Below are 221,453 nucleotides of genomic sequence, written 5' to 3' on the forward strand. Positions count from 1 at the left end.
ATTGGCCAATGTTCTAATTTTACTTAAGATGCCAACTGTCCTTGCGAGCGTAGCATAAACAGCAACCAACAGGTGCACACACACTCTGCACTTACCTCTTGCTATGTTGGCCTTCATCATTTTTTTGTCTCACCGGAAGACAGACAGTCACTGGTCTCCCCTTCTCTCTCCCACCCTCAACCTCCATACCTCCTACTTTATTTTCATCCCAAAAGGAAAGGACTCGCCTGGCCTTGAGCGGTCAGCTCCTAATGCGCTCATGTGCGGGTGCTTCCACACTGGTGTGCGCTCCCACACGGGCGTGTGCAGGGCACAGTGGGGCTGGGGTGGGGGAACCTCAATTTGCCCCTGCGGACCATTCACAGAGGGACTCTTGGCTCAGCTCTGTTTCCTTTGTCTTTCCCTTCATTCCACACTTTTGCTCAGTACTCAGTGCCATAGGAAAATAACACACATCTGAAGCCTTTTCATCCAGAAAACAAGCAAGGGAGTGTATCTAATTATCACTGGGTTGTTTCATTTCCCAAAGAGAGAACCGCACAGATAAAACAGCATGCCGAAAGCAATCCGCGATCCTCCTTTTCGGTCTTTTTCAGTAGCTGTGTTTTTCTCTGCCTCTTGGGTATGCTAAGCAGATCCACAATCTCTTACTCAAAACCTTGAAGGCTGAATGTGTTTTAGACCGCAGAAATTTTCAGATTGGGGGAAGGTAATATAGTGCAGATATCGTATTTTATGTCACAGCTTCAGGGTTTAGGATAGTGCCTCATAATTAAACTCATTAACATTTCTGTGGCAAAGACTATGAAGAGTCACCCTACATGAAGAAAGATCCCAATTTGCTTCACACCATTTTAGGTCAGGTTTTGCCACCAAATGGGAGAAAGAACAAAAACAAAAATCCCTCAGTTTTTGGACATTGGAATTGTAGAGAATGCATGATGAGCTTGCATTCCCAATTTTTTTGACTTGCCCCATAAAAATCAATTGTTACATCTTTTTCCCTTCCGCTTATGTCTTCCTTTGTTCCTACTGTTGGTCTGAATTTGGAATCTTTCCCTTGTCCTTCCCCAATCTTATTCTTAAGTGCCTCAGGGATAATCACCAAACTAGTTTATACTTGAGGATCCTGTAGCCTCAACACCCTTTGTGCACAGAGGACATTCTGGCACAGAGGAACGTGGCCCGGACTTGGCTTGGAGGCTTCCTATAAAACAGGTTTCTGTCTTAAAAGCTTTGCAGACACAAACTGAGTGACTTACAAAAATATATAGGGCCTCCGGTGTTTGATGAGCTAACACTAAGAAAGATATTTCAGATGATCCAGCTCCCTCATCCTTCATTTATTGGTTAAATCAATGAGGGATTATCAAATGGTTCCTAAGCAACCGATCTCATAAGACTCTGAGAGCTGCATTCCGGTTACAGATGACTTTCTGAAGGAGCTCATAGTTACAGTCCACCGCTTATGCCAGGATATAAAACCTTCAAAACACAATCCAGCTGAATGTAATCGGATGTTTCCAGCAGTAAATGCTGATTTTATCCCTCTCTGGTGGCCTCAGCCTTGGGTCGAGGCTCCAGATCTCATGCAGTTTACCCAAGAATTATTAATCTCAGGGCACCTGGTGGCTCAGTGGTTGAGCGTCTGCCTTCGGCTCAGGTCGTGATCCTGGAGTCCTGGGATGGAGTCCCGCTTTGGGCTCCCCAAGAGGGAGCCTGCTTCTCCCTCTGCCTATGTCTCTGCCTCTCTCTGTGTGTCTGTCATGAATAAATAAATAAAATCTTTTTTTCAAAAAGGAATTACTAATCTCTTTGTGCAACCAAATAAGCATCCAAATTATTTGCAATAGCCAAAAGGTGAAAGTAACCCAGGGATCCACTGACATGTAAACAGATAAACAAAAAAATGGTGTATGCATGCAATAGAACATTATTCAGCCTTAAAAAGGAAAGAAGCTCTGACACAGGCTACAACATGAACAAACCTCGAGGACATGATGCTAAGTGAAATAAACCAGTCATAAAAGACAAATACTGTATGATTCCTCTTACATGAAGCATCCAAAGTAATCAAATTGCCAGAGACAGAAAGTCAAATGGTGGCTGCCAGGGCCTGGCAGGAGGTGGGGGATGAGGAGCTATGGTTTAAAGGAGACAGAGTTTCGGTTTTGCAAGATGAGAAAGTTCTGGAGATGTGTGGCACAACGACATGCACATACTTAATGCTAGCAAACTGCACACTGTAAAAGGTTAAGATGGTAAAACTTACATATATATATATATATATATATATATATATATATATCTTACCATGATTAAAAGTAAAAAAAAAAATAAGAATGAGCTACTGAAAACAAAAAGGGGAAGGAAAATCTGACACATATTACAACACGCATGAAGCCTTGAGGAAACACTGTGCTAAATAAGCTAGACGCAAGGACTAATGCTGTACCACTCACAGGAGGTATCCAGAGCAGTCACAGTCCCAGAGACACAGAAAGGTGGCTGCCAGGGGCCGGGGGAGGGGATAGGAGGGAGCTGTTTAATGGGTGTGGGGCTTCTGTTTGAGAAGATCAAGGGGTTCTGGAGATGGGTAGTGGTGATGGCCACACAGCAAAGTGAATATATACAATGCCCCTGGACCTCATACTTATAAACTGATAAAATGGGACATTTTCGATTCTATATTTCTACCACAATAAGAAACAAATTGCAAATGCAAACAAAGATAACTCCTGTTTGGCAGAGGCGCTTTCTGCTTCAAGTACTAACACGACCCTCAAGTGACAGAACCAACCATTCACATAGGCCTAAAATTAAAAAGCAACAGGGAGGGGTGTTTGGATGTCTCAGTGGTTGAGCATCTGCCTTTGGCTCAGGGTGTGATCCCAGGGCCCTAGGATCTAGTCCCACATCAGGCTGCCCGCAGGGAACCTGCTTCTCCCTCTGCCTGTGTCTCTGCCTCTGTGTTTCTCATGAGTAAATAAATAAAACCTTTTAAAAAAAAAAAAAAAAGGAAAAAAATGGAACTGATCACCCCCACAAAGAAAATCTTCAAAATGGTCTTGTCCAGTTTGCTTTTGTGTGTAAACATGTTGAATTTACAGCAGGAATGACTTTGAAAAAGGGACACCAAGTGAATCTCAGCTTTAAGAAAACTAGGACACAGTTATCATTTATAGAAACAGGTGCAACTGGTTTTCTTTGGGATTTTTTCTTTAGGATTTTTTTTCCCCTCAACTTTCTTCATGATAAATAAAAGCAGACACCATGTCAAATGAACCAGGGATCTTTGGCCACAGCTGTTGGCAAATTGCTAAACTCCTTGAAGATCAAGTTTATCTCAAATGTTGTGCACCCTGACTTCTTGGCTCTGTTGCTGCTGCTGGTTCCAGTGTTGGGATCGGCTCTGCGGTCACACGGAGGAGTAGGCTTCCCAATGCTCACAATTATTCCTCAATTGGATCTCCACTGAGTCAAATGCAATTGTCAAGCCCTTCTTACCTTTTCCAGCACTGGTTCTCTACCTCGGCCACACAGAATCACCTGGGAGATGTTTTAAACCCGAATGTGTAGGCCCTCCCTTTAGCCAAACAAAATCAGAATCTCTGGGGCTGAGACCCACAGTGGAGACAGCTGTTTTAAAGTAACTCTACAATCCTTTATAAGGTATCTGTGAGAGTAATAAAACTATATAGGTTTTCTCCTTAAAAATATATCCTCTGTTTTCTGTCCTTTCTTGTGCTCTTTCCTTTGAAAATCCCACCAATGATCCTCTGAGAAGCCCATATCCCATTCCCACTTTTCAAAATAATTGGTTGAATTAGAAACTAATCATTGGCTTCCAGTAAACATGTTATTTATTAAGTACCTACTATTCTAGACCCTGCGAACAGATTGGTGAACAAGACATCTTGCCAGCTCTCCTGGGGGATCACCTTCTAGAGGAGGCAGATGTACCCCTTTTGGCTGGAACATCCATCCTGCCAGCTGGAAGGAGGACTGGCTGCCCATGGCCACAGTTGAGCCCCTTGAGGGGAGCTGCCTCACCCAGGGCCAGCCTGCAGCCAGCGATTGGTCCCTGAGGGGTACAGTGCAAAGGCTTGGTCTTCTTGCCTCCATTTGGGGCAATCTGGAGCCATCCAGAGCTCCCCATGGGGTTGGCAAAGGCTTCTGGTACCACTGAACCTCAGTTCTCCCTCTGCCCAGGTCTGCTTTCCTGGTCCTCACCCTTGCCCATGTTGGTCCCAATAAACACCCAGCATGCAACAACCCCCATCCTTGGGGGTTTCCCAGGGAACTTGCCCCAAGTCTGGGATGGATACTCAGGTGGCGGTGGTGGAGGTGGGCAAGGCAGAGTGGTTGAAGATGTCTGTTGGAAGTAGAGCTCCATGGATTAAATGTGAGATGTAAGGAAAAGAGGCATCAGGGGTGCTTCCTGGGGCTGGGGCCCGAGCCAGTGATGTTGATGATATTACCCAAACTTCTCTTAGGGAGAAATACTGGCCACAGAAATTGTGGTGTGTGCCAAAATAAGGGCTTCCAACTACACTTTGTAAATTAGTAAATGGCCCCCTGATAATAGCTATTCATTTTTCATGTTCTAAGCAGTTTAGATACATTAGATACCTTAACTCATTCTCACGAGAGCACAACCAGGTAGATATTGTTTCCCTATTCCTGAAAGCCCTCAGATTCCACACCTCACCATTTGCTCCCTCCAGCTCAATAGGCTGCACTGGCTTTCTCCCCATCTTGGCATGCACCAAACACTCTGACTTGGGTGACCTCAGGCCCTTTGTATGTGCTGTCCTCCACGTGGAGCCCTCTTCCCACTACCCCCACCTCTACCCCTCTGGCTGTCACCTTCCTCAGGAATAGCCTCAAAAATCAGTTCCTCAAAGTGACTTCTCTTATCCTCTCAGTTTTTCAGTTGGGTTCTCCTGGTCTCAAATTATTTTTTTTAAATATTTTATTTATTTATTCATGAGAGACACAGAGAGAGAGAGAGAGAGAGAGAGAGAGGCAGAGACACAGGCAAAGGGAGAAGCAGGCTCCATGCAGGGAGCCTGACATGGGACTGGATCCTGAGTCTCCAGGATCAGGCCCTGGGCTGAAGGTGGCGCTAAACCGCCGAGCCACCAGGGCTGCCCTCAAGTTATTTTTTTAAATTAATTAACTCTAGAGCATTCCTTTTTGAATGGGCCTATGATATTTAATATTTCTATTTTATTAACCGTATAACATTTCTTGATGATTCACTACAATTATAATTAAATGACTATTTGTGCAATGAATCTCTTTCCCTATATGTTTTAAGCTCCATGAAAGCAGGCCCTGCTTTGCTCTGCTCTTGACCCTAGCACAATGCCTGGCACATAGTAGGTTCACAAGAAATATTTGTTGAATTAATGATGGAAATATTGAGGCTTAATTAGATTACAGAATATCCCAAGGTTATAAGTCAGTTTGTGATAGAGCTAAGTCAAGCAGGTATGTTTGACTCCAAAGGTCAAAGCACATCATAATTTGCTGACCTAAATTGGGTAGGCTGACCCATCAAACTGGTCAATAATATCTGGTTTAATCCAGCTCAAGACTGCTTCCCCAAGGGGCACCTGCCTGGTTCAGTTAGTAGAGCATGTGACTCTTGATTTCAAGGTCATGAGTTCGAACTCCATATTGGATGTAGAGATTATCTAAATTTTAAAAAAATTAGAGGCAATAAAAATGTTATGTATCTATATAAGAATGTTTCCCCAAAACTAGACTAAAATGTGGGTTCCTGTAATACCCAAGCTTCACTGGGACCTCTCCCAGAACAGCAGGGAAATAGTAATTTTTCTTCCATGCAGGCAATTCTAAAATAGATTCAAGTTGACTTGTGTGCTCAACATGATGCTAAAGAATGGGGGTGGGACAAATTGGGACAGGGGGACAGGAAGCTGTGATAATGTATAGTAAACTAGAATCCTTGGAGGCTGAGATGGAATTGTTCTAATAGGTAAGATCACTACTAATTGACAAAATATTCACTAGAAAACCCCTTTTATTTCAATCCTCACAATAAATCTTTTTAAAATGGGTTAGTCCATGGGGCACCTGGATGGCTTCATTGGTTAAGCATCTACCTTTGGTTCAGGTCATGATTCCAGGCTCCAACCCCTCTGTTGAACTCCTTGCTCAGTGGGGAGTCTCTCTCTCATTATCTTTCTCTCTTAAATAAATAATAAAACCTTCAAAAAATAAAATGGGTTAGTCCATTATTCTGCAAAAATAAACACTCTTTTGTAAACAAAATCTAATTTTTTAGTAATGATAGAATTCCAGTGGGACCCAAGGTTACAGCTCTGATGATCCAGTGCTTCATTGAGGAATTGGAGAAAGTCGGGCACACAGCAGAGAACTCCCTGGGTAAGTGAGCTCAGGACAAGTCCTGCCTTTTCCTAACACTCAGCTGGTGAGCAGGAGCAGGGCGATTCATCCATGCTGACCTGTGTGTCTTCATCTGTAAAATGATAATGGACCATATCAGTGTTTGTCACATTATTTTGACCACAGCCCACAGTTGAGTTCAGTGCTACTCAGAGTTCTTACACACACACATCTATGTATGTTTATATAGAATTGAAACAAGTTTTATGGAAAAAACTTCCTCTTTTGTATGCACTTTTTTTTCTTATTTTATTTTCGAAGAAATTCTGGTTGCTGATTTCATGACCCACTAATGGATTGCAAGGGCTATTTGAAAACCCCAAACCCCACCCCAGATTTATGATTCTCAACAAAGAACTGGCTGAGTAAGGATACACCTTTAACATGCACAGGGATTTATTTGTTTTGAAAACTAAATGTCATGTTATCTTTGATTATTAGACTCATTCTTCAAAAAACTCAGTGAAAACCCCCTACTTTCTGATTAAGAGAGAATTCTAGAGTGGTGGTCGTTCTCGTTGATTGAGGTTAATTTAAAACTCCCCCTACACCTGAGGTACCATAGGATTTATATGAAGAACAAGGAGGGGTCAGCACCCAGTGGTACAAAGCCAAAGGCATCTGGCAGTGATGAGAATGCAGAGGGGAATGAGGAAATGAATCCTTTGCTCAGATCTGGGTCCCCTCTTCTATGACTTAAAGGAGTTGAAGTGATAGTCATCATGGTTCCTTCTGGTTGCAGGTTTCTATGAGTAAATTGCTGTGACTACAACCCTTAGTTCTGAAATCCCTGAGACCTGGCATTGTCAACGGGTCTGGAATCTCATGGGTGTCAATGGAGGAAGGTGAGAACGAATGTTCTGCTCATCCAGAAGCAGGAGGTGAGACCTCTTGACCTCTTTACGCTCACCCTGGACCATGAACCCTCCTGTCAGTACATGGTGACCAGAAATGTGGGTAGCTCAGTAACTGGGCAGAACCACAGGAAAGACAGCATAGACCTTGCCTTTGAGACCTTCAAGCAAGTGTATGATATGAAAATCTGCTAGCTCATTTTCCTTGTATCTTAGGGACCTCAACAAGCTTCAGTGTGCGTGAAAACCAAACCCACAGCCTGGTTCACGGCACACACTGCAGTGTGTCAGCTGTGCCTGGCACCTCTCCCAACCTGGAAAGGCATAGCTGCCTTTATGAATTGGAAAATTAAGACTCAGGACACCTGGGTGGCTCAGTGGTTAAGCATCTGCTTCTGGCTCAGGGTGTGATCCCGGGGTCCTGGGATCAAGCTCCACATCAGGTTCCCGGCATGGAGCCTGCTTCTCCCTCTGCCTGTGTCTCTGTGTCTCTCATGAGTAAATAAATAAAATCTTTTTTTTTTTTTTAAAGAAACAAAGAAAATTAACACTCACAAAAAGGGAAAAGCCTAAATTACCCTCAAGTTAGGGACAAGAATTGGGTCTCTCGGCTCCCAGTCCAATCCACCAGCACTTACTCCTTGTGCCTGAATGGAAGGACACTCTCAGGAATGAAAACAGCACCTACCATTGAGCACTTCATAAGCATCTATTATGTGCCAGGCCCTGCTCCAAGAGCTTCACATGCATTGATTAATTTAATTTCAAACTATAAACCCTGTAAAACTGGTGCCATTTTTATTCCTGTTTCCAAGCTATGTAGACTAAGAGTGGGAGATGGGGTGTTTTCACTTCCTCCAGGCCCAGGAGTACTTTCAAAGTCCAAATTAGGGAGCATGGAGCTCACTATTATTGAAAAAAACCAAGATGGCCTTTGCCTGGACTCCTCTGAGTCATGGATAAATACATTATAGAAGGAAATGAATTCAATTGAGCTAATTCAAATTTCATGCCATTTAATTTTAATGGGAAGAATATTAGCCCATAAATAACACTTTTAAATAGTTGGAATATGAATATGTACAATTCAATGTTGGACTAAAGACATTATTTCAACATCATTTAATCTGATTCATCTCAGGGGAAATGAAGGAGACATATTTAGTGGCCACAGAGGTAGATGAGTGAAATTCTAATAAATCTGGGAATGGATGAATAAAGCATTGTCCCATGACTGCAGACCAGAGTTTAAGCATCTCTGAAGCATCTGGGGGCTCAGCCCAAAGCAGATGTGCAGCCCCTTCTTTTTTCCATTGTAATGTTCCAGGAGTTAGGCGGAGCATGTGTGATGCTGATCACAGCAGGTTACTCTGCTCTAATTGCTACCCACTCTTCTTTCTCCTTTAATACTGTGAGCCCTGTGTGGGGAGTCATGTCCTTGGGGGTCTTATATCAGTAGCCTCTTGCCCAATGCTTTTGAATGAATTATTTTTTAATATTTTATTCATTCATTCATTCATTCATTCATCCATTCATTCATTTTAGAGAGAGAATCTGAAGCAGATTCTAACTTGAGTGCAGAGCCCAACACAGGGCTCAATCCCACGATGTTGAGATCATGACCTGAGCTGAAACCCAGAGTTGGATGCTCAACCAAGTGAGCCACCCAGGCACCCCTGAATGAATTATAAACACTGCTGGACAGCGCTACCCAATGCACATTCTGGCCTCTTCCCTCAGATACATTTTTCTATCTAAAAAGACTTCAGTGGCCTATGGATCCACCCAGCCCTCACCCTGCTACCCAGCAACAATCATAAAATAAACCAACTACATGCATTTCCAACTTCCATCAACCTTACAGCAGCATTTCCAAATATTTTCTGGGAATGTTCAAGAACATTCCAATAAGAATGAGAAAAGGTTTCCCTGCTAAGAGTGTGAAGCTCTGGGTTAAACTCAAATGTTTCTTTACAGAGGATTTCTTATAGCCTTTAATAAGCTACCAAGTGCTGTGATATTCCTAGAAGGACCTGCAGCATTCAGCTTTTCTGTCTTAATTTGGGTTTCCACAGAAGCAGACCCTAAGACAAAGATTTAGTATAAATAACTCATTTGGGGTATATTCCCAGGAAACACATAGGAGTGGAGAAGTGAGAAAGCAGGCAGTGAACAGATTTTTTAAAGCATGTTACCTGTCATGGACTAAATGTTTGTATCCCCTCAAAATTCATAATTTGAAGTCCTAGCCTGCTATGCTAGTGTGGGTGAATCTGGAGATTGAACCTTTGTAGTATAATTAAGGCTAAATGAGGTCATAAGTGTGGGGCCCTGGTCCAATAGGGTTAGTGTCCTTGTGAGAAGAGACACGGAGAGCTTGCTCGCTCTTTCTGCTTGGACATATTCCCCCAAAGAAAGGCCATGTGAGGACTTAGTTGAGAAGGCAGCCATTTTTGAGCCAGAAAGAGGATTTTCATCAGAAATCGAACTCAGCTGGAATCTTAAACTTGGGTTTCCAGCCTCCAGAACTGTGAGAAAATAAACTTCTGTTTCAGCCACCCGGTCTGTGGCCTTCCACTGTGGCAGCCCGAACTGACCAAGGCGTTTCCACCACAAGTTGCCAGAGCTGCAGCCTTCCAAGAGTTAGAGTAAAACATGCACCAGGAATGTGATTAAAGCACAAGGAAACAAGCTGCAGAGTTTGACTCTGAAATCTCCAAACAAGAATAGGACCCAGAGCAAGCTCTCTGTGCTGGAGTGCCTGGCAAACCTGAAACTGAGTGAGCAATGCAAACACAACCATGTACCTGTCATCCCAGTTGTGGTGGCTTCTTTGGTCTAAGAAGATTATGGTGATCGATTAGTCCAGATATATGAGACCCAGGGAGGAGAGAGGAGGGTGCTGGGGTATGTATATCCCTGTTCCCAACAGTCATCTGCAGATGGCTGCTCCGAAGGCATACACTTCCTGGCACTTCAATCTGCAATGCAAGGTGGCAAGGTGGGCTCTAGGCCACAGAAAGTCCTCAAGTAGGAGATTTGGGTACTCGTTGCTGGGAGTTAGCTAGGGTGCCCTGATGAGCAAGGGGACAAGTCTGGGCATCAACAGCACCTGGTATACTTTCCAAGCATGTACTAACATCTTGTGGAACAGTTACGTTCCTTGACACCATTTGGAAAGCTCTGCTATATACCAATTTCAAACCCCCCAGAAAAACTTGACTTCCTGTCAGAATCTGTCCATCTGCTCGTACTCATCTGTGTTAATCTGCACCGGCTGTCATAACAAAGTACGACAGGCTGGGGGAGCTGACACAACAGAAATTTATTTTCTCACAGTTCTGGAGGCTGGAAGCCCAAGATCAAGGAGTCCCAAGGTTGGTTCCTTCTGAGACATTTCTCCTTGGCTAGTAGATGGCCATCTTCTCCCTGTCTCCATTTGGTCTTCGCTCTCTCTGTGTGCATCTGTGCCCTAATCTCCTGTCTACCCTCATGACCTCAGTTTAACTTAATCATATCTTTAAAGACCCTCTCTCCAAATACAGTTGCATTCTGGAGTACTGGGCATTAGAACGGCAACATACGAATTTTGGAGGACAGGATCCAGCTCATAGCATATCCTGTCCCTCTGCTGACATCAAGGCAGGTCACTTGAAAAAGACAAAAGGGCTCTGAAGAGAGCAGGACTTGCCTCAAACCTGATCCATAGATCGGCCTGTCTGAAAGAACACATTATTCTGATTGGCGGGTGCGGGGGGGAGGGGATTCATTCCTCAGGGAGGCCCGTGCAACTTTGCCAGGGAGAGGCTCACTTGGTCATTAGATACTTAGTGTCCCAAATACATTGGGAAGACCTGCCCTGCAGTGAGGTGCTGGATCTCCATCCAACTTTGCAACATCCAGTCCTTCTGACTTCCTTTCCCAATTCCATGATCCATTCATCAGAAATTAGGCCCTTCCATGCACCAGGCCACATTCTAGGAACCAGAGAAACAAAAGTCAACCAAATGGAGGAAATAGTATTATGGGGAGGACACAGATAAACAACAGGGAAAGAAAGATAAAACAGGTGGTATATCAGAAGGGGTCAGCGAGAAGGAAAGAAAGAAAGCAGGAAGAGGACCACTGTGTGTTGGGGGTGCACAGTGTGGCCAGGGTGGCTGAGGCCTCTCTTAAATGTGACATTTGAGGGGAGACCTGAGAGAGGCAAGGGCCAGTCATGGGGCATCAGGGAAGAGTAGTTTCAGGTTCACAGCAAAAGTGAGCGAAAGTACAGAAAATTCCCAACACACCTTCCCCCCACATGCACACAGCCTCTGCATTATCCACATCCTTCACTACAGTAGTACATTTGTTACCATCTATGAACCTGCATTGACACGTCATTATCACCGAAAGTCCATAATATACATTAGGGTTCATTCTTGATTTTTTGGGCAATTGTATAATGGCATGAATCCACCATTGCAGTGTCATGCAGAGTAGTTTCACTGCCCTAAAAATCCTCTGGGCTCCACCTAGTCATCCCTCTCCCTCCTCCAACCCTTGGTAACCACTGATCTTTCTATTGTCTCCATAATTTTGCCTTTTCCAGAATGTCTTTTTGTGGCTTAAGAAATTTTTTTAAAGAGCTGAATAATATTCCATTGTCTGGTTTTACGGTTTATTTACCCATTTTTCACCTACTGAAGAACATCTTGGCTGCCTCAAAGTTTTGACACTTACGGATTCTGAAAGTATTTTGAAGGGAAGATCAAAAGGATTTCTTGACAGGTTGGGAAGTTTGTGGGCAATGACTCTGAGGAGGTACCCATTTGGCCAGTACAACAGAGAGGAAGGAATCACCTGGATCTCCGCACACACAGGGGACAGGAAGATGACACACTGACAATGGCCATAGCAATGATCACAACTCCTGTGTACAGACCCTTAGTTTTGTGCCAGGCTGCGATAAGTGTACTATCTGCTTTATCTTGTGTCACACACCTGCCTAGGAGGTAGATGCTGTTAACATTCTCATTTTACAAATAGGTGAGTGGTTTATTTATTCAAGGTCACATAGATCTGTGCATACTTGGCTCCCGAGATAGTAAATATTAATTATATGATAGCTGGCACTGTAATGTGACTGTATCAGTCTGGTTAATGTAAAAACTCCCCAAACCAGGGTAAATTCACAGAGAAATTAATGTCACTATGTAAGTCATCATAGGAGGCAGCCAGCTCGCCATTTCCCTGATGATACCATACAACATCCTGGCAGTGATTGAGTATTTTCTAATTCCCATAAAGTGAAGAGCTCATGACACAGGGTGGGTGTTGTATAAACATGAGCTATGAGTTTGGAGAGGTGAAGAATGTTCCTGAGTACCTAAAAGAAAACTGTGTATAATTGGAAACTTTACCTGTACATTTTCCCTATTGATGTGACAAGAAAACGTTAAATCTCTTCAAGGGTTCCTTTGAGTAGATACAAAATCATCATGTCCATCAGTGGTTCTCAAGAGCCAACCTCTGACCAATCTGGGCTGTGACAGTTTCCATCCATCTCAAAAATGGATGTTCTACAAAAAGAACAATGCGGTAAGTTTTCATTAAACCAGATCTATTTCATTTAAAGCACTTTCCTATTGTTTGAGATATGTCTGTGTGTGTGTGTGCGCACGCATGTGTGGTAAAAATGTCCTTTTAGGGACGCCTGAATGGCTCAGCAGTTGGGCATCTGCCTTCGGCTCAGGTCGTGATCCTGGGGTCCTGTGATTGAGTCCAGCATCAGGCTCCCTGCAGGGAGCCTGCTTCTCCCTCGCCTCTGTCTCTGCCTTTTTCTCTCTCTGTGTCTCTCATGAATAAATAAATAAGTTTTTAAAAATGTTCTTTTAATATAAAATAATAATAAAAGTAATTAGGAGTTTGCTTGCTTAAATGAACTTATTTGGCTAAGTAAAAGTTTGGAAACCCCATGTCAGTCTCCTTATTTTGTTATTGTTGTTGCTGCTGGTGAAATTTACCAACTGAAGGAATCCAAGTTTGGGGGTACCTCTGATCTTAAATAATCATTGTAAACTCAGTTGACTGTAAAGCAATCAGAAACACAAGCCTCCAATGTAGAATGATCAAGAGTTAGGACAGGTCAACTTTATTGCCAAGCAAAGCATGCAATAATCACCCACCACACATTACCCTGAGCTAGGTAAGCATCATTCAGAGACACTAACACAGAATGAATAATTCTCCTTCACTGTTAACGAGACCACTGCCAAAGCTCTTCTAGTAGCACAGTGTCACACCTGTGTACACATCTTGCAGAAGTTTGGCTGTAAATTTATCATCCTCAACCTGTTTGCATTGCTGAAGGAGTCAGGTAGAGGGGAAGATACCGTACACTCTACAGAAGCCAAGGGCAGGGCATTGAGCCAGTGCTCTGGGATCTGGTTATTCCTTCCTCTCCCCTGTCCCTTCTCTCATTTCATTCACTAGCCTTTTAAGCCAGGATTTCAAGAGCCACAGGATGGGGGACTTGCCAAATAATCATGTTTTGGCTAAAATTTATTGATTACAATTGGCTGCCTGGCCCTTCTGACATAGTAAAAGAAAAATTAGAAGCAAAGTAGTACATCAGCAAAATACACTGCTTCCCTACTTCTAGCTACTCCTGGAGTATCCTTCCATTTTCCCCCTTTAAAGAAAGAAGGCGCATCCAGTAGGAGCGTGCCAGAATTTTAAAACCACATTAGAAGAAAAGGCTATATCTTTGCTCACGATGCACATTTCCTCCAAGCCTCACAGGGAAGTCCATCAGATACAATGAAATGTAGGTCACAAGAAAAAGAGAGAGATTGAGAACACATGATTCATGATGTATCAAGTGATAGATCCCCTAGGAATGCTTCTTTGCAAAGCAAGTGTGTGTTGTCAAGCTGGCCTGCAAAGATGTTTAACTCTTCATCTCAAATACAAAGCATTTAGATTGTGTGAACAGTGCTGGCTCCTTAGTGATTCAAAAAATCAATACCAAGCCTGATCACTCCATTTCTCTCTTTGAGTTCTCGTGCAAACACAGCCAGCGTGTTGAGGCCCAAGAAGATAACTTTCCCGGACCTCTGCCCAGTGGAGCGTGGCACCATTGAGCCAGCGACATGCAACAATTCACAGCTATGATGCCCACCTCAGGGTTGGTGGTCTTTGTTACAAGGCTGAATGAGAACAGTGTACAACCTGAATGGAGTTACAGGTGAACACTTTCTCTTTATACCCAAAAAGTAGCTGCCTTGGCCTCTACTGGCTTGATTGTTAAAATTCAGATGTCCTTAAAGCATCCTCTAATGATGTGATGAGTCCCCAAAGAGGTATCTCAAGCTCAGGCTCCCTCTCTTCACATGCCTGTCTACCTCAGGAGGAAGTGCTGGCCTTGCCCCTTCAGAGGCTGGCCCTGGTGCGGGCGTGGTGCCTGGCTCCTGCCACTCCGTGCTTCCTATGTCCTGGCTGAGAGAAGGTCTCAGGATTCCACCGAGAGATGCAGACGTGGCTCCTCCCCACCCCATGGCCAACGCCCGTGCCCATGTTACTAAATGAAAGAAGCTGGTTCAGGAAGGCTCCATGCGGTATGACTCCAACAACATGACATTCTGGAAAAGGCAAACCATAGAGACAATAATAAGATCAGTGGTGGGCAGGGGATGGGGGAAGCGGGAGGGAGGAACAGGTGCAGCAAAGGGCATTTCCAGGGCAGTGAAACAGCTCTGAATGATACTTGGATGATGAAGACATGCCATTACGGATTTGCTAAAACCCACAGAATGTACACCACTACGAGTGAAGTCTACTGGAAGCGATGGACTTTAGTTCGTAATAGTGTGTATCAATATAAAAAAACCAAAAACCTAAATTTATTCCAGAGGTAAGAAGTCAAAAGTGGGTCCCTAGAACTGTGTTCCTTCTAGAGGCTCTGGAGAGGACCCATTCCATTGCTCTTTCCAGCTCCTAGGGGCTACCTACACCCTTTGGCTCCTGGGCCCCTTCCTATGTCTTCAAAAAAGATCTCAAAAGGACCTTTGTGGAGTGCCCGGGTGGCTCTCCAGTTAAGCATCTGACTCTTGATCTCAGTTCAGGTCTTGATCTCAGGGTCGTGAGTTTGAGCCCTGTGTTGGGCTCTACACTGGACGTGGCCCTACTTTATTAAAAACAACCACAACAACAACAAAACAAACCTTTGTGATTATGTTTAGGACTTGCCTGGATAACCCAGATTATCATTTCCACATTCCAAAATCTCTTTTGCCATATCAGATAATACAGGTTCCAGGGATCAGGATGTGGCTCTTTGGGGGGGTCACTGTTCAGCTACCACAGGGAAGAAGAGGCAGCAGGAGACACTGCAGGAAGAGCTGGTGTGGGAAATGGAGGGCCGATGAGCACCTAAGAGTGAATGGGAACTGTCCCTGTCTGGCCATTTACAACATAACACACAGAAACCAGACTAACCAGTGGCTCAAAATCCAAAGAACATTTAAAACTATTTCTCCAAGCAATGAGAATAAAATATTTCTGAAAGTAATTCCTCAAGTTACTCTGGGGAAAAAGAATCTCCAATAAATGCATTAAAAATGTATATTAACAAAAAAAAAAAAGTTCACAGCGTCTCTCTCTGGAATCGAGAGTTGAGAGTACAGGTAATTTTAATTTTTAATTTTAATTGCAGGCAGCAACATTTCCATAATGAATATGTATTATTTAATAATCAAAAAAGAACTTTTATTTTTTTTAATTAATACAATTTTAGAAACACAAAAATACGTACAGAAATGAGGTGATGTTAGCACTGGCAACAGAACCCTTCCTTTTCACACAGAATCTCAGACTTAATATTATCTTTATGTGATGTGTCCTTTCTTTTTTTATCTCCTTGATGTGCCCACAAAATACATTCCTCCTCAATTAAAACAGGAAGTTTAAAGGATCTTATAAAGGGGAAAAGAAGGGGATGTTGTGATTTTTCATAGACCCTTCTCTGACCTTAAATAGCAGTCAGGGTTTGTTTAAATAGAAAATTAAATATTAAAATGTACTTTGATCGAGCCTTCGGAATATACCTAATAGAAGTACCTACATATGTACATTAAATGATGTGTACAAGGATGTTCGTCATGGTTTTCTCCACAATAGCCAAAGCCAGACAATGACACAATGTGATCAGTAGGAGATTGGATTAAAAAAAACCATGGCATATTATATAATAAATACTACACAGCAATGAAAAAGAATCAACTCCTAATCCATGCAATGAATCAATAACGTTGACAAATAATGTCGAGTGAAGGAAGCCAGACACAACCGTATACATACTGTATGATTCGTTTATGGAGAATTAGTAAATAGGCAAATCCCTTATATTAGAATTGAGAATAGTGGTTCCCTTCTCCTAGTGGGGATAATAACAGAGACTGGGAGAGAAAGACAGCTTTGGGGCACTGGTAATGTTCCATTTGTCAGGATGGTTAGAGATGACATTGGTATATTCATTTGGCATCTCTGCATCAAACTATATGTTTATGAGATGTGCACTTCCTATATGTAAGTTGTACTGCAAAAAAATTTACTGTAAATTAGAGAAATGAATGAGAATTAAACTTTAATTTGGAGTCCTGTTTTATGCTCAGGTAGGATATAACCCTCAGCTAGGCAGAATGAGGCATGGCTCATCTGGTGCCAATTAGCACACCAGTTAATCAAATATATAGAAATTGACTCGCAGTCATTAACACAGGCAGCAAAGAAGCTGACCATTTCAACATAGACACCATGTCCTCCATGCAGTACTGGCTCACTTATGACTTGCCCCAGCCGGTTATCTGGGACAGCCCCACAATCTATAAATTCAATCACAAGAAAGGGCCAGGAAATGTGCGTACCGGGTCGACGTTAGCAAAGACACTGTGTGTGATTAAGATGGGCACAGAGCCTTTCTCACACGAAACAGTTGTTGTTAGTATAGGTTGTAAAAATGCCAGGCTGTGCTTAAGGCTTACAATTTCTTGCCAAAACTATTTTTTAAAAAAGTGACAAAAAGGCGAATGATGAAAAGACAATTAACCTCACATACTGAAGGCATCTGCTCCAGCGTCCTGTGATGAGTGATGGATGAACTGAGACAGCTTGCAGTCAGCTACCTTATGACCCACGTTACCTAGGGTCATGCAAAACCTCCTGATCTGCCCCCTGGATTCCAAGCTCCAGAGGCCACCTGGAATCCCACTTCACACCTCCTCTAAGGAAATGCCCATTCAGCAAAGTTCAGATGGAAACTCCACTGCAGGACTCTCCACATGATCCAGGCCTTGCCAACTGATTCATCCCATCCCATCAGCCTCGTGGTTGGTTCAGAGCTGGGCATGCACCAGGCTATCCTGAGTCTCCATGGGAACACCTCTCCCTAGCTGGGAAGATGGTCTCAACTTGCGCCAAGGGGCTGCCTGGGGCCACTTTCACGGCTGCACAGGAGATGCTTTTCTAGGAAAGGTCAGTTTGAGGCTGGCAAACACAGAGAAGCAAGGACAAGAAATAAGCCAGAGGAAGGAACTGACCAGGAGCCTCCGCACACAGGATTCTGTTTCTGCAGCTTCTCCTTCCTTTCCACGAGCCACTCCAGGATCTTTCCCAGCCATGCCAGACAACAATATCCATTTTTAATTGAGTTAGTTTGAATTGGATTTCTGCCCCCTTGGCAACAAAAGCCCTAACAAATACACAAACAAATGTAGAATTTGGAGTAAAGTTTAAATTTTTAATTAAAAAAAATTTTTTTTTTTGTTACAAGTATTTATTGAAGGAGAAGGCGGAACTGAGCAGAACTGTGAAGGCGCAGCTGATCTTGACAATCCAGAGGAGCTGGCGCACACGCTGCCCAGCCCTCGGCGCTGCCGTTTGGCCGTCTCCAGTCCCGGGTGTAAGTTCTCTCGGCTTGTTCCTTTGCTCAAGATTTCACTGCCAAGAAAACACATCCACTTCATTACCTTTTCTCTTCTCATTGCTTGCTTCTTTTTTTCCCTCCTTCTTTCCCAAGCACCTTAAAGAGGGAGTACCTTCCGCCACTGTCAGCTCTGGGGGGCAGGCCCTGTCTCAGTGTCCCTGACGAGTATAGTGTCCTGCTAGCGCTGAACCTTCCCCTTCCCTGAACCGCAGTGCCCATGTGAGCCTCTTAAGGTCTGGCAGGTAGTTGGAACTGTACCATGCTAATAAAACTGCTATGTATCTGCTTGAACAGCTATTTTTCAACACTTCATTCTAAAAATGCTTAGGTTCATCACATAGAAATTGACAGGAAGGTATACATCCCTTCATTACAGCATTTGCTGCCTGGTATTATTGTTCCTTTCTAGGCGTCTGTCACACGCAAAACATGCCTGTGAGTAGAAAGATCATATCTTATTGAATATGTGCATCCAGCAGTTAGCATGGTTCTTGGCAGGTACAGACGTCCGATGCTTCCCCACCAGGTACCAGCAGTTCTTAAAATTCCATAGAACCTTGCTTGTCAAAGTGGAGTCCATGGACCAGGAGCAGCAGGATCTCTGGGACAGAGGCTTGCAAATGCAGAGTCTGGACCCCACCCCAGAACTACTGATTTGTAGTTGAGCGCTGGCCAGTGGGGAGAAGCGGGGTGACCTTGCAGAGGCAGGAACCCACAGATGGAAGAAAGGGTGGAGAAGGGACAAAAGGAAGTTGAGGGTAGGGGAATCTTCAGGACTGGGGCACAAATGACAGTGAGCACCAGGAGGAGGCAGGATGGCCAGAGGAGGATGCCCGGGGAGGAACGGTCCCACGTTCTGCAGACCATCTCTATCTACATAGGACCCTTTCTGAGTGCTGAGAAAGGCAGTCAGGAAAACTTCACTGCTGGAAAAGAAAAAACCACACAAGCATGCCTTGTTTTCTCCCATCTTTAAGCTGGGAGATCATTTTTAAACTTAAGATCTCCTAGGTGCTCTAGGTTTTGTATCCGGAGGAGACAGGAGCTCATAAAAGCAGACGGCTATCAGGTTCTTAATCTTAGAACCTACTGATGTGTTAAAACGAAAAAAAAAATAAATTCACACTGCCACTTCAGTACCTAAAAGAATGGGTTTGGGCCAGCATCTGCAGGAAGCGTCTGCAGGAACTCAGTAAATGATTCCCATTTGAAAATGCAGCTTAAAGAGCACTTAATAAGTGCAACGTGATGATGATGATTCACGCAACAGCACCTTATACACAGTTAAGCAAATGTTCCCAGGGAACGGTAACGAGGAACCAGATCTCGGACACACCTAAGGAAAGGAACCCCCTTGGGATCAGGATGCTGTGCGGTCAATGGCAATTCTAAAATAGCTGGCCATTCTGGGGCTGGAAAGATGAGCCTCCCTAACTTGCTCACCCTGCATCCCTACTGCGAGCCCTGAGTGCCACCCTAAGCGACTCTTTGGACCATGAATGTGGCAGGTTAGGGAAAGGCGCGGAGAAGTGGGTCGCTAGAGACTGGGACTCCCCGGGGAGACCTCGGTATCGAAATAGGTCACCGGGCTCGCAGGCGGGGCTCCTCTGCCCCCGCCCCAGTGCAAGCCGCAGACCGCCAGCTGGGGTGGGACTGGGCTGAGGCAGGGAGGGTGAGGGTGCAGGTCTCGGCCTCCAGGTTCGGTCCCTCCCAGAACGGGGGGGGGGGGGGGGGCTCGAGCTCCCGGGCTCTCGGGCTCTCGGCCCCAGGGGGGCGCGCGCTGGCCTCCGGGGCTCCCGCGGGCGGGCGGGCGGGCGGGCGCGGGGGCGGGGCGCGCGCGCGAGGAGCGTGTGGGCCGGGCGGGCGCGCGGCGGGGAGGACCGGGCACGCGAGCCGAGCCCGCCGCTCACCTGCCGCCCGCCGCGCACCTGGCGCCGAGCGCGCGCCCCGCGCCCCCCCCGCCCGCAGCGCCAGCCCCGGGGCGCGGCCGCCGCCCCTCGCCGCCCCTCGCCGCCCCTCGCCGCCCCTAGCCGCGGGCCCGGGCGCGGACGTGCGACGCGAGTAGCCCGCGCGCTTCGGAAGCACCGGAGGAGCCCCCCGGCCTGGGCGCGCCAAGGTGACCCCCCAGCTGACCCCCCGCCCCCGCGGGCCGCGCGTCCCGGCGCCCCGTCCGTCCCCACGCGTCCTCCGCCCGTCCGCGCCGGGGGTGGGGGGCGGCGGCCGTGCATGGGCGTGTGTCTGTCTGTCTGTCTCCACATCCCCGCGGCACGCGCCTGCCTTTGTGACCCTGGCCCGACTGCCCCGTGCACACGGGGGACGCCTGGGACCCCTCTTTGTTCTGGCCGGGGACGGGGGGCGGCGTGAGCGTGTGCACGCGCACGAGGGATGGTTTTGGAGTGTGGATGGGGTCGATGGAAATGGGCGATTTCCGTATTCCACGGAGGATGGCGGCCCCCGGCGCGGGACCTGTGGCTGCGGCGTGGCTTTCCGGGCAGCAGCCCAGACGTCCGGCGGGGGTTGCTTTCCAGCATGCGAGCCGCGGTGGCGCGATGTGCGTGCCCAGCACCCTGGGACCAGCCCCGGGCCCGGCCCCCGCCCCCGCCCCGGCCCCCGCCCCCGGCCCCGGCCCGGCCCGCCCCGGGGTGCCTGCCCCGCTCCCGCTCGCGGCTTCAAGTCCCGCCCTGTGCTGTCCCCGCGCCACACGGCGCTTGTGGTCGTGGGCTTTAAACCACGGAGACTTCGCCTTTTGTTTTATTCCGCGACACTCTATAATTCATGAAGCTTGTGGCATTTGATGGTCGTGTCTGAGTGGGGGCTGGCTTCTGTTTGTGTGTCTTTCTGCATGATCTTGGATTGCCACCCTGCCGTGTCTAAACATTAAAAAGCCTGTCTTTTCGTTGAAGAGGACGGGGGTTAAAATGAATGAAGACCTGAAGGTCAATTTAAGCGGGCTGCCTCGGGATTATTTAGATGCTGGCGCTGCGGAGAACGTCTCGGCTGCCGTCTCCTCCCAGGTTCCTGTTGCAGAGCCGGAGCCGGAGCTCGTTGTCAACCCGTGGGACATTGTCTTGTGCACCTCAGGAACCCTCATCTCCTGTGAAAATGCCATTGTGGTCCTTATCATCTTCCATAACCCCAGCCTGCGAGCACCCATGTTCCTGCTGATAGGCAGCCTGGCTCTTGCAGACTTGATGGCTGGCATCGGACTCATCATCAATTTTGTTTTTGCCTACCTGCTTCAGTCAGAAGCCACCAAGCTGGTCACCATCGGACTCATCGTGGCCTCTTTCTCTGCCTCTGTCTGCAGCTTGCTGGCTATCACCGTTGACCGCTACCTCTCCCTGTATTACGCCCTGACATACCACTCGGAGAGGACGGTCACGTTCACCTATGTCATGCTCATCATGCTCTGGGGGACCTCCATCTGCCTGGGACTGCTGCCTGTCATGGGCTGGAACTGCCTCAGAGACGAGTCCACCTGCAGCGTGGTCAGACCTCTCACCAAGAACAACACGGCCATCCTTTCTGTCTCCTTCCTCTTCATGTTTGCGCTCATGCTTCAGCTCTACATCCAGATCTGCAAGATCGTGATGAGGCACGCCCATCAGATAGCCCTGCAGCATCACTTCCTGGCCACCTCCCACTATGTAACCACCCGGAAAGGGGTCTCCACCCTGGCCATCATTCTGGGGACCTTTGCTGCTTGCTGGATGCCTTTCACCCTCTATTCCTTGATAGCCGATTACACCTACCCCTCCATTTACACCTACGCCACCCTCCTGCCCGCCACCTACAACTCCATCATCAACCCTGTCATATATGCTTTCAGAAACCAAGAGATCCAGAAAGCCCTCTGTCTCATTTGCTGTGGCTGCATCCCCTCCAGCCTCTCCCAGAGAGCGCGGTCACCCAGCGATGTGTAGCAGCGTCCCCCTTCGGTGGACACGCTGCACACTCAATTCTGCATTTACCAAGCACTTCCACTGCCCCGCCAAATGGTTGAGATGCTGTCCTTAAATTCTTTATATTGGATTCTCTCTTGAGCCACAGGAGCACTTAGCATTCGTGAAGCATTCATTTAGATGAGTAAAGTGACCGAAGTGAAAATAGTGTTGCCAGTGTTTTTACCGTTAAAAAAAAAAAAAAAATGAGTTCTTTGCTCAAGATTATTTTGTTTTGTTTGGGGGCAGGAGCTTTGTTTTCTGTTTTATTTGGAGGCAGGGTTTCTGTTTTCTGTTTTACTTAGAGGATTGGTAATGCGTGGAAAGAAAGTATATGAAATGGCCATAATGTTATGAAAAGTAAACCGGTCCCAGAGCTCTTACTTGGACTTTCAAATAAATTGGAACTATTGAGAAAAATGGAGGAGAAATGACTTTTCCCAGACTTTTTTTTTTTAACGTCAAGGTGGATTTTCAACGCTGCATGTACCTAACTGAATATAATCTCTTTTGAGCCTATACAAATAGTTTACATGATTCTGTTTGGAAGAGACCTGGTTTTATTAACATGAACTCAGTAATAAGTTACCAATACAGAAACCACGTACCCATTCTTATTCATTCTTTCTTTACTTTGGGCAATTACTGTTCACAAGAATTACTTTGGCATTTCTATGAATGTTGTAACTTTCTGCATGGTTGCCTGTGTTAGCTAGACCACTAGTTTCAAATGTTGCTGTGTAAATCCAGAATCAAATGAGTCCGTTTTCAATATAGGTTTTCAATGTGTCTCTAAAATGAATTATGAAATTTGTTTGACTTGCATATGAAGTAGGATTGATTAGATCCACCACTGTAGTTTCCACGCCACAGTCTGATTGTTTTCTGGAGGCAAAAGAAAAAATTTAATAACAGCTATTAAAAGTAAGTTACATTTATTTTACTATATTCTGAGAAATAAATCAATGTAAAGCTATTGCAGAATATGAAAAACACCACCTTTCCTAGCTCTCTATATCTAAGAATGTATAAATAGTTATTCTTGATTGAAACAAATAGAATTAAATATTGTAGGCCAAATATTTCTGGTTCATATGGTCTGTGGTGCAAAGTGCATTTGAAACAGGTGGTCTCCTATTTTAATGATTAAGTTTGTGACTGTATAACATGTGTACCTGATTGTAATATATGTTTGCTATATTATGTAAGTTGACAAGCAGAATGACCATGTGGCTGTTCATGAAAAGCTAACTTTGAATTCCTTTTCCTTCTTTTCACCAAAAAACAACTTAAATGCAATAAAAACTGTATTGCCTGTTTTCAGAGAGCAAAGATTTAGTCAAGAAATGACACAGAATTAATTTTAAACCTATTGCAAAGTCACTGTGTCTGAGCATCATTTCTCTTGGTACAGACAGGTGTTTTAGACACAGATACCTTCCCTCCATTTGCTGAAGATTTATAATGCTGTCTGTACAACCAGTGGGAGAATTTCTGGACAGGATGTCAACTAAGCCCATTCAGATGGTGGCAAAACCAGTATTTCAAGGTCTCTGGGGGAATAATTTGTAATAAATTAACCTCATCAGTTTGTCCCAAACGTGATGCCCATCATGGTCTCGGGACCATTCCGGCAGCTTGCATGCCAATGCCATCTCTCCAAAGCCCCTTCGTATGTAGCACAAGTGTGAATAAATCCTATACTTGAATCTGGGTCTCCTCCCCTAGGTTACTTATGGAAGCAGGAGAGAGACTGAAATATTTCAGAAGCAGGAAAGGATTTTTAATACATATCACCATGCGACCAATCTAATCAACTTGATGCCTTTAAAAAATTTCTTTTGAACATTTGATGGAGTTGGTAGATTGGAAATGATGGGTCTGTTTGTTTTTAATGACATAAAATTTGTTAGCATCTCCTTGTGAGAAATGACTAAGGTAAGTTGGTTCTGACAAGGGCTGGGAAATATCCAGACTGAGGTTGTAAAGCAATAAATACTGTGTTTGTAGAAATGGTGGTCCATTTGCATATCTGTAACAGTAAGAACTATAGTCATAATGATGTGTGCTGTTTTTCACATGTTGCGTGCCAGGCCCCTTTTTTTGCTTTGTTGCTGGATTCATAAAAACGCACTTTTACAGGTAAAAAAATTACGGCAAAGAGAGGCTAAGGGATTTGTCCAAGGCCGCAGAGCTCCAGGGTAGAGTCAGGATCCGAACCTGGGTTTTCCCAACGCCTATGCTCATAGTCCCCTTCCCTGCACTGGGTTGCCTGTGATCCCTCACTGGTTAGAAGGGCTGAGGGAAATGATTTAGAACATGTTACTGTCACCAAGTTTTAGTTCTAGAATTAAAACAACGCTTCCTGTTTAAAATTACATGTGGTGTGACTATTGATGTGGTCCTAGGTAAAAGAGGTCTGTTTTTTTTTTTTAAGATTGATTTATTTTATTTATTTATTTATTTATTTATTTATTTATTTATTTATTCATGATAGACACACAGAGAGAGAGGCAGAGACACAGGAGGAGGGAGAAGCAGGCTCCATGCCGGGAGCCCGACATGGGACTCGATCCTGGGACTCCAGGATCACGCCCTGGGCCAAAGGCAGGTGCTAAACCACGAAGCCACCCAGGGATCCCCCTAAAAGAGGTCTGTGTTTAACGTGCTCTTCTTCACTAAACATTTCCCAGCTTTGGCCCCAAGGCTAGTCCCAGAGGCACGTTGCAATATATTAGTGCAATAAGATGAGGGCACTAATTATACATGTTTTTTTCCTTCATTTATTATTTTAAACTTCACATTATATACTTATATCAGTTTGTAATGGTCTTATAAATACTAATGGATTGTTTTTGACCCTGTTTTTAAAACATCGTTTTTTTTTTTTTCTTTTTGAAGATTTATTTATTTATTCATGGGAGACACAGAGAGAGAGGCAGAGACATAGGCAGAGGGAGAAGCCCAGGCTCCCCACAGGGAACCCAATGCAGGACTCAATCCAGGATCCCGGGATCACACTCTGAGCTGAAAGCAGGTGCTCAACCACTGAGCCACCCAGGCATCCCTAAAACATCTGGTTTCAGCTAAGATATTTTTCAATTCAACTATAACATGTCCTTACAGTTTACTTTAAATTGTGAAGATTTGGGGGTGTTTATGTGGTTTCTACAAAGCTTCTTTGTTTCTATGAAGTTAATTATTAGGAACTGTGTCTGTGTCTCAATATATATGTATATGCTTATGTATGTGTATGAATGTGTATATATGTATTTATACATATATATATAAATGCATATATGTCTTCAATAACATTAACTTTGCAACAGCACTAAGTACATTATGAAAAACTTTCATATCCCCAACAGTCCTGAGGTACCAGATAATCTTTCACTCCAAATGATGAAAATGTTTAGCTACCAAGGAATTTATTGAAAGTTATCCTTGGGGGCCCTGGGTGGCTTAGTCAGTTAAGCATCTGCCTTTGGCTCAGGTCATGATCCTGGAGTCCCACGATCAAGTCCCATGTTGGGCTCCCTGCTCAGCAGGGAGTCTGCCCCTCCCCACTTGTGTTCTTTCTCTTGCTCAGTCTCTCACTCTCTCAAATAAATAAATAAATAAATAAATAAATAAATAAATAAATACTTTTTAAAAAGTTACATTGTAACAAAGACAATTCAGTTACCTTATCAGAATCCTTAGTTGAGGCAAATTATCCAGGTTGTGATTATCCAGGATTTTGTTTCCTTAGTCCCTTTAACTTTTATTTCTTTATAGCAATAACTTTGTTTCTTGCTGGTAAAAGGGGCCATTTTCCTTCCTGCTACCTGGGGGTGGGATGGGTTGGGGTTGGGAGACAGAGCACTTCTTTCCATAGAAGCCTAAATTGAAGAACTGAGTTCAGGAAGGGAGAATAACTCACTTGACTTGGCAAGGAAGAACAATCTTAGATTCCTCCAGAATTTAAAGCAGGATTGAAACAAGAAGTTTAAAAGAGCAGATGAGAAATGAAGATCTTTATTGCCAATAACGTGTCTTGGAGATTTTTAAACTTTTTTAAAAAAGAAATGCTTAATCCATTATTAAAATAATAATTAACTTTCACAGTTATATATATATATATATATATATATATATATAAGTTCACATATATATCATATGAAATTAGGATGACTTACCATTTTATATTTAAAATACATATTAAATAAGTGACTACTATGGTCTTACATTGAACAATGTTTATGTTTTTCTCTTGATTAGATGCCTAATGTAATAAAGGGACAAACAGCCTTCTCATCCCCTTAAAAATTTTAATGATTATTGAATTGTTTTGATATCTGGAACCTTGAAATGTGATTATAACTTTTAGAACCATCAGACATAGTTTGTATACATCAAGGAAGTAAAAACATGGTTTGAATCAGCAGACAGGTCTACTGTCCTCTGGCAAGCAATACAGAAAAAAATATTGGTAATTTTGACTAGAGATCCTTGAATTTTCATTATTTAAAAGCATACAAATCACCTGAGAATCTTGTTAAAATACAGCTTCTGCTTTAGCGAGTCTGAGGCATTGCTAAATTTCTAACAAGCTCCCAGGTGATGCTGAGCTGAGGCTGATGGTCTGTAAGCAACACTTTGAGTTGCAAGGATAACTATCACACCCTCCCCATCCTGAAAAATATATCTATATTTATAATAATATATACATATATGTATATACAGTATATATTATATAGTAATATAATTATATATAATTATATTACTATATAATATATAATATATTAACCTCTAAGAAGAGGTTAAAGAATAAGTGTTATAAGAATAAACACTTTTAAATGCATGTATTTTTTACATATATGTATATTATATATTTATATAAAAAGTGTTCGTTCTTGTTAGAAGTTAATAGATAACTGGGGATCCCTGGGTGGCTCAGCGGTTTAGCACCTGCCTTTGGCCCAGGGCGCAATCCTGGAGTCCCGGGATCGAGTCCCCCATCGGGCTCCCGGCATGGCATAGAGCCTGCTTCTCCCTCCTCCTGTGTCTCTGCCTCTCTCTCTCTCTCTCTCTCTCTCTCTCTCTGTGTGTGTGTGTGTATCATAAATACATAAGCAAATAAATCTTTAAAAAAAGAAGTTAATAGATAACTAATCTGTTTTCAGTGAACATGAACTTTGAACTTTGCCTAGAACTTTTCAGTATCTAGTAAAGATCTATAAATATATTTTTTCATGTTAGTGTTTCCACTTTTTAGAATCCCAATTACCATTATCTGAAGGTATTTGTTTCCGAGCATTTTATATCTGTGGAATATGTTTCTGTATGTGTGTGTGACTACACAGAAAGATTTGCATACTCATACATCCAACAGTGGCAACAAAGACTCGTTTTCACTGCCATTTTTTCAAGAAGGACAGTTTTCTCTATGACATGTGGTTTATGTACATGCACAAATTCATCTTGAGATAATTTAGATGGAAACTTTTCTTCTCTGTGCTGCACAATTCAGCTGAACTCATCCCAAAGCAACCTTTATCTAGCCAGGTACATCAGAAAAATTTTTAAATATCTCATCTTCATTTTGATATTTATCTGTAATCTTTTGTTAATTTTCAACATCAAAAATACTATTAATGTTCATCTTTAGCAGTGCTCATTACATCCACTGTGCTTCCTCTCTACCCAAGGAGGTGAGAACATTTTTTATCCAATTGAAGCCTGTCAAAGTCCATAGTTGTTTTTTTAAAAAGATTGTATTTATTTGGAAGAGAGACAGAGAACATGAGCTGGGGGGAGGGGCAGAGGGAGAGGGAGAAGCAGACTCCCCACTGAGAAGGGAACCCAACAGGGGGCTCAATCCCAGGCCCCTGAGATCATGACCTGAGCTGAAGGCAGATGCTTAACCGACTGAGTCACCCATCAAAGTACATAGTTAGAGTGGATTTTAATATATAAATTAAATGTGCCTATAGTATAAAATATTTATAGAAGAAATCTGGGGATTTTTTTAATCACTGAAATTCAAATGGTAGCATCTAGCACCAGTGAACAAACTTTCAATTGGAAATAAGTGTGGAACAAAAGTGAAAACATTTACTATGTCACAGACTTCCCTGCAATTGATAGTTTGAATAGACAATTACAAGCAGAATATTTTAAAAGGTAAAATAACATCTTAAGGGCATTCTCTGAAAGTCTTTGATTTGTGTTTCTCACCAGACACGGTACTTTGAATCTATGGGATTCTTGCTTGGGTTGGTGAAGATACCATAGATCACTCACATGAGGAGGGATAACGGCCTTTCACAGATGTCATGGTCACAGGGCTACAAGCTAAGGGAAACTGGTCCTGGTGCAATTACATTTCCTTACTCCTTCCGGGATGCTTTGGGACTATGAGCGAATTTATGTTTGGGTACCAGAGAATCTAACCACTGGAAGAAAATGCAGAGTGCAATTTTGTACACTCAGTCAAAACCATCTAGGTCCAAGTTTCTTTGGAAACTAAAATTCTGCTCTTTCCCTTAGCACTTGGCAGTGTCTGAACATTTCTAGTCTTTCTTAGTACAAGTTATGTTGGCCCAGCCCCTGATGATCCAGAGAATGCTCTAGTCTCTGTCAACATTTACCTACCGTGGGGCATCCCTGGGTGGCTCAGCGATTGAGTGCCCGCCTCCAACCCAGAGTGTGATCCCGGGGTCCCAGGATCAAGTCCCACATCGGGCTCCCTGCATGGAGCCTGCTCCTCCCTCTGCCTGTGTCTCTGCCTCTCAATATCTCTCTCTCTCTCTCTCATGAATAAATAAATAAAATCTTTTTAAAAATTACCTACTGTAAATATTGATTAAACAATATAGTTCTCTTCTTTTTTTTAAAGATTTATTTATTTATTTATGATAGACATAGAGAGAGAGAGAGAGAGAGGCAGAGACACAGGAGGAGGGAGAAGCAGGCTTCATGCCGGGAGCCCGTCGCGGGACTCGATCCCAGGACTCCAGGATCGCGCCCTGGGCCAAAGGCAGGCGCCAAACCGCTGAGCCACCGGGGATCCCCCAATTCTTTTCAAATACAATTATCTCGATTACTGAAGTCATTTTTTTCCTGATTTATTTTATTTTAGATCCTTTAGATTATTTCACTGATCCTTTTTTCCAAATCATCTGCCGTCTCTCTGCATACCTCTTCGAGTCTGGGAAGGCAAGCTGGGATGCACAGCCCACTGCATGCAGAGCTTCCTACAGCAGAATGACTGAGTGCTGTGCAGCAGTTGGCCCGCCAGTGCAGGCCCCAACCAGCAGGAGCAGCATCTCCCGCAAAGGTGTTAAAGATGCAGAGTGTCAGGCCTCACCCAAAGCCCAATGACTCAGAAACTCGGGGTGTGAGGCCCTGCAATCTTTTCACAAGCCCTCCAGATAATTCTGATGCATTCTTGAGTTTGAGACGCACACAGTGTAGCTGGCTGAATCTTGACATACTAACATACGATCTTAAAAAGATTTTTTTGAGTATAGCTGCCACTCAACATTGCATTAGTTTCAGGTGCACAAAATAGTGATTGGACAGCTCTATATGTTATGCCGCGCTCACCACAAGTGGAGCTCCCATCTGTCACCATACAGAGCCGTGACAATCCCGTTGACTATATTCCCTGTGCTGTGCCCTTTATTCTCATGACATATTCACTCCACACCTGGGAGCCTCTCCCTCCCACTCCCCTTCACCCATTTTGCCCATCCCCCCAACCCACTCCCCTCTGACAACATCAGTTCTCTTTATGAGTCTGATTTTGCTTTTTGTTTGTTTATTCATTTTTAACATAACATAGTAATGGCATTAATATGGCAGCATAACTGAGACCTCTTAGCCTTTTCTGTCTATGCCAGGCATTTCTCACGTTGTCCCCTGAAGGATGATTCTGGAGTGTGGTGGGCTTCATGACACTGACTATTCTCAGAGATGGGTGCATTTTCACCAAGACCTGGGGATGTCTTTGGGTGAAAATCTAGATATTTCTGAAACATCTGAATCCAGAGGTTCTGACCAAAGTAACGGAGAAGATTGGCCTTGCTGCCCTGAGCGCTGACCCAGGAGCCGCTGCTAAAAGCAGCAAGCCATGCCCAGTGGCTCCTGTGCCCTCTGAATGTTGCCATTCCACAGCCAGTGTGTCCCAGGGACAAAGGCTGCTCTCTCAGCCCCAGCAAACTTAACACAAACAAAACACAAAAAAGCCGAGCTGGCGGGGGCTCCAGGGCAGTCTGTGGCAGGCTGCTCTCATTTAAAAGTCTTCACTCTGCAGCAGATCATTGTTTTAGTCCTGGAACCGGTGACACATCCTGAGAGTTCTTTCTACATAGTATATTTCAAAGCCCAATTCACTCTACCCAGCCCTGCTGTGAACATGAAGACTGTTTCCACTCTTCAGACTTTTCTGTCCAGTTAGTATCCAGTTCTCATGGACTTATTTCAGGAGGTCCCCCTGGGTTTGAAGAAGTTTGGAAAAGAAAACTCATCAGCTTTAGGGTAGCCACCCTCTCACCTGCAGACCTGACCGAGTGACATGGCTTAAAGAAGCAATGTTGACAATGGATGTCGTATCTACTGGAGTGAAAAGAGATTTAATTGTTACTTGTAAACAGAAAAGACGTAAACCAATAGTTACATAGCCTTCATTAATAAAGTGATTAGGAACACAGGCCCTGGACATAGATGCCTGGATTCACATCCCCTCTCTGTCCCTTTCTATTCACGCCTGGATTCATGTCCCCATGGGCTTTGGGCATGCTGCTTAACCTTTCTGAACCTCCACGTCTCAGTTCTATAAAATGAATGTGGTACAAGAACCTACCTCACAGTACTGGCTGAGAAACGACAGATTTGTTGGCACAAGCCTACTTGGATGTGAATTTTCATTACTATTTTTATTCCTACTACTGATAATACAGCTTCTACTCTTTAGTTAGCTAAGTACCGAGATAAAAGCTTTATATACATTCTCTTGTGATCTTTTCAGCAATGCCATAAGGGATGTATTAATATTCTCCATTACAAGTAAGGAAACTGATGCACAGAAAGGTTAAGTGACTGGCCTAAAACCACATAGCTTTTGTGTGAGTCGCTGTGCTAGGAACTGTGGGTACTCAGAAATAGCCAGTGCCTGCTAAGAAATGCCCAGTCAAATGAGCCAAGAGTGGCCTGCGCATGAATAGGTCAGATGACTAAGGCAACCCGGGCTCAGTGTCAGAGGAATGGCACACAGAAGCCTGAAGGGTATGCTCTGGAGTGTAGACAGGCTTCATGGAGACAGCTGGATGCAATGGGTTCCAAAGAGCAGGCTGGATCTAGTTAAGTGTAAAGAAGAAAAAGAATTCTCTGAGAAGAGTAACCATGATGGACTCAAAGAAGTGAAGTGGAAATAATTTGGAGGTGACTACACAGAATTTCTTCTAATGACATTTAATATAGGGACCGATTCTTTAAAAAGTTTCTGAGAACTGCACTGAAATAAACTTCAGCATAATCACTAAAAGCTCACAATTAGGTGCTTTGCAAACCTCGTAAATATAAGATTTTTAAAAATTTATGTTTATTAACATCCATAAAGAGTCTGTTCAGGAAAACAGCTGAGCAACCAAAAGTTTGTATTTGTAAACATATGCATGTGCATGAATAAAAAATCTTTAGAACATTTATTTTTCAAAAAATCAGCTAATATACATACAGACTTTACAAACTTAAAACATACGGGACGTCTGGGTGGCTCACTGGTTGAGCATCTGCCTTTGGCTGGGATCTGGGGTTGAGTCCCACATCCGGCTCCCGGCAGGGAGCTTGCTTCTCCTTCTGCCTGTGTCTCTTCCTCTCTCTCACTGTGTCTTTCATGAATAAATAAATAAAATCTTTAAAAAAAAAAAAAACATAGCACAGGTTGGTAAGTTTTTATTTTAAGTGGGTCCTTTAGATGTCTTTGGAGTCATGAAGTCTATGTTCTCAAGCTGGAGAAGACTTTGCAAGCCCCTCACTTCACTGACGGGGAATCTCAGGCCCAGGCTGACATCCCAAGGTCACTGGCTTGGAAGCAGCAGGCCCAGAACAAGAAACCAAAATTGCGATTCCTCACCCAGAACTTCATTCTGGGCCAGATGTTCGTAGACAAGGAAAAGCTTGAAATGTGAAAAGCCTTGTCTAATGTTCCCTTCCATGATTGAATAATTTGCTGTTACTACTGACTATGAGAAATTATAATGATAATTTGAAGAATAATTATCACTATGAAGGCTAACACTTTCAGAGCACTTTGTTCCAAGCACCATTTTAAGGGCTTCCTATAGATTGACTTACCTGCTCTTCACATCCTCAAGGTAGTATTCAGAAGCATGAATTCTAGCCTTAAAGAGAAGGTTGTTCGCAAATGCAAATTGGAAGCAAGTTTTATGACCCTTCTTCTGTGTCCCCTAATCCTGTGCTCTACACATCTTGGAGATTAACACATGCCTGGGCCAACATTCTCCAATTTATTGGCTTAAAAAGCAGTGTATCATTTCAGAAGTCACTGCATTTTCAATACAGATTGTACAATATTTGCATACCCCAAATATCAGCACATAATTCAATAAATTCACTAACCACTGTGATTCTTCCTCACACAAAGGCTGGCAAGTTTTATAAAGAGATACACAGAGGTCCAGAACCTGTTTCTGTCCCACCAGAAAGTGTGTAGCCAGACCTCACACTGCTTTTCCAGCCTTTTTGAGAAATGGCAAATAAATCCCACGCATGACAAGCAGGGGAACAAGCTTGGGAAAATAAGAATAATACAACTGTTATTAAAAGCGACAGCAAATAACAAAATTTATTGGGTGACTGCTGTTCCAGGCACTGCACTTGGCACTTTACATGAATTAGCTCCTTCAGTCTTTACAAATGACTCTGCAACACATAAGCACCTCTATTATATCCATTTCACAGGGGAGGATGAAGGATTGAGGGGCTAAGTAATGTGCCCACCAGCTTTCACCTGTTAGGTGGCAGGTCTGCCCAATACCACAACCACCGTCTTCAGCAACAGACACTCTTCCTTCGCATCTGTCTTGAGCATCAACCTAGGCATCTGTTCTTGACTGGTCTGTCTCCAAGACACCAAAGGCAAGCACTGGAAGACAGAGAATCTCAGGATTTCTTGGTTGCAACACCCCTGTCTTTCTGCCGAAGGCTGGAGGAAGGTGTCTTGCCTCTCCTTGAACACCTGAACACAACTTAAGTGAATTGTATTAAATGTCTGAATGGAGGAAGTCTCCACTCCCCACTTCTTCCCTGCCACTGTTTGGCCACTGGAGCCCTGGCCCTTTATTGATTTTTTTAAATAAATTTATTTTTTATTGGTGTTCAATTTACCAACATACAGAATAACACCCAGTGCTCATCCCATCAAGTGCCCCCCTCAGTGCCCGTCACCCATTCACCCCCACCCCCCGCCCTCCTCCCCCTCCCCCACCCCTAGTTCGTTTCCTAGAGTTAGGAGTCTTTATGTTCTGTCTCCCTTTCTGATATTTCCCCCATTTCTTCTCCCTTCCCTTATATTCCTTTTCACTGTTATTTATATTCCCCAAATGAATGAGAACACACACTGTTTGTCCTTCTCCGGTTGACTTACTTCACTCAGCATAATACCCTCCAGTTCCATCCACGTTGAAGCAAATGGTGGGTATTTGTCATTTCTAATGGCTGAGTATTATTCCATTGTATACATAAACCACATCTTCTTTTTCTTTTTTTTAATTTATGATAGTCACACACAGAGAGAGAGAGGCAGAGACATAGGCAGAGGGAGAAGCAGGCTCCATGCACCGGGAGCCCGACGTGGGATTCAATCCCGGGTCCTTCCAGGATCGTGCCCTGGGCCAAAGGCAGGCGCTAAACCGCTGCGCCACCCCAGGGATCCCTAAACCACATCTTCTTTATCCATTCATCTTTCGATGGACACTGAGGCTCCTTCCACAGTTTGGCTATTGTGGACATTGCTGCTAGAAACATCCGGGTGCAGGTGTCCCGGCGTTTCATTGCATCTGAATCTTTGGGGTAAATCCCCAACAGTGCAATTGCTGGGTCGTAGGGCAGGTATATTTTTAACCCTTTGAGGAACCTCCACACAGTTTTCCAGATGGTCGCACCAGTTCACTTTCCCACCAACAGTGTAAGAGGGTTCCCTTTTCTCCGCATCCTCTCCAACATTTGTGGTTTCCTGCCTTGTTAATTTTCCCCATTCTCACTGGTGTGAGGTGGTATCTCATTGTGGTTTTGATTTGTATTTCCCTGATGGCAAGTGATGCAGAGCATTTTCTCATGTGCGTGTTGGCCATGTCTAGGTCTTCCTCTGTGAGATTTCTCTTCATGTCTTTTGCCCATTTCATGATTGGATTGTTTGTTTCTTTGGTGTTGAGTTTATTTATTTATTTATTTATTTATTTTTTAAATTTATGATAGTCATACAGAGAGAGAGAGAGAGGCAGAGACACAGGCAGAGGGAGAAGCAGGCTCCATGCACCGGGAGCCCGATGTGGGATTCGATCCCGGGTCTCCAGGATCCCGCCCTGGGCCAAAGGCAGGCACCAAACCGCTGCGTCACCCAGGGATCCCTGGTGTTGAGTTTAATAAGTTCTTTATGGATCCTGGAAACTAGCCCTTTATCTGATACGTCATTTGCAAATATCTTCTCCCATTCTGTAGGTTGTCTTTTAGTTTTGTTGACTGTATCCTTTGCTGTGCAAAAGCTTCTTATCTTGATGAAGTCCCAATAGTTCATTTTTGCTTTTGTTTCTTTTGCCTTCGTGGATGTATCTTGCAAGAAGTTATTGTGGCCGAGTTCGAAAAGGGTGTTGCCTGTGTTCTTCTCTAGGATTTTGATGGAATCTTGTCTCACATTTAGATCTTTCATCCATTTTGAGTTTATCTTTGTGTATGGTGCAAGAGAGTGGTCTAGTTTCATTCTTCTGCATGTGGATGTCCAATTTTCCCAGCACCATTTATTGAAGAGACTGTCTTTCTTCCAATGGATAGTCTTTCCTCCTTTATCGAATATTAGCTGACCATAAAGTTCAGGGTCCACTTCTGGGTTCTCTATTCTGTTCCATTGATCTATGTGTCTGTTTTTGTGCCAGTACCACACTGTCTTGATGACCACAGCTTTGTAGTACAACCTGAAATCTGGCATTGTGATGCCCCCAGATATGGTTTTCTTTTTTTAAAATTCCCCTGGCTATTCGGGGTCTTTTCTGATTCCACACAAATCTTAAAATAATTTGTTATAACTCTCTGAAGAAAGTCCATGGTATTTTGATAGGGATTGCATTAAAGGTGTATATTGCCCTGGGTAACACTGACATTTTCACAATATTAATTCTGCCAATCCATGAGCATGGAATATTTTTCCATCTCTTTGTGTCTTCCTCAATTTCTTTTAGAAGTGTTCTATAGTTTTTAGGGTATAGATCCCTTACCTCTTTGGTTAGGTTTACTCCTAGGTATCTTATGCTTTTGGGTGCAATTGTAAATGGGATTGACTCCTTAATTTCTCTTTCTTCAGTCTCATTGTCAGTGTATAGAAATGCCATTGATTTCTGGGCATTGATTTTGTATCCTGCCACGCTACCAAATTGCTGTATGAGTTCTAGCAATCTTGAGGTGGAGTCTTTTGGGTTTTCTATGTAGAGTATCATGTCATCGGCTAAGAGGGAGAGTTTGACTTCTTCTTTGCCAATTTGAATGCCTTTAATGTCTTTTCGTTGTCTGATTGCTGAGGCCAGGACTTCCAGTACTATGTTGAATAGCAGTGGTGAGAGTGGACATCCCTGTCTTGTTCCTGATCTTAGGGGAAAGGCTATTGATTTTTTTTAAAAAGATTTATTTATTTACTTGAGAGACAGAGTGCACACATGAGGGGGGGGAGTGAGAGAGAGAGAGAGAATGCACAGAGGGAAAGGAAAAGAAGGCACAGAGGGAGAGGGGGAGAAGCAGACTCCCCAGTGAGCAAAGAGCCCCATGAGGGGCTTGATCCCAGACTCGGGGATCATGACCTGAACCAAAGGCTGGTGCTTAACCAATTAAGCCACATAGGGAATCCATGTCCTGGGCTCTTTAAATACTAAGTTAATTCATGAGCCTCAATAATTTTTTCAAAGGGAGCACAGAAGACATTTGAAATTATAGAATTACAGCTAACATGAAGAAACCTTCAAAATAAGCCAATCAACAAAAACAGGAAAATTTTTTTTTAAGTAGGAAAGTTGCTTTCTTAGTTCTGCCAAGGGAGAAAAGCATAGATTGTCTATTTCCTCATCTGCCCATCTGCCAAGTTTATAAGCTTTTTAAGAAGATGGTCTATATACTATATTTCATAAAAAAATTCACTGAAACTGGTGAATTTTGGCAGTCCATTTCAGCACAGCTGACTCACTGAACTTGAGATCCAAGTACAATAATCTTACCACAAGTAACATCTAGTAGAAGTGTACTTAGACGGTGTGCCTTTGTGTGCATGTGTGTGTGCATCCATGCATTGGTGCACATCTATATTCGATGTGTTCTAGTTTAAGTATTGTCAGTGAAAAACTACTGAGGAAGTATAAAATCAAGCTGCCTTTTTCTGTAAGAGATATGAAATAAAATAGTGAGAATAAGGCAAAACAAATGTTCAGGACACATACTCAGTTTTTCCCAATATGTGTTTTGTATGCTTTTCATTAGTATTATTAGTAGTGTGTTATTTTTTTATTTCTTTTTAAAAGTTTTTAATTGTAATTCTAGTATAGTTAATATACAGTGTAATATTAGTTTCAAATGTAAAATATAGTGATTCATCACTTATCTACAGCACCTGGTGCTCATCCCAAGTGCCCTCCTTAATGCCCATCACTTATGTCACCCATTCCCCACCCACGTCCCCTCTGGTAACTAGAAGTCTCTTCTCTATAGTTAAGAGTCTCTGACAGTATGGAGGTTCCTCAAAAAGTTAAAAAAATCAGAGAGGGAGGCAAACCATAAGAGAGTCTTAATCATAGGAAACAAACTGAGGGTCACTGGAGGGGAGAGGGCGGTGGGATGGGGTAACTGGGTGACGGGCATTAAGGAGCATGATGGAATGAGCACTGGATGTTATATATAACTGATGGATCACTGAACTCTATCTCTGAATCTAATAATACATTATATGCTAAGTAATTAACTTTAGATAAGAACTAAAAAAATTTAAAAGTCTGTTTCTTCATTTGTTTCTCTTCTTTTTCCCCTTGTTCATTTGTGTTATTTCTTAAATTCCACATGAGTAAGACCAGGTGGTATTTGTCTTTTAGGATGTTATTTTTTAATGTTAATTTTTATTTATGTCACACATTTTAGACTATTGTTATATATTTTAGATTACATATTTTAGTTGGTAAGTACTTAATATAGAACGATCACATTTAAATGGTTACTTATTTTAAAAGTTGTGTCAACTGTGTTTTTTTCATCTATTTTGATCCCCTAGAAAAACTCCAGAGCAGGGCTTTCTGATGGAACTTTCTCTGACTATGGAGATGTAGCCAATTCAGTAACTGCTAGTCTCAAACGGCTATTGAGTATTTGAAATGTGCTAGTGATACTGAGAAACTGAATTTTTAATTTTACCTCATTTTGATCAATTTAAATTAATTTGAAAAGCCATTTGTTGCTAGTAGCTGCTGTACTGGACAGTGCATACCTAGATACACACTGAATTCCTCACAAAAACAACTGTAAGAAAGACTATTTAAAAATAATGACAGCTGTTATTTTTTTAGAAATTAACTTCTGCCTCTCAATCTTCTTTACTATTCTACTAGCTTTGAATTAGGCACCATGTCCTATTTTAAGAAAATCTAATGTGTGCAGGTTATAATTGATGAATTAAAACATTAGGAGTATCACTTTGAACAACAATTTTACTTCACACAATCCACAATGGTTTAAATATATTCTTTTTTCTCCTGCCTTTAAAAGTTAATTCATTGGCCCTTTAACTAGTCAGAGTACAGAGCTTCAGTCATACAAAATGAGTAAGTCCTAGGAATCTACCATACAGCATACAGCCTAGAATTAATAATATTGCATTATTTACCTAGAAATTTGCTAACAGATTGAATCTAAGTGTTGAAAAAGAAGGACAGGGGGAGGGGAAGGAGGAGGAGGAGGAGAAGAAAAAGAATGTGGGAGGAAAACTTTTGGAGGTAATGGATACTTACTTTATGGCACAGATTATGGTGATGGTTTCACAGATATATATTCATCTCCAAACACATCAAATTGTATGCATTAAGTATTTATAGCTGTTTGTATGTCGATCATACCTCAAAAAAGTGGTTTTAAAATTAATGAAGGATCCCTGGGTGGCTCAGCGGTTTGCTCCTGCCTTTGGCCCAGGGCGTGATCCTGGAGTCCGGGGATGGGGTCCCGCATCAGGCTCCCTGCATGGAGCCTGCTTCTCCCTCTACCTGTGTCTCTGCCTCACTCTCTCCCTGTCTGTCTGTCATGAATAAATTTTAAAAAATGAATGAAAGAATAAAGTCTATTTTATCAATTTTAATAAAGTTTCAAGAATATAAGAAACATATACAACTCATTATACACAGATTATATATGCAAGGTGGGCAGGGCAGAAGGAATGGGAGAGAGTGAGAGTGAATTTTAGTGTTGTTAACTGTGGCTTCAGAAGGAACAATCTGGTCAGTTTTCATGTGACAAGGTTAGAATTAGAAATAGTGTGGTAGGTCATGAAATCCCATGAACTCTTCCAGGACGGTGGAGGAGCTGGGACCAGTCAGCAAAGACCTAAATAAGAACAGGATAGTCAGGTTCCTGCCTTCCCCAGGTGGCAGAGGATACTCAGCAGGTAAGAGCGACCATCATCACAAAAACAGTCACCTTCAGGCTCACTTGCCAAATCACTGGCCATGAGGAATACATTTTCTCAGTCCTAATAGAATACTTTTATCTTTGAAGTTGTGCATTTCCCTCCCCACAACCACTGATGTCTGAGTAATAGAAGAAGGAAAATGCAAGATAATTTACGGTAGTCTTCTTTCTGCATGATTTTTCAAATATAGCTTTCTCTAGGGAATTTGACTCGCTTTAATCTCAGCAGATGATTTTACCATGAGCTTCACAGTACAAGCTGCCCCTTCTAATGAAAGCAAACAGCCTAACCTCTGAGGTGTGACTGTGCCTGAGCTCCAAGGGGGCTCTTTTTCACAGGCATGCTAGCTACAGGCTGATTATGTGGAGATACTGTAATTAACTTTCATATACTACCTCTTAAAAATTATTGTGACACTCTGAAATCTAATCTTTAAAATCTAGAATACTGAAAATACATGAAATTCTTCTTTCAATGTCCTCAAGGTTTCAACTGTGTTTTTATTTATTTTTTAATTTTTTAAAGATTTTATTTATTCATGAGAGACACAGAGAGAGAGAGGTACAGACATCGGCAGAGGGAGAAGCAGGCTCCCTGTGGGGAGCCTGATGCAGGACTCAATCCCAGGACCCCTGGGATCACACCCTGAGCCGAAGGCAGATGCTCAACCACTGAACCATCTAGGCATCCCTCAACTGTGTTTTAAAACCAGTTTCATGTGACTCACATGAGAATGAATGTGCTTTATTTTAATTTTTTAAAAGGCACAAATGATTCCTTGCCACGTATCACAATTGCACCATGCTAAATTGAAAAGGTGCGGTTTTCTGGCTCATGTTGTAATAGCTTAGTTAGAAACAGAACTGTTGTCTATGAGGTATGATGATACAGAAATTTGGCTTCATGAAAAGTTGGGTATTTCTGCATGTTGAATAGGTGCATGTGTTGTTTACAATTTTTCTATGTGTGTCCTTCAGAGACAGGAGATTGCCTATCTCTAGAATGCAGAGGTTGACTCTAGAGGTTGAGGTTTGAGAAAAGCAAAACCTTGAAAAGGTGACAAAGTTTCATTTCATTATATGTCTACAGAAGCCTGATTGGACTGATTTTTGCACACTAAATACTTTTAGAATACACAAGATGTGAAACAAAGAATGTGAGGACTGAGCCACAGATTCAGTAGCAAATAAATAAAACATACATGTGTCCCCAACATGAATTCTGATTTTGCCTTTGCAGATTTTTGCTGTTTTAGCACAAAGGTAGATGGTTGTGCCTGCAGTTGAAGAGAACTGTCCAAAGCCTGTGGAGCTCCCACTTTCTGGCTCTGCAGCCTCAGGTAAATCACTTTATTGCTCTAAGCCTCATGTGTAAGATGCCACCCATGACAGCATGGATATACCCAGCATCTCTGGATGCACTCAAGAAGTGAAGCTACTTTTATCATTATGAATGAAAATTCTCCCTACTAACAGCACAAGCATGGGTTTCCTTACCCAAAAAGTCTGACATTATTCCACAAATGGGTAAACAAAACCCAGAGAAGTAAAGAGAGATATCTCACATCATAACTGGAGGATAACGGAGTACAGTTGGTGCACCTCTTACTTCCCCGCTCAGGACTCTTTGTCAAAGATCATTCTAAAGTGATAGAGATGGGCCATTTCTCGATTTTAGCAAGACTCTTTTGTAATATGAAAGTGAAAGTACTAGTTCATTACAGACACTTCAGAAAACTCAGAAAAGCACAACAGAAGACACACAAATCTATAATTCTTATACCCACTGATAACCACTTGAAGTTGTAATGTATTTTCTTCCATTATTTATGAATGCTTCTCTAAAACCTCAGGTCACATTGTTACAAATCATGAGAGCTCACACTTACAGAGCCACACAAAGTGCTAAGTGCTTCACCTTCATTCTGTTTTATAATATGATTCTTTAATCATGCTGTTTTGTCACCTGATGTGCAGTGAACATATTTAGACGTAGCATCATCTTAAGCCACATTCTCTACTGACTCCATGGAATTATATCAGATGGAAATACTGTTATTTATTTAGCCAGTTTTCTTTCTTATGACTATCCAGACCATTTCCAATTTTATTGGCAATACGCTTCAAAGAATATCTACACGTACATGTTTGCTCACACTTTATTTTTCTTTAAAAATCCTAGAAGAATTATTATATCATATTTCCAAACTGCCCCCCCAGATAACAATTTATAATCCTCCCAGCAATGCATGCAAATGTTCTCCATAGACATTCGATTCTATTTTAGATGCATCACACAGTTAAGATTTGATGGTTCTGTTGAGTGAGTAACTCACCTTGCAGGTCACAACCCAGTCAAAGCTACTGGGGTCTCAAGCTAGAACATAAGGAGAGGAGGATCTAGTGGGTAGAAAGGCTTCAAGTAATATTGGAAGGATAGGGGTGCTCCCTCTTCACCTGCCTCTATATAGGTAACATTTCTATTCGTCCATTGTGCTTACCTGGGGGCACCATATTTGAAAATGGTTGCAGACAAGTTGGAATAAATCCTGTTTAGAAGGTGATTAAAGGGTCAGGAAATGGAGTCAATGAAGAAAGATAAAAGGAACTGGGGCTATTTGTCCTGAAGAAAAGGAGGTCGGTCAGTGACCTAATTACTATCATAAAGGTATAAAGAACTTGAGAGTATTTCTTTCCTCAGTATTAATAGAATATTGACTAAGAAGCCTAGATCATATTAAAACTGAGCTTTTCCAATTGGATACAATCAAATGCTTTAAATGCATTCTCTCATTTAACCCTGATGACAACCTTTCAATGAAGATATCATGTCTGTAGGGGTCATCTCCAGTTTGCAAAGAGGGCTCCAAAGGAATGACAACTTGCTAAAGACCCCACAGTTAATATTGTGATTACTGTGGTATGCCCAGACCCCTAGCTCTGTGCCTAGAAAAGAGTCTATGACTAAACACATATATTGACTATTGACTACAGGTGGTAGAACTAGGACTTGAACCCAAATCCATTGGACCCTAAAGCCCACTCTCTTAACCCTTGGGGTACACTGTCCCCAGTTACAATCAATGCTTGATGCATTTTAAAGCATCAGTACAACCCAGATGTGAGCTGTTCTTTTGCAAATGTGACATAAATCTTGGTTCTGTCATCAGCCCTCACTCCATGAATGTTGTGATACACTTTGGTTCACCCAGCACTTGTAGGGTCACAAGAAGAGTCTGTGGGATCATATGTTGTCTCTTCCCCAAATGCCCCTTGGGCATGTCTCTTCTCCAAACCTAATCTTTGCCCTCCCCTGTCCCAAAAAGCAGGCTTCCTGAACCCTTTTACCCCTTCCCCAGATGACAGTAAACCAAGATGGCTCCCCTCACAATTCTTTCAGAAGTGTACTCTTTTCTTTGCTTGTCTCACTTCTGCCAGCTTGTCCCTGCCATAGCCAGCAGCTGGTGCCAAGGACCTGGAGCCCAGCCTCAACCCTGAGTACTGTGGAGTTTATGATAGCTTTCCCCATCCAAAGCAGGTCTCCTCAAGGGGAGACTCGTAGCAGCTGCTGAGAATGGCATCTATTCCAAATCATATTATATAACAACACATATTAAACTGGCATGAAGGTATAAAATACTGCCCTCAGCATGAGCCCACAAAGACCTCAAGGCAAAGCTCCCATATGTTGGAGCTGCCCAGAAGTCCTGCTCTCCAGTCAACCCACCTGGAGCCACCAACCCCAGCACTGGCCTGGTAGACATCCCAACCTACCACTGGGTGGGTACCCTGGGCCAGCCCAAGATGCTGGTCATCAAGGTCAGTGAGTTCAGCTAAGAATAGGAGGCTGTTTGCCTGGACTTGGAAAAGCCATCCAAGTGAAGCCCAGGAACCACCTCCTTGGTTAGAAATGGCCAATGAGGTACATATTGTTTCAGGCAGAAAAGGATTGGCTGAAAAGCAGAATGGCATATCCAAACTAGTTTTTTCATCAGAGAGGATAAGCAGTTTTATTTTCTAAAGCATTCTCTTTGGATAAATTCAGCTAAAAAAATGTGGGGTTTGAATTAATGCAGGCAGAAGTGTACATGTATAACTTTGCACATAGTGTGGCCCTCCTATAATTTTCAAGCTGAGCTCCCACAGTGTATGCTACTGGTTGAGATTCTACTTTTGAAGACACGCATTCCAGGTAGACTCTACCCCTCTATCACATAAGACACAGGGCACGCGGGGACTCAGGTTGTTCTTAGTCCACTCTTGTTGCTGTTTTTAATTTCTTGGTTTTGCCAGAGAACTAAGGCTGCTTGTGGTGGTTGAAGGAATAATATTTTCTATGTAGAAAACATTGTATAAGATTGGATCTTGAGGTCAAAAATAGATTGGGCACCCCCTCAGCACCCACAAAGGCTGACATTCCTGGGTGAAACCCATCCCAGAGCCCCTGTCACTCACACGGGGGTTGTCACTCCCCGTTTCAATTTCACCCATGAAAACATACTGAGATGATAGTCACTCTGGAGGTAATCTTGAATTTGTTTTAATGGGTTTGAAAGAGTGAATATTTCAAACTCTAGCACTTTCTTGTCAGTAACAATTTGCTCAAGATGCACAGCTGGGATGTCTCACTATTATTGAGAATTTCTGAAAGGGAAGATAGGGTTATCAACTATTGGAGGGACAGAATTCACACTTTCATGGAAACAAGACCATCTCCACATGACCAAAAATGCAGCAAGCAGAGCAAGAAGAGCAATAAGCTGAGGCAGAGGGGTCTGTCGCTGCCAATAGAGGGTTGGGCACTCATGGGATCAACTCAGGGAAGGCAGGAAAAGCTGAATGGCATTTTAGGAAAGGTGTGGCCTCAGCACCATTTATTGAAGAGACTATATTTTTTCCATTGAATTACCTTTCTTGGTTTGTCCAAGATTAGTTGACCATACAGTTGAGGGTCCATTCTTTGGTTCTCTATTCTGTTCCATTGATCTATGTGTCTGTTTTTGTGTCAGTATCATACTGTTTTAATGATTACAGCTTTGTAATATAGCTTAAAATCAGGCATTGTGATGCTGTCAGCCTTGGTTTTCTTTTCCAATATATCATTTAGGGTCTTTTCTTGTTTCATACAAATTTTAGGATTATTTGTTCCAGATCTGTGAGAAATGTCAATGGTATTTTGATAGGGATTGCATTGAATATGTAGATTGCTCTGAGTCGCACCAAAAACCCCCAAATAATCCAGTCAAGAAATGGGCAGAAGACATGATCAGACATTTCTCCAAAGAAAACATACAAATAGCCAACAGACACATGAAAAAATGCTCCACGTCACTTGGCATCAGGGAAATATAAATCAAAACCACCATGAGATACCACCTTATAGCAGTCAGAATGGCTAAAACTAACAAGTCAGGAAACAACAAACATTGGCAAGGGTGTGGAGAAAGGGGAACCCTCTGAGCTATTGGTGGGAATGCAAGCTGGTGCAGCCACTCTGGAAAAATGTGTGGAGTTCCTCAAAGAGTTAAAAATAGATCTGCCCTACGACCCAGCAATTGCACTTCTGGGGATCTACCCCAAAGATACAGATGCAATGAAATGCCGGGACACCTGCACCCCGATGTTTATAGCAGCAATGTCCACAATAGCCAAACTGTGGAAGGAGCCTCGGTGTCCATCGAAAGATGAATGGATAAAGAAGATGTGGTATATATTTAGAATGGAATATTACTCAGCCATCAGAAAGGATGAATACTTACCATTTACATCAATGGAGAGTATTATGCTGAGCAAAATAAGACAGAGAAAGACAATTATCATATGGTTTCACTCATATGTGGAATATAAGAAATAGCACAGAAGATCATAGGGGGAGGGAAGGAAAAGAAAAACCACGAGAGACTCTTAACCATAGGACCTAAACTGAGGGTTGCTATTAGGGAGTTGGGTGGGGGGATGGGGTAACTGGGTGATGGGCATTAAGGAGGGCACATGATGTGTTAGCACTGGGTGTCATATGCAACTGCTAAATTATTGAACACTACACCTGAAACTAATGATGTTGGCTAATTGAATTGGAATTTTTAAAAAAGAAAAATCAACCAATAGATCAATATCACTCATTCACACCATAAAAAAGAAAAGAAAAGAAAAGAAAAGGCGTGGGCTTTTCTTGGAGAAGGTCGACCCACATGCTGTCTTAAAACCCACATCCAAGAAGGTGGAAATGAATGGTTGGATTCACACCAGTCTGTGAAACCTTGTGCACATGGAAGTGTGCATGACTTCCACATCTGTCTCCTACTACAGAGAACTGAACTCTGCTCTGGAGGAGAGTGGGGCCAGAGGCCTGGCTGCCTTGCCTCTCTTTAGGATAACTAAATGGTCACTATTCCGTGATTCAGTGATCATTTCTTTCAGAGAGTACTTAAGGCTTTTAGAGTGTGCAGCAGCACAAAATAACAAAACTGATGAATAAATAAAAAAGGTCATCATTCATAGTTTTTTTTTTATTAATATGTAACTTTGTTTGGCTTTACTGGTACTTTGGATCAAACTCTCTTTGAGAATAGATGAACCGAATCTCCTGACATTCTCTATACTTTTTACTATTAAAATAAAAATTGCTTAGGATGCTGTGACAAGGTGTTATTGTCTCACATGACTCCTCCCCTCCTTCTGTTATCATTATAACCAAATTATAGCTAGGTACATGACTACCCAAAATAAAACTGTATTTACTCACCTTCCTTGCATCTTAAAATAGCCAATGAAATATAAGCAGGATTGGTGTTTACAACTACTTAGAAAGGTCCTTAAAAGGAAGAAACACACACTTTTCACCTTCTTTCTTCAAGCTGGCTGGAATACATGTTTGGTGGCTAGAGCTATAGCAGTTGTCTTAGCCATGACTTGAAATCCATGTGCTGAGAATTATGGTAGAAAGATCTGAGTCTCCGATAACATGGTATATTATACCTGTCTGTATTGATTATACTAACTGAATTAATTCCTCTAATTATTGACAAATTGCCCTTCAGATACCAAATTACAGTTCTATCAGCCATGTATGCACTGCCCTTAAATGACTTGATCCTGAGTAGTCCTTAAATAAATAATGGAAGGGTTTTTGCCCTCTAATTATTTAAACCATTGTTATTTTGTTACCTATCCCTCATGCATCACTTTATTTTAACCAATACTAGCCCCACTCAAAGTATGAGAGAAAATGCTCTTCCTTCAACCCACCCTCCGTCACTCTGGAGATGCTTGCAGGAATTATGTTTATTGAAGTCATCATTGCTCTGATTTTCTGCCTCCGCTGAACTCTTATTCTATGTCTGATCTCTGTACCTTTTTTTTTTCTCTAAAAATCTGGGAGGTAGCCGGGAGGAATAAATCCAACAAATCTAGTACTCCTTGAGCAGGAGGCACATGCAACATTTTACAGAGTGGACAGCCATGATGTACTGTTAAGTTGCTAATGATGGACAGAGCAAAGCAAGTGAGAAATCAGGGGCTTTCTGAGGGTCAGGCCTCCCTGCTGTCCATCCAGGCTGGGTGATCAGAGGCAAGAAATGTGTCCCAGCCCCACTGAGTCAAGCCACACCCACCCCAATTTTGATTCTAGTTTGTTTGAATCAGGACCTCAGCCAAACTTGAACTTGGACTTGGATCCTCAAACTTAGGTGAGGCCAACACTAAAATACAGCCATAGACAGGGAAGTTAGAATTCAGGGCAAAGAAGTAACCAGACTCCATAGCATCAACTGAGTGGGAGAGAAGGGGGAAGACAGATGTAGTAGATGATATCCATATACAAAAAAATTAATCTAGACACAGAAATTACACCATTCATAAAAATCAACTCAAAGTGAATTATAGACCTAAATGCAAAATGCAAAACTATAAAACTTCTATAGTATATCACAGGGGAAAATCTAGGTGATGTTGGGTTTGGTGATGACATTTTCATGCAACACAAAAAGCATAACCCATGAAAGAAAAAGATTGGTAAGTTGGACTTCATTAAAATGAAAAACTTCTGATCTGCAAATGATACTATTAGGAAATGAGAAGACAAACCACCTGTATCTCAAATATACAAATAACTATTAAAACTTAATAAGAAAACAAACAAGTCAATTTAAAATTTGGCAAGAGGCACAAATAGACATCTTACCAAAGTCATGCAAGTGGCAAATAACCATATGAAAAAATGTTTAACATCATGTTATCAGAAAAATGCAAGTGAAAACAACAAGATGCCACTATACACCTATTAGGATAACCAAAATCTAAAACATTGACAACACCAAATGCTAGTGAGAATGTAGAACAACAGGAATTCTCACTCATTGCTGGTGGGAATGCAAAATGGTACAGCCACTTTGGAAGAAGTTTAGCAATTTCTTACAAAGCCAAACACAGTCTTATATGATCTGACAATCATGCTTCAAGGTGTTTATACAGTGGAGTTGAAAAAGTATTTTTACACAAAAACCTGCACATGAATATTTATAGCAACTATATTATTATCCCAAATTGAAAGCAACCAAGATGTCCCTTAATAGGTGAACTATGAACAAAAAAATTGTGATACATCTGTACAATGGAATGTGATGGCCTCAAGCCACAAAACAAAAACAAAAACAAAATAAAAAACCATGAGGAACCTCAGATACATATAGCTATGTTAAAGAAGTCAATCTAAAAAGGTTACATACTAGGGTGCCTGGGTGATTCAGTCTATTGTGCATCCTACTCTTGATTTCTGCTCAGGTCATAATCTCAGGTTCATGAGATCGAACCCCATACTGGGCTCTTCACTGGGTGTGGAGCCTGCTTGGAATTCTCTCTCTCCCTCCCCCACTGCCCCTCTCCACCACCACTCACATGCATGCTCACTCTCTAATAAATTAATTAATTTAAAAGGCTACATACTGATATGATTCCAACTAATTGACTTTCTCAAAAAGGCAAAACTATAGAGACAATGAAAAGATGAGTGATTGCTAGGGGTTAGGGTGGAGGGAGGGATGAACAGGTAGAGAGCTCAGATCGTTGGGGCAGTTTAACGGTTCTGTATATTACTATCATGGTGGATATAAGTGTTTATATATTTATCAAGATTCATAAAATGTACAATAGTGAACCTTAATGTAAACCATGAAGTTTGATTAATAAGAATGGTTTATCAACTGTTACAAATGTAACTGAGTCAGTGAGAGGGAAACTGTGGGTGGAGAGGGGATATACGGGAATACTCTGTACTTCCTGTGCAATTTTTCTGTACACCTAAAACTCTCTAAAGAAAACTGCTACTAAGAAAATTTTTTAAGCAAAAGTTGGTAAAAAAAGATATGGAATCTGGCCAAGTTGTCATTTCTGGACAAGTGGGGCAGGGGAGGTTCAAACAAGGAAACCAAGAGTATCTTGTGCTCAGAGCTCAGCCAGGTATGTTCCTCACTAGAGCAATGACATCCAGCCCTTGCATATGACAAACTGCTGAGCTGAGAGCCTTTCCTAACTTGCCAGGGCCCCACTGATGGTAGGGCAGAGTGAAGACTTGAATCTAGCTCTTCTTACTATAAAGATCTTTCTATCGTTCACCACTCTCTGAACTCACCTGCTTCCATAGATGGGAGAGGTGCTCATGACCAGTCAGATATACAAAGTCAGATACTCTGATAGGCCTGTACACAGTCAGTGCTCAATATATTACTGCTTCACATGAATTGGAGGAAGATGATATTTCCTTAAAATGAGCATTTGGAGTGTCCATATCTCTGCCTCCTAAAGAGAGGAAAATAAAAATATAGAGTTATAAAGACAGAGTAACTATAGCCAAGGTGATCTAAATACTGTATTTAGGCCGAAAGAAAGCATAGTCTAAAATAGTTCCCTCCATCAGCAAGTCGCTGGCAGAACAGGCCACCCATCCCTCCCTGACAATAGCCCCAAATGTGAGGTCCTATTGTTGAGCACTAATCTCTACTATTTGAGCAACTCCTTGGGCACACGGCTAAAAGGCTCATTACCACTGTGAGAACACGGTCTGCTGTGTTTTTGAACACATGCAATCTGCAGAGAGCAATTTGAAGCTAAACGTGGGCGCTCGGGACAGCAGCTCTGCAAAGGGCTGCCTCCCACCTCCACCTATGTGCCCTGCTCTTCCTCTGCAAGAAGGAATCTATGGAAATGGCCCAAGCACAAAAGTGACATTCATTGTTGTTACGGTGAGTCGGCAGAGATTGCTTTGAATGTTCAGTTTTTTTGAAAAACACTGAGAGGTCCCTCGCCCAGCAGGAAACCAGTTGCAGTGGCATTCATTTAGTGCTCCCTGCAAGCACGTTTTGTGTGGGGCTCCGCCCTTAGTAGCCAGCTCCTGGAAATGTCTGAAGCTACCATGTGGGGGGCTGTGCACAGGTTTGGTAGTGTCCTCACACAATCTGAGGCAAACAGATTTGTGCCCTAAATAGCCTGTGCCCTTAAATAGCATGAAGTGACCTAACGCCCTTGTCCTGGGAATATGCACCTCATGGAAAGGCCTCTGAGGTTGGGGCTTGCTCATTCTAGGTGGTTTGCCTGGTTTACTAAACTGGTTTTAATATTGATGTGAGAGTAGTATAAAGAGATCATGTGCTTTGAGGAGGCCTCCATTTCATCCCGGGAGTGGTGGGTGCTGCTCTGGGGGTCTCCTGGGGCAGAGTGTGTAATCCTGCCGCTTTTTAGGCTCTGGAGGATCCTGTCAGAGATGACCACATTCTTCCTGCAGGGTGAATTTTGTACCAAGATTGAATCTCTCTAAAGCAAATCAGTCTGGCATTGCCAAGACCGAGTTCCAGAGCGTAGCAGGAAATGAGCAATACTTTTGGGTAACAAGTTCTCAGTCTTTATGAAAAACTTGCTGAATCCAAACTGTGATTCCAGAACTTGTCCATTTCACCTACATTTTCAAATGTATTGTCATATTCCTTATTATCTTTTTAACAATGGTGGGTTCTGTAGCAAAAATCCCCTTTATAATCCTTGACATCGATTTTTTTTTACTTACTTTTTTCTTTAACAGACTTGCCAGGGAGTTTTGAGTTTTATTAGTCCACTCAAAGAATCTTTGTCGTTCTTGTTACTTTTTGTATATTTATTTTTCTGAGTCATTATTTTTGGCTTTTATCCTTATTATATCCTTACTTCAACTTTCCATCGCTTTATTTTCCTGTTCTCAAAGTTCTTGAGATAGACTCTTAGCTTATTGATTTTCAGCATTTATTCTTGTCAAATATAAGCCTTTAAAGCTATAAATTTTCCTTCAAGCATGGCTTTGGCTGTAACCTAAAAGTTTTGATATATAGTATTTAATCATAATTTATTGTAAGGTGTTTTCTGATTTCCATTCTGACATCTTCTTTGTCCTATAGGTTTTTGAGAAAAAGTATTGCTTACTTTCAGAAAGAGAACAATTTTGATTTTTAGCCTAATTACACTGAAGTGAAAAAAAAATTCTCTGTATGATTTTAATCCTTTGAAAATGTGAAACTTACTTAACAGCTCAGTTTGCAACCAGTTCACTCTTGTGCTCCATAGGGCAGCCATCCCTTGAACAGCCATGAGGAGGACATTTATCCTGATCCCTAAGGAAGTCTGATGGGCAGGCTCTCAGGCTGCTTATGACTCCACTGCTCTGCTCAGGGGTCTCCAGCACATACAAAGTAATGTGAGGCCAATACTTTCCAACTTCCCACCAAGGGGGCCCAGTTTGGTACCTGTTATGATAAATTTTAAGTGTCAACCTCAATAAGCCATGGGTGGCCAGATATTTGGTCAAACATTATTCTGGGTGTGTCTGTGAGAATAATTCTGGATGACATTAACATTTGAATTGGTAGACTGAATAAATCAGATTGCTCTCCCAGTATGGGTGGGAAGTTGAAGAGCCTAATAGAACAAGAAGGCAGAGTAAGGAGCTCCTCCTACTTGATGGCTTCTCAGCTGAGACATTAGTTTTTTGTTTTTTTCCAAAAGATTTTATTTATTTATTCATGAGAGACACACAGAGAGAAGCAGAGACACAGACAGAAGGAGAAGCAGGCTCCTTGCAGGGAGCCTGATGTGAGACTGGATCCTGGGATCCAAGATCACTCCCTGAGCGGAAGACAGACACTCAACCACTGAGCCACCCAGGCATCCCTGAGACATCAGTTTTTTGTCCTGCCATTGGACTCAAACAGAAATGTTGGCTCTTCCTGGGGCTCAAGCTTGCTGGCCTTCAGACCGGAACTATACTGCCTACTCTCCTGAGTTTCTAGCTTATTGATCTGCCCCCAAGAACTTGAGACTTATCTGTCTGTATAATCACATGAGCCAATTCCTTACTGTTTTTAAATAAATTTTAAAACTAATAAATAATAAGTTAATGAATAAATATTGGATATATTTCTTTGGAAAATTCTGACTAATACAGATTTTGGTACCAAGAAGGAGGGCACTGCTATAAAAAATACCAAAAGTGTGGAAGTGGCTTTAGGACTATTGCAGGTAACAGGTTCAGGCTGAAGGATTTTTGAGACACGTGCTAAAATAAGCCTAGATTGACATGATGGGACTATTGGCAGATATGGATGCAAAAGCAATTTTGCTGAGAAAAAAAGGAGAGCTGGAGAGAAAGTCCCCATCTTCTCAGAGAATGAATAACCATAAACAGAGCATTGCTGGGACTGTGGATGTTTAAGGACATTCTGGGAGGCCTCAGCCAGAAGTGAGGAAAAGGTTACTGACCGAGAAGTAGTCCCTGTTAAAAAGTGGCAGAAATTTGGCTGAGCTGTGTTCTAGTGTTTTGTAGAAGATAGAACTTGTAAGTGATTAAATTGGAAATTTAGTTGAGGAGATTTTTAAGCAAAATGTGGAAGGTGTGGCCTGGGTCCTCCTGACCACTCACCAGAAAACTCAAGAGGAGAAAGATGAATTGAAGAAGGAAATGTTAAGCAAAAAGGAACCAGAATTTTGAAATTTGGAAAATCGTCAGCCTGCCCATCTGGCAAAAAATAAGGAAGCTTGTTCTGAAGAGAAGGGTGTGGCTGGATTTTCCCATGATAAAGGGATGATGAGATTATTTGAGCAGAAACATGATTAGTTTGAGCTGATATGGAAGGAGATGGGACCCATGAAGGGGGACTGTGGGTTGGACTCTTGGATTCTAGCTCATGGGATCTGAGCTGTGCAAGTGTGAATGTGTGCTGTTCTTGGAAAGGGGGGAAGAATAACTCAGAATCAATTCAGAGGTCATCTGAGCTGCCCCCTCCGTTTCAAATCATGGGGTCTCTGTCTGAAGCCTTGGGGACAGGACCACCCCCTAGAGCCATGAGGGCAGGACCCCTGCCCCAGTGGATCCGGGACATGGATCATCAAGTCAGAGACAACAACTCTTGAGCTTTAAGATCTAATGAGATTTGTCTTGCTAGATCTGGGTCTTGCTTGGGACCTGTCACCCCTGTCGTCCTCTCATTTTTTTTTTTTTTTTGGAGTAGGAATATCTATCCTATGCCTGCTCCATATTATATTTTGGAAGAACATAATACACAAGTGTCTGGTTTCACAAGTTCACTGCTAGAGAGAATCTTACCTCGTCTCATCCACACTTGATTTGGACTTTAGATTTTAGAGTTGATGTTGGAATGAGTTAAGATTTGGGGGACTGTTGAGGTGGAATGAATGCATTTTGCATGCAAGAAAAAAACGTGAATTTGTGAGGAGGCATGGGGGAAATGTTATGGACCAAATGTTTGAGTCCCTTCAAAATTCTTATGTTGAAGCCCTAACCCCTAATGTGATGGTGTTTGTTGATGGGGCCTCTGAAGAAGTACTCAAGGTTAAGCGCGGCCCTAAGAGTGGGACTTGGATTTTATAGGAATAGTGTTCTAAGAAGAGACACTAGAGAACGTGTTCTCCCTCTTCTCATTCTCTGTTTCTGCATGCACACACCATGGAAAGGCCATGTGAGGACACAGCTAGGAGGTGGCTATCCAAAACATGTGGAGAGAGTTCTCACCAAGTACTGGCACTCTAATCTTGGGTTTCTAGGCTCCAAGACAGTGAAAAAATAAATTTCTGTTGTTTAAACCGTGTAATCTGGTGTATTTTGTTGTGGGGAATAATACAGTCCCCTCTAGTGCGATCCCTTATTTGACAGATGAAGACATTGAGGTTCAGAGTGGGCAGGTAGGATGTAACTCCTTAGAGGGACACCTGGTGGCCCCTGAATTTCCTGGTTCAGCTTTTTCTGGTGCTCTTTCCACTATAACACACTACATGTCTTCATTCCCTCTGGCACACTTAATAAATAAATCGCAGCCAATCATAATATCAAGGCCTTCGTATTGTTTCTACAAATTTATTCAAATCCAGAGCTATTGACCTCTCTGTGGCCCTTAATCTGATTTCATAAAGATTCCCAAACTTTCCTTATGCTGTTAGACATTAATACTTTTATTCTAATAAAAAAAGGCTAATCCATTTTTATCAACATCCTTCTAGTCAATAAACATATCTCTGTTTCTAAGAATGTAGACTCTTTCAATGAACAAAACTATAGTATTTTGATTTTGAATCAAGAAAAATGTGCCTGTATGAAAGAGGATTTCAACTATCTCCATTTTGACCTTTGTCTGTACTTTCTAATTGATTAGGTCCTTCTTTCCAGCTTATCTCTTAACACAGGCAAAAGACCTTGCAGGCAGTGTCCCATGATGGTCACCAAAGTTAGCCCCTCATGCAATAAGGACTGCCTGGAGCCAGCAAGATCCTGCCCATAATTGACCCCAAGACAATGATGACTTGACCTTGACTGACCGCCTGCACATATTCACTGACCTTTGGCCCACATTTTCCTTACATAAACCTGGAAGTATTTTTAGCACTTTGGAGACAGTCTTTGTGCCACTAGTCCACTACTTTCCTGTGTTGGACTCAATGAACTAAATTCTTTTCTTGTGTCACCACCACTCATCTCTCTGCCCCTGGATTTTGTGAGCAGAGAGTGGCTCAACCTGGTCTCTTGGGGACCCCCAAAGCCAGGTGCTCTTGCATCCTGGGTCCTGGCTACATGGAGACATTTTTTTCCTGAATTGGTCATTAAGCAAAAATTTAAAGATAAGTAAATACATATAAATGCTTTCTACCATTCTAGAGTCACTGGCTCCAGGGTAAATGTATCACTTTTAAGACAATGTGTAAGAAAATTTAGTTCATAGACTTGTACCAATAATTCCACTTCTAGGAATTTGCCCAAAATGATCATCAGTCAAGTGCAAAGTGATACAAATCCAAGGATAATAATTGTAAGCATTGTTTAATAAAATGAGGTGAAGGAGTCTTAAATGTATGTCAAGAAGACATTGGTAGAATGCTATGTAACTACTTTAAATATTTGAATCTGTTTACATGAAGGTTATAGAAAATTATTATGTGATAAGGTACCTTATACGAATTGAAATATTTAATAAATATAAAATTGTGCATGTACATGTGCAAACATATATAGAAGAGATATCTATGTGGCTATTTGTCAGAATATTTGCAGACAAATATTGTATATCCCACTTACATGAGGTACCTAGAATAGTTGAATTCATAGGGACAGAAAGTAGAAGTTATGAGAGCTGGGAAGATGGGGATAATGAGGAGTTGGTGATTGATGGGCATGGAGTTTTTATTTGGGATGATAAAAAAGTTATGGACATGAATAGTGGTGATGGCTGCACAACTGTGAATGTACTTAATGTCATTAAATTGCATACTTTAAAATAATAAAGTTTATGTTATGCATATTTTATTACAGTAAAAAGGGCAATTGAAAAAATTTATTTGGATCCCTTTACTGTTCCCAATTTTATTTAATTTTTCTTTTTGCTATTAAAAACTCTTAAACATGGCTGAACATTTAAAAAATTGTTAACAGTGGCTGTCTCCAGGTGGTATCCAGGAGATATTTTTATTTTTATTCTTCACTGTCTTCTATTGCTGGTAGTATCTTTATAATCAGAAAAAAAGTAATAAAACAATTTCATACAAATGAAAAGAAACAAAACAATGTGGGTTCTGTCCATTCTCTCCTGTGTAATGGTGTATCTACATCACCGATAGTGAATGATGTAGCATAGAAGAAAATATGATTACTAGTGGATAGAGCCTATCTAGAGACTAAGTTACACACACACACACACACACACACACACGCATGCATGCATGCCTACAAACTGAGTGGGTGATGGCTTTGGTTCAGTCTATGGGAGACAGTATGTGAGTCACTGCAAAAGTACAATGGCCTTAGCAAACTAGGGGTAAAGGTGAACTTCCTCATCTTGATACAGAACATTTACAAAAAACCTAGTTAACATCAACTTAATAGTGAGAAACCCATGATCTCATGCTAAGATCAGAGCAAGGCAAGGATGTCTCCACTGACCACTGCTTTTCAACATTGTACAGAATGTCCTAAATAATGCAGTAAGACAAGAAAAGGGAGGCAGAGCATACAGATTGGGAAGGAAGAAATAAAATTCACAGATGACATGGTTGTCCAGATTGTCCATGTAGAAAATCTGAAAGAATTGTCAAAAACAACAACAACAACAACAACAACAACAACAACAACAAAAACAACCCTACTGGAATTGATAAACAATTATAGCAGGGTTGCAAGATACCTGTTAATACACAAAAGTTAATCACTTTTGTGATTTTTTTGTGTAATACAAATTAATACACAAAAGTTAATCACTTTCCTATATATCAGCAATGAACAGGTGAAATTTGAAATTAAAAACATAATACCACTTATATTACCCCCCCAAGTTAAATATTCAGGTATAAATCTAACAAAATATGTACAAGATCTGTATGAGGAGGACTATAAAAAGACTTGTGGAGGAAAGGCAAGTGGGTTACTACTGGGGTTTGAGCAGGGTTCTCAACAGTGGCTGTACATTGCAATGACCTGGAGACTTAAAAACAATACAGATTCCTGGATCCAACCTCTCCTCCACCCCTAGAATTCTGATGTAATTGCACTATCTAGACATTTGAGATTTTCAAAATCCCCTCAGGTGATTCTCATGTGCAGCCAACATTGGGAACCATGGCCTCAGGGCACCCAGGACACTCTTCCCATTAACCAAGACCTCATGAACAAGGAAACAACCACAGATGGCTTTAGATGATCATAATATCAAGTTTGCATTATGCTAAGAAAATTCTGCTATCTTGCTATTTTGCCTATCCTAATCATCATAAAAATTGTACTGCATGGCATAATTTGGAATCTTAATGAGAACTGCTTTCTTAGTCTTAATAGGATTCCAAGTTACGTTAATCCTTTATAAAAATCTTTCAATATATTATGCTTACTATGCCAAAAATATTTTGTTAGCACTGCATTTTAAACACAAGAGAGAGGGGGGGGGAAAAAAGAACAGAGCAGATAGCTCATTTTAAAATACTCTAAAAGGCAAAAGCAGTTCTTCACACATGCCAGCATTGCAGACATGGATGTTATCCAAACTTACTTTGTAGAAACAAGACTTCAGCCTTGTAGGAAACAGAAAACACAAGCCCAGGAAGCAGCATGACTCAGATGTAACCCTGCTCATCTATAGCCACTCCCCTGCCAAGGCCACCTAACCCCTTGGAGCCTCTATTTCCCTGGGCTGGAAGGGAAGGAACCTAACTAGCTCCCACTACCTAATATATCAGGCACTGGGCCAAGTGTCTTATATTTGCTATCCCACAGTCCTCCCAGCTACTTTATGAGATAAATATTATTAACCTTTCTTTAGTTTGGGGAAAACTGAGGCTTAGGCATATTAAGTAAATGCCCAAAATCACACAACCAGAAAAGGCAGAGATAGGACTCAAAACTGGGTCCCTCTGAATCTAAATTTTTCTGTCTGAACCACTCTAGTATAACAAATCTGGCTGAGATCAAAAACCAGTTTAGACTTGATGACATCAAGCCAAGTGAAATAAGCCAAGTACAAAAGGACAAATGCTGTATGGTTCCACTTAAACGAAGTACCTGGAGTAGTCAAATTCATAGAGACAGAAAGTAGAATGGTGATTGCAAGGGGCTTGGTGAGGAGGGGACTGGGGAATTCATTTTTAATGGATACAGAGCTTTCATTTGGAATATAAAAAAGTTCTAGAGATGGATGGTGGTGATGGTTGCACGATAGTGTGAATATACTTCATGCCACTGAAGTATAAGCTTAAAAATGATTAAGATGGCAAGTCTTATGTGTATTTTACCACAATAAAAATATAAAAATATATTTTAAAGATTTAAAAAGTCATGTCCAGAGAAATGTGCAAATAAAGGGATTGTGACCCACTTTACAGCATGAAAAGCAATGGAATTCCTAAAGCCTGTTCTATCTGGAAACCAACAGTGTTTCCAATTTTCCTTCAAAACTCTTCCTATGCTCTATTGATGACTACCAACCCTTCATTGTCTCCTTCCACCACAGACTGAGACCACAAATTCATCCTTTGTGGAGGTGGGGGTTAGGAAAGCCCAGAGTTCCTGATGTCATGTACCTGGTGATCTGCAACCACTCCACAAGAATTTTTCCACATTCTACCAGAAAGCCAATTGCATTAATTGCCATGAGACATTTTAAAATGGGAGCTGTTTAAGGCTTGCTCCTCTCACCTAAGAGGGAGGGACTCATCTCTTCTGGGCATGAAGACAAATACAGTGACTGAGGACAGAAATGCTTCATTGCATAAAGCAGTGGTTCATCTAGTGTGGGCTCAAACAGCTGCATCTGCAGCACTTGGGAACTTGGTAATGATCCCACCCCGGGCAACTGAGTCAGAAATTCAGGGAGTGGACCCTAGCAATCTGTGTTTTAACATGTCCTCCTGGTGACTTTGATGCCTGCTAAAGTTTGAGGATCATCTGCATGTATCACTTCCCATTAGGAAAAACAATCACCTTTGTACTCACAGAGTTTTTGCCCAAAGGAATTAAAAAAGAAGCAGGCTTCTCAACCCTTGACTGCATATTAGAATCACCAGCAGAGCTTTTAGAATTTCCACCCCCTAAAAACAAAAAACAAAACAAAACAAAACAAAAATTCCACCTCCTGAATCTTGACTCAATGGCTGTAGAGTGGGTGTTCTAATGGGAATAAGGGATTCCCATGCCACTTGCTAATTTATCTATGTCCTTTTATTCTGGGTTACCTCCACCTCAGCAACAAGTCTTCTTCTGATTCTTTTCTGGAAAGGGCTGGAAGGGTGAGAAAGAAATGTCTGCCGAGTTTCATTGAATAATAATAGAAGAGTAGGCCTCTTGGTAGTTTTACCTCACTGTTATTGTACGACACTGGGCTCAAGGTAGGATGCTTGATCTGCTGACCTAAGAATCAGTTTTCTTAGAGTCAGAGTTCAGGATGATGTATTTATGCACCCCAAGGGAAAGATGAACACATGTAAGCATTTGGCTGCAAAGATTATTGTGAACTCAACAGAGCATAGGGAAAGTTTTGAAGGAGAACTAGAAACACTGTTGGTTTCCAGATAGAGCAGTCTCCCAAACAGTTCCCTTAGACTTTAGTTTATTCCACAAAGACATGGACTTTCCCAAGGGATAAGTGAATAGACCCTTCACAACTCACTGTGAGGAGTTAGAGAAACAGAGAGATGTAAGAAGTATATGATAAATTTACCATCTCAATGTGAATGGTCTTAGTGGCACTGGCAAGTGTTGCCAGAGTAGCTAGGACAGTCAATGTGGTCAGCTCAATGAGAGAGCTGTGACTAGTAATGTCATTGACTGTTTCTGAAAGCCAAGAAAACCAGAGTCTGTCCTTAAAGAACAGGACAGATAAGTAGGGGAAAAGTATGGCCCCGAGAAAGGTTAATCAAGCAGCATAAGCACACACAAGGGAAATGAAGAGCAATGTGAGATAACACAGCACACAGCTCAGAGAGGGTAGGGAGACAGGACAACAGCAACATTGGTGGGAGCAAAACAATAGCTCTTCCCAGGAAGTACAGCAAGCCCATGTACTATTGTTATCAGACTTGAGCAATGAGTCAGGAACTCCTGCAGACAGTCCTTTGTCCATAGCCAGCTGGGTCTCCGCTAGAGCCATTCTCAGTTAGCTGACTCTGGTGTTCTGTTAATTGTCCTTTTGTGGTTTCACCCTACACATCTGTTCTACTGTGCATATAAGAAAGGACAGAACATTTACACTGTCTTCATATGGAATGTTAAACTCAAAAGGCAGGATTTATGCTGGTGTGACTTGGATATTTAGGAGTTGTGGCATGTCAATCCATTTGAAAGTCTATTAAAGCATCTAGGATTGCTCCTCTGCTCACATTTTTATAAGATAGGGTCACAGAAGGTCTCTTTTCACACCATACCAGGTGTTCCACTAGCTGGGCAGAGAAGCATGTGAGATAAATAAGAATAGGTCATAAGGCACCTGGGTGTCTCAGTCAGTTAAGCGTGTAGCTCTTGATTTCGGCTCAGGTCATGACCTCAGATTTGTGAGATTGAGCCCTGCATCAAGCTCCTCACTCAGGAGGAAGACTGCTTTTCCCCCCAACCCTTGTCCCTCCCTGCATATACTCTCTTGTGCTCTTTCTCTCTCTCAAATAAATAAATATTAAAAATTTTTTTTTACTTATTCATTCATGAAAGATACACAGAGAGAGGCAGAGACATAGGCAGAGGGAGAAGCAGGCTCCCTGAGGACTCTGGGATCACGACCTAAACCAAAGGCAGACACTCAACCACTGAGCCATCCAGGTGCCCTTAAATAAATATTTTAAAAAGAAAAATAAGAATAGGTCATATCTTGTAATCCACATAATTCATTTTCATGTTATTCTATTTACTTTTTTAAAAAAAATATTCTCTAAGCTTAAAGTCTTCATTAAAATCCAGCCCAGCTTCAGTCACACTCTAGGAATATGAAGATAGTAGTCATAAGCACCTGCTTGGTAGAATGAGGAGGAACAACTTCCCATACAACCAGCACAGTCTAGCAGTGTAAAGAAGCAAAAGAACCCTAAGGGGAATGGAAATCTATAAGGCCTAACCACCCCTCCCATGGAGACTCTCCCTCCATTATTAATCTTGGCAGATAAGAGTTGGAGTTTTATTAGTGAAAGCTGTTTCCTTAGTGGGACTCCAAGAAGGAGATAACTAAGGAACAAGAAAAGAGCCATCAAGGATCAGAAACAAGCATGAAACCCTGGCTCTAGACACTCAGGGATACATGGGACATGTGAACTTTACTACATCTCTGTGCTTAAGCTTATATGTTATTTCCCAATTAATTCTACATTTTCTATGTTTTTAAAATCCAACCAGTGTTACTTAGAGAAAACATGAAAAAACATACAAAGAGATGTGAGTTGAATAGAGATTCTGGAGGTCACCGTGGAGAAAGACATTATAGATTTGGTCACTCAAAATGGAGAGACCTCATTAAACACTGAAAACATTCAGCTGTAACCAAAAAAGGAAATGAACTATATTAGGCCAAGAGTAAGAGCTACTGTATAAAGCCCCAAACCAAGCCTCGAAAAGATCAAGATGATCTGCTCATAAATTAATTGTCTAACTGAACAAAATGCAGCACTCTTTAAAGAAAGAAAATAAATCCAGACTTTCAACAATGTTACATCTACAATACCCAGCACAATCTCAAAAATAATCATGCAACGAAGTAGAATATATAACATGTAATCAGAAAAAAAAGAAGTCAATATAAGCATAATCAGAAATGACACAGATGTTGGAATTAGCAAAGGAGAACTTTAAAACAGCTATCATAAGCAAAGAAAAAGAGGTACATAATGAGTGAAGAGATAAGGAGTAAGCAGGAAAAGTGGAAAAAATTTAAAAAAAAAAAAACATATGAAGGGATCCCTGGGTGGCTCAGCGGTTTGGGGCCTGCCTTCGGCCCAGGGTGTGATCCTGGAGTGCCAGGATTGAGACCCACATCGGGCTCCCTGCGTGGAGCCTGTTTCTCCCTCTGCCTGTGTTTCTGCCTCTCTCTCTCTCTCTCTCTCTCTCTCTCTCTCTCTCTGTCTCTCATGAATAAATAAATAAAATCTTTAAAAAAAAAAAAAACATATGAAGAGGGGCACCTGGGCGGCTCAGTCAGTTAAATATCCAACTCTTGATCTCAGCTCAGGTCTCTATCTCAGGGTTGTGATTTCAAGACCTGTTTTGGGCTCCATGCTGGGCATGGAGCCTACTTAAAAAAAAAAAAAAATGAAGATTCTAGAACTGAAAAGTATAATATTTGAAATGAAAAAGTCACCAAATGGTGACTATAATAGCAGTTGTAACACTGCAGAAGGAAAAAAATCAATGAACATGAAGATGTGTCACTAACAAAACTGAAGAACATAAAGTGAAAAACATTAAAAACATAAACAATCTCAGTGAAACAATATTAAGCGGTCTCTCAAATGTGTAACTGGAGTACAACCAGAAGAAAAGAAAGACACTGGGGTATAAAAAAAAATGCGATGAAAGAAATAATCGCTTTTTTCCCCCAAATTTAAGGAAAACTATCAGCCCACAGATACACAAAATTCAATAAATCTCAAAGAGGATAAGCACACAGAAAACTACACTTAGGCATATGATCACCAAGCTACTACAAATGAAAGAGAAATTCTTAACTGCATCCAAAGAAAGAAGACACCATACATACAGGAAAAGTGATAATAGAAACTGCTGGTTTCTCATGAGAAACAAAGCCAACCTGTGCGAGAGAAAAGAAAAAAAAATGTCAACTTAGAATTTTTTTTTTTTAATGTGGAAAGCTTCACCAATTTGCATGTCATCCTGGTGCAGAGGCTGTGCTAATCTCCAATTTTAGTATATTCTGTTGCCAAAGCAGGCACACAATCTAGAATTCTTTACAACTTTTTTTTCCTTTTAAAAATGAAGGCGAAATAAATGTACTTCTAGAAAAACAAAGGCAACAACAACAAGAAAACAAATAAAAATGCATACACAGTCCTGCAATGTAAGAAAAATTAAAAGAAGTTCTTCAGGCCAAAGGCAATAGCACAAAAGTCAGGAAAGGGATAAACGTAAGTGTGCACTGCTCTAAGGTTCTCATATGTGAAGAAGTATGATATTAACTCAAAGTAAACTGATAGGTTAAGAATGTATATGGTATCCCTAGGTTCTAGGGGCAAGAGCAAAAATAAAAAGGCATAGTTAGCAAAACAAAGAGGCATAGTTAGAAAGCCAACAGAGGATGTAAAATGGAAGACCTAAAAATGCTTGATTAATGTAAAAGCAGGAAAGAGAAAAAAGAAAGACGGGATAAATAAAAATGAATAGCAAGACAATGGACATGAAGTCAATTATAGCAACAATTACATTAAAAGATAGAATAACATTCCAAGTAAATGTTAAGCATAAATAGACTAAATGTTCCAACTAGAAGGCAGAAATTATGAGATTGGAGAACTGTATTGTCTAGAAGAATGTACTTTAAGTATAAAAATACATATAATTAAAAAGTAAAAGGATGGGGAAAGATATTGATGTAAAGTCTAGTCATAAAAGAACTGGAATGACTATCTTCATATTAAATAAAGTAGACTTCAAAACAAGAATTACTTAAATAACACTTTATAATGATAAAATACATAATGTTCCTAAGTGTGTATACATCTACCAAAGAACTCCAAAACACATGAAATAAAAGTTGGAAGTACAAAAGGGAAAAATAAACAAATACAAAATTAGAGTTAAAGATGTTAACTCTCTTAAAAAATAACTGATGTAATATATAATAACTATTCGTTATTATGTGACATACCAGTGACTAGGATGGAGGTCTTCTGACAGTTAATGAAGAATGCTTACTCTTACATATCATTTCATGCTCTCTCTCTCTGAAAGGAAAGAAAAATCGGATCTCTCAGGTTTGGGAAAGTTTTCATAAGTATATAGAGAAAAACCATAAAGAAAATTTTGGCAGATTTTACATTTAAAAAAATTTGCACCTCAGGGCAGCTGAGTGGCTCACACGGTTGTGTCCAACTATTGATTTCAGCTCAGGTTATGATCCCAGGGTCTGGAGATCGAGCCCCACGTTGGGCTCGACATTGGGCATGGAGCCTGCTTAAGATTCTCTCCTCTCCCTCTGCCTCTCTCTCTCTCTCAAAAAAAAAAAAAAAAAAAAAAAAAAAAAGAAGCCTCAAAAATTAACCTTAAGAAAATGGAAAAGTAAGGAAAATAAAAGTAAGAATAAACTATTTGGGACTATACCAAAAAAAAAAAAAAAAAGTTCTTGCACAGTGAAAGAAACCATCAGCAAAATGAAAAGGCAACCTACTGAATGGGAGAAGATGTTCACAAATGACATAGCCAAAAAAGGGTTAATAACCAAAATATATGAAAAGAACACATACAACTCAACACCAAAATAAAATAATCCAATTTAAAATGGGCAAAGGACCTGAACAGGTATTTTTCCAAAGAAGACATACAGATGGCAAACACATGAAAAGACAGATGCACAACATCACTCATTATCAGGGAAATGCAAGTCAAAACCACAGTGAGATATTGCCTTATACCTGTCAGAATGGCTAGAATAAAAAAAAATTTTTTTAAGGAAAAAAAAAAGAAAGAACAAGTGTTGGTGAGGATGTGGAGGAAAGGGAACCCTCATGCACTGTTCGTGGGAATGCCAACTGGTGCAGCCACTATGGAAAACAGTATGGAGTTTCCTCAAAAAAATTAAAAATAGAAATCCCATATAATCCAGTAATTCCACTACTGGGTATCTACCCAAGCAAAATGAAAATATTAATTGGAAAAGATATATACACCCTAATATTCATTGCAGCATTATTTACAATAGCCAAGATATGGAAGCAACCTAAGAGTTCATCCATAGATGAATGGATAAAGAAGATGTGGTATAGTCAATACAATTGACTATTACTCAGCCAAAAAAAGAATGACATCTTGTCATTTGCAGTAACATGGAAGGGACCTACATGATATTATGCTAAGTGAAATAAGTCAGACAGAGACAGGCAAATACCATTTGATTTCACCTACATGTGGACCCTAAAAGAACACACCCAACAAACAAAACAAATCTCATAGGTACAGAGAACAGATTGGTGGTTGCCACAAGGGAGGGGACTTGGCGGGGTGTGGGGGTAGATGAAATGGGTGAAGGGGAATAGGAGGTACAAACTTCCAGTTACAAAATAATATAAATTATGGGGATTAATGTACACCATTTCTCCAAGGTTATGTTAATTCTGTTTCTCTGGAGAATCCTGATTAATACAAGGGACATGAAGAGATCAGCAATGGCTCTGTATCGGGCAGGCTCCTGATGTGTTACACACCCATTTCCCTGGGTGGTGGGAAGAGCATGGCTCATGTCACACAGCAGCTACCAAAGTCTTGGAACTTAAGAGATCCTGTCCCAGGGAGCTCTGTTGGGGGCCTTCTTTCAGCAAGCCTGCTCTTCCCACACTACAAATGTTGACCAGGCTGGCTAGCAGATCATGAGCTCTCTGCGTCAGCTCCGTGGGGTCAATCAGCCCCACCCCAGGAGGGAAGCAGATCTTACCACAGTGAAGCTAGTGCCATCTGCCCCAGCTTTCTTACTGAGCCCAGACTGAAAGCATAAGCCTTCTCAAACTGCAGAATGCCCCAGAGCATCCGACCTGAGGAGTGTGCTTTGCTTCTGCTAGAAGACTGCACTGCTCAGAATGAATGCACCCAGGCTCCCAGGATGCGGAGAGCTGGCATCAGCGATCAGGAGGGTGCTCAGCCAAGATGCCTGGGCCACATGGAGGGTTCATGTGCTAAGAAGAGGAGATCATGTTCAGGAGCAAAAGGGAGTGTCAGCTCCCTAGAAGCCAGCCCAGACAAACCCTCTGAAAACGTGGACTAGATGCAGGGCAACTTCCTGTTGATGTTTGTGAACTTCTGTAGGTGGATTTTAGCTTTGAAAAAGAAGCTAGATCTTGCAAGCAGTTAAGGGAATCTGCTCCTGACAGAGCTGTGTGCTGACACTCCTTTTTGCTCCTGAACATGATCTCCTCTTCTCCCTCTGCTCCTCACCCTGCTTGTGCTCTCTCCCTCTGCTTCAAATAAATAAAATCTAAAAACAAAAACAAAACAAAACAAAAAACACCGATTTGGAAAAAAATCCTCCAAAACCAACCAGTTACCTTGCTGGCTTCATTAATTTGCATAAATATAGCCTAATTTCAGTTTCAGCTGCCTTTTAGCATTTACGTGCTCACCTATATTTCTGGGAGAAAAGTACTCCAAAGTCTTCACCAAATTGAAGCATAAAACTAGAGGATCCTAATGAAACCACCAATTGGAAGACTGCATTGTATAAAGAGGGGTTTCTTAGACCTAAAGAGGTGGGGCCCATGGAGGTAGGAGCCAATTTGCTCTTTTATTGAACTGCTTTGGCCTTTTAACTGGAGGGAGCCTGGGAGGGATCTGGGGATGTGTGAGGCTCACAGTCTCCTCTCTTTGACAGAGTAATGGTCTCTGGTCCCGTCAATCTGCTCAGGAGTGCAAATGGGGTGCAAGGTTTGGGGGAGGTGAGGGATAGGGGGCTGGGATGGAAGCTGCTGAAGCCACTGCAGAATCCTACATTGCCATCTGGGAGAACTTCAGGAGGGGAAAGGGAGCCATCCGTGCCTTCCTCCCTCCTCTCTCACCTCCCCAACCCCCACCCCAGCAAGAGGGCCTCCTGGGTCCCAAAGCACATAATGCAGATAAATCTGTGACTTTGGGGGCTCAGTCAGTTAAGTGTCTGCCTTTGGCTCTGGGGTCCTGGAATTGAGCCGTGCACTGGGCTCCTGGCTCCACAGGGAGTCTGCTTCTCCCTCTCCTTCTGCCCCTCTTGCCCCCACTCATTCTCTCTCTCTCTCCTTCTCAAATAAACACATAAAAATATTTTTAAAAAAAAAGTCTGGGGGATCCCTGGGTGGCGCAGCGGTTTAGCGCCTGCCTTTGGCCCAGGGCACGATCCTGGAGACCCGGGATCGAGTCCCACATTGGGCTCCCGGTGCATGGAGCCTGCTTCTCTCTCTGCCTATGTCTCTGCCTCTCTCTCTCTCTCTCTCTCTCTCTCTCTCTCTCTGTGTGACTATCATAAATAAATTAAAAATAAATAAATAAATAAAAAAGTCTGTTACTTTTCACCTTCACTTGACACTCCTCCGCCCCAGTCTGCTGCTGCAGCTGCCCCCACCGCCACTCTGCTTATTCTTGCCTCAGTTTCTGTCTCTACAATCAGCCAGCGGCTCAAACACTGGAGTGACTTCCTCTGCCTTTTGTGATTTTTCTTCTGAGTCGGCAGCAATCCCTCAGCTTCATGGCACAGAGGGGATGCTGTGAGCAAGCCTGCAAGAGTGGAGAGGCCGCCCAGCTCAGGGTTCCAGCTACACCCCATTTCCTACCTGCAGTCCTACATGCCAGCGGGTCTTGCAAACGGCCCTTCGTGCCTTATCTGCCAGCCTTCAGAGACCACCCACAAGATGCAGGTGTCACGCGGTGAACCTGGAGATGCAGCATCCTGCTTCTGAGGATTCACCTGACCCCGTAACAAGGACCCCTAACCCTCCCATGAATCAGCATGAATGTAAGCATTGAACATACTAACTCTTGCAAGTCCCCCTACGGCTCTGTTACACATGAACCAACGATCATGTCCATCCTGTGGAGACTAAGGCATAGGGGTTAAGTTACTTGCCCAGGTTTCCGTAGCTAGTGAGTGGCAGAGTGGGATTCAATGCCCCAGGTAGTCCTGGCTCCAAAGGCATCTGACTCTTGGGGGTAGATGGTCCTGCAAACAAATGGCAGACCATTACGACAGAAGGGGGTCCCTGCAGTAAGAAACGATAAAGTGGAGTGAAGGGGAGCCAGGAGCTACTCTATCCAAGGTCTGGGGGTGGAGGAGAAAATGCTAGAAGTAGTCATGGCAGTATTAGCAATGACAGTTCACATTTCTTTTATACTTAACAAACACCAGACATCGTGCCAGGGCGCTGCATGACACGTGCACTCCGAGGACTGGTATGACTCTCATCCCCTATTTCAGTTATGAGGAGCCTGGGGCAGCACAGCCTCCAGCCTGTCCCTCGTGCGCATGTCTCCACTCTGCAGCGAGTCAGGCCGTGTGGATGGCATGAGGTCGCTATGTGGGACTCTGTACCATAGAAGTTGGCACGTGCTACAAAATCAAGGCTTTTGCAACCCTCCTTTTGAAGACTTGGTCATTAAACATCTACCAGCGCCCCGCGGGGACCAGTTTCCCAGTCACCCCGTGAGCAAGAAGCGTCTGACTCCGGAGTGGGCTCTTCATGGTAGGAGTCAACGCCAGCTGAGCCCATTACGATGCACATCTAACTCCAGAACTAAAGGCCTTTCATGCGTAGGGGTTAATCACCTGCTCCTCTCAAGTAGGAATGAGGCCCCAGGTGCGACAGGTATAAAAAATCAAAAAGCTTCTTCTCCTCCCTCCCCACCACCCAACTCCCCTTTCCCACAGTCCATCAAGTAGACATCACAAGCAGTAAGAGTCTATTTTTGGAGAGAGCTATGGGAAACAAAGTTTTAGGGTGGATCACCCTAACTGCGTGCCCTTCACTTAGAAGGCTTGGCTGATAGGAGTTGGGACTCCCGGGGGCTGCAGGCCCTGTGACGGTGTCCGTCTGGGGAGGGAGGGGAAGCACTGCCAGGTAAGGAGAGGTCTAGGAGGAGCCAAGGCAGCTGAGGAGGATTCCAGGCACACAGCTGGGACCCGCAGGGGACTCAGGGACCCTGGGGCCTGGTGATACCTCATTCTTGTCTTTTTTTTTTTTTTTTAAGTTTTATCTATTCATTTGAGAGGGAGACAGCATAAGCAGGGGTGAGGGGCAGAGGGAGAGGGAGAAGCTGAGTCCCCACTGAGCACCAGAGCTGGATGCGGGGCTCGATCCCAGGGCCCCGAGATCATGACCTGAACCAAAGGCAGACACTTAGCCAACTGAGCCCCCCAGGCACTCCCGCTTCTTGTCCTTCCATAGTCAGCCAGGAGAAAGCGTCAGAGGTGTTCCTGGACGTCACTGACACCGTGTGGAAAGCCTGTGAACTTCTTCTTGGTAAGTTAGCTTCTTGGAAAGGCCCCGCATGATGTGACCTTATAATAAGTGTGAAGACAGTACTAAAGGGACCCTAACATTTGTAGGGTGCTCCCTTGTAACCAAATTCAGGCTCATCGATGCTCACGACCATACTGTGGGTTGTGAACATTCCAACACTTCCAGGTGAGGAAGCAGAGCCTTGGAGACCCAGGGTCCTGCCGGCAGTGAAGGGCAGATGAGTGACTGGAGCTCTGTCCAAGGTCAGGGCCCTTCACCCAGCATCACTGGACCCTCATGATCCCTGGCGCCGCCCTGCAAGGACTCTCTGCCAGATGCAGGAGCACATACACACTCAGGGCTTGCACCTTTGCTGGACTTGAGGGCCTCGCTTGAACCCTCCACAATGGGTGCCCTTGGGCCAGACCTCAGCCAAGACTCTTGGCTTTCCTCTGCCAAAGCAAACCTGACTTCCTTCCAGATGTGGCCCAGCGCAAGAGATCCAGCAAGTGATGCAGACCATCTACGAGCAGATGGAAATGCCTGATGACACTGTTAGTACAGTGCCCTCACCTTTAAGAGAAGGGGCCAGCTTGTCCCTTCTCGGCCCTCAGAAGCTGTGAATGTGATGTCCACCCTTCACCCTTGTGCAGTTACCAGTGCTCCCTGGCCCCCCACCTCATCAACCTGGGGAGGGGACGGGGTCCTTACCTTCCTCCACTCTGCGCAGGAACATCCATAGCTCTGTGTAGGGACTTGCTTCCAGGGCTCTTGTCATGTCTAGCATGATGCTGGCAATGCATAGGCAGTGCATGGACACCTGAGGATGGAAGGCAGGCAGGAAGTCTGAATGAACAACCCAAAGATCCAAATGTGGAAGAACTAACAATTCATTTTCTGTATATCACAGAAGACACATTCCTTCCCAGAGTCAGAGCACTCCTAGTTTTGATCCCAGACCAACATCCATAATGGAAAACAAATTTTCAAATATTTTATTAACTGATGGCAAATATGACAGTCCAGTATCTTCCAAATCCTTCATCAGGTAGATTTTTTGCAAATATTTTCTCCCAGTCTGTGTCTTGTCTTTTCATTCTCTTAACAGTGTAATTTGCAGAGCAAAAGATTTTTATTTGAATGAAGACCAACTTACCAAACATTCTCTCATGGATCATGCTTTTCATATGTTGAATCTGAAAAGTCAGCACCAAACCCAAAGTCAATTTGATTTCCTCCATGTTATCTTCTAGGACTTTAATTGTTTTGTATTTAACATTTAGGTCTGTGAACTATTCTGTGCCTACTTTAGTGAAAAGTCATAATTCTGGGTTCAGATTTTTTTTTTTTTTGGCATGTGATCATCCAGTTTTTTCTTTTTCTTTTTTTAAGATTTTATTTATTTATTCATGAGAGACAGAGAGAGAGAGAGAGAGAGAGAGAGAGACATAGGCAGAGGGAGAAGCAGGCTCCATGCAGGGAGCCCGACATGGGACTCTATCCCTGGACTCCATCCCGGGACTCCAGGACCACGCCCCCAGGGGAAGGCAGATGCTTAACCACTGAACCATCCAGGCATCCGTCCCATCGTCCAGTTTTTTCAGCTCCTTTGTTGAAAAAACTGTCTTTGCTCCAGTGTATTGCCTTCGCTCCTTTGTCAGAGATCAACTGACTGTATTTCTGCCATTGACTGAATGTTTGTGTTCCCCCAAGTTAGGTGAAACCTGATCTTCAGTGTGCTGACTTAGGGTGTGAGGACTCTGGGTTATGTGTGTGATTTTTTTTTAAGATTTTATTTATTAATTCATGAGAGACACACACAGATACAGGCAGAGGGAGAAGCAGGCTCCCTGCAGGGAGCCCGATACGGGACTCGACCCCAGGAACACGACCTGAGCAGAAGGCGGATGCTCAACCACTGAGCCACCCAGGTGCCCCTATGTGTGTGATTAGATTATGAGGGTAGGGCCCTTTTGTATGGAATTCATCCCTTATCAAAGAAACCCCAGAGAACTCTCTTGCCCCTTCTGCCACGTGAGGACACAGTGAGAAGACCGCTATCTATGCACAAAGAAGAGGAGTCTCAGCAGACCTGGCACCTGCCACGTGCCTTGACCTTAGGCTTCCCAGCTTCCAGAACTCTGAGAACTTGATTGGATCTATTTTGGCACTCTCTGTTTTGCTCCATTCATCTATTTGCCTGTTCTTTCCACAATACCACACTGTCTTGATTACTGAAGCTGTATAGTAAGGCTTGAAGTTGGGTGACATCCGTCCAAGCATGTTCTTCTCCTTCAACATCATTCTGGCTGTTCTGGATCTTTTGCCTCTCTGCCTCTGCAGATCAGCACTGTCCCATTCATGCCTTCTACCAAACCAGGCTGCTTCTAGAACAGCCCCACCTATTCCACATCCTCTAGCCAGGCCAGGCCCTATCTACAGACAAGCTCCAGACTGCCCACATCCTCAGGAATGTCTCTACAGACCAGCACCAGCTCACACTCTTGCAAGTGACTGTTTGCTTTGTTTTTGCTGCAGGCAGCCTGTTTCTGTGGTCATAATTCCCTCTAGGAAGAGGCCTCAGCCTTGAGGCATATCCTGTTCTCAGTTCCCCCAGTGTCCTCTCTTGCTCAGAGGCAGCTGTTCTTTTGCACCTCTACCTCCAGGCTCCCTGCCCCCACCCAACTCCTGTTAGTAATGAGCCACTTTGTCTTGTTCTACTTAATAATTTTTAATATTAAAATATCCCTATTTAAATAACTGGTGAATTTCTGTCTCTGTTTCTTTAAAAAAAAAAGATTTTATTTATTTGACAGGGAGAAAGAGAGCATAAGCAGAGGGAGCAGCAGGTAGAGGAAGAGGGAGAAGCAGACTCCCCACTGAGCAGGGAGCCTGATGCAAGGCTCCATCCCAGGACTCTGGGATCATGATCTGAGCTGAAGGCAGTGTTTAACCGACTGAGCCACCCAGGTGCCCTTGTCTCTGTTTCTGATGGACTCTGACTAATAGAGCCCCTGGCAGAGCCAACAAGGAGTCAGCTGGCAAAACAGGGATGTCACTGGCAGAGTCACAGCTCCAGCAGGTTGTGTGTGTGTGTGTGGGGGGGAGTGGCATTTGGAGTTGACAGACAGTCCCTCAATAACTAGAACAGAGGGTGAAATAAAGATATTTTCAGATGAACATAATAGTTTTCCATTAGCAGATCCTCACTAAAGAAAATTCTAACAATATACTTCAGGGAAAAAAAAAAGATCCCAAATGGAAGCTCTGAAATATATAAAGAAATGACAAGCCACGATAATAATGATAAATATTGGAATAAATCTAAAAGAACATTGATTATGTGAAATAATACCATTTTATGAGGTTAAGAAAAAAAGAATAAAAACAGAGAAGTCAGACAGGGATTGCTAGGTTGAACTGTGCTACCCTGAAATTCCTATGTTGAAGTTGTATGCCCCCCCACTGCGATGGTATTTGGAGATGCCCCCTTAAGAAGGGGTGATTAAGTTGAGATGAGGCCGTGGGGGTGGGGAGGCTCATGATGGATTAGTGCCCTTACAAGAAGAGGTACCCGAGGCACTCATGAGAATGCAGCTATCGGCAAGCAGAGAGAGGGCTCTCGCCAGAATCTGGCCACACTGACATCCTTTAGAACCACAAGAAAATGAATTTCTGTCATTTGATCTCCCCAGTCTGTGGTACTTTGTGATGGCAGCCCAAGCAGACTAAGACAGAGGTAAAGGGAATGCAGGCTCTTGCATTGCCCCAGAGGAGTGGCTCGGTGGGGCTGACACCCAGATAGCACGCACTCGTGCATTGTCCTGAATGAGGGGGCTACTATGTGTCCAGACTGGACCATGTGCATGTCACACCGACTGTTAAAAATATATACATATTTTTAATTACCTCTGAGAGAAATTATTGATTAACCTTAGATTTTGATGAATTAAGCTTCCATATTGTAATTCTTAGAGTAATGACCTAAAAAATATGAACAGTAGATGTTTCTAACTCAGTGAAGAAAAAAATAGAATGATTCAAAAAAATCAAACAAAAACAACACAAGAAAGGAAGGAAAAAGAGGAGATAAAAGAAAGCACAGCCTCATCTGTTAGCTCTAAACGACATATATAGGAAGTCATATTACATTTTAATTTTTTTCCTCTGAAACACAAAGAGTGTCAGAATGGGGACAAAACCTAAATATGTGTTAACAAGAGACATGTCTGAAACATAAGGACACAGAAAGCTGACAGGAAAAGGACAGAAAAAGATTTACCGAGATGTTAATCAAAAGAAAGCTGGTGGAACATGATGTATCAGGAAAACAGATTTAAGGCCAAGACAGTTACCAGAAAGAAGCCCATGGCATCATGACAGAAGCCCATTCATTAGAAGGAGGTAAAAGTTTTATTAAAAGAACAGTTTCCAGGGGCGCCTGGGTGGCTCAGTGGGTTAAGCATCTGCCTTTGGCTCGGGTCATGACCCCAGGGTCCTGGGATCGAGCCCTTCATCAGGCTCTTGGCTCAATGGGAAGCCTTCTTCTCCCTCTCCCTCTGCCTACTGCTCTGCCTACTTGTTCTGTCAAATAAATAAATAGAATCTTAAAAAGAGAAAAGAACAGTTTTCAGAGTCAGCCTGTTCAAATCCCAGCTCTGCTACTTATGTACATGATCTTCAGCTAAGTACTTGGTCTCGGCAGTTTCCAATTTCCTCATATATAAGCTGGAATATTAATAGTACTTGCCTTGTAGGGTGCTTGTGAGGATAACTGAGTTGGTATATATTTAAGGCAATTAGAACAGTGGCAGACATGTATGTACATAGGAAGCATCCCATACATAAGGCATGAAATTACAGACCCTAATAACATGCATCAAAATTTGTGCAGGAAAGTTTGACAGAACTATAAAAATGATACAGATACATACTGGTCCAGATTCTTAGTGGGCTTTTATTTTTTAAAAATATTTTATTAATTTATTAATAAGTATGAGTGGGGGGAAGGCAGTGCAGAAGGAGAGAGAGAGAACAGACTCCGAGCTGAGCAAGAAGCTGTCATGGAGTTTGATCTCTTGATCTTGAGATCACGACCTGAGCTGAAACCAGGAGTTGGACGCTTAACCAACTGAACCACATACAGTCTTCCTTAGAGGGGTATTTTAAACATAACCTTCCCAGTGATTTAAAAAAAATATCAGGGGATCCCTGGGTGGCTCAGTGGTTTGGTGCCTGCCTTCGGCCCAGGGCGTGATCCTGGGGTCCCAAGGTCGAGTCCCGCGTCGGGCTCCCTGCATGGAGCCTGCTTCTCCCTCTGCCTGTGTCTCTGCTTGTGTCTCTGCCTCTCTCTGTGTGTCTCTCATGAATAAATAAATAAAATCTTTAAAAAATATATCGGTAATGATATAGAAGAGTTGACAACACATAAAACTTAATGGGCAAGTATAAAACATTGCATCCAACAACCTCATACACATTATTTTCCAAAACTTGCCGTATAGTGTGTCATAAAGTAAATCTTATCAAATTTATCCAAGCATGCATGCATTGAAATTATGCAAAACATGTTCTAGGATTACATGCAATAAAGCTAGAAATCAAAAAGCCTATAAAATCCTTATATGCTTAGGAATTAAGAAATATGCTTCTAGATAATATATATATGCAAATTGGGAAATGTCATGTCACAGCTAACAGACTTTAATTCAGCAGAATTTAGAGGAAAACCATAGCTCTAAAATATGTATATTGGAAGAGAGGTCTGAAAAATAATGAGCTAAGACTCCCTCTCATGAAGCTAGAAGAGGAATGGCAAAATAAAGAAGAGAGAAAGAAAGAATCACTAAAATTCAGAGTGGAAATAAATGAAATTGAAAGCAAACACACAATAGAGAATATCAACAAAGCTAAGAGTTGGGTTTTTTTTGAAAACACGAATAAAATTGGCAAGCGTCTAGTGGATTGGGATCAGAAAAAGAGAGGGAAAGAACAAATCTATTTCAGTAATGGAATGAAGGGAAATCACTATAGTTGCTGTTTGCATTAAGAAAAATAATAAAAACTATACTTATTTATGATTTATTCAACTCAAAAGACACAGAAACAGAAAAAAGAATGAGATTTATAGCATAATGCAACTGATACAACTTTACAAAATATTGTGTGTATATATTTTTTCATATTGTGTATGAAGCATACACATTGTTAAATACATAAAAAGTTAACTGGGGGGAGAAGGAAGATAACAAAAGGATGTAATGAACAACTTTTTCTCCAAATTTTAGAAGGAATAGTCATATTTATAGAACAAGATAATTTACCAGAAATAAGAAGAAATAAAGAACTTAAATTGCCCTACTGAACATTTAAGAAATTGAATCATCAGTCCATAGCTTTTCCTCAGTGAAACATTCAGACTCACATGGCTTCACATTCTATTTCTATGAATCCTCAAATCAAGAACCCAAATTCCAATCCTTTACAAGCTCTTCTACAGAATAGAAAAAAAGCAAACAATCTTTATTTTATGAGGCAAACATAACCTTGATGCCAAAATCCGATGACAGTTAAAGAAAATTATAATCTACTCATGAACATAAACACAAAACTTCTAAACAAAACATTAACAAAATAATGTAATCTGTAGTTAACAAATTAAAGGCGAAAAATTACAGGAACATTGAAATCAATGCAGAAAGTCATCTGTAAAATTCAACATCTAATTATGATTTTTTTAATTGAGAAAGGAAATTAAGGGGAATTTTATCAACCCAGTGAAGCTTTTTAAAAAACATCCTTACAACAAATATCATATATAATAGTAACCCATTGGTATAGTAAGGCAAGAAGATAACATAAAAGTTATAAAGATTAAAAAAGAAGAAAAAATAACAAGTGATGAATATCCACATATATGCGGTGTCTATTGAAACACCTTTAAAACAAAAGGATACAAAATATACATTTTTAAGTTTTTGAACAAATGCCAGGCAAATATAAAGCAAAAGAAAGCTGGCATAGAAGGTTTAGTATCAGAGCTGTTTTAAAGTCAAAATTTTAAAAGTCAGAAAGAAAAGGAAAGAATATTATAAATAAAAAGATAATGACAATTGAGTTAGAGATTTTAAAATGCTCTCTTTGGAACGGATAAAGCAGACAAATAATAACCAAAGGTATAGAAGATTTGATTACTGTGTCTAACAAAGCTAGGTAATTAAATATTAGATAAAGGATACACATTGCTTTCAAGTGCACAGAATATTCACAAATGTGATCTATATATAAGGCCACAGAAGAAACCTCAGTATATTCCAGAGAATTCACAGCAAAGGTCAAACTATGTTTTCTGACCTTATGTAAAACAAATCAATATCAAAAGAATCAATTTATAAAAGTCCTTGTGAATGAAAACTAAAAACAAAATGTAATATGACTACCTAATCTTTGGAATGAAGAAATAATAATTTATTAAATATTTTTAATTGAAATGGAAAATACTCTGCATCCAAATGTATAGAACAAATCTAAATTAATATTTAGAGGTTAAGTTACAGTTTGAAACAACAAATGAGTTCAGTTTTCATTTAATAAGCTCCAGAAAGTGGGGCACCTGGGAGGTCCAGTCAGTTAAACGTCCTATTCTTGATTTTAGCTCAAGGTCATGATCTTGGGGTTGGTTTGTGAGATCAAGCCTCCAGTAGAGCTCCACGCTCAGTGAGGAGTCTGCTTGGATTCTCTCTCTCCTTCTTTCTCTGCCCCTCCTGCCCCCCTCTAAAGATGATTAATTAAAAATAAGTGCCAAAAAGAAGAGTAAACCTAAGCAAGTGAACGAGCAAACACAACACCCAAAGAGAAAAGTTGAAATAGGTGAAATAGGAAATAAGAGAAAAGTGGAAGATGAATAAAACTAAATAACTTGTTCTTTGAAAAGTCTCCTAATACAGATAAAACAGCAAGATAACTAATCAAGGGAGAAGACTCAAATAAACAAAAATATAAAAGAAAAATAGAAGGAGAAACAAACATTTCTGTAAGAATTTTAAATGCTTAAATTGCCACAAGAAGTAGCAGATCTGAATAGATCAACAGCCAACCGCCAAAAACTCAACAACCCTTTGAGGTAAGCACTCTTACACCCCCCACTGTTCAAAGAAGGAATCTAAAGAGTGATCATTTGAGTAACTTGCAAGGTCAAAAAGGAGTCAGAATTTGAACTCCAGCAGCCTGATTCTAGAAGTTTCACTCTTTACCCTCCATGTTTTATATTATTTTGCCTTGCTAGCAAGGCAATAGTATAAATGGGATGATGGTGAGCAGGAGCTATGCCTTTTGTCTGCATATTACTATGTGTAGCATATCAAAAAGGCTTTATACATTTTTAAAAAATTAGAAAACTATACAATTTTTTAGACCTGAACTTTCACTTGATTACAAAATTTACAGGTACTAAAAGAGTAAGCAGGAAAGCTCTCCCTTCTACCTCCACCGGGTGCCCTCTCCTAGATAATGCCCTCACTTTCTTGTGGATCCTTTCAAAAGCATTTTATGCGCATGTAAATAATGTGTTCTTTATTCCTCTTTTTATCTAGTGAACAGCACATATGCACATTTCTCTGCTCCTTGTTTTTTCACTTTAATGTTTCCTGAAGGTCATATCAATTCATTTAAAACATCCTCATTCTTAGGACGGTTGCAGGGTCCTCCATGGTGCATCTGTTATAACTTAACAAGTATTCTGTTGAGAGAACAGTAGGATATTTCCAACCTTTTGTGATTTCAAATAATTCCGTGGTGAACCTATCATTTAGCACACGCGCAAACAAAGCACATGGAATTGATGCCCGTCACACTGACTGCAACCTATCTGCCTCCATAACAGGTTACCCCAAATCCAAGTGACCTAAAACCATGACATTGGTCTGGTGCGGTTTTGTGTGGGCAGGACTCGGTGAGGGCCCCGGTGTCTGCTCCCCGGGCCGTCAGCCGTGACCCTCAGGTCGGGGGCCGAGTCCTCTGACCGAGTCTTGCCCACCCACAGGGCCTGCGAGCCCTGGCTGGTGCCTGGGGTCCCTTGGCTGGGAGCAGCCCCTGGCCTGGGGCCCCCGCAGGCAGCCTGGGCTTCCTCGCGTGGCGGTGGCTGAGCTCCAGAAGGACATTCGGGCGGCCCCAATCCTCTTTGCCCTTTAGCCTTAGAAGTCAGGCGAGCACCAGGCCTCCCCCAGTGCCTAGCGGCTTCGAGGGGAGGGGAGCAGCGGGGCGCTCTTGGCGGGCGCGGGGTGGCAAGGCTCTGGAAGAGAAGACGGCGCAGAAACGCTGTTGTCGGGGATCCCTGCGTGGCGCAGCGGTCCGGTCCGGTCGGCGCCTGCCTTTGGCCCAGGGCGTGATCCCGGAGTCCCGGGATCGAGGCCCGCGTCGGGCTCCGGGCGTGGAGCCTGCTTCTCCCTCCTCCTGTGTCTCTGCCTCTCTCTCTCTCTCTCTGTCTCTATGTCTATCATGAATAAATAAAATATTAAACACAAGAAAGAAAGAAATGCTGTCGTCACATTTCGGGAAAACCCAACCGGCGGCGGACACAGTCCAGGGGCGCACGGGCTCCACCGCCGCCTGCCGACGCCCGCTCGGCCCTTCTGCGGCTTCGCACCCACTCACTGCGGCGCCGGCGCGGGGACAGCGCACCCGGGTCCCGAGGGCCGGGAAGGACTACGCGCGGGGCGGAGCGCGGAGGACGCGGCGCAGGCGGTCTCCGGGGCGCGCTCCGCGTGGCCGCTGGGGGGCGGCGTCTCCTCGCCGAAGCTCCCGCCCCAGGGCAGACAGCGGCCCGCTCGCCTTCCTCTCGCCCCCTGCGGGCCAGGAGGCGTCCCCGAGCCCCAGCGCCCGGCGCCGAGCGGGGGCCCCAGGGGCCGGAGGCCCGGCCTTCGCAGCACATTAGCGGGGGCTCTGCAGAGGCGCCCCCGGGGGCCCCTTGGCCACTTCCAGGGATGGCTCGGAGCCCCGGACCCTCTCTCTCCTGCCCAGGGAGGGCCCCAGCGGGCAGGCCCCAGGTCACCCAGCGCGCACACCCTCTCTGCTTGCGCCTGCTCCTGTCGCCCGTTCAGGAACCCACATCCTGAGCCTGGGGCCCGGGCCTGGGTGACCGCTGTACACAGCCGCCTGCTTCCCGACACCCCGGGCCCTTCTCTCCCCGACCTCCACTTGCCCTCTCCTCACCCTGCACCACTCCAAGCACAGGCTGTGAGCGCACCCCCCCCCGCCCCCCCAGACAGGCCCTGCTGATGCCGGGCAAGCTCCCTGCCCCCTCACCACCACCCCTCAAGGCTAGCAGGGGACAGAGCCGGATTTGGACAGTGCAGCTGGGACGGCTAGATGATTCCACTGCCCATGAACTTGTAAAATAAAAAAAATGAATGAGTCAGGCAGGTGTCCCCCTTCCCAATCTTGGACGCTGATCTCAAGTCCTGAGATTCAGGGCCAGGTTCGGCCATGGGGTGGGGGTCAGGGATAGGGCAGGGTACACAGCCTCTGAAGGGTCATGGTTTGCTTTTAGCTCAAATGAGGGACCCAGCAGGCCTCGTGGGCTACCCTGCAGCCTCCCATAAGAAGGCCACGGGGTCACGTGTGTCAAGCTCACCCACTCACAGTTGCCCCTTTGGGTCCTGACCCATCATCACTTCCCCTGTTGCAGAGCACCCTCGGCTTTGTGGCATAGCAGGGGTGAAGGCCGACCAGCCAGCCACCACCAGGTCCTCCTGCAGTTCCTCCCAGCGGCCTGGGAACAGGGGGCGGGGGGCAAAGCAGGAGTGCAGAGTTGCTTCAGGAAGACCTGGCTTTGAGCCATACTTCTAGAAGCTTTGGGCAGATGACTTGGGTCCAGTTTTCTCACCTATAAAATGGATCTCAGTTCTCATATGCTTCATAATCACTGTGGTTTCTTTTTTTTTTTTCTTAAAGATTTTATTTATTTATTCATGAGACACAGAGAGAGAGGCATTTCACAGGCAGAGCGAGAAGCAGGCTCCATGCAGGGAGCCCGACGTGGGACTCGATCCCAGGTCTCTAGGATTAGGCCCTGGGCTGAAGGCAGCATTAAACCACTGAGCCACCGGGCTGCCCCTAGTCACTGTGTTAAATCAGGTAGCTAATGTAGTGGTCTCAGCATGAGGCCTGGCTCTGAGGGCAACCAGGGGGCACTTCCCACGTCTCTGACCCTACCCCCGGCCCCTGCAGCTGCGGCCTGAACACCCTCTCCCAGAGGGAGTAAGCAGGTGTTCTGGCTACACCCACAGAGAGAAGGGCCGGACTGACAGCCCCCCTGCACCCTGAGGGGTGGCATTGGGCATACCTCCAGCAGCCCCCTGCGGACTGTCTCTTTGGCTGATATGCCCGGGGCCCTCGGGGACACAGGAACTGCTCCCTCGGGGACAGTCTGGCGGTAGGCACTGGGTGCCATCTCCCACCGGGGCGAATGGCTGTGCCACTCTATGCTTGGTTAAATGGGACCCGGGCTTCCCCCGGCCCGGAGTTGGTGGCCCCAGGCCCAGAGGGCGGGACTGCCCTCCTGCCCTCCCGCTGGCTGACCTGTCACTGCTCCCAGTTAGCAATCTTGAAAGAGTCGGACTCGGGAAGCCCCACCTCCTCCCCCACAGTCCTGAAGGGAGACTTTGGTTGACCTACTTTCAAAATCTCTTCCTCGCAGTGGCCTCAGGGCAGTCTGTCCCTCTTGGATGCGTGGCTGGGAAGGAGTCCCGGGCGGGCGTGCGGGGCAGGGCAGATACGGCCACCTGGGTCACCGGGGGGAACGCAGACGAGGGTCCTCCGTCGCGCGGTGGAGGGCGCACCGGATGTAAGCCAGCCCCCAGCCATTTGTCTTAGCAGAGGACAGACAACTGTGACGGCTCGAGGTGGGGCCAACCCCAGAATGGTTTTCCCATTTCCCATTCAGAGTCCCTTAACAAAATGGGCAAGGCCCCTCCTGGGAGCCCCCTGCAGGGAACTGCTCAGGGACCTGCCTGCTCCTGGCAGCCCGCAGACTGACTACACGTGGGGGACAGGGAGCCTTCGGGCCCCACGTCCCTGCCCAGCCTGACAGACCGCAGCCAGCCCCCAGCCGGAGCATCTTTGCAGAATGCACACCTGACCCCAAGAAAATCAATGAAGTGCTTTGCTTTCTTTTATGGCTCCTTTGATGCTCCTGTCTCCGGGGGGGGGGGGGGGGGGGGGGCTCAGTTAGAGTTCCCGCCACTGTTATTGATGGCCTCCTACATCCCAGCCACCTGCTGGAGGAGGGACGGGCAGCCAGGAGGGAATCCAGTAAGCAATGGACCAAGGGAGAAGTCTGGGGATGGAAATACGGGCCGTGAGGGCAGGTGGGGGCTCTCAAGATCCCCGAGAGGAGCCCTGGAGCCCCTGGGTGATGTGCAGCACACAGGCCATATTCCCACCCCAAGGCCCCCAGGGCGGTGGAAACAGGAAGTCGGACTAGCATCTCCCAGTGCATCCGGGAGAGACCGAGGCCTGTCTGGTGAGGGACAGCCCACGGGCAGAAATGAGGCCCCGACATTTCCCTTCCCCAGGTACTGAGGGCGAGAGCTGCGAGGAGTCTCTCCATCTCCTGCTCCGGGACCATGACATCTCCCGGTGCTTTGTGCAGCCACGACCCATCGGTACAAACAAGTGAGGAGCTTGAGCAGGTTTGGACCTGAAAGGAACATGGAATTGGGCCCCGAGAGGCAGAACCAACTTGGCTGCCATCCTGAGATGACCAGGTCACTACTCAGCTCACCCCTGTGGGCGCCGGGTGACGCTTGGCTCATCTGCCACACAGCAGGCACCGGAGTGACCAACAGCCCCAGGCTGCTGTGGGGCCCAGCCCCCCCATGTGGAATCCCTGCGGTGACACCAGTCAGCTGACCAGCCCTGAATCCCTGCAGGTGATCTTTGGGCTCCTAGCAACCATGCCAGGTCAGGTGCTAAGATGATGTTCCTGAAACTTTGGTGCTCCTAACAGTCATGCCCGATTCCTGGATAAACTGTGGATGCCAGGGTCCCGGTTCCAGGTTTGATTTAGTGGGTTTAGGATGGGGCCCAGAAATCTCCAACATGCATCCCAGGTGACTCTGATGTGGGTGGTGTAAGAACCAACCACCCTTGGAGAGACTCAGACGCATCTGATGAGCGGTGAAGGGGATTCTGGCCCAGCTCTCTCCCTGGTGATCAGGGGAATCGCAACTCAATTTTATAACCATTTCTAGCAGGGCTCACCCCTCTTTTAGATTCCTTGGGCTTCCACATCTGCAATGCTGCCTCAAAACCCAGCGTGGTGGGGTCTGGCCAGGCAGGAAATGGAAGCAGTGGGGAAGAGGAGAGGAAGGGGCTGCAAGCCAGCAGCTCTGGGGATAACAGAAGGATGTGACAGTGACAGGGTGTAAGGGTCCATGGCCTGACAGCCCCCTTGGGGAGGAAGCCTGGCCCGTGGGAGACGGGTGCAGGTGGGAGACGGGGTACAACACAAAGTGACATAGAGCCCTTCAGAAATGGGGAAGGGGGCTAAGCTAGAGCCCCAGCGATGCTGCAGCAGGGTGCAATGGGAAACAGGCCAAGCACCCAAAGTCAACCTGAAACAAAGCTGCTGATGAGTATGGATGCTCACGGGCAGGCGAGCGATTGAGGGGGGCTCTGGATGCTGAACCACTGGGCTGGAAGTGATCTACGGTGCTGTTCTTTGCCCTGGCCTGCAATGCATAGGTTGTTGAAACTCTAGCTTGCAAGTCAAATGAATGCCTAGGTCCTTGGAATACTAAAAGACATTTCAGAGGAGCTGAAAGATGACACCCTAACTTAATTATTGAGATCCTAAAGTCTTGATTCCAAAAGGGTAGAAGGGATATTTTGCGCTGTCACGTACACCACAAAAGGTGACATCTCATCCACGTAAGTGCTAAGTTATATTCACACTCCAAGGACGTGTAGGTTTACATACTCTCAAACTGCTTGACTTCTATTTAAACTGGTTTTAGGCCAGAACAGCTGAAGCACATCCTAGAATATTAAATGCTTTTAAATGTCACTTCATGGTAAGTACCACTTGGTAGGTTTTAAATTGCTCTCACAGGGCATATTTTCTTAATTTTTCTTCATGGTAAATCATCTACCAATTCACCACCTCTAACTAATCATGGCGCTATATTTGAAGCCAATTACTCAAATCACAAGTGCACAGGATGAAAGCAGTGGGGGATTTAGAAAGATGACATATGCAAATATTCACAACAGTGAATATTCACAATAGCAAGCTATTGTGTTTTGGCAAATAAATGTCCACGTGTCAGCTCTGTGAAGAAAGTGTATTTTGAAAGCAAATCTCTTCATCATCTAAGTCCCTGTCAAGATACCTGCACAAGTTACTCACAGCTCCAAATTAAATATGTAAGTCTCCTCCAGCTTTTGACATGCCTCTGTATTAGTACTGTCTTCACAGAATGTGGAATGAGACCCCCGTACAATGTGCTAGCACAGTGGGAACACTTCTACGTCTAAAGATAAGACACTCAGATGGTGATGATGTCAAGTAGTGGTTTTCAAACTTTTAGGTAGCAGAACCCTTTTTTTCAAATGAACCAACAGTAAAAAATGATTTTGTCTGCATAGATTTATTCCTGAATTTAAATTTTTAACACTCCGTGAAAACATCAAGGTTCTGTGGTGAGCATAAAAAATTGAGACTGGGGTTAAGACCAGCAATTTAAGTGGTCTGTCTCCACATCATTTAGGTACTGTGTTCTGCTTGTACAGTTTAAACAAAGGAGAGGAAGGCAGCAAGTGTTTCATACGACATTGCACAATCCTTGGACACCACTTAGTAAAATGAAGATGTCTTAAGTTTTAACGCAGGGCCCCTGCAAAAACAAGTCCACCTGGCAGGACTACTGAAGTGGTGCTCTGTTATAATTTGGTATTCAGCAACAGTCTGCATTTTTAAATTGCATTTTAAAATGTTTTTTAAAATAAATATTGCATCAAATATTTATAGAATGAGGCTCCTGAGAATGCAAGACTAGCCCATTGCAGACCAATTCTTTACAGATAACAACTAGTGGACAAAATACTTTGTAACTACTGAAGGCATAGGAGAGAAACCAAAATCAGGACACCAGAGGGCTGAGGCTCAAGGAAAATCTTCAGTTGCACTTCCTATTTTTAAATGGCTTTCTGCCTGAGGACAGGCTCCATCATGCCAAGCAGGACAGCTACACTTGAGTAGAAAATATGCAGCCTTGCTGGCTTACCCCGCACTCTTACTGGCTCAAATAAAAAGACCAAGTTCACAGTGACCAGAACAGGTAGAGAGGGATGGAGGATACTAGAAAGGAGAGCCAGAAAGGAGGATCCAAAAGTTCTTTGTAAAACTGCCCAAGACTCTGGATGATCTTGTACCAGATGAAAGCAAAGGCACACTCAAAGCCACCTGGCTAAGCCAAAAGAACTTAGAGGAGAGTTGTTCTGGTATCCATCATAGGGCAGGGTGGGGAAGAGTTGGGAGCTTAATTCTAGTCATGGTAACAGTCTCCCTTAAAAATCATTACTCTTCATATGAACATAACAAAATCCAGAGTTTCTAAAGTATTATTTATAAAGTTTAGGATACAATCCAAAACTACTGGACATGCACTCAAGAGAAAAGGCAATTAATAGAGAGTGATCCTGAAAAGATCCACATGTTGGAATTAGCAGGAAAGGGTTTTTAAAGAGTTAGTGTAACCATCCTCAAAGATGTAAAGGAAAATAAGCTTGTAATAAATGAACAGGTAGGACATCTCAGCAGAGAAATAAAACTATTTAAAAAAAGAAAAAATAGGAAATTCTACAATGGAAAAAAAAGGTCAGAATAAAAGATTTGCTAGATGGGCTTTAAATTTTAGGTGGAATAAATGGAATAAAGACTCAGTGAACCTGAAAATAAATAAGTAAAAATTATCCAATCTGCAGAACAGAGAGAAAAAGAATTTTTAAATCAAGAGCCTCAAGGAATTGTGGGTCGACCTCAAAAGGCTAAGGTATGTGTAATGGGGGCGTAAAAAGGAGAGGATAGAAAGAATGGGATAGAAAATATATTTGAAAAAGTAACGTCCGAATATTTCCCAAATTTCATTGAAGACAATAAATTTACAGATTCAGGCAAGAAAACACAAAGCAAATCATACCTCAGCATGTGGAGCAACATTGCTGGTGAGTTTAAAATAGTACAGCCACTTTGTAGAAATCTATCAATTTCTTTCTTTTTTTTTTTTTTTTTTTGAAGACTTTATTTGACAGATAAGTAAAGAGGGCACGAGGAGGAGGAGGAATAGAGGAAGAGGGAGAAGCAGACTCACTGCTGGGGTGCCTGATATGTGACTCGATCCCACTGGGATCACAACCCAAGCCGAAGGCAGGTGCTTAACCAATTGAGCCACCCAGGCGCCCCTGTCAATTTCTTATAAAACTAAACATACACCTACCTATGCTCAGCAATTTCACTCCTGGGTATTTATCCAAGATAGATGAACAGGTATGCCCAGAAAGGACTTGTCTTAAGTCTTACCAAGAGAATGGATAAACCCACTGAGATATATTCAATGGATGCATACAACTGCTCAGTGATAAAAAGGAATGAAATATTGATACATGCAAGACATGAATGGATTTCAAAAACATTATGCTGAAAGAAGTGTAAAATGGCATCGACTGCTTTATTCATATATGTGAAGTTCGTCAAAAGGCTAAATCATTCTATAGTTAAAAAAAAAAAAACACAGTGGTGGTTGCTTCAGGGACTGGGACAGAGAGCAGACCCTGAAAAGGTATGAAGCAGCATTTTGAGGTCACAGTGATGCTATCTTGATGGGATTTGCACTACAGGAGTGTACACATTGTTACAACTCCTTAAATCATATACTTAGGATGTTGCATTTGACTCTTTTACTTTAAAAGTATTCAATATTAGCTACAAATATTAAACTCTAATTTATGATATATATACTGAAGTGTTCAGAGGTAAAATACTGCAACTTACTTTGCAATGCATAAAATAAGGTGGATCGATGGATAGATATGGCTCTTATGGGTGTTGCTAAACAACTTTCTTGGAGGTTTCAATTTTTTCATAATAAAATACTGCGGAGAGGGATATTTGCCTAAGTCTTGAGGTCTACTGTGAACAGAAGGACCACAGTTTGAAACTCGAGCTAAGAGACCAAGGTTAGAGCAGTGCAAGTGTTTCCCCATTTCTATCTCTAGGGAGCTGGACCAGCTGGGCAATAAGGTGCTTTCTAAATACACCTTTAGTCCAAGGACCAAGGCCGTCAAGATCAATAAATAACCAACAGGCTGCAAATAGGAAGAAATTTTCTGCAGCTGTGGTCGTGTTTGTTGGCTCAAAAAGCTCCCTCTATCCTGAGTGCTGGGCACTGGAAGGGGTCTACCACTTTTGCACATGGTCTCATGACATCCCTCTTCCTCCTGCTTCTTCCATTTCACTAATACTTTGTTCTGCTTATTACTCCATACTGTCTTTCCCACCTTAGGGGAGGCAAATGCTATTCCTGCTATTGAGAAACTCCTTTCCCTTCCCTCAATCTCGTTCCTGTTTGTTCTTAGACCTCAGCTTGCCTTGGTCCACAGACGAGATTGAGCATTCCTCACACCGGCCCCATAAAAGCACATGCAAATAATCTAAAATTACTTGACAATATTCAAGGTCCATATTTCTCTTTAGACAAGAAGCTTCCATGAGGGCAGAGACTGGCCTGCTGTTCCTCCACCTCCTTCAAGTGAGTTGCAGACGATAGTTAACGGCTAACATTCAGAGTGTTTGCTAACTACTGAAGGCATAGGAGAGAAAGCATCCTAGGTGCTTTACACCTATTAATGCATTCAAGCTCTTCTTGGGACTTCACTTTTTTTTTTTTTAAAGATTTTATTTATTCATGAGAGACACAGACAGAGAGAGAGAGAGAGGCCGAGAAACAGGCAGAGGGAGGAGTAGGCTCCATGCAGGAAGCCCAATGTGGGACTCGATCCCGGGTCTCCAGGATCACGTCCTGGGCTAAAGGAGGCGCTAAACCGGAGCCACCAGGGCTGCCCAGGGACTTCACCTATTTATTGATGAAGAAGCCTCCCCCTTTGCCTTACAAACAATGACCACTCAATAAATATTTACCAATACCTATTAAGTGCCAGGCACTGTGCCTGATATATAGCATATATGAGTAAATAAGAAGCCCCATGCCTGCCTCACTACGTTCAGCCTGGTAGGAAATACACCCAAATAAAGTGGGACCTATTTGTGAAATGACAAGTAATAATAAAGGGGAAATACAGGTTACCTGGTAAAGTATCTCATTTTTTTTTTTTAAGTTGCACACAATTCATTTTTTGGTTAAAAAAATAAAAAGTAACTCAGATATCCATCCATTCGCCTAGTCATTCAACACGGGGCTGCTCACTGCCTAGCAGATTGGGCATATGCTCTTGGGATACAAAGATGCAGATGGTATACACTGGTATATCGTCCAGTGGGGAGGCTGCAGGGAGACCTAGCTAGGACACCGGGGGATGCATGTTGTAGGAGGTAGACATGGCAGGCACGGGCAACCCAGAGGCAGCTGTTCTGGAAGCTCACTCCAGCCTACTTTCCCAAACGTGGCCACACTTACCTCCCTGACTCAATTCCCATTGCCCCCCAAATGCACAGTTGCATTGAAGTGAGTTCAATGTCAACCGAGGTCCCTGACCAACAACTTAATTTCATGCTAGTTTGCTCATATATGAAAGAGAGGTCTATTTTAAAAAGGTATCATAAGGACTGAATGAAAGCATCCCATAAGTAATAAATGGTGCAGGGTGTTCATCACTATTATTGAAACTAGATGTGGCCAAGACGCTTTACCTGACTGAGCATGTAGCTTCCTGCTCCCAAAATGGCTTTTTCTAACTATGCCAGTGCTTCCCAGGTTGCTCCCAGGATCCAGTCTGAATTCTTGGATATGCAAAACACATGCAGAAATTTAAATGGAAATCCGAGTGGTATCTTTTGCTATCTAGTGATGAAAATGCTAATTAAAAACTCCACCCAACCCTCAACTTCTCCATTCCAAAAAAAGGTTAAACATATAACACTGTTATCAAGGAGCAAAACCTTTTAGGGTTAAAAGTGTAATTTTATTTAGATGTTACTTGTACATAATCTATAGTAAGATATACAAACAGATAAAAATTGTTTAACAGGAGGTTTTTTTTTTTTTTTAATACCACTTTAAGTTCAATTTACAACAGCATTGGTAATACTGCAAGGTGACAGATACTCTGATTTATAAAACAAAAATTACTTGCTACTCTGGCTGATACATTCCCACTAGTCTTTAATGGATTAAAACGTATCATGTATTCCAGTTGCAAATTATTACAAAACTTTCACAACCTAGCCACTTGATGCTCAGAAAAGATTTTGATATTCTAAAAATTTACTGAAATGAAAATGTTAATTTTCTAACCATATACATTCACTAAAGAGAAACATAAGTGTACCAAATCTCATGGTTTGGGGCTGACAATAGAAAACCAATCACGTTATGTCTGTGTAGCTAATGTGTGATACCGAGTAACCTTCTCATCCTCTCTACCTAATCTATAACATGAAAAAAAGCTTGTAAGAAATCTAAAATATGCATGGGGGAGGTGGGGAAACGGAGGGCAATTTAAAATAACCTCATAATATAGAAATACTACTTTAAAATGCAAAATTCATTAATATGAAATATGTTTTTAAATATTTTTCTCCATTCGTTTTGGTAAACACTTTTTGAAAATGAAAACAGAAAATCCAAAATATTCACTTTTTCCTTTTCATGTAATATAGCACATTAGAAAAAGTCTGGATTTAAATTTTAGAATAAATCAGATTTGCTGAGAAAATACTGCAAAAATAATCTAAATTGAGTTTTAGTCCTTCTCCATTCCTTTAAAGGCTACGCAACACATTAGGGCAAAAGCTTTTTCACTAGTCAGAAAATCAAGTTGAAAATAACTTGTTGATTAAACTACAGGAAGACAACTAATAATTAATAGGCTTATGAATATTTATGAATAAAGTGCCAGTAATTTTATTGTAATACGATATAAATAGAAGAAATCTTGACATGGATAGTAGCTTTATGTGTTCTCTTCATCCTGAGAACAGAAGGGACATAAAAAACAAAGAAGCATTACCAAATAAAGTTCTAGAATTATAACGAGTAATTCCTAATCCAAAAGTAACAACAAAAACAAAATACTGTAATAAAGACAAACTCAAACTATAAATGGTGAAAGTCCCAAGAATAATGCCAACACAGTAGGCCTTTATGCTGAAAAAAAAAAAAAGGAGAGAAATCAGAGAGAAATTTAAAAGTTCATTAGTAATTACTGCTTATATTCAACAAAATTATGGTGACTAGCTCTAAGAAACAGAAACTCGAGAAGCATGTGCCAAAACAGCTGAAAAGACTCAGATAACCTGATATAAGAAGCATGGTCTTGGGAAGGGGATGCAGATATTAGGCTTTTCAGAGTTTCAAAATCTAGGTAATTAAAACCTTATATATGGGCTTTATATGATGACTGCCCACAAGCCCAATAAATGTCCACTTGGGGGACACACGGACATGGTTTAGGGGCGCCGCTGAAGTCCTCAGGAGGACTCATTAACAAAAATCCATTGGTCATGGTCCTGTTTCGGCAACTACCATGAACCAGACAACTCTATCTTGAGCTAAAGACTCCTTCATCGTGACAGAGTCACCAATAACTGCCATCTGTCTGAAATGCTGCACATGGTAAGAATCCCTAGTAAGTAAAGTGTCTTAGTATACCTGTGAAGTCCTATCTATAATCGAAGCCTGGGGGCATTTATTTGTTCTAAACAAGCAGTTACCCTTCATCCAAAATCATAAGAGAAAAGCTGCCATCCGTGAGTTTTCCAGTGGTCTGCTGTCACCAGGAAGATCAACCCTGTGGGGCTCTCCAGTTCCTTGGAGGTGGAACAGCAGCAAGAGCTAAGGTGAAAGGAAAGTGATCTGGTACAGCTACATGTCTAATCTAATCTGAGGTACTTCTTAAAATTTAATGTGCCAACGACAACATGAGAAAAGAGAACCGTGTGCTTCTAGGAGTAGGGCCAAGGCCCTACTTGGGTGATGGATCCCTAATCTGGCCACAGCACCAGGAGAAGCGAATAGCTGTCAGCATCTACTTTCACCTAAAATCTATGCTTTTAAAATTCAGATCACGTGGATCAAGGTGCTGTGGGAGGCGCTCTCAGGAGCAGGCCAAGGAGCCAGGACCACTCCAAGGGCCTAACAGGGGCCCTAACAGAGGCCTTAGCGGCTCCGGGTAAGGTGGGGGCAGGGCAGGGGGGTGGCTCCTCTGCACTGGGAGGTGGTACACCCTCACCCCACCACCCCCAGAGAGGAGCCAGGCACTCCACGGGCCTAAGTGAGGCCATGGCAGCTCCAGGATAGGTGGTGGTGATGCAACCCCCGACACTCCCCCCGCCCTCCCCCCCACCCTGGGCCTGCTATGTCTGCATTGGCCTGGCCGGCTGGCACCCAAAACTCCAAGGGTAGCCAGGTATTTGCAGTGTGGGCCCTGATGGCCCCTGGAGGAAAGGGAACATCTCTTCCTGTTCTTCACTGTCATCACTGCGGAGCTACTGGACTGTCTCGGAGGAATCATCAACGAGCATGGACCAAGTGCACGCCACAGGGAACCCGCCTGTAACGGGCCCCTCTGATTCCACATTTTACAAGAGTGCAGAGGAAGCGAGATCGCCTCCAACTCACACAGGGGCCGCCAAGCCAGGGTGGAAAGCAGAAACGTTTGACTCTCTGTATGTGTTCCATCTTTCCCTCTAGAACCAACTTCTTGTGCAACACATTTGGAACAAACCAACAAAATGGGTGAAATGCTATCACTGACTGATCGGAAGACATCACTCTGACACACGGTCATTAATCTTGCAGAAGAGCTAACACCAGGCAGCTGCACACACACACAGCAAGTCTGGGGAACGGTAGCGATCAAGAAGGGGAAACCCAAATGGCACGAAGTACTTTCAGGGCCGAGAAAAAGGAAGCAAGATGCTGTGTCAGGACAATGCAATAGTTACAGCATATCTCCTCAGGTGCAGCACGATTTTGCTATGTTTAGTGGCACTTAAGTATTACACAGTAAATACTGAAAAAACCCAGAATTTTTGGATGTGCAAAAGCAATATCACATTATTAATACAAAAGTTGCTAAGCTACAGGATTATAATACCACTAGGTGGGTGCTGAGACCACTGAAAATTTTCAACACGTTTCTGACACATGGTCTCCCGGTGGCACCCGGCCTCGTCAGCATGCCGCCTCAGTCGGACCAGTCGTTCTCGTCAAACTCTGAGTCATCGTCAGAATCGCTGTACTCGACGGCGATGCGTCTGGATAGAATTGTGGCCACATCATTCCCAACTGGCTCACGCTTGGCCTCTTGCTCACGCTGTTCTTGTACCTTTTTCAGCTGAATCCCTGGGGATACAAGAGTAAAATTAAATTAAATCCCAAATTAAGGAAAATGAGTAAGTCTATTTAGCATTTCTCCCCCCCTGGCTGACACCAAAGGTAAAATGTTTTGGAAACCTGAAGTGAGAAAAGCTTGGGAAATAGAAGTTTCAGGACAAAAAAAAAAAAAGGCACTCAAATAATTGTTAAAAAACAAAAAACTTAGATTTTTCGGCGCAAATGAACATCATGAAAGAAAATTCTGGAGCTGCACCTTACATTATGGTAACCACTACATGTGGCTAAGAGTAAATTTATTGTGCCTAGTGGCTACCATGTTGGACTGTATAAACATGGAACACTTCTATCATGAACATTTCTTGGGCATAGCTGTAATCCAAAGACTTAGAAAGCAGCATTTTACATTAATAGCTTTTGGCTAGTGCAGAGAGGTGACGGACATCTTTGTTTCACCAATTAATGCTAAAAACGAACACAAAATACAATAGTCTACTTCCTTATTAAGTAACAGTGCGTTATAAAGATGATTCAATGTGTTAATTCTTTAACTTTTTCTTTTGAAACAATTTCATATTTACAGAGTCCATATAGGACTAGTAGAAAAATGAGGCACCTGGGTGGTTAAGTGTCTGACTCCTGATTTTAGCTCAGGTTATGATCTCAGGGTTGTGGGATAGAGCCTCAAGTCAGGCTGGGTGCATGGAGCCTGCTTAAGATTCTCTCTCTCCCTTTGCCCCTTCCCCCTAAAAAAGAAAGACTAGTAGAGAAACATCCTCATAAAACCTACACCCAGATACCCCAACTGATAACATCTGACCACTTGGTTTTAGCAACCTTTCTCTATCATTCTTGCTTATACACACACACTTTTATTTCTGGACCACCTGAGAATAAGTAACAGATAATGTCCCTTTGCCCCTAAAATAATTCATGTGTAATTCATAAAAAACAGTAATCAAAATCAGACTGTTGGCATAGATACAATACTACCTATTCTACAAATTTTATTTAAATTTTGCTAGTAGCCTTAATAACAGGAGAAAGTTTTCCACCAGGCTTTGGATGCAACATGGGAACATGATTGATTGTCATCTTTCATCAGTGTCCCTTAATCTGGGCAGCTCTTCAGTCTTTGTGTTTTTCTGACCTTGACATTTTTTAAGAACACAGGCAGCTCTTTTACAGATTGACCCTTGATGTGGGCTTAGAGGTTTCCTCATGATTAGATCCTGGTTATGTTATCACTCTTATTGGATGGGGCTCACAGGTATCAAAAAACAAAAACAGTGTCCTATTATGACCCTAAATTTATTATCAGTGAGGTCATATAGCTTTGGGACTTTTCTTGACAAAATCAAAGTGTGCTGATGACGTTGAAGACATATGAGAAGGCTGGGCTTGTGTGCCACAATCAGGTCTGATTTGTGGGCACTCAAGCAAAAAAGTAGAGGCAGTAAAGTCCCAGCTGTCCTGTGAAGGACGTCAGTGATGCTGCAAGCCAAGCTCCCTTCTCAGTCCCTTCCAAAAGGAAACAACAAGCCTGTGACCAAAAGATGGCACAGCTCCCCACTGAATGAGGAGCTCCTAGGACATCTGCACACCCTGTCAGTGACCCTCAGCCAGCCTAAGCAATGCCCTGGGGCTGAGAACAAATGGTGTGGAACAGACGGTTAGTGTGTGGTGCTGAGGGGATGCCAAAACGGGTGAGTATCTGGGTTCATCCATCCTGATTTGACCAGAGATGCTCTATTTCTGTATGTCTCATGTTCTGGGGTTCGGTGTAGGACTTTACCCAACAAAAGAATTTTGCTGCTAAATAAATGTTGAGGAACTTACTAGCTTAGCACATCAAGCTAAAAATATGGAAAGTCTAGGACATAGCTTTTTAAAAATACCTCAATCATTGATACGAGCTCACTTTCTTTCATTTATACAGTTATCTTCAGACTAGAATGCAGAGAAAAGATCCGATTAATCAATGATCATTTTTGTTATCTATTTCTAGTCAAGTAAAGCTTTCCTGAATTCTCAATTCTTTACTATTGTACGTTTATCTTGCACTGGCAAAAACAGGTCTACTGTTAAAAAACAAAATTAAACAAGTGTTCTTTAACCCTATCCTAAAATATAGTTCAGTGGAGAGAATAGTCATTTGACTAATATAGGCTGGAAGCTGGTTAGAGCCCTAAAGAAGTCTCTAGATTTGTAAAAGGAAGACTGTTTGAGACGCTCACTTACCCATTCGAATGGCAGCGAGAAGATCGCTTCGGGCATCACTTATGGGTGGCTGTGCCGTCTCCTGGCGCTTTGCCTCGGCTGCAGGGGGGGCATGCATTGGAGAGGAGGAGCGAGAAGAGCCTGCACCAGGAGGGCCTGGTGGAGGAGGCGGTGGGCCTGGTGGTGGCGGGGCTGTGACCACGAGCCCAGTGGTGGGAGGGTGAGGAGGAGCCGTGTAGGACGAGCCCGCCGAGGCAGGGAAGGGGGGCTGCATGGGGATCTGTAGGGGGCTGACGAAAGCAGTTTGTGCTGAAGGAATCATGGGGGGTGGTGGAGGAGGAGGAGGTCCTGAGGGGTTGTAATATTCAATTATCTGTGCTGGCAGCATCCTAATAAAGAGATGAAACACACAGAGTCACTAAAACAGCAAGAGAGTCACATCTTCTGAGGGTCTAACATGTCTTATTCAGGGGCCTCCCCCAAACACAATATATATACTGTCCTCTGAACTTAAAACACTGCAGGATGCAAATAGCCAGACTTCATGTCAGTCATTTTTACAGGTCTACATTATCCATTATGATGAAATTCAAGTTCATCTACTCAAATGAACCAGAAAAAAATCACTCAAAAAGTAACTTTTGGGGCATGTGGTGGCTCAGTCAGCTAAGCATCCCACTCTTGATTTCAGCTCATGTGGTAATCTCAGGGTCCTGAGATTGAGCCCCCACATGTGGCTCCATGCTCAGCTTGGAATCTGCTTGGGATTCTCTCTCTCCTCCCTCTGTCCATCCCCTCCCCCATCCCCGTTCACTCTCTCCTTCTCAAATAAATAAATAAACCAGTCTTTTTAAAAAAAGTAACTTTCTGTGGAAGGCTAGAATAAAACAGTTGACTATAAAGGTTATGAATAGGGACGTCTGGGTGGCTCAGCGGTTGAGCGTCTGCCTTTGGCCCAAGGTGTGATCTTGGGATCTGGGATCAAGTCCCACATCGGGCTCCCTGCATGGAGCCTGCTTCTCCCTCGGCCTGGGTCTTTGCCTCTCTCTCTCTCTCTGTCTCTCATGAATAAATAAATAAAATCTTTTAAAAAAGAAATAAAATAAAGGTTATAAATAGCAATTCAAATCTGTCCTTCATATCGGGCATCTTGAAGGTGGATGGCTTACAAACTTGTTTTACAAGGGTTCGGTGACCAGATTTGGGAAATTCTGTATTTTATATCTCATCCCCACAGAAATTCTTTAAGCCCACAGTGCCCATTAGAATATTAAAATCTCTGAAATGTCCTACACCTAAGAAGTCCACTGAATCCTACTTAGCTAACGGTTTTCCAAGCCAACTGGACCACAGACCCTCTGTTTGCCTGACCCTTGGGTTAAAGCCTCAGAACACACTCTGGGGACTGTTAATGAGAATTGACGGACGAGAACCCTCTGAGGGTAGAGGGACATACATTTAGGTGAAACACGCTGCTCTGGACTGAAGATGATACATATTAATGGAAACACACATTCAACTTTCCTGGGTACTGTCTCTGAGGGGCTAACGCTTTAAAGATTATGGTTAAGCCAGAAAAGAGGGCAAAAGACAGCCTATCAAAATAAAAGTGAGTGCTTAAATTAATAAATACTTGATCATAAGGATCTTTCTTTAGGAGGTGTTTGAATTTTACTCAAGTGACAGAAAACTAAAGGACCTGGTTGGAGAAGGCTATCTGAGCACCAAGAGATCAAGAAAGGGGACTGACTACAGGGCCAAGTTCTAAGTAGGGGTACATGGGGAGCTGCACTGGACAGTTTTCTCACTTGTGATAGGAACTCTCTGTGGTTCATCCAGGACACACAGAATCTTGAGGGTTTGGGACAGGTTTTCATAATCAGCATTTCATCTTTTCTCAACACTTTGGCTTAGCAACGCACTCGAACACACCCTAAAGTATGTAGGAAGGGAGTGTGTATACATGAATACAGATCCAAACCTAAGATCCAACTGTAATAAAAAGGGGAGCAGCATGACACTGAATATTTTAACACAGAATTGGTCATAACTGGTAGTATCTACATCCAGTCATCCTTGGCCACATCTGGCCCTTAAGGTATGATTAGTCAGTTAAAATTTTTAGATCACATATAGCAAACTCCAACACGAGAGCAAGCAGCAGTAAAGCACAGGCAGTCTGAGTTACCCGTAGTCTGCTGGCGCCATGGGTGCGGAGGCCTGGGACCCCTCTGCGGCCTGTGGTGGGGGTGGCGGCGGTGGCTGCTGGGGTCTGTTTAGGGCCATGTGCCTCGCCGAGGCCGAGGGGGGTCGGTACTCATGCTCTGGGGCCTGGGTTGCCGGCCCATGCGGTGGCGCGTCCCCGGCTGTGTAAGAAGGGGTCACGGGCTGCGGGTGCAGAGAGTGGTTGGGAGTTGCCGGGTAAGAATAATCTGTGACATCCGATGCATGCGACCTGATGGTCAGGAAAGAGGAGTGGGAGAAAATTCAAATTCAGTTAAAAAGATTCTCCCCAGCAGGCATAAGCATCTATTCAAATAACTCTGCCAACATACAGAAATGACACACTGATTTCCTTTACTATGGACTAGGTCCAGCCCCCATCAAAGCTTCCAAGCAACAATATAATTACTACTTTAGCTGCAAGCCCCAGTGTTACATGGCTTCAGAGTCACCGCTTTGTGGTAAGTCAGACAGATCGGCAAGCAGGACACAGCAGAGCCCCATTTCTGCAATATTTCAGCGTGCTTTTTTTCTAAGAGAGAAGGCTACAAGGCAAATTCTGTTTAATTAAAACACAGCACCTAAGACAGAGGATTTCAGTGGCAACGGAACTGACAGCATATAATTAGAAAGTATAGAATGGCAGGTGAACTGGACAAATATGACGAGCAAGAAGAGAAGAAATCAAGAAGGCAATATAGTGGGTTATAGTTTTCTTAAACAGAAGGGCTGTGTTTAGCCAAAAGAGAAAGAAGGCGGTGCAAGGTGGAAAGGGCTTCTTTTCTTTGCATGGTGGAGTGTGAAGGTCTGGAAGGGATGGAGAGGTGGTGTTAGATGAGCAGAGAAGCTGGAAAGACGCAGGGGCCGGTGTGGCAGCCAGGCCTGGTGAGGGTGGCGGCGGCAGGGCCCTGGCCCAGGCCCAGCTCCCCAGACTCGTGGGATCAGATCAGAAGAGGGGTTGTGCATCCTGTCAGGACAGCCAAAGCAGGGCAGGAAAGCTGAGGCTGAGGCCAAGAGAGCAACATGACGAACCCTCTGGGCACCGTGTCCTCGGTGGTGCCCCCTGCCTGCACCAGCTCCTTGGCGTCACTCATGAACTCAATGCCCATTTTCCTCCTCTCCCACTCCTCTCTTCTGGTCCTTACTCTTCTCACATGTATTTGCTGGCTTCTGTGAGGGGTCAGCTTGTGTCTCTCTCTCTGGAGGAAAGAGGCAAACACACATTGGGGAGGTGGGGGACGGGGAAGACACCGACTGAGTTTCCATCTTTGAAACTCAGACGGTAGCTTCTCTACCTGGAGCATCACATGGCAGAGAAAAGCGTCCTGCACAGTAAGAGGCTGCTTTTTTTTTTTCCTTCCTTGATTGCAGGTTAATAATAACTGGTAACCTGTTTTTTCCCTCCTTAATTGCAGTATAAATTCTAGATTACAGTGTGCATATGAGTAGGTACTCTCAAGTATACAAACTATGCAAGGGAGTTAAAAATATTTTTAATGGGGGAAGAACCTAACCCGGCTTTAGATTGAGCATATTTGAAAAACATAAATACCTAAAACTCTGGAGTCACTGGTAACGTGTACTTGACTCTGTGTGTATACCCATGTCAACAGATGGTATGTACACTTCCTCAAGGAAATGAAATTATCTAGCAAAATATAGAATGCTTCTGATGAGATGAGGAGCTGGAAACTGTAAAGGCTATGGCATGACTCAGAGTGCTACCTTCATAAAATCGGTTTGTGATGGAGCCCCAGAGGAGCCAGTCAAAGAAGGAAGACCAGATGGAGGACGGAATAAGGAACAGGTGGTGAGTACTCAATAGGAGAGTTCGAGAGGGCAGGGCTTTGGTGCAGGGTGGGCTCAAGAGGGGCTGCATGGTTGAGGGGAGTCACCAGAGGGCTGAAGGAGAGGTGGGGAGTCAGAGGGCTGCTGGGGGACAGAGACTACTGAGGGAAGGTAGCAGTCAGCCACAGAAGATGCTGTACGAACGTGGAGACGAGTGGGATGATCCTGAAGTGTCTTGATCGGCACTGATTATCTGGCACAGAATGGAGAATTGCTAAGAGTGAAGACCACATGGAAAAGAAAAAAGTGTAGGCAATGGAGACACAGTGGGAGAACCAAGACTCCCCCAGAGTCTTGTGGGGAGACAGGTGGGCAATCAGAAAGCCTGGGGTGCAGGACAGGACAAATTCAGGGACACCTGGACTGGAGGTATCACACCACCTGATAATGGTGAGAGAGAGCAGTAGGCAAGCATGTTAATTCTCATCCTAAATTCATGTTTACAACCAAACCATTCCTGATCTACAGAGAGAGGAAAATTTCATGGTTAGGTTTTATTTATATGGGCTGGGTTAAATCAGATTACTTACATGAACAGATCACATACACGCCATGAAATCTGATATTTAACTCAGTTGTCTCCCATACATCCATTAAAAACCATGTTTCTAAGAAATACTTAAAACAGAAATATGAAATAACAAAGGCCAAAAGATAGGAAACATAGAGCATGATTCCAACTTAGTAGAAGAAAAATATATACATGTACAGAAAAAAGACCAAAGAAGAAATACACTAAAATGCTAACAGTGGTTTCTCTGGATAATAGGATTATGGACAATATTTTAATTTTTCTCTGTAATTTCCAAATATAAGAAGTTCATCTTATTTTATAATAAGAAAAAAGTGAAGTTTCTAAATTAAGGGATAGAATTCAAGTACAATAATGAATTTAAAAAAAAATAAATAATGAATTTTAATCTATTATCTGGTGCACGCTGACATTAAGAGGCCATGGGAAATAGAAATTGCCTTCTGAAAAACCAGAGAAATGAAGATATATCTAAACAACAGAAATACAAAGGCAGAATACTAAAAATCTCAGTAATCATCAATTTTATACCCAACACAGAACAAGTGAATCTCAGATGCTAGGATGAATAGCGATCATTCAACTGAGAGATTTTAAAACATCATTTTTCCATCTGTAGCTACTGAAATAAGAGTATATTTGGAATATTATCAAATAAAGTATATGTTTTACATGAGTAAATAGTCATAATCAAAGTAGTTGGAAAACAAAAAAACAAAAAACACCCTAGGTGCTATCTATCATATTCAAGTACCCTTCCTCATTCCTAGGCCTGTGAGCAAACCTGAATCATCATTGCTTTTTTCCTATGGAAATAAATGGATGTAGAGATTCACACCTGAGGCAAAAACTCAGTTACAGCTCCAGTAATTCCCTAGGACTGAGCAGACAGCAGCTGGTACAGAAAAACTGCCTAGAACTTGCCTCCAGTCATAGCCAACCAATGACTGACAGCCTCTCTGGGCAGGTAACTATTAAATACGAAGTATCTGCTGTGTGCAGAGTCTATGCTAGACACCCAGGCTATAGAGATAAAAATTAAGAAAAAAGGACACAAATATAAGGCAAGGTCCAGGTTGTTGCTGTTTTTGAAACATCCTTGAGTCACATTAGAATTCTCTATTCAAATTCTGAAATGCTGATGGAAGACTCTGGGGCTTCTGGCAAGTGGAAGGCTGAGGCCTTACAAAAGCAGAACTAGGAAACTAAACCAGAAGTACAAACTGACTAGTGAGTTTCTATCGTTCCATGAATCCCTTTTACAATAAATGTGACTTAGTGACCACATAATTTGCACCTGCAAAGAATATTTTTACTTAAATGCTTACAAATTCTTAAAGTAACTCCAACAGAATTCTTCTCCTGAAATTAGAATACATAAGATTAGTAAACTGGTGTGTCTCTTTTGCTCATCACTCTTAGAAAAGGTTACCAAAAAGAAGAACAAAGTTCCGTCGTATGCACATCAATTACCACCTGCTCATTATTTTTAGATCAACTGGCAAAGGAAATTCAACATTCTAAGCTAAAGAGGGAGAGAAAGAATTAAATGATTATTAAAATAAAAATGTAAGTCACTGGCAGTTAGTCCAAATTTAGCATCAGTGTTAAAAACACTAATCTAGATTAATGGAACAATAAACTTAAGTCAGAGCAGTGGAAAATCATACAAAGTAACCCACAAAATGAAACTGCTTTAAAGGGTTATTTCAAAAATCAAAAAAATAAATAGAATTAATTTTTAAGGAAATTTTTTGAAACATATCGTGGGCCATGTAAACACCAAAGCCACTGGTGCGTTTCCAACATATAATAAAACCAAGTACTACGCAGAGGCTTTGCTACAACACACGCACACACACCTAGTGTCTGGGGACAGGGATCCCTCGGAAGATGCTCCGTGGTACACACTCTGAGACAGTCTGTTGTCGGGTCTAAGCTCTTTGTCATATGCCATCATACTCCATTCCTGGCGCCTGTTTCTGGCCTTCCTAACCTTTTTCACCTCCCGGGTTGTGCCATCTATACGCTTTTGCTCCTGATGTCCAGGAAGAGAAAGCAAGCATGCCGAGACAGAAGGGAAAGGAAAAGAGCAGGTTAAATGCAGTTGTAATGCACGGGAAACAAGCCCGGCATGCAGACAAGAGACATTTCCATTTCAGATCACAGTAATGTTAAGAAAATTCTAACACAGTATATATTCTCTTACCCGACACAGACCCAGGAGAAGTAACTGATAGTTAACTATTTAACCTAAATAAATAGAAGCTACTCTACTGCAGCTAATTACAGAAATCGCTTATCATCATTTCTAGTAGAGAATTCACACCTTACTAAGTTTTTTAGCTTGTTTTAAATGTATTAGATCTTTCAGATCTGCATTATATAGATGAATATCTGAGATACAGGCAGATCATGCCCTACCACTACACAATTTTGATTGAATTGTTAATATGCAATCATCTTTCACAAAATAACTCCAAATACTCTATTATTAGTTTCCAAAAGACTATACAGAATATTTAAGCTAATCCTGCAACTAGCTTAACACAAAATGAAAACATAAGAACTTACCTTCTCATACAAAGAATCTTTCTTGCTCCAGCCCTATTTTGCCATCAAAAATGTATCCAAGAAAAAAAAATAAAAATAAAAATAAAAAAATAAAAAAAAAATAAAAAATAAAAAAATGTATCCAAGAAAAACTTGGGTCCTACATAGGTGTTTTTTTAAAGGTGAAGACAGTTATTTCTATGTATGTATGCTTCCTGTACTTCCCATAAGATGTTATGGTCTTTGAAGATGAGAACTATGTTTTGAACCATGCTCCTGTTAAAGTACCTCTGCATGTGGCTTTACACAGGGTACACATCACAAATGCTAACTTTTACCCACCATTTGCTTCGACGTGGATGGAACTGGAGGGTATTATGCTGAGTGAAATAAGTGAATCGGAGAAGGACAAACATTATATGGTCTCATTCATTTGGGGAATATAAACAATAGTGAAAGGGAATAAAGGGGAAAGGAGAAAAAATAAGTGGGAAATAGCAGAAAGGGAGACAGAACATGAGAGACTCCTAACTCTGGGAAACGAACTAGGGGTGGTGGAAGGGGAGGTGGGCGGGGGATGGGGGTGACTGGGTGGCGGGCACTGAGGTGGGCACTTGACGGGATGAGCACTGGGTGCTATTCTGTATGTTGACAAATTGAACACCAATAAAAAATAAATTTATTAAAACAAAAACAAAAACAAATGTTAACTTAGTGATCAGATCCAGGTGAGCATATGGTGCTCACTGTCTCAGGCACTGTGTCAGGTGCTGATGATACAGACAGCACACAAAGAAGACAAGGAATTTGCCTTCACAGAGCTTGCAATCCAGTGGGGGAGGCCCACAAGATCACACAAATACATCTACAGTTGTAAAATGTGGTAAAGCATAAATGCATCATACACCAAATGCTGCCTCATCTGGGAGTCAGGGAGTGTCCTGGAATGACTTGAGACGTGAGCTGGTGTTAATTCTGCAAAGGAGTAGGGGCCAGGTGTATGGCCAGAGGGGAGAGACTGTGCATCCACTCTGAGGGCGACAGCAGCACAGCAGGAGGAATGAAAGAAGGTAAATGGGGAACTAGGGCAAATGGTTCCTGAGACCTGAAAGGTAGGCAGGACCTTAAAAGCAGGGAGTGTTGTTCTTTATCTCAAGAGCAATGGAAACGACTGGCAGGTGAGAAGGGAGAGGCTGACACATGGAGGAGGCATTTCAGAAGATCCCTCTCGGTTGTGGAGAACAGATTAAGAGAGGGAAGGCAGGGCCACCAGTCAGGAAGCTGCCGGGGCAGGTCCTGTGAAAGGATGGCTGATGGCTCACAGTGTGCCAGGATGAAGCCAGGCTGTCGACAGAGGGATTCAGGAGGCCTGGGGGATTTACTGGCAGAGGATGTGAACATGGAATTTACAGAACATACATAAATGGTAAATAAAGATACAAAAAAGGTTGGTAATGCAAATTAGATTTTTTTTTGAGGGAGGGACGAGCACATCAAAAAAATAATGATATCTACATCTGGAAGAAGTCTGTTAAGAGCGTAAAAGACTGGTTCGTAGTCTTTTAATGGTCAGGGGCAACATAATGGTATCTTTCAAAAAATAAAACTCCTATTTGTCTTCTAGAAGTTTACCCAGAAGAAATAACTGCATGTGAGTAAAGTAGTATTACAGTACTGTTAAGCAACTATTCAGACAACCTAAGCACGTCCTAATACAGTATTGGGTAAATAGTTTATGTAGCGTGCACACTTTGGAATACTACACTATTAAAAAGAATGAAGAACATCTTTAATTAGTCAATATATGTATATGTCTGCGTGTGTGTGTATAAGTCATGAGTAGTACAACTCTATGCATATGAAAGTACTTTGTGAAATGTGTATACATGTGTTTATGAATGCTTACAATGTCTAAAAATGTGCACACTGAATCGTTACTAGTGACTGGTGATAGCTGGGGAAGGGAGAAACTTATCCCCAAATTTTCTAAATGAATGCATTTACTTCAGTGTAATGTGAGTGTTTTACAACCAGCATGTATTGTCTGTATACTTGTAGAAACCAAAAGGAGGGAGACTTCAATGGATTTCAATACACGACCTGATTAAAAACCACTGTACTAAATGAATCAGTAACTGTCACTCTTACTTTTAAGAGATGTATGCTGACGTATTTAAAGATTAAGTGTTATGATTATCTGCAACATTCATTACAGTGGTTCAGCCTCCAAAATGACCCATCGTCATGCACACCACACACACAGGCACACCACACACACACACACACACACATACACAAACCAACTATGACTAAGTATTAACAGTGATGTATCTAGCCTCCAAATACACTGGCTTACATTAAAGTCCCCAGAACGTGCCCAACTGTCTCCTAGCCCGGGATGATCCTGGCTGCTTCTACTTCAAATGCTCCTTGATTCTGAAGCACCCCACACCCCCTTTACCCCCTCACTCCTCTAGCACCTCACTCATGTGCGTGCATGCGCCAAACACACTCTGCTTAGCTGACTTCTAACTCCCCACTGTTGGAACTCTGAATGAATGAACTCCACTTCATTTACACTGTCATTCCCCTCTTGTCATCTCACTCACTGTATACCATACTTTTCCTTCACAACACTTACTAGGCACTGTAACTACACTCTTACCACTCCATATTTATCTGCATCATTATAAAAATGTTTTTAAACCAGCAAACTAATGAAACCAAGTTCAGAAACAATGGATTTCTCATCTCTCAATTTTATAAAGTAATTTTTCCTTCAGAGAGACCTCTCAGTTCCAAATTTAAAGTAACCTGCCTTTCTGAAATCCTGGGAAATGAAGGCTGTCTAGCCTCATTTTCTATTACTACATAATAAAAGCAGATTTGTACTAGACTTTTCAAATTTCTTTGCCTCTTTAGGAGTTCCAGTGGGCTGCATGATTACTTAATGTTTGTTTCCCCCAATACATTGTAATCTCCCTGTGACGGTGATAATCCTTTCTCACCACTGTTTATCCAGCATTTAGAAGGCATTCAAGAAACATTATTATATAAGTGAATAAGAAGTTCTTATCAGAATTTTATGCGTTGGAGGAATGTGTAATGAGACAAAACAGCCAAGGAAATGGTATAATTTTGAAGACACGATAATCATCCATAGACTAAGACTTTTTTCCTCTGAAGAACACTGCTGAAAAAATTAGATATTTTTGTCAAAAATATCACTGAGAAGGGAAACCTAGAAGACCATTTAAAAGGACAGCATATTTTAAAGGAAAATATTCTTAAATCCCTGTTAATATAAAAAGGTGTGGGGACCAATGGGCTATTTAGGTATCTGTTTCTTTTCCAATCAAGGGATTAAGATCTTCCTTTTCTTCACTTAAATACTTTATACTTTCTTCACCTGAATACTTTCCATTTCAACACTCAGCAGTAATTCCAAGATTTCCCCCATTCATCTCCCTACCCACAGCACAAAGAGACAGCATGAATAACCAACCTCTGGAATGCTTTCCTGGACTTCAGTGGGAATATCTCATACTTGCAGTCTGCAAACTGTTTCCATGTTCCATTTCTTAAATCTTGTTTTCAAATCTCAAATTCTCTTCCACCCCAAACTGTCACTTCTATGGGGCCAGTACATCTAGATGCCTCCAAACATTTGAAGGTCACTAACCCACAACATGCCAAGAATTCTGTCTTAATAAAAGCACTCCAAGATTTGTCAAGCAAGCTCATTTTTAAAAATACAGTATACGTACAAAAGTCTTAGCAAATATTTGCCTCTGGAGAATTAATTCTCAGTAGGTTTAGTCTAATTTCTTACCTTTTGACGCCTCTTCTCCTTCCTCTTGTCTTCTGTGTCCTGCAGCATTTTTTCTTTCCAGAGGTCAAAGAAATAGGAAGGATCAGTGTAGAACTTCAGCCCATCCTTTTTATCATCTCTGTAAATCAATGTTTTATAAGTCGGGGGAGGAGAGAAGGCTGTTAGATATTTTCACGTGGGGTGAAGATTCACTTAATTTTAACTCATGAGATGATAACATCTGTATAGGGCATTTTGACTGTCCTACGCATTAAGTCTCTCTGAGCTCCTTATTTGAAAAAGGTGAACATGTAAGAACAGCACCTTTTTCTAGAATAATCATATAAAAAGTACTCTTACCAATTCAGATTTAAGTACAGAGAAGTGCCTCAAAATCACAATATGGCTTGTAAACAAGAATATCTGATACCCCAATTATTTCAGGAAATGTTTTGCTTATTCCAACAGAGGCCATACACAGAGATGGGTAGAATCTTGGTATATATATATATATTCACATATATATATATTCACCTCTACTCTGGAATGTCAATATTATTAGGATGAAAATGAATAAGTACGCTGTCCCTTTTTATAAGGTTGACCGAACCTCTATAAATTCAATTTGCAAAGAAGCAAAATGTCCATAGTGTAGAAGTGTGACAAAAGTGGAAATAGCCCACAAAGAGAATTCACTCACGGCATTTCACTTTCAAGTCCTGCTACAATTACTGTGGTCTAAAGAATATTTCAAGCATTTGTAGAAGTTATTCATCTGTTATGAAACCACTACAAATCCCAAGTTGTAATATAAATCAATAGCAAATCTCAAAATAATCACGACATGAAGGAAGGAAACACTCTTTACTACTAATGCTTTAATAAGTATCTGGCCGGTAGATTACCTTCATGAGGAAGCAGAACATTTACCTTTCAAATCAGTGTTTCAACAAGTCATGTGAGGCACAGAGAAAAGCAAAATGAAATGAGGCACGGTGAAGTGAGTTTAAGAAAGAGGTTATGCTCAGTCAAAGAAAACTAACTGAATGAGTCCAGAGAAAAATCCTGCCTGCCGGTCCCTGAAGTTCCTGCCAGGCCACGTTCTGGTGAGTTGCTCATCATCACAAACTAAGGCCCAAGTTCTCAGGGGGGCTCCTCTGGCCCATCCCATTGTCTGAAAATCACCAACCATGGTAATTTGCTTTACACTTTAATCTTTGATTACTTGAAATCCTTCCTTTCCAAGTTTCCTAACTGATATGAGACCTGTATTATAGAGATTGTATTAATAACATTACTGTGAAAAATACAGTCTCCCTAAGATACTAGGCCTTCCATATAGACTGAAGATTCAAAAAAGCTCGCAGTAACTTGCCACAAAATTTAAGACGTATAAAATGCACACTTAAAAAAAAAAGAGGGAGCTAATACCCTAATGAAGGCAGAAGCTCTATAAGTAAACAAACATTAATCTTGCCGTAAGAATATAAGTATAGCAATGTCCTGTGCTGCTAGCAACTAAATACTTCATTTTCTGGTCATGTTGTAATGCTCATATATTAACCCTGTCTTTAGTGTTTTATATACTTCAAATACTATTTTATTATAAAAAAATACATTTGAGTTGGCACTGTTATTCTTTTTTTTTTTTAAAGATTTTATTTATTTATTGAGACACACAGAGAGAGAGGGGCAGAGACACAGGCAGAGGGAGAAGCAGGCTACATGCAGGGAACCCAACGTGGGACTCGATCCCAGGTCTCCAGAATCACACCTGGGCTGCAGGCGGCACTAAACCGCTGCGCCACCGGGGCCGCCTGGCACTGTTATTCTTAAACATACTATTAAAAGTCAAAGACATTTTTATTTTCCGTAAAACTGAATATACACATACACTATATATGAGAGTCAATTTGTACATTATACAGTTAAAATTTTTCTATCACAAGTATCTAATCATGCTCTTGATTCATCAAATGTAAGTGTTCCACTGAGTTTTCTAGGCTTTTTCCTTTAGAACAGAATATCCAGTGAGGTGTCTTAGGAAAGTTTTAACAGGCCTGCCCTTGTGGCTTTCAGTGCTAAGTAAAACTGAAATTGCTCCCCCAAAATGCCTACTGAATGAAAGCAAAATCACAAGTTAAAACACAAGGCTGACAATACTAGTATTCATACAGATCATGGATTTTTAGAGGAGTGTGCTAAAACTTCTAGAAAAGCATACTTGTTTCAGAGAAAATGGTGGCTCTCTGGCCCTTTCCCATCACAGTCTCCATGGGATTTCTATCACATTTTTTGAGATAATCTTTCTGTCCCTGCTGAAAGAAAGGGATGCAGGTGGAACTGCTGCTTTACTAGCAGAGTTGCAGTAAAGGATGGGTCTAAGCATCTCCCTTTGGACTCTGAGAAGGAACAGGAATTCAGACCAAAAAAAACCTCTGGGTACTCCCCGAGAAGGACCAAAGGTCCAAGATAGTGGCACTGGAAGCAGAGAACCCACTGAATGGTAAAGGGGATCTGTCACCCAGCAGAGCTGGTCCTGGGGGCCATGAGGGCCACCCTCCACTATAGCCTGTGCTCATCAGAGGCTGAAGGAACAAGTTTACCAGGAAGACAAAGGCTAGAGCAGAACAAGCAGCACAATGAAGGACAACGAGAAGGTATATGGAAAAGGGAGACGGGAAAGAAGGTGACAAAATATGGAAAGAAAATGCTTAATGTGGTAAGAAGTAGGAGAGGTGTTTTTAAAAAGCATTTTTTGGTTTCTTAATATTAGTTTTTTACACCCTTGATTTTCCATTCTTTTTCTGGGAAGTTTGGTGGTGATTATGTGTCCTACCATTTTACAGTTAACAGGTTGATTTGTTGACTATATTATTCACTTGTAAAAACTCCTACTGCTGCAGCATACGTTTTTCTGAATTAAATAACAAATGTCTCTGCAGTGGTGAAATGCTGAGACAGGTATTCTGCTGCATGATAAATGAATTATCAGTTCCTTTAAAATGGACTCTGAATATGAATATGGAACATACCCACACACAATATTATGCAATGTGCCCACTTCTACTTCAGATATCTACACTTAGAATATCTACTTTTGTAGATATCTACTACAGTTATCTACAAAAGCTAACATCAGAGCTCACACTTCTCTTGGTGAGATTATCTCTATTTTAAAATATTAAACTTTTAACAATTCTATACTGGTAACTAATTCCATCATATGTAATAATCGCAATTATTTTCATAATTTGAAAAAAATACTTTTACAGCACTGTCCTTCTCTCTTAGTTTATCTAGAATAAAAAGGCCCTGGGAATGCATGAAGCCATACCTGTATGGTGTAAGAATATTCAGAGGAGGTGGCTTATCACTCTGGTTGTAAATGTCAGCAACAGGATTAGGAATGCTGTTCTTTGAAACCACCTGCTGGTCTTGAACTGTGGAACTTTTGAAAGCTTTTTTCATGTTGATATCCTGTAGTGACACTATTTAGAAAAAAAGTGCCCCAGGTTGAGTTACATAGAAATATTTTTAACTGTTTAAAAATAAAACTCATTTAAGACACAATCATAAATAGAATTTATGATTCTAGAACAAAATCATGTTTTTATTGTTCATTTAAAACCATGCTTAAATAGCATGTGAATTCCTTTCCTCTTATAAATAACAGCTGTCTCTATAAAATGAAAACAAATCATGTGTTTTCTTCTGTAGTGATCTAATTATTTCTTTGAACCTAGTATTAGAGCATCATTCTTTATAATAGCATTTTTCAGAAACCACACAGGAATATAGTTGAGTATAACAGGAATGTAAATACAAAGGTTTGGGTATCCTAGAGGAAAAACACATTCAGTTAATACCAGTTGAATTGTAGTATGTGTAGGAAATATGTCTGCAAAAGGTATACAAATGTAAAAAAACACATGAAGTTTTCCTGATGTTAACATGAAGGAAAGACGGCAAGGCTTTTCAAAGTGTGTATAGTCCTAGGAATAAAGTAGCAGCATATAAACTACACTTAGGGGTGAGAAAATCAGGGCTGATTATATTTTTCTTTGAACACTTTACATTTCATGTATTAACTTATCTAACTTTGACATGAACCTTTTGAAATGGGCAACCTGGCCCACTAACCCACTTGACCAATGAAGCCAAGAGTTAGTTGGGTGTTAAGCGACCCTTCCAAGATCACCCAGCAAAAAAATGAAGACCCAGAATAAAACAGATTTCCTAAGTTGGTCAAATGTTTCTTCTACTATAAAATCCATGCCAAAGAGTATCATCAGGTAAATCTTGACTGGAAAAAGGATTTTAAGGATATGAGATACACTGTGAAATCTTATTAGCTTTAATGTACAGATTAACATTTTCCAGCTCAAGGTCTATCACTGGTATGCCAATTGCAAGATTCCACAACAAAACTGAAGGAAGATGAATAAATACAAAAAATCATTTGTGGTACCAATTTGAAAAATGAATGACTGGCTAAAGATGTTAAAATGCCTTATCTGAATAGACCAAATAGCTACCCACAGTTTTACTTTTTTTCAAATGACATCAATTTTAAAAATCAGATTAAAAAATGTTCATAATGGATATTAGAATTTCAATGCTCTACATTTTTATTATATTTCTAATTCATTAATTTAATATTGACCTTTGAAAAAGATCTGATCATGAGTAAACATTTTTTAAATGATGAGGGATGAATTCCCTAAAACACTACATTTAAAAAAACTAAAACTTCCATTTTTTCTTATTAATACTACTATGGTAAGTCTAGTAAAAAATCAGATACAAAGATCAGTTTAGTGCAACAAGAGAAATCTTTACTACCACTATATAAAGGTAAAAATAATGGTTAATCTGAAAATTTTTCTCAAATAAATATGAAATGCCATATCCTGTACTCTTTTTGGAGATTTTTTCCAGCCCAATCTCAGTTTTTCATTCAAAAGATACAGAAAATGAAATCTTTAAAAAGGAACTGCTGGATTTTAATTTTATTGAAACTGTCACAATTTCAGGGGTATGGCCTCAAAATGATTATCAGTTACCTACATGGTGCTTATCATATTAACTTTATTTTACAACCATGATGCCTAAAGGCCTTCAGTAAATGCTATTTGTTGAGATGTTAAGTCACCAGAATCACCATGATTATTTACTGGCATGGACCCCAACAAGAGCAGCAGGTGGACGCCTTCACTCAGTCATGCTGGGTATGTACCACCCTCCCTCATAGCTGGACCACGTTTTGGAGTGATTCTGTGATTTTTTTAGGCAAGAAAGTATCTTTGAAATAATTCCCAATGACTTCAACTAGGGTTTCTAAGACCAGGAACATTCAAAGAATCCTTTAAAACAAATACAATATGTGTCTATTTTTTAAAAAGCAAGTATGGGTAGCATGTATGAGGTAGATAAGACTTTTTAAATTACTAACTAAACCAATGTTGGGGGCTCCACCCCCCACCAATATTCTTCTAGAAAAGGACAACATGAAATATCAGCACACCACCCCAAGGAAAAAGCAGTGATTACACCGCAATTAATTACTACCGTCTTGTCAACATCACTTCTAGCTCATTGCTCTCATGCAATTACCTACCCTCTTCCACTGTTGAATCCAGCTGGGTAACTTTGACAGCAAGGCGATCAATTCTGTCTTGAAGAGAATTTGCTCTGATGTAGAAGTTGTTAGCCTCATTAAACAGCTCACCAAATATGTCTTCAGCATGTTTGCCTAAAGAAGAAAATGAATGGAGAAGGCCATCTGTTAAGAAGTGCTGAGGCAGCCTTCACACGTTCTCACCAATGCCGATTACTGTCAACACGTGGGATTTTGTGCAAATGACTATAAAAATAAAGTGTCACAGTCAAAGGCCTTTAGAACTTTTGAAAATGCAGTGTGGATAATAACAGATATCTGAAATTGACCTGAAGTTGTATAGTTTTAAAATACCCCAGAGAGTAAAGAATTTTCATTTAATTGCTACATAACCCATCCTGCGAGTTGTTTCCCATTAAACTTCTTTAAGAAAAAATTACTCTCATTTTGTATGCTCTATGTATAAATAGAATCTTGGGACCTTAACCTTCCTTTTACTTCCCAAGATAATTAAATAAATCATTTCCAAATTTAAGATTTTGCTTCATTCACAATCAGAAACATTAGCTATCTTACATTGTACCTAACACTCTCTAATGGCATGAAATTGTTCTAATCCACATTTTGAAATCTAAGTATATAGTGCTGACTCTGGCACTCTCTAAAAATCAATATTTTGTATTCTGAGTTAAATTTTTCAATATGGATTCTTGTGAGTGCCAGACATAACTACTCCCACTTTTCTAAAAATGTAGTAAAAAACATTTTTAAAAAGAGAGGAGTAAGGATCTGTGTGAATTTCCAAATCCTAACATCATTCCTTTATTCATTCAATAAACATTTAATAACTATCTATCCTGAGAGTACAAGGCACACCTTCATCTTATCTCCTCTGCCAGAGAGAACCACTTTTTAAAAAATAGACCTTACTCTTTAGGACAGTTTCCAGTTCACAGCATTAAAATTGAGCAGAGAGCACAGAAAGTTCCCATATACTCCTTGCTCCGCCACACAGAGCCTACCCCACTGTCAATATCACACACCAGAGGGATGCATTTGTTATAACTGATAAACCTGCATCAACACGTCATTACACCCAAAGTTTTGCTTACATCTGGTTCACTCTTGATGTTATATATTCTATGGATTTGGACATACATATAAAGACATGTATCCCCCATTATAGTATCATACAAAATAGTTTCATTGACCTAAAAATCCTTTAGGTGGACCTAAAATGCTGCACCTATTCATCTTGCACACCCACCGCCCCCACCACCACTCAACTCCTGGCAACCGCTGATTTTTTTACTGTCTCCATAGTTTTTGCCTTTCCTAGAATGTCACACAGTAGAAACCATAATTAATTACAATTAATTATATTCACTTAGTAATAAGCACTTCAGGTTCCTTGATGTTTTTTCATGGCAAGACAGCTTGTTTCTTTTTAGCGCTGAATACCGTCCCACTGTCTGGATGTACCAAAATTTAATGATTCATCTACTGAAGGACATCTTTGCTGCTTCCAGTGTTTGACTGGTGTTGTGATGAATAAACACCTGTGTGCAGGTTTCTATGTGGACATGAGTTTTCAACTCATCTGGGTAAATACCAAGGAGCAAGACTGCCAGATTGTTTGATAAGAGTATGTTTATTTTTACAAGAAACAGACAAACTGTCTTCCAAAGTGGCTACACTGTTTTGCATTCCCACCAGCAACATATGAGAGTTCCTGTTGCTCTACACGCTCATCACCACTTGGGTGTTATTGGTTTTCTGGATTTTAGCCATTCTAAAAGGTATGAAGTGGTTATCTCATTTTAATTTGCATTTCCCTGATGACAGATGATGTTAAATATCTTTTCATATGCTCTGTGCTGCCATCTGTACACCTTCTTTGGTGAGATGTCTGTTGAAGTCTTTTGCCCATTTTTAAATCAGGTTGTTAATGTTTTTAGTAATGAATTTTAAGAGGTCTTGGTATATTATGGATAACAGCCTTTTATCAGATCATGTCTTCTGTAAATGTCTTCTCCCAGTCTGTGGTCTGTCTTACTCTATTGACAGTATCTTTCACAGAGCCCAAGTTTTTCATTTTAATGAAGTCCAGCCTATCAATTGTTTCTTTCATTGAAGTGCCTTTCTTTGGTGTTGTATCTAAAAAGCCATCATCGGGCAGCCCCGGTGGCACAGCAGTTTGGCGCTGCCTGCGGCCTGGGGTGTGATCCTGGGGACCCGGAATCGAGTCCCACATCGGGCTTCCTGCATGGAGCCTGCTTCTCCCTCCGCCTGTGTCTCTGCCTCTCTCTTCGCTCTCTCTGAATGGATGAATAAATAAATCTTAAAAAAAAAATAAAATAAAATAAAAAAAATTAAAAGCCATCATCATTTCCAAGGTCATCTAGATTTTCTATGCTACCTTCCAGGAGTTTTATCATTTTACATTTGGGTCTATGTTCCATTTTGAGTTAATTTTTGTGAAGGGTGTAAGGTCTATGTGTAAACCTACCTCTTATTTGCATTTCTACCAACTTACCACTTAAATTCAAAGAGAACCTAAATTTTGTGGATAGAAGATTTAAAGTAAGAATCACCATGATGCTTTCCAGTGCTTTACAATTTATACAGTGCTCTGATTCCCACTTTCCAAACTGTTTGCTCTAACTCACAACATGGCAAACTCTGAGAGTGAGAATGATGCCTATCTGTTTAGTGCTGCAGCCCAGCCCTAGAACAATGTCTCCCGACAAATGCCTGTTCCATGAATGCACCAGCTCATAAGGTCAACAGCAAGTCTGTTTTCATTTTCCCAATGACTAACCTGACCATCAAAAGGTGATCTGTCCAAATCTCATGGCTAGTAAGTGGTGGAAAGAGATGAAACAAAACTCTAGCCTTCTAACTTCTAGCTCCTTGCTTTTATCATATACATCCCTAAACTTCCTTGTCTAAAAATCAGCAACTTCCATGAATCATTTCAGATCATGAGCCATTTGGTAATTTCCTGTTTACTTAATGAAATGGACTAAAACATATGTGCTGCTTAAAAATGGTTACTCTCAGACACTGGATGAGCATTTCTTGGAATCTAAAATTTATAATCTCATGAATTCTCATGGTGTAACTGTCTTAACAAGAGGAACTTTCTCTTAAAAAATGAAAGCAGTAAAGAAGTCAATAAAAACATCTTTGTATCTAAAAAGTCATACCTCCTGACTTGAAGGAAGGGAGATCCCCAAGACTACTGATTTCAGCTGAGCAGTAAACTGTTTCTCTTAAAGTGTGGTACCTATTGCATGGTCCTCTGGAGTCCCTTAAAATCCTGCCAACTAGTTTCCCACAATATAGAAAGTGGTTCCAAAAAAGGCAAAGGAATAAAGTCTTCACACAAATGACATGTTTTAAAACTCTGTAACTAGATGTGGTATCCAGAATTAGTATTTGTTCACTATCTTATAAACTCTTTCCTGAGTGCTGGCCTGGCGTATCTAATTAGCTCATAAACATCCCCATGTTGATGTCCTAAAAGAATTTCAAATGCTGTACAAACTCCAAAAGGAGTTTATTTTCATGTTAAATCAAACCTGCATCCCCACATGGAAAGGCCTTAAGCAACCCCAAATGAAGCCCAAGGCAGAAATGGAGTCATCTGTGGCTGTCACCTTCCACTACAGCTCACCAAACACCAAACCTCATCACTTGTCTTTCTCGAGCACCCCAGAGTTCAGACCCTCCCCGTTTCCTTCCTGTATTACATACATCAACAGCTTGGTTTTTTCTGCTTTCAGGTTCACCTCCCACCCTCAGATCTATTCATCACCCTGCTGCCAAATGATCCTCCTTAAAGAAAGATCCGACTGTCCTTCCTACTCAAATTGCTCACTGCTCTCCCATCATCTCAAGAAAAAATCTAGGCCTCTCGGCAGGGCACAGAAGGCCCTGTGCACCTCACTTCTGCCCTTCCTTTGTACTCCGGTTCGAATGAACTACTTGCAGTACCTGAACCCATTCCCCTTTTCCCACAGATCCTGCTACTGCTCTGCACTTTCAAAGCCCTGTCATGCTTTGCCACCTCACTCAGAATAAAAGCCAAAGGCCATGGGAGGTTTATAAAGTGGTTTAACTCCGTTACCCTACTGGCCTTATCAACTAGCACCCTCTCCCTTGTGTATTCCCCTCCAAGAACATGATCTCCTTGCTCTTTCTCAGACATGCCAATCATTCTCACTTCTTGTCATGCTTTGGGTTTCCTGTTCCTTCTCCCTGGATTATTTTGTCCCAGAGACTCATATGGTTTGGTCCTTCATGTCATCTAGATCTATACCCAAATGTAACCTCCCAAGTGACACACCTCTAGCAACCTTAGCTAAAACAGCAATCACTTCACCACACACGCACCCTTGTCCCCTCCCTACCATATTCTTCTTAGCACTTATCACCATCCTGTAATTGTACACTTGGACTTACTTGTCTCCTGCCTGTCTCCTTCCCCTAGAATGTATGATCCAAGAGGACAAGGACATCCAAGAGGACAAGGACTCTCCTTGGTTCTGCATACTCCCCAAGGTCTAAGGCTTATATAGTAGGTACTCAAAAAGATTTTGGAATAAATAAATAAAAATGCATTAACTTAAGATTAATCCTTCAGGATGCAGATAGGGGTCTGTAAGATCAGATGCCTTTCTCTGTGTTCCCACAAATACCCTCAGTATACTTCAATAACAGGATTCGTCACATAACTTGAATGTTGTCTTTGAATAAGTTCTTTGAGGGTATGAGCAATGTCTTTTATCTCTGCATTGCCTCTGCTTAGTGCTCAGTGAGTACCTCTGAAAAAAAAAAAAAGAATGATCTCTACCAGTGTTTTCTTGTTAACAAGTACATAAGCAGCAAATGCTCCCTGCTCCAGTAAGTTTGGGGAAACCTGGGCTAAAAAGATTAAACATGCTTCTATGCCTTGGGGTATATCAAATCTTTAATATGCTAATGTGCAGTTGGAATCTGTAAGAGAAGCATCTAGCATGCCATGTTTTTAAACTGACAGGGCCTGGGAACACCTAATAACATCCTTTGGAACTACTGTTTAATGACACCCATTTAGGAAAATGTCCCTTCAACTGGATGATCTGCAGACAGAGTACCATGTTCCAAATAGTTTATATCCAAGACTATAAGTTATTTATTTTGAGTATCAGCCATGGTCAAAACATAACCAACTAATTTTTGTCTATTTGACCATTCACAGTTTAAGAGACATAGTCCAGTACACACACACACACACACACACACACACACACACACACAACCTCGCCAGCAAGAAAATCCTTTCCCTTTCCCTTCAGTTATGCAGAACTCTAATGAGTAGGGACAGCACAGATCACCAAGAATATGGGAGTATACACCATCACCCCTTGCAAAGATCCACGGCACAGGCCGTGGAGGCAAAGAGTGGCGCTCGGCCCCACTGCAGGACGGGCAGACCCCTGGTGCAGTCACACCAGCATTCTCAAAGCACAGCAGCGACTGTTGAGAACCACACTCTGCTAAATGCTGTACAAGTTGAAAAGGATAAATAATATGTGTCCTTTACCTTCAATGCTAAAAATTCACTCACCCTATTTGAAAAAAAAAAATGCATTTGATACTATATTTCTATAGAAAGTTCTCAATTTATAAAAACGAAGCAGAAATTAAGGACTCATACTTAACTTTTTGCCAGCTGTTCTAAGCTAACAAGTGATTAAAGAAAATGGAAGACACTATATTTTCCTGATGAACGAGAATAAAATGTTGCAAATTACAGTATTCAGTTTTGCAAATAGCAACTTATTTGAAAAGCTTAATTTTACTCACTCTTTCAATGGCAAGTCCATTAATAGCTAAACTAAAATAATTCTGAATTGAATGAAAGACCATGCTGAGGTAAGTGTAATTTATTCATTCTTTACTGACAAGGGATCCACTTATGGATTTATTAGTACCATTATCAACCCATATCCAAGCATGTCAGGTTGAGAAGTATGCCTCTAAACTGCCAAAGCATTCAAAATTGTGTCTGGGTTTTCTATTACATTTAAAAGCAAAGATTTACTGGAAACAATCACTGTGTCTGATAGGAGTCCTTTCTGTAGAACAAGAAACCAGTCATAACAAGGTCCTTCAGAAATTTTAATAAACACACCTAGCAACACATCTTGATTTGTGGAGATTTTGGCATTTCATTTTCTTTTTTTAAAGATTTTATTTATTTATTCATGAAAGATACACAGAGGCAGAGACACAGGCAGAGGGAGAAGCAGGCTCCATGCAGGGAGCCCCATGTGGGACTTGATCCTGGCACTCTGGGATCATGCCCTTAGCCGAAGGCGGATGCTCAACCACTGAGCTACCCAGGTGTCCCTTGGCATTTCATTTTCCACTAAAAGTAACAAGGCTCCTTGGGAAAATGACTGATTCTAGGGCTGAGTGTGGAAAAGTATAAGATGAGCCTAGTATACCTTTCTGTGCTTTTCTTAAAAAGTCCAGAAGGACTCAGAGAGTGGCAGAAATATGTCAAGACACAGGAGCCAGTCCAGAAGTGCTCCCATTGGCCAAATCTGAGAAAATGTAAGCATCAAAGTAAATAATAAAGACAACAGATTATAACCCACAGAACAAAATAACAATCCATGAGTTCATATGGACATAAATGAGTGAATGAATGACAAGGAGTGAAAGCACTTACAGCAGAATTCCAACTAATAAATGTAGAAAAAATCAGGGAACGACAAAAATCATCTTTCTGCAACCACCACAATAGTATTTGAGGCAAGAATCATCAATGGATGCTGACAGTAGTGGAGAGAAGTGGATGAAGACAGGCTATTACAAAGTCTCAATATGTTTCCCCATAAGATACTTAATTACGGAAGGAGACAAAACTGTAGTTACTGAAATCTACGGACAAAATGTTATGTGATTGAAAACAAGATGTGACTGAAGTCACCACAAACAGTTATGGGACAAGCACAGATTATGGGCTTTGTGAAGAAATGCACTGAGGAGGCTGTGACATCACTCTCATAATCCTGCCAATATCCTAAATCTAATCATGAGGAAACATCAGAAGGCTCAGACTGAGACATTCCAGAAAATAAATGGTCAGTTCCCTTTTAAAATGTCAAGTCAAAAAGTCAAAGAAAAATTGAGGAACTCTTCCAGATTGAAGAAGAGAGTTAAGTATATATATGTATGTGTAAATATATAATATTTATATATATATTTATATGTGAATATATACTTATATACTTACTAAACACAAATTATGTAATATTAAAAATATAAAATATTAAATATATGTTAAATATTAAATATATATGAATGTGTGTATGGGAGAAAGGACAGCAGGAAGAAGAATCTCTGAGGAAAAGAAAGTGTGGTAAAACAACATACAAGTGAAAGTTTGAGACTTCTCTACTGTTTTTGACCTTTTTCTAAGTCAGAAATTATTTCAAATAAAAAAGTTAGAAAAGAAACTTTATTATAGTATTTGTAGTAAAGTCCAATTTCCAATGAATTCCATAAAATAGCAAGTTATAATCACTAGGCCCTGAGATTTTTTTCCCCCTTTTTAAAGTTTTATATTTTTCTACTATGAAAGTAATCCACACTTATTATAAGAAATACAGAAAATACAGAAAGGTAAACAGTAGGGAAAATGGCTCAAAGTCCAATCCAAGACATCTACTGCTAACATTGATTTATTTCTTTTGTCTTTGTTGTGTTTGTAAGTGTAAGTCAAAAAAATATAATATACACCCTGATTCTTATTGAAATGTATTTGTGAGTATAAAAGTAATATATGCTTGTGGCAGAAAATCTGGAAAACTCAGAAAAATAAAAAGTAAGGAATGTCACCCACAGTTATCCATAGTAAATTTTTTGGTATACTTCTTTAACAATATTCTTTCTAGCATTTCATAAGAACGAAGACAAGAGAGGTTGATTATTAAGCATATTCAGTTTATTCAACAAATACTTAATAAGCATCCACTGTGTACCAGGCACCATCCTAGTTGCCTAAAGGAACACAGCAGTGAACACAGCAACAAAGCTTATGTTATATACAGACAATATATGAACAGATAATGTCACGTGATGCTGAGTGCTATGAAGAAAATAAAAGACTGTGAGGGAACAGAGAGTGGTAGGAAGAGGGTAGTACATAGGTAGTCACAAAAGGCCAGGGAACCATGTAGATATCTCAGGGAGGAATCTTCCAGGCAGAAGGCAGAAACCTGGTTGGTGTGGGAAGGCAGCCTCCAAGAGCTCAAAATGGCCAGAGCCCAGTGAATGGAGGGAAAAGTGGTGGAAGAGAGCAGACAAATACATTCCCTCCCTGTGGAGGTGACAAGCAGAGCAGGGAGACCAGACAGGAAGTTGCTGTTGAGCAGAGATGCCGTGGTGACTCAGACCAGAACAGTAGCAGCAGAGGTGCCAACAGGTGTACGAGTTGGGTACATATTTTGAAGAGAGCTGGTATTAGAGAAAGACATAAATAAGAACTGGAAGAGTAGAGTTCTCATTTGCTAACAGAGAAGAGGGGTGGGGAAGAGAAAGGAAAGAAAGAATTCAGTTTTAAACCTGTAGAGTGTGAGATGCCTATGAAAAATCCAAGTGCAGATATCTTGTAGGCAGCTATATACACAAGTTTAAAATCTAGGAGAGAGGTGAAACTGAAGACATACATTTGGAAGTCATCAGGTAAAGATGGTGCTTCAAGCCATGGGCCTGGATGAGATTGCCCAGTGAATGTACTTCAATGACCGAGCCTTGGGAGTACTCTCACATGCAGAGGTTGGGAGGATCACCAAAGACTAATAAAGAATAGCTTATGAATGAGGAGAAACACCAGAGGGTGCCAACCCAGAAGCCAGGTAAAGAAATGTCCAGACTTTCGACTCGCACTGGATTTGGCAATGAGGAAGTCACTGGTAATGTTGACAAGCACAATTTCAAGAGTGGATGGGACAAAAATCTAATGGGGACAAGAGAAAATGAAGAAAGTAAAGGCAGAGGAGGTATGGATGTTCTTTCGAGGTATCCTGCTGTGAAGGGGAGCAAGAAATGGGGAAACAGATAGAGGATGGTCTGAGGTTTAAGTTGGGAGATTTCTCCATATATTAATGTTTGGTAGGCATGATGTACATGGGGGGAGGGGACGGGAGAAGGGTATGATACAGAAAAGAGAGAGAGTGAACACAGTTGTGGAGTGAGCATGAGGGTAGGGGGGCCAGTGTTTTTGACAGAAACATAAACAGTTACCATGTTAAAGGAGGGTGAACAGTACACATTGGTATAGGACACATCAGCAGACTGATCTGGCACAAGGGGGTATCTGGTTCTCCTCTGCTTTTATTTTCCCAATGAAATAAGAAGTAAGTCATCTGCTCAGAGGAGGAAATTTGAGGTGGAAAGAAAGATTTGAAATAGGTACTCTAAGGGTAGGAAAACTAATTAACAAAGGAATCACAGCAGGATTGCTGAGCAACATTGAGGGCTCACCTGAGGAATGTGCTCATGATTTTAAATCTCTCTTCTTTTCTCATATAAGCATTTAAAGGTACAAATTTCCCTCTATGCACTTCTTTAAGTAAATCCCACAAATACGGGGTTCATTATCACACGTTAGAAATAGTTTTTAATTTCCTTTTTTGATTTCTTCTTTGACCAAGGATTATTTTAAAAGATATTGCTTCATTTTCCAATATGTGAGAATTATCTAAAAAGATTATTATAATTACTATCTCATTACCATCATACTCTTTATGATATGAATCTTTCAAACGTATTATTTTATGGCTAAGCATATGTTCATCTTGGTGAACATTCCCTGTGAACATTAAAGAATGTATATTCTATAATTGGGGAGTTTAGTGTTCTATAAAGGTCAAATAAATCAGACTGGTTAGTAGTGTTCAAACCACCCATATTCTTACATTTTTGTCTATTTGTTTTTATCACTCACTGAGCGGTTTTTGTTAAAATTTATGATTCTGTGATACCTATTTATCTATTTTGGTTCTATTTTTATTGCACGTTCTTTTAAATTAAAATTTTAAACTGTGAGTTCTTGACAAATGGACTCATCACTACAGAACATCCCTCTTTATCTCTGCTTTATAGTCTACTTTACTTGACACAAATATAGCCACATCAGCTTGCTTATGCTTTGCTTTATGTTTATGTGATATATATTTTACATTCTTTTCTTTAAATCTGTGTCCTCATCCCTAAAAATGCATGTATTTTGGTCTTGCTTTTTTATCTAACCTGATAAGCTCTGCCTTAAATTTTAAATGGGTATTCAAAATGTTTCCATTTAATGGAATTTTTGATAGGGCTGGGTTTAATTCTATCACCTGGGTATTAGTTTTCCATTTGTCCTTCCTGTTCTTTCGTTCCTTTCTTCTTCCTTTCCTGCCCTCTTCTGGGAAAATCAAATGATTATCTTAGGATTCCACTTTATCTCCTCCATGCATTATCCTAGAGGTTACTGGAAATTAAAATATGCATTCTTGGGCGTCCAGGTGGCTCAGTGGGTTAAGTGTCTGCCTTTGGCTCAGGTCGTGATCTCCAGGTTCTGGAATTGAGCCCAGTATCAGGCTCTCTGCTCAACAGGGAGTCTGCTTCTCTCTCCCAAATAAATAAATAAGATCTTTAAAAAAGTAAAATATGCATTCTTAACTCATCTTGATGTACTTTCAAATAATATAGTATTTCATAAAATTATGTAAAATACAATATCGTTCTATTTACCCCCTTCTACCCTTACAGGTCTTACTGTCATATAATTTAATTTCACATAGGGTATGAACTCTATAATACATTTTAAACAGTCAGCAGGCTTCTAAACAAATTAGATATAAATACATAATTTTTAATGAGCATTTATATTTACTCCCATATTTCCTTTTCGTTTATTTTTTTTTTAAGATTTTTAATTTATTTATTCAGGAGAGGCACAGAAAGAGAAGCAGAGACATAGGCAGAGGGAAAAGCAGGCTGCCGATGTGGAATTTGATCCCAGGACACCAGGATCATGCCCTGAGCCCAAGGCAGACACTCAACCACTGAGCTACCCAGGTGTCCTTATTTTGTTGATCTTTATTTCTTCTTGCAGATCTAGGCTACCATCTGATATCATTTTCCTTCAGCCTCAAGAGTTTTTCTAGCATTTTTTGGTAATGTAGATCTACTGAAGGCTTAATTCTATGAGATTTTGTCTAAATAAAATAAAAATATGTCTCTTTCATTTCCATTTCACTTCATTTCATTAGTATTTCATTTTAGGTCTTGTTTCTGATGAAAATCAATGGTCATTCTGAACAATGTGCCCGCCTTTTATGTTACTTTTTCCCTCCTGCTTAGAATTTTCTCTTTACCTTTGTTCTTTTAGTAATATTACTATGATGTGACTAAATGGGATTTTGTTTAATTTACACTTCTTGAAATTTGCTGAGCTTCTTGAACCGCTGGTTGATAACTTACCATCAATACTAAAAAATTCTCATTCGTTATTTCTTTTGCCTTATTCACGCTCTATCCTCTTCTCCTGGGACTCCAGTTACATATGTATTAGACCCTCTGATACTGTCCTACATTTTGGATGCTCTGGTTTTTTTTCTTTTTCTCATTTTCTCTTGCAAATTCGGTTGAATAATTTCTATTGGCTCATCTCTGAGCTACTTCTGCTTCTGTCCAGTCTGCATTTGGGCCACCAAGTGAATTCCTTTACTTCTGATACTGAGATTTTCAGTTCAATTTCTTTTTCTTCTCTTTAGTTTCCATTTCTCTGTAGAAATTCCCTATTTCTTCATGCTGTCATTCACCTTATTATTCTGTTCAATTTTTTTTTTTTTTTTTTTTTTAGTGCTTAGAATTTCAGTATCTCTGCTGACATGATCCATCTATTTTTGAACATTGCCTACTTTTTCCATCAGCATCCTTGATGTATTCATCATAGCTATTTTAAATTCCTGGTCTGATAATTCCAACATCCCTATGACCTCTGACTTTGGTTCTGATGTTTACTCTGTCTCTTCAAACTGTTCTTCACCTTTTAATTTTTTTTGTTGGAAGCCACACATGCTGTACTAGATCAAAGGAATTGGGGTACATAGGTCTTTGGTGATGTATTGGGAAGGTGTGCGTTTGGGGGTTGGTGTTCTAGAATCCTATGACCTTCTTTTCCAGTTTTATTGAGGTATAACTGACAAAATTGTGTATATTTGAAGTGTACTACATGATTATATATATACACCACACACACTTTGTGAAATGATTGCCATAATTGGGTTATTATACCATCACCTCATATACTGTGTGTGTGTGTATGTGTGTGTGAGAGAGAGAGAGAGAGAGAACCCTTAAGATCTACTCTTTTAGCAAATTTCAAATGCACAATACAGTATTTTTAACCCTGGTCACCATGCATATCAGATTCCCAGAACTTACTCAACTTATAACTAAAGGCTTGTACCTTCTAACCAGCATCTTCTTGTTTCCCCTCCCCCACATCCCTCACCTGGTAACAACCAATCTACTTGTTTCTGAGTTCACCAACTTCTTCTTTTTTGTTTTTAAGATTCCACACATAAATGAGATCATACAGTACACAGTATTATCTGTATAGCTTATTTCACTTATCATAAAGTCCCCTAAATACATCCAGGTTGCAAAAGGCAGGCTTTCCGTCTTCCTCAAAGCTGAATAATATCCCAATGTATACACATATATTCCATATCTTCTTTAGCCCTTCATCTGTCTGTGGTAGTACTATAATCTGGTCTCAGTCCTTCAGTGAACCTAGGTCCCTGGGTCTCATCTCCATTGTCCTCAGATGAGAAAGGAAGGCAAGAAGAGGCTAGAGTAGGTATTTCCCTTCCCCTGGGTTGCTTAGGTTCTGGTAAAACCCAACTCCCTTAGGCTCCAGTGAAATAGTTTCTTTTGAGGGCAGGCATACTAAGAAAAACACAGAATGCTCTGGTTATATTTCAAAATGGTTACTCTCCCCCTCCCTCTGATGGAAGCAAAAGGGGATTTTTCTCTAATATTCACTGTGAGAACTCGGTAGGACTCGTGACAGTAAAACTCACAGAAGTGTGGGAACCCCACTAAGAGTAGACCCCCTAGAGCTTTTAACTCTCAAACTTGTTCTCATTGAAGCCCTAGTAATTCATCAGTCTCTCCAGATTTGGGGGCAGTGGTCTGAACTGTGACTTCAGTTCCCTGACAGATCTAAGAAAAACTGTTAGGTTTTCAATTTGTTCAGCTTTTTTCTTGCTGTGTGACCAGTAATGATTTTTAAGCTCTTTAAATGCCAGACTGGAAACTGGAAGTCCCTTCAATATATTTTCATAGCTATTTTAAAGTACTTATCTGCTAATCCAAAATTGGGGTCATCTGTGGGTCCTGCTTCTATCAACTCTTTATTTTCCCTCTTCATTATGAGTTACATTTTGGGGAGCCTGTGTGGCTCAGTTGGTTGAGCATCCAACTTCTTGATTTCGGCTCAGGTCATGATCTCAGGATCGTGAGATCAAGCCCCATGTCAGGCTTCGCAGTCAGTGGGGAATCTCCTTGAGATTCTCTCCCTCTACCCCTCCCCCTGCTTGCTCACATGCGTGCTCTTTCTCTAAAAATAAATAAATCTTATAAAAATGATGAGTCATGCTCTTCCACACATCTTACAGTTTTATTTTTTCACTGGACAATGGATATAGAAGAGTAGAAAGTGAGGTAGATAATGTTTAGTCCTATAAAAGGGCATGCTTTACAGAAAAAATATTACTTTAGACTGCTAAAGAATTGTGTTCCTAATATGAGTGAGCAAACTTATAGAATAAATATTAAGAACCTTTAAAATCTTCCCTCAAAGTTTTTAGATGATCTACTTTAATAATAGTGTAAATCAAAATAATGAGAAGAACATCTATATATCATAACCCTATCTATTCATGAAATAGGAAGAACAGAGATGATAAACCAGAGGAGGACTGAACATTCAGATTTAGCTAACTCTCCAACCTGTGCTGTTATGAGTTAGTCTACATTTACATTCTGTTATATAGAGATCCATTTAGAAGGAGAAATGAAAAACAACCTCACTTATAACTACTTTCATCTCCTCAAGGAAGTATGTATTTCTAATATTCCAGGTCAAAAAATGTGTTGGGAAAGTGCCTGAATTCCCAATAATTCTGTCTTCTGGGGGAGGGGGCTCTTATACTTGCCTCCACCTTGCTGACACAACTCTTATCTTATAGTTTCCTAAGTGTATATTACTTACCTTCCTTCACTGGCTTTCTATTTTAGTCCACAAGAAATGCAAGTATTTATCTTAGCTTGAAGCTTTAAAATTTTTAAATTCTTGCTGTTTCTTCTAGTCAACTTCTGTGCAGATAAAGCAATACATTTTCTCTTAACATCCCCCTTTTAACCCTAGCCTTAAACTGCATGGAAATGCACCTGTGATCTATTTCCTGCACATATTGAATTTGAGTATCTATCCTTCCTCCCAAAAATCCCATTTGGCTAAAGCACCTCAGAAATTTATTCAGTACATGCCTTCAAAATATTTAGATTTCTATTCTGAGTAGAATTGCACTTGGTATAATCAATTAATATGATACCAAATTTTAGATCCGACAAGATAAAGCAAATGTGAACAAGCCCTTAGGTAGTATTTTCATGTTGATCTGGCATTTGGTTTGATATGAAACAGTATATATCACAAGGAGTATTAGTAAAAATATTAATCACTTATTAAAATCTTTGATAAGAAAACAGACCTCCTTTCTTATTCATGCAATTACCTAAAACCAGGAAATTAACAGGAAAATAGATTTTGTAATGATTTTTTTAAGATTTATTTATTTGAGAGACAGTGTGCATGCACAAGTGTGGGGAGAGAGGGAGAAAGAGAATCCTATAGGCTCCACACCCAGCACAGAGCCCAAGGTGGGACTCTATCTCATGACCCTGAGATCATGACCCAAGTTGAAATCAAGAGTCAGACACTTAACTGAATGAGCCACAAAGGAGCCCCAGTAATAATTTCTTAAAGGAAAGGCATATTTAAAATTAATAAAGTCTCAGGATTAAAAAAAAATACCAAAAATAACCAGAGATGTATGTACTGGCTTATACAAGAATATAAATTAATGTTCCCCACCTCCCAAACTAGGAAACAACTTCTATGTCTAACAGCAGGAAAACAGCTAAATAATTACATTATATCAATAAAATACTCTATAGCTATTAAAAATTGTATCTTAGAAGAATCAACAAAGATGCTTACTATATATTGAGTATAGGCTACAAAACCGTATGTATACTAAGATATCTTTTTTATAATGATGCATAACAAAGCATTACCAGTTATCTTCTCTGAGTAATGAAAATTTTATGATTTTTTTCCTTTGTGTTTTCCTGTGCTAAGTCTTCTGTATTATCTCATTAATACCACCTAATATAATAAAAAAACTCAGGGGTGGGGGAGGTGTACTAAAGGTCTGACCCCTTCCTTTGTGATATCTTGGGAGCCTTCTTAAGGCACAGGGGAGGGGGGGCGGGGAGTGAGGAAGATCACTGTTATCACAAGAACAAAGAGAAAAGTAGTAGTAAAAAACAAACAAACAAAAAAACACCCTGGAGGTATTATTAAAGAGGACTTATGTCCTTATCCTTGGCACAAATGTTCTATGTTCCCATGTCCTTTTTTTTTTTTTAAGGGTTTATTTATTTATTTTAGAGAGAGAGCATAAGTGGAGAGAGGGGCAGAAGGAAAGACTCTCAGGCAGACTCCCCATTGAGTGTAGAACCCAATGTGGGGCTCAACCTCAGGACACTTAGATTACAACTTGAGCTGAAACCAAGAGGCAGCCGCTTAACCAACTGGGCCACCCAGGCGCCCAACCACCATGTCCTTTTTTAAACAAATTATATTAAAATTACATTATAATATCAGTAGGAATTTGATGCAAGATACTGTAATTTTAACTGAGCAACTAGCTAATATGAACAAGAGCACTCAGATTATCAATCAAGGAAAATGATGAAAAAGCACTCCTGGGATGCCTGGGTGGCTCAGCAGTTGAGTGTCTGCTTTGGCCCAGGGTGTGATCCTGGAGTCCTGGGATGGAGTCCCACGTCAGGGTCCCTGCATGGGGCCTGCTTCTCTCTGTGTGTCTCTGCCTCTCTCTCTGTGTGTGTCTCTGTGAATGAATGAATGAATGAATAAATAAATAAATAAATAAATCTTTAAAAAAAACTCATTATAACAATATTTCCTCACTGAAAAGATTTCAATTCTCTCTGAAAAGCCTGGTAAAAATATAATGTTGACAAAATTTCTTGTCCTTTAAATACATCATGTCTAATTTTGATATAATGGGAACATGGTACCTGGTAAAAACCTACAAATGTCCCAAAAGTTATGTGGAGTTATAGGGGCTTCAGAAGTCTATCTGGTATCTGGGACCACATTCTTTTCTCCATTATGCAAAGTCACATCTGCATGATGCTGATTTGCCCCTAGAGATGTGACAAGAATTCGAATGATCTGGTGAATCAGGGCCTCGACTGCTAAGTCTTCCTTTTTTGGAAAAGATCAAAGACATTCCTGTGGACTCCTGGTCTATTATTCCTCCTCCCTTGGACCTACTGGAGAACTAGTTACCCTGGACCATCGCAGTAGGTCTCCCAAGGCAAGTCTCTGCTGCTCAGGCTGATAATGACAGTCTAGGGTCAAGGCAAATCCCTCAGCTTCCTATGGGAGTCCGCCCACAATGGCATTTGAGGATGAAGCCCAGCCTCTCCCTGTACCACTCACAAGAAGTTCAGATAGTGTGCGTCACCCATGCCTAATCTGGGGGTTGGAGGTACTGGGAGGATGGTAATGGCACGTGTGAGGGTGGGCAGGGAAGTGGAGAAGATTAAGATGGTTCACTCTTATTTGGACCTACTGCATAATGGTTAGATACTCAAAGGAATAATTTAAAAAGATTGTTTTGACTTTATCTTGGAAATTAATACTCAGTAAAAAAGACTTTTTTTAGAAGACTTAATACGATACATGCATTTCTAAACCTTCACTTTAAAAACATCTGATGAATGATTACAAAACTAGAAAATAATGTTAAAACATTTTTAAAATTCTTATTCTTCCTAACAATTTTAGCTCATAAAAAGATTAGATTAAAAATATCTCCTGTAATATATTTCAACCCAGTGGAAAGCCCCACAAAACCTAAAGATTCACCCAAAATGGAGCAGTCATTTATTACATGTGTGAGTGTTGTGGCATGTGGTAGGATGTTTCCTGTTCTATGACCATACTGATGTCAGTTATACCTGCTTTTTAAAATTCGAAGTAGGCACCAAATTGATTTGCTGTGCATTGTACCTAGAAGGGTACCAAGTGAATAATCACTCCTAAGTAAATCCCTGGTAACAAGAAATGTGCTATTTTACCACCAATAAGTAACTAAGTATATTAACTTCCTACAATTATATCCTTGGCATACATATCACTATCCCCTTTTGTAAGTCTCTTTGGGCTGCAAGCATGGATCACATAAAGATGGGCAAGAAAAGAGGTTTGCTCTGAGAATATCTGAGCACTGCTCCTCGAATGGGAGGGAAAGCCCTCCTGAACAGGTCTAGGGACCCGGGCTCCCTCCACCCTGCTGTACCCTGGGGTCTCTCTGGCTTCCTCTGCCTGAAATTCTAGCTTCAGCTTGCAGGGGCTATCACTTCTTCAGTCCTAGGTGACGTTTTTGGCAGCAGATGCCATAATAAACTAGCAAGCTCAACGTGTTTCTTAGTTCAAACTGCCTGCACCCACAGGACTGACCCAGCTCGTCTTTTCAAACCAGGTACATGGTATCCATTTCTTCAGATCCCATCTCTTAGGGCACACAATCATTATCTCTGGAGGGATGCCTAGCGTCTTGTTTTAAAGCTTCTCAAGTGATTCTAATAGAGACAGAGTCGAGACCCACTGGGGCAGCCTAGCTGAGGTTGACTGTCTCTGAGGCCAGAGCCCATCCCTGGTCCACTCATGAGGTGAGAGTGGATTAGTGGACGCAATGAGACCAAGGGTGGGTGGTGCATTCATCTCCTAGTATTGCTTTTCCAGTTGCGTCAAATGACCATAAATTTAGTGGCTTAAAACAACACACATTAATTATCTCATAGTTTCAGAGAGCAGAAGTCTGAAATGTATTTCACTGAGCTAAATGAAGATTTTGGCAGAGCTGTGCTCCTCCTGGAGGCTCCAGAGGAGATCTATTTCTCTTGTCTTTTTCCACTTTCCAGAAATGGCCTGCATTCGTTGGCTTGTGGTCTCTTCTTCCATCTTCAAAGCCAGCAACAGTTGATTCTTTCTCATTTTACATCATTCTGACATGGGTCCTTCCATATCTTCTTCCCACATTTAAAGGAACCCTGGGGTTACACTGCATAACCCAGGCTAACCTCACCCTCTTAAGATTAGCTGATTTGTAACCTTCATTTCTCCATCACGTCATATCCACAGGTTCCAAGGACTAAGATGTGGACATCTCTGGAGGAGCAGACTACATGGACCAGAACATAACTCACAGGCACCATAAACATGACCAACACAACACTATGCCGAGCATTATTACAGCATGAGGAATAGTTTGACTATTAAAACTTTAACCATTTACGTTAGTTTTCATCTCTGATACTCTATATCAATAGACATTTCAGGAAAAAAAAAATAGACATTTCATCCATAAAAATAAGAGACCAAAGCATTCTTATAAAAATATATGAATTCAAACAGAAACATTTTTACCCTTCAATAATATACAAGCTATTTTCCTATAATTATATCAATTTACACATTTTATCAACAACCTCTACCCAACATCAATTGTAATTAGTTTAGATTCCAAAAGGAATCTATTTTAAAACACATTTTAAGTAATTTCTAAATTGCTTTTGCCTCAGCCTTTGATTATATATTAAAAATATAACACAGTACAATTCCTTTAAAGAAAAAATACTTGCACAGTGTTTCTTAAAAATTTAAAGAAAAACACTTGAACACTTTTAACAAACATTGCCCTGTGCTTGAGGCTACTGGGATGCGAAATTATGGAGGTTTTTCTAGTCATTAACAGAGTTTCTGAAAAATTTAACTGTGAAAACCTGTCACCCAAAATGCAGTATAAACCATCTAAACCAAAAAGGAGTGGGACAAAGTGAGAAAACAAGATCATGATATAAAAAGTTAAAGGGAAAATATTCCAGCTTCAAAAAGCTTTGAAGGCAAATGTATTTTCATGCATAACTGAATCTTAAGAAATGAACTATTTCGGGGTGCCTGGGTGGCTCGGTCAGTAAAGCATCCAGCCCCTGATTTTTAAAAATTGACGCTACTTTAAATCCACACATTTGGTCTTATCTGTTCAGATCATGATCTCAGGATTGTGAGATCAAACCCCGGCTAGGCTCCACACCCAGCATGGAGTCTGCCTAAAATTCTCTCTCTCCTCTTCCTCTGCTCCTCCTTACTCACCCCCCTCTAAAAAAAGAAAAGAAATGAACTATTTCCTATTTTACACTAATGTTCAAAATTAAAATAATAGTCCTTTCTTCCTTATACTTCTATTTGCTTGGATTTATACAACCTGTGCAATATATACATAGTACTATATATATGTAATAATCAGCTTATCTATTGACCTCAATTTAGAAGTTAGTACCTGAATTTAGGTTAAAATCATCAAATCTCAATATTTTTTGGCTTTAATCTTTTATTCACTTGGAATATTATGTAATCAACAAATATTTGAGCATCTACTCTGTGTTAGGCATATTACAAGCATTAACAATTTTTCGATTTTTCACATTAAAAAATTAATCCTGTCCAAGCTTAACAAAATAATTTACATTTAAAAAAAAATGACCTTATCCTCATTTAATAAGCTTTTAAAATTGACACTACTTTGAGTCCACACATTTGGTCTTATCAAATAATTTGTAAATTGGTCAATTCCAACTTTACATCTTCAGCATGTGAAGTTGGTATCATGACACCAGTGATATATTTCACACTGGGAAAATTGGATGAGTAGGAACAGGCTCTTTCCTTCAGAGTTGTGGTCTCTTCTTCAGACAAAATGAACTACTGAATTGAAATCAATTTGCTAATGGTAAAGCTAATAACATGCCATTGGTAATCAGAAGAAAGGTGTTCTAGAAATGAGATGACTTACTTAGACTGCTTAGCTGGCGTATGATAGCAGCAAGAGTACTATTGGTTACACATTCAAGTTCACTGGTAATCCCTTCAGGCAGGGCTCCCCGGCACAAGTGCCGGGGTTCGATGTTCCTCTTCACTAAAGGCATGGCTCACGATCTGAAAATTAAAGACATTTTTTTAAAAAAAAGCTCATACGCTCATTTTAACAAATTTAGAGTTTTAATTCCCTTGAAAATTGATTCCTTCCTAGGAATTTTCATTACCCTTTCTATGTGAATCAGCTAAATACACAACAGATGTTCAACTTCTTACATAAATTTTATCGATTTCAAAGATATATAGACAGTACAACCTACTTTTAAAAAAAGATAACATAAGCAAGATTTCCAGTAAAGTATAAACGACTGAATACATGCATTATTACCTTCCTTTCCTCTCTACTAAAATGAAAAGAGATAGAAAAGGCAAAAGCTCAGAAGAACTACGGGCAGGAAAGGGCACAACAGCCCCAAACTGGACAGAACCTAAACAGATTAAGACACAGAAAAGGCCACTTTTCTGTGTCTTAAGTGACACACCTGAACCACAGAATCTTGTCCACCCTCCCCAACACAAGCTCCATGTAACAAGGGTTAGGTGGGGAGGAAGGGGGCGGAGGATAGGGAGGATGAACCCCAGGGGGGATAAGCTAATGAACCATATGTACTGTAAGGATCTACAAGGAGGAATATGAAAACAGGAGGGCTGGCTTTTTAAAAATCCATTCAAATTCCTTCTCCCATCCTGGGCTGCCCCCACCTCACTGCACTCAGCTGTTCTACATTTTGGTGAATTCAGAATTTGGACTTGAGACACAAAATGTGGCTAAAGGTTAGGGTAGGAAATGCACTGAAGCCAAGAGTATTAAATCAAAGTCTACACTGAATGTAAGACAGAGATGCTCCCCACACCCTCATTTCCTAGCTCACTTCTCCACTTGGCTCCCAGAGCACTGGCAGCCTGGTTTTCACTTCCCACCCAAAGAGACCGGGATATTCTTCCTGGAATGTTGGAAAAGAAAAGATCTACAAAACTGGGACACTGGGCGAGGGTTTCTCCCTATGGAAAATGCCAAAAAGGTCACCCTACAGTTACACCTGCCAATAATCTCACCCCACACAATTTCTAATCAGCTTTTAATGCCTTAGAGGTAAATAAGAATGGAAGTGAAAGCTTGCCAAACACTTCAGGAGAGACTTCCCTGACGTCCTGGCAATTCCCTTCACTTCTCTCCTCAAAAAGTACATCATAAATTAATGTAAAATCTCAACTTTTTTTTGTTGTTGTTGTTTTGTTTAAGGAAGCATACAGAATTTCAAACCTACTGTTTGTATAACTAATCTACTGCTCACACAACAGCAGAAAATCCAGTGACTGGGATATACTGTCATTTTGACAAGATTATCATATTCCCCAACTTGTAAGAACAGAAACAGAAAAGCCTAGGATGTTGGTTAGCAGCCCTAACCAACCCTGAAATGCCAGCCCTGAAATGCCAATCTGGAATTGTTATGTGAGACAAATAATAGCCTATTTGCTTAAACCACTGTAGTTGGGCTTTCTGTTACTTGGAGTAAAACTTATTTCCAACTGGTACAATAACTGAATGGTACACTGAACCTGGAATGTGGTAAGCATGTAATAAATCTTTGCCTTTCTTCCCCCATTCCTTAAAATCTTTGCTCATCTAATAAATACTTACCCAGCACCTACCATCTACCTGGCAGTATGGGAGGTGACAAGGACCCAAAGGGGAGTGAAAGCAGACAAGGTTCCTCCCCAAGTAGAGCTATATTCTATGAGGAAGTGAGACTTTGATCCAAACACATGGATTAATGAACTTAAAATGAGAAAACCACTTATTGGAGGCAGGGTGCTACTTTGTCTGCAGAGTCATGGGCAGCCTCCCATGGATGTGGGACATGACTGCTGACCTGAATGAAACCTAAAGGGTTAATAAGGATCCTGTGGTAATGTGGAGAATGAAGCAAACAAAGGCAAAGTGGGAAAATTTCTGTTCAATTAACTAATGTTTGACTACTTTCGTCTTATGTCCATGAAGGTGGTAGTTCAATATACTGACTGTAGCTTCAGATTCAAGTACTACTTCATCCATTGACTTAGGTGCATTGCCCATAGCATACCCTTCACCTCTCTGTGCCTCTGTTTTTCCCCTGTAAAATGGGGATACTAGCAGTACCTACCTTAGAGAATGAGAATCTAATAAATTATTACATACATAAATCATTTCAAACAGCCTGGCATATAGTAACCATCAAAAAAATGTGACTTACCATATTAACTTTACAATATCTTACATGTCGTTATAATGTTAATTATTATTCCTATTAAAATAAAGAAGGAACAGTTTACAAGCTGATAATAAGGCCGGACCACAGAAAATAGACAACAGTATTTGCATAAACGTGTGAAAGAAAAAGTACACGCTGCTCAAGGAAAGAGTGCTAAAATATGAAAATTCTAGATCTCCAAGTCTCAAGGCAAAACTATAAGATTTACTGTGAGTTGTCATTACTTTCTGGAAGAATCCATTAGAACAAAAGATGGTAACTGATCAAAATAGCATGAAGTATAACACCAGAAGTCATCATAAAGAAAAAGAGTATCATTGATAAACTTAATAAAAAGCATAGAATGTGGGGGGAAAATACTGATAAATCAACAGGGGCTCACACCATAAAATCTACAAGAAAATTAAGCAACAAAAACCATGATTTCCATAAAGAAGCACACAGAGAAATGGGGGGAGGGATATGGTCAAAAAAAAACTTCTGGAGACGATGCAAAGAAGCTTATGAACTGGATGTTCTACAAGAATCTGAAGTCACAGGCAGTCTGCCTGTAATGCTAGCTTCTTGTAAAACTGGTCCAAGCCTGAACTAGCTTTCAAATAATTCCTCAAAAGAAGGATTTACAAGAATTTGGGGTAAATATAAGATTTAGGAGCTGAATGCTATGCATATAACATTCCCCTCTTTCACATAATTTTGTATTTATTCAGGATAAATGTCACTCTTTTCCCATATTTTTAGGCCTCGGATATGCCCAGAAAACTTGCCAGTACAGCACTTCCCTAGCTCACCGCCCACACTTTTTTTGGACTTAAAATTATTCAAATCCATACAAATTTAATTATACACATATCACACAGAGGCCCCACCACATGTCTCAAACCTGCTGCAGCATACCTTCCTCCTCCTTTCCCTGGACTTGGTAGGTCCCCAATATCAGATATGCCTGTCAATCATTAAGGAACCTTGTGGGAGCTAGCACAGATTGTTTGCCATACAGGGAATCTCAAAAATGCACACAGGACTTTCCTGACATCCCCAGTTAGAAGTGCTCACACCCTGCTCTGATACCCGACTCACCCTTGCCAAAGGGCTTCAGTTTCATTTTTAAGACATCTCCCTCTTGTGTTACATAGTGAACTGTTGACTTAACATGGTACTAGGAGGCTCTGGGGGTACCTGACAGCTCCACTGAAAGTGCTGACCTAGAGGCTTCATTAAGATGCTATTAGGACGCAAGAGAAAAAGCTTAGCTCTATTTAAGCTCTATACAGGTGTATGAAGCATGTCTTTCATACCTGTATTCTACGCTTTGACACCCTGGAGTCAGATGGAAGTCCCTGAACTAGTTCCCAGAATTAGCCAATTCCTAGAGCTGGGGAACTCACCCACAAGCTCACCTACCAACCTGGAGCCCACTAATTCCTCTCTACTCTCACACCCCACACCACTGTCCACCTGCCATTATCACCCCAGTGCCAGGGACCAGGGAACTAGGGACAACATTATACCCTAAAGCCTGCTATAATTATTCAGCCAATCCCAAACCTGTTTATCCTGCCTCACCCATCCCTTCCCACAGAAACCGCAATAAAGGCTCTTGTCCCCAGTTCCCTCTCTTGCTCCCTCATCCTCCAGATACCCCCCACACCTGGTGCTTCCCTAGGTGGCCCCCTCATGATGCAGCATACACTCATCTTGGGATCTGTAACATTTATCTTTACACTGGCAGCCATCGCCTGATCTATTGGCCTCATTACATTTCACCTTTTCTATTAATGTACCATATTTTAAAATAATAGGGAAGTCTAAGGATTTTCACAAGGCATCCTGGCAGCTGTTCATCCATGTCCCCACTTACCATTCCAAGCGACCTGCCAGGGTCTATGTGCCTGGTACCAGGGGCTTTCTTCCAGGATGGACTATACATTTTCTAAATTCAGGGACTGAGACTACAAGTTCTGGGCTTTCCACACAGACTTTTACGGTTCCCCAACACTGCCTGAGCACTGAAAAACCGTCTGCCAGTCGCACACCCACATGCGTAGACAGACACATCTCTATTTGGCCTTCTCCTTGGGCAACTCATCTGCAGTTGTTCCAGCTTTTCAGCTCTAATTAATCCGAGCCTTCATTTCTCACGATCGTTATGCATCTATTTGGCACTCCCACACTTGTCTAAACACAAATGACAACAGAGAGAGGCCATGCTACTCTCTTTCCAATTTTAGAAAAATTGTTTCATAGCTCCTTTTTAAAGTTCTAATTACCTAGCAATGATTTTTATGGCTTTCCAATCCAATGCAAAGTACTCTAACACATGTATTTTCCCCCAGATGGCCTTTAGTTTATCTGACACTAATACAGTTTTGAATAAATTGAACAGCAGGGTAGAGGTAAAGGAGAAAACCCTGGGTCAGTCATTACTCTTGAAAATGCTTTGCAATGACAAAAACAGACATGTAATGAACTAATCCAATTAGTCACCAACAAATGACTTAAGTATGTCTCTCAACTCCTTCACTGGGAGAACTATGACCCATCCAGATCATCCTTCAAAGTTACTCTGCATGCTAAGAAAAAAATCAAAGATTACTAATCAAACGTTTAAGGATTAGAGGTTACATAAGGTATTACTATTAAACCTGTAGTTTGTCCAACTTTTCTGGGAAATGTTTCAATTTAGAGAAAGACAACCTGGTTCACATAACCCTGAACTAGATTCCAGATGCAGCTGAAACCAGGCCAGAGCCCTTCCCTGGGAATTCGGAAATGGGACCCCTCTACCGCGCTCAGCAGCTGCTCTCCTGAACAGCAGAGATGGCTAACTCCTCCACCCCAGGAAACGGAGATCAGCAAGGCTAGTCAGCAGCAAGAGATTAGAATGAAGTAACAAACTAACTGCCAAAGACAAGAGACGGACAAGGACACCCCAGGGCTTTGCCCAACCTCCCTTAGGCGGCAAAGCCAAAGACCAGAGGCATTTCCACCCAGCCCCCTCCCCAACTTCACTGGGGGTCAGACTTGCATCACAGTTTGATGGCTCTCCCAGCCTTTTCTCATTTCATCTATTTCCGGCCACACAGGCCATTCCCCCTAGCCAAATCCTCACAGGTGTGATCCCTTCTTGAGGGCTGTCTCTTGAGGACCTAGACAAATACAAGTGGCTCTGATAATGGTCTGGGAAAACAAGTGGTAAGACAGAGATCTGTGTCTCACACACAGACCCCTCTGTAGACGATGAGGAGGCCGTCTGGAAGGGTGGGCAGAGAGAGTCCTGCCATAAGACTGTGGTTCACTTGCTACAGTTGTAAGTGACCTGGCAACTGTCCAGAGAGAAATGCCATGATGGGCGTTATAATACAGACCCCTGGGAAATACAGATGGAAAGACCTCTACAAAAAGTGCAGAGTTGGCTAGCTACTGCCAGCTTGCACTGGTGGCTTGCATAAGGGTAATGAGGTGCTGCTGAGAGCCGGTAAGAAGCAATTAATAGCTAAGTGTGGGAACATGAGAGCCTTCTCAGTGGGTAATGGAACTTCGGACCTAACCGTGACAGCTCTGGACTCATAATGTTTGAATGCTCAAAGCACTCTATTATTATGCAGGTCCAGTCTGTGGCTTCTGGGATCCTAACAACTGGAACAGGGATGGACTTCTGATGGATGCCCACGATGATGCTGAGTCCAAACACCTCCCCACCACCCACCAGGACCCTCCAGAAGTGGGCAGCACACCACTGCAGAGGCCTTTCCCCACCAGTTATACCAGTTGTACACATCCCTTCCTGGATGCCAAGTGGGTAAGTAGTGCCAGGCATGGGGAGGGAGACTGACATCACGCTGACTGGAGAGGAAGAGCAAGTGGTGGGTGGCTATGCCCTGGAGGCCCTTGTAAGACACATGCTTCTGGAGTGTGGGAGACAAACTCTACGAAAGTTCTGGGTCTGGCGACTCTGGTGAAGCTTCTAGGGGTGTGGTGGTAAGGGCATGCTGGGATAGCCACTCCTAAGAGAAATCCACAGAGAAAGAAGCACAGTACCTGTTAGGTTGGGTTCTGGGGGCAACATGGCTGGAATACTGCTCTAGCCCACAGACTGTGTAACACAGCGGGTGCCAGCTTGAGTGTGGCCCAGGGCAAGAAAAGACTAGCAGGGCCAGGCTTGGCACAAGCAACCTAGATATTTAAGCCATATAACCCAGCGACCCTGGACGGTACAGACCGTGTTCGTAATGGGAAAAGGCACATCCAGAGCCCCTGGCAAGCTCTAGGGGAAAATCAAATGCATGCCCCTAGGATTCTGAAGGCCATGCCATTCCAGCAAAGAGTTACACACCCTTTGAAAAAAGCTCTTGGTGTGTGTATTACCAGGCCCTGGCAAAGGTCATGGAACAGAGAGGGGCCAAGTATCCAAGGCTCCCCTTGAGCCAGTTTATAGGTCAACTAGTCCACCAAGAGATGGAAATGGCACACCCTAGATGGAGCCAGAGTGGAAGGCCAAGTGACTCCCACGAGCAGGAAGTCCATATCGCCAAGTCACCCGCCACAGCTGCTGTGCCCTCCATGCTCTGCATCTCTGGCAACATGAGGACTTGTACATCTATCTAATGGGAGCATGAGGGCAAACCTGGGCTTGGGTGATAGGTCAGCCTGACATAAGATAGGGAAACGAAAAAGCAACCATGGCTTTGTTACAGTGGCACTGGGGGATGGCCCTCGAAGACACTGGAGAGGAACATTTCCCCACATGTGCAGCTGTGAGCAATACACCAGTTCACTCTGCATTGTGCAGACAGAGTAGCCTGAACTGGAAACAGATAACTGGGCTGCCTCTCTGTGTGGTCAGGGGACTGAAGAAAGAACTGCAGTATCAGTGACAAGGAAATCTGGATAAAAGCATGCGGGTGGAAATTTGGGACAGGGCAGAGTGAGAAGACTTGTATTATGTCAACCCCCACTGCAAATTACCCCACCAGGGGAGAGGCAGTGAATACACGTAGACAAGATCCACAGGGCTGCAGCATCAGCGCCCCCAGACTGGCCTGATGGGATCACATACATCACTGCATCTGACCAGGGGCTCCACTTCACAGCAGGGAGGCTCAGGATTGGGGCCACCACATTGGGAGCTACCATGTAAGATGTGGATGGCTCCGCTGAGCACTGGAGCAGGCTTCTTAAAGCACACTGAAGCACCAGCTCAAGAGAGAGTCTGAAAGGATGCATGCCGTGGTTCATGATGCAGTCTGTCAAATCACAGGCCTCCCTATGGCACCACATCCCCAAGAAGGACATACAGGTTTAGGAGCCAAGAGGTAGAAGCAGGAATGGCCCCACTTACTATCACTGCCAAGAGCCCACTGAGTGGTTCTGTCCACCCCTGCACCATTGCACTCTGCAGGGCTAGGCGTCCTAGTCCCAAAAAGGGCTCATTCTTGGCAGGGGCATGGTCATGGTCCCAGTGAACTGCACATTCTGGCTCTGGGAAGTACTCTGGGCTCACTGGGCCAGGGACCAGAAAGTGAATAGGAGTCCCCCATAGAGGAAGCTGATTGTGAGTAGGAGACAGGATCAGGCAGAAGCATGCATGGAAGCCAGCTGACACCCATCTTGTCTGCTTCTGGGGGTGGATCTGGATAACTTAATTACCTACCTTAGTGCACTAATTCATGTATGTGCATGTGTGTATATGTGGCACCCGCTGATTTCCTAGATAGAGGCTAACTCATTACTGTTAACTTATTTCTCACAGTGGGGGTTTGTTCTCCGCACCTCGGTTCAGGGAAGTAATACTCGTAAAGAGCAATTTTGCTTCTATTGAGAACCTGGCACAGGACTGGGGTTCTAATTTCTCACCGAGAGTTCAGGATTTTTTCTTACTTCTGAAGCCCCAGGCAGATGGCAAGCCATTTCTCAAGGTTGGCGATTTTTAAGGGATCTGACAACCCTCTGAGCATCCCAGGGTTCATTATGAGGACTCTGTTCCAGCTCGCTGCTTCAGACTGGCCCAAGACACATTCCCATATCCTGGGCAGCATCAGAACCTAGCCTCCAGCCCCTATTCCAGAGTCCTTTCCCCTCTCGACCCCCTCAGCTTCTAACACCCGTGGACAAGCTGCCAGTTTGCTCTTTCACCACGGCAATGTTATTAAAAACATACATGTACACATACCCAGCATTTGTGTGTTCACAGCAGCTCGGTAGTTCATTTCACTTCACAAGTATATATCACTTGTGAGGACTCTTGAGAACCAGCCTGAGGTCTGCCTCTCCCTCCATCATGTAACGCATCACGCTTCGTTGTTCCTATAACCCTCCTCGATGTGGTCCTCAAACTGAACAATAAGCAATGACACACATCAACTGTTGACAAGGTTTCATGAAAATCTGAAAGGGACTGTTAGCCAGTAAAGAATGACGTGGATAAAATGCAGAAGGCAATGTTGAATATAGAGCAAAAACACACACTCTACTTCGATTTGTATCCTCTTAACAAATTAACCCCAAGTCCCTGTGTGTGCTAATTACATTTTCCCTGCTTGCCTTCCAGGTTGCTGAGAGGCTCACATGAAAATGTGTGTGGAGAGGAGAGGGTAGGGGAGGGGAGGGGAGGGGAGAGGAGGGGAGGGGAGGTAATAATACCAATGGTATTATGACCTTATTTTTAATATAAATATAACATTCATTCCTAAAATAAGATACTTAATATTTTCCCCCAATTTTATTTACTGCACAATTAATCTACACCTCAATTTTTCCTATAACTTTACTTACTATGCAGCTGCATGTCCGAACACTGGCATTTAATTTTCCCCAACAGTGCTCTTCTAACTAAAAGTCAAATGATTAAAGACTAAAGAATTTCAAACCATATCAGTATGCTTTCTACTTAAAGGCAACTTTTCTCTCCTCCAACAATTTATCAAACGTCTTTCTAAAATTCATTATACTGAAGCTCTTTAAGTTTTCCTATAGCATAATTAACTGGAATTTTTCTTAAAAAGTTACAAAAACAATTCAACAAATTGTTATTAACAGTATGAAGTCCTCTGAATGTCCTTTTCCAAACCATTCCCATCCACACCAAACCATCTGGGATGAACAGTCATCTTAGCAATCCAAATAATTGGTGGATCTTTCTGGATCTCTTAAAATTACTGATTTTCAGTTTAATTTCACTGTATTCAGAAGACCTGCTTTGTCTGAATTTGTCCAAATTTGTCTTATGGCCCAAAAAACGGTTTGTCTTGGTTCCACATGTATGTCACTCAAATGTATATTCAGCTGTGATGACTGGTGATGATGCCGTGATCTTCTATATATTCTAAACTGATTCTCAGTAAACTTGTTCTATGAATCACTGTGAGGAGGGCTGGGGCTGCCAACAATAATTTTTAGATTTGTTAATTTCTTCCTCGAGTTCTATCAGTTTTTGTTTATGTATGTGGAAAGTCTGTTGTTAAGTCTATACATATATTTAAGACTATTATGTCTTCTTGGTGAAATAACTCCAATGTCATTCATTATGTGATGTCCCATTAACCCCTAGACATAATCACTGTACTGAAGTTTCCTTTGGTCATACCTTCTTTTGGTCAGTGTTTATGCAATATAACTTCTTCCTTTCAATTTTAACCTTTCTGGGTCTTTATATTTAAAGTAGGTTTAAGACAGCATGTAGTTTGATTTTGCTTTTTTATCCAATCTGACAATTTCTGACTTGTAATTAGTATGTTTAGATCATGTACATTCCATGTAATGTTGATATAGAATTTAAACCTTCCATCTTGCCAGTGGTTTTCTATATGTCCCATCTGTTCTTTGCTCCATTTTGCCTCTTTTTAGTTTTCATAACTTACAATTATTTTTTATGATGTCATCTTATCTCTATAACTGGCTTTTATTCATTTTTTAAGTGGTTTCCCTAGGTCTTAAAATCTGTATCACAGTCTACCCTCAATACAGTGCACAAACACACACTGTAATTCTGGAAGAGTGTATTTGTTTTCTTCTTTTAATGGTATTTCCTAAGGTGTCACACATTTTGCTTACATTATAAATTCACAACATACTGTTTTTACTTTGAATAATTATTGTTTAAAGCAACTAAAAATATAAGATATTTATGTTCACCCTCATTTTTCACCATAGCAGGGTCTCTTCGTTTCTTTGTGTAGATCCAAATTGCCATCTGGCACTTAAACTTCTTTTAACATTTCTTATAGTACTCATCTCCTGGCAATAAATTCCCCCAGTTTCTGTTTGTCTGAAAAACCCTTTAAATGGCCTTAAAAAAAATTTTTTTAGGACCCACTGGCGCTTGAATTCACAACTCTAAGATCAAGACTCAGTCAGCCAGGCACCCCTTATTTTTTAAGATATTTTTTGCTGGGTATAGAAATCTGCATTGACAAGATTTCTCTTTTTGTCTTTCAGTACTTTAAAGATGTTATTCCAGTATCATTCTTGTCTTTGTTCCTCCATTTGTAATGTTTCTTCTCCCTATGGCTGCCTTCAAGACTTTCCTCTTTATCTTTGGTGGTTTGGGTTTATAGAATAGGGGGAGGGGCCCCCATTTCTTTTTATCCTGCTTGGTGATCTATGAAATTCTTGGATCTGTATGTATTTCATTAATTTTTTTTTGCTTCCATTAATTTTGGATAATTCTCAGCAACCGTTCTTCAAGTATTTCTTTTAGACCATACTTTGTTTTCCTTTTGGATTTCCAATTACATGTATGTTACACTACTGATATTGTTTCATAGTTCTTGGATATTCTGTGCTACTCTCAGTATTTTCCCTCTGTGAAATAATCAAAGATATATATTTATATCTGCCCTGGGTTCTTGGTACAGAGCTCCCAAACACTTGTAAGTGATGAGGCACTAGGAGTATCTTTTGTTGTAATATTTGTTTGGTCTCTGATCCTGGCTTCTGATACCAAGCTCCTAAATCCCTTGGAATGTCCCAGGTGACAGAAATGTCTTGTGTTCTAACTAGATGACCCTTGGTGGTGGGTTCCTAGATGGGGACTGGACCAATCCAGAAAGACCAATCCATGATTAGAAGTTTGGAACTTTCAGCCCCATACCCCATTCCCCTATTTTCCAGAAAGGGCACAAGGACTGGAATGGAGTTAATAATCAATCATGCCTCTGTGACAAAGCCTCCATAAAAAATCCCCAAAGTATGTGGTTTGGAGATCTTCCAAGCTGATGAACACATCCATGTATTAAGAAGGTGGCAAACCCCAACTCTGTGGCCACAGAAGCTCCTGCACTTGGAACTCTTCCAAACCTCAACCTATGTACCTCTTCATTAGGCTATTTATCTGCATCCTTTTTTTTTTTAATTTTTTTTATTTTTTTATTTTTTTATCTGCATCCTTTAGGATATTCTTTGTTGTATAATAAACTGGTAAATGTAACTATTTCTCTTGATTTCTGTGAGCTGTGTTAGTAAATGATCAAACAAAAAGGCAGCGTTGTGGGAACCCTGATTTATAGCCAGTTGGTCATAAGTTCAAGGACATGCCATCAGCATCTGAAGTGAGAGCTAGCCGTCTAGTGGTACTGAGCCCTTAACCTGTGGAGTCTGCACTAACTCCAGTTAGTGTTAGAACTGAATAGAATTATAGGAGACCAGGCTGACATAACAGAGAATTGACAGAGTGTGGGAAATCCATACATCTGGTGTGAGAAGTGAAGTGTTGTATGTGTACTACAGGATTTAAAGTAGAAGAGAAACATGGGAGGGTAGTCTTTTCCTATATACTCTTTTCCTTTCCTTCTTTCTATGTTTCTCTTTCCTTCCTTCTTTCTATGTTTCATTTTATGTTTATTTACTTTTTTCCTTCCTTCCTTTTTGTTTCCTTCCTTCTTTCTCTGTTTCATTTTATGTTTCATTTCTATGTTTCATTTTATGTTTATTTACTTTTTTTTTTCTTGAGTATAGTTGGCACAATGTTTCAGGCATACAACACAGTGATTCAGCATCTCTATACATTATGCTGTGCTCATCACAAGTAAAGCTCCTATTTGTCACCACACAGCACTATTACAGTATCATTGACTATATTCCCTATCCTGTACCTTTTATTCTACTGATTTATTCTACAGCTGAAGTCTGTACCTCTCACTCCACTTCACCCATCCCTCCTCCCCTCTGGCAGCCATCACTTTGTTCTCTGTACTTATAGGTCTGTTTCTACTCTTTGTTTTTTTATATTCTATACACAATTAAAATCATATGGTATTTGTCTTTCTCTGTCTGACTTACTTCACTTCGCATAATGCCCCCTAAGTCCATCCATGTTGCAAATATCAAGAGCTTATCTTTTTTATGGCTTAGTATTCCATTATATAAATATATAAATATAAATATATATACACATATAGCCATATATTTACAGATAGATAGACAAACATCTTTATCCATTCATCTATCGATGGACACCTGGGTTGCTTTCATATCTTGGCTAGTGTAAATAATGCTGCCAGAAACGTAGGGGTGCACAGACCTTTTCAAATTAGTGTTTTTGGGTTTTTTTGGGGGGTAAACAAGTCAACACCAAGAAAACAAATAATACAATCAAAAACAGACAACATAAAAATAAATAAATAAACACACAACATGAGAACATGCCCAATACCACTAGTCATCAGGGAAATGCAAATCAAAACCACAAAGAGATCTTAACTCATACCTGACAATATGGCTACTATCAAAAAAGACAAGAAATGACAAGTGTTGGTGAGGATGTGGAGAGAAAGTAACCTCTGTGCAGTGTTAGTGGGAATGCAAACTGGTGCAGCCATTGTGGAAAATGGTATGGAGGTTTCTCAAAAAATTAAAAACAGAAATGCCACACATCTGATAATTTCATTTTATATTGTTGACTTAAGCTTCAATTAACTGATCCTTTCTTCAGCTATGTCCAGTTTGCTAACAAACCCAACTTAAAATGTTTTTTGCATCCAGTAGTTTCCATTTAACTCTCTTTTTAAAAAAGTTTTCATCTCTTGTTGACATTCTTTACAAGTCCATGCATGTTTGTCCACTTTTTCCACTACAACTTAAAATACATTAATCACAGCTATTTTAAAGTCTCTGATAGTTTCCACATCTGGGTTATCTCTGAGTCTGTTTCTGTTAATAGCCTTATCTTCTGACAATGGATTGCTTTTCTTGCCTTTTGTGGCTTTTTTTTTTTTTTTTTTTTTTTTTTTGGCCTCGATGCTGGACATCATTTGTAGAACACTAGCAACTTAGGGCAAACAGTATTTCCACCTGGAAATGGGCTTGCCTGGTCTTCCAACATGCCATTACTACAGAGGATTTGAATCAACCTACTGTTATCTAATGTAGCAGAGCATCAAAATCCCCCAGCGATGGACTGCTACCTTGTACCAGGTGTGGGGTCTGAAAAGCCAGATTTTTCTTAAGTGTTCCTGCTCTACCTGGCAGTCCCTTCACACCTGTGTCATAAAGGAGTCCCTCTCCACACTCTCACCTTCCAGCAGAGGAGTGCTGTTGCTTTGTTTCTAGATGTGAGGTTCATGGTAAGAGCAGGGAAAGTTCTTGGTTCTCCTGGTCCAGCCTGTATCTTAGGAAAGACCTAGGGAGCTGGACTTCAGAGCAAGGCCTTCCCATGGCAACTGAACTCCGCCTTCTATCTGCCCATGTCTTGGGCATAAGAGTTTTCTGCTCCTCATGCACCATAAGCAGAACTTTGTTTTCTATCAGTGAAAGATCCTGGGGCTAAGAGGTTATCCTGGTTTTGCCACTGTGCTTGGCCCCAGAAGCAGATCTTTGCTGGTTACAAAAGGTGGACAAAAGTGTCTCCTACCCTTCCTCCAGAAGCAGTAATATTACCTTGGTCCTGGGGGCAAGAGGATCTGCTGCCCTCCCAACAACTTCTGTGTCAAAGGAGAGAAGGGGCAGGATAACTGCCCTTCATCCTGCCAGTTCGTCAGTACGGTCATCTCCCATGTGGCTACACTACCAGTGGGGTCCTGTCCAATCTAGGCTTGCCACTCATCTTTCTTACAAGGACCTGATAGAGGCTCTTAGAAAAGAGCTTGTGAATGTGAACCCCCCACTGGTATCTGGGCTCCTGATTATTCTAAATAGATGTGTTAACTCACACTCAACTTTAAGAACTCATTTTAGCCACTTCTATGGTGGTCACCTGTTCCTCCCATGCTCTGCAAAACACAAAATAGCTCAAGAGGGCGTGTTATTCTTTACAATTCAAGAAAAGTTATCTGTAGATCATCTGGTTTCTTCTCTTTCATACTGATGGAAGCAATGCTCATTAGGCGACTTTTTACAACCTAATTGGAAGAGAAACTCTCTGCCATCATGGTAAGAACAGGATGAATATATTAGTTTCCTCTTTTGTTAAGACTTTAAATTGCTAACTGTATTCACAAAGGGAAAAGAAGGCAAACTGATATTCCTGAGGATTAAACATTTGAGTGTACTCTAAATATTTGTGTGCACAGACTCAAAGTGAGCAAACTATTTTGGAAAGAAAGGAATAACAGCATTAAATTAGTATGGATAATAGATCACTTTCATGCATGGAATATACTGCAATGGGCAGTATACATTAAATCAAAACCCCCAACTGTGATCTTTCCCCAGCTAATATTGCACTTATAGGAAGGGCTGACTAGATGCAGAGTAACTTACTAACTGCATTAAGTCTTTATGACATATTTAAAAACTATATTACTGATAGTAAGAGAAAGCTGAGTGTACAAAATTGAACGAGTAGATTGTAATGGGTTCCTTTCTCCACTATGCAGCCATAAAGACCATCCTGTGAGTTCTGAGAGCATGCACAGACTGCAGAACCTGACAGTGTTAATGATTCTGTCTTTTCTATTCTTGATGTGCTGGTAACCTTTGCTCTGATTGCCGCATGCCAGGCAATCAGAGTGCAGTGAGAGGCAGAACTAAATCACACAGTACAGACTATATTATGGGGCTGAACTAAACGTGTGCATACTGCAGATGTCTGGCTTTTTAATCATGTTGACTTCTATGTGCGAGTTTTGTACTCAAGAATGACCCACGCAGACGTAGTCCTGGCCCCACACTCATACAGAAACGAGTGACACAGTGCTGCAAGCCCTTGCTCTGACTTCCCACCATATTTTCCACTGGTCTTTTTTTATTTTGAAGGGCAAGGGCCACATCTCTGTACCCCAGTTTCACGGCATGCTGCTTGCCTACTGACATACCCCAGAAGATACTCACTACTAAATACTACATTCCCACAGCCAAAGGAAGAGTATAGAATTCCTCAACTCCCAATCCGTTACATTATCTTCTAGAGCTACACTGCCTCACCTTCTGTCTTAGTGAAGCTTCAGATTCGAAGCTGGGAAGGGTCGGGGAAAACTGGGTAAGATTTAATCAATAGTGTTTCGGTGAGATAACGGACTACATTTCACTATTTAGAACATGGTCTGTGTGTTTCCACGTGGTAAGACCCAGGAAAGTACAGTAAAGCAGGAACAAGGGGACCTGGCTTGTGGTCCTAGCTCTGCCACTAACAATGCACAACCCTGTGCAAGTTTCATAATCAAGGTGGGCCTCAGTTTCCTCTTAAGAAAAACAGATTTGCTCCCTCCGTCTCCTCCAGCTCCGACATGCTTTTGTATTTTTCCCTTTGTTACATATTCCTCTGCCTTTCAGAAACTACCACATTCGAGTCATCTGCTCTCAAAACACTTAGTGCATTTTTATTACTCTTTAGCCAGTGCAAATACAAAGTATAGACAAAAATAAGACACAATCCCTTTCCCGTTCCTCAAGGAATTAATGGTTTAGTGAGACACAGACATAAATTAAGTTACAACCCAGTGTGACAAGACTACATTGTAGGTATTTCTCATACCTGGTAAATTAAATTAAATTAAATTAAATCAGAAAGACTCAGTGGTGGGAAGGGGACACAGCATCACAGAGCCTGCAGCACCAGGCCCGGCACATGGGAGCTGCTGCTCATTAAGCATAGCGGATGGGAGAACGGAAGTCTTTTCTCAAGGTTTACAGGAAGCATTCTATTACTTCTAAAAATCGCTAAGCAGCCTCAGTAACTAAGCAAGCATCCCAGGGAAAAATAGCTGATTCACATCTGCAGAATAATGTGATATACCTTAAACCTGTGATATACCTGAAACCGGTCAAGTACCTATTTTTGGAGGGCATTCTGAGATAAGAAGTGGTCATTTACCTTCTATGAGCTACAACAAGGCACCAAAAGACACTTGAGGTAGAAGCTGGTATCTGGATCTAACAAAAGGCAGAGATTAGATGTCTAGGTTGAGATTTCTCCCCAGCAAAGTTTTCCCATTGCCTCCTATCTTGCAGTTTCCCTGCTGAGGGAAGAAACCTCAAAGCCAGCATAAGTGATGAAAAGCAATCTGTTCTAAGTGAGAATACAGAGAAGCAGAACAGGGATCTTGGCAAAGAACAATCTTGGGTCTCTTTCCTCTGCTCTTTTCTCTTGGGTATCATGGGGGAGAGTGAGGAGTACTCAAAAACAAAACAAAACCAAAAAAGCCTCTTTCTAGAACCTTCCATCACTTCTTCTATTTATCTAAACTTATCAAAATTGATTCTTATGCTTCTTCAGTCTAGATTTTTTCTAATTTAAATAAATTACTAAGTTTTTACTGGATGTGAAATGTTTTAAAAATATATTTGTCTTCTGTCCCTGCTGTCCATGTAACCAGATACTCAACACATCTGACACTAAAGAATATATTTTATATTTGAGCATACATATGTTTTCCAGGTTTCTTTGTCGTGCATAAAATTCATCCTGATACATGTTACTATCCTAGGAACCTTGGAGATGCTTTTTCCAGCAACTATTTTCCTTCCCTTCTTTGACCAGCCAACAAAACCAGCTATTTAATAAAATAAACTTTTTTAGATTAAATGGAACCTGGGCGATTTAGACTTCTTCTTATAGACGGAGATCAAGACAGAGAGATCCCAAATCACTCGCATTATGGAGATCTGCCAAGGATGGAGGAGACATTAGAAGCTCAATCTCTGACGTAGCTGGTGCTCTGCCCACCGCATTCTTATCTGTAACTGTTCCCCCATAAGATCCATTTGCAAGAAGCCAAGGCTACTTCACTTTTGTGTTTTATCAGTATATAAAGGCAGTCAAGGCAGCAAAAATTCTCTGCCTTAGTATGCAAGTAAGCCTTGACTTCTATATGATGCTTCTTTTTCCTCTACTTCCCGCTACCCTCCCAACACTGAACCAAGCATCTGACCATCTGCCATGACTCCATGGTCAACTCCAACTATGAAAGGAAGAAGTTGGTCTATATTTCCAAGGTTCCATTTATACAAAGTATCCTGTTATTGTACAAACAAGAGTTTTGTCTGGTCCCCCAACTCCCAGTGCTGCCTGTTTGCTATAAGGATAAACATTAGATCTCCTAATCTTATTCTGTTTTGTATTTTCAATATAAATGAATTTTTATAATGTGACTGGCTTTTGGAAAGCCAGATATTTGTGTCCTATCCTACTTTCCAGGCCAGGGAAGCATTCTGCCTACATCTCTGCTGTGCATGATCCAGCTGACCCCTGGTAACTCAAATCCCCTTTGACATCTGCCAGGAAGTTGTGTGTGTAAGACCATGAGTATATTCCATCTCTAGAGAGAATGAGAGAAATGCTGTTGTATATGAGTATAGTAAGGTAGCCTGCAGTTTAACATAATCTTTGAGACAAGGGAAAAGGAAGCACCTCCTTTTCCTTGACTTGGATTATAGGTAATTTACTGTTCTTCTTTAGGCCCTACCAATAGTAAGTAAATCCCTCAACCAAAATGAGATTTTTATAAGAACCAGGGTATGTGTGTGTGTGTGTATGTGTGACTATTAACTCTTTACAGGAAATCATTTCAAAAGCTATGTAATTTGGACAAGAAGACTGAAAAAAAAAAAAAAAAAAAAGAGTACCAAGTCTAGGTGAGGAGTATAAACAGAACGCCCTATTCTTCTCCTTAGGCTTCAAATCCCCAGAAATGACAAAAAAGATCTACACTTAAAATATATGCAGTAACACAAGAAAACTAGAAATGACGGATACTCTCCAAAAGTTAAAAGGCAAAAGGATCAGATTAAAGGACACAATAAGCCAAACACAAGACAGAGAATGTGGTCATCACTGTGTGTGGCTAGAGAACCACAATGGGAAGACCTAGACAACTCCCATCAGAAAAATACAAATAGCAACCAACCCAGGGATAAGAAGATGCTTCATCTCCCTAACACTCAGGATAGTGGAACCACAAGAAATTCGATTTCCCCCTTACCATGTTGGCAAAATTTAAGTGTGTCTATCAAGTTTTAGAAAGGTAAATAGTACAGTTAGTCCATGGATGTGTAAATAATGGCAAATTGTCTTTCCAAAGGGTTATAGCTAATAAAACTATAAATATCATATCTTTGACCTACCATTTCTGCCGCTTATTCTTCTGAAAGAAACACTCTCATTTGGCACAAGGATTCATATACAACAATATTCACTGCATTACTGCTGTAGTGAAAGACTGGAAATGACTACTAAAAGGGAAAGGCAGCTGTCAAAAGCAACAAGGTATATATATATGGAGTGATCTCTAAAATACAGTGATGAATGAAAAAAGGTTTACAATTAACAGTATACCATTTGTGCAAAAGTAACTACATATTTCCTTCATGTGTACATACAAATAAGCCTACCAAAGGTCTGGGGGAAAAAAGCATCCCAAATTCGTAACATGATTACCTCTATGGTGGATGGATGGACATGAGAGTCAAAAAGTGCTTTAATCTCAAATATGCTCCAAGTTTTTTAAAAAAGAATACATTCAAGTATTATATGTGTAATTATTGTTTTGATTTAGTGCAGACAACTAAAAAATACCTGATGTATCAACAACAAACTATTACAGAGAAAAACTAATAAACTTAGCAATGGGCAGGAAATGGATTTTTTAAATTTCTTAATGAAATAAAATGCACTAATAGTAGCCTTTTGCATAATTATAATGAATGTTCATTGGTGAACTCATCTATTAATATAATGGCTAAAACTTATATAACGTGCCAGGCATTAGTATGTGTTTTAAATATATTAACACATTTAATTCTTACAAAATACTTCCCTTTTATAGCAAAGAAACTGAAGCACCAAGAGTCAGGTAAATTTGACCCACACTCCATAACAGTGTTCTTATCCACTATGGTTGACTCTTGAACAACAGGAGGATTAGGGGCCCTGGTATCCCCCACGCTGTCAAAAATCTGCATACAGCTTTGGATTCCCCCAAATCTTAATTACTAATAGCTTACTGTTGACCAGAAGCCTTACCAATAACATAACAATTAATGCAAATTTTGTATATCTATTATAAACACTATTCTTACAACAAACTAGCTTGTAGATAGCTTACTATTCTTCTTTAGGCCCTAGCAATATTAAGTAAATCTCTCAATCAAAATGAGACATAAACTGTATTCTTACAATAAAGTAAGCTAGAGAAAAGAAAATATTAAGAAAATCATTATGGAAAATACATACACAGCACTGTATGATTTTTAAAAAATTGCATAGTAGACCCACACAGTTCAGACCTGTGTGGTTCAAATATCAACTGTACATAAGTCTCTGTTAAAAGAGAGGAGCACACAAACTCAGTGTTTTTTTAAAAAAAAAACTAAATATTCAAGACAACATCTAAAATGAAATAACCAGGAAGAATGAAAACGAAGGGTCTACAAAACTATAGTAGGTCAACGCTAACAACAGAAAGGCAAGTATAGCAATATTAACATGAGACATAAGGGAAATTCAAGTGAAAGCAATAAAATAAATGAAGGCAAATACCCATTTCATATTGAGAGCTTTTATTACTCTTTTTTTTTTTACAAGATCCCAACATACTTCTTTCAGAAACCAAAAAACATTCATACTTTAAACTATATACAATTAGCAAATTTTAACTGATATTTAAAATATTGCACATAACAATGTAAGAATGTATTCTTCTCAAACACACATGAAAAGGTTGTTTTTAAAGGACGATGAATTAATAAATAGGAAAAAAAAGTGAACAAATTTCAAAAAAATCAAAATCACATGGTAAGCACAGTGCAATTATATTAGCAATAAACAACATTTAGTAACTAGGAGATGTTGGTAAGTCTGTCTCCAGGGTTTCCATCTTTGATTCTGAACCCCAGCTCTGGCTTCTGACAAGGAGTCTGGAGTACCTTAGGTTGGACCAATGTGATACTGATCAACACCAGAATGGCAGATCTCCAGACTCCAGAAACAATGCACTGCCCATCCTAGAGTCAACAAACACAGTCTATGATAATTAAAAAATCATTTCTACCCTGAAGAGGGGGCTACATCCTGGAAGGGATTAACTCGTATACAGATAGCTGAGAAGCTAACCCTAAGGAAAAGAGAGTACAGACCAAATATGTTGACATAAAGGGAAAGAAAGGGTAGGAAAAAAATGAAGAGGATATTGAGGAGGTCAGGTCTCTTGGAGGGCAGATGGGTAAAGTGCCAAAAAGGAGAATACAAATGAATCCCACAACACTCCCCAAAGTTACATTCTGGAATATAAGGGAAAAAACTGCTAATAAAATGGACAGAAGTACAAATCACGTATCTAGTAAAGGTCTTTATATAAAGAGCTCTCAAAACTCAATAAAAAAGCAGACTATTCAAGGAAACATATGAGCAAAAGTTTTGAACAGACACTTCTCAGAGGACAGATGGTCAACAAGTGCCTGAAAGATACTCAACACCACTCATGGTGAAGGACGTAAAATTAAAACCACAATGAGCACCAGCACATGCCTATTAGAATAGCCAACCTTAAAAAGACCGACAATACCAACTGGAACATTCACACTCTTCTGAAGAAAATGTAAAATAACACAGTCACTTTTGAAAACAGTGTAGCTGTTTCTTAAAAAGTTAAACACACACTTATCATATGATCCAGCCATTCCACTCCTAGGTATTTATGCAAAAGAAATAAAAGCATACGCCCACATGCAGATTTGCACATGAATGTTCATACAGCTTTATTGTAGTAGCCAAAATAACCCAAAAATAGAAACAATCCCCAAATCCACAACAGGTGAATAGATAAATTTTACTAAATCAGCAATAATATGGGAATGAATTATTGATACATGTAACAACATGAATGAATCTGAAGATAAATACGCTGAATATAAACCAGACCAAAAAGAGTATATTCTGTATTCCTTTTATATCACTGTGATACTGTGATTTATAATAAGAAATATATATTTAGTTTTCACCCCCATTTCTGGCACAGTGCTCTTAAAATCCTTGGAATTTCCTAAGTGATAAGAGCTATGGTTTTGATATTCCTAACAAATCCTTCTCAACCTCACCTGAATATATTACTGAGATGACTTTAGGAAAGACACTAAGGATAGGGGCTGGTTGCCAGGGGAACCTATGACATGATTAGAGGATTAGAACTTTCAGTTCTACCCACCCCCAACTTTGGAGAAGAAGGAAGGGCTTGACTGAGTTCAATCATCACAGGTCAATGATTTAATCAATCATACCTATGTAACAAAGCCTCCATAAAAACCCAAAAGGACAGCGCTTCCAGGTTGGTGAGCCAGAATGTATTCATATACTGGGAGAGTGGCATATCCCATACTCCATGGGGACAGAGGCTCCTGTGTTCTGCCAAACCTCTGACTGCTCAACCATATTCTTTAAAATCTTCTGTAATAAGCTAGTAATCTAGAAAGCAAACTGGTGTCCGGAGTTCTGTAAGCCACTCAATATAAAACCCAAGAAGGGGGTCGTGGGAACCCCCAATTTAGAGCCAGTCAGTCAGAAGTACAGGAAATAGTCTGGGCTTGTGAATGACGTTGGGCGGGTTGTGGGGGAGGAAGCAGGCTTATGGGACAGAAACCTTAACCTGTAGGGTCTGATACTGACTCCAGGGAGATAAATGTCAAAATTGAGTTAAATTGTTGGTCACCCAGCTGGTGTCAAATTGCCTGATGTGTGGAAAACCCACACGTCTGGTGTCAGAATTGAAGTGATGCTGAGTGTAGAATTTATAGTACCAGAGATACATCAAGGAGTGCGCTTCCTTTACAATAACACTCTAAGAAATGCAAACTATCTACAGTGATAGAAAGCAGATCAGTGGTGGCCCTGGGGGTGGGGAACAGACAGGAGGGACAGATGATAAAGGGACAGTTTGCCACAAGCAAACTTCTGTAGGTACTGGTATATTCACTTTCTTGTATATAGTGATGGTTTCATGGGTGTGTGCACATGCCAGAATTTATCAGACTGTACATTTTAAATATTGTTTATGTCAATTATGCCTCAATAAAGCTGTTCAAAAATGGGTCAGTGGTGATGGATAAGAAAATAAGGACAGCAAATTAATGGGGAAATCACTGAACATTTATTTACTACTTAGATGCTAACATGAGGAGCTAGTAGAGATAACTCTGCTATTAGCCACAGACACAGGATTAAGTATCACACTGGGAGAAACAGAGATAAAAGATAAAATTAGGGAAGCCTGGGTGGCTCAGTGGTTGAATGCCTGTCTTTGGCCCAGGGAATGATCCTGGAGTCCTGGGAGAGTCCCACATCAGGTTCCCTGCATGGAGCCTGCTTCTCCCTCTGCCTGTGTCTCTGCCTCTCTTTCTGCATCTCTCATTAATAAATAAATAAAATCTTAAAAAAAAAAAAAAGATAAAATTAGCGATCAAGACAGGCTATTGCTCCAAGAGTGTTTACAAAGAGCCAGTTAGTGGCATAATAAACAGAAATGAGTTCAGTTCCCTAAGGCAAGTTATCCTCCTACAGAATTCCCTCACCTGAAGGGGCTTTGACTCCACCAACCTCATCAGCTAGTGTGCCACATGAAACAGTCTTCCGGCCAGACAAGCTGTGCAGGGAAGCAGAGGCAGCAGCAAGAAAAGCCCTAGTTCCTCAAGAGCTGAGGCCTGGGGGAAGCCATATAAGTCCCACTACACCCAACTCCTTATCTAAAATACAGCAGCCATCATACCTGCCTGCTTGCCTGAAAGGGCTGTGATGAGAAAGCATAGCTGCAGACCCAGTGACCACCATAAAGTGGAATGCAGACACTAGATATTACTCTATACAAATAAATGCTTACTTGACAAATTAAAAAGAAATTGAACTACCTCCCTTTTCACTTTAATTGGACAGCAAAAGGAAGATGCCATTAATCAGTACCACATTGTGATGAACATGAGAAGTGTGCATGCTATTTACCACAATATTATTACTTAAACCCACACGAACTATTTGTTAAATTAACGCCCTTTCAACAAAACTCCAATCATCAGCTCCTTATTCAGGGTATAATAAACATGTGAACTACACACATTTTACAAACAGAATGTTAAATTAAGCTAAATGGCATTGTTTTTATAATATAAAATATGTCAATAAACACTCAGAAGCCAAAAACACCAACAGCATTTTAACACTTTGCTAGAGACATGACTTTTGGAAAAAGACTGATCTCAAAGAATTTAGAAGTTCAAAAAGAAATTTTACGTACTCAGAATTTCCCTGATATTACCTATGACCTCAAGGTTTAATTCTCAAAAAGCTTTAGTTTTTGTTTCCAATTAACCAGTGAACCATAAATTAAAAGTCTTCTAAAAAATTAGCATCTCCTCTTTTTGTTAAGAGAGAAGTATCAGATATTTTTCTCTAACTTACTCTTTTGCATCATTTGTGAATGACATTCACCAAACAAATTTACAAAATCCAAAATGCATTAAGGCTTAAGTTCTTAGAGGAAACAACAAATTTTAAGATACAAAATTAGATAATTTGCCAAGTGTGTGAAGAAAACATTGTTACCATACCCCAAAACACCAAGTTGAACCACATGAAGTTACCACTTTTGTTGGTAAAAACAGCCAAATGTTGGTAATTTCACATGAATGAACAGTAAGAAATGAGATAAAATTAAAACTGCAATAAAGCTTAGAATCTAGCAACTGTTCGCTAGCATACATGCTACTAAACATAGGTTTTGGTGTTTTTAGAAACAAAAAGCATCCTGATGGCAATATTTTTGGCAACTAGAAATTACGCTCATGAAAGAAAGTTAAGATCAATTAAATGGCTGTTTTAGTTAACCATTCCCAATCGTTTGGGTCATGAAAGCACAAAGAGAAACATGAGAGTAAAATTTCTCAAATTTGTAACCTACGTACTTGGTCTCAAAACATCAAGTCTGGCATCCTATCAATTCCATTCCTCTGAATGTATTCCAGCAAGCAAATCAAGAGCACCATCAAAAGGATCACACAGGATTTCTAGGTAACTTTATAAAAAATCGACCAAAGAAACCAAATTATAAAGCTACATGGTAATATGACAAGTGGGAACATTTGCATACATAAGCATTTAATACACTATGTCACTGAGGTCTAAAATACAGCTGACCCTTGGACAACATGGATTTGAACTGCACGGCTCCATTTATATGTGGCTTTTGTTTTTGTTTTTATAAATACGGTACAATACTGTAAATATAATTTCTCTCCTTGTGATTTTCCTAGCAACACTGACTCTTCTCTCACTTATTGTAAGAATACAGTTTGTAATACATACAACATACCAAGTATGTGTTAATCAACTGCTTATGTTATCAGTAAGGCTCTAGTCAACAAAAGACTATTGGTAAAGTTTTTGAACAGTCAAAAATGATAATGCAGATTTTTTACTCTGTCGGAGGTTGGGACCCCAACCCCTGTGCTGTTCAAGGGTCAACTGTATTAGCTGCAGGTGTACACCACAGTGATTTGAATTTGTATGTAAATGATCATCACAAGGTAACATTCATTGCCACATGCTGTTGCTTTTTTCTTATGATGAGGACTTTTAAGATCTACCTTGTTTTAACAATTTTCAAATATGCAATATAGTATTATTAATTATAATCACCACGCTGTACATTATATCCCCAGGACTTATTTATATTTGGAAGTCTGTACCTTCTGAACCCTTCACTCATTTCACTCATTTCTCCCACCTTCGACTCTCCACCTCTGGCAACCACCAATCTGTTCTCTGTATTTACAACCTTGGTTGTTGTTTTAATTCTTCATGTAAGTGAAATCACACAGCATTTGGCTTTCTTTGTCTGATTTATTTCACTTAGTCCTCAAGGTCCATCCACGTTCCTGCAAATGGCAAGATTTCATTCTTTTTTGTGGCTGAATAGTATTCCATTATTGTTTCCATATACCATATAGTATTCTTTTTTATCTATCCATCCACTACTGGACACTTAAGTGTTTGCATACCTTGTCTACTGAGTACAATGCTGCAGTGAACATGGGGGTACAGATATCTTCTTAAATTAGTGTTTTCATTTTCATTAGATAAATATCCAGAAGTGGAACTGCTGAATCACATGGCAGTTCTACTTGTAACTTTTTGAGAAACCTCCACTCCATACTGTTTTCCACAAGGTTGCCCCAATTTACATTCCCACCAACAATGCACAAGGGTTCCTTCTTACCAGCACTAACTTTTTGATAATAGCCATTTTAACAGGTGTAAGGGAATATCTCATCGTGGTTTTGATCTGCATTTCCCTGATGAGCAGTGATATGTAGCATCTTTTCATATACTTGCTGCCCAACCAGTGTCTTCTTTGAAAAAAATATCTAGTCAGATCTTCTGCCTCTTTTATAATTAGATTTTTCTTGCTACTGAATTGTATGAGTTTTTAATATATCTTAGATATTAAGCCCTTACCAGAGATAGGAGTTGCAAATATTTTCTCCCATTCAGCAGTTGCCATTTCATTTTGTTGATGGTTTCCTTTGCTGTGCAGAAGCTTTTTAGTTTGATGTAGTCCCATTTGCTTATTTTTGCTTTTGTTGCCCTGGCTTTTGGAATTCAGATTCACAAAATCAACACCCAGACCATCTATACTTTCTTATAGAATTTTTATGGATTCTGGACTCACATTTATGTCTTTAACCCATTTTAAGTTAATTTTTGTTTATGCTGTAGAGTTAGTGGCCCAGTTTCATTCTTTTGTATGTAGCTGTCCAGTTTTCCCAACACCATTTATTAAAGAGACTGTCTCATTGTACATTCTTGGCTGCTCTCTCATAAACTGACCATATATGTATGGATTATATATCTGGGTTCTCTATTCTGTTCCACTGACCTATGTGTCTGCTTTTATAGTAAGACCATAATGTTTTGATTACTGTAGGTTGGTAATATAGTTTGCATTCCAGGAACATAATGCCTCCAGCTTTGTTCTTCTTTCTCAAGATTGCTTTGGCTATCCAGGCAGGATTTTTTGTGGTTTCATACAAATTTTAAAATTAGGCTCTATTTCTGTGAAAAATACCATTGGAATTCTGATATGGATTGCACTGAATCTGTAGATTGCTTTCTGTAATATAGATATTTTAAAAATAGTAATTCTTTCAATCCAATTCAAAACCAAATCTGTCAGATACCAGAGTCTTATAACATTTCTGCAACTAAGATCCTCTATTAGCATCACCATTTGAACACCCACTGTCTGCTATAAGCTCTGAGTATTATTTTTCATGTTTTCAGCAGCTCATCAAGATTATCCTCCTTTTAGAGATGAAGGAAATGAGAATCAAGGATTTAAGTGATTTTGCTCAAAAGCTTAAACCTATATGTTTTTAGCATTTGAACCAAGATTTTCTATTAACTCCTAAACTTACACTCCCTCTACTACACCACTACTCTGCATACCCTGTATCCAGCACCAGATATGGCCAATAACACATACAGCTGATCCTTGAACAACATGGGCTTGAACAACATGGTCCACTTATAAGTGGATTTTTTTTATTAATACAGTACTGTAAATGTATTTTCTCTTCTTTATGATTTTCTTAGCAATATTTTCTCTTCCCTAACTTACTTTATGCTAAGAACACAGTATGTATTACACACAATATACAAAATATATGTTAACTGACTGTTTATAGCATTGGTAAGGCTTCTAGTCAAGGCTATCAGTAGTTAAGTTCTGGAGGAGTCAAAAGTTGTAAGTAAAAAAAAAAAAAAAAAAAAAAAACCTGTAAGTGGATTTGACTGTGTGGGAGTCAGTGCCCCTACCTGCTGCACTGTTCAAGGGTCAACTGCAATCAAAATGAAAACGCAAAAAAAAAAAAAAAAAGGCAAAATATAATGGAAATGCACACAACTATTACACTATAAATTTGTTGACATTTTTAAGCATTCCATTAAGGCTGAGAAACTATTTGATTGCAAGAGACTTAGAAGTGATTCCAGTAACACCATCCAGAGACACACTGTCTTGCTTTACAACTATCCCAGGCAACTGGGACAAGGACGCAAGGTTTCCTCAATTCTTACCTGCCAAACATCATAAAAATATGTACATGGAAATTACTTAGCAGAAATCAAAGGGCATCATATGTGGCTTACATTATTACACAAAATACGTCAAGTATTCTGAGATATAGACAAGCATACGAAATAATTTTAACTCTTCCAAAGATAGTTATAATAGATTTCACAAGTAGTTTTGTATGTCCTCTTAGAATTTAAGAAGACATCTTACCATTGCTTCAAATAGCCTTTTTCTTTAAATCAAAAAACAAGAGCTATTTAATGAAGTTTAAAACCAATGCATAACTTTTAAGTACTGCATGCACAAAGCTTTCTGGTTATATTAGCAGAAAGAAGAAATGCTGAACTAAGACTCTACCAACAGATTATGCTGACTTAACTTTAGAGAAAACAGGAACTTAAAATCACGCATATAAATGTGGCCTTGCTCTTATGATTTTCAGATCATAACCACAGACACCAAAATGTAACAGATACTGTCTACCGGCATTCAACATTTATTCCCACCTCCTCTGTCCCCTTCCCTATATCACAGAGACTAGAAGACTAAAAGCTCATTTCTCAGGTCCCTTGCCATGGGACTTTAATTTTTCTTCTTTCTGTATCTATATGCCTTTTATTTCTTTTCTTTTTTCTTTACTGCACTGACTAGGACAAGTCAGAGTAAGAACACTGAGTGACCATCCTTTCTTATTTCCAATGGTAGGCAAAAACACTATGTCTTTCACCAGTAATTAAAATTATTAGCTGTAGATCTTTCATAGATACTACTTATCAAGTTGAGAAAGCTCCTTCTTTTCCGAGTTTTTATAGTGAATAAATGACAAATATTGTTAAATGCTCTTTCTATGCCTATTGAGATGATAATACAGGTTTGAAGAATTCTGTGTAGCTTGCTAATGTGAATTATATGACTGATTTTCAAATGAAGAACCAATCCTGCATTTCTGGAATAAATGGCACGTTAGCATGACATATTATACTTTTTATATAAACTTTATTCAAGTTGCTAGTATTTTGTTGAGAAATATCTTTGCATTTTTATATCAGAATAACTGCCTCATAAATTAGTGTACTCTTCCATTTTCTGAAGATTCTGAATATAATTGGTTTTATTTCTTTCTTTGTAAGTTGGTAGAATTCACCAATGAGTCCATTTAGGCTTAGAACATTTTTGGGAAGGAGGGCTTTTAACTACAAATTCAATTTCCTAAATAAAGAGAAATGTACATTATCCATTCCTTCTAAAAAGAACTTTTAGAATGTGATACTTAATTTCAAAACATCTGGAGATCTCACAGATAATCTGATATTGATTTCTAGCTTAATCCAAAAACAGATGTATGGGGATCTCTGGGTGGCTCAGCAGTTTAGCACCTGCCTTCAGCCACCCAGGGCGTGATCCTGGGGGATCGAGTCCCACATCGGGCTCCCTGCATGGAGCCTGCTTCTCCCTCTGCCTGTGTCTCTGTCCCCCCCCCCCTTTCTCTGTGTGTGTGTTTCTCACAAATAAATAAAATCTTTAAACACACACACACACACACACAGATGTATTCCTGAAAAACTACCTGTAAAGCATGGAAATCTAATTCAATTTTCTGATAGTAAATTAATGAAATGATATGCCCAGTCAAGGTGAGAAAGAATTAAAGATCCAGTCTTACAGCATCCTTTTCTGTAAAGGATATTAAGAGCAATATGTTCTCTCTAAAGCACACCTTAAAAATCGAAAATTTTGTTATTTTCCCTCTATACTTCCCAAAAAGGGGGGGGGGGGGGGGGGGAGAAAAGGACAATTTCCCATAGATCATCTGATATTTACAATTCTATAAAACAAATGATAGACATTTTGTACAAGGAAAATGAAGCTCAAAGGAATAACTTGCCTTAGTGGTTGGCCATGTCTCATTACTCTTGAATTATCCCTTGAAGATAGAGCAGTATAGATAATTTAAATCTCTAAAAAATTCAAGACCTCATTTTAGTCACTGTTGGAATCAACACCACCTCAGTTCTGAGTAAGATGTAGTAAAATCTAACTAGATTTAAGTTTTATCATCTTGACTGCTCATATCCATTCATTAGTAACAAGAATTAGATAATAAAGAACTGGTTAAACCCCAGGAAATTAAAAATAAATGGGCAAAATATGTAGGGAGGAAAATGAGACCCCAGTTTAATAAGTCATAAACTATACAGCCATATTTGCTTTTCACACAAATATTACTATGAAATGAATATAGCAAGTTATATTTTTTCTTGTTCAAATTCTTGAAATGTTGATTAGGATCTGAAGCTCTAAAATATTATCTGCTGTTAATATTTATATGTTAAAATATATTAATATGTAATATTTCAAAATATTAGAATATTTCACAGTATTCTATTTCAAATTAAAATTTTTTTTTTTCAAATTAAAATTTTAAGCTATAATGTTACAGAAATTAAATGGCTTTATGGGTAAGAGGCACACATTCTTACCGTATTACGGGTTGCAGAAATTTCCCTCAGGTAGCATCACCACTTTGGCTCAGATATCAATAGAATGGCAATCAAAACTAAAACTAAAAAAAAAAAAAAAAAAAAACAGTTAAATAACAGTAAGTAAAATGCATTCAAGTCTTCAAGAAAGTCTTAAATTCAAATTTCACATTTCAACAATTTCATCAAGGGAGTTCTAGTCCCAGAACTAGTTTTTTAAATTAGTTTAAGCAAGGAACTAATACGGTATGTGAATTCCTGTACAATTCCAACTCCTTATCCTGTAATAAGCTCCGAAATTAACTTTAAGAAATTATAGTAAATAGCTAAAGGGCAGAAAAACAAAAAGCCAAGTATATTACAGGTATATTCAACTGAAGTTCAGTTCATAGATTCAACACATATACATTTAAGGTTTTGCTACTGGGATCCCTGGGTGGCGCAGTGGTTTGGCGCCTGCCTTTGGCCCAGGGCGCGATCCTGGAGACCCGGGATCGAATCCCACGTCGGGCTGCCGGTGCATGGAGCCTGCTTCTCCCTCTGCCTATGTCTCTGCCTCTCTCTCTCTCTCTCTGTGACTATCATAAATAAATAAAAATTAAAAAAAAAAATTAAGGTTTTGCTACTGCCCACATGAAGCGAACAATGACGATTCACACAAGAACTCTATCAGACAAGAGCATTCTATACTAATTAATACAAATTAACTGTATTTCAGGTATTTAAATACAATTGTAGTAAATTGTGTTTAAATTCAGGCTCCTCTGAATTTAAATACTGGTGGCACAGCTGGCTGAACATGGACTCATGGTTTCCACTCAGGTCATGATCTCAGGGTCATGAGATGGAGCCCCACATCAGACTCTGTGCTCTATGCAGAGTCTCTTTAAGACTCTCTTTCTCTTTCACTCTACCCCACATGCCTTCCTTCTCTAAAGTAAACAAATATATCTTTTAAAAAATATATTTGAATTCAATAAAAATCTTGATCACTTTATAAATACTTTAATATAATGTATGTGGATAAAACAGTAATTAATACTTGCTGAATGATCCTAAAAAGTGTTTCCAGGATAACTGATACTCATAATAGCAAGATTATAGAGCAATCTGATACTATTTATCATTGTGCTGGAGCTAGGTGGTAACAGAAAGTATGACAGTTTCCTACCCAAACAGAGTTATGGTTTACTTAGGAAGAACATGCAGAAGAAAATTTGGTGACTATCATTCATTCATTCAGCAGAACTTCACCAAGCATCCTATAGGAGTCAGTTCCCCCTTAAACAATGCAGACATAGAAATGAATAAGAAAATGCCTGCTCATCAGAGAACTAAAAGTCTTGTGATGGTGATCAATATATTCTAATAATTATAATACATTAAGGTAGCTGCAAGAAGGCAAGAGTCAGGTAGAGGAGTGGGATATATCAAACAGCTTCTCGGGGGACAAAGAGTAGGGAGGAGGAGGCCAGGCAAAGGCCATGTGGGCACAGGAGAAGAGCAATATGCAATTTCTGAATGGGAAAACAACTTTGAGTCTACTAAAGAGGATTCTCTGGATATGGATGAATTACATGTAGGCCTGTGGATGAGAACCTATGCAGTTTAGAATGTCACTACCATTTTGAAAGTAGGGGGAAAAATAGATCATTCAATGATCCTCTAACTTATACATGTCCCACTAGTTTGCTTATTTAAAATTAAAAGCAGCGCATAATTTTCTTCTCTTTCCTTAGGAGCAGCTGTACAGCATTCTCTTGATTATGCAGAGAAAAAGTGAGTTCTTCCTAAGGAATTTGCATTAGTGATCACTTTATTTCCAAACAGAGAGAATAAGCCCTGGGTTTTTGATTATCCAGGCCCAATTTTACCTCTCTCAGATCACCTTATTTGCATGATTCTGAAAGTAGCCAGCACTATACATTTCCCTTCAGATATGGCTCTATCTAGCTAATTGTGAGGGAAAGGGTCCAAAGTGGATGACCATTTGTGTTTAGCAATCATGTGTTAATTCTTCCTTTGGGAAATACAACAAGTTTTCCCATTTGCCTGAAATGCTATGTTCTATTGTTATTAGCTATCACTTGGTGAATGGTTTACTCAGGATTAGGCACAGTGCTCACATGTCACATACATTTTAACTTAATCTTCACAACGCAGGTAATATCTATCTCCAACAAAAAATGAGGAAACCAAGGACCAGAGGGTATGATATGCCCAGGATGACACAGCTTGGAAGAAAACAGGGTCAGGATAGGTCTGTCTGTCTGCAGTCACTTTTCTGAACTGCTGCATTAAACAGCTTCCTTTTTGGATATGTACACATGCATTTTTCTTTCCTGTTCTGCTGCTACCATGTCTCACTAAAATCAGGAAACCATAAACGTCTTGAAGAATCAACTAGACTTTGTGAGCATGTTGCTTAATATTATAGGGGGAGAGTTTATCTTTGAAGCTACAGTTTAAGGTTATTAAGTGTGAAACCCAGCACCTCTATTTAGGTGTTAGGGAAACACATTTATATGCAACACCAGAATTCAAATTCTATTTATGTCCCATGGTTAAGCTCTGGATGGTACTGAAAATGCTTCTCCGTGGCTGTGATCTAGGAGCACAGTTGCCCTGTTAATTTCCTACCAATGAGTCTGCATCCATGATGCTCCCCCAGCATGAAGGCCCTCTTCTCACTTCTATGCACACCAATTGTGCCCAGCCTTCAGAATGCAGCCTAGTACAGCCTCCTCCCCACAACCATTCAGCTCTCTAGCTGCTCAATAAACACTTATTTCTTGCGGTGATGTGTCCCCACCCTAGAAGACCAAAGTCCAATCCCGCAACCCCCCCAACAACCTCTTAGTCCACCACAGGAAAACTGTACAAACAAGGAATCTGCATCCAATGTGATAAAGGTGTATACATGATATCAAAACAGTGGAAGGGAGGGAGAGGTAGAAAAGATATCACAGCCCTGGTAACACAGGTGCCCTAATCCAGATGACAGATGATGACATAAAATAAGATGGGAAGAATTTTTTTTAAAGGGAACAAACTTGACAGAAGTGCTGGGTGATAGGTGGATGGGATGCTAGGATGTCTCTTGGGAGGTAGAGTCAAGGACCACTTATGCAGCACTATCCGGCAATGACGGTTGTGTTCTGAAGATGAAACCATCCAATATGGCAGCCTCCAGCCACATTTGGCACTTGAAATGTGGCAACTGTGGCTGAGAAACTAAATTAATTTTATTCCATTTTAATGAATGTTCATTTAAATAGCAACACATAGCTAGCAGCTACTGTACTAAACAGTGCAACCCTTACCAATTCAGGCTTGAGATACTGAGTTGGGTTAGTACCGTATCTGGGAAAAGGAATACCAAGAGAAAGGTATATGAACATGCGAGTATTTGTTGAACAGGTGAATGAACAAGCCAATGAACAGATAACAAACTGACTCCTCCCTTTAAGATCCCATTCAAAGAGTACCTATCCCTGCTCCTTCAGGTATCCAACACTGCTTTCAGTATGGTGGCATCGAAATGTACTCATGCTGTGTCCAGACATCAGTTTAATTCTTAAAATACTGCTAAATTAAAATTCCTTATGCTATTCAGAGTAAAAACAAAAACAGAAAAAAAAAAAACAAAACAAAAAAGAAAAACGGTTATCGTGAAATTATTGCAAGGCAATAATCACACACCAAGGATAATCAAGCCAGGGTAAATAACTACCTAGGAAAATGTCTTTATCTAAAAATAGGAAGAATGGAGGAGGAGAGGACTAAACAGCCTTATGATGAACTCAGGTCATTACAAATATATTACAGACCATTCAGCTCCTAAGCAGTTCAGCTGTTCAATTTACATTCCTCTACACTCTGCTAAGAGAAATGACTTATCTCATGAAATACCTAATTTTGTTCTACAGAGCATTTTAAAGGTTCAATGATAATGAAGTTGACCCTAGTAATATGCCCTTTTATCTTAGTTATCCACAACATCCAAGTCAATATAAGATAAATAACCCCGCAACAGGAAAACATGTCACCTGAGAACAGGTTGTGTCCAAACAACTTACTGTTAATCTCGTCAATATTATCTTAATCTGATTGTACCAGGATTTCTTTACTATTTTGGTCCTCACCATGCCTCTCAAGCTTTCGAATCCAGTTTTCCAGAATTGAGAAGCTGCCCTGTGTACAACACCCACACATGTTCCAGAGAGCTGTCTCCCGGCTGGGTTTTCCAGGGCTACCTTGTTAACCAAACTCAAGTTCTAAGGGGTCCTCCCTCCCCCAGGAGACTGCATCATCAGTGTTCTTAACTATTCACGTGTGAAGTTCTATTTACAAGACTGTTAGGCACTTTAGAACCTGTAGTCTCTGTTACCTGCAGAGAAACCAATCTCATAAGAATGTCTAATATGAACATTTTCAGCTAGACTCGTACATCTGACGACACAGTAAAAGAGAGCAGCCTTGTGTTTCCCCTCCTTGGCCTCTCTCAGGTTGGATACCTATACTCTAACTTCCAGTGCTGGAACAGTCCTCCGTCTTTGAATTTAGAGCCAGTTAGGGACACACTTAGCTAGTCCCACAATTCAATGTATGAGTGAGTTGTTTTGTAGAAGGTAAAACAAAAACTCTAAGTAATAAGGTCTTGGCCTCCAGAAAGCTTTATCTTATCTGGTGAGGAAGAGTAAATAAACACAAAGAATATGAAACGAGTCTCAGAAGGGATAGTGCTATGAGTAAAACAGAACTGCAGCTAGCTGATATTTACTGGTCACCTATGTATATCACACTGTCAACCAGGTCCACTTTCATGTATTTAATAATTAATAAAACCACATTAATTATGAGTCCAAGTGAAAAATTCTCCCGGTTTTGAGTGATCTGTTCATTAAAAAGTCCTTATCCCAGACCTAAATACAACGGTCATAAAAACAATATTTTCTTCCCCTTAACTTAATCAACAGTGTAACTACCTGGTAAAATATGAGGAATGAACAATCAATTCCTGACATAACATGACTTTTGCAGAGATCCACAGCTGGTCCACACTCTAGGCTAATAATGCTCAAAGAATCAAACAGCTCAGATAAAGATCTGGGTCATGTCAACCACTCATGAATCCATTCAAACACTTACTATCCTACTATGCATCAGAAATACAACCATGAGTCAGACAAAGGCAAGGCTATATAGGAAAAGACACCACACCGCAAGTTCAAAAGTGCTGTGGTCAGAGTTTTGAGAGAAGAGAAAGCTAGTACGAGCTGCAATAAACAGGAAAAGACTTAAATCCGCATGGGACTCAAAGTGATACCAAGAGACTGGTTATGATCCTCTGAGATGCACAGATTATACAAAGTCAATAAAAAGATAAATGCTGTATCAGTTCTTAAGTATTAGGACACCATGAGGAAGTCAGGATCATGAGCAGTACATCCAGAGCTTGCTCCTGAAATGAAAACTGAATCTGCATGCCAGACTCCAGGGAAGCTACAGGAAACTCAAGGGCAAGCATTAGGAGGAGTCCAGAGGTCCACCCCACCCTCTCCCTGTACCCACCCACCTGCCTGAACACTCCTCAGGAGAGAGAAACCATGAGTGGGGAATCCCACTCATTAAGAAACACTATTTGAGATAAGGCTTTCTTTATATTCAGTAAGAGCCTACATCTTTCTAACTGCCAAACAATGCTCTGCTTTGCCCATTGAAAGCAAGCAGAGTCCACCACCCCCTCAGCTCTGCAAACATCCAAGTGTCTAAAGGCAGAGTTAAATGCCCCACCTTTCCCAGGTGCTCTCTGGCCGGTCCTTCAGGAGGTGCAGTGCTCAGAACAATGTATACCAGATGTTGCCTGAGGGAAGCAGCACACACTTCCCACTAATGAAGCCAGCCTGCCAGTTTGTTCTACTGGTTCTCTCTCCTGGGTGCTGCCACCACACTAGGCCCACTCCTGCTTATTAGGAAATCTCCATTCTGGCCCCACCACTCTGCGATAGGACCCCCAGGCTACAGGGTGGCCTCCTCTCCCAAGCTGCACTCATGCCCTGAGTCCCCACTCCTGCATTTCTCTACCCCTGCCTCCCTGCTTGTGGGCCTTCCTAGTGACTCAGAGTCACTTCCACTGCAAAGCACTGTTCAGCCTCCCGGGAGCATCCCCTTCCCCCTTCTCCATGTCTACCAAGCAAAGGGGCAAGCAAAGGGGCAATACCAAATGCCATAGTGCAGTGGACTCCCAGGCTAGAATTGAGCTCCAACCAACTTCCCCCACTTACTTACACAGTCCAAGACTCCAAGCAGGTTACTTAAGCCTAAATCTCCTGAACTACAAAAATGAGACTGTGGGAGTTATATATGCTAATCTGCAGGACAATCCAGGCCTTGCACATGATAAGCAACAAAGAGTACCTATCATTGCTATTACTACTTGCTTCACCACCACCACCATTACAATCTGTTCCCCATCACACTGTCACACCCACCAGGGCTGTCCACCAGGGTTAGGAGTGTCACCCACATCTTTATACCCCCAGGGCTTTACACAAAATCACATTCACAGCAATCTCTTGAGCAATGTTTGGTCCAAAAGAAAACAAATATTGAGTGAATACATGAGCACAGAGGGAACCTAAAACCAAGATGATCGAAGAAGTTCAGATTTAGTTCTATCCCTAAATGTGCCTAGTTATTCATTATCACAACAGAATGCACTGAGCTGCTAAGAGATCAAAGAATTTAGAGGCTGAAACGTTCAAAAATTTATACTAAATGGAATCTGTTTTCAAAGAAAAAATGGATCTAGTTGTATGATACTTCTGCCTACTGCAAATATTACAGTTTTTTGTTTATTTTCTGTTTTTACTATTCATGGCAGAGGTTGGGCCCTGGGCAGCCACCCGTGAGCCTTAACACTTCTGACCCCTAACCGCTCTTCACTGTGAAAATTTTTTTTTCATTTACCTTATTAAATCCCTAGTACCGCCGGGGCAGCTGGGTGGCTCAGTGGTTGAGCATCTGCCTTTGCCTCAGGGCATGATTCCAGGGTTCTGGGATCTAGTCCTACATTGGGCTCCCTACAGGGAGCCTGCTTCTCCCTCTGCCTATGTCTCTGCCTCTCATTCTCTCTCTCTCTCTCTCTCTCTCTCTTGCTCTCGCTCTCGCTCTCACTCTCTCGTTCTCTCTCTGTCATGAATAAATAAACAAGTAAATTCCTAGTACGTAACTCAGTATTTGGCACACAACTCACACTCAAAAAACATCTGCCAAAAAAATTATTTTTCCTGAATGCTGAGATTAAAAAAAAAGAAAATCACAATGCTTCTTCATGACCTACTTCAACCTGGAAAGTTGGATTCGCCTTGTGTCCAGTGACCTTATCCTGGCCCAATGGCTTACCACTTTTAAGTGCTGGGCTTCACCCAAGCAAAGAGCAGGAGAATTTGGGTCAACAGAACACTCGTTTCAATTCAGCCAGTTAATGAGCTTTTGTGCAAAGGGCATAAAAAGATAAATATTAACTTGCTCAAGATAAAATAAGGCTTCCAGCTTGAGGCAAGATTGCTGACTATGAAAAAGTTTTTTAAATGCTGTTTAGCAACATTATGGAACAATCTACAACCATTAAATACAAATGTGGAGTGATACCAATTGGCTCTGTCGAGCACTTTCTTTCATGACCCTCATAGGCAGCCTGAGAGTCGAGGAAAGAAAGCTGCAGGCAGGACAGATGCAGGGGACAGAGGGACAGCGGTCCTGGTGGGGGAGTGAGCTGCCAACAGGAAGGATGGGAAAGCAGGACGAAGCCCAGGGGACCCTGAAGATTTGTTCCAGAATTCTGCAGACAACAAGAGATACAACACACTTGCCCATTTAGACATCCCAGAATCCCAGAATTTTTTAAACTCCCTTTCTTGAAAGTGGAACACTGTGTCCTTGGCTGATGTTCTGGTACTTCTCCTGTTGCTTGTGACCCCATAAAGATGACAAACCAACGATTCTGGGAAGGCCTCTGAACACAACAACTTAAAAGTTGAAAGAGATCCAATTCAAGTGAAAGATTTTCTTGCCTAAATGATGCTAATATTTTTCTCTGCTTTAATTACTGAATCCTGTAATTGGAATTCATCACTGATTCAAAGAGATGCTAAAAATAGTCTATTTCAGATTGTAGAATGAGAAGCATCATGTAATTTTCCTACTAAATGGACTTCTATTTTTTTCACAGCTCAGTGACTTATTCTTGAAATAGATTTCCTCTTTTTATTAACCAAAAATGTAAGACACTTCCGATATACATTAAACATTAATTTTCTAATACTGATTATGCATTTGTAAGTTTGTAAGTGAAATCTCAGACATATACTAACCTTGCTTAAAAACAGTTCCTTTTCCATTCCATTTCCACTGAATCACGACCTTCATGAAACACCTCTGATTAAAAAGTACTATCTTATTTCCACATGATAAATGAATTAAAAGAAACCCGCTATCCCATAGGCTCTCCACTGCCAGTGGAATTTGAACCATCATGCCACTTACAAAAGGGCTTTTGCATGAAGCATCTCCTTTAATCTCCACAACCACCCTAACACATAAACTAAAAAGAAGTTTTCTTAACAATGATTAAAGCTGCTTTACGGTTTGGTGCCTGCCTTTGGCCCAGGGCGCGATCCTGGAGACCCGGGATCGAATCCCACGTCGGGCTCCCGGTGCAGGGAGCCTGCTTCTCCCTCTGCCTGTGTCTCTGCCTCTCTCTCTCTCTCTCTGTGACTATCATAAATAAATAAAAATTAAAAAAAATAATAACTCTTAAAAAAAAATAAAAAAAATAAAGCTGCTTTATTCTTCAACTGGCTTGAGTCTCTTCTGCTCTCCTGTATCTATAAATTGTCTCTGGTGTCTGGCCACATTTTGGTTGTGAGCACCTGTGAACCTGATTCACTTGTTACCTGTGTCTTTATTGGCTAGATGTGACCTGTCTTGATCCCAATACTCACTTGCTTTCCCTTCATGCCAAACTCAAATCTTGAACTTCCAGCCCCACTTTGGGTCTGCTGACTCTTTCTCACCTATCCCCACATCAACCACAGTCCCATGCTACCACAGATACCACCCAGGTCCCTACACAGGGATCTGTGGGGCCTGCTAGGAGTAGTTGAGAGAAGGATAGTGTCTTATTTTTTATCTTTAGCTAATAACCTGAAGTTCTGCATTTCCATTGCTATTTCAAGAGCAAAACAAACGGAACACAGGTACCAGTGGCAGTTGCTCTTAGCTCCCCATGACCCTATAACCTTCCTCTTCAAGCTCACATGAGATATTAGGACAATGTAGGCTAAAAAACCATACAGTCATCAAACAACATCCTGCTGGAAACCAAACATCAAAACCAAATCAGGAATACCATTCAGATTATTTTTTTTTAAGATTTTATTTAATTATTTATTCATGAGAGAGGGAGAGAGAAAGAGGCAGAAGGAGAAGCAGGCTCCATGCAGGGAGCCTGATGTGGGACTCTATCCCAGGACTCTAGGATCATGCCCTGAGCCAAAGGCAGATGCTCAACCACTGAGCCACCCAGGCGTCCCATCATTCAGTTTCATTAAATATGCTGAATCTTAAATTTGGACAAAGAATTATTACATAAATGCACAGAAGTACTTAGGAAATCTGTGCATTATCGGATGGAAGCAGCAGATGTAAGCACTGCATTGCAGAGGCCTCTTTTTTTTTTCATTACCATGACAATTTTTACATATTCTAAAAACAAAACCTATTTCAAAGCTAGCTATGTAATACTAAACCTAACCTAGGGATTTCATGTGCCATTCAACAAGTACCTTCAGTTACTTGTTTTCCCCCTTGAGGATAATTATAGTACCAGCCAATATAACAAACAGGTCCAGGGACACCTTTGGCTCAAGTCATGATGCCGTGGAACTGGGATTGAGTCCTGCATCGGGCTCCCTGCATGGAGCCTGCTTCTCCCTCTGCCTATGTCTCTGCCTCTTTCTCTGTGTTTCTCATGAATAAATAAATAAAATCGTAAAAAAAAAAAAAATAGGTCCATAAACTTCTATCTACAGGGGAGCCTGTGTGTTCAAAGAAGACTAACAAATACAGCAGTCACATTTTATGGCACATCTATACTCAATCCCCTTGAGCCTCTAGTCAAACCCTAATGTCCACTCTATCTAAAGTAGTCAGGGAGCTGAATGGCTCACCACCTGACTACAAGAATACCACAGCTTGTGACAGAAGACAAACACAAAGGAAAAGAACCATCACTACCCAAAAATGAATATAAAATTTCAGGCATCCAGAAAGTAACTTATTGCCACTGAAAACATTTCTAGCGTTAAGTTCTGTCTGCTGTTAATTAGTAGTGAGGGACCCCTGGGTGGCGCAGCGGTTTAGCGCCTGCCTTTGGCCCAGGGCGCGATCCTGGAGACCTGGGATCGAATCCTATATCAGGCTCCTGGTGCATGGAGCCTGCTTCTCCCTCTGCCTATGTATCCGCCTCTCTCTCTCTCTCTCTCTGTGTGACTATCATAAATAAATGAAAATTAAAAAAAAAAAAAGTTTAATTAGTAGTGACCATTTAATTAGTGGCATCCAATATGATCTTGGAGAAAACATATTCTGAGGACCAGGGGCTGCAGGATAAAAGGGAGAGAACAGAGATGTGAGCACCAGAGACTAGAACTCCATGCCTGGATCTACCACTGGAAGCTGTGGACTCTGGGGAAGTTAATACCATCTGGGCCTCAGTCTCCCCATCTGTAAAAGGCCAACAGTGCCCTTCCCCCCACAACTTAAGAGTGTAAACATAAGAGGAAGATGAGCCATTTTTTCAAAGAACACAGCAAGGAGGCAGATGTGTAATTAACGGTCGCTGCTAACCCTCTACTACAGAAGCTAAATTCATACTTGTGCACTTGTCACACACTTGTCATCAAACAAGGAGGCAGAAGCACCCTGCCACCATCGGGCAGTGTTACTTGGGCCGCTATGGCAAAGGCGAAATGGAAATACAATGGCATTTGGAAATGCAAACGACATGCCCCTTTCTCATTCTCCTCAAGTTACTGTAGTTAACACCTACCTGTCTGCAAATGACAATGCAGATGCTTGTGGGCAGCGGCCAATGTACAGGACGTGCCCCATTCAGTTCTTGTTTGATTTCTGCCAATAAAGACGATGGCCAACTTACCCACTGAAAGAAAGGGCATGGAATGTGGATATTCCAAACTGTAGGTATTTTGGTATTTGAAATCCCAGTGTTTATTTTACTTAACAAAAGCTCCTTTACTTTTATAGTCTTCAGTTAAGTTTGAATTTTGCCTGAAATGCTAGCTGAATCTGTCAACCCTGAAAGCGTGAAGTTGCCAAGATCCAGATTCTGTTCTGTTCTCTCCACCACCCACCATAATCCCGAATAGTTGACATCATTTTTCTCTCCAAATCGAGAAAAGCCCACTCTCCCAAAGACAGACCTCAAGTCTAAAGAACCTTTTGGCACAGGGGTCATGATTAAGTGACTGACTCCACGTATAAACTGAGAGAATTAAAGTTGCAACAATCTATTCAGGGATTGTCAGCAGATGTGAAATCAAAATGCACTCCAACAAGTTTCATACCCAATTTTATCTTCTCCCTTTACAACTACAAAGAAAAATGAAATTCCATGGAAATTTACTAAAATAAATACTATATAAACCACATACCAAAGATGTATAATGGTATGAATTTTCATGTGTTACAAACACAGTAAGATTAAACACTATTTTTTATCAACCTCAATGCTTAAAATAAATGGCCCTTAAATCTTCCTAACAAAGCGGCCAGCAATATTTAAAATCCACTGAAGGCAAGTTAATGAGTTACCGAACCTAAAAATACTAGAAAGACGTTTTAACTAAACTAACAAAATCATGCAACTTCAATATATCATGGCCCTCCCTTACTACATAACATACAACCTCAAGCATTTTCAACCTATGGGACACCTGGGTGGCTCAGCAGTTGAGCTTCTGCCTGTGGCTCAGGGAATGATCCTGGGGTCCAGGGATCAAGTCCAGCATTGGTTTATCCACAGGGAGCCTGCTTCTCCCTCTGCCTGTGCCTCTGCCTCTCTCTGTGTCTCATGAATTAATAAATAAAATCTTAAAAAAAAAAAAAAAGAATTTTCAACCTAAAAGACCTGCATATTGATAGTTTCTACCCTGCCATCAAGAAAACTGCCACCACTACATAGCACCTGCCTACAACAAGTAAAGAAAGGAAGAGTGGGAAGGTGGAAAGAGAGTTGTAGAGGAGAAACTGACAAGATTCGCTAGCGGGGTGGTGCTGATGGTCCTGCTTCTTCTCCGAGGACATAAGTTATATGGAGCGGGAGCTCCTGCTCCTCTTTTGCTAATGACTTGAACACAAGGAAATTAAATTCATGCAAAAAGGCGCTGAAAACATCTGGCCTCCGACACTAACATACCCAACAAAACAAAGAAAACTTCAGCTCCAGTAAACACTGAGATTTCTTATTGGAAATACCTTTTAAAAAAAAAAAAAAAGGAAATACCTTTTTAGTCAAGATTTGTATTATGAATTCTAGCCAGGATCATATCACACAAGGACATTCAGAAAGGAAAAAAAGAGAAGCATACCAGCTGACATTTCCTGAGCCTTGCAAGGCCCAGCCAGGAACACTGCTCAAATGCTTTACATGCTTTCTGTATTTCATCTGATCCTCATAACAACCCCGTGAGCAGGATCCCCCTTTTACAGATGAGGAAACCAGGAAACAGAGAAGAGATTGCCTCAAGGTCACACAATACGTAATGGAGTTGAGATTCTAACCTAAAAAGTCTCTGCCTCCAGAGACTAGGCTTTGTAACCACTAACTGCCTCCTGTCTTCTGAAATTAAAAATGTCACTGCAAAGAAAACTCAGGAAATGGAAAGCTATCAAATTTCCTTTCCACTCACCTTATTGTACACTCCACTATCAAAGAAAAATTTCACAATCTCTCTCTACAGCACTCCTCTGTAAGCTGTTATTCAAGCTCTGTGAAGTCTACCGTGGACTTCTGCATTCAGTACATCACTTAATCCTTTGGGCTCGAAGAGGAGGGTAGAGGCAGGTACTATAAACCCCAATTAACAAATGAGTATCTTTCCGAGTGTAGGTAAAACTGAACACTACCATAAGCTTCGAAGTGGCAAAGGCAAGGCTGAACTCCCAGTCCATTTATAGTAGACGATGACTTTGGAATATTTTGCCTCCTTTGTCTAAATGAACTGAATCCCGTGGGATAATGGTAACTTCCATTCTATCACGTTACACAGAGACGGCTCACCCCAGGACTTAAGGGAGGAAGCATCCTTCCTGAAGGGCCCTGCTGGGCTCTAGATGGTGCCTGCCAGGGTGGGGGAGGGGTGGCCCCACGGGGAAAGAGCTACTTTAACAGGAGCAACAGGAGAGTTGCCTCAGCTGAAGGCAATGATAGCTCTGAGAATTGAAAGGAGAAGCTGCTCCCAAAATATATAACTGCCTCTAGCTCTCTAGGGCAATGATTCACAAAGTGTAGGGCACCAATGGGCAGGGGGACTGGAGACACAAAATGACTGAACAGAGAGAAAGAAAGGAAATTAAGCTTTCTTCCTAAGGACAACAGGTCAACAGTGGTGTTCATAGGAGGTATTACAGGGGCCCAGAGCTGCCCCAGGATGGGCCACTTTGGCATGAAAGTTATTTTGAGTTAAAAGTGATCAAAACCTAGCAGATGCAGGAAAAGCTCTGCCTCCTCCTCAACTGCCTAAATTTACTTTGGAAGGGAGAGCTGGTACCAGGAAGAGAGTCATTCAGAGACTCCCCTTTACCTAAGAAACTGATCTGCATCATAGGGCAACATTGTTTTTCCAGACATCTCTTCTCACCTTCCTGCTAATGGCCTCCCTCCCCTCGGCATCCTCAGGCCCTCCCCCTCTCAACTCATAGAAGCTGCAGGTGGCCTCACGGTCTTTGAAATTTCTAGTCTGTCTGGATTCCCCTTATGTACGCTACTGAATTTGATTTTCTACTGTTAACCAGTCTCATGTCACTCCATTGCCCCTTACCCCCTAACGCTCTCTCTCTCTCTGCCCCCATCTCCAAATAGATAGATAGATAGATAGATAGATAGATAGATAGATAGATAGTTAAAAAACAGTAGGGCAAAGAGAGACCTCCCGAGGAGAAGAAAGCCAGACTGGAAAGAAAGAAAGCTCATTAGTGTACCCAAAACTAGCAGTCAAACTATAATACTAAGAGAGAGCCATTCACTGTTCAGAAAGTTAGCAGCCTAGTTCTAAAACATAGAGATCTCCAGTGTCTTACTGGAATCATTCTGAAGCTCTGCTGAAAACAAAGGTCTGATTCCATTCTCAAAACATTTGAAGGTAATGGCGAACTAAATCTAACTCTTGCTCGTTTCCTCACATTAGCAGTAGGATCAAAAAAGGGACAAGCCCTTTCCTAGGAGGTAGATATTCATCAGTCTTTACTGTTTATTACACAGAATGACCAGGGCACAATAAAAAATTATGGAACAAGAGGAACACATGATTCATAAAAAAAGAGAAAACAATAGTCAACAGAGGTAAACCCATATATGACCATAACGTTGCAATCAGTAGATATAACTATATTAAACATACTAAAGAATCTTGTGGGAAAGATGAGCAGAGGAACATGAACAGGGGAGGATTTCAGCAAAGTAAACCAGAAACTAAACAACTAAATAGAAAAGCTAGAAATGAAAATTACAACTTCCAAAAGAACTACTCCGATGAGCTTAACAGTAAACTTGGAACAGTGGAAGGTTCTGAAAATCTGAAGAGAAAAAAAACAGTAATTTTTTAAAAACAAGCAATAAAACCTCCCAAGATCCGTGTCACAATATCAAATGGCTTGCCTACAAGTGAAATTGGGAATTCTGGAAGGTGAGGAGAGACAGACAATGGGACAAAGAAATATCTGCAAAAACAACATGTGAGAACTTAATATTGTGATGAAGGACATCAACCCACAGAACCAAGAAGTTCACTTAATTCAAAGGAGGATAAATACAAAGAAAACCACACTTAGGCACATCACAGCCAAACTGTTGAAAACCAAAGATAAACAGAAAATATCCAAAGCCACCACAGGAAAAAAAGCCATACTGAATATAGGGAATAGTAATAAGACATGTAAGAAAGGTACACTTTATCAAAAATAAATCAGAATGCAAGGGAGTGACATTTTTAGAATGCTGACAAAGGGGAGGGGGAACAAATGGTCACACAGAATGATTTATCCAGCAAAAATACTTTCAAAAACAAAAGCATCAAAAATTAAAACTCTTGACTCTGGTAAGAGAATGAAAACAAGCTACATACAGAAAGAAAATAACTGGAAAATGAATATGCAACAAGGGCTTCCTATCTAGAATATATAAAGAGTCATAAAACTCAGCAGTTAAAAAAAAAAGCAAACAATCCAAGTATAAGATGAGAAACATTTCATCATAAACATTTTTTTATTTGTTTTATCTTTTTTTTTTTTTAAAGATTTTATTTATTCATGAAAAACAGAGAGAGACAGGCAGAGACATAGGCAGAGGAAGAAGCAGGCTCCATGCAGGGAGCCCGATGTGGGACTTGATCCTGGGAATCCAGGATCACGCTCTGAGCCAAAGGCAGATGCTCAACTGCTGAGCCACTGAGGCATCTCTCATCATAAACATTTCATCAAAGAGGAGACAGAGATGGCAATCATTATTAACACTGAAAGCCAACATCATTGGTCAACATCATTAGCTACTAGGGAAATGCAAATTAAAACCACAATGAGATATCATAATCCATGTATTGGAACAGTTAAATTATAAAAAAATTGTTCTGATGAGGATCCAGATAAACTAGGTCACTCATACACTGTTGGTAGGGCTGTAAAATGATACCACTACCCTCGAAAATAGTTTGGAAAGTTCTTACAAAACTAAATATGCACTTGCCAGTGGACTCAGTAATCATACTAATGGGTATTTACTCCAGAAAAATTAAAATTTAGCAGCTTTATTCATGATACAAAAATATGAGAAACAGCTCAAATGTTATTGGGTAGATGGCTGAACAAATCCTGCATCCATACAATGGTTTACTACTCAGCAATACAAAGGAAGAATTATTGATATATGCAACAATCTGAGGACTGTAAGGGCATTTTGGATTGTATTTGTTTTTGTAATAAAATTTTATGATGATGTAAGACATTAATTACACATACAATAAATGCTCACAAACATGCTCCTAGAAGCACATTCTGAGTATATTTCGGCCATTTTTTATTGGGTGGACATATGTACTGTAGTAGATCTTTAGGAATATAACAAAATTAACACTACTATTCTAACTTCCCCAAAGATTTATGGATTATATAGTGAATTAGGAAAAACGAGGTCACTTTCAGTTGTTAGCACTTCTTGAACTGGGAATCTGTTCACTCATGCAGTTTATTTTTAACTCATTTTCTAAAATTTTAAATTCACTTGACTTTACTCAAAACTATTTCTGTAAATTAAAGTGGAGCCCATCTTGCAAAATGATATTACTCAGACACCCTGAACATGATGATTCACTTTACTTATTATCTTCGATCACAGCTGCAGAACATGATTTTCAGGGAAGATAGATTTGTTTATCAAGTCTTCTCAAGAGAAACTGCCATACCCATATAGTCAGTTTTGATTAATTTTATTACCTTGGGTTTGGTGAAACCTTTTTAATTGAGATATTGCTGACATATGGTGTTATATTAGTTTCAGGTGTATAACACAGTGATTCAACATTTATATACATTATGAAATGATCACCAGGGTAAGTATAGTTACTCCTGTCACCATACAAAGTTATTACAATATCACTGCCAATATTTCCCATGCTGTACTTTTCATTTCTGTGACTCACTTATTTTATAAATAGAAGTCTGTACCTCTTAATTCCCCCACCCCTCCCCTTCTGGCAACCACTAATTTGTTCTCCGCATTTATGAGTCTATTTGTTTCTGTTAATTTTCTGATTCCACATACAAGTGAAATCACAAGGTATTTGTCAACCTGTCACATTTCACTTAGCATAATACCATCCAGGTCCATCCATGTTGTTGCAAATGGCTGAGTAATAATAATACCTTATGTATAGGGAACAATCTTCATCAACCATTCACTTACTGATAAGACACTTAGGTTGCTCCTTTTTTTTGTTTGCATCCTTTTACAACATGTACAATAGACCCTAGAAACATTGTAAATGATGCTGCAATGTACACAGGGATGCATGTATCTTTTTGAATTAGTGTTTTTCTTCCCATAAATACCCAGAAGCAGAATTGCTGTATCATATGGTAGTTCTATTTTCAATATTTTGAGCAGCCTCCAAACTGTTTTCCATAGTGGCTGCACCAAGTTACCTTCCCATCAATAGTGCGTGAGAGTTCCCTTTTCTCCATATCCTTGCTAACACTGATTATTTCTTGTCCTTCTGATAGTAGCATTCTAATAGATATGAGGTGATATCTCACTGTAGTTCTGACTCACCTTTCCCTAATGGTTAGTGATGTTGAGTTTCTTTTCACATGTCTGTTGGCCATCTGTAGGTCTTCTTTGGAAAAATGTCTATTCAGGTCCTCTACCCATTTTTTACTAAGGGTACTTTGTTTAATGAAAAAGGAAAGTCTCAGAAGGGGTTACATACATTGTAATTCAATATATGTAACATTCTCAAAATAACACAACTACAGACATGGAGAACAGGGTTATAGGAACCAGAGAGTAGGGTAGATGAGAGTAAAGAAAAAAAAAGCTCAAGGGAGATCTCATACAGTGATCAAACAGTACCACACCTTGATTGTGGCAGTGGTTAATCTGCAGAACTACACACACACACACAATGCAATTGAAAATACAGTGAATAGTGAATTAAGTCTATAGCCTAGTTAACAGTAATATACTAATACCAATTACGTGGTTTTGATTATTGTAGTACCAGTTATACCAGATGTCCCCATTTGGGAGAGCTAGGTAGAGAGTATACAAGACTATAAATTTTTTAAATTTCCTGTGAGACTACAATTATTTAAAAATAAAAAGAAAGTGAATTAAAGACATTTTCCAATAAAGAGCTTAACAGATCCATACTACAGAAGATACTAAAGTGCTTCAGACTGAATGGAAATGAGACTAACCAGACCAGACAGAAGCAGAAAGGAAAGAAAAACACTAAGACATCAACTCAAAGTATGTTTCTAATGAGATTTACATTAATTCAACAAATATTTGTTAAATATTTTTTCTACGATAGTTTCTATGGTCAGTGCCATGAAATCAAGGACAAGTAATGTTCATCAAACAGCCTAGCTCATAAACCTAAAAATGAACATTACTTAAAAATGACATTGATGATTTTGTCAACAGAGTGCTTAAATACCACCTGTAGCTGTACAGAAAAAGAAGCTGTCGCTACAAAACAGTAAGAAAGCCTTCTTGGAGCTGAACTGACATATGAATGTTAAGTGAGGGACAGTATTCCAGGCAAAGCCCAGCCACTGAGGGGCGGAAGAGTTAAGACACTAATGTGGAACTAGAAGGGTTCAACACACCTGGAGAATAACAGGAGGAGGAAAATCCCTCATTACAGGAAATGATGAAAAGTGGCTTGCAGGAAGGGCAAACAGAGCACAGAGTCTCTGCTGAAGTCCAAACTTCACTCTGTAAGCAACTGGGAGAGTCTAAAGGAATTTAATTAGGACAGCAATAGAAGATGGGTCTTTCAGGAAGACAGCTTTGGCAGTAAGTATGATGCATTAGAGAAGGACATAGGAGTTTAGAGTAATAATCTAATAGTCCAGGAAAGAGGTGATAATAAGCTTAAACTAAAGTAGGAGCAAAAAGCATGGAAATAGAGGGGCATGTACCAACTGGTTAAGAATAAAGAGGAAAGGGAAGGCTTGAGAATCATGACCACATCTCCAACCTGGGTGCCGAAAAGATGTTACTTTCGTTGATCCCAAGAGGGTCAGGCAGTAAGAAACAGATTTTGATGGAAAGATGATCATTACAGTGTTGGGGAATGTGAACTTGAGGTACAGGGGGATGTCCAGTATCTAGTACATACAGAGTTAGAGCCTGGGGTAAGAGGCCACAAATCACCAGCACTGGCTTGTAAAAGCAGCAATAGATGGGACTGCCAGAGGGAATGAAGACAAAATGAGAAGGAAATGGCGGTACAGACCAAATCTTAGAAGGAAGGGGCTCTTTTAAAATGCCGGTGAGGGTGCAAATTGTTATACTTCTGTTGTCAGTACATGTTCAGATTTAAATTATTTCAACTAATAATTCTTTCAGTAATGTATCTTAAAAGAATAAACACAAATGTGGTCAAAGGTCTATCTACATATAAAGATGTTCTCCCTTTGATGTTACTTCCAATAATAAAGCAGAGAAGAAATTAAATATGCCAAACAAAAGAGTTAATTTAAAGCAAATTATGCTAGATCTATAAAATAAATTACCTGGGTAGCCCTTCAGAAAACTTTTTAATTATGGGATAAAATTCTTATTGAATAAAAAAGCATACAGAGCAGTGTCTACAGTATTTATTGATACAAGACTATTTCCCGGGGATCCCTGGGTGGCGCAGCGGTTTGGCGCCTGCCTTTGGCCCAGGGCGCGATCCTGGAGACCCAGGATCGAATCCCACATCGGGCTCCCGGTGCATGGAGCCTGCTTCTCCCTCTGCCTATGTCTCTGCCTCTCTCTCTCTCTCTGTGTGACTATCATAAATAAAAAAAAAAAAAAAAAAAAAAGACTATTTCCCGAATACCTATTATGTACCACTACATAGGTACTGGGGACAAAATACAGTAAAAGACAGACAATTTCGGGCAGCCCCAATGGCGTAGCAGTATAGCGCCGCCTGCAGCCCAAGGTGTGATCCTGGAGACCTGGGATGGAGTCCGTCAGGCTCCCTGCATGGAGCCTGCTTCTCTCTCTGCATCTCTCTCTCTCTCTGTGTCTCTCATGAATAAATAAATAAAATCTTTTAAAAAAAATAGACAATTTCTTGTTTTTGTGAAGCTAGGATTCTACTGGAAAGTGATTCAGAAAGGGTAGATAAATAAATTCTGAAAGGGAATCTCAAATGAAATAAGTGCTAAAAAGACAAATGTGACAACTGATATAATAAGAGAATATGATCAATTAATTATATAGAAATATCTGAAACTGACTTAAAAGAAATAAGCCTCAAGATTAATACTAAAAGTAATGTAAAATAAAAATTTAAAACAAAGCACATTTCAGGTGGCTCAGTAATAAGTAAATGGTCTAGAAAAATGAAGGTGTAATTGTGAACAGGAAGTGCGCAGGCCCTCAATGGTTTCTCCTTCATCCTCAGGAGGCAGAATTTCCATAAAAACTCTCACTTTCCTACTCTCGAACCAGGAAACTCAGGAACTACAGGAAAGCAACATAGGTAAGGAAGCCTGTGCTTTTGCTGAACTGCCCTGGTCCTAAATGAATGCCTCTGAACGCCCAATGTAAGAAATCTCACACGTAAGCCCTCCATCTACAAGCTATGAAAGTATGTTTTCCATTTTCCATCTTCGTTAGAGTACAACCCTCCACCCCCAGAGACACACACGTTCACCCAAGTTCATTCACTCACTAAACCACTATCACATGGCATGGAGACCCAAACTCACTTAAAATCACAGGGGCCCTAGAAACAGGACTGAAAATGCTACTGAAACTTAAGGACTGCTTCCCATCAAGCAAGCAGCAGGCTGTTTAATCAATTTTTTTTTTAGATTTTATTTATTCATTCACTCATTCATTCATTCATTCATTAGAGACACACACACAGAGAGAGGCAGAGACACAGGCAGAGGCAGAAGCAGGCTCCATGCAGGGAGCCTGATGTGGGACTTGATCCTGGGACTCCGGGATCACACCCTGAGCCAAACGTAGACGCTCAACCGCTGGGCCACCAGGCATCCTGTTTAATCAATTTGTGACAAGACTAAACTGAAGAAGAGCACTGAAAATACTCACAGTTGTACAACATATTACAGAAACACCCTTCAAAATAATTTCTCTGTATCTAAATCTCACACACAGCTCAACATTTATCCTCATCAAATTACCCTTCAGTGGATTATTGATAAGAATGTTTTTGTATGAGAGAGAGAAACGAGAAAGCATGATTTTTTAAAGATTTATTTACTCATGAGAGACATAGAGAGAGAGACGCAGAGACAGATGCAGATGAGAAAGCATTATAAAGTAAAAGTTCTATATAATGCCATGAAGAAACTGCTGAGATTCACACCCCACCCCCCAAAAAAACACAAAAATATTCCTAGTATTCTAAAACATTTCCTGAAAAGTAAATGTGATTTATTATTTTTTAAAAATATTTTATGTATTTGACAGAGAGAGAGAATACAAGCAGGGGGAGATGCAGGGAGAGGGAGAAGCAGGCTCCCCAATGAGCAAGGAACCCCATGTGGGGTTGGATCCTAGAACCCTGGAATCATGACCAGAGCAGAAGGCAGATGCTCAATTGACTGAGCCACCCAGGCACCCCAGTAAATGTGATTTAAATTAATACTAACAACTTGCTTTTTAAAAAGTCAACTGTCAGAATGAGATATTATCTCATTAGAGACTAGTTAAATAAAGCACTTTGCAGAGGTTCACTGACATCATAAACTCTGTTAAAGCCATAATATAGCAAAGCTTACCAGTACAGATATCAAGCAAAATCCAGAACAATCTAGAATCAGTCTAATATGGAAAGCAAAACAGTAAAACAGCTTCCTCTGTCCTCCTAGGTCACTGAGAACTACTATCTAATATATGTCCTCCAGCCAGACATCCATTCTGAAACAACAGCTGAGTTCACTGGGAATAAAACTAACAGTGAACCAGGCAGAGAAGCAGTATGTCAAAGAATAACCAAGAGCTACAGGCATCAACACCCAACTGCTCCTAAAGCTTCCCCAACCTGAAGAACCAGAGCATACTCTCTGGACCTTTGCTCTCCACTGACCACACTTCTCTTCCTGGTCTCACCCAGGCTCACGATCTTAATGCCAAATGCACACTGACACTCCAAATTTACATGCCCAGCCGAGACCACTCCCCTGATTCAAAACAGCAGACACACAAGTGACCTCTACATCTTCACATGGACATCTAACAGGTGTTCAAATTTAACTTGCCCAGGAATGAACCCTGGCTACCACCTGCAGTCTGCCCCATCTCAGCTGATGGCACCTCCACCTTCGCAGATGCTCAGGTCAAACCCTCTCCCTCACACATACCTCAGACAGCATCCATCAGGAAATCCTACTGGGTGGTTCTGCCTTCTAAATATATCCCAGGTGGACAGCTCCTCCCTCCTCCCACCTCGACTGCTTCCACCTTAACCCAGGTCCCCCACCCCCACCCCAGCTCTCACCTGATGACTCCACCTCGTTGGTCTGCTGCCACTACCCTTTGTTCCTGTTCTCCATTATGTCAAGCCAGAGCAATTCTACCAAAAGAGAAGTTGGATCCCGTCTCTCCTCCACTCAAAGCCCTTTAATGGCTGTTCATCTCACTCCGATGAAAGGCAAAAGATCTCATGACGACCTGGAAGAACTACAGGACCTGCCTCCTTCCCTCTCTTTACCGCTCTGTCCCCCTCTCTCATTCTACTTCAGGTGGCCTCCCTGCTCTGGCCTCCTCCCATTTCTCCCTGCACACCAGGCTTCTGCCAGGCCCTAAGACCTTTGCATTGGCTATGACCTCTCCTGGAATGTTTCTCCCCACCCACCCAACTCCTCTGACACCTCCTTCAAATCTATTGGAACACTCTTCTCTGACCCCACCTCACATAAAATTACTATTTAATGATTTTTTTTCCTCCACAGTACCTATCATTGTCTGGTAAGCTCTGCACCTGTGTGTAACTGACTAAATTAGCTCCTTTACTGCCTAAAATGTCAGCTCTGAGGGTAAGGCAGGGATTTTTTTAATATTTAGTTCACTGATTTATCCCCAGTGCACAACAGTACATGGTACATAGTAGGTATTCAATAACTAGTTGCTGAAAGAATGAATGCCATTTTATTCCTACTTTTTATATAGGAGAAACTAGAGAAATACAAGTTTATCAGATTTTAGATGTGTTTATCTGGACCTCTCCCTTGGTGACCTCGCCCAATGACCTCATGTAGATCTGCACAGCACTTAAATCTCATCAGATTACTTTCTGTGAGCCCATTTTTAGGGGATATTTCTAGCTTAAAATCTACTCTTATGGATGACATCTATAGGAGCAAAGACATTTAAAGAGAATAATCAACAATTTTCCACCTTATGCCTTCCTGTAGGATTTTTTTTTCTCAAATACAAAAAGGTCAAAATTTTAAAAAATTACTGAAACAAAAGTAAATACCGTATTACATCTTTGCACAGAGAGGATGAGATGGCAATCTTATTAATACACAACAGTTAAGAAAGATATCAGAAGTTTTACCTTTTCTTCTAGGTGTGATTAAACGGGGGAGGGAGCACTTCCCAGCAGAGGGTCACAGATAAGAAATTAACAGCATGGAAATCAAAGCATCTAGGCTTCAAACCAAGAACATCCTGACAATGCCTTTCTTGCAAATTGAGGACTGACAGAGCATATTAATGAGAAATACTGTTAAAATGCTATTCAGACATGGGTCTTCGGTTTCAGCTTTCCCAAAGGAATTGGTTGCAAAGGGGAAGGGGAAAGTTAGACATACGAGAACAGAAGCATGTTTACGTTTTCCATTCACTCCTGTGCACTGAGAGCTAATGAAGCAAACCTTCATCTGCACTGGCAGAAGCCCAGGAATGGAGAGAGGCCAGTCAAGGAAGTGATGCAAAAGAAATGCGAAAATGCCTTCGACAGCCCTACCTTGGCTTTAATTCAATGTAAGAAGCATGATGACAGTGCTCATGAATATTAAAATCTAAAGAAACATCCAGCCAAATGGAGTATATTCATCTGTGTTCAAGGCAATCCAAAGCATGAGATCGAACATTCACTCAGAAGTGGAAGACACCCTACACCCCAACCACCCAATACTAACACAATTGTCTATAATTTAATTTCAAGAAAACTATACATATCAATCTGCCCAGCTACGTTGTGCTTTGAAGAAATAACACAAGGAAAGGCTTAATTAAATACGAGGTATATGCAAAATGATTTTGAAAGTAGTATCATGGTACCAATTTTATTCTGAACATTCAACTAATGTTAAACAGCAAGCCCCTCATACAAATGCATCTATTGACAATGCCACACCAGGCCCAAAACTAAGCCTTCATAGGATGTTGCCGCTTGCCTACACAAGTACCTTTCTAAACCATACAGTCCTTGATCCCTGCTGAGCCCAGTTTGCAGCAAGGGTTTGCTGTCTACCAACCACGACGGTTACCAATCAGGATGTTTCCCATCATGACACCTCGTTCTGTGATCACTTCCCTTTAATGCTCTGCTGGCACCTGCCCATTCCACCTAAGCTAGTCCTGAGATGAAGCATTTTTAGTGTTAATCTGACACCTGACAAAACAAGCTGAAACTTTTTCCAAAGTAATACTCTACAAAACAAAAGACTCCTGCAGCCCACCAATCTGGTTGAACAAAAACAGAGGGGAACTAAGTAACCGTCCGCCCAATGGCTGATGGAAAAGCAGACATGAAAAACTGCCTAACCTTCATGATACTAAAGTGCAAATTAAAGCCACAATGTGTTACACCACTGTCACTTATTAGATTAGCAAAGATTAACATGAAAAACTCCAGTGTCTGCCAGGATGGGAATACACAGACACTCTTACACTTTATTGGTGGAAGTATAAATTGTTAAATTTTGCTTTTTAGTATTCTGAAGAGTCCAAAAGATCTCACTCTGAGGAAAAAAATAAGTATTTTCCAAAATGCAATCTGTGATGACAACTGAATTGGAAGTCAGGTTTAAGGTATGTTTGGCTTTAGTAGAACCATGGGGGGTTAAAGACTCTTTGAAGCACTTTGTGACCCCCACCCCCACCTCCTGGCCACAGCTGACTAGACCAAGATAGGCATTAGCCACAAGGGGCCAGTTTCCCTCCCAGGAAAGTAGAACTGGGTCTCTGATTCTGGTTTATTCTAGTCACATGTACTGTTCAAGAAAAGAAATGTAAACTCAAGCACTTTATCTGAAGTCTCACATTCCTCGGATACTGTATTCCTATTTAGCATATAAACAACTGACTTTCACAACTGACTTATTTGAGGATTCAATAAACTGACTTTCACTCTTAAGATTATTTCCTGCTTGGGGGGCCTAGTGGCTCAGTCCGTTAAGTGTCTGCCTTTGGCTGGGGTTGTGATCTCAGGGTCCTGGGATCAAGCCCCACGTCCCTGGGCTCCCCGCTCACCGGGAGTTTGCTTCTCTCTCTCCTTCTGGCCCTCCCCTTGCTCCCTCTCTCCTTCTCTCTGTAATAAATAAATAAAATCTCTTAAAAAAAAAAAAAAAAAAGATTACGGACAACCCAGGTGGCTCAGAGGTTTAGCACCACCTTCAGCCCGGGGCGTGATCCTGGAGACCCCAGACGAGTCCCACATCAAGGCTCCCTGCATGGAGCCTGCTTCTGCCTCTGCCTCTGTCTCTGTCTATCTCTCTCTGTCTCTCTGTCTCTCTCTCTCTCTCTCTCTCTCGGTGTGTGTCTCTCATGAATAAATAAATAAAATCTTTAAAAAAAAGATTATTTTCTGCTTGCATTTGTTTTCTTAATCTCCCCCCTCTAAACTTTCTAATTTCAATAACAATAATTGATATCAGCTTATCTAATTATCATATTCATTCCTTCTTAATAACATTATTTACATTTTTTAAATAGATGGAGTCTAGTGTAACTAGACTCAACATATTCAAACCTTATCCTTACTTCAGAATTTTATTCTTTATAGAATTATAGGATTTCTGGTAATCTTTTTAGGTTGTTTTTTTTTTTTTTAAGTAGCAATTTTAAATCAATGAATCCTGTAAGCCATTTTCCAAATGGAGCCCCAAAAATTATCATCTCTTGGGGCACCTGAATGGCTCAGCTGGTTAAGCGTCAGACTCTTTGATTTTCACTCAGGTCATGATCTCAGGTCTTGAGATCAAGGCCCACATAGGGCTCTGCACTCAGCGAGGAGTCCGCTTCAGCTTCTCACTCTCCCTCTGTCCCTCCCCCTCTCCTCCACTCCACATGCATGTGTGCTCTCTTGAGCTCTCAAATAATAAATAGGTCTTTTCAAAAAAATGGTCATCTCTTCATTTTAAAAACTCACTTTAGGGATGCCTGGGTGGCTCAGCAGTTGAGCTTCTGCCTTCAGCTCAGCGCGTGACCCTGGAGTCCCGGGATCAAGTCCCGCATTGGGCTCCCTGCATGGAGCCTGCTTCTCCCTCTGCCTGTGTCTGTGTCTCTCATGAATAAATAAATAAAATCTTTAAAAAATAAAAATAATAAAAACTCACTTTAATTTAGTGGCGACTGACATTCACCAACAGAAGAAGACCAATTTTCTCTTATCATTTGTTCCATTATTTTTCAATCTGTTACAGAAACGTACAAACTATAGATGTGACTTGCCCTTCAAAATGTGAAGTTTGACTTTTGAGAATTAGCACAGCCTTGATTATCTTCTCCCATAAACCAATCATTCTCACTAGAGGCTCTCACAGGACCTAACAATGAACACTCAGAAAGGGAAGAAGATACATATACACAGTTATTTCAATCATAATGCTCAACTATGACAACACAAATTCAAGCTTTCAAAGCACTTAATTCTGCTTAAGATGCAATCGTGTTACAGGCTTCGAAAATAACGCACTCCCCCATCCTGTTTTTAGAGAACTTTGAAAAGCTAGACAATATGCTTCCTTTCAAAACACCAACTGCTTACAGAGGAAAAGAAAGAAACAGACAAATGATCTTGCCAAGAAACATTTCGGCAGCTTCTCTTGGTAGAGTAGCCCTTTCAGTGTCTACAAAGATTTAAATTCAATCCTTGATTGGATTGATGATATACCACCTTTTATTATTTAGAACTGAATTTTAGAAGAGAAAAGAGCTGAGAGAACTCTCAGTTAGTTGTTTCCAACTTTTGCAAGTATAAAGGACCCCTCTGCAATGCTAAAAAATTTTGAGGATTTTTTTTTTTTTTTTAAGATTTTATTTACTCACGACAGAGAGAGAGAGAGAGAGAGAGAGAGAGGACGAGACACAGGCAGAGGGAGAAGCAGGCTCCATGCAGGGAGCCCAGTGTGGGACTCGATCCCAGGTGTTCAGGATCACACCCGGGCCGAAGGCGGCACTAAACCACTGGCCCACCAGGGCTGCCCTGAGGATTCTTATGATCGTTGTATCTACTGATTGAGAAAATAAAGGAACAAAAAAAAAACAAAAAAAAACTGCAAGTACCCAGTAATTCTTCAAAAGCACCTGCAAACATCTACAGAACTATAAAACACAAATCTAATTTTTTATTACAGAGCCAGTTAAGAACTAGGTCTAAAACCAAGTCTCCAGACTTACCATACAGATGGGGCTCTAAGAATCTGGGGTCATTCATCATAGAGGAAGGTTTTCTTTAAGCACCCCCTAAAATTCCATTAGGGACTAGACAAGATGATTTTATTTTTTATTTTTATTTTTTAAATCTTTTTTTTTAAGATTTTATTTATTTATTCATGATAGTCACAGAGAGAGAGAGAGAGAGAGAGGCAGAGACACACACAGGCAGAGGGAGAAGCAGGCTCCATGCAGGAAGCCCGACGTGGGATTCGATCCCAGGTCTCCAGGATCGCGCCCTGGGCCAAAGGCAGGCGCCAAACCGCTGCGCCACCCAGGGATCCCGACAAGATGATTTTAAAGTTCTTGTGGAAACCAAGCAAAGATAGACAAGGCAATTCTGAAAAAGAATAAAAAGTAGGCAGTGTCCCTATCAAATACTGAAATACTGCAAAGCTACAGTAGTTAAGACAGTGTGGTCCTGACCTCTGAGGAAATCAACTAATAACTGAACAGATTAGAAAGTGCAGGAACTAATACATATGGAGGAACTCAGTATAAAATGGATGTGGCATTTCAAATCACTGGGGTAAGAATTATTCATTAAATGCTACTGTGTCAATAACTGAGTACCTGTCAGGAGAAAAAATCCCAGATGAGTCCTTACCTCATCCCTTATACCACATGAAGCTCTATAAGGAGCAAAAATATACAAAATGAAACCACTAAAGAACTAGCAGAACAAAGAAGGATGTTTTTCCAATAATCTTGTAGTGGACAAGGTATTTCAAAGCATGACTGAAAAACAATAGAAGCCAAACATGAAACTACTTGAAAACATAAAATGTTACTTCATTACAGAAAATTCCATCAACAAAGTCAAGATCAGGCATTAAATGAAGCCCCCCCGCCCCGCCCTACTCCAGCACTAAAATTCCAACCAGCACACAACCCAGGTTCTATGCCACTCAAGTACAGCATTCTTTCTGTATATCATATAATCCCAAATCACTAAGAAGTTTTAGAACAAAAAAAATCAAATCCTACAGAATGCACAGTAATAGCCTCAAACATTGCATAAGCCTAGGACATGAGGCTTCTACAGTACCACCTACAGCTGTTACCTCCACTCTTGTTAGAAACTACCAGACATACAATAAGGTGTTATCTTTCATTATGCATTTTGGTATAAAACCATACTGGTATAAAACCAGTAAAGCCATGAAGAGGTCAATAGGTTCCCATGAATAAACTTGCCCTGGGGTCTATGGTAACATGCACATTCAGCAGTGAAGGCTTACCAAATTAACAGCATCAAAAGAGATTACTGAGCACCTACTATATGTATGCTATTATGCCAAACTCCAAGGTGAAAAAGAACCAGTCTTCTGCCTTCCAGAAGCTAGCTTATTAGTCAAACAAACCATAAGGAAAGGGTATCTGCTTTAACCAACAGCCAGTAACATTTGTTAGCTGCAATCTCAAATCTCCACAGATGACTGCCTTGATGAAGCAAAATTTCACTTATCTAATTTATTACTGTAAGCAAGTCATAATTAACTATGTGATTAAAAAAAAAACTAGTTATACTAGGTATACCTAAGTGACTCACAGTTCAAAACCTAAAGGTACTACTGTAATAGCCCATCCACTAAGTGAGGTACTCCACTCACAGGGTACTATAAACAGCTGCTATTTAAATTCAGATCATTTGGGGCACCTGAGTGGCTCAGTCAGTTAAGTGACTCTTGTCAGGGTCCTGAGATCCAGGCCCACATGGGACTATGCACTGAGCAGGAAGCCTATTTAAGATTCTTTCTCTCCCTCTCCTTCTGCTCTCCCTCCCCCGCCCCCACCACACATTCTCTCTCTCTCTTTCTCTCTCTCTCTCTCACACACACACACACACACACACACACACTCTCTCTCCCTCAACAACAATAAAAAACCAGATCATTAGTTACATATCACCTTGATCCAGAAACCATGTTATTTTTATTTCTATGCACTTTTCTGCTTTATCCATATCTGGTATTTCTCCAAGTTCCTAACAATGCATTCTTCCTTTTTGACCTAGACATATCACTTATTATAATTATGCACTAGCTCACATCAGGCCATTTGTCTGAAAGCCTTCCTTTTTTGCTTCCTACATTATTGCTTGGAGCATTATATTGTGTGTTTTATGACGGAGGCTCCAATTTGGAGGGCATCTGCCGCCACACTACGCTCTTTACCCAGAGAATGGAATGGTGGCGTTCCTCCACTCCCTTGTCCACTTAGCAGGCACTATCAGAACTACAAAGGAGTAATAATGTTTTCATCTTTTCCCTTAAGGCTCTAAAACAGTTACAACTTTCTGTAAGGTCAGTCTACAGGGCAATACTGACTTTGCAAAGAGATTACAAAACCTCTTATCCCAAATACTAGCAACTGAAATTCCTAAATAAGTATCCCATTTCTTTGCTGCCCGTGACTGTTCTCTGCATAACTGAACATAAACCTGAAGAATATTTTACAAGTTCCTTATTTTAATTTAAAAAATGATTGAAATCAAATGAGTCATCCTAAAAACCTGGTTAATTATGAAAACATGAGTGAAATTATAAGTCAACTCCAATAAACTGTCCTTAATAAATTTCTGTAATGAATAATTCTGGTTAACAACCAAACTCCCAATAAACTGCATTAAATGTATCAAATACAGATTTGGTGAACAGAGGCCATATAGTGTTAATTCCAGATCCTACTACTGTTTCATAAAAATTATGTTCTGCATAGTAATAGCAATTAAAGTCACACTTTAAAAATAAGCACTCTAGAGAAGTACTCTTAGGAAGTATTTCCCAGGAATTAATAAAACATTCTCATTTGCCACAGTCAGGAATTTTTCAGTCAAGATCTGTAAAATCCTTAGATATGTCATTTGCATTCCAGCAGAAACCATTAGCCCTCAAGAAAAAGCAGTAGAAAAAAAAAAAAACAGCATTCTTAATTTATTGGTCCCTTGCAATCTATGATGCCAGAGAAAGAGAGGCAGTGTAGAAAAAGGTGGCTTTATTACAATGTTTGCTGAATCTCCACAATACTGCAAAACCAAGTGAGTGTCTTTTGGGAAGAAAGTGGAGATGGTAAGAGAACACCGGGGGTACCCTCTTAAAAGTCAGAAGTTAAGCAAACATTAGGCAAAAATGGCAGTATCTTACAGAAGGTCACATATTCACTGCACTGAGCCCAAAATTTACTTCACTGAATTGAGTTTTGAAGGACTTTTTGACCATGTCAAATAGCATCTGCACTCCAAACCTTTCCAAGTTTCGTAAGTGGCAACCATACCCCTGACTCCTATTACTATCTGCTATTTGAAGAGACAGAACAGGTTTTTATACACCCTCCTAATCACAAAAGCAAACTACAACAAAGCCAGAGTGGCTTCAAAAGAGGAAAGGGGATACTTATGTATAAATGTAATACAGAAAAGTAATTTAAAGAGTCTAACCTGTTGGAAGAACAAAAATTGTTAAAATGTCTATACTACCCAAAGCAATCAACACATTTGATGCAATTCCTATCATAACACCAACAGCATTTTTCATAGAACTAGAACAATTTTAAAATTTGTATGGAATCACAAAAGGTCTCAAATAGTGAAAGCAATCATGAAAAAAAAACTGGAGGTATCATAATTCCAGATTTCCAGTTATATTACAAAGCTATAGTAATTAAAACAATATTGTACTGGCACAAAGAACAGACACACAGATCAATGGAATGGAACAGAAAACCTAGAAATAAAACCACAATTATATAGTCAATCTTCTATAAAAGAGGTGAATATACAATAGGAAAAAGTCTCTACAACAAATGGTGTTGGGAAAACTGGAGAACCACTTGCAAAAAAATGAAAATTGGATCACTTTCTCACACCATACACAAAAATAAACTCAAAATGGTCTAAAGACCTAAATGTGAGACCTGAAACCATAAAAACCCCTGAAGAGAGGACAGTCACTTCTCTGACACTGACAATATATTCTCGATATGTCTCCTGAGACAAGGAAAATAAAAGCAAAAATAAACTACTGGGACCACATCAAAATAAAAAGCTTCTGCACGGTGAAAGAAATAAACAACAAAACTAAAAGGCAACCTACTGAATGGGAACAGATATTTGCAAGTGACATATCCAATAGAGGGCTAATACCCAAAATATATAAAAAACTGATACAACTCAATACCCCCCAAAATAAATAATCCAATTAAAAAATGGACAGAAGATAAGAAGACATTTCACCAAAGAAGACTTACAGATGGTCAACAGACACATGAAAAGATGCTCTCGTCATCAGAGAAATGAAAATCAAAACTATACTGACCATCTCGTACCTATCAGAATGGCTAAAATTAAAGCACAAGAAACAACAGGTATTGGTCAGGATGTACAGAAAGGGGAACCCTCTTACACTGTTGGTAGGAATGCAAACTGGTGCAGCCCCTATGGAAAACAATATGCAAGTTCCTCAAAAAGTTAAAAATGCAACTACCCTACAACCCAGTAATGTAATTACTGGGTATTTACCTGAAAAATATAAAAACACTAATTCAAAGGGAAACATGAACCCCGATGTTTAATGCAGCATTATTTACAACTGCCAAGCTATGGAAGCAGCCCATGTCCAGGGACAGATGAATGGATAAAGAAGAAGTGGTGTGTGCACACACACACACACACACACACACACACAGGATTATTACTCAGCTATAAAAGGAAGGAAATCTTGCATTTGCAACAACATGGATGAATCTAGAGAGTATAATGCTAAGTGAAATAAGTCAGAGAAAGACAAAGACCGTATGATCTCATTCATACATTTAATTTAAAAAATAAAATAAAAGCAAAGGAAAAAAGAAACAGTGCAAGAAACAGACTTCTAACTATATGGAACAAACAGAGTTACCAGAGGGAAGGTGGGTAGAGAGATGGGTGAAATAAGGGATGAGGATTAAACAGTACACTTATGATAGAAAAAAAAAAAGCATAAGAGCAAACAAAGAAAAAGAAAAATGAAAACATGGGACTCATTCAAAAATCCTTAAAGAATTTTTAAAAATAAAACAAAAAATGAAAAGATATATACCGTCCAAGCCCCACAGGATAGTGTGTTCAGGGACACTTTTCTAAAAAGCCATCTAAAGAAACAACAAAAACAAGGAATATAATCAAATTCATAATAAGAAAAAGGACACATAGGTTGTTCTGTCCCTCTCTTCAAAAGTATGGTCAAAGTTACACACACAGATCTGAAACTTTCTCGAGAATTTTCTTACTCTTGCTGTTGTCCTTTATCTCCTGGCTACTGGGTAATTTTCTATTCTCGGTACATTACTCTCAACCCTTTATTTATTATTTACATGCTCTCCTTTACTGCTTACAACTCTGTGGAGTAGGCACTGTTTTATAGATGGGAAGAGCAAGGCTCACCGAACTTGACAAAAGCCCCCCAAACCACACTACTCATAAATGGCAAAGCCAAGACTTGAACCCCAATCAGTCTGGACCCAGAGCCCCTACTCCTGACTTGGGTTGCAATTCTGTCTCATCCTGTCCTGGAGGCAATCAATCAACTAGCCCTGAGTCTGAAGCCTACAGAGGTAGGTCTAGTCAGGCACCATCTACATATGATTGCATTTATGTACATCCCACTGTTCCAAAAAGAGAGCGTTCATTTGTTGGAAGTGAGTTTAAAAAAAGAAAGGAAGTCTAGAAGCATTAAGTGAGTCAGAAATGAGACAAGTGCAAAAGGTAGGCCTTAAACTCTATATAGGGGAAACAAATTTGGTTGAAGAACTTGTAAAGGGGAATCTGAGGTACTACAGGACCCATTGTCTATCAGCCACAAACCTACCAAATACTCAAAGAAAATGCCTTCACTTCTAAGTCCCAAAAGCCAATATATTTCAGTCTGCACCTGCTAACATCCTATCCCAAAGCACCACTACATATTCCTTCTTCCTCAATATCCCAAACACCCTCTGCTGCTCTTCTGATACCAAAGCCTGGTTTGTAGCAAATGGTTGTCAAAAAAGCTCTGGTAAGAGGTAATTAAAAATAAAAAGCCAAGAAGTTCTGGTTCACTCCCACTGATAACAGAACCCCTTACCCACAAAAGCAGTGGTTCGGTAATGTGAAAATGAAAAGGGGAAATCTCACTAAAATGGAGCAGGGAGGCCCATTCAACATCAATTATGGGAAGAACTGTCCATCACAGGCCCCAAAAGGAAAAGATGGACATCGTATCTCTACAAGGAATTCAGCCGGCCAGCCGTGCAACTCAGCCAAAGAGAAACCATCATCAGCCTGAACTCTTGCTTCTCTCCAAGGGACTTTTGTTAAACAACCCCTCCCAACTTCCGCCTTCTCCTCTTCCTCCTCCTCCATAAACATTTCTCTCCTTCCTCTGTGGGACTTGCCTGCCACAGCCTGCATGCCCCAAATGGCAATTTTCTGCTATCCCTAAATAAACCCATCTTGGTGGTAAAATAACTGGATGTTTTAATCCTTTAGGCTAACAGTAACTTTTCATTAGAACGCTAGGCAGCTACAAAGGGAATAACTGGTTCAAGCAAGAGTGGAAGGGTTCCAACTGATTTCTCTACCTTAACTTGTCTATAACTGGACAAGAGGCTCATCACTACTCTCTGTCCTTCTCTCCAATTGCTTTCTTCTACCACAATATGAATTTATGAAGTTTGCCCCTTACTTTCCTTTCTAAAGGAATCAGTGAAAGTAAAACTCTATATAATAAAACTATTAAACAGATACATAAAGGAAATCTCACTAGAAAGGAAAAACAGCAAATTAAAAAAACTGAAGCTAACCAAAGCAATTTACGTACAAGAAAATATTATAACAGTTACAGAACTATGCTAAGTGGACTTCAGTACTCTCCAAACAGAAAGAAAGCTTTCAAATAAAACCTTAAGATGTAGTATTTATCATTTCTGCATCACATCTGGAGGAGAGGGCAGGGAACCAGCTCAAAATGCTTTGGTCAATTCAAGCCACCCTAGGCTTCTATTCATTCAAGTTTTCAAAAATTTGCTTTAATTCGCTAATTGTTCATATCCATACAACTTCAAAAATTCTGGGAACTTAAATTTAATTTGCTACATCTTATTTATTTTAGCACTTCAATGAGAAGACAAGGATAAATCAAATTCTACTCAATTTAGGAAGAGAAACACATTCCATTCCTCCCAGATAAGGAAGGGTTCCTCATTTCATTAATAATCAATGTCTGTAAAAACAAATGCAATCTTTAAGAAAAGAAATTCCAAAATTACTAGAAATAATCTGAGGCTGACACTAGAAAATTAGGGGGAGAAATGCCAAGAAGCACTAAACTATATGAAATCCAACTCTTTAGAAATAATATTTGAATGCTAATTAGAACAAAAGAATATGAAATATAATGCTTGGCCAGTTTTATACAAAGCCCACTGAGAGCATAATGCCATTCACTGAGATTGTTTCAAATGTTCCTGACAGAAATGGAAACTGAAAATATCTTTAACCCACATTATCCTACAGCACCTCTATGAAAACCCACTTCTAGACACATTCATATTAATGAATCTATCCCAATACTCTTCTAAAAGGAAAAGTTTAAACGGCTGTTTTTTAAAATGAAATCTTATATACCGGAAAGCCAAAAATACACAGTAGGAAATTATGGGAAATGCAGACATCTCCAATTTTCAGCATGTAAGGTTTCAGAAATGCAGTCAGTCTAAAAATCATCTGTTTTTCACCATGATTTGGTTTCATTTTTTCTGGACTCATTCATTTCTTTTCATTATCAGTTCATTCATTTCTGAAGACCATGCATAATCACTGTTCACACTAACCACGAGGAATGTCATCTTCTGGTACAAAAGGGTCATTGCAGGGGTATATATCAGGTCTACAAACCACTGAGGGGTGAGGTGCAAGACAATCATGTTTTTCTTTTTTCAGGAATTCAAAGAGACAGGAAAAATAATGGTAAAATAGGCAAGGAGACAATGTATGTGGAATTTTATTGTACGTGCAAAACAACCCAAAATATAAATGTCTCCTCAGTAAAGGAAAAATATTATTTCAACCATATTTCCTACCCTTGGCACTTCAACATTTATCTAGACCCAGACTACTCACCTATATGGAACATTAAAATATGTGAATTTACTTGTCTACAATCTGAAATTACTCAATAAAAGTGAAAAAATTATTACAATTAAATAATTTACTTATAATGAATCAGCATCCTTCCCCTTTCTCTAGCTTGGATATTTTATTCACTTTTGTATGTTTTTTTTAAGATTTTATTTATTGGGCAGCCCGGGGGCTCAGCGGTTTAGCGCCACCTTCAGCCCAGGGCATGATCTTGGAGAGTCAGGACAGAGTCCCACGTCAGGCTCCACATCAGGCTCCCTGCATGGAGCCTGCTTCCCCCTCTGCCTGTTGTCTCTGCCTCTGTGTGTGTGTGTCTCATGAATAAATAAATAAAATCTTTAAAAAATGATTTTATTTATTCATGAGAGACAAAGAAAGGCAGAGACATAGGCAGAGGGAGAAGCAGGCTCCATGCAGGGAGCCTGATACAGGACTCAACCCCCTGACCCTGGGATCACATCCTGAGCCTAAGGCAGATGTTCAACCACTGAGCCATCCAGGTATCCCTCAGTTTTGTATTTTAATCTAGTTTCTCTCTCTCTCTCTTTTTTTTTAAAGGAACTAAATATCCATTTCACATTCAAAAGACAGACCTAATCATCACACTGAAATTCCATAGTCTAAAACACAATCACTGACATCAGACAGTTAGCATTTTTCAACAATTTTGAGGTTAAGTCCTACTTAGATGGAAGCAGATCAACAAAAGTGAAAACACCTTCAGAGTGACCACGATAAAAAGAGAGGATGTACAAGTTGGCAAAATTAGGAATGAAAGAGAACTACCACATCAATTACTACCAACCATAAAAAAAAAAAACTCAGAGATTATAAAGGAATAATAAAAAAATCTATGCCACCAAATTAGACAACTCAGAAGAAAAGAAAAATTTCTGAGACCATGTAAACTAACAAAACTGTCTAAAAAAAGAGAAAAATTTTATTAACTTATAGCAAACTAACAGATTGGATTAATAATTAAAAATCTACCCACAAAGAAAAGCTCAGATGCAATGGTTTCACATGTGACTATTTAAGGTATCAAAGCAGTATCAATCCTTCACAAATTCTTCTAAAAAATAAGAGGAAACGCTTCTCAACTCATTCTATGAAGTCAGTTTTACTGACACCAAAAAGAGACAAAAACATCACAAAAAAACCTACAGATGAATATCACTCATGAATACAGATTCAAAAAATCCTCAATAAAATCTAGGAACATATAAAAAAGATTATATACCATAAACAAATGGGACTTATCCTGGGAATGCAAAATTGGTTTAACCTCCCAAAATCAATTAGTATAATATGGAATATTAATAAAGTACAAAGCTACATGACAATCTCAATATATGCAGAAAGAATATTTCACAAAACCCAATACTCAGTTGTGATTAAAAACTCCCAACAAACTTCCATAACCTGACAAAGGTGATCAACAAAAATCTACAACTAACATCACATTTAATAGTGAAGGACTGAATGTTTTTCCCTAAAATCAGGACAAGGCAAGAATGTCCACTCTTACTACTTCTATCCAATACTGTAACGGAGGTTCCATTCAGCGCAACAAAGCAAAAAAGAAAATGAAGAAGGGAGACCATCCAGATCAGAAAGGAAGTAAAACTGTCTGGCTAATGAATTTCATCATTTCATCAGGACATCAGAACATGTCATGAGCCTATATGCAGAAAATTCTAAGGAATCCAAAATAAAACTAGAACTAAAGCCCAAGCTCAATGAGGTCACATGATACAAATCAATATACAAAATCAACCACAGTGACCACAAAGAGGAAGCATGAGGTGGGGCACTTGGGTGGCTCCGTCAGTCAAGTGTGCAACTCTTGATTTCAGTTCAGGTCATGATTGCAGGGTCATGAGAGCCACATAGGGCATGGAGCCTGCTTGGGATTCTCTCTCTTCGTCTCCTTTGCAACCCGCTCCTCCCTGCCCCATTTATGTGCATATGCATGCTCTCTCTCTAAAACGAAAGAGAGAGAGGAAGCATGAGGAGCTCCTTTATAATGATGAAATAAGCAGGTGCTTTGATGTGGTGGTTACACAAATCTATACATGTGACTATTGTACACAACACACAAATGAGTGCATGTAAAAAGTGGTAAAATCTGAATAAGGTCTACAGATTGTATTATATCAACTTTCTGGTTTTCACAGTGTATTACCGTTACACAAAATGTTACCACAGGGGTAAACCAGGGTGAAGAGTACACGGGACATTTCTGTGCTACTTCTATAACTTTGTGTCCATGACTGTCTCAAAATAAAAAGTTTTTTTCTTGAAAAATCAACTTTTTTTTTTTTACAATAAAAGCAACAATCAAAAATGAAATTAAGATCCCCAAGGTGATTCTTTTGTATACATTTGGGGTTCACCATTCCATATTTGTTTCAAGACCTCAAGAACAGAAGTTACATAAGCATATGATGTATAACAATTACAAATTGGTAAAATTCCCAAGCTTGTGTACCCATCAAAATCATCTAGAGATCATTTAAAAATTTCAAAACCTGTGTAACACCCCAGACCCAATTAAATCACAATTTCTGGATGAGGACTTAGGCATCAGTATCTTTAAAACCCCCTGGGTTTTATTATTATTGCTAAAGCAATAATTCTCTATTTTTTTGTTCAGGACTTCTTATCATAAAACTCCAAATTGCAATTGCTCATGAGTTACATTTATCAATATTCACCAAATATTAAAAATTAAGACAGAAATGTTTTTAAATATTTAAAGGCATGCTTGGGTGGCTCAGTCGGTTAAGCATCTGCCTTCAGCTCAGGATACCAGGGTCCCAGGATTGAGCCCCACATTGGGCTCCTTGCTCAGCAGAGAGCCTGCTTCTCCCTCTCCCCATGCCTGCTAGTTCCCCTGCTTGTGCACACACGCACACACTCTCTCTAATAAATAAATAAATTCATTCATTCATTCATTCATTAAATCACTATAAAGGACAAAATAAATTTATTATGTGTTAACATATGTGTCTTCAAAAAAATAACTTTTTCTCAAGACAACAAACTATTGGCACCATTATATTTTTACAAGTTCCTTTAATGTCTGGCTTAAAAAAGGAAGCTGGATTTTCATATCTACTTTCTGAATTCATTCCATTGTGATACGTTGTTTTGACTGCAGTATATAAAGACAATTCAGTCTTACACAGATACCCAGTTGGAAAGAGGAGTATTTAATAGTCTTTTCAGGTAACTGTGGTCCTGTCAGGTAGCTTCTGAAAAGCCCATTGTATGCTCTAAAATAATGAGAGCAAAAAGAGCATATAATATTTTAGTATAATTATGAAAATAAGTATGACCTCAATGACCCCTTAAAAGGTGCTGGAGACACCCAGAAGTCCCCATACTACACTTAGAGAACTGCTGGCATGAGGTATAGAAGAAAGGAGGACTAATGAGGTCTGCAGCTGTCAGAGGTTTTACAGGAAGGCAGGGCTTCCACTAGGAAAATGAGACGGGGAGCAGAAAAGACAGCTCGAAAACCATGTTGATTTTCACTGAAAAGATTAACACTTAAAAGTGAAGTGAATAAAAACCAGACACTAGCCGAAAAGGAAAACTATATCCAAACACCAGTATAAATGTGATATATAAAAGAAACCCAGCTATTAAAAGAAATTCCAGGTCAAAGGATTATCGCAAAGTGGACATATCCAGGGAGCCACATCAGGGTCATACGATAGGGCAATGCCAGCACCCTCAGAAGTGTCCTTTGTCCCTCTCAGTTATCAATATTTTCTCCTTCCCCTAAAATAATCACGTTCCTTGTTCCTGACACCCCTTTACAATTTTACTTAAGCAAAATTGTCCAGTTTGGATTCTGCTATGTCTAGCATCTTCTACTCATCATTAAGTTTGTGAGATGATTACAGCTGTTGAGTACAGCTTCAATTTTTTCATTCCTACCACTTTATAATGTACAACTACACCACAACTTACATAATCGTTCCACCACTGATGAACACTTGGGATGTATCTAAGTGGGGCTATGATATATAATGGTACTACCCACACCACCATACACATATCCGGGCACAGTCATGCATGCACAGCTGCTGAGTGCACACATAGAAGACCAATCCTGGTTCATAAGGTATCTTCGACTTTAGTACAACCCCCAACAGTTCTTCAACACGTCTGCACCAATTCACACCCCCATCAGTTAGGATATGCATTCCAGCTGCTCTACGTTCTCCACGCTACAGACTGTCAGTCTTTTCAATTTCAGCTGACCTTGAGACGGTGGTGGTATCTCATTATTTAATCTGCACTTCCTGATTACTGAGTTTAAACTTTTTTTCATATCTTCATTGGCTATTTGTATATCTTCTTCAAAGTGCAAGTTCAAGTCTCTTACCCTTTTACAATTTTACTTAAGCAAATGTATTAGATTATGTATTAGATTATCTGGCTTTCTTACTGATTTCTTCCAGCTCTTTAAATTTTCTAGGTAGGAGACATGTCAGTTTACATGTGATTCAAACATTCTATTCCAGCCTATGGATTACTTTTACAATCGTAATGGTACATTTTAATAAACAGAAGTTCCTAATATTAATTTATTTCAACTTAGCATCTATTCATTTATAGTCTGTGTCCTGTTTAAGAAAGGTTCTCCTACTCTTAGGCCATGAGGCTTTTCTATATAATTTTTTACCTTTCACCTTAGTCTATCTGGAATTGATTTTTATAAATGATATAAGGTAGGGGTCAAATGTAATTTAAGGATACCCATCTTAATAATCACACACCAATATCAAAAAGACCATCCTTAAAAAAAAAAAAAAAGACCATCCTTCTCAGACTGTTTTGCACTTAACACAATCAAACATCTATATATGTGTGCGCCTACTTCAGGACTTTCTACTCTCAGTTTCATTAATCATATTTGCCTACACTTATGCATGTTAATACCACACTGTTTAATAACTCTTCATATTGCATAAGGCCAAATATTTGTCATTCTTCAAGAGTGTCCTGATGGCACTCTATTTTTCCACATTCCACATTCTATTTTCCACATTCCAGATTTTAGAAACAGTCCATTTGCACTGCCCTCCCACAAAAATTTTCAGGCTATGACCTAGGTTGGACAAAGTCTCTGTATTGATCTAGAGAGAACTGACATCTCCATAATATTAAGTCTTTCATTTCATGAACTTGATATAATCTCCCTTTATTTACCTTTTCCTTAAATTCTCTATTCTATGGTTTCCTACACAAAGGTATTATAAATTTCTTGCTAGTTCTATTCCTATATATTGGGATTTTTAAATTTTTTATTTATTTATTTATGATAGTCACAGACAGAGAGAGAGAGAGAGGCAGAGACATAGGCAGAGGGAGAAGCAGGCTCCAGGCACCGGGAGCCCGACGCGGGATTTGATCCCGGGTCTTCAGGATCGCGCCCTGGGCCAAAGGCAGCCGCCAAACCGCTGTGCTACCCAGGGATCCCATATTGGGATTTTTAATGCCACAATAGTACCTTTGTTAACTTCATTTTCCAGTTGTTATAGAGAATTCAATAACCATGCTAAACACACTTCTAAATTCCAATAAATGCACTGGCTAGAAGCTACACAGCATAATGGTGAACAAACTCCTTGCAGATTAAACTCTTCCTAAGATTATTCTTTCCTAGTTTGCTTAAGAATTTTTCATCATGAACAAATGTTAAATTTCAGTGTTTTCTGCACCTAGTGATGATTGTACAGTTCTTCTCCTTTATTAATATGGTGAGATATATTTGATTTTTAATATTAAAACCACCTTGCATTCTAGAATAAATGCAAAATGCTCATATTATACCCTTTTATATTGATACATCTAATTGTTATTCTTAAGGATACTTGCAAATATGCTCATGAATGAGACTGCCCTATAATTTTTTTTCTTATAACGTCCTTGACAATATGTGATATCAAGATTATGCTTGCCTGGCAGGACCTCCAGACTTAGAAGACTGGCTACCTGATTTCAAATCTCCCCATACTTCCTCCCTCCAAAACATCTATCAGTAGGGCAAAACAATCCACACATGACCCATGTGCCTTCATGCATTAATAGGAGGCAGAATACAATAGCCTTCAAATAACCTATAAGGAGAGAAATAAACTGCGTTCCAACAGAGCTTCCACCATGCTCCACAGCAAGCCTGCAGGTGGAAAGAACAGGACTGGGGATATTAAATGGTTTGTAAAACAGAGTAAAAACAGGTGGAAGGAAGACTTAAATGACCCTCCTCCACCTCCCCCCCCAACCCTCTGGAAAGAAAAGTGTTAAGTTACTGAATGCAGATCAAGACTTGGTAGTTCACAGAACTGGCTACAGGAAAAGGGACTTGAAAGTTGAGTGGAACTAGAAGTTGCAGGTTTGGAGAAGCAATGCTTGTGAGGGAGGGTCAGATATTTAGAGAGTGGCATTTCTTGGAGACATGGCAGAAAAGAGAAAGAAAGAAGAGAAAATTTAAGGAACTGCAGAAATGAAAGCAAAATAAGGCAAGCCATCCACCCATCAAAACCAATCATTCAAAAAAGAACTTCAGGGAAGAAACAACTGGAAAGAGTGCGCTCCAATCAAAAAACCTACTCATAAAATAAACAGGGATGCAAAAAATAAAGCCCAAGCCCACACAAAACTGCTATAAGGAAACAAAATGTAAATCAAAGCATTTCACTAATAAAACGTCTCCCCTCTCAAAGCAACCATGAAACCAAAGAAATCTGTAACAAAACACTCAAAACTGAACTAAATATCCTCCAACAAGCACATATGAATCTAATACAGAAACTGAGAACAGAAATGGTGTGAAAAAAAAGTGAAACAAAAGCAAACTGAACTTATTTAGAATAGAAATTTTAAAAATCCTATTACAAAAGACTGAATTAAAAGGTACCCAAAGGAGAATAAATTCAAATGAAAATTTATGAAAGGCACTGAAAAAAAAGTGAAAAAAACACCAACCAAAAGAAAAAGATAAAGAAATGAGTATGCAGAAAGTGAATGAAACAGAAAATAGGCAAAGAAAGTCAAACATCATGTAACACATATTCCAAGGTATGTATATGCAAGACTCTGGGGGAAAAAGTTTAAAATACTGAAAGAGAATATTTAAGACAATAATCCAAGAAAATTCTCTGGAAATAAAAAAAGACTTGAAACTAGACACTAGAAGAGCCAACTGACCAAGAACAAGTAACTCTAAAATGTACACTAATAAACCATAAGACTTTAAGATACTGAAAAGATAACTTACAATAGCAGAAAATCAGACGTACACAAAAGTAGCACATCATTTTTTTTTTAAGATTTTATTTATTCAGGGGAATCCTTGGGTGGCGCAGCGGTTTGGCACCTGCCTTTGGCCCAGGGCGCGATCCTGGAGACCCGGGATCGAATCCCACATCGGGCTCCCGGTGCATGGAGCCTGCTTCTCCCTCTGCCTGTGTCTCTGCCCCTCTCTCTCTCTCTCTCTCTCTCTCTGACTATCATAAGTAAATAGATTAAAAAATTAAAAAAAAAAATTGTTCTGGGAACTTACAGAGGCATAGGATATGTATCCCAGCCCTGGACTGGGCTCTGAAGACAGGAAAAAAAAAAAAAAAAAGATTTTATTTATTCATAGAGACACACACAGAGAGAGAGAGAGAGAGAGGCAGAGACACAGGCAGAGGAAGAAGCGGGCTCCATGCAGGGAGCCCGACTTGGGACTCGATCCCGGGTCTCCAGGATCATGCCCCGGGCTGCAGGTGGCGCTAAACTACTGCGCCACTGGGACTGCCCAGTAGCACATCATTTTTAAGAAACTTAAGGGGAAAAGGCAAAAACAAGGTTTTTATATCCAGCCAAGCTGTCCTTTAACTATCAAGGCCATGAAAAATATTTGAACAAGCAAGAACTTACAAAATACTTACGCATACACCCGTCCTCATCACCCTTCTCAACTCAGGCCCATCATCTAAATCACAGAATGATCAGAGACTGTTTTCTCAGTTCTCCCAAAGATACCCAACTAATACACTTCTAGATGCACTGGAAAGAAATTAATCCCTTACACTCAATGGATGCATTATAGCTTGAACTCCATCTATACAAGGGATAGAGCCGGCAATTGGTTACAGGGGCTCAAGGCAAAGGCAGTGACACACAGGTCACACATTAGAATCCTGAAGGCACAACACCTTGACTTTGTGGGCTCTAGCCTTATGGTTTCCAACACCAGGGGCTGGCAGACCAAGAGCCTCGGGTGCAGAACATGCACTCTGCTCTTCAACCTCTGCACCCAGGGTAACCTCAAGCTTCACTAGAATACATCTACATTGCGGTTTCCACTCCTCATGGGGGAAGATGGCCATGACTGTTCCAGCAAGAACCAGCTAGGGCCCAAACCCGGCCCTCCCAACTAACAGGAGGAGTCCCTCAGATGACTGGAAACATCCCCAGTCGGAGATGCCCTCACAATGACCCATAAGCTACCCAAACATGAAAACACACCACTAACCCGGATGCACCTGCCACTTCTGGGCCTGCCTTGCTCTGCCACCTTGAGAGTACACTGTCCGTAATAAACTGCTTTATGCTTGCTACTTTCCTTCTGGCTGTCTTTATTCAGGTGTGAGTGCAGATCCTCATGTAAATCTTCCACAGGGAATCTAAGAACTGAGACCTCCATTCACACAATGCAGACTCTCCCACGGGTAACAGAATGACTGAAGAAACTTAGGCAAAAGGGCTGATGAAGAAGTGAACAGTTTTTGTACTCAACTGTAGAACTAAAACTAAAGACAAGACTGGGGTCATGGAGAGAAGAATGTATATAAACCTACGTTATGCCAAAGTAGAAAATTGCAACTAAAATAATGGGAAGATAAAAGAGAAAGAAAAAAACAATAAAATCACTATTATATAACAGGCAAGAATCAAAAGATGTCATTTAAAGATGATGTACAAGATAGTAAAAGGACGGGTTAAAAAGCAGGAAGGGGATTAAAGGTACTATAAATTAAAAAAAAAAGGTACTATAAATTCATGTAATTGAGAAGTAATCACTAGGACAAAAATGTAATCCTTCCCAGATATGAAAAGAAGTTTTCTACTAACTCAGGGAAAACACACCTAATAATGAGTGAACACAGTAAATATGATACAGACAATAATTATATCATAGGTAATAAGAAAACTGAAAACAAATATATCAGTTATAACAATTACTGTGAACAAGCTTAACTTGCCTCTTAAAAAATCTTCAAACTTGCTTAGAGAGGAAAGGCCAACTCTACCCTGTACACATGAGAAGACATATTTAAAATGCAATGATTCAAAAGGCTAAATATGAAGGGATACACAAAAACTTACCAGGCAAATGGAAGCATTTAGGTTGCAATCATATCAGAAAAAAATAAAATTTAAGATGTAAAGTATTCAAATGGATAAATGCTAAAAGCTATTATTTCACAATGAAAATAAATGTTACTAATATTTGTAAACCAAATAACTGAAACTGTAACTGATTCAAGAAGAAATAGAAATTCTCTATAAACAAGAAATACACACTACTCCGTACACAAAACAGGTCAAGAAGAAAAAAATCAGTAAGGACTAAAAGTAAATGATCTTGGGGCACTTAGATGGCTCAGTCAATTAAGCCTTCACTCAGGTCATGATCCCAGAGTCCTGGAATGGAGCCCCACAGCAGGCTCCCTGCTCAGCAGGGAGTCTGCTTCTTCCCCTCCCCCTGCCCCTCCCCTCTGCTTGTTCTCTAGTTCTCTCTTACTCTCTCGCTCTCAAATAAATACAATCTTAAAAAAAAGTAAATGATCTAAGCAATATAATCAATAAAGTAGGTTTTTTGGACATATATGAAAACCATACTCTAATGGACAATACACCTTCTTGAACAAACACAAAACAATTACCTATATTAAGGCACAAATAAATCATTAATGTAATCCTAAAACAGAAACATTACAAACAATAACCAGCTATTAGAATGCAAAGAAAACTAAAAATAACACTGGAAACAATGTAAAACAGTACCAGAAGAAGAGCTGAATAAATGCATTATGGTACAGTCACACATGGAATACAGCAAAAAGAATAAATGACCCATGAGTACTTACAACAACATAGATGAATTTTTAAAAATTGTTAACAAAAGATCTAAATACAAAACCATATATAATGACCTAAATTTAAAACCAGGTAAAACTTATCAATTTATAAGTCAACATAGGTGCTACCCTTTAAGAGTAGGGTGGTCATGACCTGAAGGGGACACTGAATGTTCTAGGTGCTACTTTCATGGGTGAATGAATATATCTTGTAAAAATTCACCAAGCTCCTAGTGATATGTTAATTTTTCTGTATCAACACCAATAAAATTAACAATTATTTTAAAAATCAGGAAACTGCTAGAAACTAAATTTTTAAAAAGTCTTCCTGTCTAAAAATTTAAACTCTTGGAAGAAAGAGAATAAACAAATCACAGAATTCCTGAAAAATAATGATAATGAAAATATCACATATCAGAGTCCATGGAAAAATTTAAAGTACTAATCAGAAAAAAAGTCCAGAGCCCTAAACACTTACATCATTTTCTTTTTAAGAAAGTGAATGAATGATATTCCAAAAAAGCTAAAAGGAGAACAAGATAAACCAAAAGGAACCCAAAGATGGCGTCCAGCTGGCTCAGACTCTTAATTTTGAGATGGTGAGTCTGAGTCCCATGCTGAGTGTAGAGTTTACTTTAAAAATAACTAAATAGGGCAGCCTGGGTGGCTCAGCGGTTTAGCGCCGCCTTCAGCCCAGGGCCTGATCCTGGAGACCTGAGATCGAGTCCCACATCAGGCTTCCTGCATGGAGCCTTCTCCTCCCTCTGCCTGTATCTCTGCCCCTCTCTCTCGCTTTCTCTCTCTCTCTCTGCATGTCTTTTATGAATAAATAAATAAAATCTAAAAAATAATAATAATAATAAATAAATAAATAAATTTTGTTTAAAAAGATGGTAACTATAAAAAGCAAAAATTAATGTGGTAGAGAACAAATTAATAAAAATCCTGGTTCTCAAAAAAACTAAGTTCATTTATATGAGGTTCCTAGAATAGTCGAATTCACAAAGCAGAAAGGTGGCTGCCAGGAGCTTGGGGAAGGGAAAAATGGGGAGTATTCAGTAGGTACAGAATTTTCATATGGAAAGATGAAATTATCGTGGAGCTGGATGGTCCTGATGGCTGCAAAACAGTGTGAATGTACTTGTACTTAATAACACAGACCTGTATATTTGAAAATGGTTAAAATGATCTATTTTATGTTATATATTTAAATAAATTTATGTTATATATTTAAAGCATACACTAATTTCATCAAAAAGGGGGAAAAGGAGCAAATACACAAATATAAAAAAGATAAAATATAAAAATAGAGACTCCTCTGCACACTTCCATGCAAACACATTTAAAAACCTAGATAAAAGTAAGTAGGAAATACAGTGTATTAAGAGGGGCCCCAATACACAGAATGCTTAAACCAACCAATTTCCCTAAAAGAATCAGAAAAAGTTGTCAAAGAACTATCTTACCAAAAAACAATCAAACCCAGATATCACAGAGGAACCTACCAAACCTTTAGAAAGCAGGTAGTCCCAATATTAAACTGATTTAAAATGTGGAAAATAAAGAGTAACTTCCAAATTCTTTATGAATCAACCGTAACAATACCTAAACCTGATAAAGATAGCAAAAAAAAAAAAAAAAAAAAAACAAAAACAAAAACAAAAATGACAAAGAGCACTTATGAACACTGATGCTGTGTTATTACAGAAAAAACCCCAACACCAGACTAAGAGTTTATCAAATGCAAGAATGGTTCAGTATTAGGAAATCTAGTCATACAACTCACCATACTAATAAATCTAAGGAGAAAAAAATACAAATTACCTCCAAAAGGGCGGAAAAAGTCAATGACAAAATTCAACATCCATTCCTAATTTTGAAAAAAACAACTCTTGAATAAGTCGGAATGGATTTACACTCCTTAACATGACTTCACTAAGAAAGAGAGAGAGAGAGAACATAAGTATGCATACAGGACAGAGCAGGAGCACCAACATCTTACTGGGTCAAAACCAGAGGCACACTGACTACAGCCAAGAACCAAGCAAACCATGCCCACTACCTCTTCTACGATTTAACACTGTTCTGGAGGCATTCACCAGTGCAGTCAGGCAAGAGGAAACAAGGACACAAACAATGGAGAAGGAGAAATAAAACTCTAAACCGATGACACAAGAGTAAACATGGAAAACCAAAAATATTGATGAAAACAACTCAAGAAAGAGAATTCTGCATATATAAAATTAACAAACGAAAAACCAACAGCCTTCATATACACAAATAATAACTGTTTAGAATGCATAATGGAAGAGAAAATCCCACTTACCAACAGCAACAGAAAAGAGCACAAACTTAAACAAGAAATGTTCAAAACTTATATGAAGAAATCTATATAGATTCACACATTCCTGAAAGGCACACAAAGTGAGACTTGGTTAAGACATCACAACTTTATCAGGTTGTCAGTTCTCCCTAAATTAATTTATAAATATAATGTAATTCCAATAAAAATTACTCAGAAGTTTCTTTACGGAGCTAGACAAGTTGACACTAGATAACACAGAACAGAAGGAGCTATAAGGGAAACTAGCCCTACCAAATATTAGAACAAAGCTCCATGATTAAAACGGTGGTACCAGCACCTGAAAAGACAGACAGACCAATGAAATGTAACAGAAACCCCCAAAACAGACCCAATTTACATATAGAAATCTAATATATAACAATGGTGGCATCTCAAATGACTTGAGCAAAGATGGGTTTCATAAATGTTGGGACAACTGAACAGCCATTTGGAAGAAAATAAAATTAGATCCATTCCTAATATCACATACCAGGATAAACTCCCAAGTATAGCAGAAATCTAAATGTAAAAAAATGAAAGCTACCCAAGTTCTTAAAGAAATCATTGGTGTAGGGAAAGGTTTTCTGACCTTGACTTAAAATCCATACCAAAAAGTAGTATGTGAATTTTCAACTGCCCAGAGGTTGGCACCACTAACCCCCATGTTAAAGGTCAAACTCAGAGATACTTCCGCTGGGTTTAGTTTGCCATTCTTTTCCTAACTTCTAGAGATGGATACAGATGCTCACTGAATTTTTTTCAGTCTTTCTTCCTTCCTAACATGCACTTACAGCTATAAACTTTCCTCTTAAGTATAACTTTAGCTGCACCCCACAAATTTTGATATGTAGTATTTTTATATTAATTCTGATCAAAATATTTTGTATTTTTAAATTCCCATTGTAATTAATATATCTTCTATGATTTATGGATTATTTAGAAACAATTTTACTTTTTGCTACTGAGTTTAGTTTAATTTAGAGAATACTGTTCTGTTTGGCTTCAATTCTCTGAAATATCCTGAGACTTGGTTTTGTCCCACAACCTGACAGCCTGGGTGAATGTCCATGCACATAGGCAAATAATGTGTATTCTGCAGTTGTTAGGGACAGTATCTTGACATGCAAGGCAAATTTATTAATTGTGCTGTTCAAATCCTCTATATCCTTACTGAAGTTTGTTCACTCTAAGAGTAGTATAGCAGTATAAAAAAATAACAACTCCTTCTATGACAGTGAATGTATATATTTCATCTCACTGTTTCTTTTAAAGCCTGTATTACAATCACTAAAATTCCTTTTGGATGATCTAAACACTCTACGAAAGAGAACAAAAAGGTGAATAACCTTCTCGACGCCAGTAAAAAATGGCAGCAATTTTTTTCAGCTAATTATTATCCAAAATGAGTTCATGGCACCTCTCTCCAAAATAAAAATCATCATTATAGACATCCTCCAAGGTTTCACTGGGTCAGATCCAATAACTCCAGACAGCAGATCAATTTGTTTAATTACTCAAAGATATATTTTGCAACTAATTCATGCTGCTGGGCTCATGGGAAAAGTTAGCAATGCTCCACAATACATTCCATAGATAATTACTGAGACTTTTAATTTTTCCAGACCAAAATTACCTTGGTCCTGCTCTCTGCCAAAGATGGCAAAGATCATTCTCCCCCTTCAGCACCCACTGCACCGTATCCCATTGAGGCTTGACACAATCTTAGAATCATTCTCCCACATTCTCTCCCATTGATTAGACTGATTCTAGTCAATCTTAGAATCGTGCTCCAGAGAGCATCCATTACAATCTGAAACCCACTGCCCCCTCTGCTCTATGATAAAATCTCTGGTGATCTGTTCGTGCAGTCCTTTCAAGAACCTCAGGGCTCAGGTACAGAATGGGCACCTATTCCAATCAGTTTTCATCAGTGTCCTCCCATTTTCTCAGGTCAGGACATCATCTCCCACTTGGATCAAGCACCCCTCTTATGCAATCTCAGGGTGCCTTTTTGCTTTCCAATTCTCTAAGTGTATATCACAGTGATCTTTTTACATGTTTTTCTCAGCTGTTACACTTTCAGCCCCTCAAGGAAAGGAACCATTTGATTTATTTTGATATCCTCAGCATCTAAGCAAAGCCTAGCAGCAGACAGATCCACTCTCTCTTGACCCTTGTCTCCTACAATCTATTCTCTACACAGCACTCCTAGTGACCCTTTTAAAATCTAAATCAATTGGTATCATTTTCCTGCTCAAAAACTTGCAATGGCTTTTCAACTCACTCAGAATAAAATTCAAATGCCATCACAGTCTCCTGGACCCTATATGACCTGGCCCTTTATGACCTCTGTAACTACACACCCCTCACTACTCACACTACCCTCCTACCACTTCAATAGCCTTTGCACTCACTGTTCCTCTGCCCCCAAGGCTCTCTGCCAAAATATCTGCCTGACTGGTACACTCCTTCACCTACATCACACCTCTGTCAACTGTCACCCGAGGGATACCTCCCCTGACCACACTATGACAAATGGCAGTCCCTGACACACTCTCCCCTTGCTTCTTTACTTTCTACACAGTCATTATAACTACATATGTTTCTGTTGTTTATTTATCATCTTTTTCCCACACTACAATGTGATATCTGTAAGAAAGGGCAGAAACTCACTCTCCAGAACAGGGGTTGGGATTTTTTGCTCTGAAGAGCCAGATAGTGAATATTTTGTACTTTGGTATTTAGACAGTCCCTGTTGCAACTACTCAGCTCTGTCTTACAGCACAAAAGCAGCCAAAGACAATATATAAATTAGTGGGCAAGCCTGTGCTCCAATAAAATTTTCTTTACAAAATCAGGCAAAAGGCCAGATTTGGCCCAAAGGCTATTGTTTACCTTTGGAAGGTAAAGAGAAGCTTGTTCTAGAAGCTTGTTCTAGAAGCTTTGCATGCAGTACATTGACTTTGAATTAATCAATCATTCTCTGTTCTTGGAGAAACTACCTTTAATTGACAACATAAAATACCAACATTCCAACCTCATCAGAAAAGACAACTCCGAACCAGCTTCTGTACGCCTTTTACCAAAAAATCCACTTGCGGCTAATTATTCCTGAATGGCTGTTTCCACAGATATGCAATGTGTTCACTCTTACCACTAGAAAGCACATAAACCATATTAGTTTGACTCTCTGCAGAAATGTTTTTATTAAGTTGTGTTTTAACTTCATTTAAGACTAGAAAATAATCAGCTTCATAAAAACCAGGTTCTAGAGGCACCTGTGTGGCTTACTTGGTTAAGTATCCAACTCTTGATCTCAACTCAGGTCTGGATCTCAGGGTCATGAGTTTAAGCCCTGTGATGGACTCTGCATTGGCCGTAGAGCCTACTTAAAAAACAAAAACTACATTCTAAGTGCTGCATATACTCACTAGCCAATACAAAACTCCAAGTGTAAGTTCTGGGAACATACTAAGGAAAGGAAACTGGTCTGTTTTCTATGGATGATGACTACAGTGTAGAGATGAAGATGTTGTTTCCCCTTCTTTTTGGCCCTCAGGATGGGCCAAAAGGATGCTCGGCCAAGTACCTTGCCTGCAGACTGGTTATGTCCCCAATACCTATATCCTCTCTTCTCCAGGTTTCAGAGCCAGCCTACGTTTTCTAGCCTTCAACACATGAAATAAGGCTGCGTCTGAGTATAGCCGATGGGATGAGAAGTGGTGTGTGCTGGCCCAGAAAGCCTCCCACAGGACTTGGCTTTTTCCCTACCCATCCACTGAACTGAGCAGGAGGAAGTTCCCACTTTCTCCTGAAGGCTGAGTCACAAGTATGGCCCTGTGGAATGTCACCCCATGAGGACCCCAAAACTAAGCTTCACTTGGGTGAGCAACAGATGTTTTTTGTGCTGAGTCACTGAAACCCTGCATGAGTAAAGCAATTTAGCTCTCTACAGCTAAAACCCTGAATTGGGAGGCTGGAATCCTGTCCAAAGAACAGGTTTTATTGTTTTCATTCGTGATCTTCATAGAGGTTTAATTCTCATTTATATTCAGTTTCATTCTTTTGAGTATTTCCTATAAGCTAATTCAAATCTTTATGTAATAGGGTACAAGGGACAAGCCTCCACTGTTTGTGTTCAGTAAAACCATAGTATCTCAAACAACAAAAATCTCAATAAATATATTTGGATAAACATATATTTGGACAAATATAAACATTCAAACAAAACTCTATTTGTAGCTTTCACTTATACACAGTTAATCTAAGTTGTATTGGGGTACCAAAAGAAAGAATACTGGGTAAATTCTAAACTGCAGGGCAATATATTTTGTCTCAAACAGAATTTGACAATCAGAAACCAAATAGCCTAAGAAATGAAACCACATTTCTAAACTCCTCTCTAGCACGAATAAGTAACCATAAACAAAGCTTTAAAAGAAAAAAAAATTGTTCTAACAATTAGAACAATTGTTCCTGTAATACCTAATCCCTATATAGTTCTATCATATGATGCCATGAGGCTTTGTTGTTTCCGCACTTTTTTTCCTGAGAAGTAGTATGGAAAAAACTGGACATGTCGGAAATGGAAGAACTTTTTAATTGGTCTATGTAATACAAAAGACAGTGTACAAGCTCTGAAAATTTTATGTATAACTCAGGTACGAACTTCACTATCATCGTTAAGCCTTGTAATCATTCAATATTGTAATGCCAGCTTTTAAAAAGGAGTCATATTTTGGGGCACCTGGGTGGCTCAGTAGGTTAAGTGTCCTACTTTTGGTCTTACCTCAGGTCTTGATCTCAGGGTTGTGAGTTCAAGCCCCTGTGTTGGGCTCCATGCTGGGCCTGGAGCCTACTTAAAAAAAAAAAAAAAAAAAAAAAAGAGGAAGAAGAGGAAAGAAAGAAGAAAAGAAAGGAAAGGAAAGGAAAGGAAAGGAAAGGAAAGGAAAGGAAAGGAAAGGAAAGGAAAGGAAAGGAAAGGAAAGGAAAGGAAAGGAAAGGAAAAAGGAAAGGAAAGGAAAGGAAAAAGGAAAGGAAAGGAAAAAGGAAAGGAGTAATTAATGTTTTAATAATCTTCCTCCCTGGGATTTCTAAATGGACAATTCACCATTTGGTAAAGCCTTTGGAAACAATGTTGTTTGCAGCGTGTAATTAAAATCTGGAGACAGGTGATTGAGGAATTTAGGGGTTTCTGTGCATTTCTGGTGTTTAAATCAAAAACCAGGATAATTAACTCTAAAAGATGTACAAAATAGGAGATAAATACTATGGAAAGCCAAGAACCAAAATAACATTTTAAATTCTATAGGTTCGGTTATAATCAAAATGTGTTTTTCTGATTCTACTGAAAATGGGCAGGTATCCTATATTGAAAAACTTCAATCTTTCCCCCCAAAATTAATTATCTTACTTTTGATGGAAGGCATCTGTGTTTGCTCCTCCTGGTTGTAAGCTGTGAAGAGCCTCTCTCAGAATGATACGAATATAACTTCTCCCTCTCTTTCTTGCCACTCTTCTGGTTAATGTCATCGCTCTACTGGACTAGATACTTCACTTCCTAAATGCTTAGACACTGTTCCTTTCATGTAGCACAGGGAGCAATTTAAATCCATGAACCTCTCCTTCTTAAGTGTTACTTCTGAACAGCATAGAGTATGGCCCTGCAAAGAGTTACAAAGTCAATTCAGAGCTAAATTGTGGCTAGGTATTAACTCTACTATAGGACTACATAACCAAATGGTTCTGGAGGGCGGCGGGGGGGGGGGGCATGTACATAGTTTGAGGGGCTGAGAACAGAACTGTGACATTAGTAGGGCAAAATGGCTCAGCCCAGGTTTTTAAAATTACACAGTAGTTATAGTGTTCTGCTTATCCTAGTCCTGAATCAAAACACAGGACACGTTCAGTCGATGAAAAAATACTTGTTGAGGTTCTACTATGTGCAAAGAATACACCATTTCTTCCATTCAGCTGATAAAATATGGCCACTTGGATTCTTAATTCAGTCAATCACATCCATACTTTTATACTGCAATATAATTTCACTGAACTGCTCGTGTGCACAAAATGGATAACAGCACTCAATGAGAGAAGCCAGATGAGCTAAAATGGAACCGGAGCAGCATGGTGATAAAATCTTCAGCATGCACTGGAGCACAACTTTAAAAATCCAATACGACTTTCAATGGCTAGTAAAAGGAAGACTCAGGGATCAAAGATTACAAAGGTGGTGGGGAAATGGTCAGTTGGAGCGAAGGAGGCACTGAGTGTTAGCACTGGTCACTGAGGTTATGATCCAAACAATCTGCACATGATCACGATGTTTCAGAGATTGTTCAACAAAGCTGGAACACATCTACTAAGTGCTGGCTGTGTACAAGGCACCGTGATGTCTGGTGCCTGCGCGCAAGGAGTCTGTAGTTAGCAGGACATTTTACCTCTGCTTTCCCTCTCTAGGTTTTGAGGACAGTAGCTTGGTCCTATCAACGCTGTCATCACTAGTAACTAGAATGATCCACAGGAGGCATTCATTCACACATGTGTGAACTGACTGAAAAGAACCATAAAGCAAAAACTAAAAGAAAAATATTAAAAGAAATAAAACTCAGAAAAAGTGCAAGAATATCCAATACAGCAGAAGAGTGAATCTTCAGATCAGTTTAAAGACCATTGCTCTAAGAGGTCAGAGGACATCTTAAGAAGAGGCCCAAGTCTCTGAGAAATGATCCCAGATGCTGAGCTCAGAGCTGAGGTCCAGAAGCTGCTAGCAGACCTGAAAGAAGAGAAATGACCCTGGGATATTCAGGATGTTTAAAAAAGGTAAATGAATAGAGTCAACAGAAGAAGAGGCACAGATCCAGCGGAGAAGAAACAGAATAGGAGGCTCCAAAATTTAAGAATGAAATCTGAGGATGGAAAAATTATTCTAATCTAAGGATATCTGCTAAGATGGGAGAATAGGCTCTCGCGCAAGACAAACAAAACTGACCTTGAGGTAAGGAGCAGAACAGTGAGAGTAGAAAGCATCCAGTCAGAAAGGAAAGCAGGACAGCACAGTCACAGACAATACGACCTTCAGGGAATGCCAGGACCTGGAAAAAGGCACAGCCATGTCCAAAGCACCCCACCCTGAGAAGGACAAATAAGTCCTATGAGACACATGTCTCAAAGGGAAGGAAAAAAGCATTCCTAAAAAAAAAAATAAAAAGTTAATAAAAGAAAATAAAGTCACTGTTTGAAAAAAAAATTTACCCTGTACCAGATGTCCCTCCCTCGTGAATGCCCTTCTCCCCTCCTCAAAACCAAGGTTTAGAAAGATGTGCGTGCCCTGACTAGCTTCCCCCCGCCTGAGTGCCATTCACTCCTTAGTCCATGGAAGTAAGGCTCCCCTGAGACTCCTCTCGTTGAAAACCAGTAATTCTATCCTAGGGCTAAATCCAATGGAAACTTTGGAAGCACTATCTATCTGGATCCCTGGCTAGCTAGCACCCTCTCCTCTCCCTCTTGGCTTCTTAACATGCTCAAATACCTCTATTCAAAAAAAAATAAAGGTATCCTCCTTTTTACCCAGCCTCCTGGAGCCACCCTTCTTCCCCCCCACCAGGCTTCTCAGTTGTCCACACACAGTGGCACCATTTTCTGGCTTCCACTATCAAACCCTCTGGCCATTCTGCTCATGTCCCCATCACTGTGTCACCACTGCCGCCATCTAGGTTACTAAAAATTTTCTGGCTCTTAGCATCCCTCTTTACTGATGTCTCCTGGATCATGGCTTCTAAGACATCATTCATGCCTGTCCCCCCTCCCACCGGCCACACACACACACAACTGTCCTCCTCTGTCTCAATTCTTTCCTGAGTATCTGCTGAACACAAGAGCTCCTCAGATCATATTCTATACCACCACCGCCACTCCTTTTCTCACTCTGTACATGCATCTTGAGTAACTTCATCCACTCCAACATTCTCCATTAACAAATACAGGCAAAGGCAGAGGTTCTAGAACTTTCTCTGTTCACTTAGCATCTCAGACCAAAAGAAATGCCTGAGTAATTGAATCATTGGACAAGTTCAAATAACTTACATATTTTTTGCCCTAACAACTTATTACCCATTTTTCAAACACACTTCAATTGACAGAAAATGAGTATCTTTATGTCATTATTACATAAACCACAAGTATTTACTGAAGGTATGTATGCACCTGTTGAGCGCCTTACAGTTTCTCAAATCTTGGATGTGGACTGGATAGCACCTCGTTCACTTCCTGTTCCACATTGATTCTCACATGGAATGCAGCAACCACTAAACACTCAGCCTTCCAAACATACAGCAAAAGGATAGTAGTGCAGCCGATGGTAGAAACTGTTGACTACTTTGAGCTAGTATGTCCCACAGGGTTGGACAGATGTCAAGTACCACTGCGTTTCCTTCTACAATTCAATATCCTGCAGTCTCCCTGTGTGTTCCCTGCATCACATCAGCACAAGGTTGGGGAAGTGTAGTGCTAAAGACTCTCAGATGTCTGTCTCCATCCAAACATCCCCCGACAACCAGATCCTTAATGTAATCAACTAAACACTGTGTCCCACTGCCACCTGAAACTTAACAAGGCCAAGCACATCCATCTTTTCTTCCTCCTAATGGCTGCTGCTCCATAAGAAAGGCATCATCCCCGCAACTGATCCGCGAGGACTCTGCACAGCCCTGAACTCCTCCCTCTCTTAACTCCCTCCCCCATTGCACATACAACCCCCACCCAACGACCAAGTCCGGGCAATTCCACGTCCCCCACGTGCCCTCCTTCCATGCTTGTGCCTTCCATCCATTCTCTGATCATGCCCTTTTGCTTCATAATTCTGCAACTGTTTCCTTTGCCTACAGAGGAGTCCAAACTCCTTACAACAGGAATCACAAGACCCTACATGGCATGATCATGGGCCCTAGTCACTTCTGTCTCATTTCTTGCCGCTCCTGAGCCCTTCTGCACTTGGCCATGCCACCATCGGTTTTCAGTTACTCCAATGCACCACCCCTCTGACAACGTTTAGCAAGCCTCTCTTCAACCCATACTGACAAATTCCTCCTCTTGTACTTCTCTGGGAGGCTTTTCTCATCTCTCCAAATAGCCCCTAAGCTCCAGTTTGCAGTCATCCTATGAGCTCCTTCCTATAGCTGATCCCTTCTAGAGCACTTACCATACACTGCACTGTAACGGATGGTTAAGACTGTCCGAGAACCCAGCTGAACAGGTGCTCAAAGAGGCATCTGCCGCCTTGCTTATCTTTGCATCACCAGCACATATGATAAATTCTGAAGTATAGCGAATGACTGGACTAGGTCATTCATGTGATGTTTCCCATCCCTCTCTGCTTACTAACTCCATCACAGCACTTTTATCTCCTATTTCTGCAATCCCAGTATCAAAATACTACAGGTACTTAGCAAGCATCCCCTAAATGGCTTCTGAAGAAAAAGGTTATCAAAAAAATTCTGGAAGGCCACACTCCACAGTAGTAGGTGTGGTTACTTCCAGAGAGAGAAACAGGACACCAGTAAGATGAAAAGACTCAGGTGAGACTTGTTACTCCATGGATCTCCACAGTGATACTCAATTTATCCTATAATACCCCTTATTTATGTATGACTGGTATATAGTACTCCTGTATGACCAGCATAAAACCAGCCCTGAAGAATGCAGGGACCGCAGGCAGCCTTGGGCTCCAGATGCCCAAGACCAGGTCCCAAGAACACTTGATCTTAAAGAATAAAACAGGCTTCTAAGAAAAACAGGACTGAGAAGGTGAGCATCTAAGTCTGTACAGCAATGTGAAGGCAGTCCCAAGAAAATATAAGGAATGACAAAAGCATGTAAGCGGAACACATAATTTGTAATTATTCCCCAAAGAAAGTTCTGGGAACTCTAAAAGAAGATAACTGGTACTAGCTCATAGCACAGACAATTCTTTTAATACTTATGTTTTAATGAAAACATTCCAATAACCAAAAGGTGGCTTGCCACATGCAGGTTACTATGGGAAGTGTAAAGTACATCTACAAAGACATGCTGAGAACAGCCAGGAGGCTACAGTGTTGGCATGACCCCTTGACAAAGTCCATTTCACCTTTATTTTCAGAATTATTAAAAAAAAAAAAATAGTGGAGCATATCACTGACTGTTAGGTCATAAATTTTAAGGAAACAGGTAAAATACCATAAAGCAACTTCATGTCAGCAACTGGAAGTGCAAGAACAATTTTTATAAGTCGACAGTTCCAGAACAAGCTTCTTTTCACTGTTGGAAGACAACAGTGAATACAGGGTCAGACTGTAAACATATAAAGTCAATCAAACCTCTCAACCTAGTGAGCTTTTAAATACCCAAATGGACACAACTTCAGTGAATACAAATTAAGATCTTCAAAAATGAAGAAAAGTGAGCACTATGCAGATGCTATTAGAAAGGAGACCAGACACACAATAAGAACTGCCTATGGGAAAGGTCAAACCCGGCTTTCCTTTGTTTAACCTCTCAAGTAGATAAAAGAACTAGCTTTCAAGAATCACCGCATTGTTTCACTGCTAGAAAAGGAAAGTTGAGTAAAGCCTGTAGAAAAAAGAAGCAACCAAGGTTCCACAGAATTCGCCCTAGAGGCAACAGAAAAATAAGTCCATTATAACACTTTGAACTTAAGTTTTGCTAGAGACGGAGACCTTTTAAGTTTTAGACAAACCTTAATTTTTAAAATAAAAAAATACTTCAAATAGCTCGTCCCTTCCCTCCTAAAAACGTGGATCCTTTGAATCCTAAAACTCCACGCCCCAGCATGCATTTGATTTGGGCACTCACAAAGCAAAAACGGACCGTTTAATTTTCGGTGTTTTAAAAACTCAAAAAAAAATTATTGCTGGTAGTCAGTGCGAATTCAAAACCGATCCCCAAATGAGAAAGAATTAGTAAGATCCCCAACAGCGGCTAAGAAAACGAGATGCTCCCATTCACCCTTAAGCCCACGGCTTAGCTTCTTAATTAGTAAGAACTCCGCTCTCCGCCACGGAACTACCCTCGCGGAGAGGCTGACCCGACGAGAATCGCCACGGCCTGCAGGCACCACGGACGGCGCGGGGAGGTGGCCCCTCGCTGGGGCTCCGGCGCCGAGGAGCCGAGGAGCGGAGCCCAGCCGAGAGCCAGGCGCCCCCCGCCGCGCCCCGCCGCCCCCACCCGCCGCAGGGCACGTCTCCCGGGGACGACCCTCGCTGGCTGCCCGCCCCCTGCCCGCGCTCGGGAGCCGAGCCCCGCTGCGGAGGCCGGAGGCCCCCACGGCCCGCAGCCCCGCGGGGGGGGGGGAGGGCACCCGGCGCAGAGGCGCGGGCAGGGCCCGACCGGGCGGGCGGCGGGCACGCGGGGACTGGGCCACATGCGAGCAGGGTGCGCCGAGCCGAGGGACGTGAAGGTCCCGGGCGCGGGGCGCGGGGCGCGGGGCGCGAGCGGAGGCCCGGGCGGGCGCCACCTGCGGCCCGGAGGGCGGGAGCCTGCCCCGCAGCCCGGGGAGCGCGCCGGGCAGCGCGGGCGGAGGGCCGGGGCCGCGCGGCGAGAGCGGCCGCTGGGCCGGCGCGGGAGCCCGCGCGGAGGATGCGGCTGGGCGGCAGGGCAGGGCAGGGCAGGGCAGGGCGCGGGGCGGAGCCGCGGCCCGCAGTGGGCCCCGTCGCCCTCCCGAGAGCGCCCGGCGCGATGCAGCAACTTCACTTGGCCGCGGGGCTGCGGGGGCCCGGCCCGCGCCCGGCCCTCCCCCGGGGCGGCCGCTCGACCCGGAGCCCAGCGGCGAAGGGGCCAGGACCGGGGAGTCCGGCCGCCGGCAGCCCGCACTCACCGGCCCGCGATGCCGCCGCCGCCGCCGGGGCTGCGCTCCGAGCTCCATGGTCCCGCCGCGCCGCGGCCGCCCGGCGCCCCCGCCCCGCACCGCACCGCACGCAGCGGCGCCAGCGACGCCGCCTCCGGCCCGGCCACGGCCGCGGCCACGCCCCCTCCCGGCTGGGGGCCCGGCGGGAGCCGGGGGGCGGGGCTCGGCGCCGGCTCCGCCAACCGGAGCCCTGCCAGCCCGCCGCTTCACCAGGATTGGCGAGCGCCGCGGCCAATGGGGAGCCGGCAGGGGCGCGGAGCGTCGGCGCCGAGGGGCGGGGGATTGCGGAGGAGGTGGCTCTCACGGTCGGCCGGTCGCCGCCGATTCCGGTGGAGGCACTGGCCGGGGTCCCTCCGGAGCCGAGCGGAGCGGAGCGGAGGGGGCGCCTGGGCCGAGTTTACCGTCGGGGGCCCTTCCGTCACCCTGGCTGGCGATGCACCACTGCAGTCCCTTCGAGCTCCCACCCGCACCCTAACCTTACCTGGGTGTCGAGGGCCCTGCAAAGCACGCCCATCTACCTGCAGGTAGCCGGAGGTCCTGCAGGGTTAAGGGTTCAGGCAGCCTGGAGAGGATTACAGCCTTCGTCATCTGCTAGGTTTATGCTTCTGCAGTCCGTTAGCGTGCTGCCTATACTCTTCCCTTCTTTAATCACCCTGTCTCCAGGCTCCCTCCACCCCACCTGTGAGAAAGCCCTGACACTGAGCCCGGTGGCAGTGAAACACAGCCAGGTGGTCCTGGAAGACCCGGGCGTAAATTTACGAGTGGAAGAGGAAAGGAAAGAAGAAGGAAGGAAAGGAAGAAAAGCCAAGCACGTTCTCCTAGGTCCTGAAGGAAAAAGAGTTTAAAGGCATTAGATAGACATGTTAGCCATATTTTGGTGTGCATGCCTTTACTCGTTTTGATTTGTAAGTAAGAGCACTA

The 221,453-nt window shown here is 40.9% G+C and overlaps 2 protein-coding genes, 1 long non-coding RNA gene and 1 pseudogene across 14 annotated transcripts; 2 read left to right on the plus strand and 2 right to left on the minus strand.

The window, feature by feature from the left end:
• Nucleotides 1-20,256: 20,256 nt before the first annotated feature.
• On the plus strand, nucleotides 20,257-24,212 carry GPR12 (G protein-coupled receptor 12). The gene is made up of 2 exons (XM_077868310.1): nucleotides 20,257-20,374; nucleotides 21,162-24,212. The coding sequence occupies exon 2, from the start codon at nucleotides 21,177-21,179 to the stop codon at nucleotides 22,179-22,181; it is 1,005 nt and encodes a 334-aa protein (XP_077724436.1). The 5' UTR covers nucleotides 20,257-20,374; nucleotides 21,162-21,176; the 3' UTR covers nucleotides 22,182-24,212.
• Nucleotides 24,213-61,962: 37,750 nt separating this feature from the next.
• LOC144296666 (U6 spliceosomal RNA) lies at nucleotides 61,963-62,054 on the minus strand (annotated as a pseudogene).
• A 25,409-nt stretch (nucleotides 62,055-87,463) lies between these two features.
• On the minus strand, nucleotides 87,464-220,606 carry WASF3 (WASP family member 3). Of its 12 annotated transcripts, none has more exons than XM_077868316.1 (11): nucleotides 220,503-220,606; nucleotides 160,263-160,345; nucleotides 155,396-155,584; nucleotides 129,958-130,100; nucleotides 109,667-109,801; nucleotides 107,384-107,537; nucleotides 104,068-104,185; nucleotides 99,545-99,720; nucleotides 95,268-95,534; nucleotides 93,101-93,468; nucleotides 87,464-90,868 (listed from the first exon to the last, which is right to left on the minus strand). In XM_077868316.1, exons 4-11 carry the CDS (start codon nucleotides 130,088-130,090, stop codon nucleotides 90,711-90,713), a joined length of 1,509 nt encoding a protein of 502 aa, XP_077724442.1. In that variant the 5' UTR covers nucleotides 130,091-130,100; nucleotides 155,396-155,584; nucleotides 160,263-160,345; nucleotides 220,503-220,606; the 3' UTR covers nucleotides 87,464-90,710. The 12 variants fall into 12 exon arrangements, with proteins under 12 accessions (XP_077724442.1, XP_077724445.1, XP_077724443.1 ...); XM_077868319.1 differs by lacking the exon at nucleotides 155,396-155,584 and adding an exon at nucleotides 159,668-159,740; XM_077868317.1 differs by lacking the exon at nucleotides 220,503-220,606 and adding an exon at nucleotides 164,408-164,562 and having other exon boundaries at nucleotides 155,434-155,584.
• Nucleotides 151,859-162,586, plus strand: LOC144295805 (uncharacterized). Its single transcript, XR_013362889.1, has 3 exons — nucleotides 151,859-151,989; nucleotides 162,002-162,041; nucleotides 162,426-162,586. It is a non-coding gene; the product is annotated as an uncharacterized LOC144295805 (long non-coding RNA).
• Nucleotides 220,607-221,453: the final 847 nt, after the last annotated feature.

The sequence above is a fragment of the Canis aureus genome, chromosome 24, assembly GCF_053574225.1.
Source record: "Canis aureus isolate CA01 chromosome 24, VMU_Caureus_v.1.0, whole genome shotgun sequence".
Taxonomy (NCBI): domain Eukaryota; kingdom Metazoa; phylum Chordata; class Mammalia; order Carnivora; family Canidae; genus Canis; species Canis aureus.

Coding starts and splice junctions, on each gene's coding strand:
- WASF3 (XM_077868311.1), bottom strand. CDS start 130,090: ATGCCTTTAGTGAAGAGGAACATCGAACCCCGGCACTTGTGCCGGGGA. Junction 107,538..109,666: donor GGATTCAACAGTGGAAGAGG/GTAGGTAATTGC, acceptor TTTTCTAAATAG/TGTCACTACAGGATATCAAC. Junction 93,469..95,267: donor ATGGCGCCAGCAGACTACGG/GTAACTCAGACT, acceptor TCTCTTTATTAG/GATGCTGCCAGCACAGATAA.
- GPR12 (XM_077868310.1), top strand. CDS start 21,177: ATGAATGAAGACCTGAAGGTCAATTTAAGCGGGCTGCCTCGGGATTAT.